Raw genomic sequence first — 288358 nt, 5'->3', positions numbered from 1 at the left:
CGGAGGGAGGAGAACCGGTGTCGGGGGAGGAACCGATGTCGGAGGGGAGGGTGAACCGGCCCACGGAGCTCCCTTCGATAAGTGGTAAATTCCTCCAAGCCAACCTCCACCACAGCGAAACGGCAACGGCTCAGATCCGGAAGTGGTTGGAGGACAACACTACAGCCGTAATTCTGATCCAGGAGCCGTGGGTCAGAAGAGGCACCGTCTGCGGTCTCCGCAACCTAGGAGGTAAGCTAACAGTCTACGCGGGCCCGGATAACCCCGGGCCTGCATATACACAACTAATAACATACATGCGCATCCTCTAATGAGCTTCTGTTCTAGAGACCTGTGCGCCATAAAGCTGCACGGGGCGCAAAACTCCAGCCTGAAGGAGATGGTCGTGGCCTCCGTGTACATGCCGGAAGCGGATGACCCACCACCACACGACCTGACAAGGCTAGTCAATTACTGTGAAGAGGAGGGGCTAGAGCTCATCGTGGCAACCGACTCTAACGCACACCACCCCTATGGGGCATGACAACAGGTAATGAAAGAGGTAAGAAACTTGTCGAGTACCTGTTCACTACAAATCTCAATATTCTCAACACAGGTTCAGAACCTACATTCGTCAATAAACGAAGCAGGACAATTATTGACCTGACACTGGCGACTGAAGAAGCATCGAAATTCATCGCGGGCTGGCATGTGTCAAAGGAGATGTCTTGCTCGGACCACAGGTGGATTCGATTTGATATTCAGGTAGAGACAATCACAACAGTGCCTAGAAGGAATCCACGGAAGACGAACCGTGAACTCTACACACTGCGCCTGAACACAGCTCTGGCGCAGCAGGGAGATACCCACAAAATAGAGGGCACTGCGGTGATAGAAGAACAGGTAAGCATTTTCACGAACACAATTCTGGAATGCTATCATCAAACATGTCCCCTATCCACCCCACCGGCAACTAAAAGGAACAAAAACAAGAACAACTGGTGGGGGCCTGAACTGGAGAGACTCAGGGGTAAGATGAGGAGGCAATACAACAGAGCTATGAACACGTGCAATGACGAGGACTGGGATAACTACAGGTCCACGAAAGCCACGTACAAAAAACGCCTCAGATACAGAAGCACCAACTCGTGGCGTAAGTTCTGTACAGAAATCGAGAGCACAATGCAGGCTAACAGGGTAAGGAAGGTCCTCTCCAATAACTCCGCCATAACCTTAGGATCCCTGCGAAAGCCGGACAACTCCCTCACCACCTCGCCTGAAGAAGCGGAACTAGTTCTAGTGCGCACACACTTCCCGGATTGTGTGATCTCGCACATGACTAGTTGGGATGAGGTTGAGACCACTCCGACGGAGGACGAGTGGCAACAGACTGACGAGGTAATAAACCCGCAACGCACGCAATGGGCCATTAACAGCTTTGACTCCTTCAAATCACCGGGTAAGGACGAGATCTTCCCTGCTCTGCTTAAGTGGGGCGGGGAAGCACTCACTATAAAGCTAACCAACATCCTACGCGCCTGCTTGGCCCACACGTACGTGCCGAAACAATGGAGAGAGGTCAAAGTCATCTTCATACCAAAACCAGGTAAAAGCGACTACTCGGATCCGAAAGCATTTAGGCCCATCAGCCTAACCTCTTTTTTGCTGAAAACACTGGAGAGGTTGTGCGACAGGTATCTGAGAGAGAGGGTGCTAAACATCGTGCCCCTTCACCCTAATCAACATGCCTACAGCCCTGGCAAATCTACGGAATCAGCACTCCACGCAGTGGTGAGCAAGATTGAAGTAGCGATCAAAAGCAGGTCCATGTGCCTAGGAACCTTCATAGACATAGAAGGGGCCTTCGACAAGACCAGATTCAGCAGCATAACTGCAGCACTAGTGAGACATGGAGTAAGTACAATCATGACCACATGGATAAATAGCATGCTGAGCCAAAGGGTCATCACACTCGGGACAGGCGAGGCACAACAAGCACTAGTGGCAAAAGGATGCCCTCAGGTGGCGTCCTCTCACCACTGTTATGGAATCTAGTGGTGAACGACCTGATCTCCACACTAAACAACAATCACTACTACACGATCGGCTACGCTGACGACATAGTGATACTAACGAGCGGCAACCACACAGGTACAGTATGTGATGTCACACGCTCCGCACTTGCCATCGTGGAACGCTGGTGCGCCGACAACGAACTCACCGTCAATCCTAACAAGACTGAGCTGGTAATGTTCACCAACAAACGCAACTTGGGGAACTTTCGCCTTCCCAGGCTGTTCAATACAGAACTCCAATTATCAACAGAGGTAAAGTATCTAGGGGTAGTACTTGACAATAAACTAAATTGGAGTAACCACCTAAACAGTAAGATAGAAAAAGCTACAGTCGTATTCTGGCAATGCCGTAGAATGGTAGGCAGAACCTGGGGACTAACCCCTAATATAACTCTATGGCTTTACCAGGCAGTAATCCGACCAATAATAAGCTACGGTGCTATAGTATGGTGGCCACGCACCAATTTATCCACTGTTGAAGCTAAACTACAACGACTTCAGAGGTTGGCCTGTATGGCGACCACGGGCTGCATGAGAACCACTCCAACCGCGGCCTTGGAAGCCATCCTAGGCCTGCCGCCGCTGCACCTCCACATACAACAAGAAGCGCTAGCTGCGGCGGTACGTCTAAAAAGTCCAATCTCTGGAGACCACCTAGGGTACCTCACACCGAAATCCTCTATGAGGCGATAGGTAAGGCACCGCTAATAGAGGCGGTAACCGATAAGATACCGAAGCAATTCGTCTTCGACAAGAAATACAAAATACAATTACACGAAGAACCCCGTGAAGGACTTAACCCAAGGGAGCTGAGAATCTTCACGGATGGATCAAAAACAAGGTCAGGCACTGGCTCTGGAGTATTCTCAGAGGACCTCAACATACACATCTCGACACCACTAGGTGCCCACAACACAGTCTTCCAGGCAGAATGTATGGGCATCATAATGGCAGCACATGCGATCGTCTCAAGGGAGGTACGTGACTACCCCATCCGTATACTCTCCGATAGTAGGTCAGTACTACAAGCTCTACAAAGTTATACCTTTACTTCAGGGCTAATCTACGAATGTCACAGAACTCTGACAGAGGTATGCACCACCAACAGCGTAACTCTTCAGTGGATTAAAGGACACAGCAACTCGCGAGGTAACGATGGAGCCGACATCCTAGCGCGTAGAGGCTCCGAAATGAAGGTGGCAGGACCGGAGCCCATACTACCATTACCTTATGCTTGGCTTCGAAACATGCTGCGTTACAACACCAAGGTAAAACACCAACAATACTGGTCTAACCTAGGCACCTGCAGACAGGCAAAGGAAGCACTCCCGACAATCACCCCCGGATTGTCAAAAAAGGTGAGGCAACTAAAAAGGCCACAGCTCCGACTTTTAGTGGGGGCCATAACTGGCCATGCCCCTTTCAACAAACACTTATTCACCCTGGGTGTTACAGACAGCCCCCTCTGCAGAGCGTGCACGGAGGCAGAGGAAACAGCCGCTCACGTCATTCTCGAATGTCCAGGGGTGGCAGAATACCGGGCACAACACCTCGGGTCGCCGGGGTGTCTCCCAGAAGTCGTCGGCAACATAAAGGGTCTGCTAGGCTTTCTGGTAGAGCTGGGTTGGCAGGAATAGTGCCGCAACCCATCACGCAAAATAGGCGCAAATTATGACGTCGAGTTGCGGAAACCGAGCCCGCGTATACCTATAACCTATAACCTATATCGGGAGCTCGATAAAAATCAAAAAAGGTAATCACGGTCTATATCCCGGTCAATATAAGTCTAATGAAAATAACCGTGAATCATTCAAAACTCCGATTGCTATTTGTTTTAAACGGGGCAAGGTTATTGTTATTGTTCCATTTAGGACTACAGGAGTGGAGTAAGTGATGTGTGTCTAGACAGACACATTAGACTAATAAGTTGAATATTTAAGTTCATTAGGGCGCTTCCTAATACACCCGAAGGGCTAACTGGTCAAAAAGGGAGCTCTGCGTAGCGTATTGAGGCTCCTTTGATCAGGAAACGAGAAAATGATTTTCACGTTTCCCGATGTGACTAGGAATTTCATGATCTATCGGATATTACGTCGCTTGACCGACATTTCGAAGACATGTACGATTTTTTTTTGTGTAATCATTGCAGAAAAACAAGTAAACCAACTTTTTTATAAAGTCTAGTTTACCCTTCGGGTTGGAAGGTCAGATGGCAGTCGCTTTCGTAAAAACTAGTGCCTACATCAAATCTTGGGATTAGTTGTCAAAGCGGACCCCAGGCTCTCACGAGCCGTGGCAAATGCCGGGAAACACGCGAAAACCGAGATTTTCGTAATGAAAAAAAAAACTATTCATTTCGATTAAATAACTAGTACCTATCTCAATGGCTTTTAGTGAGATTAGTACTTTCAGTATTTATTCGCATAGATTGTAAGGTTCGGGTGCCCTTGGTATGTCGAACAAATCGGTTGTAATTTAAATTTGGAACTTGTACAATGTAGGTACAGTCTCTGTCACAGAACGGAATGTTTGATCGAGTTCTATCGCAAGTTAGTGGTAGGTGGTAGGCAACAAGATACGGGATTTGATTTTATTTTGCTTGTACAAGGAAAAAATAAGCGCATAAAAACTATATTTTCATAGATACATGACAGTAGTTTTAAATGTCATTTTTAATTTTTACTTTGTTCGTACCTACTTCCATTTCTGTGGAAATAGTTGACACCACAGGCTAACATTATTTGCAAAACAAAGTATACATCAGCTACCAAACAGTATAAAAACACAGTTCTACGTCAAACGCATAAAAGAAGAACAGTCTGTGTCCATGCACTTTCGTAACGTCACTCAAATCTTGTTTGAAGCTTTTAACCACTCGACTCAAACGATAGGAGCAACAGTTTGTATGATACCAGGGGCGGCTCACTCTGCGATTCTATCGCCGCGCTAGAAGTACATGCCGGCGGCCGCGAGTTCGCGGCCTAATCAGGGGTTGCGCGTGTTCTCACGAAACGCACGTTCGCACTTTCTAATGTTACTTTACGTCGCGAGTTTTTTTTAAGGTTCATATGCGATGTCCGCGTGTGGAATGGCTAATAATGCTTAGTTAAATAGATATCATGAATAAAATAAATACCATAGGACATGTTTACACAGATCTACTATTGATTGAGTCCCCCGAAAAGATTCAATAAGGCTTGTGATGTTGGAACTTAAACAAAAATATATAAATACCATATATATATACCTAGAAAGTACCCAAGACTTGAATATAATAGTATAACATTTTATCTGAGTATTAAATCGTTTTAATCCGTAGGCAACCCTATCGCCGGGCGTCGCGCACGTGCGGCTCGTTTCTTTGTTAGAATTTTGTAGGTATTTAAAAAGGCGGCATGTCGTGAACATCAAAGCAGTGGGCCTTCTGTACTTGTACTATTATATATTCTGTGATGATACGACATCTACCTTAGGCTCATATTGTTATCGTAACTAGCATGCTCTGTCGCGGCAATAATGAAGAGCAATAGTGAGAGCTAGCTACGATAACGTTAATTATGATCGTACGCGATTTTAACGTTGGCTAAGTATCCAGGTATCTCCTGGAATTTCTGGAGGAATAACCTTCGGAAACTGAGTAATATTTGAAGAGTGTCTTTTCAAAAGGACTTATTTCTATTATATAAGTCAACAGAGGTTATTTTTATCCATGTCTTCCTAGAGAAATAACCCTTTTTGGCTTATAGAAATCAGTCATTTTGAAAAGACACTCCTCATTTATGATCAACGAATTTTAAAAATATGTTTAAATAATATGTAAGTAAAATAAAAAGTTTCCATTTATTTGCACATTCGAGATACACCCAGTAATCCACAATTCTTTCCCATAATTCCATTTTAAATAAACATCACCATATCAATATATCACCATATCAACCGAGAGCTAGCCCCATAAAATGGCATATGATGAGATTGATGAGCCACGTTAGGGGTTATGCCTGAATCTGGATGCAAGTCGTCTAAGCGGAGCGCGGTGAGCCAAATCAAAGCTGTTTATAAAATTGTTGGAGCTAAAGGAGCGTCATGTCAGTTGCGGATCTAGCCTTTTTTCGAGGGGGGGGGGGGCGGATCAAATGAAATGTGGCGAATTTGGCACCCCTCTTGAACTTCGCGCCTGGGGCAAGAGCCCCGCGGTTGGCTCCCTCCTAGATCCGGGCCTGCGTTATGTCCAAATTAATTACTAGCCCCCCCCCCCCCCCCGGCTTCGCACGGAGAATTAGAGTAAGTTTTTCTTAAAAGTAAGACATTGCCATCGCAGACCTCCGCCGATTACAACTGCGATAATATAAATAAGCATAGTAGAGCAAACTATCTAGACAAGTTTCGTTATCCCACGATCATATAAATCATTTTTCGGGGCTAGCTCTTAGTGTAGTATATAATATATCAACGTGTTTATTGCTAACATGTGTTTGCGGATCCATGTTTGAGGGCTCGTTGCCGAGAGAGGCACTTATGTTTCCACGAGGGATTGTTCTTTGCTCAAAGTAGGCTACGATAAAACCGGAATCCCTCTCACAATGTAAGCAGCAATTTGGGGCAGTTGGACTAGGGATTTAGATTTATTACCGACATTTATAAAAATGAAATACAAATTTCTGTTGAATTTTTTTTTATAAATGGGCTTACTGTTGGTCACAGACTAGCAAACGGCAGAGACGTGGCCTACGATGGAGTGAGCTCGCCCCGAAGGTACCTGTTCACTCTTGATTTGAAGGTTGCCGGGTTATATGAGCTCGGAAATATAGCCGCCGGCAAAGAATTCTACTCCTTGGCTTGGCAGTGCGCATAAGAAAAGAAGAAGCAAAGCGCTTCGTGCGAATTCGCGGAATACCAAGTAAGGATGGAAACCGGCCGTGCGTCTAAGAGTCCGATGGTAGAATGGGGATGGTGGAATAAGCTCTTTGTAGCTACAACACCAGTCTGTCGGTGTTTTACAGGTTGCACTTCGGGGAGTGCGCTCAAGAGCTTTGAGCGCGACGGCGACTTTCCGCCGAAGAATTTTGCGGAAGAGCTCGAGAGTGCGGTATCTTAGGGTTGGGATTGTGCATGTAACATGAATTGAAGTTGCATGCGATCATAGACTGCTTATCATCTTGTTGTAAGCCACAAGCTTGCTTGCAAAAAAAAAACTTTACAGCGTGTTTTTAGGGTTCCGTACCAAAAAGGTACAACAGGAACCCTTATGGTGCGACTCTGTCCGTCTGTCTGTCCGTCTGTCACATTCCTAAATATCTCGAGAACTACTAATGCTATCAACTTGAAATTTGGAATAGTTGTGAACATTGTAAACCTCTACAAATAGAAAGTATAATTTTTTTAAATATATTAATTTTAATTGTAGAAAATGGCCAAAATGAAAGGGGGCAAACTGTAAATTTCAAGTTACTAGGTCAAGTGGGGTATCGTTGGAAAGAGCTCAAATTGAACGTAAATAAGCTATGTTTTATAATTTTTTTGTTGAGGAAAAAAAAGAATTTTGATGGAAAATGTAAAAAAAAATACCGTTCCCCCCCCTTATCTCCTCAGTTTACCAACGAAAAATTATGAAAATTTCAGTAAACATTGGTTTTATGATATATATTACAGGAAAAATATAATCGTGTTTGTATTTTGAATACTTTTTTTTTAATTCACAAAAAACTTTTCAGATTTTTACTTTCAATTTACCCGCCCTTGCGGATGTATATCGTACTTCAAATTAATACGAGATGTTACGTAAACCATCTTCTGTCCAATAAAGTAAAAACTGTTTAAATCGGTTAACATTATAAAGAATTATCCCTGAAAAACCAGGTCGCACAAATTAGTTAGCAAATTGACCGGGAGATGGCGCTATACACTATAATACTCATTAGTGCCTATACTTTTGTCTTCTAGTCAAGTCATTAGAGTTATATGAAAATATGAGATTATTTTTACTAGGTAGTTTGAAAGAAAGTTTGTACGGAACCCTCGGTGGGCGAGTCCGACTCGCACTTGGCCGGTTTTTTTATTATTTCCGTAAAATTCGACAAGTTGTTGGCTCATTAACAAAAACTAGCCGCTCTTTATTAAATTCGAAAATTTGAATGTGACAAGATCTTATAAGAGCGACATAAAAGTTAAACGTCAAATAAATAATATAAAGATAGTTAAGTGAAATGAATTTAATAAAATACTCTTATACTCATCTTAAAACGCTTATTTAGTATAGTTTACCTTCCTTACACATTTTTTGCATAATTTAATGTCTCCATAGGTATAAAGTGATTACCTAGGTATATGTAGTTCGTACCATTTTCGTCTTATTTACGATATATTAAAATTATATTATTAGAGACACTCCATAGAAAATCCTATCAATAAAGCAATAACGCAGGTGTTCTGTGGACAGAAATAGCTCCCATCCATAAAAGAAAGTTATGTGACGTAGTTTTCCAAATGTCACCACAAAGGAATTGATGGGAGCATCTTTTATTATTAATATCGGCCGAGACAATAGTATTCCATGTTACTAAACATGTTTCATTCAGAACTTTGTTAATAATTAACGGAAACACATTAAATAAAACTATGAAAACGGATGAAATCGCGTATAATGCATTTACAATAGGTATGATGTACCGACGTTTCGAAACCTTTGCAGCGTTCATGGTCACCCGTGGTTTTCATAGTTTTATTTCATGAGTAACTATCATGAGATGAGTTGTAGCGACCTTGGAGTCGTAGTAATCGTAGCGATCTAGTATTCAGAAATATATAAACAGTAGGATTTTCGAAAAAAACCCAGATGAGATAAAATAGGCGTTTATAAACTCACTATGCAGGGCTTAAGCCAAAGTAACAACCGTTGACACTACGACGTAATCGAAACGCAACTGGCTCTATCGCGACAATATAGAAGAGCTATAGATATACTACTCGAAACGTACGCGATTTCAACGTTAGTTGGGTACCCATCCGGCCTAGCCGAAATGACAATTAAATAGTACACATTAAGCGCCGATCGAAAGGACTGTGTTTCGATACGGAAGAGCTCTATCGCGCCAATACAGAAGAGAAATAAAGATAGCTACACTGAGAGAAAATACAACCAGTTTTCATGTTCGTTCAACAAGTTTTTTGGTTAAAATAGCGCCTACGTGCTCTTTGGTTCAAACAACAAGCTACTTGTCATTTGAATCGGCAATATATTTGAATCAACAAGTCGATTTTATAAAAACAACCTGATACATATTGTTTTAAACATACGTTTCCCTGATTCAAACGGATAAACCGCAACAAGTTGAACTTGTTAAATTCACAATGCAAATTTCTCTCAGTGTACGATAACGATATTATCGTTAGCGTTTGTGCATTTGACTACGTAGTTACCCTGTATTGTTAAACTCAAAGTGACAAGTATAAAGCATAAACCACTAATCTCATGTAATCCAAACAGCAGAATGCTGGCAAATCTTGTTCGCATCTCCACAAAGGTGCCATTGAAACGTCTCAACAAATCACTTCGTGTTGTGATTTATTACGTTTATACGTTTCATACAACAAAGACGGTAATGATTGAGCGCGTGAAAAATACACAGAGTTGTAGGACTAGGTAATAGTGTATGAGATTGATGATGTGGCTGTACGCTCGATCTGGGACTTAAGATGCGTCAAAATTAGCTGTAGGTAGGTACAGTCAGCGACAACGATATTGATATGAATACAGCCAAAGTGCTAAAATAATATATGTTCGCAATTGACCTTGCATCAAGGTAGTCTTCATTTTTTTTGCTGACTGCAAATATGGATTGGATATGGTCATATTCGAAAATGAATAGTAGATATAACTTTTTACAGAACCACAGACAGAACATATAAATATTTTACGTTAAATAGAATATAAACTAGATGGCCGTTAATATTAATAATAGTATGCCCAAGGCACTGCTATTTATTACACTTCAATTACTTATATAAGAATTACCTGAATACACTATTCATATAAAAGTGCTAATGGGTCGGCAACGCGCATGTGACACCCCTTGAGTTGCAGGCGTCCATAGGTTACGGTGACCGTTGTCCATCAGGCGGACCGTATACCTGTTTGACACCGACGTAGTATAAAAAAGTGCCCATTGTTCTCATAGGTACATTGACAAAAATCCTCTACCTATACCTATTACATTCTTCTTGACCGCTGCAAACCAGCCAGGACTTTGAATGAAGGTAAAAATTAATTAAATTTTACCTCATTAGGCCCGCTTAATAAGCCGTTAGGTCTAATTAGGCAGAAGGACGCAAAAACATAAAGTTCCGGGTTAAATGCCGATAAATTCCGAAAACACAACTTTCGCGATACCTATTTCAGCAATTCCGGTCAACTTTGTACAATGCCACGTCAGCAAATTTTTTAATTGATCCTATTTTGTTACCAACATTTAGTAATATAATTCGACTTTCGTAAGATATATACAGGATAATTGTTATAATTAAGAAAATATAGATACTAGAGAACCTTAAATGATCGAAAAAAACTTAATAAAATCTCAATTCATCAACAAAATCTTGGTAATGAAAAAAAATAGGAATTAATAAAAACAAATTTAACTTTTGCACTTTGTTTGCGTGATTAATTTTTGTACAAAGTTGACGGGAATTGCTGATCTAACTGTATAAAAAACGACGAAATAGCATTTTGTAATAAGTAACACATGTAATATTATATTTATTAAAATTTATCGCCACTTATTTCGAAATCCCTCTATTATTGTGTAATATTTTAATCTTAATAAATAAAATTGACTTGTTATTTCTCAGTACAGATGGTGTTTTTTTACGCACTAGTGCGAGAAGTGGTTCATTATCAGGTCGAAACTTTGGATGGCCATCTGTACTGAAAAACGTCGTACGATACACGTGCGAAAAGGAAATTCGTAATTAAAGTCGATTTAAAACACTCCCTTCGGTCGTGTTTTAATTTATCGCCACTCGTTTCGAACTTCCATTTTTACGCACTTGTATCGTAATGTACTATTATGATTACATAATACTTTATACCAACACAATGATTAGGTATTTGTTATTTTATTTTTGCTATAGGTGCGTAACATATATTAATATCATATTATACCTAATAACCCCATTGTTCATAAACGTTCACTAAAGTTATCAAGCCGATAAAGTTCGTTTGTCCCTTTCTATCACACCAATACGTCGGAAAGGGACAAAAGAACTTTATCGGCTTGATAAATTTAGTAAACGTTTATGAATAAGGGGGTAAATATATACCAACTTACTTATTATAAGTAATGAAATATACCGACAAAATCCTTCTCTGGACTAATTTCACGTCCCCTAGGTTACTTGGTCAGACGGCTGCGCGTCAAGCGAAGCTAATTTTATGTAGGTAGCCTAATACAATTTTGTTGACCCAAATATATTTAGGGTAAATACGTTAAAAGCAGGTTTTTATAAGTTATTTATAATAAACCGGCCAAGTGTGAGTCGGACTCGCCCACCGAGGGTTCCGTATCCGTACAAACTTACAAGAGTTAAATAATCTCATGTATCTCATAAGTATAACTTTAAAGATTTGACTATAATTACCTACTTATATAGGTACAGTGCCATCTCTCGGTGATTTCCCTAACTAATTTGCGCGACCTGTTTAGTATGTTAGTTTTTCAGGGATAATTCTTTAACTTCTGGAAATAGGGCTCAAAGGCGTATACGTTTTTTTAATCGTAGCTAAGTAACGCTACCTATTAATCAATTTTATACGTCCGTCCGTCCGTCCGTCCGTCCGCGGATAATCTCCGCAACCGTTAGCACTAGAAAGCTGAAATTTGGTACTAATATGTATATCAATTACGCCGACAAAGTGCAAAAATAAAAAATGGAAAAAAATGTTTTATTAGGGTACCCCCTACATGTAAAGTGGGGGCTGATATTTTTTTTCATTCCAACCCCAACGTGTGATATATTGTTGGATAGGTATTTAAAAATGAATAAGGGTTTACTAAGATCGTTTTTTGATAATATTAATATTTTCGGAAATAATCGCTCCTAAAGGAAAAAAAGTGCGTCCCCCCCCCCTCTAACTTTTGAACCATATGTTTAAAAAATATGAAAAAAATCACAAAAGTAGAACTTTATAAAGACTTTCTAGGAAAATTGTTTTGAACTTGATAGGTTCAGTAGTTTTTGAGAAAAATACGGAAAACTACGGAACCCTACACTGAGCGTGGCCCGACACGCTCTTGGCCGTTTTTTAAATGTCAAAAGGGCAAACTGAAAAGCAATTGGGTACAAAGATGTCGGTCTTTTAGATTGCATAGGTATTCATTGAGTATGAGTTTTTAGGGTTCCGTAGTCAACTAGGAACCCTTATAGTTTCGCCATGTCTGTCTGTCTGTCCGTCCGTCCGTCCGTCCGTCCGTCCGTCCGTCCGTCCGTCCGTCCGTCCGTCCGTCCGTCCGTCCGTCCGTCCGTCCGTCCGTCCGTCCGTCCGTCCGTCCGTCCGTCCGTCCGTCCGTCCTCGGATAATCTCAGTAACCGTTAGCACTAGAAAGCTGAAATTTGGTATCAATATGTATATCAATCACGCCAACAAAGTGCAAAAATAAAAAATGGAAAAAAATGTTTTATTAGGGTACCCCCCCTACATGTAAAGTGGGGGCTGATATTTTTTTCATTGAAAAAAATCACAAAAATAGAACTTTATAAGGGCTTTCTAGGAAAATTGTTTCGAACTTAATAGGTTTAGTAGTTTTTGAGAAAAATACGGAAAACTACGGAACCCTACACTGAGCGTGGCCCGACACGCTCTTGGCCGGTTTTAAGTGACGATTCATTGTTAGAAGGGAATCCATAAAACAGCGTTTATGAGATAAGTAGGTAATATATTATATTAAAAATGAAAATTTAAATCGTAATAACATAAAATCATAATAATTATAATTCATTTAAATTGTGACTGAGATTAATAAATTAGCCTACATTAAGTTTGTATAATATTTTCATATTGGCAATTATTGAATATGTATACTTATATAATTATTAATTTTGTACTCCCTCTGACATGTTATTAATATTACATCAAAACGCATGAATTAGAAATTGTATAAGTAGGTAATATGTAGACTAGTATATAAGTAAGTACCTCATAAGTACTAACACACGATCAGTTTCGACCAAGTAACAGACTCGAAAGCAGCGCGTGTTTTTCGCACTAAAAAATTGGAAAAGGGTATTTTGATGCCTTAAAGATGTCCACCTGTAGTGTGAAATGGTGTGGAAAGGTAACAAGAAGCTCAAATATTCATTACATTCCACAAATAAGTCATATTTATAATTTATTCAGAGCCGGCATAGGTCAACTTACATTGGCCACTTACGCGTCAGTAGAGGGACAGTCATACTTCTGTCCCTTTTCATCTGGCGCGACTGCCCGCCGTCCTTGAAACGGCCAATCACAGCGCGCTTAACACATTCCCCGCCCGCTCCTCGCACCCCAAACACTGGTGACTCGTATCGCGAACAAAATATACAAGATTTCTACTCTATAGGAGGTTCTCTGTGTACTAACATTATGCGCCCTACCCGGGTGTCATGTACTGACTACCTCAAACTAACACCTTCTGTAATGCACATGACTTTAATGTTAAATAAATGAAATGAAATGAAATAAATGTAATTCTAAACCTATATGTAATGTGGTAACGGATTAAGAATTTCCCCACCCCTTTCCCCGTGGTGGGTGTAGTTAATAAAAGTTGACTGTGGCATATATGGGTATATTTTTTGTGTGCTGAGCAAGCACGTAAGCAACCTATCATTGAAAAATAAAAAAATATTTTTTCTACTCGTCGACTTTAATCTGTCAATTCGGACACCACAGAAGGCCCACTGCTTTGATGTTCAAGAAATGCCGCCTTTTTAAATGCCTACAAAATTCTAACAAAGAAACGAGCCGCACGTGCTCAGCGTCGGACGATAGGGTTGCCTATGGTTTAAAACGAATTAATACTCAAACAAAATGTTATACTATTATATTCAAGTCTTGGGTACTTTCTAGGTCTATACAGTATTTATATATTTTTGTTTAAGTCCCAACATCAAAAGCCTTACTGAACTTTTCCGTGGGACTTAATCAATAGTAGATCTATGTAAAATTGTCCTATTTTATTCATGACGTTTATTTAACTAAGCATTATTAGCCATTCCACACGCGGACGTCGCATATGAACCTTAAAAAATAAATCGCGACATAAAGTAACAATAGAAAATGCGAACGAGCGTTCCGTGAGAACGCGCGTCACCCCTGATTAGGCCGCGAACTCGCGGCCGCCAGCATGTACTTGTAGCGCGGCGATAGAATCGCGGAGTGAGCCGCCCCTGGTAACACTGAAACTTTATGCAGTGTCACGTTAAGCTAGCTTTTAAGTATCTAAATGTAAATATGCTTAGTCTTCATTTCAATCCTTCTTGATCGTCTCTTAAAAGTCAAGACCATAGGATAAACCGGTCTGAAGACTTTATCTTCTAGTATCCTTTTGTCTTACAATTCAATGAATATAAATTATGCCTAAAGTAGGCAAGTTAAAATAAACAAAGTACCTAATAAACAAGATACTAAAGACTCATGAAACCTGTCTCAACTGCCAGTCTTTAAGTTATTTGCAATTTCATAAAGCCCTATTGTTGCTTGAAACGGAAAACGATATCCGGTGTTTGAACAAAGAAATAAATTTCATCAGAGTAACTATTATATTTCTTACTAGAAACGGCTGACTAACTGTGTATAAATATACGGATGATTTCATTTGTCAAATAATGCCAATTAAATTCGTAGGAGCTGGCTTCGACGCTCAGCCGTGTTAACGAGCCAGCGTCCAGAAACGTCGTTCAAGCACATGACAAGCGCCACTAGTTTGTAGTACAGGGTACCTAGCAAACATCGCCATCTTAGGGACCGTCCCCACTCAGGCGTCGCGTGTCTCGCGACGCGGAACGGACGTCTCCCCCACGCCGCCGCCACGCCGCCTGGGGCGCGTCTTACGTCCTTCCTATACAAAATGTACTGAGGAGACGTTTTTTGAATTACATTCAGGCGGCGTGGCAGAGACGTCCGTTCCGCTCCGCGAGACACGCGACGCCTGAGTGGGGACGGTCCCTTACGCTTCGTAAACGTATTGTAGCTAGTGCTCTTTTGTAGTAGCGCGTCAGAGCCAGACTACATTTCGATCGCGACGTACCGTCAACGATTGTCACTTCGGCTAGGCTGCAATCGCCAATTGATGTATTCATATTCATTTATTTTCATATTAATATTCATTTATTTGCTTTTGTGGGTTTACAATTGATCTTACAACTAGACATCAGTGCGTATGTCAGATTTGCCCGCTGTTCAGAAGCCCAAGTTTAGAAGTTGTTATCCAATTTTTTAGGAAAGGAACCCTAGGCTCAATCAAATCACAACACATCTGTTTCGAGTAAATTATTTCTTAAAGAATAGTCAGAATGAGAACGATAGACCATATCAAAGTTTCATTCTAACATGAGGATGTAATTCAAAGTATAGCGATAAGTAGATAATTTTTATCCGCGGATAAAAATGTATTTGCGCCAGCGAGAACCAAGAAATACTGACAAGTCATAATATTCAAACTCACATTTGGTGACGAAAATTAAAAATATACTTTCATAATTTAATCACCTTAAAAATTTCCAATTTGCAAAATTATCAAAGCAGGCCTTGTCAGGTTTCTAACCACAAATGCAAATTAGCAACATGCCTCGTCCGAAACAAACCATCATCATCATGATATCCGCAACATGCCTCGTCATTTGTAAATAAACCGGGGTGGCTTTAAAATGCAGGGGCGACTTTGAAAATTTCGTTTTAAAGTCATACTGTAAGTAAATTCGCGATTTTCTATGGTACATTTACAAGAATATTTATTGATCTAACTAGTTATATGAACAGTTTCAGTAAATAATGAATAATGTTAATTTTAAAGCCGTTCAAATACCATCAAAGTAACCCCAAAATTTCCTAAAGTCACCCCGGTTGACGTAATAATTTAAGCTAAGTAAAACCCTCACGAATCGTACCCGGCTCAAATGTCCACAATGGTAGCGTTTCCGCGTTGAATTTAATAGCCAATGAAACGATTATTTTTTTTTTGCGATAGGAAGCAAACGAACAGACGGCTCGCCTGATGACAAGGGATCAGTGCCACCCATGGACAGCCGAAACACCAGTGTTGTGTGTGTTGGTGGTGCGTTGCCGGCCTTTAAGATGGCTGTACACTATTTTCCTGAAAGTTTGAAGGTCGTACCGGTCCGGAAATACCGCACGCGATAGTTCATAGTGTAGCCACAACTCGGACACTGGCGATTAAAATACGCGCACACAGTCTAAGCTCGTAGGTGAACGCGTACTATGCATGAGTGAAATATGACAGGTCGACTGCGTTTTTGACAGGCGGTAACTGTGAGGTAACCGAGAGCACTTTCAGCGGTGAGCGGGAATACTGTACGACAGTACTCTTTGACTGTGGTGACTGTCAGAAATGGAGAAACGCACAGTTGAGGACTGTCATTCAGCTATCTAAAAGATGGAGATGGAAATGTTGTCACGTAGGGCGATGGTAGAAAGAAGTGGCGAGAAAGAAATGTAAGTTTGAATTTATTTATTTCTATTCTTCTTATATTTCTTCCTAGCGCGTAGTGACCCTGCCTGCTACGCCGCGGTCCCGGGTTCAAATCCCGGTAAGGGCATTTATTTGTGTGATGAGCACAGATATTTGTTCCTTAGCCATGGATGTTTACTATGTAAGTATATAAGTATTTGTATCCATACTAATATTATAAATGGGAAAGTGTGTGTGTCTGTGTGTTTGTCCGACTTTCACGGCAAAACGGAGCGACGAATTGACGTGAATCCATATCTTTATTAAATGGCCTCAGACTTAGAATTTGTTTAATACCTAATTGAGCTGAAATAGAAACCGGAATTTCGGCAGTATTTAATAGACAGTATCAGATTTTCTGAAATTGTATATTGAGACGAAATGAAGCAAAATAAACTTGTTGATACGTCGCGATTTGCCGCAGGGGATCTGGGGATCGATTTTTGAATTTCGAACGCACGAATTCGCCGTTCGAAAGTCTGTGGAAAACGACGTAATGCTATTTTTGAAAAAGGACGACTAGTAATTTTAAAACTAGTAGTAATTACCACTCGTTTTCGATTCTGTTAGTAGAATTGAAATCGCTAGTAGTGGAGTTATTATTGAACGAATCACGAAATCGAATGGCCGAGATAGCGAGATTCAAAAATCGGCCCCCTGGATAGGATTCTGATTTGACGATGTGTAATAATTTTGATCAGACCTCTTGGATCTCCCATCCAAAATGTACTTCACATTAATCAACCGGCCAGTTCACCACATTACACAATAATCCTTTGTCAAACGCGACCGTATACGGTAACATCTGGGAACATGTAAACCTTTTTTTTTCTTTCGCTTCTTTCTACTTCAACTAGGTACCTATATGTGTATGCTGGTACTATTTGTAGCTAATTTAGCGTCGTATATTTATGTTTTTTTTTTCTTAGCCTATTTGAGTGTCCCACTGCTGGGCAAAGGCCGCTCCCCTGGCTCTCCATCTATGCTTATTAAATCAACAAAAGTGTAAATAAATTACATTTAATTGGGTTTCTCCCTCCCCAAACTACTTATAACTTAACTATACCTACTCAAAATAAAATAAATGGATCATTTTATATGGAAATTAGAAGGTAAACCCAAAAGGATCCCTATCTAAATATCCCTTATTTTTGTAGTAAATGATTTGAAAAAGGTCTAGGTATGAATAATATTCAGGAGGCTCAACGCAATCCGTAACGCAATTTTAAGTTTCTGATTTATAGTACCGAATTAAGGCTTATTTCCATATGGCGTAATATTGAGCAGTTAAATCGTTAGTGTAAACATGTATCAATCTTATGTTATAGCAGATATAAAAGTCAGAACGCTCTCGACAAAATGATGTTTATCAAAATGATTGCACTGTACGATAACAGTTTATACGTAAATTTTGTTTTTTTATGGGGGAGTTCAAGTGCGATACGTGTTTCGCTATTTAATTGCAGAACTTGAGTGTTTTTCGATAGATAGCACTAGATCGTTGCGCTCTGAGTGATATATTTGCACTAGGCGCATAAAGTTCAGAGTAGCCGCAGCAATATCGTTTTTTTAAGCTAAGTACCTGATCGATTTTAATGAAACTGGTGTGCACTACACTGAGATGAGATATATCTAGGGCGATGTAAACTGATTTCTGCCCAGTACAGTCAACCAATTGGAACCCTAGGCCACTCTACAATCATGTCAAAATGACATGCAGTAAGAGATTTATTTTCTTACAATCTGATTTATAACGTCACTATGAGATAGTTCTACAGTGGCCTAGGTTCCAATTCGTTGACTGTACCTCATAAATGTGTAAATAACTCATGTGCAAAGTTTGAACCTTAATTGAAATCGTAGGGTGTTAAGTAAAACGTGTCTTTAGTTGAGAGTACTTGAGAGTGCCAAAGTTGGCTATATGCGTATTATAATAATGAGTAACAAAGATAGTACTAGTAGGTCGCGCTCTAAATGACATATGCGCTTCACGCATACACTTAAGAATGATGATCACACTAGTGCGTCGCGCACTAAATTCTGAAATATTACACTACAATATCCTCACCTCCTCATATACTGGAACTTGATGACGATGAAGATGAGCAGCGTGTTGGCGGCCAGCGAGGCCGCGAGCACGGCCACGTACAGCGCGATGATCACCACGTCGGGCCGGTAGAACACGTCCAGGCCCGTCGGCGGCGCCCACGCCTCGCCCGAGTTCGTCGCCTCCAGCCCCAGCAGCGACAAGTTCAAACTACGCACCGCCATTTTGAATTTTTCCAATGTTCACTTTTATTCGTACACTTCTATATTTCCACTATTGACGCTCATATTCACTTGTTTTTTTATCACCTTTCACACATTTTTAAGTCTTCTGCGTTACTTACTTTTAAGCTACTTGCAAAGTGAAATCTATTGGAATTACGTGTTCACTAATTTTTTGGGCAGATCGCTAATTTATTCCTTTAAAAGCTGTACCTGAAAGCAAAAAATAAGTAACTTTAGAAAAAGTCGATTTACCTTACATCAAGAAATCCAGGTGCTGTATCCGTCAGTGCTAGCAATGTGCCAAATGTGCGCCAAAATTCGAGCAATGTGCTCTTTAAACTTCATAGATATTTAACAAATTAATGACACTACCAGTTCTAGCTACCGGCTGCCTACTCAAGGGTGAAAAAGTACTGCCTATGCAGCTAAGGTCAGTGTCACTGACACTACCTGCCATCAGTGTGACTAAACAAGAAGTTCTTTCCTTGTCCATTAGCATCGCTATTCACGTCATCATCGTGAATGACATGATCAAAACTATTAGAAAGTGTACCTACGACATTTGTCAAATAATTTGCGTCATCGGTCTATTTGACCATTATTATATTAATGACTTTGCAATGCTGACTGTCACACATAACGTGTGAAACTTACCGCAAAGCTAATAAAACTGCCAAACGTATAATTATATTCCGACCGCATGTTTATTTAGAAGCGTAAACCATTTTTATGGATGTAAACTTTGATCTTTACGACAGTTGGTGTGGGAAGCCACAATCAGATCGAAAAAATAAATAAAAGCTATGAGTAAAATGGTATAATGCTCGTGTGTTATGTAATGTAATCACAGGTGTACCCAGCACTAGTTTTATTTCTATTTTTTTGTACAGGTACCATTCGGATTCGGACTACACATACACGGTACCTACTGCTGTATGGATTGCTAGTCATACTAAAGTCTGCAGCGATTCTGCGGGCCGATTTTTGAGTCTCACGCGTTCCAATTCAGAAAATTGACACTGAAAATAATAAGCAAGTCACCGTTTTCAATCGGTATTTTAGTGACAAAATCCCGTATGCGAGATTCAAAAATCGCCCCCTTGTAGTTTTGAAAGCTGCGCCGCGCGCGCAAAAGTACCTAAGTGAATTTTGTCATAACTACCTACTCGTAGAGGTACACAGACTATATACAAGTTCTTAGAACAAATTAATTTATTCTCATAGCAAATAATTTAATCATAGAAAATAATTTAATTTGTATATTTTAACTATAAACTGAAATAAATGTCATATACAAAGAAAAACTGACCAAGGCCTCCAAGTGTTCAAAGCTGGATTCGAACCAGCATCCTCCGTTATCGCGACGGATGCCTAAACCACTCGGCCATTCGGACACGGTGGCAATGGTCGAAATTTTCAAGATATGACGGTTTTTCTTTGTATACGACATTTATTTCAGTTTACGTACAAGTTATTGGAATGCATAACAAAAATATAAAAATGGGACCTTCAAACCCTTCCCTGCCGGTTTGTGCCGTATCGTATGTATGTTGTGTATGACCTTAACCTGCATTTCTGCCAAAATATTTTTTTACCTACACTCTTTTCCACTTCCACTTATTTTCCTTCGTTTGGTGGTGAATTGAGTAAAACAATAACAATGTGTTATTTTTATATAATATTGTTATTTTTGTTCTTCTATTTTGCCATTATCTACATTGGCTACATAGTGAACACATCAGGGTGCGTAGCCGAATGGCACTAACGCTCACGAAACGCTCACGAAACGAAACGCTAGTAGATATCTATCTCTATCGCTCGTGCATATTGGCGCGACAGAGCCGGACAAAGTGGCGCGGCGATTCGTTTTCGTTTGGCGTCGGAGAAATGCCATTCGGCTACGCACGCAGGGAATATGTTTGTAATTATTGCTTCTAGCCGAGGCAAAGATGAGGCCAACGATGGAGCGTGCATTAGGGGACATTACTCATTTTCTTCATACAATGAATTTCATTTTGCGTGACAGTCAATATCGAGTAACGTATTCAAAACTCATAGAAGCTACATACTTTCAAATGCATCAAACGTACCGAGATTAATTTGAAAACGTACGGGTCTCAATCATAAAGCAAGGGGCATGTGAGCGCACTGCCAATCGGAATAAAAATAAAAGATAGCTGCATTCCTGTTCTAAAAATCGCAGCTTACTTACTACATTACACTACTACATATGCCTGCATTACCAGTGTGGGAGCCCTAATTTAAACACTTGAATCAAATCTCAATAAACTATTTTTACATGAAAAGATATACACAGCGATCATAACAATTTTCAACGAAATTTTGACTTTTTAACTTTGACACCTACCAATCAAAACATCACAGCGGCCAGAAGGTTAGCTATAGCTGGGTTGCACAAGGAGGTTAGCTATAGCTGCCAAATCTGTCCTATCGTGATTTTTAAATAGTGGTAAGCAAAAAAAAATTACTTTAGATAGGTATAAGTCGTCGACAAATTTTGAACCTAGTAGATTTCGAACGCTCTAAAACTATGCATCTGCTGGCCTTCTCTTCTCGTCCTGTATCTGTCAGAGTATAATTTTATCACATAATAAAGACTTACATTTCAAGTTTAGCTATGAAATAATGCTACCATCGATAGAACACTTGAGCAGCAGTAAATAAGCAATCATCGCCTTAGAACCCGTTCTGTGTTCTAGTTTTCATTTGATTTGCCGTGCGAAATAAATCACTAAGCTGAAACGAGCCGGGCTATGTGACAGCGCCATAGTACACGCCCCGAAGCGATCAACAAGGCGGTAAAGCCCTTTACTACGTCATTCGCTCAAACGGCCCTGCTATTCCAGACTAACAGAGTGAAAAATCTGTCGAGAACCAGAATGCGAAGGACATTCTTAGATTCTTAGAAAAACATCGTGAGGAAACTGGACTAATCCCAACAGGACCTAGTGTACAGTGAGCTGCAATTGCATGGAGAAATTATGAATGTTATTCATTGATAAATTCGCCATGCACTTTTGCAGCTGATGTACCTTCTGCGTTGTAAGGTCAGATGTCAAACGCTTCCGTAGAACTAAGTAGTGTCTATGCAAAATTCCGGTAATCCATCCATACTAATTTTATAAATGGGAAAGTGTGTGTGTTTATTTGTTTGTCCGTCTTTCACAGCAAAACGGAGCGTCGAATTGACGTGATTTTTTAATTGTAGGTAGTTGAAGGGATGGAGAGTGACATAGGCTACTTTTTGTCTCTTTCTAACGCGAGCGAAGCCGCGGGCAAAAGCTAGTAGTTGCAAAAGCCAAAGTTCTCATGAGGCGTCGACGTCGAGCCAAAATGCCGGGATAACTCTCTAGGATGAAGATTCTTACACAGATTAACTCAGCCCGCAATGTAAACTCAAGAACTATTGTGTTGTGGGTACTCAAACAACAATACAGATACATTTATAATATAAAAATACATTGAAAACCAATAAAGTTATTACTAACACGTAATTAAAAAAAGTAAAAAAGTAAAACAAGTAAAAAATTAAAACGGGAACTAATCGGGTAACATTTACGTTTATTTGCGAGGCCCGGACACAATGATGAAATAGTACATTAAGACATAAAAATTCGTTATACTATTACTTTCCGCTGTAATCATAATTATTAGTACATTACATCAGAGGCCGGGAAAATGAGGATTTCCGGCCAAGTGGGTTTCCGGATAGGGATACGAGGCCGGGAATCCGTTTTCACGCCGAGGCATGTATAGTGCTTTTCTCAAACATACAATGAAATAAAAAAAAATGCTCTAAAGGACAATATTTTATAAAAAAAAGTTACTTTGCAGGCCTAGGCCTGAAAAATAATATGAAATCCCTTTACAGTCCTCTCGAGTTGTTGCGCCCAAAAAGCGATACTTCCCAGCCCATTTTAAGGAACGTAAAGACAATATTTCATTGCATGTTTGAGAAAAAAATGTTTTTGTAGAGGGCATCACAAAATGGTTCCATTTTCAAGTTTTTCTTATTTGTTTGGCCAGCGAGGCATGTAGAAATAAACGTTTATAGATAACCAATCCCATCGGACTGAAACAATTTTAACACAAACGTCGTCCAGCGTGACCAACTTTACTTTATTGTAACCATTTTCCATACAATATTGAAGAAGTATAAATACTAAAAGAAATTTAAATCTGTTCGATATTCACGGTGGAATAAAATTTAATTTCAATATTAAATGAATACTATAAATAATAAAAAAAAACCGGCCAAGTGCGAGTCGGACTCGCCCACCGAGGGTTCCGTACAAACTTTCTTTCAAACTACCTAGTAAAAATAATCTCATATATTCATATAACTCTAATGACTTGACTAGAAGACAAAAGTATAGGCACTAATGAGTATTATAGTATATAGCGCCATCTCCCGGTCAATTTGCTAACTAATTTGCGCGACCTGGTTTTTCAGGGATAATTCTTTATAATGTTAACCGATTTAAACAGTTTTTACTTTATTGGACAGAAGATGGTTTACGTAACATCTTGTATTAATTTTAAGTACGATATATATCCGCAAGGGTGGGTAAATTGAAAGTAAAAATCTGAAAAGTTTTTTGTGAATTAAAAAAAAAGTATTCAAAATACAAACACGATTATATTTTTCCTGTAATATATAGCATAAAACCAATGTTTACTAAAATTTTCATAATTTTTCGTTGGTAAACTTCGGAGATAAGGGGGGGGGAACGGTATTTTTTTTTTACATTTTCCTTCAAAATTCTTTTTTTTTCCACAACAAAAAATTTATAAAAAATAGCTTATTTACGTTCAATTTGAGCTCTTTCCAACGATACCACACTTGACCTAGTAACTTGAAATTTACAGTTTGACCCTCTTTCATTTTGGCCATTTTCTACAATTAAAATTAATATATTTAGAAAAATTATACTTTCTATTTGTAGAGGTTTACAATGTTCACAACTATTCCAAATTTCAAGTTGATAGCATTAGTAGTTCTCGAGATATTTAGGAATGTGACAGACGGACAGACAGACGGACAGAGTCGCACCATAAGGGTTCCTGTTGTACCTTTTTCGTACGGAACCCTAAAAATGAGATAAAAAACCTGCAAAGAAAGAATAAGCCTTTTGGATTCTTTGAGAGTAAGATTGAAACCTTGGCACGTTCGTTTATATTGAATATTTTTGGGGTTTTATTAAATTTAATTTGAGCTGCCTTAGGTAAGGGAGAAGCGGTAGAACTTCTTCGTTATTATACGTAGCACAAAACGCACTAAACAGTCTGTAAATGGTTATACAGTAAATATACTTTATCGCAAACAAAAGTGGTAATTTATTAATTTTTATTTATTTATTACTCGTGTGGTGACGGGTTAAGAATTTCACCACCCCCTTTCTTCCCGTGGGTGTCGTAATGTCGACTGTGGGATATGATTGTGGCGTAGGCGAGAGGTTGGCAACCTATCACTGCAATGTCACAATTTGGATTTCTTTCAACCCCTTTTTGCCAAGAGTGGCACTATAACTTAGTAGTTAATGTGCTCTGCCTACCCCTTTATGGGATACAGGCGTTATTATATATTATGTATGTATGTATGTAATTTATGTGCCCTTGTCTAAACTTCAAAGGTACTATAAAATTACGTATTTTCTCTTTCCTGCACTTGTACTGTAATTAACTATTTGTGAGTGTGTTTAGTAAAACGTTCCACTTTGTCGGTTACCATTAAGGCGAAATTTACTTGTATCTTTATATGAATAAACTGACAAAGCGGCTTTGTAGAAATCGACAAAGTGGGACGTTTTTCCGTGCGCACTCACATTTACTTTGTTACAATGAATGCCACCAATAGGCCATTTTGATTTCTTTTTAATATCAAGAAAAAGCGTCTGCTACAAAATTTTAATTTGTTAAATAAAGTAAAATAATTTGTTAAAATAATATTTTTGGACCGAGCGGAAATTGGTCTCGAAAACTTGGCATCGCCGAGATCAGAGGCTAATCCTATTTAACCAATTTAGGCATCGTCTAGCGATAGCCATCGAATTTCAAAGTAAAAAAACACGTGAAATTATATAACAGGGTTTGTAATAGTGCTACCACACTAGCTGTTATATAACGTTATATAACAGCCAGTGTAATTCATGCACCTGCAACAACTATTCAAATAAAAAAATATAATTAATAAATAAAACTATGGAAACGGATTATTATATATCGCGTATAATTAATTTACAATACAACCCGACGTTTCGAACACTTTACAGCGTTCATGATACGCGGTATAATCCGGTTCTATAGTTTTATTTTGTGAGTTTATTCAATCAATTAAAAGTTAATACAATAAATCCTTAATTACTAACAATTACACATAAATCTATTACCAACTAAATAAATTTAAAATTACAAAAAATACTAGGAATCACCTAACCTACTTACTAACTAAATCCACTCCGAGTCCCTCCCGCCGCAAAGGAGCCCAACACGCTCGCCGCGTTGCCACGTTGAACCGCGATGGATAACCTTTGCAACAGGAACGACCCGGAGCGAGGGTCGTGACCACGCTCGCACAACCTCCCGCCCAATTCCCCAATAAAAGCTTTGGCCTCTGCGCACCAGCAGCCAGTGGTCTCCACGGCAAGAGGAACAAACACATAGTTTGAGAGGACCGCGTACTTTTCCCGCTTTCGAGCCGCCGCCGCTTCAGCCGCCGCCCCCGCCGAACGTACGGTGCGGCTAATGTGGGAAGAAGCAAAAGTGCTGACGCACGTAGCGTCCCACAACAGGCACCTGCCCCTCTCCCACGGGACCAAAGTCAACCCGTCGGGCCTCTTCCCGTCCGATCGGCTAAGACCCGGTGGCTCCAGCACGCACGGTATATTCGCCGAGACCAGCGCCCTACGCACGATATCGTTAAGCGCGTGGTGACGAGGGTGTCTCCCTGCACACCGACAGCAACTCAACGCGTGATGGCCGTCCCTCTCCACCCTAGAACCGCAGATGCATACATGGGGTTCACACACATCGCAGCCCAGGCGGAGAGCCACGGCCACCCGCATCGAATCATTGTCAAGCAGGGTACCCACGTAAGGAGATGGGAGAGCCTGAAGCCACGCTCCGGATTCAGGTTTTGAAATCGCGCTGAGCCTTGCCCTGTCCACCCCAACAGCATTCTCCAGCAAACCGTCAATCACGCGCCTCACCCCTACATCATCCCAAGAGCGCTGGCGTTGACGAACCAGCATCTCCGGCATCGGCGCACCCGGGTTGAGAGCCGACCACGCCGCCAAAGCGTCCGCAGCATAAGGTATGGCTACCTCGTCACCATTCGAGGATAATATTTGAGTGACGAGGCCGCCAACTCCCGCTGCCGACGCCAAGAAGGCCGGCAGGCTCACATCCTGCGCGCGCCGGACACCTAGACCCCCGGACCGAATTGGAAGCGAGGCCAAACCCCACTGACACTGATCAAGGGAAACGTTCAACAACAGCTCCAATGACTCCTTCAACACCATGTCAAAGGAATCCAGCTCTGCGGGGAAAAGCCAAGTAGGTACGGTTTGTGAGTAATAACTATCGCGCTAACCGAAAAGAAAAAATATAAGCTTAACACAAACTTAGAGAATTTCAAGGCTCGACCAGGGCGGCTCACTCCGCGATCCTCTCGCCGCGCTACAAGTACATGCCGGCGGCCGCGAGTTCGCGGCCCATTCAGTGGCGACGACCTTCGCGCGGCGCAATAGAATTCAATGTCGTCTGCACGCGTCCGGTCCGTTTCTTAATGTAGGTAAGAATTTAGAATGGCGGCGTTTTGTGAACATCAAAGGAGTAAGCCTTCTGTACTTGTACTATTGTATATTCTGTGGCTCGACAGTCAAAAATATATGTAACAGACAATTCGTTTTTCACGAATTAATAAGTGTCTCCCATTTTTGATAAACTTAGCTACTTACACGTACCTACCTTAAAGTTAATATTATATCATTTTAGTTTGACTTTGGCTTTAAAATATACGTCTTCAGAGCGCCACCCACGCCGATACGGGTATTTAGCATATCCAAACACACTGCACCTGGATCTCTCTGAACTGCTAATATTGGCGCAGTAAACTTGCCACAGGCGTATTGGCATTTCCCGGTGCAGTTTACTATGCTTAAAGCTGTATCCATTCCATTTCTAGAGCTTTTAGGCGACTAAAATACTGCGAAAGTGTAACGCCGTGGCTTGCGTGGGTCGACGGTCGCGCGATGGTCGCGTGACGGCGATGCGACGCATACGAAATTAAACATTATCGATATGGAAGTAGACGATGCGACGAGACGCGACGGCGACGGTCGCGCGACCGTCGCCCACGCCAGACACGGCGTAACATTTTTCGGCGTGAGCCAGTCCATACCGCGTAGCGTGGGGGATTGCTACTCTATTGATAAAATACTGAATATCGGCGGTGTGTGCTTCTAAAACATGACAACTACAACAATAATTGTTTCGAGTAAACGGGATTTCAAATATTTATTTATCGTCAATTCTGAAAATTTATAAACGTGTTTACTAATTTAGTTTTATATTTTGGATTACACTAAGTAGTAGTTTTTGGATGTTAAAAACACTTTCCTAAAATGAGATATCCGGCGATCAGTAGCTTATTATAATGTTTAGAGCAGTAGGTATTGAATTCAGAATCAGGCTGGAAATTTTCCCGATTTTAGTTGCTATAATTATACTTTTACAACGTTACTTAGGTTCGATTGTGTTTCAAGTGTAATGTAATTAAGTAACAATAATAATTATATGAAAGCCTTTAATAAAACTTCTAGGACTCGCCTTCTAACAAGTAACAAGTTTTTATGTAATAAGTATACAATTTTTGTTTGTTAGTTTACCCTAGACATAATTAATATACTGGTAAAGTTAATGTAGGTTGTATACCCTAACTCTTGCCAGTGTCAATGTGCCTGCTCTTCTCAAGCACCCCGGGATTATAAGAGATGATGGTAAGAAACCGGACGGAATGACACTAATTCCGTGGAAACTGGGACGGGTACTGGTGTGGGACGCCACATGTGTAGACACCCGAGCCACGTCTCATCTCCACGGAACATCTGTTAAGGTCGGCGCAGTGGCTGAAGCGGCCGAAACATTAAAGAAAGTTAAATACCCAGTCTTGGCGCCGAATACCATTTCGTACCATTTGGCGTTGAGACACTTGAGACCCTTGGCCCGTGGGGTCCGAACGCCTTAAATTTATTTAAGTAAATATCGAAAAAGCTGACTGGGCTGGCAGCTTCCTCGCCCAAAGAATAAGCCTTGCGATACAACGAGGAAATGCTGCCAGTGTCTACGGCACCATGCCTAAGGAGGTTACTTAATTTTTAATATTTTTAGTTTACTTAGGTTTTTATTTTTAGATTAAGGTTTAGTTTATGATTAGTATTATCGTTTTTATTTTAAGAGTGTTGTCAAATAGGTAAAATATTTAATACCTAACATAATATCCTAGAACACACTTTATGTAAGTACGTACTAACACATTAATAAGTACTAATACTTAATGAGTAACAGTAGACATTATAGAACACTTACCTATTTATATTTTCTCAATTTCGTTGCGTCTCAATTGATATAGGTAACAATAACACACAAACACAAAGAAAAATGTAATTTTATCGAAAGTTGGCTGGAAAAACAAATTGATAAACGTGATTATTTTGTGTTCAAAGCTACAGGGACCAAGTTTATTCTTAAAAATAAAAAGTCTAAAATAATCATTCCATTTTTTTCAGTACTACTTGACACAGTATGAACGAATGCCACTTAAGTTTATTGCCCGCTCTAACGATCTTATTGCGACACTAGTGTCGTATAAAATAACACTTGATATGGAATAAGGTGCGTTTTGGCTGTATACTGATATACACAGGTCGTCCCACGACGGTAGGTATAGGATATAAATTAGAATATGCTGCTGAAAGAGGACTTAATGTTCTTTTTAAAAGTTCATAATACTGGATTCAAAGATATTAATACCTACTTACCTACTTCATTGGGAATCGAACTGACTGAAATGCAAAAAAATCGTATTTTTATGATGCCAATCGAAAGAATGGACACAAAATAATACATACATACAATCACGCCTGTATCCCATAAAGAGGTAGGCAGAGCACATGAAACTGCTAAAGTTAACACAAAGTAATAATTCTTCTTAACTAATATCCTGCCTACAATATTCAAGGTATAGTAGTACATTGTGCAACAAGTTGAATATTACTAACGAGAGTAAGTTAAATCGCGACGGCTTGCCGGAGCGATTTAAAGACTCGAGTTAGCAATATTCATACATTGACGACCGGTCTGGCTCAGTCAGTAGTGACCCTGCCTGCTGCGCCGCGGTCCCGGGTTCAAATCCCGGTAAGGGCATTTATTTGTGTGATGAGCACAGATATTTGTTCCTGAGTCATGGATGTTTTCTATGTATATAAGTATTTATATATTATATATATCGTTGTCTGAGTACCCACAACACAAGCCTTCTTGAGCTTACCGTGGGCCTCAGTCAATCTGTGTAAGAATGTCCTGTAATATTTATTATAATATTTATTATTATACTTCCCGAGTTACACACAATGTTTTTCATCACACTTGCATTATAAAAAATATGCAAAAACGTAAAAAAGAGTTCAATACAGTACTAGAAATTTCTGCAATAGCACATTTAGTGTGCGAGTGTGATGAAAAATACTTTCCCTTCATGGGATCGATTTTTGAATTTCGAACGCACGAATTCGCTGTTCGTAAGTCTGAGGAAAAAACGTATTGCTATTTTTGAAAAATTACGGCTAGTAAACGGCTAGTAATTTTAAAACTAGTGGTAATGACCACTCGTTTTCGATTATGTTAGTAGAATTTAAATAGCTAGTAGTGGAGATATTATTGAACGAATTTCAACCGAATGGCCAAGATTAAAAAATCGGCCCCCATGTCAAATAATCTTGGAGCATCCTGTTAATCCTGTATACGAGGGTGATCGAGGTATATCGGGAAAATGTAAATAAGTTATAGTTGAGTCTTGCGGTAAATTCTGACAAATAAAGGCCAATCGGATCGTGTATTGACACCGAACCGATATTAGATTTATACCTATAGGAACTATTAGCGAGGGCGTCTCTTATTAAAACCTACTTGTGCGAACAATTTAGTGAAATCGGACCCTCAATACCCGGAGCATAAACGTACATAGTAAGAGACGCGTAAGCGTATCATATCTATACTACACTGAGAGAAAATACAACCAGTTTTCATGTTCGTTCAACAAGTTTTTTGGTTAAAATAGCGCCTACGTGCTCTTTGGTTCAAACAACAAGCTACTTGTCATTTGAATCGGCAATATATTTGAATCAACAAGTCGATTTTATAAAAACAACCTGACACATATTGTTTTAAACATACGTTTGGCTGATTCAAACGGATAAACCGCAACAAATCGAACTTGTTAAATTCACAATGCAAATTTCTCTCAGTGTAATAATATAAATAGGAAAGTGTGAGTGTCTGTTAGTTGTCTGTCTTTCATGGCAAAAATTAGAAAGTAAAACTTCCCTATAATGGGGGTGTAAGTTTGTATAGAGCATTACGTAATTTTCGAATTTAACGCGAGCGAAGCCGCGGGCATAAGCTAGCTTATCTAAATATATAAAAGAAGAAGCTGACTGACTGACTGACTGACTGACTGACTGACTGACTGACATATCAACGCACAGCCGAAACCACTGGTCCTAGAGATTTCAAATTTGGCACGTAGGTTCCTTACATAGTGTAGAGGAGCACTAAGAAAGGATTTTTCAAAATTCACCTCTTAAGGGGGTCAAACGGGGGTTCAAAGTTTGTATGGGGAAACAAGATTAGTTTGACTATTTTATTCGAAAATTCATAGTAAGATACCTTAAGACATAAAACTGAATACGTGTTTCAGGTTTTTTGAAAATTTAACCCCTAAAAGGGTGAAAAGGGGGTGATAAAGTCAAAAAATCAATATGGGTATCGTTTTTATGGTTTATCGGGTCGCTGATCACGATAAATACAACGTTTTTAAAATCTAACGAGGCGGAAGTGAAATACCTTCTCCCCTGTAGTGGTGCAATGGGGTTTAAATATCAAAAAAATATATAAAAGAAGATATTGACTGACTGACTGACATATCAACACACAGCCGAAACCGCTGGTCCTAGAGATTTCAAATTTGGCACGTAGGTTCCTTATATGGTGTAGAGGAGCACTAAGAAAGGATTTTCCAAAATTCACCTCTTAAGGGGGTCAAACGGGGGTTCAAAGTTTGTATGGGGAAACAAGATTAGTTTGACTATTTTATTCGAAAATTCATAGGAAGATTCCTTAAGACATAAAACTGAATACGTGTTTCAGGTTTTTTGAAAATTTAACCCCTAAAAGGGTGAAAAGGGGGTGATAAAGTCAAAAAATCAATATGGGTATCGTTTTTATGGTTTATCGGGTCGCTGATCACGATAAATACAACGTTTTTAAAATCTAACGAGGCGGAAGTGAAATACCTTCTCCCCTGTTGTGGTGCAATGGGGTTTAAATATCAAAAAAATATATAAAAGAAGATATTGACTGACTGACTGACATATCAACACACAGCCGAAACCGCTGGTCCTAGAGATTTCAAATTTGGCACGTAGGTTCCTTATATGGTGTAGAGGAGCACTAAGAAAGGATTTTCCAAAATTCACCTCCTAAGGGGGTCACATGGGGGTTCAAAGTTTGTATGGGGAAACAAGATTAGTTTGACTATTTTATTCGAAACTTCACAGGAAGATTCCTTAAGACATATGACTGAATAGGTGTTTCAGGTTTTTTGAAAATTTAACCCCTAAAAGGGTGAAAAGGGGGTGATAAAGTCAAAAAATCAATATGGGTATCGTTTTTATGGTTTATCGGGTCGCTGATCACGATAAATACAACGTTTTTAAAATCTAACGAGGCGGAAGTGAAATACCTTCTCCCCTGTTGTGGTGCAATGGGATTTAAATATATAAAAGAAGATATTGACTGACTGATTGATATATCAACACACAGCCGAAACCGCTGGTCCTAGAGATTTCAAATTTGGCACATAGGTTCCTTATATGGCGTAGAGGAGCACTAAGAAAGGATTTTTCAAAATTCTCCTCTTAAAAGGGTGAAATGGGGGTCAAAGTTTGTATGGGGAAACAAGATTAGTTTGACTATTTTATTCGAAACTTCACAGGAGGATTCCTAAAGACATGTGACTAAATACATGTTTTGGTTTTTTGAAAATTTGACCCCTAAAGGGGTGCAAAGGGGGTAAAGTCAAAAACACAATATGGGTATCGTTTTTATGGTTTATAATCTGGTCGCTGATCACGATAAATACAGTAGGGGTAGGGGTGGGGGTAGGGGTAGGGGTAGGGGTGGGGATAGGGATAGGGATAGGGATAGGGATAGGGATAGGGATAGGGATAGGGATCTGGATCGGGAACGGGATCGGGATCGGGATCGGGATCGGGATATAGATAGGGATAGGGATAGGGATAGGGATAGGGATAGGGATAGGGATAGGGATAGGGATAGGGATAGGGATAGGGATAGGGATAGGGATAGGGATAGGGATAGGGATAGGGATAGGGATAGGGATAGGGATAGGGATAGGGATAGGGATAGGGATAGGGATAGGGATAGGGATAGGGATAGGATAGGGATAGGGATAGGGATAGGGATAGGGATAGGGATAGGGATAGGGATAGGGATAGGGATAGGGATAGGGATAGGGATAGGGATAGGGATAGGGATAGGGATAGGGATAGGGATAGGGATAGGGATAGGGATAGGGATAGGGATAGGGATAGGGATAGGGATAGGGATAGGGATAGGGATAGGGATAGGGATAGGGATAGGGATAGGGATAGGGATAGGGATAGGGATAGGGATAGGGATAGGGATAGGGATAGGGATAGGGATAGGGATAGGGATAGGGATAGGGATAGGGATAGGGATAGGGATAGGGATAGGGATAGGGATAGGGATAGGGATCGGGACACGGACACGGACACGGACACGGATTCGGACACGGACACGGACACGGACACGGACACGGACAGGGACACGGACAGGGACAGGGACAGGTACCAGGGAGAGGGACAGGGTTAGGGATAGGGATAAGGATAGGGACGGGGACAAAGATAGAGATAGGGACGGGGATAAGAATAGGGATTGGGGTCGGAATAATCGGTCGGCAATCGATATCTAGGCAGTGTAAAATGCAGGTGGCTCAGTGGGAAGGTATTAGTAAGTAAGCATCGGCGAGTATCCTGCATCCGTAATAACTATTAAATTCAATGTGCTGTAAGAAGATCGTTGTTTGCCTTTTATATGTTTACGTTTGCAATAAGTATAAGCAAAATGGAAAAAATTGTAAGCGATAATGCAAGGAAGTACTTTTTACCCTACCGACCATAGCGTCGAGATACTGGCTATGTGGGTTTCCCCAGTATAAATATTTATATAGGTAAAATACATACATATTCGTACCTACTACCTACGCTGTGGTTGCTGTGTAACAATTCTACAATCATTGCAAGAATTTCTTTAAAAACAATAGGTGTAAGGTACAGTCAGCCAAAACCGGACCGTACAGCAAATAGATACAATGGCCCTCCAGTCGAGAATTGCCCCGCTTTACCGTAATTGAAATAATCGCGGACAGATGTACCTACAAAGAAACCTACGGATCCAAATGAAAATCTTATTTTTTGTAAATGTTTCAATAAGAATACTTTTATTACGCGGGCGAAGCCGCGGGTAAAAGCTAGTCTATATATATATATATATATATATATATATATATATATATATATATATATGCCATAGAGTATCAAACACTGAAAAGTTAGCACTTATAGTTTAGTCTGTGGTGTCCTAATTGACAGATTGAAGTCGACGAGTAGAAAAAATACTATTATTTAGGTAAGTACACTATTTTAGGTTAAGTATCAAAAGGAAGGTACATAAATCATCAAATTTCGAAAAACTCCTAGAAAGCCCTGGGTGTAGAAAATTGCTTGATTTCAAGTGTCATAGAATACATTTAAAAGTGGAAAATGTCTGCCTTGGGTGAGACTTGAACTCACGGCCTCTGGATCGATACTCCAGTTTCGTTTAAGAAGTTTAACACTCTTAAGGTAGATGTCGCTACGGGTCCCATTGACCTTAGTAATGGAAAATTTCGCTGGCTTGGTTGAAGGCAATCATAAATTTGTCAAAAACAAAATGTATGCACATATATTCCCCATACAATCGAAAGGCAAAAACTGTTAATTATAATGTGTATGCTATAGTAGGTCATAGTTACGAATGTCTGCACAATGGAATAGGTAAAGTAAGTTATATCATTTAAATAGTTTAGTTAGTAAAAGAACAATGCTAGTTGTGTATTACGCGTTAGTTGACTCAATTATTAGTTATGGTCTTAGTGTTTATGGTAGAACTTTTCATACTTATTTAGAAGAAATTAAAAAAATACAGTTAAGATCTATGAAATATTTGGTAAGTAAAAAATTTAAGAATAAACTTAAAGGGGAATATGACAAATTGTACAAGATATGTAAAATACTGCCTATACATCAAAAAGTGCAATATATACTAGCAGTAGAAAACTATTATGATAATAATAAATATATAATAAAAAACCGGCCAAGAGCGTGTCGGGCCACGCTCAGTGTAGGGTTCCGTAGTGTTCCGTATTTTTCTCAAAAACTACTGAACCTATCAAGTTCAAAACAATTTTCCTAGAAAGTATTTATAAAGTTCTACATTTGTGATTTTTTTCATATTTTTTAAACTCAAAAGTTAGAGGGGGGGGACGCACTTTTTTTTCCTTTAGGAGCGATTATTTCCGAAAATATTAATATTATCAAAAAAACGATCTTAGTAAACCCTTATTCATTTTTTAATACCTATCCAACAATATATCACACGTTGGGGTTGGAATGAAAAAAAATATCAGCCTCCACTTTACATGTAGGGGGGGGTACCCTAATAAAACATTTTTTTCCATTTTTTATTTTTGCACTTTGTTGGCGTGATTGATATACATATTGGTACCAAATTTCAGCTTTCTAGTGCTAACGGTTACTGAGATTATCCGCGGACGGACGGACGGACGGACGGACGGACGGACGGACGGACGGACGGACGGACAGACAGACATGGCGAAACTATAAGGGTTCCTAGTTGACTACGGAACCCTAAAAAACAGAGTAAATATACAACAAAGAGTATAAGGCTAAAAAAAGTTGTTCAAAGGAATGCTAAAAAACTACTATGACAAAAGGACTAATATGTTTTTGGTACCAAAGTTATATAATGAAATTAGCTTGCTAAGGGAAGAAAATAGATGTACTATAGCAGAATTAAAGAAAAAGTTAAAAGAAACGCTATTGGAGAAATTGCCCTAAGATATTTATCTACCTACCTAAAGTATAAATAAATAAATAAATAAATAAATAGATATTATAGGACATTCTTACACAGTATAAGTGTAATTGAGTAGTCCAGGAAGCATTAGCATGTAATAATGATAACATAAGCTTGCGCATTGCATGTAAATAGTTTTAAGTTAATTAGTGCCTAATAAATATGTAAGTACCTAAGTATACTATATATATAAATGTTAAAAATGAGCGCTATCTCGCCAACAAACTGCAAGACAGTTTGGCGAGAAACATAAATGTGAAAAATATAATGTACTTATTTGTTAAATAAATAAAAAATAAAAAAAGTCTTGGTGGCTCAGTTGGCAGAGCGCTGGAGTATCGATCCAGAGGCCGTGAGTTCAAGTCTCACCCAAGGCAGACATTTTCCACTTTTAAATTTATTCTAAGCCTAACGGCATCGATTGCAGACGTTTCTGCTAATCAGAAGTTAGAATTCAAGTGTCATATCATGAACAAGCAGTAAATGAGGCCAAATGTTATAAGCTTCATAGAAAACTGACGCGCCATAACTCTTGGACTCCCAAGAGTTATGTTACGTGGGGCAGCGAAATATGCAAAGCTTGTCGATACAATAACTTTACGGAATCGTTTCAAAGTACGAGTAGCGTATAGGTTAGTAGCCTATATCGCCGCCTAATACCCATAGTACCTAGGAAGGTAGGATAATTTGGTGTTAAATAGGTTGATATGTGTAAGGTGTCCCTAAATATTCATTTATTTATTTGTTGTTGGCATCAAGCATCGCGTAAGCGTATGTAATCGTTCTGTAAGTAAAATCTCATTCGAATTTTACCTGACAATGACTAGGAATCTCGTACTCTAAGCTACAAGACGTTTACGCATCTCTTTACCTAATAATCTAATATTATTAGCATATAAGGCCGCCTTCAGCTCTATAAGGCGCAGGTTCGCCCACACATGGAGTACTGTTCTCATCTATGGGCAGGGGCACCTCAGTACCAGCTTCTCCCTCTGGACCGCATCCAACGACGAGCGACTCGAATTGTCAACTGCCAGCATATCTCCGATCGGCTTGACCCCTTGGCGCTGCGTAGAGATGTGGCCTCGCTCTGCATTTTCTATCGCATGTATAACGGGGAGTGCTCCGAGGAATTGTTCGGATTAATCCCTACCGCTTCTTTCCGCCATCGCCCTACGCGACAACATTTCCATCGTCATCATCTAGATGGCTGGCAGTCCTCAACTGTGCGTTTCTCCAGAAACTTCCTGCCCCGCACAGCTAAACTGTGGAATGAATTGTCGCCTGCGGTATTTCCGGACCGATACGACCTTCAAATCTTCAAGAAAAGAGCGTACACCCATCTTAAAGGCCGGCAACGCACCTCCAACACCTCTGGTGTTTCGGGTGTCCATGGGCGGCGGTGATCGCTTACCATCAGGCGACCTGTCTGCTCGTTTGCCTCCTATCCCATAAAAAAAAAAAATATCTTTATCTGGCCTAATATCAGCCCCTAATCTTTGTCATTATACTTATTAGCGATTTTTTTGCATATATAATATGTATAATACTCGTAATTCACGTCAAGTCTCTTTCATCTTCAGTCGTTAAATGTTATTTAAAAGTGCTTATTGTAAGCCTATTGAAATAAATAATAAATTGAATTGATTAACAACCTCAAACTATACAGTACACACCTACTCAGTTTAAGAACACGTGTCAAAACTTCAAAAGTAATTGTATTGTAAGTTTAAGTTCAGCCAACAGTTTGAATTCACACTACATGGATGGTTGATTAAAGGGAAGTTATTGCTAGGAGACTGAAGTTGAACATTTGCGGCGAAGTTCTATAATATAAGATAAAAGATGTCTAGTTAATTAAAAGTAATTGCTATTATTCTGCTCTATACAGGGTGTAAACCTAATACGGGCGAATCTCTTAATGGTGGTGAGTATAGGACATAAGAAATGAAATTAGATCATTTTTACTTAAAATAAAAACAAAAATTTGATCCATACAAAATAGTTCGACCAGCAATGTAACGCAAACACACTCCTGTTAAATGCTCGTTGACAGTTGTCATTGACTGTCATCGCAACCACGTTTGCAGTTCATTTCTGTTGGGAAATTTTTCAAAAATTTATTATAGGGTGAAAGTTAAGAGGAACTCAAAAACACCATTAATACAAGTATGGAGAAGTCAGAGGGAAATAATTGCGTTCGTTATACAAAAAAAAACAAGCTTTTCGCTATCTGGGTATTTGTAGCTGCCACTAGGTACCTACAGTTAATATGCTAAAACGGTTCCCCTTGTTTTGGCATAATTTTATAATCAAGAATTATTTTTGGCACAATCTATATTGGCATAATTCACCTTTCGCATAATCTTTTATGGCATAGTACCTATAGTGACGCATAATTTAATTGTCTAGGCATAACTCTTGTTTGTCCGAATATATTTCATTGCAAAAAGGTTATTCGCCGAATGGTTTTATGCATAAATTATTTATGCATAACATTGTTTAGTCGAAATTCACCACGCAGAACGATTATCATAGGTAATTTACTATACTAATGTTGCAGTTCTAACCTAACTTAACCGACATTCTTGGTAAAATTGTGTATTTATTGAGGTCGCAGTTCTAACCTAACCTAACCGACTCTTCTGACAGCATTAAGTATGGGTGGTTATTCTGATTTTAAGAAATATGCCAAATACAATTATGCGAATCAATTTTATTCATAAACACAATGGGCGTAAACAGTATTGGTCGAACTTAAGTATTTTCGGACAAAGTAATATTCGTATTATTTTAGATTATGACAAAAAAGTTTTCTGCCAAATTAACATTCGTCGAAAACCGATTATGCGAAGTCTGTTATGCGAAAATCGTTTCGGACAATTAAAGGTATGCCAAAGAGAGGGAACCCTTCTAAAACATGTAAGATATTTCGATTAGTTCCCTCTCAAACAAAATTACTCCTGTTCACATTATTGTAGGTATGATTACATGTACAATGGGTCTACTAAGGGTCCCTTCGGCATTATTCGTGTCCATAACCTTAAACCGTACCACGTATATTAAATCCGATACATTTCTCATTATCTCAGCTCGAGTGCAGATACAAATCATTGACCTGGCATGGTATTCCACTGGAAATGTGCATAAGTATACAGTTTAACCCTTTTCACCACACCAACTGGTAAAGGCACACTTTGTTATTCGAAAACAGACAGCAAAATTGCATTTTATCCACGAGAGTGCAAAGTAATTTCATACAAATCTTAACTTTATGACTTAAGCTGGCTGGTAGAATTTACCTATAAATGATGATTTTGAATCATAAATATTGAATAGATTGATGGATTTGATTTAGTTTGATGTTTTATAGTCAGTATTTTGTTCGTGTTGGTGTGGTGAAAAATTTTGTTTTTCACTCGGTGGCAAAGTTTGTTTAACCTTCGTGCCTTGAAACCCTCGCAACGCTCAAGCTTCCACTTTTTGAACCACTCGCTATGCTCGCGGTTAAATATTGGAATCTTTCGCTTGCTCGGGTATCAATATTGGCACGTGCGGTTAAACAACAACTTTGCCCCCTTGTAAAACAAATAACTATTTATTAACGGGCAAGACTAAAAAAAAATCGTGGATTCGAACCTCATCGTCATCCTATAGTGCTAAAATGTTGTGCAAGAAAATAATACAAAAAGATAGTTTTACAAGGTGGTCTTTTTGAGACCAGTGACCTATAAAGGGACCAGGATAAGTTTAGCGATTCTGAACTCTGAACACTTAGCTTTCTGGCACGGCCTTTCCGTAAATTAGTGGTCATTTTCATGAGAAAGTTCTCATTGAAGTTACGATTGAGGATATATTATTCTCAATGTTTTTAACAGTTGACGATTGCTTCATTTGATGTTTGTTATAAACTAATCAAATGCCATACAATTTTACCAAAAAGCTTGGCAATAAATGTACGAAGAACAATACCTACTGAGATTTTCTTGAGAACTTTCGAAACTTCTCTTCGGTGCATTGCTATATAACACAGAATTTCGGAGGCATGATTTTGAGAGCAGCCCCAGAGCCACAATAGAACTCTACCATTGTTACTTGTCTTTGGAGAATGTTGTATTTCTGTATGACTTGTATGAGGCGGCGAGGTTAAAGAAGATAGGTAAATTATTTTCCTCGACTTGTAGAAGTTTGCTAGGAACTTCAAAATAGATATAATAAGATAATATGCCTAATCTTTTGAGATATAAATAATTTTGCAATATCCAGAGCTGAAAATTTCATTTGATTATCATGGAAATTTACAGCTTTGATATGAAGGATATACCCAGCAGCCTCTGTAAACAACAAAACATACATTATTGTTTTCATTGACCGTAACTTGGGGTGAGTAGGGATCGCGGGGGGAGTTGGGTTACGAATGGAGAGAAAGAGACGAATGAGTGAAGTGAGAGGAAATTTTAGGCTATAAATACATAATATATTCCAATTAAAAATGGCGCTATAGTAATATTCAGAATAAAAAATCGATTAAACAATCTTCTAAAATCAGTTTGTATGAAATCTCATCTCATGGCATTTACAAGAAACTGCGAGATTTCCTGTTTATCGTCAAAGTTGTGAAATGGATCTACTTAAAATAAAAATAAAATACAAACGTCCGGAACACTTATTTAATACACCATTTAGTTTGCATAATGTACAAAATAAAATGTAATCGATGGAATCAGGCGTTACTTTGCGGAAATCCAAGTTAATCATAAACTATTCGCAGATTAGCAAAGGAATGTTCTAGTTTATGATTAAAATAAAATGTTATCGAGGTTTGAAAGTCACTTTTAGCCCAACTCACCCCAAATTACGGAATTCAAATTTTGCACCTCAACCACGCAACGCTGTTGACGAGACGCCCATTTGGATTTATTATTCTTGACTTCGCAGCAAAAGGTTAAAGTGGCAAACCGTGTCCTACTCGAAGCATCTTAATACTAAAGAGGCGTTATTGTGCAGGTTTTTTTGTCGTTTCAAGGTTAAGAAACATTGAATTGGTACTAAAGGATAATTTCTGTTGGTGAAAATTCTTCGAAAATGGTTTAAAAAGGTTAAGTTTTTAACTTATATACTTATTAATAAATCTTATTTTTGTTTACAAGTAATATACTCTTACAAATATTAAGTACAGTAACGAGAAGTCACATTAGTACCTACAAAGTAGAGAAACTGTGATACTGCAAACTTTTTACACAAATGCCACGCAGATAACTACGTACGTCCGAAATTAAGTACTTATATTGAGTCTATTTTAAGCGGGTTACTCACGTATTAAGTCGATATAGCGTTCGACATGTTTCGGTTCAATTTCGAGAACCTTTCTCAAGAGTAGCGACACCCCGCCTTTACATGTCAAGAGCGCGACGCATACTGCGGGCTAAACGCTAAACGCTATATCGACTTAATACGTGAGTAACCCGCTTAAAATATTTTTAAATATGTATGAGTCTCACGGGAGTTTTATAGTTAAAATTATATTGAGTCTGTTTGGAAAGGGCATTTTTGCGAAAAAAAAACGTTTTTTTTTCTAAAATAGGTAAATTCAATGTTTTCCCTACTCAGGATCACGATCCTATCCTAGATAAAAAAAGCGTTCCAAATTTATTTTTTCCACTTCGTTACCATTTTCAAACACTTTTTACACCCGGTTACAAAGTGGAAACTGTAGAATGTATTCAAAATAATAGAATTTTGGGACCATTTTTTGTCTCTTAGTTCTTACCCTAGACCGAAAGGGCTCGTGATTCTGAGTAGGATAAAATTCACCTACCTTAAAAAAACATTTTTAGTGATTGTTCTCGCGAAATGCCCGAAAGTGAGGAGTCTGGAATACATTGGACCCTACACATTTCACGACTTTTCACTTTCCGAACAACTATTTGGTTATGTACAATAAAAAACAGAAAAGTAAAATCCAATCGAATTAATTACTAATTAATTCTACGTACATGTAAAATTTCTAATACCTTTATATGTACTTTACAATCATGTTAACAATTTAACATGTTTTATTGTAGCTGAGTAGGGATAACATATGTATTACCAACTGAACAGACTGTACTGTGAATGAACTGAAATTGAAATTCATCACAGATCTAACAAAGTAAATCTAGTTTTATTGTCTACTTTATTTACCCTTTGTGCAGAAAATTGTTTTATGGTTGATATTTCGTAGATAACATTGAAAGAACATTCAACAAAGTCTGACCTACAAACCAAGCCACTAAAAGTAGCCGAAAATAATAATAAAATAGTAGATTGTATACCAAAACTTATCCCTTCATAGTCAAATACAGTGTGTAAGCCTTTCCGGGCAATAAATTAAATCAAACATTGAGACATTGAAAATCGGGCAATACATTAAATCAAACAGATTAGGATTTAAGTACCAAAATATCTTTAAACAGAACCGAAAATATCAAATGTAAATATCGTTAAAAAAATAGTTTCAAAGTAATTTGCTTATATGCAGGAACAGTAACGTACTGCTTTCTGCACTTTTTAGAACAACAAAAGCCACTTTAAAAGACCGATACTGAAATATAAGTTAAAATTTCAAAGAATCTTCTTCTATACTAGAAATCAGTTAAAACTTGCGCAACCAACCTGCACTAACATTTTTTACGACTCTCGTGCGATTTAGTAAATATAAAGTTTTAATTGCTCAAAGCTACACCTTTGAACTCACATCAAAGTGCGAATGTGTTTAAAATATTTGTATATTAATATTGAAATATATTTTCTTGGAGAATCATTAGCAGGCAAATTTACACGGAGGCAACCTGAATATAAATTAAATTTTGCCGTGTAATCTCATTTCCGGACGGATTCAGAATATAATTATACAAAATGGGTAATTCAACTGGGGAAGTAAAAGAAAACGTGATATTCGATAAGATAATTATTTTTAAATTGAAATAGATATCATACACGAAAGAAAAAAAACGACAAGGTCCACTGGTGGCTGTGGGTGGTTTCAATTTATAATTTATATACACCGTGTTTTTTTTGTTTTCCGTTAAATTCGACACGTAGGTAGGTTCATTATCAGGAACCACCCTGTATATATCACTTTTAGTTTAATTCGCAAAAAAAAAATTTCATCATTTTCATACATAATAAATTAATTTATTAGTGTGAGAGACCCTTAAGACTAACATTCAAGTTAGTGTCAAGTCATTGATGGCACATGTCAAAAGAAATAACATTAGGAATTGGTAAAGGCTGACACACTAGAGTTTCTTAGAGAAATTAATTGTATTTGATCTAAAGAACCTTCCCTTAAAGTTAACGGAATTCAATAAAAGCACGGTGTATAGTAGTGTGACTACTTGAAAAAAAGAACAAATCAAAAAATATTCAATAAAATAATTTGATTTGTTCCCTAGTTGTATAATTATTTTTATTACATTTTTTAACCAGTGTTTTTAAGCAGTGCACAAGACCTTAGTTTATGTAACCGGGCTAACGCCATGAACACCGACACCCTGGCGAAAATAGTAGAAATTTAAATGTGGCAACATTTAATAATTTTTGCACACTTATTGGTAAAAAAGGGATGACATGGGATTGACAAAATTAACACTTCAATAATCATAATTTACAGATTTCGTTTCATAGCTCCTAAAAACAATTTGATCTCATTCAATATCTGATTTAAAGATATAAATAATCTTCCCCAATACAAATCATCCTGTATAAATTAAAGGCTTGTTGAATTAGGATTAACTGGCAGTTACTAGGTTTACGTTAAAATTTAAAGATATTTTACGGATTCATCATCCTGTTTCATTCATTGCTAGTGCAGAAGCCCAAAAAATTACAAATACGGCGTTGACTGAACAAAAGATTCCTTTGAGGGGATTTCTCTTTGTGTCCCTCTCAGCTGTCCTTCGATACTGACGCATCCGATTCATCTCGTATCTGGATGTAATATTTGACGTATACATATTAAAGTTTCAATGGGGATAGGTCAGTTGTCGGGGTTTAAAAAACTTAAAGTACAAATGTACCTAAATAATAAACATACAATGATTGACATTAACTGAAGAGCAGTAGGTGTAGGTACCCACTATATTTGGCCATCAAAAATAAACCAAGCCAAGAGGTTTACAACATCCGCAGCTAAAAATCCCTGGATCCAAAAGTTCGCTTAGGATCAAGTCAAAATGGCTGAAGTCTGAAGAGATTAGGCTTCAACCTTGCTTCAACCTAACAAGGCAATTTGATCCGTAACACGGATTTATCCTGTAGGTACAGTCAACCAATTGGAACCCTAGGTCACTGTAGACCTATTGTCATAGTGACGTTATAAATCAGATTGTAAGAAATCTCTTACTGCTTGTCATTTTGACATGGTTGTAGAGTGGCCTTAGTTCCAATTGGTTGACTATAATCTTGTTCAGCCCTATCTGACAGAAAATAAAAGGTTTCAGTTCTAAACCATTGTAACTTTAATACTATCCTAAGTGCCAATTATTTTAAGTTTTGGACAGAAATTATACTAAATAATATCATAGTACTTTAGGTACTTACTCGAAATAACTACCTACTATTTTGACAGCATTTTTAACCAAACTGGGGACCGATTTTTGAATTTCGAACGGACGAATTCACCGTTCGAAAATCTCTGGACAACGACGAAACGCTGTTTTTGGAAAAAGACGGCTAGTCATATTAAATCTAGTGGATTTCGATTATGTTAGTAGAATTTAAATCGCTAGTAGTGGAGATATTTTTGAACGATGTTCACGAAATCGAATGGTCGACATTCAAAAATCGGCCCCCTGACACGGATCTTTTTGATAAACTTATGCCGGCATTGGTGGCAAACAAGTCAAGCTAGCAAATTACAGTAATCGTTTACATTTCGTTGACGAAGATTTTTCACCCTACACATCTTTTTGAAAATGCTTACATTTTATACTGTCCCTCGGGAAACCTCAGCAAAATAATTCCACAAAGCTCAAGAATTTCGTCAAAGTAAACATTATGAAATTGTCAAAAAAGGGTTTCTTTTATTTTATTACAAATGCCTCTGAATCATATCTAGGTTATAAAACATCTAGTCGACATAATTTTTCACGGCAAAGAAAGAGTAACAATATCATTTTATCACATGTATAAATCACGTCATGATCCACATCACTCACCCGTTTTGACCTTTCTAAAACAATGTTGCGTTAAAGTATCTAAGTATTACCTACTTATTAGAAAACTATATAAAATACCGTGTGGTGACGGGTTAAGAATTTCACCACCCCCTTTCTTCCCGTGGGTGTCGTAGAAGTCGACTGTGGGATATGGGTTAAATTGTGGCGTAGGCGAGAGGCTGGCAACCTGTCACTGCAATGTCACAATTTTGGATTTCTTTCACCCCTTTCCCCTTTTTGCCAAGAGTGGCACTGAAACCCCTTTTTGCCAAGAGTGGCACTGAAACATAGTAGTTCATGTGCTCTGCCTACCCCTTTATGGGATACAGGCGTGATTATATGTATATGTATGTATGTATAAAATATATGTATGTATATACAGGTTGTATTTTTGATATTACCTGATATTTATTTAATATTTAAACGTTTATTAATATAAGCCCTACGGAACATATTTTCATATGATTTAATTAAAAAATACTACTTTTATTTTTTCAAAATAATTGTCAATTAGTTCCGCGTCTTTGAGATGTCAAATTCTTACTTAAGGACGCGCAATACATTGCTGCTCAATATTAAAAAAAAAATACGCTCTGGCAATTAGGACCAAACTTATAATGGGCGAGACGACTAAAAAACTATTTAGTCCGTCAGTTAGATTATCAAAAAAATTTGGACACATTTTTTCTTTTTTCTCGTAAACGTTTCGCGTGACGTCACGCCTAGGTACAATGTTTACTTAAAAGTGACGTTACAAGCCCGGACTCCGGTGATTCTTTGTATCTTTGTATTTTTTCATTAATTAGAAAAAGCGAAAATATTTGTTCAGTATTTTTGGACGATCTAACTGACGGACTAAACAGAATGCAATTTTTTTATGTAGTCGTCATCCCTGTATGGGTTCCTAGCACTATACCTACTACCTTGGTCTGGTTAGCTTTGTTGGTTAGTTGGTTGGTGGCATTAGTTTGACGTAATATCAAAAATACACACTGTATTTACCTAGTATTCTCTGATTTCCAGATTGATTGATTTTTTAAAGAACAGTGACATTTGGTGCAGTAGAACTCCTGATGATGGTCAGAATGGAACTCCTCAAATCTGAACGGCACACTTATAGTGACTTTGGTATTTTTATAAGAACAGCATGCACTTACGTCCAGAACAGTGATATTTGGTGCAGTGGAATTGCTGATGATGGTCAGAACGCAGCTCCTCAAATCTGAACGGCACACTTATAGTGACTTTTGTATTTTTATAAGAACAGCATGCACTTACGTCCAGAACAGTGACATTTGGTGCAGTGGAACGTGGAACTGCTGATGACGAGTGAGCCGCCCCTGGTTAGAGTTCCGTTCTGATAATCAATCTCATCTGTAAGTACTTCAGAATCATCCAGATTTCAAAATTGGTTCAGAAATGATGGAGATATCGAATAACAAACATTAAAAAATATACAGACGAATTGATAACATAATCCAACATTTGAAAGTATTTATCACCAGGGGGCCGATTTTTGAGTCTCACGGCGTTCGAATTCAGAAAATTGTCACTGAAACTAATAGGCAATTCACCGTTTTCAACCGGTATTTTAGTGACAGTGAGACTCAAAAATCGGCCCCCAGAACCCCAAACGAAGGCGGTTTTTTTTTTCTTAAAAATTATTTCTTCCGCAGTGCTATCGGTGTAAGTGACAGTCGGTGACGCTACGTGGCAGTCGAAACACAGTCTCACTCTGTCGCGTCACTAATATAGAAGAGCAGTAGGGAGAGCTAGCTACATAAGATTTGCTTACGAAGCGTAAGCTGGCTAGGTAACGTGCAAAGACATATTATGTAACTCCGTATAGACGGATAGAGTGTAAGAAAAAAACGTACCTCAAAACCCTAGAGAAAAAGTTACGGTGGCCTAGATGGCGTTACACCTTTGGGGAACGCTCGGCTAGATGGCGCTAATATTAATATTTGACATTTTAACACATATCAAGCAAACAATATGGGCCAAATTGTCAAAACTGAGGTTCAAAAGTTTTAAGCTTTTGTCAAGAGATGGCAGTCTATGCACTGTAATTACACATTTTCCTTTGACAATAACTCTCTATAATACTCGATCCTCTTTGGTAACGTGTCAAGACAGCCTAATAGCTGGCATCCGGCCAACACGCCTACGACGAGTTCAAGAATTTAGATTCTGTAGGTGTTAAGTCTTTGTTATTCTCATTAGTCGTTAACCTTTTGGCAGCTGCTCTATATAAACACGTTTTTGTGACATCTTGATAACATAATGCATGTGAATTAAGTTACCTACAGGTGCAGGAAGAAAATTTAAAACTGTGTTCGCGTGCATATTCCTTGCCTAAATAAAGATGATTCATTTATGAAACAACTTACTCAATATCACGCTAGATGGCGCTGTATCGGGAACGGCGATTTCTACATCGCGCTTTATAGATTCTTGTGGGATTGGTAAATGTTTTTGAACAAATCACGGTAACTTTCTGTTGTGGGTGATAGACTGTTGTTTATGTTATAGTGGTGTTTTAAACGCTATTCACAATACCAGGGGCGGCTCACTCCGCGATTCTATCGCCGCGCTACAAGTACATGCTGGCGGCCGCGAGTTCGCGGCCTAATCAGGGGTGGCGCGCGTTCTCATAGAACGCACGTTCGCACTTTCTATTCCACGTGAGAATGGCTAGTAATGCTTAGTTAAATAGACATCATGAATAAAATAAGACAATCTTACAGATTTACAATAAAGTCCCACGGAAAAGTTCAATAAGGCTTGTGATGTTGGGACTTACATAAAAATATATAAATACTGTATATATACCCAGAAAGTACCCAAAACTCGAATGTATCTTAAAGACATACTGGTGGAATTGGTCTACTTAGCGGCATCTTTCACCTGTTTCAGCTATAAAGGGCGTCAGAATACAGCTAATGTAGATACGCATTCTGGATGTCAGTGAGAGTAAACATTGGAAACAGACTTCTGTTTAAAGTAATTTACTCTCGAAATCATAATGACGTGGTACTTATACGACTAATAGATATACCCAACCCTAACTTCTCCTAGTAAGAATGACAATAACCTGAAGTAAAGTTTATCCATATTATCCATACTAATATTATAAATGGGAAATTTGTCCGTCTTTCACGGCGAAATGGAGCGACAAATTGACGTGATTTTTATGTGGAGTTAACTGAAGGGATGGAGAGTGACATAGGCTTCCTTTTGTCTCTTTATAATCCCCCACTTCCCAATAATGGGGGTGGATGTTTCTATGGAGCGTACCGCAATTTTAGAACTTAACGCGAGCGAAGCCGCGGGCAAAAGCTGGTATATTATAAGTACAATATTTGAGCTTAAGAACATAAATAAATAAGAGAATTTGTAGTTAGTTAGGAGACATGTTTTGAAAACAATGACTTAAGTTACACAAGGTTCTGTCGATGCTTAGGTAATTTAGTTCTCAAGGGCTTTCCAATGTTGTACAATATTACTTTGTGTTAGATTTTAGTTTAATTGTTGTGAATTTCTGCGTTAATTTGGAAATGTCTTTTGTTCAAAAAACAGTTGGTTAATATAATATGTATTTAGTCGTGATGAGGATAAAATATTCAGTATAGACGAAATAGATTCAGCATATTAAATACAACCAGCACTAAGTAATGAAGTATTTACAGAAGTTGGGCCTAAATAATTCGTGATTCAACGACAGAAGTGATAATGATAACACGTAAGGCGGTACATACGTATGAATTACATTATTTTACATTACCATGAAAATATATAAAAATAAACGAATCACACTTACGAAGACAACAGGCACATAGGTAGTAGGCACATAACTAACAATAAAATACAAATATAAATATAAATATTGGGGACACCTTACACAGATCAACTTAGCCCCAAACTAAGCAAAGCTTGTACCATGGGTGCTAAGCGACGATATACAATACTTAAATAGATAAATACATACTTATACACCGTGTTTCACTTAACACTAAAAACCTGAAAACAGTTTGTTCAGAATCGAGAGTAGAATCGATTGAGCTATATCTTGATGGGGGTAATATTTTTATTTAAATTAGTATTATTAGTTATTTTTACGTACCCATTCTATTGTACTCGTAATCAGTGTTGCCAGGGCTCTGGACTCACAAGTCACGTTTCGTTTCCCTAAAAGTCACCATTTGACTGCCCAAGTCATCGATTTTTATAGTATCGATAGGTAACTTAATTTTATGAGAAGAAATTGAAAAACACAGTATGTACATACAGGGTGAAACCGCCAACAAAGTACACAAATAAAAAATGGAAAAAAAAATGTTTTATTAGGATACCCCCCCTACATGTAAAGTGGGGGCTGATATTTTTTTTTATTCCAACCCCAACGTGTGATATATTGTTGGATAGGTATTTAAAAATGAATTAGGGTTTACTAAGACCGTTTTTTGATAATATTTATATTTTCGGAAATAATCACCCCTAAAGGAAAAAAAAGTGCACCCCCCCTGTAACTTTTGAATCATATGTTTAAAAATTATGAAAAAAATCACAAAAGTAGAACTTTATAAAGACTTTCTAGGAAAATTATTTTGAACTTAATAGGTTCAGTAGTTTTTGAGAAAAATACGGAAAACTACGGGACCCTACACTGAGCGTGGCCCGACACGCTCTTGGCCGGTTTTATTTACGAAAGTGAGAGCGAGAAGAAAGTAAATCTTTCTCACTCTCACTTACGTGAAACAATTCCAAAATCGTAATTTTCTTAGAAACTTTCTATTTTTGTGATTTTTTCATATTTCCGAAAATATTAATATTATCAAACAACCCTTATTCATTTTTAAATACCTATCCAACAATGGTTCACCCTGTTGTGGCATAAGGCTGGGCGCAGACGGGCGACGCAACAGTTTTGTCTCCGTCGCTCGGTCTATGGGCTAGTATGAAGGTGCGCTCACGGTGCGACGCAACTTTTTAGGGTTCCGTACCTCAAAGAGGAAAAACGGAACCCTTATAGGATCACTCGCGTGTCTGTCTGTCCCTCTGTCACAGCCGATTTCTCCGAAAGTACTGGACCGATTTACTTGAAATTTGGCACACATATGTAAACCTGTGGCCCAAAGACGGACATGTAATTTAATTAAATGGAATTTAATCACAGGGGCCACTTTTGGGGGGTAACATTGAAAATTAAAAATCAAAGTTATTAAAACTATATTGTGTTACATATCAAATGAAAGAGCATTTTATAAGCATTTGAAGTATATTTTTTTTATTTTGGTAATTTAGAAGTAATTTAAAAAAATACGCAAAAAATTACCATTCCCCCCCCCTTATCTCCGAAATTACTTAGCGTAAAATTTTCAAAAAAATACACAGGATAGCCCTCTACCTGTAGATTACAGGAAAACCTATTAGAAATCTACAGTCAAGCGTAAGTCGGACTTAAGAGAAAAAAACTCAGATTACGAATTTCACTCACATGCCGCTGCAAGTAGTTACTAAACGTCTTAAAATGTTGTAATCGCGTTGGACAGGTATAAAGAAATTAATTTCGGTTTCGTTTGTTATAGAAATTGTTAAAAAGAAAAAATCATTTTCCAAAATGACTTAAGTTCCTACTAAAAAAGAGGCGCTTAAGACCGTTTAGAACTTCACTGACCATAATATTGCCCACATAGGTCCAAAAAAAGGTGTATATATACGAAAACAAAAAAATTGTGGCATCGACAACCAAAATCAGAAGTCCATTTTGCTCTATCTCTTATCGTTTCCGAAATATACGCGAAATCTAAGTACGAAATTTAATGTACTGTTGCCATTACATTTCGTCAGGCGCTCATGACCTGTTTGTATGGAAATGTCGAAATCCGACTCGCACTTGACCAATTTTCATAGAAAGTTGTGTTTTATTATAGTTTTGAAGGAAGTTTCTTGTTTTTAACCACCAACGCAAAAACGACGGAGTGTTTTATAATAATTTAAGGTTTGACGCTTGAAATGTCTGTCTGTGACATCATAGCTCCCGAACGAATCAATCGATTTTGAGTTAGTTTTTAATGTTTAAGGTGAATTCGACGACAGTTTTTTTTGTACCACGTAGGTGGGAAACAGGCATACGGTCTGCCTGATGGAAAGCGGTCACTGTAACCTATGGACGCCTGCCACTCAAGGAGTGGCACATCACATGTGCGTTGCCGACTCATTAGAAACTTGTACAAACCTGTAGGTACTTAGAAGGGGCCTGGGTGCCGACGACTCAAAGGACAATCTATTCTCCTAATTAGTTCCGTAGGTCCTCCCTCGTTGAGCTCTGGCTGCCTTACTCACCGGCAGGAATAATGAGTTTACGCTCTGTCTTGCGTGAGCGACGGGCGACGCGACGCGATGTGACGGCGATGGCTCAAGGTCATCGCGTATCCATCGCGCGAAACTTCGGCACTAGCATTTGGTGATTAGAATCAGAAGATTCGCCGTCTTTCACAATGTGCAAATGGTCTAGCGGGTTTGACTTCTAGGTGGAATCGTTTGCGCCTTGAGTGTCGTGAGTTCGAATCTCGGCTCACGCAATCATTTTGCATTTTTATTTACTTTTTTCTTTCATGTTCTACTAGCTTTTGCCCGCGGCTTCTCTTGAAAGACGGACAAACAAACAGACACACACACACTTTCCAGCCACCGGTAACGCAACACACAGGCAAGAATGATCTTGATAGTTTGAATTTAATTGCTAGTAACAATTCTTTTGGTTTCATGTGTTAACTTTTTTGTAAAGTTTACAAGAGATAAGAATATATTATTATTATATGGTACCTACTAATTGTAAGTAACTTAAAATAAACAGTTTCAAAGAGCTGAGCTGTGTGCAAAAAATTACATGTGTTATTGGCCCGGCTAATGAGATCAAACATGGTCGAGTTACGATAAGTAGAATAGCAGTTCTGTTATTCATTTCCTGACTCGATCATGTGACCTTGGACATCATCGAGATCGACGCTGCTCATCAGCCCAAATGTAATAAGCCCAAACATAGTGGAGTTATAATGAGTAAAATAGCAGTTTTGTTGACCATATCCTGACTCCACCATGAAAACCAGAACCTCATCCTGGGGGCCGGTTTTTGAATCTCACTTATGGGATTTGTCACTAAAATACCGGTTGAAAACAGTGAATTGCTTAGTATTTTCAGTGACAATTTTCTGAATTCGAACGCGTGAGACTCAAAAATCGGTCCCCTGGTCCCGAAATATAATAATAATTCAAACTCTCATCAGATTTCAAGTAAAATTTCTTGGATAAAATTGCACGTGTAAAAATCAGGCGGACCGTATGCCTGTTTGCCACCAACAGGATCAAAATTTGTTTAGTCGCAGTACCTATACAGCACTTCTCAGAACTATCTAGCTGCTTACGCTTACGAGAGCACGGTGCGCCGGACTATCGAACGTAGGTCCACTCTCTATGAGCGCTGGGCGCAGACGAGCGGGCCCGTGTCAGCAGTGTATTTTATTCGAATTTTATGTGCTTTAAAATAATAGTACATTACGATACAAGTACGTAAAAAAGGAAGTTCGAAACGAGTGGCGATAAATTAAAACACGACCGAAGGGAGTGTTTTAAATCGACACGAGTTACGAATTTCCTTTTCGCACGTGTATGGTACGACGTTTTTCAGTACAGATGAGCCTCCGAAGTTTCGACCTGGCATATAATGAACCACTTCTCGCACTAGTGCGTAAAAAACACAACCATCTGTACTGAAAAATATCTATCGACACAAAGGTATGTCTTATATGTATGTTTTTAGGGTTCCGTAGTCAACTAGGAACCCTTATAGTTTCGCCATGTCTGTCTGTCCGTCCGTCCGTCCGTCCGTCCGCGGATAATCTCAGTAACCGTTAGCACTAGAAAGCTGAAATTTGGTACCAATATGTATATCAATCACGCCGACAAAGTGCAAAAATAAAAAATGGAAAAAAATGTTTTATTAGGTACCCCCTACATGTAAAGTGGGGGCTGATATTTTTTTTCATTCCAACCCCAACGTGTGATATATTGTTGGATAGGTATTTAAAAATTAATAAGGGTTTTCTAAGATGGTTTTTTTGATAATATTATATTTTCGGAAATAATTGCTCCTAAAGGAAAAAAAGTGCGTCCCCCCCCCCTAACTTTTGAACCATAAGTTTAAAAATATGAAAAAAATCACAAAAGTAGAACTTTATAAAGACTTTCTAGGAAAATTGTTTTGAACTTGATAGGTTCAGTAGTTTTTGAGAAAAATACGGAAAACTACGGAACCCTACACTGAGCGTGGCCCGACACGCTCTTGAAACAATTCCAAAATCGTAATTTTCTTAGAAACTTTCTATTTTTGTGATTTTTTCATTTTGTCGTAGGGGTCGACGACAGGCTCACTGCGACGCAACTGTCTCCTTCCCTATGGGTTTCAATGCAAGTGCGCACACGGCGACAAAACAGTCGTCGGTCGGTTGTCAATGTTGCCAGTTATTCGAAAAAAAAAGATAATTTTAAATGCAGATTGTTGAAGACGACATTGATATCTGTCTTTTAATTGAAGAAGTAGAGGAAAGACTGATTTTATATGACAAGAATTTAAAAGAATATTCCGACAATATTAAGAAAGAACGATGCCGGGATGCATAATTATTTTAGATAGGCTCTCAATTTCATGAAAAAAGAAAAAGTTGCATCCGAAATATCCAAAGATAATAGAATTAGTCTATGGTAATAGCTTTTAGTAGTCTGTGGTTACGTCGCTGTCGTTCCCGTGTGCGCACCTCGGAGACTGTCGCAAGGGGTGACGACAGAGACAAAAAAGTCGTCGAGCGACTGTCGCCCCCGTCTGCGCCCAGCCTAATTTTTTTATGAATAATTCTATTGTGCATAATCGATTTAGTCATAATTGGCTTTGTGCATAAACTGCTATGGCATAGTCAAGTTTAGCATAATCTGTTTAGGCAGATTGTGATTTGTCCGAATATTCTTTGTACATAAATTTGGTGCTCCGAATCATTTTTACTCATAAATTTTATATGCATAAACTTAGTGTTCCGATTTAATGTTTAGCCGAATTTATTTTGGCATAACATCAGTATAGGTCGAATCTTACCATTATACATTCTTTTGTATATAATTTAAAAAAATGGTTACTACCAGTATTACAACATTATTGGAGCAATAACGATCTAATTAAAAAATAAACGTTTAAAATTATAAACGTTATTGTTTTATTTTTGTTTCACTTTTACCTAGCAGTGCGTTTCTGTTGTGGTCGCAGTTCTAACCTAACCTAACCCACTTTTCCCTAGCGGTGCTTTTCTATTGAGGTCGCAGTTCTAACCTAACCTAACCCATTTTTCCTTAGCGGTGCGTGTTTGTTGTGGTCGCAGTTCTAACCTAACCTAACTCACTTTTCCCTAGCGGTGCTTTTCTGTAATAGTTGCAGCTCTAACCTAACCTAACCCACTTTTCTGGAGCAGTGAGTATCTGTTGAGTTCGCAATTCTAACCTAGTGTAACCATTTTTCCCTAAGAGCGCATTTATGCTTAACGAAAAATGTATGCGAAATAAGTTTCGGATAATGGGATGTATGCCAAAAATATTTATGCCCATCCAATTTCTTCCTAATGACACTCAGCCTCAATAAATAGTAGGCCAATATATTTTCGGACAAAAATGAGATTAGTTGTCAAAGCGGACCCCAGGCTCTCATGAGCCGTGGAAAATGCCGGGATAACGCAAGGAGGATGATGATGATATTTTCGGACAAAATAATATTCGAAATATCGTGACCAAACAATGTTTATGCTACATTAACATTCGGCAAAAATCGATTATGTCAAATCTGTTATGACAAAAGCGTTTCGGACAAATAAAGTTATGCCACATAGAGGGAACCCATCCAACAATATATCACATGTTGGGGTTGGAATGAAAAAAAAAAAACAGTCCCCACTTTACATGTAGGGGGGGTACCCTAACAAAACATTTTTTTCCACTTTTTTTTACCACTTTGTCGGCGTGATTGATATACATACATATTGATACCAAATTTCAGCTTTCTAGTGCCAACGGTCACTGAGATTATCCGCGGACGGACGGACAGACAGATATGGTGAAACTATAAGGGTTCCTAGTTGACTACGGCACCCTAAAAAGGCGCGAAATTCAAAGTTTCTATGGGATGAAAACCAAACATATATTATGCATTTTTTACTGCTATTTTTAGTGACCGAAAATTTGGTACTGGTTTAGTGTACATTTTGATTTTGTAGTGGTGGTAAGGCGTTCTACCACTAATACCACTGGCAGCGCGTAGTTTTTTCTGCCTGAGGCTTTTATAACCAATCCTCGTCATGTTTGTCTACACCCGTTTTAAGATCACGGTGCCACTCTGGTCTCATCTCAGCCTTAGATACCCAAATTTGAGGTTGAATATTAAAGCAGATCAGGTCCCTCTTGCAGCAATCGTTAAATCTATAAGTTTAGGGCGTCCAACCGGCCTCTTGGCATTTGCAACTTGACAGCATGACTTGACGCGGGAGTCTGGCTGGTATGATCCATTCTATGTATATGACCAAGTCAAGTGAGCCTTCTTTGCTTTAACATTGCCAAAGCCAGAGCCAAAATATGCATATAAAAGCTAAGAAAAATGCTTCATTATAATTATATGGAAAGCTATATAGGTAGGTAGGTACGTAGTAATATAGAAAGGAAGTACAGAATCAATATATTTTTTGGAGACATTCTTCCATATCTCAATGTAGACAAGATCTGCCAAAATTAGCAAACCTAGTTGTATGAATGCTAGGTGATGGTACTGATGGTATAGGTAAATATAAATTTCTTAGAACAAATTAAATTATCCTCATAGAAAATAATTTAATTTGTATTTTTAGTAGACACACTACTATTTTAACATCCGTCATCATCATCGTCATCATCCGTCATCATACTATTTTTTTATCCGTCGCGATAACGGAGGACGCTGGTTCGAATCCAGCTTTGGACACTTGGAGGCCTTGGTAATTTTTTCTTTGTATATGACATTTATTTCAGTTTAAATATAAATTTACTTCAATAAATAGATATTCATATACTCGGAAACTAATATTAAATAATGTACAACCTAATGGGAATCTGAATAAATTTATTTATTAACATGAATTTACAGTTAAAAAAACCGGCCAAGAGCGTGTCGGGCCACGCTCAGTGTAGGGTTCCGTAGTTTTCCGTATTTTTCTCAAAAACTACTGAACATATCAAATTCAAAACAATTTTCCTAGAAAGTCTTTATAAAGTTCTACTTTTGTGATTTTTTTCATAATTTTTAAACATATGGTTCAAAAGTTAGAGGGGGGGGACACACTTTTTTTTCCTTTAGGAGCGATTATTTCCGAAAATATTAATATTATCAAAAAACGATCTTAGTAAACCCTTATTCATATTTAAATACCTATTTAACAATATATCACACGTTGGGGTTGGAATGAAAAAAAAAATCAGCCCGCACTTTACAATATGTAGGGGGGGTACCCTAATAAAACATTTTTTTCCATTTCCACCAAATTTCAGCTTTCTAGTGCTAACGGTTACTGAGATTATCGGCGGACGGACGGACGGACGGACGGACGGACGGACGGACGGACGGACGGACGGACGGACAGACAGACATGGCGAAACTATAAGGGTTCCTAGTTGACTACGGAACCTAAAAAGAATAGTATCCCACAAAAAATTCTGTGACGTGGTTTTGGTGTAAAGTACTGACAAAATCTTCCTAGTTTTAATTACAGACCTACATATATCTGTGGACAACCAAAACTGTTAATAACTTGACAGTCACAATTGCCTTAAGCTTTGTACTTTTTTGCCTTGTACTTTTTTTCAATCGTGCAATAAGTTTTAAATAAATAAATCACATACTCTGTTTACAAACCATGTATTATAAATTTTTCACTTTACAGTTTCACCGTTTGTCAAGTGGTGTGAGTAAAACAACGGTTAATTTAAAGGACATTCTTACACAGATTGACTGAGGCCCACGATAAGCTTAAGAAGGCTTGTGTTGTGGGTATTAGATGTCTATAATTTAGTGAACCAGCAGTGTTATTGAGTTATTCATTTATTTAAATAAAAAAAGTAGATCCTTATATAGTTTTTTTTTACCCAGTGGTTGACTGGTAGAGAATGTCTGAAGGCATTAAGTCCACCAGCTTATGTGCAATAAATAAATATAATATACAGTAATGTGTTTAGAATATTTACATTACTTAAAATGCTCTAAAGAACTGATGTCGTTCCTCTGCGGTACAAAGAGCATCACAGCACAGAGTTCATAAAATTAACCATCGCACTAACATAAAATAATGATTACAATCAAACTAATTTACTCCTTCACGTAAACTGTGATTATGATGTGAAGAATTGTGATGTTAAGTCGGGCTCGGGTCAAATTAAGGGCTTTACACTATGGGCTTAGTAAACTACGGTACTTTCGTATTAGATGAGATTATTACTCGTACTTCTCAAAAAAAAAACGTGACATTTCAAGCTAGCCCGAAAAGTCCCCAAAATCGGAAGTAACTCCCATGTCACCAAGGAGGGCCAAAAGTCACCAAAATGGTGACGATTATTTTTTGGGACGTTGTTTATCAGTTTAATCTGGCAACACTAATTACAACCAAATAGTCTTATGGTTTATGATGGTAGTTAGCAATTATTTTATTGAGTGTAGAGCTAAAAGTCAAGTAGAGCTGTACAGAAAATTAAAAATTCAATTAAAAAAAAAGTAACGATCAGATTAAAAGATGAATACTCTAGATGAGTTTAAAAAAATAAAAATCAGTTGGGGTGTCTGAGGTTTTGAGTGATACCGGAAACACCGTGTATACATAGAAAACATCCATGACTCAGGAACAAATATCTGTGCTCATCACACAAATAAATGCCCTTACCGGCATTCGAACCCAGGACCGCGGCTTAGCAGGCAGGGTCACTACCGACTGAGCCAGACCAGCTCCATTTGCCTTAAGCCGATCCTACGCCTCTACCAAGATTTTTGGTTCATATATTTTACCACTCGATTGCGTAATCGTCACTCAATATGACATTCAGTGTATGTGTGAAGCGCATTCAAACGGTTACTTAATAAAATATATCCTTTATTATAAGAGCCACTAAGGGCCAGTTGCATCAACCACATTTGACACACACAATACATCATCGTCACTCAGTAGAAGTCTATGGAACTTCCCATACAATAAAATTTAACGAACGCTTTAACGGTGAGAAGTGGTTTGATGCAACGGGCCCTAAGTCTTTCAATCAAATTTGCAAGAATCGAGACCTCATCGATCTGTTCTGTGACAGTTTTGCATCAGTACGCACACTACTGACCCAAGACTTCTCCCACTGTTAACTCTCAAATAACACTGTAAATAGGTTACTGCTTTTTTTTTCCATTTTCTCTTATTGTCTTATTGTTTGTTTTCAATGATTGTTCAAACTGATTACTGCTGTAGGTACTTTAAATACTGATACATATGCAGTACTAAATCTTCAAATATATTTCAAAAAATTCTGTAACTTTGCACGCATGTACTTTGCCCAGTTTCTATCTGTGGAAACTTGTTATTGGCTCATTGTTTTTATGTTATAAGCCTTATTGTAACTTTAGCTGTAAGTTTTCCTAACAAATAAAATAAAATAAAATAAAATATACATTTTCCGTGATGTTTCCAAATCCAAACGCTATCGGTTTCTAAGACAAAACATTTTGGTAGGGGCTCAGTTGCCGTAGCCGAATGGCATTTCTGCGACGCGATACGAAAACGAAACGCCGCGAAAGGTAGTCTGGGTCTGACACACCAATACGCAAGAGCGATAGAGATAGATATCTACGAGCGTTTGTGCCATTCGGCTACGTACCCAGGGTACCTAGCCAACGTCACAAACGCTTGCGATCGTAACCGCGTATTCGCTAGTTATCCTATCGCTGTTATTCTGTAGTGCCGCGATAGAGCCAGACTGCATACTACCACGTAACAACGATCGTCACTTCGGCTAGGCCAGATGGTATGATATCGAGAAATCACTCAGAGAAGGAGTGCCGAAAATTGGATAGATTTGATTAAAATCTTGGTTCCATCAGATTGCTACTGTTTAGGTAAGTATTATTCAAAATGTCTTTAATTTCCATTCTAACTCATATTTAGAAATATCGATTCCATTGTTGCTATTGCCAGTTCTTAGAAAACACGGATTATGAGTATCAAAACCGGATTTGATAAAATATTAATATACACCCTGTTTTTATTGAATTCCGTTAACTTTAAGGGAAGGTTCTTTAGATCAAATACAATTATTTTCTCTAAGAAACTAGCGTCTTTCTGTTATCGAGTGATTAAGAAAATAAAGATAATTACTAAACATGTGTGTGACACCCTTTAACAATTCTTAATGTTATTTGTTTTGACATGTGCCGTCAATCACTTGAAACTAACATGAATGATATTCTTAAGGGTCACACTAATAAATTAATTTATTATGTATGAAAATGATTTTTTTTTTGCGAATTTAACTAAAAAGTGATATACAGGGCTGGTTCCTGATAATGAACCTAGCTACGTGTCGAATTTAACGGAAAACAAAAAAAAACACGGTGTATAGTAATTAAGATACAAGAAATACGAATTTGTAGAGATTGTTGTAATTGATGAAATCAAGGTGTTGAAACAGGAAATTTCCCGGAAACTTTTTCCCATAAATCTTAAGGCAGAAACACACCTGCTGCTTCGCTTGTGGTTTAACCCAATCATCATTAATCTTCACCCAGAAAGTCATTTATCATAATGCACGGGAAATTAGGGTTGAGTTGTATTAGACTCAAGACCATACTTATGAACAAGCTTGGAAAACGTATAATATTTATTTTGGGGAGTGTACTTTAATCTAATACTTGATGGCACTAGGTTAAGGCATACTCCGCGGCAAACCAAAAAGGCAATGGCTCGATTAGGGTTGTAAATAGAAAAAAAAACAAATGTTTTTTTTTTTTTTCAGAATTATGAAAAAAACCCAAGCACCATGGTTTTTTTTCTAAATATGTTTTTTTTTTCAGATGAACAAATAATACCACAATAACGGTTTTTCGTGATTTGTAACGTTTCAATAACAATACATTTTAATTCGATAAACATTCAGCATGCAAACGTTTATTGGGGAATCCCCGATGCGGCGTGGAGCGTGGAGGTGGTGTTGCCAACCGTAAATACCGACCACTACTAACTACAGATTGTGTGAACGTTAGTTTTTAACCGACTTCAAAAAAGGAGGAGGTTCTCAATTCGACTGATTTTTTTTTTTTTTTGTATGTATGTATGTATGTTACTCGATATCTCCGAGAATCGTGGACCGATTTTCAAAATTTTTTTTTTTACTACTGTACATGTATTCGGACTGATACATATAATATCACTAGGAACCACTAAAAATCAACAAATAAATAAACTTTTTAACAAAAAATAAAACCGCCTTCAAAAATAAGCGCGTTACAAAACACGGAGAAACTAAAAAGCCAAAAATAATAAACCTTTCAATTCAGATTTCTTATCGTATTGCAATAAGCTAAACATCCAAATTATAAACAAATCAATTATTTTTGGAGTCGGTACCAGCCTGTGTATGGTTGGGTGGGGCAAACAGGCAATAGCAAGGCGACGAACAGGTCTGGTACCGACTACAAAAATAATTGATTTGTTTATATTGGGTTGGTAAGAAAGTAATGAGCGAATCATAACCAATATTGTAATTTTTATTTAATTTATTATTTTAATCATTTATCAAAAATATAACGGCCTTCGTTATCTACTACTTGTCTCCATCGTTCTGGTAAAGAATGAATAGCATCGGCGAAGAAGTTCTTAGGTTTAGATTCAAAAAACTCAGCTACGTACTGTCGTAGATGGGCTTGATCATCGAACTTTTTTTCATTCAAGGCATTGCTTAGCGATCTGAACAATGCGTAATCCGTAGGTGCCAAGTCTGGAGAGTACGGTGGATGAGGTATCACTTTCCAACCTAGCTCCAAAAGCTTTAGCCGAGTCACTTTTGCAATGTGTGGGCGAGCATTGTCGTGTAAGAAAAAAACTTTAGCATGCTGTGGACGTTTCTGACAGATTTTTTGGTTTAAATTTTCAAGCTGATTACAGTATACTGATGCGGTAACAGTCATTCCACTTGGTAGGAGTTCCCAGTGAATAATACCATGAATATCCCACCAAACGGACAGCATAACTTTTTTCGGGTGAGGCTCTGTTTTTGGTGCCTCTATTCCTTTTTCGTTTGGAGCTAGCCACTGACGTTTGCGTGTGTGATTTATATATAAGACCCTGTGGGATAATTCGGTGCTCTTCAATGATGGATAGACAGTTTGTACAGTATAGTTGTTTAATCAGCTTCCACAAATGCAGATATAGGTACAGAATTCGGTATGTAAAAATAGTAAGTAAGATGCGCTTGATCGGAGCGTCGACAGATCGGTAATGAATGTGAGGTAATTAGATGTAAAAGGTCATATGTGCTCCTCCCGCGCGCCTGACCCCTCGTTCGTCCATTAGCAGGTAAGGGTGAGTGTAGACATCTTCCCCCCCTCGGAAACTGTGGGTTTTCGAGTAGCTTCTTCGCACTCATCGTTAGGTAGGAGGCATAGATTTGTAACAGCGCGGCGAATGAGGCCCTTGGACGTGTTCACATCGGCGACGCGTGCGATGCCGTCGGCTCCTGGATACAGTCGATGGATGCGGCCCATGCGCCATTTGAGTGGTGGTAAGTTGGCCTCCTTGAGTACCACCATATCGCCTTCAGCGAGTTTTCCTTGAGTGATGCGCCACTTCGATCGTTGTTGCAGCTCGTTCAAGTATTCGGTGCGCCATCTCTCCCAGAATTGTTGACGAATCTGCTCAATTTGTTCATATTTTCTGAGACGGTTTGGATTGAGTTCGGTGAGCGCCGGAGATGGCAATGAAGTGAGCGGTTTACCGATCAGGAAGTGCCCGGGACACAAGGGATAAAGATCAGTAGGATCGGCTGATAGGGGAGTTATAGGTCGAGAGTTTAAAATTGCCTCGACTTGTGCAAACAAAGACGATAATTGCTCAAAAGTGAGGTTCGTGTTCCCTACCATTCGAGTTATATGATGCTTAGCAGCCTTCACACCGGCTTCACTAAGACCGTTAAAATGCGGTGAGTAAGCAGGTGAGAACTTAAACGTTATGAATTCACCGGCAGCGTAAGACGAGATGGATTCACCGCAAGATTGTAAGAATCTTTTAAATTCATTATTTGCGCCCACAAAATTTCGACCGTTGTCACAATGAATTACGCTGGGCTTTCCTCTGCGAGAGATAAAACGGTTCAAACACATGATAAATGCCTCTGCACTCAAGTCTGATGCAATTTCCAAATGAATTGCTTTGGTTGCAAAACAGACGAATATACATAGATAGCTTTTAATAATTTTGCAACCGCGTCCCTTTCGATCACGAGTTGGAAACGGACCAGCGAAGTCGGTGCCGGTAACCTCGAAAGCGAAGCTGGGAGTGACTCGAGCGGAGGGTAAGTTTCCCATTATTGGCATGACAGATTTAGCTTTAAGTATTCTACAGATTCTACAGTTGTTTACAGTAGATTTCGCTAATCTTCTTCCAGCCACAGGCCAGTACAGTTGCCTGACATTAGTCAGTAGTAGCTGTGGACCTCCGTGGCATAGTTTTTTATGTTCGTGGATGAACAGTAGTTTGGTGAAAACATTTTTTGAATCTAATATAATCGGATGCATTTTACTAAATATTTCAGATGAATTTTGAATGCGTCCACCTACTCGGAGGATGCTTTTCTCATCAACGAAAGGTCTGAGAGACAGGATTCGCGATTTTGAAGGTAAGCATTTTTTGTTATTTAATAGATGTAGTTCATGCTCGAAACATTCCTCTTGGTGTTGTCTAACAAGATGATGCAATGATAACTGTAGTTCGTCTGTAGTTAGATGACCGGTAGTTTTATTATTTGAGTGTCGTATGTTGTGGATAAAACGCAGTGCATAGGCCAAGCTGCGTAATAATATTGTAAATTTAGAGAAATTTTCGATATTTATTAATTTGTCACAAGTTGTAGATGTAGGTACTGTTGTAGTGCATATTATAGGTATAGTAGTTTTAGGTTTAGAATTAGTTTTAATTTCAGGTATGTTGGCACTAGGTTTAATAACCTCTGGCCAGGCCGATGGTCCTTCTAATAGGAAGCAGGGACCATGCCACCATAGGTCAGCATCAGCTACTTGTGCTGGACTGACACCACGGGATGCTAAGTCCGCGGGATTTTGAACACCCGGGACGTGTCTCCAGGATCCATTAGCTGTTAGCTGCTGAATCTCTGCGACACGATTTGATACAAACGTTTTAAGGGTTTGTGAAGGTGAACAGATCCATCCTAGAACTACAGATGAGTCTGTCCAATAATAGATATTTGTGACTGTAAGTCGCAAAGCTTCGATAACCTTTGAGCTCAGACGTGCAGCTAACAAAGCTCCACACAATTCTAGACGCGGGATGGTCTGAGCTTTCACGGAACTTACTTTCGTTTTAGCGCATAATAGGTTCACTGACACGTTACCTGAGCTACTAATTGAACGTAAGTAGACGCATGCTGCATACGCATCTTGAGATGCATCACAGAATGCATGCAATTCGACGATTGCATTTGGATCGTCAGTCCTTACTGACTGAATCAACAAATCTGGGTATTTGAAAGTTGGTCAGGCTCTTAAGGCCTTGAACGAAATTAAACCATGCTTTCGACAGTTCTGTGGGAATAGGATCATCCCAGTCTAGCTTGGTTAGCCATAGATTTTTTAGAATGATTTTGGGTACAATAGTACATAAGCTTAACAACCCTAGAGGATCGAACAACCTAGCAGAGTTCGATAAGATTGATCGCTTGGTGGCTACTGACGATTGTTTTATATCGACAGGAAAGTTGAAAGTGTCAGTGCTAGGGTCCCATTTAAGTCCTAGCGCGCTTGATTGTGAACTGAAATCTAGATCTTTCGGTATCAATGAATTAGAGTTGTCTTGGAGGACGCAACCGATGTTAGAACGGAATTTACGCAATGGCAGGTGCGCTGAATGAAGAACTTCCGTTATTGAATTTATTATGTAGCACAAGTCCTCCTTTGAACTGCTCCCTGTGATAACGTCATCTACATAGAAGTCGTGTTTGATTACATCAGCAACTCGTGCATCACTGCACTCATTCGCGAGCTGCACAAGGCACCGCGTACTTAGAAATGGTGCAGAAGAGGTACCGTAGGTAACAGTGTTAAGTTGATATATTTTAATTGGCTGATCAAATTGCTCACGCCATAAAATCATTTGGAGATGACGTTGTTCGGGCTTTACTAATATTTGGCGATACATCTTCTCCACATCGGCTGTTACTACATATTTGTGTTGCCTAAAACGAAGCAATATGGAGAAGAGATCGTCCTGGACTACAGGTCCGACATGTTGTATTTCGTTGAATGACACGCCAGATGACGTTTTTGCTGACGCGTCATAGACAACTCTCAGGCGCGTAGTTTCGCTAGATTCGCGAATTACAGAGTGGTGTGGCAAATAGCACCCACGCTCGGGTTTAGGTACTTCACTCATATGTCCTAGGCGCTCGTACTCTTGCATAAATTTAGTATACTCTTGTTTCAATTCAGGTTTTTGTTTCATTTTACGTTCCATTTGATGAAGTCGCCTTTCGGCTATTTTAAAAGAGTCGCCTAAGACATCTGGTGAATCACGAAGAGGTATTTGTACACAAAATCTGCCATCTTCGTCACGCTGCGTAGTTTCTTGAAAAAGAGCTTCGCAGTATTGGTCGCTATTTGACGTAGGCTTGTCTTTAGGAACTTCTTCTAGTTCCCAAAACTTTGTAAGTTGTTGTTGTATATCCTGACTGAAATAGCAATAAGACTTACTAGGACGCTTTGCAATTTTCCAGCTATTGCGGCCACCAAGGATCCATCCAAACTCAGTCTCGTGGAGGACTGGTTTATTTGGTCCGAGCTTTATTTGAGAAGTGCCCAGAACGTCCCAGAAGATATCTAAACCTAGAAGTATATCGACATCTCCAGGGAGATGGAAGTCAGGATCAGCTAATTGGATGTGACCAGGGATGTCTAATTCCTCAACTCGTATCTTGTTTTGAGGAACAATCCCGGTTACGACTGGCAAAATATAACATTTGACATTCGTAGTGTATGAGGTATACGTAGACCTAATTTTTATGTTGCAATGTTCGACAATATTTACTGATGCATTTTTAAGACCGTACACGCATTCGTGTTCTTTAATTATAGGGCATCCTAACTTAGCTCGTGCCGCCTCCGTTATAAAAGAAGACTGCGCGCCGTTGTCAAGAAGAGCGCGCAGTTTGACAATGTTGCCATTGTTTGACACCTCAACTATGGCCGTGGAGTGAACACCCAGGCCTGAGGAGCCAGCAGACAGAGTAATTGCCGGACGCGGACAAGAAGATGCGTTGTCAGTGTTGTTGGTAGGTATTTCAACATTAGACACTGAACTGGTAGGCATAGATGTAGACGTAGACGCTTCTACGTTATTTTGTGCATCTTGTCGAGATGATGATGATGATGATTGTGTTTGATGCGGTTGAGAACCACCGGGTAGGTTGTTTACTTTGTGAAGTAAAGTGTTGTGCCTTCTTTTACAAATGCGGCAACCAGCGAGGCGGCAATGGTATGTCTGGTGGTCACTACGTAAACAATTGCTACATAATTTCCATTGATAAACCTTTGCAATACGTTCTTCCACAGACATTGATTTAAATTTGTTACACTCATATAGTTTATGATCTTGTTTACAAGCTAAGCAACAGCCACGGGGGTGTGAATCGAGCGAAGAAGAAATGAAGGATTTAGACCTATTCAAGGTTTGACGATTTTCAACCTTATTATTATGAGTTTGAGTATTTGAGGTTTTGGCGGCGTAGACTGTTTCTAATACAGTTGCCCTTTTACGAAGAAAGTCGAAAAAATCGTCTAAATTATTAGTCTCTAATTTGCTTCGATGTTCCTCCCAATTTCTCGCGGTTACCGAGTCTAACTTCGATGAGCCTATATAAATAATAAGCGTGCCCCAACTGTCAGTCGGTTCGCCTAACAATTTCAAAGCACTTAAATTTTTTGAAATTGCATCAACTAAGTTGCGTAGGCCCCGGTCGGACTCTTTAGATAGCGCCTCAATTGAAAATAGACATTTAATATGTTCGTTAATTAATAGGCGCTTATTGTTGTACCTGTCGCAGAGCAACGACCAAGCAATTTGATAACTATCACTAGAAACGCTGACCGAATTAATAACCGCCAGAGCGGAACCCTCCAAGTATGATTTTAAATAATGAAATTTGCTTATGTTATCTAAATTGTCATTATTATGAATGAGAGATATGTACATGTCTCGAAACTGAAGCCATTTATTTGTATCACCACTGAAGGGAGGAATTTTCAGGGGTGGCAGTTTAACGTGATTCGTAACTGATGTGGAACTGCCACGACATGAAACTTCGTCACTTTGTTTAATTTTGCTATTGGTAAACGCATCTAAATATTCTTGAGCCGTGCCAATCAGCTGGAAGAACTGGTTTTCTGTTTGCTCCCTTTCTTCCATCTGTTTTGACGTATCACTATCTAAAGCCTCAATTTTAGTCTGAATTTCATCGAAAGTGTAACTCAGCTCTTGGAATTTAGACAATCTTAAACTTAATTCGTTGTTTATTAATTTATTACGCTCAGTTACACTATCGAGACTCATAAATGGCGTTAAATATTTTTCAAATAATGTTACGCGGCCTCTAACTGTGGCCCTTTGCTTTAAAAGATCCTTTAATTCGGTCATTTTGTAGGCGAAAATAACGAAGATGTTAGTTATAAATATATAAATTGAATCCAACCTCGTAAAACGATGAGTAGGTCAGCTTATCGCCGACAACAGCTGTGCACAGTGCACAATAGGTACCGGCCGGGCAATGCAACTCGACACGGTGTGACTCGGCTCCGCTGATGGAAACCGCCGCTGCCAAAATCACTAGTTCTCACCAGCCTATATCCCGATTTTCTCCTGAAATAGTCGGCAATTATGTTTAACTACCTATAAGTACTTGTTTTTATAGCGGGATTAATGTATTTAAGGAAAACTAGTAACTTTAAAGATGGAAGTTGGACACGGTGTTACACTGTGTTAACACACGACTTTTAAGTTGAAATTTATGGAAGATTTAATTAATTTACGGTACCAACACGTATGTAATATTTACTTTAGAAGTATAAAGAAGCTATTTAAATGCTATTTATCGATAAGGAATAGTTAATTATGAAGTTAATTTTATTATTTTGCAAACGGTGGTACCTACTTAGACTTAACTCACAAACCGCACTAATTTGCACTAGAATTATCGCACTTTAAATTAACACAAATCGAAAACAATTATTTTTATAGGAAAGATGAACAGTGATAGGAACGGGCGTACTTCCTTCGGATCCAGTAGGTATTCACTCATTCCGGGATATCTTCGCCTTCCAGTTGCATCATCCACATCACGTCGGGGTCACCATCAATTGTGGGATAATTCGGTGCTCTTCAATGATGGATAGACAGTTTGTACAGTATAGTTGTTTAATCAGCTTCCACAAATGCAGATATAGGTACAGAATTCGGTATGTAAAAATAGTAAGTAAGATGCGCTTGATCGGAGCGTCGACAGATCGGTAATGAATGTGAGGTAATTAGATGTAAAAGGTCATATGTGCTCCTCCCGCGCGCCTGACCCCTCGTTCGTCCATTAGCAGGTAAGGGTGAGTGTAGACAGACCCATTTTTCATCTCCAGTGATAAGATGGTCCAACCAGTTGAATGTGCGGCGAAAAGACAGAAGTTGTATGCAGATATCGGCACGGCGGTTTAGTTGATATCTATCAAGTTTGTGCGGTATCCAAACACTGTATTTGTAGTTTTTTCCCAACTCGTGTAAATGTGTTTCTATGGTGACATGAGAGCAGCCTAACTCGGTAGCAAGAGTACGACTCGTTAGCCTCGGATCTCCTTCAATTAAGGTTTTTAATTTGGCTACATCAATCTTCACCGGTCGACCAGACTTAGGTTGATCTGATAATGAAAAGTCGCCACTACGAAACCGCTGAAACCATCGTTTCGCCGTGGCCTCAGACACAACTTCAGGAGCAACACGCTGACATATATTACGCACTGCTTCGGCGGCTGAATGGCCAGACTGAAATTCATATAGTAAGCAATGCCTTACATGCACTTTTAATTCGTCCATTTTCTTCCTTATATTAGCTCGGCGACAGCTAGTGAATGACTGACGAGAAACTGTGCGACTCGCCCTTTATATACTTTCGACCTTAGAAGATTCTAGAACTCTCTCAAAAATTTTATGTGGAATTCAATCGATCGCTCATTACTTTCTTACCAACCCAATAATTTGGATGTTTAGCTTATTGCAATACGATAAGAAATCTGAATTGCAAGGTTTATTATTTTTGGCTTTTTAGTTTCTCCGTGTTTTGTAACGCGCTTATTTTTGAAGGCGGTTTTATTTTTTGTTATATAAAGCCAGAAATTAAGGTTATTAAATTAAATTCGTTTAATAGTTAACATAAAGTGTAAAAAACCATAATATATAAAAGTATTAACTGTTTTGCAAATTTTGAGATTTCGTCCATTGGAAAAAAAACATACTCCAGAAAAAAAACTGTTTTTTTTTTCAAGGTTTTTTTTTCATGTTTTTTTTTTTCAAGTCAGAAAAAAAACCGTTTTTTTGCAACCCTAGGCTCGATGTTGGGAAAGATTTTGAATTAAATTTTAAATTATGTTTTAAACTTTTGCGGCGTGCGGCGCATTAGGACAATGTAGGCCCCGGCATGTGTAGTTACGTGGTTGGCCGAGATCATCCCAATCAAGGTTTCTTGCCGCACGAAGGGTTAATCGGTTGACACAAGAGTACACCTAGAACCGCGCAAACTGGAGAAAACGAAGGAGGACAGCAGACCCTGGCAAAGACCGGAATAATGGTAAGTAGAAGATTTTAGGGCGTGCGCGATGGGATTACATAATCCGATCCCCCCTATCTACATTATCTGTAATCGTGGCTGTAGACGTGGACTTGCCTTTTACCCTTAATCGTTATCGTATCGTAATAGGTATCGAGACAAACCTTATTGGTTTAACGATACTATGTAAATTAATTAGAGATTTATGTTTGTAATTACCTAAAATAAATAATTAATAAATAAGTTACTCTACCACTCATGTAACGTAATACGTTACATTCTTAAAAAATAAACATTTAAAACTACTAAATTACCTAACTAAAAATACTACACTACTAATAAACTATATTACATATTAAAATATACAACAATAATGTCTTAAAACTACGTATTTACAAGTATAAAATCATCATCACGCTGATTGATTTAAATATGTCGCGCCGCGGTAAACATTCACTCCCAATAATGTTCACATTCGCGAGTGCATGAATGAATGCACGGGTCGAGGCGCTGTGTCATTGCGCCCATCACTCACTCGTCCATTTTATTTTTGGAGTTGAGTGGAACGCACGTCGTTAATTATCGATCTCTGCTACGGATCAGATACCAATCGAAATTCGTAATCGAATTTAACTGCGTCCCTACGTGTTCCTCAACTTATTAAATTACTGCGTGGTGTTTTAATTATGTTTAATAGTGTACCCCGAATTGGGTAAGTGGATATATTTTATTTGCTAGCTGCCTAGAACATCGTAGTGCTATCTGAATTGGAAATTCACAATTCAGATACGGAGATTACAAAAAGGCAATGTAAATTAAGAAACGGAGAAATTAAAATGCAATTATTATTTTTATCACAAAATGGAGGGTTGGTTGACAAAAGGTCACAATGACTATGAGCAAATATATAATTAGGAAGATTACTTCTTTAGTTAAATGAGTACCTATGCATATTTAAATAGTGGCTATGGAATAGTTACTATTTCAATGTGCATGATAAAATTCCAAAGCAATAAAATAGCACTACGATGTTCTAGGCAGCTAGCAAATAAAATATATCCACTTACCCAATTCGGGGTACACTATTAAACATAATTAAAACACCACGCAGTAATTTAATAAGTTGAGGAACACGTAGGGACGCAGTTAAATTCGATTACGAATTTCGATTGGTATCTGATCCGTAGCAGAGATCGATAATTAACGACGTGCGTTCCACTCAACTCCAAAGATAAAATGGACGAGTGAGTGATGGGCGCAATGACACAGCGCCTCGACCCGTGCATTCATTCATGCACTCTAGGCTTGTGTCATTCACGAACTATGAACTGTTAGGAATAAAATCCCATCAATGACCGAAATGAACTGAATCTTTCCAGGCTCTGAGATTCGGTCTTTGCTCATTTAGTTCAGTATAGGATCGGCGAGCGCGAGCGGTTTGGATCGAGAACGAGTGTGTGACTGCGCCGACCGAGAGCGAGAGGTAATTAGCAGAGCAACAAAAAAAACGTCAAGTTTTCATATTAAACTTCGGTTACTTACAACCTTTGGGCCCGGAATGTTACTATCTGTGGACTATTCGTATCATTTTGACACTATTTGGTCCCATTCGTTCTGATCTTTCCGACCGCAGTGGTCGCTGGTCTGGCTGAACTAAATGAGCAAAAGACCTAAAAGAGCGAACTAGTTCGTGGGAGCGATTGAACGAGATCGGAGCGCTCCGATCAACGAACGAAACGGCACAAGCCTAATGCACTCGCGAATGTGAACATTATTGGGAGTGAATGTTTACCGCGGCGCGACATATTTAAATCAATCAGCGTGATGATGATTTTATACTTGTAAATACGTAGTTTTAAGACATTATTGTTGTATATTTTAATATGTAATATAGTGTATTAGTAGTGTAGTATTTTTAGTTAGGTAATTTAGTAGTTTTAAATGTTTATTTTTTAAGAATGTAACGTATTACGTTACACTCATTGATACTAAATGATTATCATCCAGTCCGTTATGTAACTGTGGCCTTGAGGATCAAACTACCCAGCACATAAGTCAAACGATGCCCAAAGAGACGTGTCCATAGCAGCCGGGAGGATCTCTATACCAACTTGACACCTGACCTGACGCAATCGGTTGGTTGCGTAACCTGGATGTCGACTTATAATATAATATATACAAGTATACGCCATACGCTTAAATAAATAGCACCCATAAATAGCCTATCGCACCGATGTGTGACGCAATGATATCACACTAGTGTGATAGGCCCGCGGCTTTATCTTGCTGACGGCTAAAGGAGTGGAACTTACTTCCCGCATATTTATTTCCGGCCCACAAATTGGATCTCTTTAAATTAAGCGCCATCTGATCTGAGAAATGAGCCATGTGACGAAGCATTTAAGCGCAAATTGAGAAACCTTTTGTTAGATAACCCCATGTACTCTGTAAATGAGTACATGGATTTGAATTTTTAATGACCGATGATATAATTATACCTATATTTCTCTGTTATATAATATTTTCTTGCTTCGTGATAATTTCATGATATTGTAACTTAATTTATTAATTTTATTTAGCTTGGCATGTGTATTTTCTTTCTTTGTAAATGACGATCCTCATTTGGGAGACACAATTATTTTTATTTGGAATTTATTATGTAATTTTTGACGATCATAATGAGAAGATAAACATAATTTTGACATGTAGCAAATTTATAGTGTAATTTTTATCATGAAATAAAGAAATCTAATCTAATCTAATAGGCATATTTTAGGTGAACATGCTCTATCCTAGACTGCATCGGCAATTTCCGTTAAGTGAGATTGTACAGTGAGCTGCAAAAGTGCATGGCGAACTTATCAATAAATTCATTCATAATTTCGCAGCTCACTCTTTATACTCGTAGTCAAATGATACCTGTTTCCAATAAAAAAACACCATCCAACAACAATGAGTAAGTAAATATGCAGGCATTTGATTTTCATCTGTAATTATTTTTTCATCTCATTGCGTTGGTATCGATTTCCCCTAATTGCTAAAGCCCAATGATAATTTGGATTATGCGGCGTTCTTGCCAATGTCACTTCTTCCTATTCGCAGTTCTGGACAATCTGCATTCTACGCAATTAGTATTTTACCTCATTCGCTATTGTGCACAGTTATTATTTGTGAGCAGTGGCGATTCTTCCTGTTCGCAATTCTGCATATTCTGAATTGAACACAATTAGTTTTTGTCCTCATGCGCTATTGTGTACAGTCATTATTTGTGTACAGTAGCGATTCTTCCTGTTCGCAATTCTGCACAATCTAAGTTCCACACAATAGGTATTTCGCCTCATTCGCTACTGTGCACAGCCATTATTTGTGTACAGAATACTTTCTTCCTATTCGCAATTATACGCAATCCGAATTCGACGCAATAGGTATTTCACCTCATTCGTTATTGTGCACAGTCATTATTTGTATACAGTATAGTTTCTTCCTATTCGCAATTCTACGCAATTCGAATTCCACACAATAGATATTTCGCCTCATGCGCTATTGTGCACAGTCATTATTTGTGTACAGTATAGTTTCTTCCTATTCGCAATTCTACGCAATCTGAATTCGACTCAATAGTATTTCACCTCATTCGATTTTATGCACAGTCATTACTTATGTACAATCTCGTTCTGCACAATCTCAGCTTCCTCAATCCCCGCAAACACGCACACATTTTTTCTAGCACCCTGTCTGTTTTTTCCAAAATCTGTAAACGCCAATTTTCATAAATAAAAAATCGAAGGAAGGTCTTGTAAGACCATTTTTGAGTGGCAGCACGGGATCTGGTAAATAGCTGCCTTTACTGACCCGCTATCAAAGACATATATAACTCCGTATAGACACATAAAGTCTAAGAAAAAAACGTACCTCAGTACCATACAGAAAAAGGTACGGTGGCCTAGATGGCATTACACCTTTGGGGTACACTCAGCTAGATGGCGCTAATATTAATATTTGACATTTTAACACATATCAAGCTAAGAATATGGGCCAAATTGTCAAAACTGAGGTTCAAAAGTTTTAAGCCCGTGTCAAGAGATGGCAGTCTATGCACTGTGCTTACATAGTTTACTTCGACAGTAACTCTCTATAATACTCGATCCTCTTTGCCGGTATCAAAATACACCCTGTATATGAAGAGATGCCTATGCTAAGCAATTTAATGTGATAAAGAACTAATGTGATGTTGATATAAATGTACAAGACCACGGTATTAACAAATTAAATATTTGATTAGGATAGGCAACGTTCGTCCGTGGGTGGCCTAGAACGGGCTGGTAAATGCGTCTGTTGCTAAGCCCAATAATAGCAGTTCTCTGTTTTTGAGAGTTCATCAGATCATCAATCCTGGTTCGAAACCGGTATTTACTCCATACAAACAAGTATTTTTTAGTTCTTTTGTTTATTGACGGTAGCAATTTAACTCGATTTGCTTTTTGTATGTCCGGACGTTCTCCTCTACAGGCCGCAATTGTCAACCGATTCGAGTAAATTTTTGTGACTAGATTCTATGTGTTTATTTTTCGTCTATTTGTTTTTTTAATGGTTTTCATGGACTTAAGCGTATTAAGCGGAGTATTAAGCATATGGCGAAGGTACTTACAGCTCACCGTCATTAATTATTTTTATCTTTAAACTAAATAAGAAACTAAATTAACTCAATCCTACATAAAAAGCACAAATCATTTCAAAATAATTATTTCGCTATTTCGGATTATTTTGTAAATACCGGTTCCGATCTAAGAATCGAGGTAGATAAATTTAAGAAATTGATTTTAAGGCGCGTCTAAATCTGTATTACAATTACGAGGACTGTAACAGATTGAGATAGACAATAATAACACAGATACCTAATATACCGTTGTGTGTAGTGTGTATGTGGTCGGTTGTCACCAACAAGGAGGAAGCTGAAAATCAGCGCTGCAGGCCCCGTGCAGCACAATGCTGAGCTTGAGCATTTATTTGTTCCAGAGTCATATATATATATATATATTTCAAAGCGTAAAATAGGGTTTAGGTATTTTCAGGAATGGCTAAATGCACTAAGCACTCTAGGTAGTACATCTCTAAGGGCAAAGGTTAACGCGATATAGGTAGTACGCGAGGCGCAATGCAGTATCCTTATTGCAACTGTCCAACTCGATCCGAGTTCCATCTCAGAGTGTCGCCAGCTTCAGACTGCCTTCACACTCTCCCTTTTACAAAAACCACAAGCTCATTTATTACCAACAAATTGCAATTCGGAGAATGCATTCAGACGTTGTAAAAACAAGCCTGACGCCATTCCCAGCCCACTTGAACCTCTTAGAAAGACATCTTTTTGCTTTATTAAGCCTTAGGGCAGGTCACAAGTTTTTATTATAATGCGTAAGTATGACTTATAAGCGAAGATTATTTGAATTTAATAACGGTGTGACATACGCGTCGACATATATATATATATATATATTATTGCTCAAATATACAGTGCGTAAACCTAATAAGGGCGATAAATGAAACCAACCAGGCATATAATTCAATATTGTTATCATTAATTAAGAGGTGTTTTTGAGCTACTCTTAATTTTCACCCCATAATGAATTTTTGAAAAAAATCCCAGCAGCAATGTACTTTAAACGTGGTTGCGATGACAATCAATGACAACTGTCAACGAGCGTTCAACGCGAGTGTGTTTGCATTACGTTGCGGGCCGAATTAATTTGTATGGATAAAAAAATATTTCAATTTTAAGTAAAAATTATCTAATTCCATTTTTAGGGTTCCGTAGTCAACTAGGAACCCTTATAGTTTCGCCATGTCTGGCTGTCCGTCCGTCCGTCCGTCCGTCCGTCCGTCCGTCCGTCCGTCCGCGGATAATCTCAGTAACCGTTAGCACTAGAAAGCTGAAATTTGGTACCAATATGTATATCAATCACGCCAATAAAGTGCAAAAATAAAAAATGGAAAAAAATGTTTTATTAGGGTACCCCCCCTACATGTAAAGTGGGGGCTGATATTTTTTTTCATTCCAACCCCAACGTGTGATATATTGTTGGATAGGTATTAAAAAATGAATAAGGGTTTACTAAGATCGCTTTTTGATAATATTAATATTTTCGTAAATAATCGCTCCTAAAGGAAAAAAATGTGCGTCCCCCCCCCTCTAACTTTTGAACCATATGTTTAAAAAATATGAAAAAAATGACAAAAGTAGAACTTTATAAATACTTTCTAGGAAAATTGTTTTGAACTTGATAGGTTCAGTAGTTTTTGAGAAAAATACAGAAAACTACGGAACCCTACACTGAGCGTGGCCCGACACGCTCTTGGCCGGTTTTTTATGTCCTATACTCACCACCGTTAAGAGGTTCGCCCGTATTAGGTTTACACCCTGTATTTATTCCAAGAAAATACAAGGTAACTTGAAATAAATATTTACAAATAAACTTACTATTAAACCCCGCTCCTTATCGTTTCTGGTGCAAAAGTACCCATAATACTTATGGCGTTACCCCTTTGGATGGTTATGGATAACTTTTGCACCAAAAACGATTCAGAGCGGGGGGCCCTCTCCTTTTTTCCGTAATCTACGGCCTATGTCGCGCCAAACTCTTTTGCGTCGGCACCCCAGCAGCCCGCCGTCTCCACTGCAAACGGTACAAATATGTACCCGCCCAAAGGAGCATACTTCTGGCGCTTTAGCGCCGCTCGAGCCTCTGCCCATTTTATTATTTTTCCTGACACACAAACATGGTCGATTTTTTATTTTCTTTTATTGTTTATTTCGAATTGTTTGATGTGTGTTTGCAAATAAAATATTTTTCTTTATTTTCTTCATTGCAAGCTTGTAGGTTGTGTTTCGCTAGACCTATAAGAAGCCGGTTTTATTTAATTTGAATATCCATTGGAATCAATTAGTTCGAGATGAATTTTAGATTGGATCTTAATGGGGAATTCGTACCCGATTAACACTATGAACGACCGAAGATATTCTAAGAAAACAGACCAATTTGTCCGTTTAATTTGTTTTAACGCCACTTAAAAGTTTTTTTTTTTTGCCGACCGGTCTGTCTCAGTCGATAGTGACCCTGCCTGCTAAGCCGCGATCCTGGGTTCGAATCCCGGTAAGGGCATTTATTTGTGTGATGAGCACAGATATTTGTTCCTGAGTCATGGATGTTTTCTATGTATATAAGTATGTACCTATTTATCTATTTAAGTATGTATATCGTCGCTTAGCATCCATAGTACAAGCTTTGCTTAGTTTGGGGCTAAGTTGATCTGTGTAAGGTATTCCCAATATTTATTTATTATAATTATGAAATGATCGGCGAATGGGCATTAAATATAAAAGAGAAATAGGTATAAATTAACATACATATAAAATGCCTATTTTTAGGAAAATTTAAAATACTCACTCGTAATAAACACGCAAATTACTTTCCCTTCTCACATTTGAATCCAGGAACCGTTATAATTGCGTGGAGAATTTTAAAGAATTGATATCAAAAACGAAAATTCAATTTGTATTAAGCGACGGCAAGCCTGTGTAAATTTGCCCATTTTACCAATTGAAGAGATATACTTAAATAGGCAACATAAAAATTACCATAATAAGGGCAATCTATGCAAATTGAATAAACTTCTCAGGCTTATGTTTTGCGAATAAAAATGTGTAGGGTAAACTCGCCTCATTCGGTGACACGCCTAATTCGGTGATACAAGCTTTGAAGCACCATTCCGAAATACGATTTTTGGTTGAAATTTCGGATGGCCATCTATACTGAAAAACGTCGTACGATACTCGTGCGAAAATGAAATTCGAAACTCGTGTCGATTTAAAACACTCCTTCCTTCTTTCACTTCCTTTTTTACGCACTTGTATCGTAATGTCCTATTTCATTTCTCTTAGACTTTATTAGATTTCTCTGTCACAGATTTAATTTATTCATACTCGAGTTCGTTAGGTCGTGATCCGTCGCTTAGGCGTTTGTGGTCTCATTCAGCGGATTATATATAATTATATTTATTATAAGCGTCGTGTTATTTCTTAAACATGTAAAGGATAATGAGTATCAAACATGTAGCTTTATGATAATGTTGTTGTAAAATTTGTTAAGTTGTTACTTTGCCTTTGGTATGAAGCAGTCAGAAAACATGAGACAAGTTCGTACATTTATTAAGAGTTACATAGTTAAAAGCTTTTCTTTAGTGTTTACTCGCAATATTTATTAGGTACAGTCACTGGCATAAATAAGTGATGATTTCTGTACAGTCGAGTTCATAAATAACATATTTGTAAGGTGAAAAAATGTACATATATTTATGAAGTCGACTGTACCTTGTAACTTTTAATCATTTGTCAATTCCGTATGACATTTCAAATTCCACGTTAATGTGACAAGGCACAGAAATCATCACTTATTTATGGCGGTGACTGTACATTGAGAGTAAATGAATATAATTTTATTATTCTCCTTATCGATATTTATGTCAAAACAAAATCAAACATTTTCACGCTTAGTAGGTTTCCAGGACACTTAACTATAAGTGCGTTTTAACATTATTCTATCCGATATCGGATGTAGGAAGGATTTCAAAGGCAAAAATCAAAGATGGCGGCTGAAGGATATCGATCATATCGGTCCTATATCCGATATCGGATCGGATAATGTGAGTTTTCACATCAATAAGACCCGTGAGACTCATACATATTTTAAAAATATATTAAGCGAGTTATCTACTCAGGCAGGCAAGCATGGTCGCTTGATTAACGATATAACGTCAGGCCGTCCTTTTCGCACTATTTGTAAGTGCGATAGAAATAGAAATATTTTTTATTAATGGCAAAATAATACAAAAAAAGACACACCCAAATACAGATCAATAACAGAGAACTATTCGATAGTTGCATCGATGCAATAAAGTTTATACAACTAACGTGCTACGCCCGCAGGTATAATTAAGTTGAAATAACTCTCCGACATGTTGCGATCTATAATTTTTTAGTCAATGTGCCAATCTCCTGTAGTTATCGCCTTCTCACATATCAGTAGGTAAACGGAAGGAAGATAGAGAGAGACGAAAAATTGGCCATTCAGAAGAACTCAGTCAAAAGCTGATATTCTTTGTCCATCACCACATGGGGAACCCAGGCAGGATTCCATAATTTGTGTAGAAGTCGGCGGCAGAATTTGCTACCTAAATAAAACGGGTGAGGGCGGATAAGGTTTAATTTTGTTTTTAATTATAATTTCCACTTATAAATATTTAACAATCATTTTTAATTCAATTGCTTTGATGTCGATTGATATTCCTTTGTGGTGCAAAATTTGTATTTCACTTAATGGAAAAACTTTGATACGCTCGCTGGTGATGAAATTTTGGAATCTTTCGCATGGGTGTCCTCGATACCCGAGGCATACGGTCCCATACGGATATTGGCGATCAAATATGTTTATGAAAGATGCGCGATTTTACGCACACAGTCTAAGCTCATGTAGGCGAACGCGTGCCATGTTTTTAGTATGAATGAGATAAAGATATGACAGGTCAACTGGTCTCGTTCTTGACAGGCGGTAACTGTGAGGTAACCGAGAACGGGTGGTCGGCACTTTCAGCGGGAAGCAGGTAGTGGCCATACGGTACGATAGTACTCTTTATTATACTGTGCCCGAGGGTATCAATATTAGCACGACTAGGTAAAATCCATATAACCCGGCAACCTTCAAATCAAGAGTGAGCAGGCAGCTTCTGGGCGAGCCCACTCCATCTTAGGTCACGTCTTTGCCCTTGACTAGTCTGTGGCGAGAGTAAGCCCGTTTATTTAAAAAAAATATATACCCCTGTGAACCTATAGGCCAGTTTCCTATAGTTAAAATAAAATATTTTATGCAGAGCACGAAATAAAGCACCACATAATTAGAAGAAAAATATGGACAGTAGTTATATTTAAACATAATTTCTATTTAATAAGAAGTCAAAGAGAAAGATATGGAGTTGACCGTGACGTCACTCCTCAGTATTTCATAGTAATTCAATATTATTAGCAAATCGTTTTGACAGTTCCTAAAAAGAAGCTAATTTTAGTAGGAAACTAGCCTATTCTCGAGTGCTTGTTTACTATTTTGAGCCTGTTATTCGACAAGCGGATCCAAATACAAACATGGAGTGCGCCGGCTGAACCAATATTGGAGCACACCACAATTGCAATCAAGACGAGGCGCTTGATCTGTTGTCGCCAAGTACAGTCGACGCCAAATTAAATAAAACGCGAGCAGAAAAGCGAGAAATCTAAATTATTTTCGTCCAAATAGTAATTTGGATAACGCCTGATAACAAATTAAGGCAAATTTACATCAATTAATAGGCAGTGCTAAATTATCTCACTTTCGGGATGGAATTAAGAAAATGTTTACCCTCCTAACGAGGTTTTCCGGAAAAATAGTTACCTATTTGTTTTACAATAGGGCAAAGTTGTTTAACTGTATGTGCCATTATTGATACCCGATAAAGAGAACGATTCCAATGTTGAACCGGGAGCGTAGCTACTGTTCCAGAAAGTCCGGTCTGGCGCAGTCGGTAGTGTCCGGTTCGAATCCCGGTAAGGGCATTTATTTGTGTGACGAGCACAGATATTTGTTCCTGAGTCATGGATGTTTTCTATGTATATAAGTATTTGTATATTATATATATCGTTGTCTGAGTACCCACAACACAAGCCTTCTTGAGCTTGCCGTGCTTGAGCCGTGGGGCTCAGTCAATCTGTGTAAGAATGTCCTATAAACTTTATTATTATTTATTTAGAAAGTGGAATCTTAAGCGTTGCGAAGGTTGCAAGGCACGAAGGTTAAATAAATTTTTCACCACACCAAATATTTAAGATCAATTTTGCTATTCGAAAACGGATAGCAAAATTGCATTTTATCTACAAGAGTGCAAAGTAATTTCATACAAATTTTACCTTTATGCCTTAAGCTGGCTGATAGAATTTACCTACAAATAATTATTTTGAATCTTAAATATTGAATAGATTTAATTTGATGTTTTATAGTCAGTATTTTGTTCGTGTTGGTGTGGTGAAAAAGTTTGTGTTTCACTCGATGGCAAACTCAGCAAAGTTTGTTTAACCGCACGTGCCAATATTGATACCCGAACAAGCGAAAGATTCCAACATTGAACCGCGACCGTAGCGAGTGGTTCAAAAACTGGAATCTTGAGCGTTGAGAGTGGTTCAAGGCACGTAGGTTAAAGCGCACCACACAACTAATGCGGGCGCGGGCCCGCCGCGGGTCCTAGCGGGCGGGTGCTTTTTTCAAACCCTTCACACAGAGCGCGGGCGCGGGTGCGGCGGGCCCGACGCGGGTTTCCCATCCCATCCGCCATCGATCGTTGGCAGTTTGCACCAAGATGTCAGAAGATACGGACACAGACGAGGAATTATTGTTTCTGCTTGTTTTGAGGAATAAAGTTTGCAAAAAAAAATCCGGGTTCAGGAAATTAATATGAAACGATTAATATTTGGAGAGTACCATAGACTGTGTAGAGAACTGGAAACATATGAACATAGATTATTTAAATATTTTCACATGTCAAAGGCAGCCTTTGAAGAGTTACATGAACATTGAGTGCAAAAATATACAAACAGGATACAAGAACATACGATCAGTCGATCACGCCTGTTTCCCATAAAGGGGTAGGCAGAGCACATGAAACTGTTAAAGTTACAGTGCCACTCTTGGCAAATAAGGGGTTGTAAGAAAACTAAACTGTGACATTTCAGTGATAGGTTGCCAGCCTCTCGCCTACGCCACAATTTACCCCATATCCCACAGTCGCCTTCTACGACACCAACGGGAAGAAAGGGGGTGGTGAAATTCTTAACCCGTCACCACACGGATACAAATACAAACAAATAGGACACAAATTTTCACACGAAACAGGATACAAACTTACGTAAATAAAATACAAACGCCATGAAATGCACGCGCCCACCCGACCCGCGCACGCCCGCTGTGTGTGAGCTTATACGCAAACCAATGAATTACGAAAAAAGCTACCGCCAGTTACCCGCCTCACCCGCTCTCTGTCTGTGTCGCGGGCGCGGGCGCGGGCGGGCACGTGTGGCTGATACACGCACCCGCCCGCGCCCGCGCTGTGTGTGTGGATGTACATTATAAACTGGCTAACACAACGAGCGGAGGGCCCGCAGACGCACGCACCCGCCCGCGCCCGCGCTATGTGTGTGGTGCCCTTAAACAAACTTTGCCACCGAGTGAAACACACAATTTTTCACCACGCCAACTTAAAGAAAATACTAAATCTAAACCTAAAGATAATTTGTTATTCAAAATCATCATTTAAAGGTCAATTCTATCAAAATCTCGTATCAGCCAGCTTCGAACATCAAGTTAAAATTACTTTGCACTCTTGTGGATAAGTTTCAGTGCCACTCTTGGCAATTAACCTACCCACTATAACCTACTAAAAGAAGTGGCCCGCCGAGTTTCTTGACGGTCCCATAGTGGATACCCCTCTCCCAACTGAGGGGGGGACTGAAATCTTCTCGAGGCTGAGGCCGAGGGTTAGAGCCGGCGTAGCTTTATTTGACGTTCATATGCGCATTGTACCTCTAATATGCCTACTTGGAAAATAAATATTTCATTTTCATTTTCATTTCATTTCATTTTCATTTCAGTTTCATTACTAGAGGTGTGCTTAAATTAAGCTTTTCATCTCATAATGAAAGATTAATCAGCAAATAATTTAACAAGTTGACTGAACGCACGAGGAAGGAAGGGTACCACCCAGCCGGTTCTATAGTGTATTGTTAAGTTAATACTCGTATTCTGAACTTCTGTCATTACGTGTTCTATCAACTCGTATGACGCAGCAAATTCCATTACACGTAGCGGAGACCAGTAAATCTTCAAGACTCCGTAAATGCCTTTTGAACATTTCCTTAATGCCTTTTTTACCATTTTTAGGGTTCAGTACGAAAAGGTACATAACCTAAACACAAAAATGAAAAAACCCATCGACCGCGACATAGTGGACCGATTTTCATGAAACATGGCTAAGAACACTCTCGACTAACTCAACTTTCAAACAAAAGAAACTAAATCTAAATCGGTTCATCCGTTCGGGAGCTAGGATGCCACAGACAGACACACACACAGACAGACAGACACATCAAACTTATAACACCCCGTCGTTTTTGCGTCCGGGGTTAAAAAGGAACCCTTATGGTGCGACTCTGTCCGTCTGTCTGTCTGTTTCTTAGAATACGACCTTGACCACTTATGTAAAACATGAACAATGATCATCATCATTATATTTATTGGCCCTGTCGCCCACTGCTGGCCTCTCTTCTAGTACGCCACTTCTCCCGGTCCTGAACTAGTCTCATGACTAGAGATGGGCCGAATATGGACTTTGCCGAATACGAATATTCGGCCGAACATTCGGTTCAGCTCTTACCGAACCGAACATTCGGTCGAATATTCGGTTACGCCATATTTATAAAGGGGATGTTCATTAAAACTATTAAATGATTCTTTCGCTCTCGATATAAAAGGCGGGGTCGCTACTCTTGAGAAAGATCCTCGAAAATGGATCGAAACATGTCGCTATATCAACTTAACACGGTTACTCATAAAATATTTTTAAATAGGAGAAATCTAGACAATTTTCTCAATAAGAAAAATACTAATTCCAGAACAGACTTGTCCATTTCATTTTCTCCGAGGTTTTTGTAAATGTACCTTCTGCATTTTGAAGTGAAACTTCTAATGCGTTTTCTAGCTGACAGCGTTAAACTTTTAACGCTCAGTGTTGCCAACTCGAATTTAGATAACCTAACCACTAAATTAAAATTTTGAAAAAACCCCCGACCGCGACATAGTGGACCGATTTTCATGAAACATGGCTCCGGCTAACTCAGCTTTCAGACAAAAAAAACTAAATCTAAATCGGTTCATCCGTTCGGGAGCTACGATGCCACAGACAGACACACACACAGACAGACAGACAAACAGACAGACTGACAGACATACAGACAGACAGACGGACAAACAGATAGACAGACAGACACGTCAAACTTATAACACCCCTTCGTTTTTGCGTCGGGGGTTAAAAAACAGCACATTACGAAGTTTCTTAAATTAAGTAATTTAAGCGCATTACGTAAATTAAGCGATAACGAAACTAAGCATAGATATTTGGAATAGATATAATAATATGATCCATATCCATACTAATATTATAAATGGGAAAGTGTGTGTCTGTTTGTTTGTTCGTTGAAAGACGAGAAAATGGAGCGACGTATTGATGTAATTTTATAAGTGGTGATAGTTGAAGGGATGGAGAGTGACATAGGCTACTTTTTGTCTCTTTCTACCCCCCCACTTCCTTGGAATGAGGGGTGGAAGTTTTGTATGGAGCATTCCGCATTCGAATTTAACGAGAGCGAAGCCGCGGGCAAAAGCTAGTAGTAACATTAGTTATTTGTTATACAAGGGAGCAAAGTTGTATTTTAACCGAGTGTGGAATTGCAACACGAACTAGCGAATGGATTCTAGGGTTGAACTACGAGCTAGCGAATGGACTCTATGGTTGAACCACGAGCGAAGCGAGTGGTTCGAAAATAGAATCCTGAGCGAAGCGAGTAGTTCAAAAATAGAATCCTGAGCGCAGAGAGTGTTGCAATACACACGAGGTAAAATAACTTTGCATCCCGTGTGTAACACATAACTTTTCATCTCACTAAAGCGAGGAAACACGCAATAAAAACAACTGGAAATAAGTCAATTTGCGTTTAGGTATTACAATTTCCACGATGCACTAACCGACACCACAAAAGTTTCAAATTAAGAATCAAGAAGAAAAATCTATTTGGGTGCGTTCCGTTTCACGCGTTTTGAGATTACAATGTTACTTAAGGTGCGTTCTGAATAAGTACAACGGAAGAGTCAAAAATACAATTTCTTGTACGATTTCAAGTGTTTTATGGTAAAATCATGTTATAAAATTGTTTGAATTTTATGTTTTTAGTCGGATACAATTCGATATGAAATTATTTTTACGTTCGCATCACATGATTTGTTAAGACAATTTAAGCACAGGGAGAAAATTGTCCTGTCTGGGACATGCCTTTACAAGAAATTATATTTAAAAAAGTAACTAATGACACGTTCGGATTTCAAATATTCTTTGCAGTCTTGTGGATAAAATGCGATTTTGCTATCTGTTTTTAAAGAATAAAAAAGTCCTTTCCGAGCTAGTGAGGTGAAAATATATTTATTATAACTAAATTAACCAACGCATACTTAGACAGATAATATTGGTATTGCTGCATAAAACAACCTAATTATTGTTATCATTATCAGCTTAGCAGCAGTTATCATTAGCAGCAGCAGCTGAAATAATGAATAAATGCTTGCCTGGGCAGAATGTTCATTACGTATACACGCCATACACGGTGTAATGTGAAGAAACCGAATAATTCTGTGAGTCTAGTGAACAAGGGTATAACTCGAATTGACTCGGCCCTTTTTCTCTTCGCCTCTGACTGTGCCCTTTTTCACCGAGTCAATTTGAGTTATTCCCTTTTTCACTAGACCCACAGAATTTTAGCAGAGTATTACCTAGATATTTTTCTAGCACGAACGAAGTGACACTAGTGACTTCCTTCCGATATTTAGTTCATCGATAACTTACACTACAATATGTCATTAATTATTATAATTATGTCATTCTTCGCCGTGGCACTGAAAGTTTCATGTGCTCTGCCTACCCAGTTTAGGAAATATAGGCCTGAATATATGTGTATATAACATTAATGTTTTATACAAATATCACATGTAAATGGACAATAATAATAAAACGAACCATATTTTACATAATTTCTTAAATTATTATTCAAGATTTTAGAGATTATTATTAGGGATAATAAATAACCTTATATACCTCTAAATAAGGTTATTAAATTTATCGATAAAAGGATTGTCGATGTTTTTATTTCGTCAAGCACTTACACCTTTGCGTTCGTGCCAGAAAAATATCTAGATATACTAATCACTCATCGTTTACGTTGTGTATATCGTCACTACTTTAAAAAAAACTTGTATCTTCGTCTGTCAATGAAAAGAAATTTGTAGTAAGTATGTATGGAATGCATATAGACTTACTGCGTTTTAACTTTGAGGAACAGCGTGAGATACGAAATTTTTTAAAAGTAGTGACGATATTTGATTATTAAAAACATTCCAAAATGTTTCGCCGGGCCAAAGACAAAACGAGTCCACGTCATTGACGTAAACGCTGATTGAAGCCACCTTGCTCGTAATTCTGTCCGAGACAGTAAGAGCCTTAGCTTCGCGTAAGTACTCTTCACACATAAATTAGATCTCGAGTGAGACGTGATTAAAACTTATCTGAATGGTTTTGAAAAGCCGGAGTTCGTTAGAAAAAAGATGTTAAAATAAAAGGTCATTTAAAAAGTCAGACGGATTGAGATTTTTTAGCATCTAATTTTATTTTTAATATATAAGAATTATTGTTAAATTTTATTTAATTTGCACTATTCCATGTAGCAGTGTAAAATCCGCAGACAAGTCCGCATCATATTTAGAGTCGCTCACCCTTATTATTTTACCTTTTTTCCGACGTCCAATCTTCCGTGACCACGCCCAGTGCAACCTCACCGAGAGTACCGAAACGTCAAATCCCACACTGGGTGTTTTTTTAGGGTTCCGTAGTCAACTAGGAACCCTTATAGTTTCGCCATGTCTGTCTGTCCGTCCGTCCGTCCGTCCGTCCGTCCGTCCGTCCGTCCGTCCGTCCGTCCGTCCGTCCGCGGATAATCTCAGTAACCGTTAGCACTAGAAAGCTGAAATTTGGTACCAATATGTATTTCAATCACGCCAACAAAGTGCAAAAATAAAAAATGGAATAAAATGTATTATTAGGGTCCCCTAACATGTAAAGTGAGGGCTGATATTTTTTTTCATTTCAACCCCAACGTGTAATATATTGTTGGATAGGTATTTAAAAATGAATAAGGGTTTACTAAGATCGTTTTTTGATAATATTAATATTTTCGGAAATAATCGCTCCTAAAGGAAAAAAAAGTGCGTCCCCCCCCCCTCTAACTTTTGAACCATATGTTTAAAAAATATGAAAAAAAATACAAAAGTAGAACTTTATAAGGACTTTCTAGGAAAATTGTTTTGAACTTGGTAGGTTCAGTAGTTTTTGAGAAAAATACGGAAAACTACGGAACCCTACACTGAGCGTGGCCCGACACGCTCTTGGCCGGTTTTTTTCTTATAACAGCCAGTTCTTACAACAGCGGAGCACTAAAAAGTTAAATAATGTTACAGATGTAGTGCGAAATGATTTTCCTTCGTATTTTTTCGAAAACGTTCGTATTTGTCATGCTAGTTTAGACAGGAACAGTGCGTCTTGTACTGAGACTGACTGAAACAGTATGTCACTTTCGAACGTTTCCGTAAAAATACGAAGGAAAAACTTTTTGCACTACATCTGTGAGTAAACTAATCGCGCTCACAGATATTTAAAGTCACTCACAGGTTTCTGACCCGCTCACCCGCTCTTTACACCCACCACGTAAGTTAGAGAACTCTCTAAAAACTAGAGCTCAGGTTGCACAAATGACTTTGATGGATATCTAGGAACAAACAGATGACGATCAGTGTCACTTCAGAGTGCAGAGATTGAGTACCTACATCAACAGTGTTTAGTAAACAAAGAAGACCGACAGCCCTCATACAACGAGCAGCGAGAATCGTCAGTGTATTGTGTAAACTACCATCTTATATTTATCATTTCTAATTAGACTTGAGCTTGTCTTAGGTAGTACAAAAGTACAAGAGCATACCTAAATACACGGGTAACATGAGGGAACCAAAAGATGTTAACTACGCATTTCTGAGGTCAAAATAGAGATAAAATGTTATATGACGTCAAGCAAATTTCACCAAAAAAAAATTTTTTTTGTAATATTTTTTTAGTTTTTTTTAATATTTTCACTTAAAAAGTAAATATTATTTGTAAAACTGGGACTGAAAATAGAAATTGACATTTTTTTTAAACTCTTTTTAGCAATGAGTTACTAGTTATTTTTTGACATCTATCAACGGGGATAGTTAGATTATGTCCGATAACGGCATCATCGCCAAAAAAAAAGCGTTTTTTTTTTCCTGAGAAATAATTAGTAAATTGTTGTTTTTTTTAATGCTTATGACTCTGAAAGTAGGCGAAATCCAGAAAAGTTTATATGACATTTTACTCTTCTAATATGATGAGGAATACGCTGTTAAAATCATTCGGTTTCCTCATGTACCGTGTATAGCATATTATAAATTGAAATTCATATTATGCACGAAAGAAAGCGAAGTTTTTAGCGCCGTGGTTGCCGTCGAAAATTCTCCGTAAATGGGAGGCGCCTTTGACCAACTCTAAAAAGTACACAGTGAACGCGATTTTTAATAAAATATTTTGATTTGTTCCTACACATGAGTTTTAAGTAACTTTCTTGATTGAACGTCGCAGAAAATGTATGTAATTTTTCGTTCTAGTAATTATTAGGTAATAATTTAGGAGCACTGTTCACAATTTACTTTATCCTTACAATTTTTTTTTTTTCTAGCCTGCGTTAGTGTCCCACTGCTGGGCAAAGGCCTCCCCTCTCTTCCTCCACTCGACCCTATCACTTGCATTTCCCCACCAGTTGGGATAAAATTTTTCCAGGTCGTCGCACCATCTCCTTTTTGGTTATCCTTACAATACCCTCAATTAAATATACAAACATATAATCACGCCTGTATCCCATACAGGGGTAGGCAGAGCACGTGAACTACTCAAGTTTCAGTGCCACTCTTGGCAATAAGGGGTTGAAAAAAATCCAAATTGTGACATTGCAGTGACAGGTTGCCAGCCTTTCGCCTACGCCACAATTTAACCCATATCCCACAGTCGCCTTCTACGACACCCACGGGAAGAAAGGGGGTGGTGAAATTCTTAACCCGTCACCACACGGGTACCTAAATATAATTTTCCGTAATATGTCTAGTAATAAAGTAATATACTAAAAAGTCATGGTAGGTATAGATAGGTACGCTATGCGTATATACAGGATTTCGATTAAACACACAGAGTTGGACGCATTTGAATAGAATGATCATTTCCACGAAAACCACAACAGATATTAAAAGCAGTGACCTTTGGAATTAATCATTTGTATTCGGGAAACTGTTATTTAAGGATTCTGTGTATTGTAACGCTGTTATACTTTATTTACAGGTAGGTAGAGAGATAGTTACCAAAATATAAGTTGAATTCGATTAACTTGCTGACTTGAGGGATAATGAGAAATAAGGAAAATAAGTACGTAGGTATCTATTGAAGTTTCCTTGCTCTCAGAATTGCAATATGTATGTATTTCCGGGGCTACTTCTATAATTATTTAACAAATTTATAGGACAACTATGTATATACAATGAATTCATTTTTATATAAGTACATACATAAACTCACGCCTTTTTCCCAAAAGAAGTAGGCGGAGCAAATTAAACATTAATGTGACATTACAGTACCAACAACTGTCTCACCCATCGCCTACTGTACAATTGAATTCATATCCTCACAGTCAACTTCTAGGACACCCACGACGAAAAGAAAGGGTCACACACAGTCAGAGGGCCGATTTTTCAGAATCGAAAACGAGTGGTCATTAACACAAGGTTTAAAATTACTAGCCGTCCTTTTTCAAAAAATATTTCAGATTTTCGAACGGCAAAATCGTGCGTGAAATTCTAAAATCGACCCCCAGTATTTTATTAAAGAGGGTGAATATCGGATTTCAATAACCGGCAATGATAATATTTCCGATACTGGATGGCCTAACAAGATCGAGGTTAAGACGACCAAGGAATTTGAATTGGGTTTCTTGCTAACTGGTGCAGGACTTCTCAAGACCGAGATAAGTGGACGGAAACGAGACACTCAAGGTGCTTTAAAAAATTAAATCATAATTCATATTCAAGTTCTTTATATTCATATTGTAAGTATAAATTGACGTCGCGCGTTGGTTCTCTGTCCATTCGTGTACTTCAGTAAGGTTAGGTAGGCAATAAAAATCACTGGCGAATTGAGAACGACAGATTTTTTTATTATATATTTTATAAGGATAATATATTGTCTTTTTGTGTAAAAAAGTGGAACTTTATAAAACATTAAATAACGCCGTATTTTTAGTATTTTAGTACGATTAGAGGTGCTAAAAACATACTGCGAGTATCCATACTTCATTATCTATACTAATATTATAATTGGGAAAGTGTGTGTGTCTGTTTGTTTGTCCGTCTTTCACGGCAGAACGGAGCGATAAATTGACGTGATTTTTAAGTGAAGTTAGTTGAAGGGATGGAGAGTGACATAATTCATAATTCATAATATTACTATGACATAGGCTATTACTTTTTGTCTCTTTCTAGCGCGAGCGAAGCTGCGGGCAAAGCTATCCATACTAATATTATAAATGCGAAAGTAACTCTGTCTGTCTGTCTGTCTGTCTGTCTGTCTGTCTGTCTGTTACGCTTTCCCGCTTAAACCACGCAACCGATTTTGATGAAATTTGGAACAAACAATCTTTAGACCTTGAGACAGAACATAGGCTACTTTTTATTTCGAAAAAAAGGGATGAAGGGGTCGAAAAAGAGGTTGAAAGTTTGTATGGGATTTCTTAATTTTAAAAGATAAAACCATGAAACTTTATATTTTAGCACTTGATAAGAAATCATTAAACATATATTTAAAGTCACATACAGGTCGAACGCGATTAATTAACATTATTTTTACCTTTAAAATAAACATGGTGGGAAATAAACATTAACTAAAAGCGGGTAGATTATATTTATTTGTCTACCCCGAACATTTATATAAATTAACATCGGGTAGTTTTGTGTTGTTTACATCTCCGGTGACATTTTGCTGGGACGTCAGTCTTCCGCGACCACGGCCAGTGCAACCGGGCCGAAACGTTGGGAAAAAAGGTAAAAATAATGTTAATTAATCGCGTTCGACCTGTATGTGACTTTAAATATGTGTACAAAGCGCGAGAACTTAAAGTGTTATATCATTAAACATCTTGATCAGGGATAGGGATAGGGATAGGGATAGGGATAGGGATAGGGATAGGGATAGCGATAGAGATAGCTATAGGGATAGGGATAGCGATAGGGATAGCGATAGGGATAGCGATAGCGATAGCGATAGCGATACGGATACGGATAATATGGGTATCGTTAGAGGGATACGGATAATCGGTCGGCGGTCTCTTACAATCAATGTGCTCTAAGACGATCGTTGTTTGCTTGCTTGAAGATTACGTTTGCGATAAGTATAAGCAAAATGTAAAAAATTGTAAGGGATAATAGAAAAAAGTACTTTTTACCCACCGATCATAGTGTCGAAATACGGGCTATGTGGGATGTTTATAAAGGTTTCCCCAGCGTATATAGAATTACCTACGCTGTGGTCGATGTGTAATATTTCTACAATCATTGCAAGCAAAAGTATTAGGTGCGTATTGTGCCTATGTGCGATCGAAATAATCGCAGATAAATATACCTACAGAGAAACCTACGGTCCCTACGGATCCAAATGAAAATCTGAATGAATACTTTTATGGTCATGGATGTTTTCTATGTATATAAGTATTTATATATTATATATATCGTTGTCTGAGTACCCACAACACAAGCCTTCTTGAGCTTACCGTGGGCCTCAGTCAATCTGTGTAAGAATGTCCTAAAATATTTATTTATTTATTTATTTATTTATTTATTACGCGGGCGAAGCCGCGGGTAAAAGCTAGTACTATATAAATGCGATTTTGGAGAATAGACTATAAACTTGTCTTGACATCTACATAATAGTATAAGGTAGGGTATAAAGCCGTGTGCACGATCTTGGACTGTTAATGATAAATAAAAGTAAGGGAGTAGAAAAAATAATAAATAAATACTCACCTTTAATAAACAAAAGAGTTAGAATGCAATTTAAATTTAAATGCTACGAAGGAGTTCCATTATGCTCTTGATGAGAAAGTTCTTTTCAAGAAAGAGCACTATTTAAATGCAAATTCTTTTTATAAACCTAATTACTTATATAAAATTTTGAGTTGGTTATAAAGGTCCGTTTAGAATCGGTGGAATCCAAAAATGGAATGGGATGACAAAAATGTTGCTTGAAAACTTAAATAAGTATCTAGGTCGAAAGTTTTTATTTAACAACAATACATATTATATACAATAAAAAACTTAATATTAACCAAAAACTTAAAAATAACTACACAAGACTAAAAATATAACTAATTGGACTAACTAACTTAAAAATAAAGTTATAATAAAAAGAATAATACTAAAAGTTAAATGATAGCTACTAAAAAAGAAGAATAGCCTAGAAAAAACGAAACATAACGAAAGAATAATGTATAAAAAGAAGAAAAAAAACGAAACACCCTGAAAGAATTGTATTACTTGTTTACGAGTAATATAATCCTACTATAATAAACTAATAAAATATACGGCTTATAATGGAGGAAGATGGAGGTATATATAAGTAGTACCTCAGAACGACCTTGTTTGACAAATGTGTCTTGAAAACGCTACTTGCTTAAAAATATAACGAAGATAAAAATTAAACATTCAAAAAGTCCTACTATATTATCTCGTATCTGTATAGTAATAAAAAATAGACTTAAATAAAATATACAGCCTATAATGAAGTAAGATATATCTCAGAACCACCTAGTAGCTTTCAATAAAAAGTAAAAAAAATGTTTGTTTATCGGTACTTTTGCGTCTTAAACTTCTCTATTAGCTGTTGAACCTATCTATTTTACTATAAGTAGTAAAATGTTTTTCTTTACATAACAATAGCAAAATATATGTACAATGAAACTTATTATGACGCAGCTCATTTTGGCAATAGGTACTTAGTTCTTATTATGACGATATGTCATTTCGTAGGTAGGTATTATGAACTAATTTTAAACAAAACTTTTATAACTGATAAGATTGTTAATTTCCTTTACAAACCGTTGGAAAAAATATAATTTTAGCCAATTTATACAATTTACATGATAAGGGAGTGAATACAGTGAGCAATTTAAATAATACTTAGTAGATGGCAGCAACTAATGAAAACTAAGAATTTTACTTGTAAATCTTTCGTTATAATAGCTTCCATAAATATGACAATATTAAAAACTTTTATTCCATGAACAAACTCATTAAAACTTATAATAAACTTACCACATATGAGATATCTCCAAACACAACTAACTTTGGATAAAACTGAACCTAAACTACTTTTACTTTCGAAAACCGCACTACAACTACTAATACTAACCACTTTACTGAAAACTTCGTCCGACTAGGAAAACACGAAACGTTACGGATACGTCAACTTTTCCTCGGGAAAGCGCGACCGCGCCGGTAACCGACCGAGAGAGTACTGAGCGCTTGACGTATAGATATAAGTACTTTACGACCTGCCAAATTCGCTGGAATATGAGAAAAGATTTTGCTAAATATATTTTATTTAGTTTCGGTTTCAATAGAAATAGGGATCTCAATTCGCGAACTTTTTTACAGGTAATTATGTCGGTTTTCCGAAGGTCCGTCAAGTCTGACGCCATCTGCCATTAAAATAAATGTTCTTTGTTCTACCTCGTTTTTGTTTGCTACTTGATTCTGAAAACTCGCTTGTTAAATTGTTGAATTGAAAACTCTAACTTAAAAAAAATCTGATCAATAAAAATTAAAGTACTTACTCACCTGTACCACCGTCTACAAGTACCTCTACTATAGTCTGTATCTTTAGGTATATAAATAAATGTAAACAAAATCTACCCTCAAAAGGCTCTTTCCGCCACTTTAGGGTAAACGAAAACATTACACGACGAAATAAATAGGTTAAAGACAGGCCGCTTAGTGACAGATACGCTTGGTTTTGGATTTGGTTTGTTAACCGACAAAATGTTGTATCTACTCGTGTACATGTTTGTTTACGCTTTTTAAGTACCTAAAAGTACAGAGTATACTTCTCACAAAATCAATCCCAGAGTAACCTTTGGGGAAATACCTTTAGGGCCCTTGGCATATTACATAAGCCGTTTCAACTTTCAAGACCTACATGGAAGGAAAGAATCGCTCATATAATTAAACAAAAATAATGAACGAGTCTCCTCATGAAAATCAATCAATTAAATAATCAGAGCAGCTAGCGTAGTGCTCGCAAAAGCATATTTGCCTAAGCTAAAACAAAATCGTACTGCTAATGTTTGGGCAATTACACGCGTAAGGTTACACGTAAACAAACATTATATGTATTAATTTACATATTCGTTTTGTACGAACCTTACGTTTATGTAGGTAAGGTACAGGGGGGTAATTTCGACTGGCGAGTACTAAATACGCGTGCCATATGTGAAGTGAAGACTCTTTAATGATGTTAAAATTGTAAAACATGTATAGAAATTCATAAGTTGAAAAAAAATTACCTACCAGTCCAAATTGTCCCTCTACCTTATATTATATTGTTTGTTTATTAGCACTTTAATATAATAATGCACGGATCGCTAAAAACAACTTTAATTTTTACTTTTATGCGCAGAAATATTGGTAATTGTTTGACCTTAAAAGTTTGACTTGCTTACCTAAATATGACTTTAGCAATGGGTATTTTTTTCTGCAGTTTGGACGATCAGATGTCATGTTTTGCTGTACCTGTAGTTTGCATGGCTTCATTTCTTAGAGTTTATATGATTTCATTCTTACTGCCTGTTCTCCGTTAGGATTTTGTTGTTGAAAAGCGGGAAAAAGTTTTATATGACTAGAAATATTTTAACGCCTTGAAATTAGCTCAGATTCGATATTGTAGGAGGTAGGGCGTAGCGAATGATATTCCGCTTTGTGTGGTAGGGCACAGCACAGCGGATATCATCTCGCTCGAATCTAGAGCAGAGCCCAACTGGGGAAGTACCTCCAGGGGCGGCTCACTCTGCGATTCTATCGCGCTAGAAGTACATGCCGGCGGCCGCGAGTTCGCGGCCTAATCAGGGGTTGCGCGTGTTCTCACGAAACGCACGTTCGCACTTTCTAATGTTACTTTACGTCGCGAGTTTTTTTTAAGGTTCATATGCGATGTCCGCGTGTGGAATGGCTAATAATGCTTAGTTAAATAGATATCATGAATAAAATAAATACCATAGGACATGTTTACACAGATCTACTATTGATTAAGTCCCCCGAAAAGATTCAATAAGGCTTGTGATGTTGGAACTTAAACAAAAATATATAAATACCATATATATATATACCTAGAAAGTACCCAAGACTTGAATATAATAGTATAACATTTTATCTGAGTATTAAATCGTTTTAATCCGTAGGCAACCCTATCGCCGGGCGTCGCGCACGTGCGGCTCGTTTCTTTGTTAGAATTTTGTAGGTTTAAAAAAGGCGGCATGTCGTGAACATCAAAGCAGTGGGCCTTCTGTACTTGTACTATTATATATTCTGTGGTACCTCCGCCTTATAGAAGACAAATAACACAGCCAAATAACACTAGACCTCTTATGGCTGCTAGAGCTCATCGAGGGTGCGGTGTGCTGGTGACGGAAGGACCTACGGAACTAATTTGTTTCGTCTATTATCCTTTGAGTCGTCGGCAACCCGAACCCTCCTAGGAACTTGTGTGTCTTTTTTGCTGTGTACTTACCACAGCAAAAAGGAGTGTACAAGTTTCTAATGGGTTAAACGCGCACGTGACACTCCTTGAGTTGCAGGCGTCTATAGGTGACGGTGACCGCTTTCCATCAGTCGGACCGTATGCTTGGTAATATGGATAGGGTACGTCAGTTTTAGGAGCTAATTTTTGACCTATATCAGCCTATATTAAAGTTAGAATGTACCTAGTATTCTATAAATTGTAATTTTATCACACGCTATTAGTTCACCGCACGGTTATAGTTTTAATCTGTCATCGTTTGTTTATAACCTTTTATTAAAATAATAACTCACCTGATTGACAAACAACTAAAACTTAGGTAATTTCAGTTTCCAAGTATAATAAAAGTGATATAATATACCTACCTTACAAAGAAACACAATTATCGAACTTTTTCAAGTCTCCTTAGTGGATAAAGCGGTAAACTTTGGCCAGATTTAAACAAAATGTTTGTAACACAAATATAACACCCGTATATTATTGAAAATTTGCTCATATGGGATTTCTAGATATTTTTATTATTTACTGTATCCTATTTATTCTCGTGGGGATCTATATCATAACATAAAACTTCGGTTTTGTATAAACTGCCCTTATACTTTCATACTCATACTCATTTATATATAATATTGTTACATATTATACGTAAAAATTAAATAGCATAATTATTACATGGTGTTAATATATTAGTAGTAACTATGAGATGGACAGACCAGATTCACCGACAATTTTACAAATATGTCGCCTAGAAAAAATAATTATTGTTTCACTACATAATTGTCATATATATATAATTGACAACGTTTCAAAATTTTCAATGTCCCTAAATCGAAAACCATTTCGAGATATACGCTTGTAGATCACATAAATCATTTTTTTATTTTTTTTCCGTATTTTTAGTATAAAAAATCTTAAAAATAGTTTAAAGGAGAAGTGACGTCAAATAGCTGATTTAGAGCTGCCACTATATCAAAAAAATCTTCCAGTTGGGATGTCACTTGAGTTTGACAGTGAAACTTATCACAGGTCGTAGCAAAGATATTAAAAAAATCATGGCTTAGTCTATGATTCGAAGTCATTCACTAGTGGTTGACAGTGACACTTGACAGTCAGACATACCGCACTGTTTAAGCTGACTGTTAAAACTTTTTTTTTAGGAATGATTTTGTCGTTTTCTTAGGTGTATGAAACAACACATGTGACGTCACGAAGCTGTGTCTTGACGTTTGTAACTTACGCTCTTTCTGCTCGAAGCAGTAATAAAAAGGGAATTTCTCATTAAAATAGCAGTTTTTGGAAAAATAAAAAAATACGTGTATCTTTTAGTATCGAGTTCTTTCAAACCAAACAATAAAAAGTAGTACTCAAAAATATGAAATGTTGTCAATTGTAGCAGAATGCCTGTCATGTTTGTAATCAATAGAAATTATTTTATAAATTTGAAATATGTCACCTGTCGCTTGACAATTGTCACTCGGCATATGTCACTGACAATTGTAGCCTTTTTGAAACAGGGGCGAGGTGAAGGCAGCGATAGACGGCCCAGTGCATGTGGGCACTCGCAGGGCAGCCGTCAGAGAAGAATGGCGGAAAATTGTAAAACGTGTCTCTCAGCACACAGCATGATGATACGCAGATGAAGAAGTAATTATAGTTGATAACCACAAAATTAAAATTTTGAAAAAACCCCCGACTGCGACATAGTAGACCGATTTTATAAAACATGGCTAAGAACACTCCCGACTAACTCAGCTTTCAGACAAAAAAAACTAAATCTAAATCGGTTCATCCGTTCGGGAGCTACGATGCCACAGACAGACACATATACAGACAGACAAACAGATAGACAGACAGACAGACGGACGGACGGACGGACGGACGGATGGACGGACTTATAACACTCCGTCGTTTTTGCGTCGGGGGTTAAAAATGACAAAATGTGATATTTCTTTACGTAAGTAGGTACCTACTAATATTTATTCTGTGCCTCAAGTATAGTAATCCTAACCAAACAATTAAAATTTTGAATTAACCCCCGACATTGTTGACCAATTTTCATGAAACATGGCTAAGGACACTCCCTAAATCTCAGCAGCTTTCAAACAAACAAAACTATATCTAAATCGGCGGTCGGGAGCTACGATGCCAGTACACACACACACAGACAGACCCGTCAAACTTATAATACCCCGTCGTTTTTGCGTCGTGGGTTAAAAATAAGCGTGATTGGAAACCCCCTAAAACGATTAATGATGTGTCACTGCTGAGATATTGCGTAGGCCGCCTTTCGGTCAACATGGTCGGTACTTTTTGCGTTTAACGAAATGTATTATCTACATAAGTATTATAAAACCAATTGAAGCGGCGGTGTCGGGAAATACTTTTAGAATTTTGAGGAAAACAGATACCCCGGGAGGGGTGTGTAATGATTGGTATAACTTTTTTTGGTATAGTTACATTTGATATAAAAACATTTGGTATATATTTAAAGCAGTGTTTTTCAAAGTGTGGGTCGCGACCGTCAGGGGGGTCGCGGCACTTATCCTGGGGGGCCACGAAGTTTAGGTTTAAGAGAAACTTATGACAGGCTGATTTGATTTTTTCTAACTTAATGAAGTCAAATTCTTGAAAAGTCAAATTCTTATTCCTGTTTTTGTATTTATATCTACCATTGTTGAAAATGTCAGCTCACATAAATACGAAAGTAGCAAATGGGATCATGAAAACCCAGAACGCACCAATTGAAATGGATACCAACTGCAATTTATTAGCAATCTATCAGATGCTAGTTCCAAAATTTGCTTCTTTCACCGAGGCGTACGCGATTTATTCAAAAAAGGATTCAAAATCCAACTTTTTGAGAACTTTGCAAGCTCTCCACCATAACATAAATATGGATTTCTACGTTCACGTTCATATTGTATAAAGATGTTGTCCACAACTCTATTTTTGCTAGAAATCCGTTAACTTTATCTGCTGTAATTATGTTTCCGTCAAAGATATCGCGGCAAGATACTCGTTTGCTACTTTCAATAGCCAAACATAATCAGAAAATAAATCTGCAAATCCAGTTTTGTTATACTTGATATATTTAGCTAATATTTGGCAAAGAAAGAGCTATGGGGGTCGCGATAAAATTAAGGAGTCATAAAGGGCCGCGACACCATAAAGTTTGAAAACCACTGATTTAAAGGATATAATTACTCATTTCACATAATTAACATTTGGTATAACCACAAAATGTCTACTTTTATTTTGTATAATCATTATTTCGTATAACACTTATTTATAACAACCGTTATATGGTATAACTATCCATTGATATACGACTAGTATAGTATAACTAGCAAACAGTATAAAACATTTCATGAATTAATTTTATTCTTTTTTGAAGTGATCACAGTTCTAACCTTTAAGGGTCACAGCTCTAACCTAACCTAACCTATTTTTCTGGTAGCAGCGCGTTGTGTGTAGGGGTCACAGTTCTAACCTAATTTACTTTTCTAGTAAGTGATGGATTTAATTTATTGTATTTTTTTTTGTTAGTCTAACTGTGCTTTAGAAAGAATTTATGTTATACAATGTATTTATTATCGGAAATAAGCATTATACTCAAAGTATGTTATAATAAATGTTATTCGAAAAAATGATCATTATATTAAATAAGAATTATACAATTTGTTAGTATATTATTTGTTGTTATATGATTCAATAAATCAAATGATCAAATGATCGTTATAACGACTAAAAATATATCAAAAAAAGTTATATCGATCGATACGCACCCCCCCGGGAGATGGTAAAGAATGTAGATTTTTCACTCATTTTATTTATTCAATATGGCAGCCTCGTGGGCCTTTGCCAATGACAATGACAAGTGTATTACATAGTAAGTGATTAGGCCTTCACGTTGCACTGGAGGATAGCTGGAGCAGCAGTACAAAGCATGATGGCGGCCAGGACCACGAACTGCCGAGTAAAGTCCATAGAATTGGATATTCGCATCTCCAAACGAATTCTTCATCAACTGCACCCTTTGCGTAGGCCATTTACTGCATAATATCCTATCAAACTTATACATTAAACAGCAGAATGCAAAATAAAAAATACATATTTGGAGAACGATCCGCCATGTTCCATGGATCAATCGAAAGTCCGATTTTTCACTCGAAGGTGACTTACAGTTGTTAGACATGGGTGTCAATGGCCAGTCTGTCAATATGTCAGTGTCCTGTATATGTGGCCAGCTAAAATTTTGAAACAAAAGGCTTTACCTCCTTTAAAAGACCAATTTGCATAATATCATAGCCTCCTTTCTTTGCATAGCAACACAGAGAAACTAATAATGTTAAGTGCATTCGCGAAAGAGGAATTTCCATTGGAACTTCACTACTTACGGTCTTGTGAACGTGAATACCGAGTAGCCTAAGAATGCTGTAATTAGTTTCAGGAATCGGTAATATGTAACCACAGAATATATAATAGTACAAGTACAGAAGGCCCACTGCTTTGATGTTCACGACATGCCGCCTTTTTAAATACCTACAAAATTCTAACAAAGAAACGAGCCGCACGTGCGCAACGCCCGGCGATAGGGTTGCCTACGGATTAAAACGATTTAATACTCAGATAAAATGTTATACTATTATATTCAAGTCTTGGGTACTTTCTAGGTATATATATATGGTATTTATATATTTTTGTTTAAGTTCCAACATCACAAGCCTTATTGAATCTTTTCGGGGGACTTAATCAATAGTAGATCTGTGTAAACATGTCCTATGGTATTTATTTTATTCATGATATCTATTTAACTAAGCATTATTAGCCATTCCACACGCGGACATCGCATATGAACCTTAAAAAAAACTCGCGACGTAAAGTAACATTAGAAAGTGCGAACGTGCGTTTCGTGAGAACACGCGCAACCCCTGTTTCCCAAAGTTTCACATCCCAAACTATTATTCCCAAATTATCATTTCCCAAATAAACGTTTGGCAAAACAACTTATCGCAAATTGACATTTAGCAAAACTTTTTTTGCCAAGTATTTGTTTTCCAAAACATTTACTTGGTCAAATTTCATTTTACCAAATATTATTTAGTCAAAGGTATTGTTAGGCAAAATTTCCATTTCCCAATATAATCATCATCATCATTCTCCTTGCGTTATCCCGGCATTTGCCACGGCTCATGGGAGCCTGGGGTCCGCTTTGACAACTAATCCCAAGATTTGGCGTAGGCACTACTTTTTACGAAAGCGACTGCCATCTGACCTTCCAACCCGAAGGGTAAACTAGGCCTTATTGGAATTAGTCCGGTTTTATTTCCCAATATAATATTGTAATTAAATGGCGCACTAGAAATTTGTTTGTTGATTGTATCCTTTGTGTCAAAGATTTGTGTGAAATAATGTGTATGTAGTACTTTTTTTCCTCCTGCTGCAAATGTCAACTTCACAAATGTCATTTGCAAATGACATTTTCACTTACATGTCCGGATAGAAAAGAAACCTGATGTTTTCAAAATCATTATTTTCTATTAAATTTATATTACTTTAAAAAGTCATTTCCGGTTTGCTCACTGTCAACCAAACACGCTCCTCCTCGCTTCGCTCGTCGTCGCACCTAAACTGACTCTGTCACACACGAGTTTTCTGTTACAATACTAATAAAATTATTAAGTATATTACACCTATGCCTTGTAATATATTGTCAAACGTGGTGCAATTTGCATGGTGTAATTTGTAGAAACATTTTTTGACAAAAAAATAAGTACCTAGTTGACAAAATAATTTTGTCCAGTAATTAATTTGACATAAATAAAGTTGAGCAAACTTTTCTTGTCCATCTGAAGCACTTGGGAATATAACTTAAATTATAATTTGACAGATACTTCGGTAAAAATTAAAATGCAAATGCCTAAATATTTTCGAAATTTGCGATGTGAAATTTTGACCAAACATGTTTTTGGGGTATAAGTTTTGCCGTTAAAAACGTTTGCGAAATAAAGTTTTGTCTAAATAAAATTTGACTAAGTAAAATTGTGCCAAATGATAATTTGACCAAACAAATTCATTGCGAAACATACCTTTGCCAAACAATACTTTGGGAAATGAAACTATTGCGATATGATTATTGGGAAATGAAATTTGACGAAACGTTTTTTGGCGAAACGGCAGGACACCGCAGAAACGGAGACCTACGTCAAAGCTCGGTCAATTAAGAGGGTGCGTAAAGCCATGAAAATAGAAAGAAACTAACAATACCCCCCACGAGAAAATGGTGACGGAAGATTTGCCGTTCGTGCTGGTTTTACCTTAATATTTCAGAAATCATGACGTCTCACGGACGAAGTAACATATGGAGCTTGTCGCTTAAGATATCTTTTATTTATTGTACCCTCATTGCACAAAGAAAATATATACAAGTACCATAGGTGAAGGCATTCTCTACCAGTCAACCTTCAGGCATATCGGAGAAATTGTTGGAGGAAGATGTGTCGTAAAGTGGAGCTCATCGGTTCAGTAGCTACTAGAGACAAACCAAGTATAATAGGCATAGTTAATAGCCTAATTGAACTAAATTCCACCCATCCATTCCTTAACCATCAGCACCGTTTGTGATAGATTTTCTGTTCTGTCAAGTGTTAAGGTATTCACTGTATTTTTTGTTTCGAAATACCTACGGTTTCTAAACAATGTTTCGTAATAAATACCAAACAATTTTTGACAAAGAATAATTATAAATTGAAATAGATATCATACACGAAAGAAAAAACGGCAAGGCCCACTGGTGGCCGAGCCGGGAATCGAACCCGGGTCTTCAGCTTACGCGGCTAACGTCATTACCACTAGACCACCCGCCCGCCACCCGCACGCGGCCGCCGCGCCGTCTAGTGGTAATGACGTTAGCGGCGTAAGCTGAAGACTACTTGAAATAATTTTTAAGAAAAAAAAACCGCCTTCCTTTGGGGTTCTGGTGATAAATACTTTCAAATGTTGGATTATGTTATCAATTCGTCTGTATATGTTTTAATGTTTGTTATTCGATATCTCCGTCATTTCTGAACCAATTTTGAAATCTGGATGATTCTGAAGTACTTACAGATGAGAATGATTATCAGAACGGAACTCTAACCAGGGGCGGCTCACTCTTCATCAGCAGTTCCACTGCACCAAATGTCACTGTTCTGGACGTAAGTGCATGCTGTTCTTATAAAAATACCAAAGTCACTATAAGTGTGCCGTTCAGATTTGAGGAGTTCCGTTCTGACCATCATCAGCAATTCCACTGCACCAAATATCACTGTTCTGGACGTAAGTGCATGCTGTTCTTATAAAAATACCAAAGTCACTATAAGTGTGCCGTTCAGATTTGAGGAGTTCCATTCTGACCATCATCAGGAGTTCCACTGCACCAAATGTCACTGTTCCGTACGTAAATGCATGCTGTTCCTTTAAAAACACAAAAATCACCATATGTATGCCTTTCAGATTTGAGGAGTTCCCTCGATTTCTCCAGGATCCCATCATCAGAACTGGGTTCTGAGAAAAATGGGACCAATCTGTATGCATATACATTCAATCAAAAAAAAATTTTCAAAATCGGTCTAGTAACGACGGAGATATCGAGGAACAAACATTAAAAAAAAAAAAAAAAAAACATACAGACGACTTGATAACCCCTTCCTTTGAGATTTGGAAGGCGGTTAAAAAACAAATCAAAAAATATTCAATAAAAATAATTTGATTTGTTCCCTAGTTGTAAACAATAATTAATCATTAAACCATCACGTTTTTACGTTTAGTTACGTCCATCTTTTTACTGTTTTAAATATTTTACATTGCTATTTCCTCAAATTATTAAAAAAACAAACATACACTCATTTTGCACTCGATTTTGCACTGGTGGCGAAGCCGGGAATCGAACCCGGGTCTCCGGCTAACGCGGCTGACGTGCTAAAACCGTCACACCATCGGCAGCACCATCTCTCGGGCTTGATCGCTTTTTCTTTAGTGTATGGTATCTATTTCAGTTTATAATCATTATTACACCATTCAAAACCATTCTGGGCATTCTGTTCTGTCACTGACTGAGTGAATAAATGAATGAATGGAATGGGAATGTCGCGTTGAGACAGAATGTTACGCGCTGAGTGAGCGGCATTCTACGCAAAGTAACAATGACTGAGTGTTACGCGCTGTCAGTTGGAAGTCGCATTACAAGTTTTACTTCAAAAAACCGTATTTAAAATATAAGGCGGTAACTCACATACGCGCCGCGCATTCGACGAGAGAAGGCGGGGTTACACATGTAACTCATTGAAAAAGATCGGAAACGGAGCGAAACATGTCAAGCGTTATTTCGACGTAATTAAAAGTGATTAACCCGTTTCAAATGTTTTAAATTATGTTTGAGTCTCACGGGACGGGAGTTGTATATATGTATACAGCGTGTGTATTCCATACGGGCGAATATCTTAATAACGATTAGTATTGGACCTAAGTAGCCTCAACAGGGTTTTTTTTGATAGATGAGGTATATTTTCATACATAATAATTCCACCAACGCTGTACGCTAATTTATGTCCATGGACATAATACATTACAAATGTATTATGTCCATGGACATCAATTAGCGTACCTACCTAAACATCATTACGGCATGACGTTTATGTCATATCAAATTAATTTGGACGGCGTACAGTGCTGCTTGGGCCGATTTTAAAAAAATGTTACTCTTAATTAATAACACTTTTTAACAAAATTATTATCTTATACGATTCGTATGATCAGATACTATAACTGGATACATTATTCGTCCGTGCTGTATACCTTGTTAACATTTTAAATCTTTTGTATAATTTTCTATTTCTGTCGTTTTTGTTTACGATTCAATTGATAATATTCTATTATATTCTATAACCATTCATATTATTAGGTTGATTACCTATTGTATTCTATATAACCGTTTATAATGCAAATGCTATCAAAATAAACCTCTTACCTAATCTTATACGGAATTTACTATAGATCGCTCATAAAATAGGTTTAGTTTAGGTTATTTATAGGGGAATAAAGACAAACGAGCTTACGTCATTTGTGGAGATAGGTCAAGTGCGTGTTGGACCAAGCCAATTGAAAGATTTATGATCACAAACTAGATCCTCAAAAAAAACGTTAGTGTTTGTCCATGTGTGGAATCATTCAGACAAAAAGTGCGGCAGAAAATGTATATTCTAATGGACGCAAATTAGCGTTGAACGTTGAACGGCAACTAATACTAAGTAGTAGTTTTCTGATTTTATCTGATCATCTTTGGTGATAATTTGTAATTAAAAAAAAAAAAAAAAAAAAAAAAAACAACAACAAACTAATTTTGTACATTATAAAAACTTGCCAAACTGTTACGTTTAATGGCAAGATGCGCTCATCATAATTACATAATTACATACATGCTATTGGTACTGACGCGTAGGCTAAATAAATTAAATAATGATATTTTATATAACATGGTGTGACAGGAACAGCGCGATGGCGTCCCTGTCACACCAGCCGGCGTATCATGACTCCAATTGTATCCCTTATGTGGATAAGTGATAAAATTGGAAGTATGGAATGAATGGATGGTTGGTTGGAATCCACGTGGGTGGATAAGACACGCTTTGGCAAGTATGTCAGTATGAACTCCCACATCTGTCACTCGACAGATTCCTTATCCACGTGGATAAGTGATAAAATTAGAAGCATAATACGCCGGCATGTTATACAATGTGTTTTTATTGAATTCCGTTAACCTTAAAAAAGGTTCTTTAGGTCAAATACAATTTATTTCTCTAAGAAACTAGCATCTTAAATCTAGTGTTATTTTGTTTTACGGTTATCGAATCACTAACAAAAATTTAAAAGTGATGTACAGGATGGTTCCTGACGATGAACCTAACTGCGTGCCGAATTTAAGGGCAAAACAAAAAAAATATTAGCCCAGTCTGCCCAGTGTGGGAGCACTATAAGCATGTATATTAATTTTCGCAGCTGATCCGTGTGATTAAAATCTACAGTTACTTAGTTCAAATATACATACTTAATTTAATAAATAGCTCGTGTTCAATTAAAGTGTTTGCTTAACTAAAATAATTCATTAGAAAATTTGCTACTATATTTAGTAACGTTTATAATAGTTTGTTAAAACATGATAACTATGATAAGGTTTTCACGAGTTAAAATATCTGGTTATTTTGGTAATATTACCTCGGTACCTAATAATAAAAAAGATATGTTTGCGGATGTGATGTGTATATTAGGTATACGTAATTGCGAGTCGGACTCGCTCACCGAGGGTTCCGTACAAACTTTCAATAGTTGAATCATCAAAATGTTATTCATAGAACTCTACAGATTTGACTAAATCCCTCAAGACTTAATTTCCCACATAACAAGTAATATTTTAATATACAATTTTATTGTTAGACAACGTCCAAATAAAATCAATTTATATATTCGACTTCAATAGTTTACGACTTACGACATGTCGCAAGGACGCTCCTGAACCGACCTCATTATATCAGGAAAAACGCGATGTAGGAAATGAGCGTTCAACGTACAGCGACATCTATCGGCAAATTGAGTAAACTAATGTGCGCGAGCTAGTATGGAAGATGATTTTTATGGAATGATTGATTATTTCGTGAACCGATTTTAACCATTTTGCCTCTATTTGAAAGCAGGTAATTTTATTGCTATTCTGTTAAAAAATACAGGTACAATAAACACCCGCAAGGGTGTTGAAATTGAAAATGTAAATCTGAAAGGTTTTTTATTAATTAAAAAAAAAAGTTTTCAGGATACCTACGTGAACGATTTTATTTTTCCTGTAATATTCATTATAATAGCCATGTTTGGTGCAAATTTCATAAATTTATGTTGGTAAACTTCGGAGATAAGTGGGGGGGGAACGGTATTTTTTTTTTACATTTTCCTTCATAATTCTTTTTTTTTTCCACAACAAAAAATTTTAATAAAATTAAATTGAGGTCTTTCTAACGATACCCCACTTGACCTAGTTATTGACATTTACAATTTGCCCCCCTTTCATATTGGCCATTTTGTATAGTTAATATTACTAAATAAATAAAATAATCCTTTAATTTTGTAGAGGTTAATACTGTTCATAACTATTCCAAATTTCAAGTTGATAGCATAAGTAGTTCTCGAGATATTTAGATATGTGACAGACGGACAGAGTCGCACCATAAGGGTTCCTTTTGTACCTTTTTGGTACGGAACCCTAAAAAGTGGCAATATCGTAGTGTCATCCCATATTGGGGATGGCACAATGTTGCCATCTTTTTATTTCTACTCTTTTTGGTCAGACTGTAGGTATACCAGACCCTTTAGCACAACTTGCCTTGTCGCGCGCGAGTCCATATATCAAGCGCGACTTAAAGTATGGACTCGCGCACGACAAGGCAAGTTGTGCTAGAGGGGCAGACCTGCTCAGTTGTTCACGTCTCATGGACCATCCTGTATGTTGAGGTACCCTAGGTACAGAATTAACTGTACAAACAATTCCAGACTTTATATTATGATTAGCAGTTTTAGTATGATTAGGGTATTGTTCGTACAATGTTAGAGAAAATATATGAAATGTTGTTTTCTTTACGTGGCCGGATTATGTTCTTCGCTGGTTTTATGACGCTTCGTTGGGACGGACATGACTAATTTGTTTAGGAGGTTTTGTTCAGCTTTAGTGGATATCATTACCATAATATTGAGTACCGATAGGTAAACAGAGCCATATAATGTTTCTTATTGTTAGTAGAAAATAGTGATTACGTAAAAGTTTTTAATCAAACTAGACTTTATTTTTAGCTGGTTATTTACTAATGTCTAATATATGCATCATGGTCTGCACACACCACACAGTAGGTGCGTATGCATATATATGTAGTGAGACACCACAAACAAAGTATAAGGGCCGTAACATCTCAGATAGATTAATTACACTGTATGACTTGTACAATCGGTCTCTTTAAAGCAAGAGTAAATAGGTATCTCGTAGGTAAGCGTGCTCCACCGTAGACCGCATCATCACTTAAGTACCATCAGGTGTAATCGTGGGCAAACATGAGGATGTCATGTTCGTGTTTGTTGGTGTTGGGTCTGTGTTTGGTGTTTGTGACAAACACCTCACGTTCTGAGCCTTTTTACAGAGTACAAGACGCAGGACGTTTACAAATAATGTAATTATTATGTCATGTAATTGAACATTGTATAATTAGATAGCTACCCAATTAAAGTTTCAGCACACAAGTTAAATTTAACGGTTACGATTATGCGCCTATGTAAGGCAGCCATTATAGCTGGACCGACGCTTCTATTCTAGTTTGTCATAATGATATTAATATTGTTGTCGTCGCCTATTAAATTCTATTAGATATTGCAAGAGAGAAAATGAGAAACAGTGAGAATATAATTATTTTTACATCATACTACGTAGAACCTGTAAATATTTATTTATGTATATATAATGTTATATGTATACGTATGTATATTTATGTGTATTTGTAAGTAGGTATCTATATTATTTTAAGTATGTATATTTTTTTAATATATATATAATAGTAAGCTGTATGATATATATAATCATTTATGGTTATTTAGTAGGTATTCCATTTCTCGTCATTGCGACATTTCCTGCACCTATTAAGCTCTTATAGATCTCTGTTTGGCCCAAAGGTTACCTGGTAGAGAATGCCTTCTGGCATTAAGTTCGCCTTTTGTACATTTTTTTTTTACTGTGCAATAAAGTTTAAATTAAATAAATAAACCTGTTAACAAACAAATAACTCCATGTATTCCTTTTTCCGGCTACCTGTTCAATTTCCAAATAATCCAAATAAAAATTAGGGTTTCTATTCATACAGCCACAAATATATAAAAATTGTAAATGCGAAAGTGAATCTGCCTGTCTGTGTCAAGTGTGCGTATATACTTCACGCTTAAAGCGGTGAACCAATTTTGTTTAAATTAGGTACAGAGATAGCTTGAAACCTGAAAAATAAAATATACCTATTGTTATCTTTTTTACTCCGAAATCCACCCCTTAAGAGGGTAAAAATTGCCTCATTGCTACCCCGAAAGTGTGATTATGAGGCAGCGCCTGTAAACTTATGTAAGCAGTTTGCTCAAATTGGATTATTATTTGCCTTCATCTTTTATCAGGCGCTATCTCATCAGATATATCGGAACTGTCAAGATGCTCAAAAATATTTGAACACGAACTCTTGTGCGAGCCTTGCCCGCTCTGATATATCTGAATGGCGACGGCACAAATTACTGATTCTACGCAGATGAAGTCGCCGTATGAATATTATGTTATTTTTTACAAGCTAGTAACAAATAACACAATATTCATAGTAGATGATATGAACTAAAATAGTAAGTGCTATTTTGCAGTACATCCGATCCGAATGTTAACTGCAAATCCCTGGATTTGAGTACTAAGTCTGCTCGTCTGATAACGTCTAGGTATATTAGTACGACATTACTGAGAGTTCGTTAGACAGACAAGTTTAATCCTCCGACCAAGTGATCTAGGAAGCTTATTCCGGTTTAAATTATATTATATAATTTATAATAGTTAACACTTTGGATAGGCACTTTGGGCCCACTCCGACTTGATTACTTACTTATTTAAGACTGATTGATTAAATAGTATTGGTACATTAATAGCTCGAGTATTAAGTATCGAAAAAGAAACGTTTTAGCCACTCGAACGTTAAGACGCCACGGGACCAAAAATGCTAAAAAAATGGACCCCCCCTATCAATTTAGGAATTTCAGTTAAATATAAGTACTAGCTTTATTAACTAGATTTATCGAAAAAAACATGTCCATGAAGAACAACTCAGTTAAAAGATATTGCGAAAAAATCTTTAAAATCGAGGTTCCGCTCTCGACTGTTTCCTCCTTTAAAACTTATTTAAACGGAACGAAATTTGAGAATCTGAATAACAATGAAATAATCTGTGTCGGACCGTTTAGATTTTTTGGCTAATTGTTACCGATCTTGAGTATCACACCTTTTTTTGAGCCATATTGAAAAAGGCCGATTTTAGAAATATTTGATTGGCTCTAGCGTCTTTTGAAATAAAAATAGCAAAAAATCAAAACGGTCCGACACAGATAAAAATAATAATAATCTGTGTTGAAAAAATCATTGCTACATCTTCAAAAAACAGGGAGGAAATAGTCGAGAGCGTTTGTATGGAGAATTGACCTGTATCGTAACGTCTTAAATTCAGTTCATGCATTGATCGGACTGGACTAATAGATACCCATGACGGGTTTGAATATCGGTATGGACATTTATTTGGGTGATTAACACAATTTGTACCTTATTTTGTGCAATAAAGATTAAATAAATAAATATTTTATAGACAATTTTACATATCCTTTCGAACGAGTCTCAAGATAAGAATATTAATTTTAATAATATTATACATACAGTTACAACATTTGCAAGCATATTTTTAGGGCCGGTTGCATCAAACCGTGTCACCGTTAAAGCTTTCGTTAAAATTTATTGTATGGGAAATTCCATAGCTATGTCTGGCTGCATGATGATTATGTGTCTGTCAAATGTGGTTGATGCAACTGGCCCTTAGTAATATACTTATCTCTAAGTTTATTATTTAATTTAAATTAAAGATATGCGGGAAAATATTACGCAATTTTCCAAGGTGTAAGTACCTAATGAAATCAGTTTTATGACGTCTTCGTGCCGTCTACAATATTGCGAGAAATATAACCAGACTTTTTCTGTACACTAAAACTAAAATTAAAAACTGAACTTAATTAAGACATAGGTTAAAAGATATCCAAATACGGCCTTGCGACATCTTGCCAGAGATGCTGGCAGCATTCCTTCGCAAAATGGCAAACTCTGTGAAAGAAAGCCGCTAGCGGGGTAGTTAGGCACAAGGGGCAGTTTTGAACACCCACACTAACTCCTTACCTACAAGCTTAAATACACCTGCGGCAACACTCAAACGTGCCTTTATGTGTGAGTGACGTACCGGCGGCCGCGCCGCTCGCCAGTCAGCCGGTGCCGCTCAGCGCGTCGAAACGTGTTTTCGCGGTCCCTAAGTAAAAATTTTACGTGCTTCTGATCGAGTGGTGCCGCAAATTTAAAGTGTTTAATGGATGAGCATTATCAAAAGCAGTAAGTATATCTATTCAGTTATCAAGTTGGCTTATTATTTAGAACTAAAACTTCATAGTATATTTTTAATAAATATTTTATTTTAATTTGTCGAATGGGGTACTTTGGTTGGGGCAGTTTTGAACGTATCAAAGTGCCCCTTTAGTGTACCTAAGTGCCCCTGTCAGTTTTTCGATAAAAAATGTTCAAAAAAAGTATTTTTATTTTAGAAAATGGTGCGATCTTACAAACCAAAGACCGACAGAAACAAAATCGACGAAATGATTATAAAAACAGCTATTTCCGAAGTTGCATCAAAAACCTTATCACTGAGAGCAGCATCAAATAAATACAACATTGCAGTATCAACTCTACAACACCGAATTGAAAAATTTAAGAACGGTGTAGAAAATCCAGCGCTATCGCGTGGGGAGTATGCGTCCAAATATACAGTTGCGCAAGTGTTCAACATCGAACAAGAACAAAAACTGTCTGAATATTTAATTAAATGCAGCAAAATGCATTACGGTCTTGAAAACAAACACTGTTTTGATTAAAAATAAATAATTGTTTGATTTAATTTTGTAGTTTCAGTTCACTTTCCTAATAACCTTACTGGTACGTACGTAGGTATCAAGAGCACCACACTTAATTAACCATTAATAAACTTTTTGTAATATCGCTTTTCGGTGAAGAACAAATTAAATTACTTCGGGTTTCAGATAGAAAATATTTTAACTTGTTATTTTAACGCAAGGAGGATGAGATGAAACTTTTTGTAATACTCTAAGAACAAATAAAATTACTTTCATAGAAAATATTTTAACTTGTTATTTTAAGTAGTAACACTACTATTATGTTCTAAACATTAAATAAATGTCATATACAAAGAAAAAGTGACCAAAGCCTCCAGTGCTCCGAGCTGAAATCGAACCAGCGTACTCCGCTTACCGGGCGAATGCCAGAACCACTCGGCTATCGGTCCACGAAAGCAAGGGTCGAAATTTCTAAGTATATGACATTTCTGAAGGCTCGTGGCGCCCTCTGGCCATCCCTGAGGTTGAGGTTGAGGGTGAGGTTTTTCTTTGTATATGACATTTATTTAATGTTTAGAACTTTTTGTAATGTTTAAAAGGCTTATCATTGGTCAGCTAAGTGTGTTGTTCTGAAACGCATGCTGTTAGGGGCAGTTTGATACATGTATCAAAGTGCCCTAAATTGATGTATCAAAGTGTCCCATACTAGATACCAAAGTGCCCTGCAGGTGGGGCAGAATTACACAAATACCATTTTTTGTTTAAATCAATATATCTCTGACTCTGGGTATAAATTTAACAAGAAAACGTAAATTTTGTATACCTTAATAAATATGCTGTCAACTAGGTACAAAAAAAATGTATTTGAAGATCATTTTGGGCTCTAAAATCAATTTTGAAAAAAGGTGTACGTATCTGCCCCGCTTCCCCCTATAGACCATAAAGAGAAATTTTTAGTCGGCACAAGCGCGGATCCAGCTTCGTGCCCAGGGGGGGGTCACGTGGTAAAGGCCCGGGGCCCTGGGGGGGGTCACGTGGTCTGTTTGTATGGCCAACTTAGGCTCCAGGGGGGGGTCATGACCCCCATGACCCCCCCCCTGGATCCGCGCATGAGTCGGCACCAAGTACTAATCTCCTAAACCTTGAGCCGAAAAGGTTGCTCGTAATTCCTCGTTAAATGTAATTTATTTAATAAATAACAAACTCACTTGAAGCAGGCTACGTAACTCGCTCGCGGTCACGCGTTATTTACCTACCCGCTAGCAGTTGCCTCGAGGCAAAGACCTATATAACTTCGTATAGACAGATAAAGTCTAAGAAAAAAACGTACCCCAAAACCATACAGAAAAAGGTACGGAGAGCTAGATGGCGATACACCTTTGGGGTACGCTCGGCTAGATGGCGCTAATATTAATATTTGACATTTTAAAACATATCAAGCTAAAAATATGGGCCACATTGTTAAAACTGAGGTTCAAAAGTTTTACGCCTGTGTCGAGAGATGGCAGTCTACGCACTGTGATTACACATTTTACTTTGACAGTAACTCTCTTTAATACTCGATCCTCTTTGCTCGAGGTAACAAGTTGCCGAGGGGCGCCACGCACCCGCCTGTGTAGCCACTTGGCACGTACCTACTATTCTTCTGAGTTTTACGGAGTAACTTATTAGTATTAGTTAAATAAAGTGAAGGCATTTGTCGTTTTGCGGGCAAGTAAAGAATCTGTTAGGTACGTTAGTAACTTATTAATAATCTATGCTTGAAGTAACTCGTGTTTGTTGCTAATAAACAGTTTTCTTGTTGTAGATAGCTCCAGCCCGGATACAAGAAACTGGAAATAGCTGTATAATAGCTTTAGTCACGACGTACAGAACACTGAAAGGCTATCATCAGCACGCGATCACAAACCTTTAATGAAACTTGGGTTCACCCTTTCTGCCCAGTAGTACAATTAAATTCGTCTGGAATGCTAGGTCAAGCACCTCACATTTAATTTTCAAAATTTATTAAGTTTCACGCAAATTGTAAATTAAGGAGTAATAAGATTATGCTAATTAAAAAATTCCATAGTAAATATCTTTTATCTAGGCACGAATAGTTTGAACGCAATCATTCAACGCTTACTACTCGTGCTTTAAGAGGATACGGTAGCGAAAATGCTAAAATGGAAAGGAGCCCCCCTTTCAACTTGGGAATTTTAGTTAAATATACAAGTGTTATTAACTAGATTTATCGAAAAAAAATTGTCCATTAAGAACAACTCAGTCAAAAGATATTTCAAAAAAATCTTTAAAATCGAGGTTCCGCTCTCGACTCTTTCCTCCTTCAAAACTTAATCAATCGGAACGAAATTTGAGAATCTGAATAACAATGAAATAATCTATGTCGGACCGTTTAGCTTTTTTGGTTAATTGTTACCAATCTTGAGTATCACACCTTTTTTGCGCAACAATGGAAAAGGCCGTTTTTGGAAATTTTTGATTGCCTCTAGTCTTTAAAAAGCAGAATATCAAAAAAATCAAAACGTTCCGACACAGATAAAAATAATAACAATCTGTGTTGAAAAACTCATTGCTCTATCTTCAAAGACCAGGGAGGAAACAGTCGAGAGCGTTTATATGGTGAATTGACCCCTACTAAGACCCCTTAAGTGCTATAGGTAAAAATGTGAGTGTGCACGGTAAAACGTCCCACTTTGTCGATTGCTATTAAGCCGCTTTGTCAGTTTATTCATATAAAGGTACAAGTAAATCTCGCCTTAACGGTAACCGACAAAGTGGGACGTTTTACTAAACACACTCACAAATTATTGTTTGGTGTGGAATATTAATAATACGGTTTATTGTTTTTCTAAACAAAATACCTAATGCAAATTGAAATCCAATTTAGGTGAATTTGGTAAATATAAAACAAAACAGGAATATTTTATTTTTTAAGCATTTACCAAATTTGTGACTGCGCAGGCAAAATAAAACCATCATAAGTTTTACTTGTATATGTTGCGTTTTAAAAATTCCTAATTTTAGAAACCTTTAACCTTTATTTCTAATTTTAGAAATCAACCTTCTAACTATACAACACAGTCGTCTGCGGTTCAGACAGACTTTATACTTCACAAATACTGTTCAATAAAATACCTAAATCATTAGCAATATCAATAATTGTTTTTAAGTACATAAAAAGTCAATGCTCTATCATGAACAAAGGAAATACTAACATCGCTCTAGACCGACCATAGGTACACCTTATTTCCTTGCAATAAGTTTGAAAACTATCAATGAATTTCCGATTAAAAGGTATTTATTTTAGTATTTTAGAAGAACCTCCGTTTGTGGCAAATCCAGCTCAATTAAATTTTACTTTGATGACGTCCCGGAGGGCTTTCGGCAGATTGATGATCGGACAATCGATATAGGACCAATTTATTTTAATTTGAGAGATTAAATCATTTTCTTTTAATATTCAAGAAGGGATAAAAGCCCTTCGAAATTAATATGCTACTACTACAATAGTGTCATATGTATGTATATGAAACCTCAGTTCGATTTTGGTACTCGTTGAATTATTTGTCACCCCTTCCTTTCTCGGCAACTTGTATAAGTAAATTATATTTTACACTACTTAACCTTTGTAACTCTTTGTAACTGAACGAAAAGCAAATGCTCAAATCCGGTAATGTTTCGGTCATACCTACATATTATCGTTGTCTGAGCACCCTTAACAAGCCTTCTTGAGCTTACCGTGGGACTCAGTCAATTTGTGTAAGAATGTCCTATAATATTTATTTATTTATTTATACTGGTCAACTTTTACTACACTTTCCGTTGATTTACACAGTGTATAACTGTAACGTTAAAAAGTCTTCAGTCTGGTTAGTACATTTTCACATTATCCGATCCGATGTCGGATGTAGGACCGATATCCCATACATTTAAGCCGCCTTCTTTGATTTTTGCCTTTGAAATCCTCCCGACATCCGATATCGGATCGGATAATGTGAAAACGCACTTACAATTAGATCGTTGCATTTTAATCCCTCTGCACAAATTCTTTTGTATTTAAATAATCTTTTTTGTCTCTATCTTGATAACATTTAAAAACGTGGTTAGCAAAATCTGCAGCAAGTCTTAATCCAATTTACGAGTAAGACTACTTAAGAGATAGAGAAATTTCTAGAATTCTTGAATGAAAATCTTGCATTCGCGACGTGTACTAAAGATACTCATAACCTGGGAGCGAACTCTTGAATCGAATGACGTCATTATAAGGTAAGTAAAGCTACAACTACTACAGTGTAATTTTTATAACAGCAATATTTTATGGACATGATGAACTATATAATAAAACATGATATCGTCACTACTTTAAAAAAATCTCGTATCTCACGCTGTTCCTCAAAGTTAAAACGCAGTAAGTCTATATGCATTCCATATATACTTACTACAATTTTTCTTTCATTGACAGACGAAGATACAAGTTTTTTTAAAAGTAGTGACGAAATATCATAATTTCGTTCAATTTTAGACTGTACCCCTTCTTTCATTCTGTTCCAAAAAATGTTTATATTGGTCAGATAATCGAATTTGACACACGAATCACTTTGAGAAATTTTCAATGTGACATCAAAATAAACTTCAAACCACGCCAAGTTAATGTATGAATATGATTTAGTTAAAAAAATCTAAAGAAATAAATAAATTCATTTACATAATTTTCTTCTTTGCATTTTGCACATTTTGACGACCGGTCTGGCTCAGTCGGAGGTGACCCTGCCTGCTTATCCGCGGTCCTGGCTTCGAATCCCGGTAAGGGCATTTATTTGTGTGATGAATATTTGTTCCTGAGTCATGGATATTTTCTATGTATAAGTATGTATTATCTATTTAAGTATGTATATCGTCGCTTAGCACCCATAGTACAAGCTTTGCTTAGTTTGGGGCTAAGTTGATCTGTGTAAGGTTTCCCCAATATTTTTTTTTTACTTGTATCTCTCTATCTTGTATAGGTAAATATGAATATAATTATGTATGTATAGGTACAAAGTTAAAACTTATACATTATTTAGGGCCACTTGCACCACCCGTTTAACTCAAGGTTGGGCTGTCAACTGTCAAAATCCATATAAAATGGTGGGTTAACCTCGGGTTAACCCTGCATTTTGGATGGTGCAATTGGTGCAAGTGACCCTAAATCTAGCCGGGCTTGTCGACCGCTGTCTATTGTTTGAATGTAATTATTTCGTACCTGAATCTTTTTTATTAGAATCACAATACATCCATACGATTAAACAAAGCCCTCTCAATACAATGCTCTTGACATACGTTTATGTATGTCGACTCGCATTCATCCCTGTCGATTCGCGGTTTCGGCGCCTATTGTGTGGTGCCTTTTGTTGTGAACTGTTATTTAAATAACGTTTATTAATTCAATCAATTTAGTAATGAATAGGTTCTATATTTAAGGGTCGATCGACGAAAACCATCATGTTATGTAAATAAAATAAAATAAATAAATATTGGGGACACCTTACACAGATCAACTTAGCCCCAAACTAAGCAAAGCTTGTCCTATGGGTGCTAAGTGATGATATACTTAATTATACATACTTAAATAGATAAATACATAATATACATAGAAAACATCAATGACTCAGGAACAAATATCTGTGCTCATCACACAAATAAATGCCCTTTAGCCGCCGTGCAGGATCAGGAGCCGACGACTTATAAAAACTTCAATATAAGTAGACAATATTATATTCCAAATAGGTGCTGGTTTACAAGGGTGATTTGACTAAACGGTTAAGTATGGAAGTGGTGTTTAAGGTAGCGAAGGTGATGAAAGAGTGATTTGCAAGATTTAAGCTGTTAAAAACGTTGGTTAAGTTTTAGGTGCCTCATTGGCCGCGATACATCGTATGTGGTGCGCTCCTATTGGCTCTTTATAAATCTTACGGAACTAGCCGAGCGATAAGTATACAAATAAAAGGTTGCGTTCGCAACATGCCCATACCGGGATTCGAACCCAGGACCGCGGCTTAGTAGGCAGGGTCACTACCGACTGAGCCAGACCGGTCGTCAAAAAAAAACGTAAAATATCAAAACCTCTTTTTATGATAAACGACGGATCGCGGTAAACCTTCAGCGGAAGACCGTCGCTGGAAGTCGCCAGCAATATCTTCTGGGCGAGCTCACTCCATCGTAGGCCACGTCTTTGCCTTCGGCTAGTCTGTGGCCAAGAGTAAGCCCATTTATAATTTAAAAAAAAAATGCTGAGTTTAGGCCATTTCGTGGCACTTTATTCTTCTACGTCATTCTTAAATATTGTTTATTTTAAAAACACTCATAATCGGGGTTATATTAAACATTAATTTTGAATATAATTTACTTTCAAACATTAAAATAAAAACCTCGCAAATATTTTTCAGACATTAGATTAGACAGTTTCATCCTAAAGTATCAATTTTAAATTTTGGTACTATAACGATTTATTAAAAACTCTATAATATATAATATTATAATATATACTATTATTGTTCCATATTATATTATCGTTCCACTACATAATATTATTGTTCCATGATGGAAAATACCTACATAGTTACAAAGAAGCATTATGCTCTATATATATTCACGCTCATATAAAAGCCCGATATTTGCCTTCTCAGAAATTAGTTGTAAAAGCGAGGAAAATGAAACTCATCCAGGCTGACCCCAAAGTTGTGTGATATTGGTTTTCTCAATTCCACTGGGTACGCGTTCCGTAAAAGATTAGTTCCGTTAAAAGGATAGGTCGGTCATTCCTCTATAAGAACGTCAATGTAACGTCTAGGACTGGTAGGGCTAAAATAAAAATTCTACCAGAACGTTAACAAAAATAATTTTAAAAAAATAAAGGAGGGTCGTGGGTGGTCAAGGCCCGGGTCTAAAATTTGCCACCGCGGAGCGGTACTGGCCTGACTGCGTAGCCGAATGGCACAAACGCTTCTACGACGCGAAACGAAAACGAAACGCCGCGAAAGGTAGTCTGGCTCTGTCGCGCCAATACGCAAGAGCGATAGAGATAGATAGCTACGAGCGTTTCGTTTCGTGAGCGTTTGTGCATTCGACTACGCACGCTGCCTGGAGGTGGTCCGCAGCTGAGCAGGTGTGGGTGTCCCAGCACTCCCAGCGCTGAAGAGGAGCAGGAGCAACGGCGGGCGAACGACTCAGGTTCCAACCCTGCCGTCTGGATGTTGCGTGTGGTGCATGTGACACGTCGGCCGAACGGTCTTCGTCTTTAAAAAATAACGCTGCAGAATTGCAGTCTGGCTCTGTCTCGCCAATACGCAAGAGCAATAGAGATACATAGCTACGAAACAGATATTACCGTGAGCGTTTGTGCATTCAGCTAGACATAAAATATTAACCATTAAAACCCAATCTTATCTTCTATTTCTAAATATTATATAGTTAATAGCGGAGTGCAAATGTATATATATGTCAACGCCATCTGTTGATGCAGCATTAAGGGGTTTCAATATATTTCTCCTTTGTTGTTTAGCAATCATTTTTCATAATTATAAAAACACCAATTATAATTACATATATTAAGTATTTTTACAGTGCTACTCGTATGAACCACTTTTTACTTAATTGACGTAAGTTAACGGACCCAATCATGAACAATTTAAGTTTTTTTTTTTTCAGTAAACTGATGACTTTTAACTTGCCGCCAAATCCTTCAGAAATAACCGAATTAAATGAAACTTCAAAATTAAACAGCTCTTTGACTCTTATTTATGATACGATGCCGTCCGTTATTAGAAACTAATTTTAAATACTTATTTTTAAGGATTTGTGTTTATTTTGTCCATAATGGCATCACCGTCCATTATAGGGTATTTTACATTAAGTTCTTTACAAAAAAATGTACTGATATTTTGTGAAAGTTAAATGGTATTATTTCCGTTCTCTTAAACGAGATTTCTAGCTACAATATGTCAATCCAGTCAATCTAAAGAAGGTTCCCTCTTCGATATTCTAAAAATAACATGTCAATAACCTGAGAGTAATTTGTGAGGACGGGCGGATTGGAGTGGACACTAGCAATGGAACTAATAGGATTAAATGACATGCCATCGGAAAGGTTTTTTTCCCCTCACTAGCTCGGAAACACGTGTTTTGTCCTTTAATACCAGCGGGTAAAAACGCATGTTATCCACTAGTGGGTAAAGTAATTTGACCTTGAATAAAGTCAAATTAACTGCTTTAAAATTGATAAAAGTAGGTGAATCTAGTAATTAAGATGATTTACCACCTGTAGAACTACTGGAAGCAATGATAAACGCATTTTTTGCGTTGTAGTTTCCTCGCTATAGTAAGGGGAAAAGTTTTGTGTTACACTCGGGTGCAAATGTATTTTACTTCTCGTGTGTTAAAAAACTCGCAAGTTCAGGATCCTATTCTCGAACCACTCGCTTTGCTCGTGGTTCAACTATAGAATCCTTTCACTTGCTCGTTTTTCAATTCCACACTCGGCGTTAAAATACAACTTTGCCCCCTTGTATAACAAATAACTATTACACTTTTTTGCGAGGCAAGTCACAACTTGTCCTTATTGGTAATTAGGGTCAACAAACCCGCTCACTTTTGTTATTGTACAATTTTAAACGAATGCAAATAATTTTAGTATAAGGTACAGCGGGGCAAAACTCGACTGGGGGGAATGTAACTGGTACATTTTTCCATGTTTTACAGTGGATGCATTATTAAATGTTGACGCTAGACGTCGAAACGCATTCTGGCTTTGTCGCGCCAATGTGGACGAGCGATAGAGATAGCTGGCTACGATAACGATATTATCGTAAGCGTTTGTGCATTTGGCTACGTACCCTGGCGTCACTTTGCTAATTTGCAAACTACCACATTAAAACTGAAAAGCTAAAAAGCTAAAAAAGTCATGTAAGTGTCGCCAAAAATATTATCTTGATGTCTGTCCCGCTATTATACCTACAACATTTGAAAATATTTCATCAATTTTCACCGTTAGATTAGCTTATTTTCTAATGACGTCAAAAACAATTTTAATAACTTGTCTAAATTTTGCGTAGGAGGCGAATGAACATTTTGAATGGCGACGATTAAATTAGCAATTTCAGAAGAACGTTCCAATCTAATTATTAGTCAATTACGAATTTCCACGTCCTGTTAAATTAGCTCATGTTTATTTACGCGAATTAATTGGATCGCGTGCGGACTACCCTTAATAGGCTCCGCGGAAATAACAAACATAATAGGCTAGTTTCCTATACTTAAAATAAAATATTTTATGCAGTGCACGAAATAAAGCGCCACATAATTAGTAGAAAAATGTGTACAGTGGTTTGGTTTAAACACAGACCAACCCCTATAGACATCTATTACAAGACGACTCGCGGTGGCCAGCCTTCCTAGTATTTGCACTGATATAAGCGCGGGCGCTCGCCGTGCCCGATCAGTATCGACCAAGTAACAGACCCGAAAGCAGCGCGTGTTTTTCGCACAAAAAAATTGGAAAAGGGTATTTTGATGCCTTAAAGATGTCCACCTGTAGTGTGAAATGGTGTGGAAAGGTAACAAGAAGCTCAAATTTAAAAACAGACGGCATTACATTCCACAAATAAGTCATATTTATAATTTATTCAGAGCCGGCATAGGTCAACTTACATTGGCCACTTACGCGTCAGTAGAGGGACAGTCATACTTCTGTCCCTTTTCATCTGGCGCGACTGCCCGCCGTCCTTGAAACGGCCAATCACAGCGCGCTTAACACATTCCCCGCCCGCTCCTCGCACCCCAAACACTGGTGACTCGTATCGCGAACCAAATATACAAGACTGCCACTCTATAGGAGGTTCTCTGTGGGTTTAAACAAAATTTCTATTTAATAAGTCACAGAGAAAGATTGACCGTGACGTCACTCCTCAGTATTTCATAATAATTCCATATTAGCAAATCGTTATGACAGTTCTTAAAAAGAAGCTGATTTGACTAGTAGGAAACTAGCCTATTATATTAATTTAAACTAACGCGATTTTCACATATACATATTATTAAATTAAAACGGAACTTAATTCCACGCTTACATTTATATTCGGCCCGACGACGATTGTGTTACGGGATTAAGTCCTTCTTTTGTTTACTAATAGTAATAACACACATATGTTTAAGCAAGTTTAAGGAACCCACTGACTATCAGTTCAACCGACGATAACTACCCGTCTATTATTCGATACTGTCATTGTTTACTTCTAGCTCACAGGCCACTATCGTCCTACGAACTGACTATTCCTTCTTCCTTGCGTTATCCCAGCATCTTACGACTAACAATCTTGAAAAACATATTTAAATTGTTATACCTGACTTCTCTTCGTATTTTTTAAAAACACCTCTAAGGTTTAGGGTGTTCATGAGCGGCGATGATCGCTTTCCATCAGGCGGCCTGTCTGCCTCCTATCTTATAAAAATGCACCTCTCAAATAGGGATATGTTTATATGTCGACCATTCTTTACCACCTCAGGCCCCGTAGCCGAATGGCATTTCTGCGACGCGAAACGCCACCGAAACGCCGCAGAAATGTAGTCTGGCTCTGTTGCGCCACTACGCAAGAGCGATAGAGATAGATGCGCACACAGTGCTTTGTATCCATCCACGCGTCATCTAATAAAAACGTGATCTCTGGTCGCAAACAGTATGCTTGCGTCCATAGGCAGTTGAACGTACTCGTACGTCTGCACGGGTAGCATGGTCGCGCGATAGACGATAAATATCAGGCCGTCCCTATCGCACTATTGGTAAGTGCGATAGGGATGGCCAGATGTTTTATCATTTATCGCGCGACCATAATTGCCTGCCTGGTCACCTACTAATCTGAATTTTATGAACCTCGGCCGTCAAATCAAGATGATATTATAAAAGTTGGTATTTTCTCATGTTTATATATCACCTCTCTTGGTCATGCGCATTTTTACGGTCCAACATGAGGAAACCGAATAATATTAACAGCGAATTTCTGACTACATTTAAGTACACTTAAAATGTCATAGAAACTTTCCTGGTTTTCGCTTATTTACGGACTGATTACCATTAAATATGATGTATATTTATATTATTACTCATAATTATTTCTTAGAAAAAAATGTTTTTTTTAGTAGATGTTTCATTAACACTTTTTTTTTACTGAAGACTTAAACTCATATAACATTTTTCCCTTCTTTTGGCCTCAGAAATGTGTGATTGTTAAATCTTTCGTATTCCTCATCCCGTATAATATATCTATACAAAATAATTATGACTGCCAGAAATACTTTTGAATATGTCAAGATGAATTTATAAATAGACAAACGAAACAACCTTTAATGAATCAAATTTCATCTCGTACCAAATTACTTCCTCTAATGAAGACGATAACAATGTGAAGGCCCCGGTCCCTGTAGATTATGTTTTTAAAAGGAATATTTTTATATACTTATATGGTGTTACCAAATTAGTCACGGTATTTTAAGGGACGAATTAACATCAAAATAATTAACTTTCACTATAAATTAAAATACAATTTTAATGTTTTTTTTTTTTCATTTCCTTAAAAAAATATTTTATGTAATTTGTTTTCGAAAAAACCACCCCCTATAATGTAATTGCCTTTCAACACGGGAAGCATGGTCGCGCGATAGACGATAAAATATCAGGCCGTCCCTATCGCACTATTAGTAAGTGCGATAGGGACGGCCAGATGTTTTATCATTTATCGCGCGACCATGCTTCCCGTGCAGGATATTTAACACTGTCTCTCATGTCACGGTAACAGTGTCTAGAGATATCTCATTTAATTATTTTATTTAAATTTGTTTCCTAGATTTCTCCAAAAAACCAAAAAAACATAACAAAACCTATGATATTTCATATATAAGCGGCAGGAGCGGAGTACTATCATCCGCAAAAATATCCGTGAATAATTTGGTAACACCTTATATATTCGAATCGGGCCATGCTAAAAACGTTGATTGATCTGGGTACGTAGCCGAATGGCAAAAACGCTCACGAAACGAAACGCTCGTAGATATCTATCTCTATATCGCTCGTGCGTATTGGCGCGACAGAGCCAGACTACCTTTCGAAACGTTTCGTTTTCGTTTCGCGTCGTAGAAATGCCATTCGGCTACGGCACCTGAAACGTTTTTAACATGGCCTGATTCGAACTTTCAAATAACCAATATTCATATCATGTACTAGTGTACAGCTAATATACACGGTGAAATAAAAAGGACCGTTCAAATTTTGCATAGTAACTTGAAGTCATAATGAACAAGATTTATGGGATTTATTGGGACCACTGCTGAAATCGCAAAAAAAATTGGCTGTTCCATATAAGTGAGCGGCATCATGTGAGCGTCAGAATGGCGGGTGTACATCAAGCAATCCTGGTGTGGTATACGTCAGGAGTTAGTGCTAGCAATGTGCCAAATGTGCACCAAAATTCGAGCAATGTGCTCTTTAAACTCCAGAGATATTTAAGAAATTAATGACGCCCGCCATTCTGACGTCAGGTTGGCGGGTGCACTTCCAGTTCTAGCTAATGGCTGCCTACTCAAGGGTGAAAGTACTGCCTAAGGTTAGTGCTCGCAATGTGCTTCCACATGTATGAAACACAAACTAATTCAGTGAGCCGTTGAAGAGTAATATGGGATTGAATAAATATATCTATAAGTATCAGGGTCTCCCGCTAGCATACAAAATTTTGGAACAAATTATACATACATACATACATACAATCACGCCTGTATCCCATAAAGGGGTAGGCAGAGCACATGAAACTACTAAAGCTTCAGGGCCACTCTCAGGGGAACAAATTATAATATTACAAAATTCTCGAATATGTTTGAAAATACAATGGATCCCATCGCACATCGGGTTGAAGGGGAACGAGGAGGCTGACCGCTTGGCCGCGACGGCTGCTTCTGAGGGAATTATGTTTGATATTCTCCCTGACGCCTCAGAGGTGGTCGCTCGCTACAGGGGAAAACTGTATGATTACTGGAAGGAATATTTTAATGTAAAGTCCCAAGAGAAGGGCATCTGGTACAGAACCATACAGTGTGAACCTCCTCGAATCCCCTGGTGGGAAGTTGGCTTATTGAAACGACTTGATATTGTTCGGGCACACAGACTTCGGTCCGGACACATTCCATTAAATAAGTTTGCACATCTGATGAGGAAAATCGATTCGCCCAACTGCGAAGTTTGTGGAACTGTGGAGGATGTGCATCACTTCCTCATGGAGTGTGTCCGGACTCGAGCGAAGAGAATTCAGCTCTTTGAGGTCCAGGGATACACGATGACCGACATAGGGGTGTTCCAATCAATTCTCGCGGAACCCCTGTCAAAGGCTGCTGAATTTGTGTATAGTTTCTTTTATAGATAAATATACAAATTCGGTTGTTTTTTTTTCTACTTTTGTTTTGACCTGTTTTTTATAATGAGTTTGTATAGTTATTGTTAATAATATGAAGTGGCCTAACGGAGCCGGCATAGTCCCATGGACCAAGGCTCCATATAAATTAAAAAACAGATTTAAAAAAATAAATAAAAAAAAAGTATCACTTTTTTGTGAAAAGCGCCTGCATGTAGTCCCATAGAAAAAGTTGTTCATTTCAAAATTTGAAAGGTCCTTTTTATCTTTCGCCCTGTATGACGTATCTTAAAGTTCGTAAGCCTACAATCTAATATATTTTATCGCTTCGCAGTGTTTATTTACGTTAGCAAGCACGTAGCAGGGGCACTGACTGCTACGCGCCTACGGCTGTGCCACGGGCACGTGCTACGGTAGAGGTTCTACGAACGGTACGTGATCGAACGATATTAGTAGGCTCGATTCGACCTTCAAGGTACGCTATTGAAAACAATGCAAGTACGATATATGTACATAAAATTATCCATACTTAACATTATTATCATTTGTATCAGTTCGTTTTTTTTTCTAGTAGCTTTGTACTTTATATAATTTCTTGAAATTAATTTCCATAGAGTGTAATTTTTTTTATGAATATTTTTGCTTATTAAATTGTACCTTGTTTTTAATGCATGTTAATTATAAGATCTAATGTTTTGAAAAGAAGTGGCCCGCCGAGTTTTTTGCCGGTCCCATAGTGGATACCCCCCTCCAACTGAGGGGGGACTGAAATTGTAATATGCCTACTTGGATAATAAATATTTCATTTCATTTCATTATAAATGGGAAAGAATGTGTGTTTGTTCTACCGTCTTTCACGGCAAAATGGAGAGACGAATTGACTTGATTTTTAAGTAGGGATAGTTGAAGGGGTGGAGAGTGACATAGGCTAATTGTTGTCTCTTCCTAACCCCCCCATTTTCCTAAAACAGGGGTGGAACACAAAATTAACCAAACGTTTAATAAAGAAAATTACAGAAGCCTGACTTAGATTTAACAAGTGCAGCCATTTTTTATCTCATTTTGTTTGAAGTCTTATCAGCGTCTAGGTTGATAGCACCATAATTACACCAAAATGTTAATTTAGAATAGATCTTCAAATATTACCTAAGTACATACATATTTCACTTGTCAATTATACATTATAGTCTATCTTTCAATATAGGCATATGATTAATTGCCTAAATTAGAAATTAGCTGCTAAAACTACATAACTATCTCTTGATTGCTTAATCGTCTACATTAATACAGCCCGTCGTCACTCCATAGTATGATAATATCATCAAGCAATGATTCCCAACATTACGACACAAAAAAAATGCTATCAAATTAAAATGACATCTATTATTAATAGTACTAAAGTCCATTATATTTTGGTAGCAAAAATACATAGATAATAGAGTTTCATATTTCCTTAGTCTATGGCCTGACCTACGTGTTTTTTTTTCAAAACGTCAAGTCGTCAATGTCAAATCTGTCGTAACTTGTTTGAATTTTGTAAGTAAATAATAAAATAACTAAAGTTATTATTGAAATTTCGGGCAAACCAATAAGAAAGTGTGAAATTTGTGATGGTGGCTTGTTTTTGCCTAGCTTTGCACTGGATATATGCAAGTCGGTAACTAGTATTTTATTATATTTTCGTTTCGAGTTGCTAACAATTACCTACTCATTTAATCAATTTAAAGTAGTACTTATCATGTACAGTCTACGATTTAAGCGAAAACATTCTGTAAATAAGTTTTTTCGTAAACAAACAAATAACCTAAAATACCAATAGAGTGTGACCAACTTATCGATAATCTCTTTATTTCAGATGACGATTATGGGTAATTTTAACAGGTAACGAAGAATCGGCATATTTATCCATCTCCTGTATGAAGATAATGTTGGGCAAAGGTTTTCAAGGCTTTTTGCAGTAAATATTAACTTTCCCTGGTAAACATGCAAGAAACACGAAGATTGAAGCAACAAATATTGGCTTATAACAAAACTCTTAATTAGGAGGCAGTGCCAAATATGAACGTCAAGCACGGTAAATCATAGGAATTTTCTGCAAACGCCTCAAAATTAGTTCAACTGAGAAGTGCTGTAAAGTAGTTGAAAAATTACTTCATGTAAAAGAAAAGTGATAGTATCATTAATACAGACAAACTGAGTCAAAGGAATATCGGATGGCTTTCATAAATATATTTTATAACTGGCAATATTTTCTGGATATGATGGGTTGGTATGATATTTAGGAAAAAAAAAACATCAAGTCCTATTTCCAACTAAGGAACAAATCAAATTATCAGATACAACAGACACTAGAAAAAACATATTTTTTTAAATCCTAGCAATCATTATGAGCCTTGTATTGTATTTCATACAGGTAATTTAGGTTATATTACATATGGGTAGGCATATAACTGTATCATTAACAATACACTTACTCGTACAAGGCTAGGGACTCTACCTACTTACCTAGACAAACAAAGGGCCAGTTGCATCAACCACATTTGACAAACACATCATCGTCACGCAGCATCTATGGAACTCCCCATGCAATAAAATTTAACGAATGCTTTAACGGTGACAGACGGTTTGATGCAACCGGCCTTAACACGAAGGGTAATTTCATATCATTTCTCTTGGCCCAGGTAAAATAAACTATGTTAGCCTGCACCCACCTAACCTTACCTATTTTTACCTTATCAAATTCTTCGATACCCAATTCCGCCCGTATTTTACGACAACCTATAAATAAATATCCACGTGTTATGAGAAAAGCAATTTCGTCCCAAAATGTTATCGTTCAAGAGATTATTATTGGCCAATGAGGATACGATGGAATGACGTACACGATTCAATGGTACCTACCGAAATAGTTATTTGTCTAACAATCTTGAGGGGTGCGAGCAATGACGGTTTCATAATACATGACGACCGGTCTGGCGCAGTCGGTAGTGACCCTGCCTGCTACGCCGCGGTCCCGGGTTCGAATCCCGGTAAGGGCATTTATTTGTGTGATGAGCACAGATATTTGTTCCTGAGTCATGGATGTTTCCTATGTATATATTATATATATCGTTGTCTGAGTACCCACAACACAAGCCTTCTTGAGCTTACCGTGGGCCTCAGTCAATCTGTGTAAGAATGTCCTATAATATTTATTTATTTATTTATTTATTATTTATTTATTATAATAATCATAATCATTTATGTACCTAAGAATATGGTACAGTTTTGATTAGTAAAATAGGTGTTCGAATAGCATATTCTGCCGACATGCAACGGCGTAGAAATATTTACATGAAGTTGAAGGGATGTAACATAATCATATCATAATCAAAATACCAACATAATACTAAGGACAAACAAATTTTGCCACCGAATGAAACACAGAAGTTTTCACCACAATATTTAACACGAGGTGAAAGAAGTCTACGTTTTGACACGTATATCTTAGAACACTTAAATAATAATACGATATGCAAAGAAATATGTATAATAACCGTACAGAGAAATGTAGTCTGGCTCTGTCGCGCCAATACGCAAGAGCGATAGAGATAGACAGCTACGAAAGAGATATTATCGTGAGCGTTTTGTGAGTGTTTGTGCATTCGGCTACGCACACTGTTATAAATGTTAGACATTAAAAAAAAATTAAATTATTTAGTCAATAAAAGTGAAACAGTTTTTACATAAAACTTTCCGCCAAACTGTAGAACAGTTTGTTGGCAGGAATAGGCTCCCTTTCATCACATTTACTGTTGTTTCTTAACCTTAGGTGCTAAAGTGTTAGTACAAGTTACAAACATAGTTAGTTACTTAATACTATTTACTAAATTATTTTATTTTATTTAACATAATACATTCCAATTTACACACAATTTATCTTCCGGGCGAACAGCTTCGAGCTATAGGGCGTCTGAGAACAGTTCCCTGTCGAATGGTACTTTCAAGAAAAAACCCTCGAGTCATTCGACCCGACTTACTACGAAACATACCTGCCGACTTGAGGAATGAGCCATGTGACGAAGCATTTAAGAGCAAATTGAGAAACCTTTTGTTAGATAACCCTCTGTAAGTACTCTGGACGACATCCGAAAAACTGCGGGGCACTTCTGGATGAGATTAGCCCAGGACCGGGATAAGTGGCGTACACGAAGGGAGGCCTATGCTCAGCAGTGGGCGATTAATGGCTGAAATGATGATGATGATGATGAAGTACTCTGTAAAAGATTACATGGAATTGAAAGAAAAGAAAAGAAAGAAAAAATATTTATTTGGTATAAAAACATATAACAAGGTACATAGAATTGAATCTGTTATGAGTGTTATTTTATGATCAATGATATAATCTTATGCTCTTTACCCTGCCTACGCCATTTGGGAATACGGGCGTGGATTTATCTATGTATGTATGAGTTACCTACAGACTTTTTGTAAGCCTAATTTCTATTTTGTACAATATTAACAAATTAAAGCGAGGATTTCATGTGTAATATTGTTAAAAATAAACCCTTCATTCAACTGCTTTCAGGTAAGTATCACTAGCTCTTTGTCTTTTGCCTTTTATATTTTTACCGAATAGAAGTTAAAAAATTCTGAAATATTTAAATAAATAATATGCTTTTTCTTTGAGTAAAGCCTCTGATTTTTTTTATATTCTTATAAGACGCTACAGCCCATCAAGAATGTCCAAAAACGGCGTTATTGATTATGGAGTAAAAACCAAAGGGTCCGACAAAGATTATTTCATTGTTATTCAGATTTTCAAGTTTTGATGGAAGAAAAAGTCGAGAGCGGAACCTGGATTTTAAAGATTTTTTAACTGAGTTGTTCTTAATGGACTATTTTTTTTTTCGATAAATCTAGTTAATAACACTAGTATATAAAACTAGAATTCCCAAAAAGAAAGGGGGGCTCCTTTCCATTTTAGCATTTTTGCTCCTGTAGCGTCTTAAGACTGACATTTGATAATCATTTATTAGAACGGACAAGTGTGAGAGCAGTACAAAAATTCATAAAACAGAGTCGCACCATAAGGGTTCCTTTTGCACCTTTTTGGGACGGAACCCTAAAAATGGGAGACATCTCGTATTTTGATGATATTTCTTGAGGGATTCCCCCACGCAAAGTAACGGACAAAAAGTTAATTTAGATTTTTATTATCAAAAAAAGGAGAAATTTTCGATGCTACAAATATTATATGGTGCGGGTTCAAGTCCCGCCGGAAGCGTAAATTTTTCCATTTTTTCCTTTAATATAAAAATATTCACTTTGTCCTTACAAACTGACAAAAGAGACGCCAAAGTTTAATTAACGTATTTCGTTAAAATTTGTCGCATTTTAGTCAAAGTCCCGCGAATAATAAATAAGAGAACCTTGTTTTGTATGCACAAACTTCAGTGTAAGAGTTGAACAACAGTGATTCTTAAACTTTCTTCTTAAGAATTTGCTGAATTTGCTGTGTTCTGCTCACAATGGGCTTCATGAAATAGTACATTACGATATAAGTGCAGAAAAGAGCAGTATTATATTTTACCACCTCTGCCATCATCTGTGTGAAATGATATTTTACAATATTAGCAAGGACCATAATACGGGACAGATAAAGCTCATACAAAAAAGCGTACCCCTGAAATGTATGGGCCTTTTAGGCTTAAAACTAGATGGCGCTGTTTCACAGCCTGGAAGTGGCCAAAATCATATTTTCCCGAAATATTTTTGCGAGTTTTTATTTTTATAAGAACAAACGGCATGCTTCTTTATTTTAATTTCATATCATGATATCACGTCAATACACAGTTTGAAAAAATTAAATATGTAGGCATCCTCAGTGTAGTTATGATAGTATTTAATAGGTGGCGCTAAAATAATAAGGTACGATTCTTAGTACGGAGACTGTAAATCCTATATAAATAATCCTTGATATTAGGTAACATTTGATAATACATACACCAGTAATTAGTGTCTAACAAATGTTACTATAATCAAAAAATATACACGATATTTAAATATATTATACAGAGCGAAGTTAACGTGGAAAATATTTATAATATTTAAATCTGTAAAGATGTAACCTACACATTATTATATTACCCTCTTCAAATCTCGTTATGAAATTTGAGTTCATTAAAATCACTGAGGAAATATTATTACTCCCGTCCGATGTAATATTACACACATAAGTTCAATACATGATAATACTCTTATTGGAAATTGGAAACCCGTTTTATTATCTCAGAATGTATTACTTGTATTAAGCTACATGGGGAGGGCTTCGACTTTGTATAGGTATATAAATAGAAAATATAAACATGTGCTACCAAAATAAACGTAAGCCAGCGTTCCCACTTAAGCGTCGCGTGTCTCGGGGCGCGCAACGGACGTCCGCCGCCACGCCACCTGGCGCGCCCCGAGACACGCGACGCTCTGATGTGGCCGGTCCCTAAGCCAGGGATTCACTAGATGCGAAAATATCACCGATAGCTACGGGGCAGCGACTGTAAAGCGAAGCAGACGATTTACCATAACATTACCATTGCGTGACTTTTTTTCTTTTACTAGGGTGGGAAAATGCATTCACGCATTGTCAGCCAGCTGGTCCGGAGGAACTGTGAAGGACTACGGTCTAGAACCACTAAAGCCCCCCATTCGATTACGATTACGATTCATCGTTTCGATCGACCGGACAGATATTGTGGCGGTTGGTCGCATCGAAAGTGCCAGCTATACACGAAGCAATTGATCGTTTACGATCGATCGCAAACGATCTACTCGAACGAAACGGAATATTAAAGTAGGTTAAGTATAAGATAGAAATCGAATCGCTGGTCGCAAGAAGAGATTTTGTTGCGATGTCTGGTATCGTATGCGATCAAGTAAATCGTTAACGATATTGACATGCACTGTGAATCGGTCGTTTCGATTAATCTGTTGCGACGGATCGTACAGATAGATCGTACCGTGAATGGGGGGCTTCGAATGCAGATGCAGACTCCGCCGTGGGTGGAGAGCCGCTTGCCTCAGAGCGGTTTAGCACTAGAAGCACTACACGTCCGATCCGAATCCACTCCAAACCCGTGAAAATAAGATTCGTTGTAGCCGTAGAACTATTCGTATTGTAGTTTAGGCACGAAAAACGAAGAATGACGGAAAGAAATCGGATGACGGAGATCGGATCTAGTGCGTAAACTCATACAAATAGTTCTACGGCTACGAAGGATCTTATACGTAGACGTAGCGCGAAACCACTCTGAGAGACTAATAAGTTTTTTGCAAAAGTTACATTTTTGGAACAAGCTTTTATCGCCGAATAAACCTTTCTTTCAACAGTCATCTACTGCTCTCCGAGACGTTTTTAAGAACCCCTTACTCGATGGGGATACGACGTTTCATAACAGAGCGCCTATGACCAGCTTTCTGCTCCATCATTAGATCAGCTCCATGATACATAATATTGCATTGTCACGTGATTTACATATGTGTGCAAAATTTCAGCTCAATAGGAAACCGGGAAGTGGGTCTTTAGCTTATACGTTTTGACCCAAACTAACATACTAAACAAGGCAAGTTAAATAAAAGCTTGTAAAAACGCGACGTTGCCACTTCGTTTTACAGCGTTCATGACATGTAGTCATGCCCATTGGACTTTCGATGCCTAGTGTGTCCTTCGATTTATAATTCATATTTTCCTTATATTATAATGTAATTCCTTCCTTATTAAACAGTAATGTGTAGTGTTTTGCAGAGTAGTGTACTATTGTGATTTAGTGATGCCAAGTTTATTATTTTTGTTGGTTTTCTCAGTAATAAGTTCTAAAGGGGCTATTAGTAAGTTTTGCGTTACCAATATTAGGTATATTGTAAAAGTTTCGCCTATTATTATTTTCTTGTTCCTGATAGTAGCAGCTCGATTACGTTAATTTGTAGCGTAGGTAGGCGAGATGCTGGCAACTTGTCACTGCAATGTCACAATTTCGTTTTCATTCAACCCCTTCTTTGCCATGAGTGGCACTGACACTTCAGTAGTTTCATGTGCTCTGACTACCCTTTTATGGGATACAGGCATGATGAATGAATATATTATGTATGAATCTAAGACTAAGCGTAGAACTTTAGATTAAAACCGAAATAAATTACACATGAAATAAAAAGTGACCAAGGCCTCCAGTGCCTGAGGCTGGAATCGAACCAGCGTACCCTGCAATCGCGGCAGATGCCTATTTCCGCTCGGCCACCCAGATCACAGCTGCTGAGGTCGAAATTATCTGTCATATGAGTAATCTAATACAAGGACTCGTAGCGCCCTCTGACCATCCCTGGGGTATAACGGTATGGTTCTTGCCCCCCCATGTGAACCAAACTCAGGTTGGTTTCAACACAGCTCGAGAGATGGCGCTGCTAAATCAATTCTAATTAACACAAGTCAAATTATATTCTATTGAAAATATTTCAACTTGTGCTTATGGTCAGAGGGCGCTACGAGTCCTTGTATAGATTACTCATATGACAGATAATTTCGACCTCAGCAGCTGTGACCTGGGTGGCCGAGCGGAAATAGGCATCTGCCGCGATTGCAGGGTACGCTGGTTCGATTCCAGCCTCAGGCACTGGAGGCCTTGGTCACTTTTTCTTTCATATGTGTAATTTATTTCGATTTTAATTTATAAATATAGTGGTGTGACTACTTTAAGATAGCACAAGTTGAAATATTTTCAATAGAATATAATTTGACTTGTGTTAATTAGAATAGAACTTTAGCTATTAAAATTATATTTTGAAATTTTCGACGACAGGGCGCGTGCTTATAAAAGTTTGGAATCCTCTGTTTTAAAGGGTGACGGTTCTTTAAAGCGAAGGAAATACCATTTTTTGTGTGATATTTACACTCAATATTTTTTTACAGGTCAAAAACTCTATATAGTGCTGAGATCAAACGATGAGACCTTCACGATAGCAGATAAAGGGGTATATCAATTTACAGAAAATGAGAGAGCTTCTATGGACTGCGTCTTAGACTGCAGTGCATGCTTAGATGAAAATTACTACATCCTACACTTTTATTTAGATGGAAATGGAATTAGTAAAATTTGTAGGTATTATTTAATATCTTGATTTTTAGTTTATTTAAGGCACGACCACAACGTGCACTTGAACAGCAATACGAAAAAAAACTTATTAGCTACGTAGGTACCCTATGTTGACTTTGTTTCGCGTGTGTAAATAATGTTTAAATAAAAAATAAGTCTTTTACTATTGTAATTTCTTTATTTAGTAAATAACAGTTGGTTGAAAGTGGAATATCGTCACTACTTTGAAAAAAACTTGTTTCTTCGTCTGTCAATGAAAAGAAAATTGTAGTAATGATGTATGGAATGCATATAGACTTACTGCGTTTTAACTTTGAGAAGAAGCATGAGATACGAGATTTTTTCAAAGAAGTGACGATATGCAATATTTTGTGAGCAACATTTTTTTTTAAGGGCGACCTGTCTGCTCGTATGCCTCTTATCCCATAAAAAGAAACTGATTAATATAATCTGTATAACAAAGAGCATTGAATCACTACGTTTTTAATCTGTAACATTTAGCCTTACATTGGCGATAAATTAAACCAGACATAGAATTCATCAACGTTATCATTAATCTTAATTAATTCGATTTTTATATCCTATACTAACCACCGTTAAGAGTTTCGCTTTAATATATTTACACACTGTATATAACTCTCTTTTCCCCAGATACTGTCAAAGCAAATTCTACAGTAAAATTATCATCGACGTTCACACTTCACAAAAATGCTAAAGAGATAATTTGCAACGCCACATACCTAGATTTTCATAACGGAAGTCCGAATGGGTCGATAGTAAAACTCCAGTTATTATTGCCAAACCGCCAAGACAACCCACGTAAAGGAAAACAAAGTAAGTAAACTGACAAAGACAAAGATAGTATATAAGTAAGTACATAGATTTAGATATACATATATTATATATTTTGTAACACACATAATGGTTCACAGACAATAAGCTAGTTTCCTACTAGTCAAATCAGCTTCTTTTTAAGAACTGGCAAAACGGAATATAGAATTACCATGAAATATTGAGGAGTCACGTCACGGTCAATTCATTTACTTTATATCTTTCTCTTTGACGTATTAAATAGAAATTATGTTTTCCCCTCACTAGCTCGGAAACACGTGTTTTGTCCTTTAATACCAGCGGGTAAAAACGCATTTTATCCACTAGTGGGTAAAGTAATTTGACCTTGAATAAAGTCAAATTAACTGCTTTAAAATTGATAAAAGTAGGTGAATCTAGTAATAAAGATGACTTACCACCTGTGGAACTACTGGAAGCAGTGATAAACGCATTTTTTGCGTTGTAGTTTCCTCGCTATAGTGAGGGGAAAAGTTTTGTGTTACACTCGGGTGCAAATGTATTTTACTTCTCGTGTGTTAAAAAACTCGCAAGTTCAGGATTCTATTCTCGAACCACTCGCTTCGCTCGTGGTTCAACTATAGAATCCTTTCACTTGCTCGTTTTTCAATTCCACACTCGGCGTTAAAATACAACTTTGCCCCCTTGTATAACAAATAACTATTAAACATAATTACTCTCCATATTTTTCTTTTAATCATGTGGTGCTTTATTTCGTACACTGCATAAAATATTTTATTTTAAGTATAATAAACTAGTCAAGTGGAGAGTAGACATCTTAATCAGTATACCTATTAGATATATTTCTGGCACGAACGTCAAGTTGTTAGTGCTTGACAAAACAAAAACATCGACATTCCTTTTATCGATAAATAGCCTTACATAAGGTTAATAATCACCCCTAATAATAATCTCTAAAATCTTGAATAATCATGTAAGCAATTATGTAAACTATTAAAATATGGTTCGTTTTATTATTATTGTTCATTATACACATACATTCCAGCCTATATTCCCTAAAAGGGGTAGGCAGAGCACATGAAACTACTCAAGATTCAGTGCCACGGCAATAATTAATGAATTAATTATAATGATTAATGACATATTACAATGTAAGTTATCGATGAACTAAATATCGGAAGGAAGGCACTAGTGTCACTTCGTTCGTGCCAGAAACATATCTAGGTAAGTATACTCTGTCAAATAAATCTGTCAGTAAATAAGAACAAAGAAAACTATAATATATGCATCCTTTTCTTTACGGTGCTAGAGAAAAGGATATCTATAGTTTTCTTAGTTCTTATTTACTGACAGACCTGTTTGACACAATATATAGTTATGTTTTTGTTACAGTAGACCCACCACGGTTTGAATCGCCAAAGATATCCCCTGGCGTGTTCACAGACACCGGTGCGCGTACAGCAGTGTTTACATGTTCAGCGGTTAGATATCGACTAGCTCTCCTGTCTTGGCATCAAATGAAAGGTACGTTAACCCTTAAATGCATGACCTTAACAAAGATTTATTCAAATTTTGAATTTTGACATGCTGTCATTAGAGTCAAAAATAGATGATGCATATGTACAACACTATGCATTTAAAGGCCGGTTCACACGTATTAAAATTAAGTTAAAATTTAGTTAATTACTTGACAACTTAATACGTGTGAACCGGCCTTAAGGGTTAAGAAGATCGAAGCCTATTCGGGCATTTTTGCGAAAAAAGATTCAAATTTTTTTTTTCCCAAAATAGGTAAATTTAATATTTTTCTACTCAGAATCACGAACCCTTTAGATCCTATTAGGTAAAAAAAAAGTCCCAAATTTAATTCTTGCACTTCGTTGCCATTTTTCAAACACTTTGTACAGCGATTACAAAGTGTAAAGTATGCAAAATATTAATAGAAAAAATAGTGACCATTTTTTGTCTCTTGTTTTTTGTTCTAGATCGAAAGAGTTCAAGATTTGAGAAGGAAAAACATAAAATTTGCCTACCTTAGAAAAAAAAATTGGTGATTGTTCTCGCGAAAATGCCCATTCACCTATCCTTATTTTTTTGTTAGAAATGGTAAAATGCTGAATTTTTTTCCAAAATTTAGAAAAGTTTGTAGAAATAGGATATTTTTAAACACAAACCCTTATTAAGTAAGGATAGGAAACTTGTATAATAAAACCACTTCGTGCTTCTCAGGTACTGAACGCATACTTCTCAAGGCGGTTTCTCCTTCAAACTATTCGTCTGGAACGTTATACAACTCAACTTTATACAAAAATCTGTTAGAGAGCGATAGAGACACAGGACTGTACTGCGTAGCACGGTACTTTCTTGACGGCCCACAACTCTCAGATAGAGTGGTTAGCAAGAGAATCAGCCTAGCGTTCAACAGACGTGTTGAAGCCACTTCTGAAGATCCCCATGTGCCGCGTAAGTCATTATCCTACCTACATCGTAACTTTTCCAGCAATTCCGGTGCAGCATGGTAGAAATAAAGAAATTCATGTGTTTTCTAGGTGACCAATATTTAAGGCTCATTTTACTGTTATTATTATTAATCCTAAATATCTGGGCGACCGAGCTTTGCTCGATTCTATTTTATTATATCATGTCTTTAGATACAAAAAAACTCTTATAAATAAAAATAAAAAAAAAACTTTATTTCTGGCCGGGATTCGAAACCTGAACATGTCATGGATAAAGTCAATCATGCTATAAAGTTTGACAAGCCTCTGGTTCTGGCTAGGAGAAGCGATATATACCCAGAATGTTGCGAGAGGCCATTGAGATCAAGAAATATCCAAACTTTAATAGAGAAGATGGCTTTACTTTACCATCACCGGCTTGGGATCCAGTAGTACATCTGATAATGGAACAAGCACGACGAAGACTGTGAGGCATTTGTGTTGGACATTTGCAGTTTGTTCTTTGTCAATTTTGTGTAGATTAATTGGTTAATTATTTTTTTTCCCTCTCTAGCTCGGAAACACATGTTTAGTCCTTTAATACCAGCGGGTAAAAACGCATTTTATCCACTAGTGGGTAAAGTAATTTGACCTTGAATAAAGTCAAATTAACTACTTTAAAATTTATAAAAGTAGGTGAATCTAGTAATAAAGATGATTTACCACCTATGGAACTACTGGAAGCAGTGATAAACGCATTTTTTGCGTTGTAGTTTCCTCGCTATAGTGAGGGGAAAAGTTTTGTGTTACACTCGGGTGCAAATGTATTTTACTTCTCGTGTGTTAAAAAACTCGCAAGTTCAGGATTCTATTCTCGAACCACTCGCTTCGCTCGTGGTTCAACTATAGAATCCTTTCACTTGCTCGTTTTTCAGTTCCACACTCGGCGTTAAAATACAACTTTGCCCCCTTGTATAACAAATAACTATTAACATAGTAATGGTAAATTTTTTGAATATTGTATACCTAGCTTTATTAACAGTGTGTGAACCTGCCTTAGAAATCTATATTATTTGTGGTCATGGTTCGTTAATATTTCTTCTATGTGGGTAGCTTTTGCACATTGTAATTTTTCTTCAGTCACCCGTTGACCACGAACGCTGTAAAGAGTTCGAAACGTCGGGATGTATTTTAAATTCATTATACGCGATTTAATCCGTTTCCATAGTTTTATTTCATAAATAAATAAATAAATAAATAATAAATAATACAAGAATTGCTCGTTTAAAGGTATAAGAATAACTACTCTAGCTTGCTTCGGACATATAATTATTTATATTTCTTTAACTCGACAATGCTGCAACAAAATTGCTGGAAAAGTTACGACATCTTAAAAGTAAGTAACAATGTACGGATGGAATATAGGACGGATAAAGATCAAGTTTCCAGCGTAGACAAAGAGATAATAATAAAAATAGATAATCAAAAAGGGTCGAACAGCAACGTTATCATCTTTTAAAACAATTTATTTTTCCGTAATAGGTACCTAATCCACGCTTTTGTATTTCAGAAAACACTGGCTCTTTGGCACTATCGGCATCAATGGGATCAGTTGCAATTGTGTCCTTAATAGTCGTGATTGTTCTGGTTACAGTCATTCTGAAGTACAGGAAGAAGGGTGCGTTCAAACAATTTTAAATCTAAAAGTCTTTAGAAATCTATTATTCCTTCATATCATATCATATATTTATTCAAAGAAAACAATACATTATAAATTCATAGCAAACTAGCTTTTGCCCACGGCTTCGCTCGCATTAGAAAGAGACAAAAAGTAGCCAATGTCACTCTTCATCCTTTCAACTATCTCCACTTAAAAAATCACGTCAATTTGTCGTTCCGTTTGGCCGTGAGAGACGGACAAACAGACACACACACTTTCCCATTTATAATATTAGTATGGATAATTGCACTGTTTTGTAAGCTCAATGTTAATATATCCATATACTTATTGAACTATAAACATATAGATTTAACCTTTTTTCTTGTGGAACGTACCCCTTTGGTAGCACGTTGGGCCTTTGGATTTGGATTTGGACTTTGGATTGTCGGGCCAACGTTGTCCCATGTTCGAGTCCCATGTTGCCAAGCGTCTATCACTGTTGATTTTTTCATTGCGATTGATGTCTGCATTTATAATTTGCGTTTTGTATGCTGTCCTGTCCAAATTACTAAATGGCTGTTTTTGTTTTTGATCACTTGGGCATTTTCACAATTTGGGTCCCCCCCAATTAGCAAAAGTTGTTAACAAAAATTAACTCGCTGTCAGTTTTGTGACGTTAATTGTCGTCTAAAAATAAAATATGTCTAAAAATTTACTTTTTTCACATTCTCAATGTAGATTATCGCTTAAAATGTATGTAATTAATACAAAAGCAATAGATATTTTTATTGACATTTCATGCTTATTTATCGTCACAAAACTGACAGTGAGTTAATATTTGTTAACAACTTACGCTAATTGGGGGGTCACAAATTCTGAAAATGCCCACTTATAAAAACGGCTGTTCATTTAATTACTTCCCGTTGTTATTTGACCCTCGCCATGTTGCTGATTTTCCGTTGAACTAATTTCTTATGCATAAAAGCGTGTTCAGATATTTTCACCACACCAACTGGAAAAGATCAATTTTGATATTCGCAAAAGGATCGCAAAATTGCATTTTATCCAAAAGAGTGCAAAGTAATTTCATACCAATTTTAACTTAACGTATTTAGCTGGCTGGTAGAATTTACTTATAATATAAATGACGATTTTGAATTATAAATATTGAATACATTGATGGAATTGATTCAATTTGATGTTTTACAGTTAGTATTTTATTCGCGTTGGTGTGGTGAAAATTTTTGTGTTTCACTCGGTGGCAAAGTTTGTTCAACCTTCGTGCCTTGAAACCCTCGCAACGCTCAAGAGCGAGTGGTTCAATATTGGAATCTTTCGCTTGCTCGGGTATCAATATTGGCACGTGCGGTTAAACAACGACTTTGCCCCCTTGTAAAACAAATAACAATTTTTTTGTGTAACTGTGTAGATGTCTATCAAAAGTTCAATAAAGACTCGACCGTACGAAGTTTTTAATAATTTCAGTCAATGAATTCAAACGATATGAAGCATTGAGAAATCGACAGCCTTTGCTTCCGCCACAAACTTCTGATAACTTTTATGAGCGTAAGTATTTACATTATAAATATATCATCATATGGTACCCTTCTATAAAATCATAGAGGAATAAGTAAGGGAAGAGTTGTAACTCCATACATCAGTAAATGCGGGTTATTTGTATAGGCATAGTTAAGTGACATCTAGCGACAATCACGCGTCAATCTCGCGTCAACTAGCGTAAATTATCAGTACTGCTACTTGTCAATAGATACCGCGACGAACGAAAAGTCTAATACTCACCAATTTTTAGCTAATATTACAATAGTATTAATCTGTATTCTGTTTTCAATTCCTTCTGCTTGTAATATAAGTTGTCAACTGTTCTAATATTAAATTTTTAGTAGACGCAGTTGCCACCTAGTATCGAGTAGTGGTACTGATAATTCACGCTAGTTGACGCGTGATTGGCGCGTGATTGTCCCTAGACTTTACTTAACTATGGGTTACCTATGAAAAGTCGAAAATTGTATTGTCGATTATTAGTAGCCCGAAAACGCTTCCCATTAAATTAATTGGCCTAAGTTATGTTTGCCCGAAAGTACTTTTCCCCTATTATTATTTTCCCGATTCTTATTTCGCTGTAATTTTGTTTCGCTTATGATTCGAATCAACACTTATTAAAATTCCTAAGAATCATTTGACAACTACTTTTTATCGCGTAAAGTTTTTATTCCGAAATATTATTTAACCGCTATATCAAAAGTTCGAAATTCGAATTAACACTTATTAAAATTCCTAAGTATCATTTGACAGAAATTTTGTATGGCGTATCCATACTAATATTATAAATGCGAAAGTAACTCTGTCTGTCTGTCTGTCTGTCTGTCTGTCTGTCTGTTACGCTTTCCCGCTTAAACCACGCAACCGATTTTGATGAAATTTGGAACAGACAATCTTTAGACCCTGAGACAGAACATAGGCTACTTTTTGTTTCGAAAAAAAGGGATGAAGGGGTTGAAAAAGAGGTTGAAAGTTTGTATGGGATTTCTTAATTTTAAATGATAAAACCATGAAACTTTATATTTTAGCACTTGATAAGAAATCATTAAACATATATTTAAAGTCACATACAGGTCGAACGAGATTAATTAACATTATTTTTACCTTTAAAATAAACATGGTGGGAAATAAACATTAACTAAAAGCGGGTAGATTATATTTATTTGTCTACCCCGAACATTTATATAAATTAATATCGGGTAGTCTTGTGTTGTTTATATCTCCGGTGACATTTTGCTGGGACGTCAGTCTTCCGCGACCACGGCCAGTGCAACCTGGCCGAAACGTTGGAAAAAAAGGTAAAAATAATGTTAATTAATCGCGTTCGACCTGTATGTGACTTTAAATATGTGTACAAAGCGCGAGAACTTAAAGTGTTATATCATTAAACATCTTGATAAGGGATAGGGATAGGGATAGCGATAGGGATAGCGATAGGGAAAGCGATAGGGATAGCGATAGCGATAGCGATAGCGATAGCGATAGCGATAGCGATAGCGATAGCGTTAGCGATAGCGATACGGATACGGATAATATGGGTATCGTTAGCGAGATACGGATAATCGGTCGGCGGTCACTTACAATCAATGTGCTCTAAGACGATCGTTGTTTGCTTGCTTGAAGATTACGTTTAATAAACTTTCTGATGAGCTAAGAAATATTGACGACATTAATAGTTTTAAAAGCAAGGTATTTAAATTTTTAATTGATAAATCTTATTATAGTATTAGTGAATATTTGTTAGATAATAATTCGTGATAACTGTGCACAGCATGTAACACAGTACTTACTAAAAGTTGTACGCCTCACGGCACAACATAGTGAGACAAAAATGTATAATGAGACCTGTACTTATGTACCTAATACCTATGTTGGACAATTAAATGCTTTTTACTTTTACTTTTACTTTTTACTTTTGCGATATAAGTATAAGCAAAATGTAAAAAATTGTAAGGGATAACAGAAAAAAGTACTTTTTACCCACCGGTCATAGTGTCGAAATACGGGCTATGTGGGATGTTTATAAAGGTTTCCCCAGCGCATATAGAATTACCTACGCTGTGGTCGATGTGTAATATTTCTACAATCATTGCAAGCAAAAGTATTATGTGCAATCGAAGAGAAACCTACGGTCCCTACGGATCCAAATGAAAATCTTAATGAATACTTTTATTACGCGGGCGAAGCCGCGGGTAAAAGCTAGTAGTTTTATAATTGGAAATATTATTAAGCCGCTATATCAAAAGTTCAATAAATCCTTAATTTTCTAACAAAAGTTAGTTCCCGACCCTCACGGTCGCAGTTCTTACTTGACCTATGAGTTCTTGCCATAAGAGTTTGTGGCAAAGGTTTGTTTTGTCATAGTTCTAACCTTTTTTTTTTGCAACCAGGGGAAATGCTTTACGCATACCATACCATCCCAGGCGCAGGGACCGGCCTGGGATGGTTATGTGGTACTCCCATATAGGCTAATGAGACCCAAGGTTTACCCACTAAAACCCCTCGATTGCCGCCTCAGGGCTATAGGACGAGGTCGCAGACTTTTTTACGAATGTTTGTTTCTGTGAGGGTCGCAGTTCTAACCTAACCTAACCCACTTTTCTAGCACAAGTTTGTTTCTGTAGGGTCGCAGTTCTAACTTAACCTAACCCACTTTTCTTGCAAATGTTTGTTTCCGTGAGGATCGCAGTTTTAACCTAACCTAACCCACTTTTTTAGCAAATGTTTGTTTCTGTATGGTCGCAGTTCTAACCTAACCTAACCCACTTTTCTAGCACAAGTTTGTTTCTGTAGACCTCCTTAATGTTGGGCTGGCCGGTGTTTCGATACTAACGTCCTTTTCCCTTTCCCCTTCTCCAGCAGCTGGATGCTCTGGCATTCCACTGCTAACGTTTTCACCCATGGAAACATTTCGATCTACTTCTAAAGGTGCCCCATTATTTTCAAAACCCACTTCGCTAAAAGGCTGAACTGGTGGCTCCTCAGACAACGTTTCAGGCCTAGTTTCTTGTTCTACAGATATGTCCGCTTGGTGTTCTAAGTCAGAGCTAAAACAAGGCCTTAGAGAGGATGCATGGTAATACTTATGAATACCCTCCACATTAACTACATACCTAACCACACTCAATTTTTTCACAATAGTTCCTTTGACCCAGCCCTTTCCTTTGCTCAACTCCTTGCACCAAACTCTATCCCTCTCCTTAAAATTTATTAATACTGTCTGTCTATTTGCTTTCTGATTTTTTCTCGAAATTACATTATATGGCTTCATTAAATCAAATCTGGTTCTAGGTTTTTGTTTGAACAGAAGTTCATTTGGTGACATTCCCGTTGCATTAGGTGAGTTCCGGTAAGTAAAAAGGAAATTCTGTAAACTTATTTCTCTAGATAATTTAGGGTGAAGATTTTCTAATCTAGATAAGAACTTTTTGACAGTAAATACGGTCCGTTCCGCTAATCCATTGGATTGAGGATGGTACGGAGGAGTCTTGAGTGCTTCACATCCATTAGCTTTCAAAAAAGTTACAAATTCACTAGAGTTAAAAGGTGGGCCATTATCACTAACTAACTGGGCTGGTATCCCTATAAAGGCAAAAGTCTTACATAATTTTTCAATAACTTGTGGGGCTGTAGTGCTCTGCATAATATGTACATCTAACCATTTAGATCTAGAATCCACAATTAATAGGTAGTTAGTAGAGTTTACATAAAAAAAATCAATGTGAACTCTTTCAAAATTACTCTCTGCGGTCTTCCAGGAATACAGTGAACATGTATTAGTAAAACTTCTAGAAGATTGGCAGATGTCGCAACCCAAAATTAAACTTTCAATATCCTGACCCATGTTTGGCCACCAGCAAAATTCTCTCATAAACATTTTAGATTGTACCACCCCTTGGTGTGATTCATGAAAATTGCTAAGTACTTTAGACCTTAATTTTAATGGAATTACTACTCTACTACCCCATAGTAAACATTTTTGTTCTACACATAACTCAGCTCTCTTTACAAAATAGGGCTTTAGCGAATCCTCATTTACACTTTTAGGCCATCCTGTAGTCACAAATTCACAAACTTTACTGAGTACTGGATCAGTCTTAGTACACAATGCAATCTCTTTATAATTCAATGGTGAATCTTCAGAAAAGTTTAAGTAGCTTATTTCTTCAGACTCCACTGTTACTTCAGGCAAAGGCAAGCGAGATAAGGCATCAGCATTCGCCAGTAATGTGCCTTTTCGATACCTAATCTCATAACTATAACCAGACAGTAAAAGAGCCCATCTCTGAAGCCTGGCATTAGCAGTTACTGGTATTCTCTTTAGAGGATCAAAAATGAATTTCAAAGGTTGATGATCAGTTACCAAAACAAACTTACGGCCATACAAAAACTTGTGAAATTTTTTAACAGCAAAAATGATGGCCAATGCCTCTTTCTCTACTTGTGAATAATTTTGTTGTGCACTATTCAAGGTACCAGATGCAAAACTAATTGGCTCACCATCAATTTTATGACTAAGTACCGCTCCTACTCCATATTTACTAGCATCTGATGTCAAAAATAACTCTTTACTACCATCATAATGTACTATTAACTGATTTTCTAATAATAATTTCTTACTATTTTCAAAAGCTCTTTTGCAACTCTCTGTCCAGTTAAAAGGAGTATCCTGTTTCAGTAAATTATAAATGGGTGTCAAGCATTCTGATAATCTAGGTAAAAATTTCCCATAATAGTTTAGTAGACCAAGATAAGCTTGCACCTGAGTAACTGTTTTGGGTTCCGGTGCTTTTAAAATAGCTTCCACTTTCTCCGGTAATGGTTTCACCCCATCTTTGCTAATAATATGGCCAAGAAATTTAATTTCCGTTGAGAAAAACTGACACTTTTCTAAATTTATTCTTACATTGTAGCAAAGTAAACGTTTCAAGACTTTTTCTAAATTCTGGTAACAATCCCAAATACTCTTGCCCTTTATTACTATATCATCAATAAAACACTTGACATTTCCTAATCCTTCTAAAATTTGGTCCATAACACACTGGAATACTGACGGTCCACTTGAAACCCCAAATTGCAACCGGGTTGGTCGGAATAAGCCTAAATGGGTGTTAATTGTCATATACTCACGAGACGTCTCTTCTAATAATAACTGTTGATATGCACCCGATAAATCCAAAACACAGAAAACACTACCCCCTGACAATTCAGTAAAAATGTCCTCAGGTAATGGGAGAGGATAATGTTCACTATCCAGTACTTGATTTAGTGTTACTTTATAGTCCACACAAACACGTATTTTTTTATCAGCTCGTTGCGCCACCACAATTGGACTAGCCCATTTACTATGCCTCACTTTTTCTATGATTCCGGCCTTTTCTAAACTTAGTAATTCTTTTTCCACTTCCATTTTCTTTGAATAGGGTATAGTATAAGCTTTGTGAAAGATAGGTTCTGCTCCATGCTTCAGTTTTAGACTTGCTTTTAATTTCAAAATATGGGAGGACCTATCCTTCTCAAAAACCTTTGCATATTTCTTTTTAATGTCTTGAATTAATTTTTTCTTATCTATACCTTCAGATTCCAGCAGTTTAATCTGAAAATACCTCTGCCATTTAGGAAAAATAATTCTTAACCAGTTTCTACCAACTAATGGCTCAAAATATTTGTCACATTCAATCACTATTAAATATAATTCTTTTTTTATATTCTTTACCCATAATTTAACAGCTCCTAAAATTTTCAATGGCTCCCCTGACACAGATTTTAATTTAGTACTACATTTCCTTAAATCACTTTCACTAAAATACTTCTTAAAGTCCTTACTATGTATCACTGATTTACATGCTCCCGTGTCCACTTGCATCTTCAGAGAAATTCGATTTCCTAGTTACAAGGGTAACCATGCTGCTTCTTCCTCGTCCCTGTTGATATTTTGAATACTTCCTAGAATTACTTCTTCACCATCCTGTTCATCCTGGCCCTGATCATCTTTGTCCTGCTCCACAAGCTGTTGCAGTAGCTTCCTTTCCCCTGCCGGCCGAAAGTGACACTTTGTGGCAATGTGCCCTTGTCTTTGGCAATTGTAACAGGTCCAAGACTTCTTAAAGCATCTGTCCGCAGTATGACTGCCTCCACAACGGCTACATTCTCTGGTATGCTGAGCATTATCTTCTTTTGAGTGTTGTTTCATTTGTTTTCTCTGGCCTGTGGATAGCTTCATTATTTCTGACTGACAGACAGACCCGACAGGTTGGATATTTTTAGTCTCCTTTTCTGCACTTTCATAAGCCAAAGCAATTTTTACAGCCTCCTCGAAAGACAAACTGTCACCCACAGTTAACAGCTTTTTGACAAGATGCTCCCTCATGAGTCCACACACCAACCTGTCCCGCAGTGCCTCCTTCAAAAATGTACCAAACTTGCATAAAGCCGCTTTCCCTTTAATTTCCACCACAAAATCATTCACACTCTGTCCCTCCTTTTGTTTGCACATATAAAACTCGTATCTGCCCGCTACAGCAGACTTACTCGCCACATAATGATTAGTTAGGGCTTCTACCAGCTCCTTATAACTCTTCTCAGCCGGTTTATCTGGTGAAACAAGGTTTTTCAAGACGTTGTACGTTTCTGGTCCTATTAGGGTTATAAGCATCGGAACTTTCATTTTCTCTTCAATGGAATTTACTATAAAAAACTGCTCCATCCTTTCATTATAATCCGCGAAATCTTTTTGGGAATTATAATGCTCAATGTTTCCAACTAAAGCCATCTCGTCGCCAATATTAAGTCTTTAAATAAAACACAATTTAGTTAATTTTATGATTGCTTTTACTCCAGGCAATTCAATGACAGTTCTTGGTAAAGCGCTAGCACTGTGACAACCAGAGGGTTGCCAGTAGATATTAAATCCGATACATTACAGGTCGCAGTTCTAACCTAACCTAACCCACTATTCTAGCACAAGTTTGTGTCTGAATGGTCGCAGTTCCAACCTAACCTAACCCACTTTTCTTGCTAATGTTTGTTTTTGTGAGGGTCGCAGTTCAAACCTAACCTAACCCACTTCTCTAGCACAAGTTCGTTTCTGTATGGTCGCAGTTCTAACCTAACCTAACCCACTCTTATGGTAAGGGTTTGTTTCTGTATGGTGCAGTTCTAACCTAACCTAACCCACTTTTCTTAGCAAGTTTGTTTCCGTGGGGGTCGCATTTCTAACCTAACCTATTTTTTTTTGTAATGTTTCTATAAAATTATATTAGGGAGAATGACATTTCGATGTCACGTAGCATCGGATTTATGAAAAGGTGGTTAACGAAACGGTTGTCAAATGATAAGATTGGCAACCGTTCTTCTGGTTATTGAATTTCTATAAAATGATATTAGGGAAAATGACATTTCGATGTCACGTAGCATCGGATTTATGTAAAGGTGGTTAACAAATTGGTTGTCAAATGATAAAGTTGGCAACCGTTCTTCTGGTTATAGAGTTTCGGGAAAACGATAATGTGGCATAGCAAACTAGCGACATTTTAAAAATATGGTAAGCAATGTACCTATTTGGATTATAAAAATTCTGTCAACCGTTTTCGGACAAGTGATAATCGGACAAAAGATTTTCGAAACATCGATAGGTTACCTTAACTATGCCTATACAAATAACCCGCATTTACTGATGTATAAATAATAAATAAATAAATAAATATTATAGGACATTATTACACAGATTGACTGAGGCCCACGGTAAGCTCAAGAAGGCTTGTGTTGTGGGTACTCAGACAACGATATATATAATATATAATACTTATATACATAGAAATGGAGTTACTGTATGGAGTTACAACTCTTCCCTTGCTTATTCCTCCATGATAAAATGTACCTTATGGCAATTGTCGCGTCGTATAGCACAGTATTAGTATTGAAGCCGTTAAAAATAGCGTAAGTAAGCGTAAGTAATGTAAACATGCAAAAAATGTATCAGTTGCAATTGCGGGGCAATTTCGACTAGGGGGTCCCCTAGTCGAAATTGCCCCGCTGTACATTCATTTAAATTGGCAATTTTTTTGCAGCGGTATACGGTCACGGTGCAGGGCTTAAAAGGCCGAAGGTGACGCCTAAAGTGAAGCCGAAGGTCACGCAGCACTAGGACATCATCATTCCTGTTTGGCTGACTAGACTAGACTAGAATACTTAACAACGCCATGTTATTTTTCATAAAAAAGTTCTTGCAAGGGGGCCACCCTCTCTTGAAACGTCTTAAATATGGCTATTCGTCTAAAGCGCCCTCCACACTTGCGTGCGTATCGCGGCGCGACACCGCGAATGTGTGGAGGGCGCTTAAACGTCTGTCAATACTAACGTCTATAAAATTATGTACATAGTCAATTAATATGGCCATTGGCCACATCTCCGTACGTACGTGTTCGGTTTTGTGTGCGTTGTTCGCCGTCATTTGCCACGCATGCACATGGATGTACCAAAAAAAGATTTTTTTCCCCTCACTAGCTCGGAAACACGTGTTTTGTCCTTTAATACCAGCGGGTAAAAACGCATTTTATCCACTAGTGGGTAAAGTAATTTGACCTTGAATAAAGTCAAATTAACTGCTTTAAAATTGATAAAAGTAGGTGAATCTAGTAATAAAGATGATTTACCAACTGTGGAACTACTGGAAGCAGTGATAAACGCATTTTTTGCGTTGTAGCTTCCTCGCTATAGTGAGGGGAAAAGTTTTGTGTTACACTCGGGTGCAAATGTATTTTACTTCTCGTGTGTTTAAAAACTCGCAAGTTCAGGATTCTATTATAGAACCACTCGCTTCGCTCGTGGTTCAACTATAGAATCCTTTCCCTTGCTCGTTTTTCAATTCCACACTCGGCGTTAAAATACAACTTTGCCTCCTTGTAGAACAAATAACTATTATTTTATTTTGGTATATCAACGAAAGGTTTGAGCGTCAGCTCATTGTCCAAAATTATAGACTTAAATATAATAAAGAACTGTATTTATATAAGTATAACCAAAGTATAACTTACTTAATACATGTTTTCATGATAATCATGATTCTTTTTAATAAAATAATATGTGAGTGAGTTTAGTAAAACGTCCCACTTTGTCGGTTCTAGTTACCGAGCTATGGGCAGTTTAGTGAAATATGGCAAAACATACCGAAAATTGGTTTTCAATCAAAACTGATTAATAAGACTCTAATAAAGCTATTATTTTGATGCCGGTGCATAAATGTCAAATTTAAGCACCTTTTTAGGGCCTCAAAGTTTAGTGTCGACCGTCCCACTTTGTCGGTTACATATAAAACCGTGGATATCCTACTTGTGACTGCTTTAGGGGAAACTTCTTACTTTTTCAATGAGTAGTTGTAATATAACAAAACTTAGGGCTGGTTTATACTTAAGCTATCTTGTGGTTAAAGAATTATGTCTGTATGTCCAGTAGTTTTTTTTTAATGTATTCAAATATTGCAGAAGTGAAAAAACGACAACTGTTTATACTTTGGGACGGCAAAAAACACACTTGTACTTTGAAGTTATGGAGTGATGGGTATCAAATAAATCCCCACACTTTAAAGATTTAAAATTAGTAAAAATCATGTATGTGACCTTGACAGTTTTAATATAAAAGTATTCTGAAGCTTAAAAGACAGAAATAGTTCTATGGATACCTTCAGTCAAAAATATAATTTATTACATTCTAGTGGCTCTGGGCCGAGCTGTGGGGCCGTTCACCTATCACGTAAGCATAGACGGGTAGGTTTTTTTGCTTTGCTTATTTTTAATGACATGGGAGGTAGGGGGGAGGGGTCTAGATGATGATTACGTAATATGTTTACATAAGCATGGGGATGGGGTAAGAGCTATGCTTTCTTTTGCTGACTAGGGTGTTGGAGGGACAGGGCAGGGGGGTAAATAATTGTAATAAATCTACTTACGTCCTATTTGGACGACCCCCGTAAACCTTCGCGATATTATTAGAAAACGCAAAAGTGAAAAACACTTAGTTCTTTTAGGCAAATTATCATAGTCAAGTCAGTTAGTCAAGGAGAGCCGACCCCAGATGACGGGATAAGGCTTAGGGTAAGAAAAAGAATCACAGGCAAGTCACGTTAGTCTTTAGCGCCGGACGCGCTCTTAAGTCCTTTATGAAAAAATCCAAAAAGTGGCTCGACAATAACACTACTTTATGATAGGATCTGGTCACAAAATCTCATTAAAATAAATACAGACTAATAAACAGTTATTAAAAATGTATGTTTCTTCTATTTCGATATGACCTATGACTAGTACCTAATACCTATTGTTTATGAACGGACAAAAGGGGGCAAAATAGAAATACCAAAATCTGTCAGGTGGTCAAAGACATGCACTAACCTTCTCTCCGGGAGTCAGGAACTGCAGGCAGGATTGGCTGGGGTCCACAATTCACCAAGGAAGCACAACCGTTTTCGCACATGTCTTATAACAGTCTGTCATAGGTGTCAACAACTAATTAGAGGGCCGCGCGGGCGGAGCGAGGCGCGAGGGGTGGGGAAACCTATCTTTTAAATATATATGGTTAGGTAGGTAGAATTATAGGTAGAATTTTGAACATACCCCCGCCCTAAACATCACCATGTTTACGAGACAAAAAAAACATATTATGTATACTTCTTGCATTCTGGAATGGTCGGGTTAATTGACTTGTCTCACATTCAATGTCTAAAGGGTTTGGTAGGGGTGGCTCAGGAGGTTCCTCTATTTTCCAGAATCGCTCAACGACTTGAGTTAAGGAGAGGGCAGTCATAAGGGGCCCAGAGTTAGAGAAGTTCGGTACTGGCCCAGATATAATGTACCCAAAATTAGTTAATATAGCCGTCAAACCGCAGGGCTGCAATTGAATAACATCGGGTCGTAAAAGAGAGCCAAATACGTCAGCTCCTAATAACACATCTATTTGACCCGGTTTATAAAATGAAGGATCAGCAAGTCGCAATGATCGAGTTGAGGATCGAATGGACAAGGGCAGTTCAGTATCCGGGTGAGTACCGGCACAGAATATATAATAGTACAAGTACAGAAGGCCCACTGCTTTGATGTTCACGACATGCCGCCTTTTTAAATACCTACAAAATTCTAACAAAGAAACGAGCCGCACGTGCGCGACGCCCGGCGATAGGGTTGCCTACGGATTAAAACGATTTAATACTCAGATAAAATGTTATACTATTATATTCAAGTCTTGGGTACTTTCTAGGTATATATATATGGTATTTATATATTTTTGTTTAAGTTCCAACATCACAAGCCTTATTGAATCTTTTCGGGGGACTTAATCAATAATAGATCTGTGTAAACATGTCCTATGGTATTTTATTCATGATATCTATTTAACTAAGCATTATTAGCCATTCCACACGCGGACATCGCATATGAACCTTAAAAAAAAACTCGCGACGTAAAGTAACATTAGAAAGTGCGAACGTGCGTTTCGTGAGAACACGCGCAACCCCTGATTAGGCCGCGAACTCGCGGCCGCCGGCATGTACTTCTAGCGCGGCGATAGAATCGCAGAGTGAGCCGCCCCTGGTACCGGCAATAGTATCTACGACCATAGTAGAGGTGACTGTAATAACAGGCGAGGAAGAGTGGACAGGCTTGAACGTGACCGGGATGCAACCGCGAACTGACAGGGCAGGAAGGTTTCCAATACCATAAAGTACCATTGGAGATGAGGGTGAAGGGGTCAATTGCAAATTAAGTCGGGTTGCCGCTAAGTTACAAGTTACCATACAACCTTGAGCACCATTATCAATCAAGGCTCGTGCTTCTACATAATATCCGTTAGACGTTTTCATATGGATAACAGCAGTTGCGAGGACAACTAGATCTGGGTTAATAATTATTGAAGCACGAGTAGGAAGTGAAGAAGAGGGGCCGTCTAGTTATTGTGGACTCTCACGCTGAGAGCCTTTATACACTTCGCGCCGAGAAGGGCGTGGAGACTACTAGTGGTAGGGGTAGGGGAACGCACTTCACGACGAAAGGGTGGGGAAGAGTAGCGTGTAGGGGAGTGGTTCGGAGAGCGACGCCATGTTCTAGAAGGAGATGGAGGGGGAGAAGCCGGTGAGGTAGGACGCGGGGAGGTACGGTTCATTACATAACAGCGAGCACCCCCGCCCGTGCGAGGGTGGGGGGAGCTGGGCCTATTTGGCTCAGGAGAGTGACGAAATGCCACTAATCGATTTTGCGGGTTTCCGCGGGGATATACCGGATTTTTTGGATCATTAAAACACAGAAGTGTGTGATGGGTAGGACGACGGCAAGTGTTACAACGATAGTCGCGCGTACACGAAACAATTGTGTGTTTATCTAAACATCTATAACATAGCCCATTTGATTTTACAAAATTCGAGCGGTCGCGGGGGCTCATATCTAAAAAATCTCGACACTCACGCAAGTAATGACCTTGACTCAAACACATAGGGCACTTCGATGAGCGCGCACTAGGTTCGACTACCAACGCGTGACGCGGAGCTTTCGGTACCGCACCGGTTTTGGAATAGGAATTAGACGCGGCGTCCACCAGAGAGGTATTGCCCACGTTATCGTGGTGCCGGCATTCTTCTTCTAGGAAATCGATAAGTTTATCGAAGGTAGGTAGGTCCTTTTGACCGTCTCCGTGGCGGCGCTCGAAACGCGATTTTAAATCCGCAGGAAGTTTCCCAAAACATATGTGGACAAGAATATATGACCAATGTTTCACTGGTAACTCGAGTCGCTCTAAACAGCGATAAGCAGTAAGCAAAGGGTTGAGGAAACTGGAGCGTAGACCAGTCAACCGAGGACTAATATCGGGCAGGGATATTATTTGGGCGATGTAGGTATCCGCAAGGACGCGTGTGTTATGGTACCTTCTTTTAAGAAGGTCACGGGCTACACAGTAATTGCCGGCTTCAACCTTCAAATGTTGGACTAGTCGTTTAGGCTCCTCCGACAATGCACTCATTAAATAATGCATCTTATGTGTGGGTAATAAATCACTACGAGTATCAACGACACTATCAAATTGATCGATAAAACTAATCCAGGCGTCCGATCGCCCATTAAATCGTGGAATTGGAAGATCAGGCAATTTTTGGGGTCGCGGGAGATCGAGGTCAGCGGCGAGAATAGTAGCCCGTTCAGGCGCTGAACGCATTGGAGTACTTGCGGAGATAGGTACGACTATCTCGTTATGTTTAACCTTAATGTCTACGACTTGGTCGCGCACGGTCCTAACAAGGTTTTGAACATAGGTGTACTCCTCGACGTCTATTGCCTGATCCAGGCCGCCAAGGAGCTGGGCGCTGGGCCCTCGGAACTCTTTATATTGTTCCTCAAGGTCAGTTACATAAACCATAAGTCGGGCACGGTCCGCTATATTCAACTGTGAGTGTGCATTCGCAATCCACTCACTTGTAAATCTTAAAGTTCCAATTGATTTTCTATAATCACTAGTTTCCGTAAACAATGTCGATCTAATCGTATCATTATTCCCTTCATCAGCCATTTTAACTCAAGCGATAAACAGTTTAGCAGCAGGAAAATAAAATAACTATAATTCGCAAGACGCTTTACACCGTGTCCAATAAGTCCGAATACTCACATTTTACCTCAGTTCTAAAGATATAGGGATCACAGGCCATCAAATTCTTATTTAAACTAAAGAGTATATTCCTCTTAATAAAATACAAGCACAAAGTACATGAAATTTCCGAAGTGTCTAAGAAAAACAAAGAGGTAAAGTGCTAACAAAATACTTGCTCGGCACGCAGGTGACGAGTTATTTTTTATAAGGAGAATCTGTATGTGATAAAACAGACGCCACGTGTCCAAAATAAACTATTATGGGTACCGAGGATAGATAACGTTCCGGGCAACTAGAAAAATGTGCCTAGGTTCCAGAGCTCACCATCGGCCCAGATGTGGGATGCAGTATATAAGCGAGGTAAACTACCTTCAGTACTTACAGATAAAAGCGTTAAAATCAACGTTTTTTTCTTTAAAACCAAGGTTTTGGAGAAAAAAATGCCTTAAAGTTAAAAAGGATGCTTGGGAATGAGTATCATGTGTCCCAAGAAGACGCACCTCCAGCACATTCGGCAAATGGTATTCTAGCGTAGTTTCAGACTAATTTGGCAGTTTTTTATCCGAAACATGAGTGGCCACCCAGGCCTCCAGGTTTAGGCGTATTAGACTATTTTGTATGGTCATACATGCTTTGAAGACTAAATTTTTATAAAATCATAAACCTACATCATTTCAAAAAGGTTATCGAGAGTATTTGAGATGAAATGTGAAGAAAACGGTGCGTGCCGCATGTGATCCGTTTGAGAAGCGTTTGAGGCTGGTAAACAAGTTAATGCTGGAGTTATTCCAAAACATTTGTTGTGAATGTAGTAAATAAGAGTGCCATTCATAAAATATAATAATAATGTAGTAACTATTTGTTCATTTTGTTTTATTGGCTATTTGTGCTGTATTCAAACTTATTGGACACGGTGTAAATTCGAACGTATTCGCTCGCAGATAAGGTCCTAATTAGGGAGCGCGGCGGTCTGCCCAGCAACAAGATTGAAAATATAATAATTAAATTTCACAGTAAATTTTTAGTCAAAAATACTTCAAGTAGGTTTATAAACAGTAGTTTAGCTTATCACTTTTACCGGGGACTATAATATAGCACTGGCTTAATTCAAAGTAACTTTAAATTCCACGTGGTTTTAAACTTAGAAACAAAATTAAATTGAGCCGTCGGCCCTGGAGTTAAGGTACAAATTACAATTTGGCAATCGGGTTGAACTAAGGATAATCGATGGCAGAATACACAGTTACGTAGCACAAATTCCAGAATGCAATTTTACGTATTTAATAACTTTAGGTAACACAAATAGGTACTAAACGCGCCAGAAGGTTAAGAAAGGGAGGATTTTGCAATGTTTCACTACACGGGGTGTGAAATTAATATAAAGAGGGGATCTAACCACGCTCTGCTACCAAAAATGTTTATGAACGGACAAAAGGGGGCAAAATAGAAATACCAAAATCTGTCAGGTGGTCAAAGACATGCACTAACCTTCTCTCCGGGAGTCAGGAACTGCAGGCAGGATTGGCTGGGGTCCACAATTCACCAAGGAAGCACAACCGTTTTCGCACATGTCTTATAACAGTCTAACCTATCTTTTAAATATATATGGTTAGGTAGGTAGAATTATAGGTAGAATTTTGAACACCTATTATAGATTATAGACATTTAAACTCTTATTAATTAAAAATATATTATAATCACAAACATTTTCATGGATTCTAATTCGAAAAACATGACAGCTATGATTTAAAAGCTGATTTTATACTTGTACTCTATTTTCAGCGTGTGAACTACTAGACCGACAAAGTGGATCACTAAACTTGAGTCGAAAATAAATTCAATTCAAATTCCGTAAAAATAGATCAAACAAACGACATTAGTTAGTATCAATGACTATTATGTTAATAATAACAAACTTTTATCTCATTAAATGTGTTTAATATACCACACACATGTATTTCACTGAACAAGTACTAAAGTTTAGTAAACCGACAAAGTGGGACGCTCCCTTCAGAAAATCACTAAACTTTATTTGCATAAAAAAGTACTTAATATTTGATGTTTTCACACTTTTTTCATATTTTTTATGCTTGATCAGTGTGTTTTAAGTAATCATATGTTATACACATAGGTAATTTGTATTTTTTAATAGTATATTTTTAATTATATTTTTATTAACTTTTTGATATAATGACTAACTTAGGGCATCCACAGAATTATTTCTACTTTTTTTGGCATAAGAATACATTTATAAATACAATTTCAATGATAAAATTGCATGTTGTGCTGTAAATTTGGAAAAATAGACATATTCACGTTGCGATATTTTTGTTCTGTTTTTATGTTTAAGTCTCCGCAACATTAAAAGTACTATGATTACATGCATGATTTAGACTTATTCGAAATCCCTAAAGTATGACGATTAATTTGATACCCACCACTCCATAACTTCACACTACAAGTGTGTTTTTTACCATCCCATACTTTAACCAACGTTTTCTCAATTGTCGGTTTTTCGCTTTTGCAAACTTGAAGAATTTTCAAAAAATAACTATAGCACCTATAACCATGTTTTTTTACACCAAAAGATAACTTATGTTCCGTAGTATTAGGAACTAGTCGTAACTCCATATCGACAAAGTGGGACGTTTTCCCGTGCACAAGCACATATGAGCAATGTGCTAGCAACCTGTCACTACAATATCACAATGAGGAGGCACTCTCAAAGGTGGCGTCACCTTATTAGTCCATTGCACAGATAAACAATTTCACACGTGAGAGCGAGATGATTATTTTTTTCTCTCAAACATATGAATGACAGTGACATGCCTAGGCACTAGCACAGGCGTCGCCTGGCGGGACAAAATGTCAGTGTGCCTCCTCATTTCAGAGTGGCGCTGAAACTTGAGCAGTTTCATGTGCTGTAGGTGCTTACCCCTTTTGGGAATGTTACGTATATGTAGTTACTCAAATTGATCTGCCTTTCATTGCCTTTTGTGGCGGTATTTTAGATAAATGTACAGTCAGCCAAGAAAGTGGTTCACCACTTTTCGACTCTATTTCAAACACATAAGGTCTAAAAGTGGTAAACCACTTTTTTGTCTGACTGTACCTAATGAAAATGACATCACATAATGGTGCTCCCACACTGGCCGATATAAAATGTTAAAGGCTGACCAGAAATATATGACTATTGTCAGGAGGGCGCTGTTATTCTGATATATGGGATGACAGTTCAATATACAATAGTATAATGAAAATAGTTCTAATAAAATTCCGCAATATGGCGCGTAGTCATATATTTCTGGTCTGGCCCCATAGCCAAATTACATTTCTGCGACGCGACACGCCACCGAAACGCCGCTGAAATGTTGTCTGGCTCTGTCGCGCCAAAATGCGCAAGAGCGATAGTAGAGATAGCTATCTATCTCTCTACGAAAGATATATTATCGTGAGCGTTTGTGCATTCAGCTACGCACACAGGCTTTATATAAAGCTGAGTTTAGACCAGCAAAGCAAGTTATTGCTGCAAGTTTTGACACCGCAACTTTACTGTAGGTAAGAGTGAGTGGCAAATATCTGCATCTCTTTCTTGCATATACTTCTGTCTCAAAACTTGCAGCAATAACTTGCTCGTCTAAACTCAGCTTTACATGTTGTGCCAGCGACGGCGCGATGGCGCAATGGCGCGCTGTCCCTGTCACACCGTCTTATAGTACGTTGCTTCTGGAAAGTTATGTATGAAAATATTGGCATAATTAATGGAAGATTTTTTTTTGATTGGGATATGTACATTATAGGCCGAAGTTATTTTTCATCAACCCTCCCTATCTCTCCCCCCTCTGCGTCACCCCTCTTCCCCCCCCTTAAATAGCCGAAAATGCGGTTTTTCGTGATTTCTGACAAAACCGTTGCAGATACAGAAAAAGCGTGTAGGAACAAAGTAATCCTTAATAAATTTACTACAAATCATTCATTGAAACTTTGGTTCTAGCACTTATATTTTTCGCGTGATCCATCACGAAAGTTGGTCCTTTGCTGCAATTTTCTTTAGTGAATGTTAAGTTTTCTCCCAAATTGCTTACGAAATCTGTTTGATATTACTAAAATATTATAAACTGAAAATGAATTTCAGGGGGAAAAATCACTAACATGGGTGGAACTTGAACTCACGGCTTCTGGATTGAAACTCCAGGGCTCTACCAACAGCTACCAAAAGCTCATCCCCAGTCATCGATATACTATATGGATCAATGGTACTCCTAGCGACTACTACCGTGAAAATATTACGTCTTAAATAGTTACTGGAATTCCAAGACATATTGTAAATTCCACCCATGGTAGTGATTTTTCCCCCTTAATTTTATTTTCGTCATGGGTTACAATATTTTAGTCATATCAAACAAATTTCGACGATTTCGTAAGCATTTTGGGCGAAAACTTAACATTCATTTGCAGCAAAGGACCAACTTTCGTGACGGATCACGCGAAATCTATAAGTGCTAGAACCAAAGTGTTAATGAATGATTTGTAGTAAATTTATTAAGGATTACTTCGTTCCTACGCGCTTTTCCTGTATCTTCAACAGTTTTGTCAGAAATCGAGAAAAACCACATTTTCGGCACTTTAAGGGAGGGTAGAGGGGTGACGCAGAGGGGGGAGGAGTGGGGAGGGTTGATTAAAAATAACTTCAGTCTATAACGTACATATTTCAATTTAAAAAAACCTTCCATTAATTATGCCGTAATTTTAGCTAATTTCCCCCTACTATTATATAACATCTATAACAGCCCAATATGGGAGCACCATTAATCGTTTCGCATTATTATTTGCTTAACGCTATAATTTATATACGATATGACTACTTTCCGTCTATGTTAGATGTGCGTATTTTCCTACTTTGTAATACAGTATTCAAATATTATCCTTAGTTAATATAAATATTATATAGTATTATCCTTAGTTATTATCCTTAGTTAATATAAATATTCGATAGTAGGTGCTGTTGTAGAGACCATTGAACCAGAGAAATTCGAGTTAAGTAATAAAAGTGAAGGATATGAATTTTATATTTTTGTTAATTTTATCGATGATGTGGGAAATCAATTGCTCGGGTAAGTAAGTTTTTATTTATACATTTAATTTTAACATTTAATTTTAGAGAGAAAATACAACCAGTTTTCATGTTCGTTCAACAAGTTTTTTGGTTAAAATAGCGCCTACGTGCTCTTTGGTTCAAACAACAAGCTACTTGTCATTTGAATCGGCAATTTATTTGAATCAACAAGTCGATTTTATAAAAAAAACCTGACATATATTGTTTTAAACATACGTTTGGCTGATTCAAACGGATAAACTGCAACAAGTCGAACTTGTTAAATTCACAATGCAAATTTCTCTCAGTGTAATGTATCCAAATGGTTTATATCGAAAATCCTTAGTTACCTTTCTATCGTTGTTACTTTTACGTTTGAATGGCAGATGCGTTCAGGGAGAAGATATATATTTTTTTAATTTTTGGAACTTTTGGTTTCCAAAAACTTACCAATGTAGTGCAAGAGTGTAGACTTGTTGTAATTAAGTTATAGTAACTACTTAGATTAGTTAGGCGTAATAACAACAAGAACATACCAAACAGATAATTTCTTGTAATCATAATTATTGGCTCGTTAGGAAAATTGCGGGTTACTACTTAGATGAGACTATCTTAGCTCATGGCCGAGCATCGTGACCGGGACATATGTCATAATAAAGAGAGGCCTATGATCAGCAGTGGGCGGATAAAGGACTGATAATGATGAACCATGCACCAATATTATATTTATCTGTACACACATGAGCCTAAAATCTTAGAGAGCCAATAGTCGAATTCACTGAAAGCTGTACAGTCGACCAAAAATGTGGTTTACCACCCTACGGTTGAGGTTCGTTTGAACGTCATGAGACAACAAGGTCGATTTCCCATTGCAATAATATTATTTATGTCAGTGACAATTGCTCTGTCTATATATGATACTTACGTCATGCCATGTGTCAGTCAACCTTAGCGATCGTTAGAGCTCACAGAAACTTTTGTCAAAACTGGCAGACCACTTTCTTGGCCCACTGTACCTACTGCGCTGCGTATTGGTTGTTTTTAGGGTTCCGTACCTCAAAAAGGAAAAACGGAACCCTTATAGCAGCCAGGGCGCCTAGGGCTCCGCAAAACCTCTCTGGGGGCTCCGTGTGAATTTTGGCGGACTGATATGCAATTTCAACTCTCTTCCATAAAACCTTGCTATAAACAATTTTTTTTTATTTATTTAATTTAAGGGTTCCATCAGATATTTTGCTTTCCAAAAGGGTTCCATGAGAAAATAAGTTTGAGAACCGCTGCCTTATAGGATCACTCGTGCGTCTGTCACAGCCAATTTTCTCCGAAACAACTGAACCGATTAACTTGAAATTTGGCACGCATAATATATGTAAACTTGTGACAGTTGTGACCCAATGACGGACATGTAATTTAAATGAAGAAAATTTAATTATAGGGGCCACTTTTGAGGGCTGAAAGTGAAAATTAAGTTAGAACTTCTGCTTGAAAATACGTAACAAAACTAACAAATCGTTTAAGTACTTAAATATGTAGCAGGATTAGGTCCATCATCATACTATGAGGATTAGATTACATTGATTTCAACATTTTGTGGCCCGGGGCGGATGTGTTAATTTATCGTCACTGGTTTTTTGATTTAATTTTTCCGCACTTGTATATGAACTCTATTTCGTAGATTTTTTTCCCTATTAGGTCCACAGATCGACATCACATGGAGAACAAAGACTACGAACCCCAAACTAAATGGAAGCATATACCAGTTTCACGAAAACGAGACGGTTACAATGGACTGTGTTTTGTACTGCACCGCATGCCCCGTTGAAACGAAATACACCCTACATTTTTATTTACATGAAAACGAGGATAAGATGGAAAGAGGTACGTACCAAAATAATTATTTTATTCGGGTATACGGTATACGCAATATAATTACCCATACAACCATTTCAGTCGCAAAATCTTCAAATCAGTAACTAACTGTCAAATGTGACATAACGCGTGGTAACGTCGTGCAAACAATGCGACCGTATTGATACAATAACAAAATGTAGTCGTCGTGTGCACTCGTTACGGTAACAAAATGTGTACGAATTTGTGGCTGTCAATGTCACTGTCAGAATGACTTTAACGACACTTTATTAGTCGACGTTTGCACACATAACGGTAACAACATGTGGACGAATTTGTGGCTGTCATTGTCACTGTCAGAACGGTTTCTGACAGTGACATTGACAGAATTTGTACACACATGTGTAGGTCTGATTACCGAACTGCTCCTAAACCACTGTATCCGCAAATGACAATCTGAAATACGAAGGTTTCTCAAACTGTCTTGTGAAGTTGTGGACTGGTTGCTTTGAATCATTTAAATATGAGCGAATTAAATAATAATAAACGACGACGACCATTTATGCACTCTTCGACATTTTATAGAAATGTGGGAAAGTTAAGAAAAGTGCAGAATGATAATACAAATAGATAAGCACTTTATAGTTACTTAATGTATTAAATATATAATTTTTAATTCTTATTGATAAAAATGAAGTGTAGTGTTGCTTTACACAATAAAAGTAGGAATCAAATGAAATAGAGTATTTACTGTGATATTAATAGAATTTCTGTTGCGCAATGATAGTTTTTTTTTCAGTACAGATGCTGCTTTTTCTAACGCAGTAGTGCGAGCAAATCAAGCAATGATTCATTTCTTGTCTGGTCGAAACTCTTAGCTTAGATTTAGGTACTGAAAATCGTCGTACGATACACGTGCGAAAAGGACATTCACAACTCGTGTCGAAGTAAAACACTCCCTTCGTTCGTGTATTAATTTATCGCTACTCGTATCGATTTTCCTCTTTTCCGCACTCGTATCTACAAGTATTTTGTTTGGGTTACAAAAAAAAACACATTATTTACTCTACTACGTTTTATTTAAGTATGTCTCTTTAACATTACAAATTTGTAGACACTTATCTATACAAAAATCTTGACTTAAGAAGTACAGATCGCTGAAATTAATGTTGATAGTAATATTAATGACGACTACTTCAACAAGTGTCAATTGTGAAATGCCGCAAAATACTAGTTGCTCTATAGAAGACCATAATAATATGATCCCCGATCCTTTACAACCCAGCAGCTCGGTACGCACGTTACATTTTTTTTTAATCTTCTTTAGTGAGGGCAACTGAGTACGACGGCATATTTAATTGTTTATAAAGTTTGAGGATACCATTTTGAAAATATAATAAATATTCACTGCTTTCGGTCACGCGTGTACGCTGCGACCATTTTGCGACCGTTTGTCGACCGTTTGGTGACCGTTTGGCGACTGTTTTTTACATGGAATATTACCGTCTTAATCCATATTTTAACAACTGTATTAGTTTTCTAGGCATTATTTTTATTATTTCAGTATAGTATATGCACCGGAGCACTAAGACTTCACCAATCAATATACATAACACGCAAACACCGAGTAGTCAATAATATTATTACTGGTTAAACTGAGGTAAATTGATGGCGCGTTGATAAATTTAGACTTATTTTATGAAATCACTCGAGCAATTTAATTGGCCATGGTAATTAGCCCACATTATATTACAAATGCAAACAATATTTATCTTTAATAAATTCTTACGCCATTACATTTTAATGTCAAATGATTTTATTTCTTTTTTACTTTGACGTCTCTGACAGTCGCCATTTGAAAAGAATGAAATGAACGAATGTTTTTAGGAAAGTAGTCGCCAAACGGTAACAATGTGTGCACGCGTAGTGCACACTTCTGTCACTTCTGTGACCATTTGTGCCTGTTACCAATCGTCCCCATTTGGGTCGCCGCGACTAAACGTCGACCGTACTGCGACTAAGCATTGAGACCCGAAGACCTGTGTGTACACAAAATAGGAGGATTTGCGTAGGAACGGCGACCGATTATGGTTATATGGGTAATCCATAAAAACTTAATAACCACAAAATTAAAATTTTGACAAAACCCCCGACCGCGACATGTACTATGTCCGATGTTCATGAAACATGGCTAAGAACACTCCCGACTAACTCAGCTTTCAAACAAAAAAAACGAAATCTAAATCGGTTTATCCGTTCGGGAGCTACGATGCCACAGACAGACACACACACAGACAGACAGACAAACAGACAAGTCAAACTTATAGCACCCCGTCGTTTTTGCGTCGGGGGTTAAAAATCGGAGACAAAGATGTTTAACCCTTATCTTCCGACGTGCGAATATGGTGGGTACCTTCATCGCGATCGTGGATTGTGGTCACATACCTACGCATACGGCTATTGCAATATGATCACAGACAAAGAACGAAACTTTTATTTTCACGATTCGCGATAGAAGCTCCGTTTATGCAAGTAGCGTCCTCTAAACAAAGTAGAATAGAATAGAATAGAATAGAAGAATAGAATCAAGCGAAGTCAAGCGTATTTTCTATTATTTACCTAATTTTTTTCAGTGATTGTAAAAAACGGTACACCCGCAATCATATCAAAAACCTTCACACTACATGAAAACGACACAGAGATAATATGCGAGAAGGTTGGACACTTCAGCATTGAGACAGCGACGATTGATTCCACGGTGACAGTTCAAGTGATAAGAAAAGAGAACGTGAATAATGAGCCAAGTAATTTTACTTTACATACATTTTTTATTCCACACTTAACAAATAAAAAAGGAGATGGTGACACAAAGAAGCTAAAGATCTTACTGCGAGGACGCTTATTGAATTTTGATCGAAGCGAATGATTCCATATTAGAATCACAAGTATAGCGAGGGATTATTCTAAACAAGAATCTTCTTCTTATTTTCGAAATACTATATTCTTCACAAAAGAAAATTGTACGAAATTTAAAAGTAGTGCTCTAGAACAGAAAACCGTCACTTTGATCGCTCCTGGCGAGGCCGAAAAGTGCTCCCTCATAACAGGGAAGAAAAGACCCTTACTGAATTATTGATGTGAAAAATAATATTGTATTGGTATCTACTCAATATTGGTATCGTCTCATTACAATATTTTAACTGGTCGAGGGTTTACTGCTGAAACCCGATAAATCGAGAATCGAGATAATCCTTGAAATAACAACATTGTGGAAATTGCACATAGCCCGAATGTCAAAAACCAGTTTGCTCAACTTATCGGGTTTCACCAGTAAACCCTCGTGGTGTTATTTTAATTCTAACGTTCTATTTTTCAGGTCATTTTCAATATCTGGCAATCATTGTATGCATCCTGGTTGTAGCCCTAATACTTGCGGCTGTATTTGCGTATATTGTTTTCAAGTATAAAGGAAAAGGTATGTTTTATCAAGGCTGACATTTCATAATACCATAATTATATGCTCGTTACCTTTAACTTCTACATTCTGATGTATGCAACCTTTGGTTCAAATTTTAGGGTATAAAAAAGACGAAGACATAATGAATCTACCACCGAAGCGATCGGAAAACTTTTATCAGAGTAAGCAACTAATTAAACTATTAAGCATTACATTTTTTAACAGGGCTGCTAGTTACAGTTTGCTGGATTAAATACAATTTCAGCGACACTACATCATAAGGGCGCCAGTACACGGTGCCGCCTCCGTGCAGATACCGCACCTCCCCCGCACACGTCTCGTGCATCGCGTGGAGGGTTAGTAACTTATTGTTAATCTGTGGTGGAGGTACGGCACCGCTGCGGTGTTGACGCGGAGACGGCACTCGCGATTTAAACTAACTAGTGTGCCATATGTGTCCGCAGATTACGTATGGCACGCGTTTTCAGTAGACGCATATGAAAATTTCACGCATTATATAGAATAATAAAAATGTAAGGTCTCATATAAGGGCTACATATTGGTAACATTTTTGGAATTTATATGGTTACTAGAGTATGGCGTAATGGCGTATCTCGAGCATCGGTGTCTAGTAAACTCTATGGTTTGTGTTATGGTTTATGTTTATGTTTATATTTAAATCAAAATTTGCATGCCTGTATGTGGGCCGAATACACTGAACACAAAATTATGTAACACCAACAAAATGTAACTGTATTCTGGCAAATAAATTATTTGATTGATTGATTGGTAGTTGCTCGACGCAACCCCAACGTTACAGCGTATTGAGTGACTGACGCGCATAAGACGCTGGGTAGTGTGATTGAGTTTCATTATCTTTGATTAACTATAAGTACTTACTATAACACCACAATTCATTTCAGTGGGAGGATGTAAACCAACCGACACTATGAAAAACCGACCACTTCCTACACCGCCATCTAATGAGTATAAAATGTAGTAAGTATAATTTTAAAGAAACAAAAACCGCCGCTTTAGGGATTCAGGTAAAAGGTACTTGCAAATGTTGGATTATACAGACACACCAGCAGTTCCACTGCACGAAATGCCACAGTTCTGAACGTTTTTTCATGCTGTTCTGATAAAAATACCAAAGTCACTATAAGTGTGCCGTTCAGATTTGAGGAGTTCTGATCTGATCATCATCAGCAGTTCCACTGCACCAAATGTCACTATTCACAGCATAAATGCATGCTGTTCTCTTAAAAATACCAAAGTAATTATAAGTGTGCCGTTCAGATTTGAGGAGTTCCGTTCTGGTCATCATCAGCAGCTCCACTGCACTAAATACCACAGTTCAGAAAGAAAATGGATGCTGTTCTTATAAAAACACAAAAATCACTATATAAATGCCTTTAAGATTTGACGAGTTCCCTCGATTTCTCCAGGATCTCATAATCATAACTGAATTCTGATAAAAATGTAGAGATATATCTATTTTAGCTATGTAATGTTGGTATTATGAGTCCTATGCAGTGCAGTTCGTTTAGACTAAAAGTGATTTGTTTAATATATGTATAGGTAAATAAATTTTACTAGTGCAAATGAAACGATTCAGTATCTTTTCGGAACCATAATAATGATTTTTAACTTTTGATTAGCAGAAACGTCTGCAATCGATGCCACTAGACTATATAATTAATAACTAATAAGATAATTTACCTTTAAACACCTCTTCTACTGCGCATGGGGCTTGAAACTGTTTTCTGAATTAGCAGGCCCTTGTTGCTTTATGTAAAAACAATATACCTACCATTTCTGTGTCTTTTCAATGGTTACCTATCAAAAAGTCGAAAATTGTAATGTCGAATATTAGTAGCCCGAAAATGCTTCCCATTTTATTAATTGGCCGAAGTTTTGTTTGCCCGAAAGTATTTTTCCCCTATTATTATTTTCCCCCTTCTTATTTCGCTGTAATTTTGTTTCCCTTATGATTCGAATCAACACTTATTAAAATTCCTAAGAATTATTTGACAACTACTTTTTGTCGCGTAAAGTTTTTATTCCGAAATATTATTTAGCCACTATATCAAAAGTTCGAAATTCGAATTAACACTTTTTAAAAATTTTCATACAAATGTTTGTTTCTGTGAGGGTCGCAGTTCTAACCTAACCTAACCCGCTTTTTTAGCACAAGTTTGTTTCTGTATGGTCGCAGTTCTAACCTAACCTAACCCGCTTTTCTAGCACAAGTTTGTTTCTGTATGGTCGCAGTTCTAACCTAACCCACTTTTCTTGCAAATGTTTGTTTCCTTGAGGATCGCAGTTCTAACCTAACCCACCTTTCTAGCAAATGTTAGTTTCTGTATGGTCGCAGTTCTAACCTAACCTAACCAACTTTTCTAGCACAAGTTTGTTTCTGTATGGTCGCAGTTCTAACCTAACCCACTTTTCTAGCAAATCGTCGCTGCGCGTGCAGATTTCGCTATGTGTTTTTAACCTACTTTACAGGAGACACAAAAAACTGTTTATTTCGGCAATTATTGAACACAAATAAATCAATATTTTTATGGCATAAGTATTTTCACTTTTGCATACATTAAGAAATAACTTGAAATTTTATTTCAGTTATTATAAGGTTAAAAAAATATTTTTTCATAAATATGTTACATAGCGATTATAATTTGAGTCATAAAAAACCGGTATGTGTCTTACAATCACTTAACTAGATTTTATTCTTAAGGAACAAAATACAATTTGTGCACTTTATCGTCACATGGTTATTTAATCATATGATTTGAATTAACTATGTTGTTGTTGGTAATCACGGTCTATTTCATAATACAAAATTACATTACAAATACATAATAATAAAAAAATAAAATAGGTCCTTAAATAAAACTACAAACTAAAACTAAAATCTAAACTTATAAATAAACTATAAATAAAAGACTTGCCCCAAATCGCCGTCCACTGGCAACGTGCCCAGAAGGCTGGCAGCATTGCCACGTTGTATGGCAATGCTGATCCGCTGTGCCAGATATGACCCAGCCCTCTGGTCACGTGTCAATTCCACAAGCTTGCGGCTGCATTCTTTGAAGACCCTGTGGGCGCCTTCCCCCCAGGGCCCCAGGGTCTCAACCCCAAACGGCTCAAATAATAATAATAAATAATAATAAAAGCCATTTATTTCCCAAATAGTGTGTTAGAAAAATACAGATTTAGCTTATGTGTACAGTTAGTAAGTATTTGTAAAGAAAAAGAAATTAAAATTAGATTTAATGTGGGTGTGTCCATTTTTGGACGTAGGCCGTAACCACTATTAATGGTTGCATACTTGCGCCGCTTGAGGAGTTCGGCCGAATTGGCCGCCGAGCCAGCCTTTAAAGCGGTGCGATGGAGATGGGACAGCGCCAGAGTATCAGCACAAGTGGCATCCCAAACTAAGGGCTGTCCCATTTTCCATGGCACGAGCGTCATGCCGTCGGGCCTCTTTCCGTCATCGCGAGTGAGACCGGTCGGTTCTAATACGGCCGGTACTCCCGCACTGGCTAAGGCCCGACGGATGACGTCGTTGAGGCTCGCATGGCGGGAAGCGCGTCCTGCGCTTCTGCCGCAGGATAAGCCATGGTGGCCCAGCTGATCAACTGGGTCACCACAGCGACAGCGATGCGGGGTAACACAATTCACTCCCAGGCGGAGAGCGACCGAGATGCGGAAAGTGGAGTCGTCCAAAAAGGTACCAATTGCCACGGACGGCAGAGCCTGAAGCCACTGCCCAGACTCCCACTCGAAAGCGGCAAGGAGACGAGCACGCTCTTGAAGGCTGGTTGCCGTTTGATACAGGTTATTCCGTACCAGCCTACAAAGCGGCTCGTCCCAATGTCGCTGTGAATTGGGATATTCGGGCAGGTCTTCGTTTGGGCAGGCGTTGCTCCATGCATATCTGGCCTCTGATTTAACCGGCAAGTTTAATTGGTCTGTTGGGGACTTTAAAATTTTAGCGACCAATTCTTGTGAGCTATGGATAGAGGACAGATATGCAGGGAGCGAAACGCTGGACACTTTTCTTATACCCAGACCGCCATGCCTTATTGGCAGGGAAGCCTGAGTCCATGAGCGGTCGTCCAATTTTATATTGATAACTGTAATTAGGAGATTTTGAATAATTTTGTCAATATTTTCTAAAAGGGTGGGAAATTTCCAAAAGTGGCTGCACCTTAGAACGTAAGTAAATTTTGGGACAAAAAGGCAGTAACGAATAACAGTATATGCTACATGAGCATTAATTTTAGTTAGACGATCCGAAACTTCGTTTAGGTTTTCAATTTTGGTCTCTAAAAAATTTGAATATGAGTCGTCTAATACAGGTGCGCCTAAGAGGTGAAGTGAGCTTTTCTCTGTAACTTTAATATTAGGGGCAAGACAACGGAATTTAGTCGTTACGAGATCTTTGTCTGGGCATGTATCGGAAAAGAAAAGTTCACATTTGGAAAAGTTCAGTTCTAGTCCAATACCGCGGAATTCCTCAATGAGAACGCGAAGATCCTCAAGAACTTCGCTCACATCACCTCCTAGGGTGCCGTCGTCTAAGTACCACACATTGAAATTTGAATTTAATTTTAGAATAATCGGGTGAATTGCTAGGCTAAAAAGTGCGGGGCCGAGCGGGTCGCCCTGTTGACAACCAACGGCTGACGAAATATGGTTTTCTCTGAAAAGTAATTTGGAAGCGTTGTTGTAACATTGCCAAACAAAATTGTAAATGTGTGGTACTTTTACACGTGTTTGTTCTAGTATGGTGGCTCTGTCGACGCTATTAAAGGCATTTCGGACGTCCACTTTCAAAACGACCTTACCGGATGTTTGAGTGATATACGTTCTGAGTGCATGGACTGCAGCTTCACAACCCCCCTTCGAACCAAAACCCAATTGGGTAGGTTGGAAGTATTGGCTAAGGGGGGTTGAAACAGCCGCGCATCCGATTTTGGCAACGAGTCGGCGATAAGTTGTCCCCACAGCAATCGGCCTGATGCCACCGTCCTTTTTCAGAAGCGCACACAGGTTTGCACCATACAGTGTGCCCGTAACTTCAGTGTGTACATTCCCGGATAGCATAAGGTTACTCAGATCTGTCAATGACTTTAGGAGCTGCTCGCCGTCGTTGCCTGAGCTATGCGCGAGGAGGTCCTTAAGGTGCTGTGGGGACAACCCATCCAGGCCGCCAGCTGAGCCGCTCTGGAAGGACATTATTGCATTAAGAACTTCATCTGTAGAGGCAGTGAGAGGAGGTGTTGATGAATCTGGTGGATCGGGAAGGTTTTGGTTTGTCAAGGGCAATGGGTGCTTGGATTTTAATTCTGATACAGTTTCCTGGGTGTCAGAAGCAATACAGTCTGTTGAAAAAAGAAGACGAGCAGCTCCCCTGATGTCGCCTTCTCCTACTTTGTTTTCAATGTTTCTATATATAGATGTGTTGTGTTTTAGAGCTACCCTGTGAAGATCTTCGAGACAATGTGGGTGTTGAACATTATGTTTAATTTTAGCAGTGAGAGATGTAGTTTTGTTCTGGTCGGTTACATGTAGGCTTCGGTAGGGAAAGGTGAGCAGTTGTTCCCAGGCCTGATAAGAGTTTTCCGACACGGCATTTTTTTTTTTTTTTTTTTTTATTTTTAATTTATTTAGAACACAAACAGTCGTAATATACATCATAGATAGGTGTAGTACATAGAGTACCTACAAAAAACTGAAAGTAATACAAACAGACCTGGAGGTTCATAAAATACATATGAAGTTAACTTAAAACAGTAGGTATGTAGTTATAAAACAGCGTAGTACATAGTATAATAAATACAACGTAGTTCAAAAAAGAAATGCAACACATACAATTACGATTCAAAAAGCATCAACAAATACAGACATCAAGGAATACCTATTGTTTACTATAATAAAGTTATTTAAAAAGTTTACGTCTCACTTGCAATTTTAAACTAGATAACGAATTATTAAAGGGATCAATATCGAATAAAAGTTTATTATATAAACTGGGAACTCGTCTGAAAAAGTATGCTTAGCATAGTTCTTACGAGAAAAACTAACATGGAATAAAGGTCTAGGCCGTAAGGGGAGACGCGGACAACCAAAGTTCACTAACTTCAGGAGATCTGGACTATTAATAGCACCTCTAAGAATTTTAAACAAAAACATTACATCTAAGTAATTCCTGCGATTGGATAAAGACGGGACACAAAAATATTTAGCCGCTAATGCGGAATTTTCAAAATAGTTACCAGTTCTGTAGGCAAGTGATTTTAAGAAAATATTTTGTATCCTCTCCAAACGGTCAATGTGAACTTGGTACTGAGGAGACCAAACTATACTACCAAATTCGAGGATACTTCTAACTAAGGAATAAAATAACAATTTGTAGGTAATAGGTCTCTTAAAAGGCTGGCCAATACGAAGAATCATCCCTAACTTTTTATAAGCACGCTTACATAAGTTATCAATATGCAAGTTATAGTTCAATTGTGAGTCCATTGTAACACCTAAATCCCTAATGGATGATACCCGTGCTATCATATTACCACAAAGAGAGTAGTTAAAAATTATTGGATTCAGTTTGCGGCTAAAACTAATTATAAAGCATTTGTCGGTATTTAAGAATAGGTGATTGTCTAAGCAATATTGGTAAAAATTATTTAAATCTTGTTGCAATGAAAGGCAGTCAGCTTCCGACGATATAGCTCTAAAAATTTTGGTGTCATCCGCGTAAACAAGATGTTCAGCATTACGGAAGCAGGTCGCCATGTCATTGACGTACAGGATAAACAATAAGGGACCTAGGTGGGAGCCCTGGGGTACTCCAGAAGGGACAGGCAGAAAACAAGATGTATATCCCTTCAACGCTACTGCCTGACTCCGGTTAGAAAGATACGATTTAATCCACCGCAGAAGGTCACCGTGTATACCGAGTTCTAATAATTTCTTAATTAAGTGATTATGGTTAATTTTATCAAAACATTTCGAAAAATCGGTATACACGGCATCCACCTGGTGGCCAGAAGATAAACTATTTATAATAAAATCCGAGAAGGTAAGGAGATTTGTGTCAACACTACGACCTTGACAAAAACCATGCTGACTGGGTGCGATATGCTGATAGAAAGCGGCAGTTATTCTATTGTATACTAATTTCTCAAAAATTTTAGCAAAAATATTTAGTTTACTAATTGGTCTATAATTCATTACCTGACCTGCATCCCCACTTTTATAAATTGGTGTAATTAGAGCACTTTTCCATTTAATAGGAAAGTGGCCCTCCGATAAAGACTTTCTATATATCTGCGTTAAAGGCGCGGTAAGCTCTTTAGCGCACATAAGGATGAAATAAGGATGTATCATATCAGTACCACTACCCTTACTAATGTTTACCCTTTTTAAATACTCAAAAACACTGTCCTCTGAAATATCAAAGCTACCGAGGTCAATAAGTGAGTCTACAGGCGCGAGTGACACGTCCAGTGGCACAGACAGATCAGGTACAAAAACAGAGTTAAAATAAGTATTAAAAAAGTTGCTGATGGTCTGTCCATCCTTAGATGAATCACCACGATAAGACATCTGATCTGGTATATGATTGCTCGGAAATTTTGATTTCATAAAGGACCAAAAGTAATTAGGATTATGGTGAATTTTGTCCTCAGCCAAAGAAATAAAATCATTATAACACTTTTTAGCCATTTTATGCTCCCTAGATCTCAATAATACGAATTCAGCCCTATCTAAGGGATTTCCATAGGTTTTCCATCGCTTATGAATGGTCAACTTCTGCTTTCGAATTTTAATTAGCGCACGTGAAAACCACGGCGGATACCTATTATTAGAAAATACTGGTTTATGCGGAACATATTTTACTATTAAATTACTAAGGACAGTATAGAAGTACGTGACAGAGGTCTCAACATCCATGTTAGCCAGACATAACCAATCGGTCTCAGATAGTTCTTTACGAATATTGTCATAGTCACCGCGACGAAAAATGGGCTTGATAATGTGATTAGGCTTTAATTGAGGCAAAAAGTTAGTTAACTCTAGGGCTAACGAAACATACAGCGCCTTATGTTGGGGATCCTCCAAAGTAAGTGGAGATGAGCTGGCGGTGACCTCGCAGTTTACGTTAGACATAACGAGGTCTAGCACGCGTCCATTAATATTAAAACATGAGTTAAATTGGTTTACACCTGTCAAAGCAATAAAATCAGAAAGAAGAATTGCAACGGGGTCAACACCAGGCTGAATATCGAGATGATTTGAGTCAACACACGGGGACCATGACGCATGGGAAACATTAAAATCGCCTACAAAAATAAAAACATCATCAGGATTTGAATGCATAATCTTTGCCGCGTTATCGAAAAAACAACGCAGAGATGCAATATGATTATCGTTATGAGGAAAATATACACAGGCAATATGCAACAATGGCCCTCCCCGAGCAGCTGATCGTCGGCGGTGGCGGGGAGAGTGGGGCGCGCGGGTCGCGGGCGCGGCGCCGGCGCAGGCCCGCGGCTCCACGGTGAGCCATAGCTCCTCGTGCCGCGGCGCCGCGCACCACTCGTCCCGGCGCGACACACTGAGCCCGCGCCGCGCGGCCACCAGCACGCCACCCCCACGACTCACACCGCGATCGGCACGGTCCCGCCGCCATACCTCATACCTGTTATCAAAAAATTCCGTACTAAAAAAGTCAGGATTCAGCCAAGTCTCGGATAAACATATGACGTCGTAATTACAGTTTATAACGTTAGATAAAAATGTATGTGATTTAGTCCGCAAACCCCTTACGTTCTGATAGTAAATTGATATGTTGTTATTACTAAACACAGTGATGGAAGAAAGTTAAATTAGTAAAATATGTTATATTAATATATTTATTAGTTCTTATGAGGCATAAATTCCCTTTATCAGACGAGTAGTGAAACGTAAACAGTTTAAGATATAACAGATAGCAAGATGGTAATTTAATTAAAATATTTTTCCTTGTTGTTGTGTAATACGAACAGACGTACAATGCAAAACAAATTAGCTGCTTAAAGATAGACGAAAGTGTGTCATTGATGTAACTTATAGTAAACATAGCAAAAAGTCATTTAAGTTTACTTAAATCACCTTCATCGCCGATTGCAAACACTTTGGAGCTGTCGCTTTTACGCATAAATATCTTGCATTGCTTGACCCAAAGGTACTTAAAACCTAGTTCGTTCTTCCTGTCACGAGCCTGTCTCAGAAGCAACTTGTTCACAGCTGTTAGATGCTCATTAACGTAGATGGGGACCGCGGGACCTGGCAGGCCGGCGTCGGCGCTGGTGAGGTTGCGGCGCGCGCGCACGGCCGCCAGCAGCTCGTCCTTGCGGCGACGCTGGCAGAAGCGAACCACTATGCCGGGGGGTCGGGGGTCCGCGCGGTCTCCGCCGCCGGCCGACGACACAAACCGGCGAACACGATGAATAGAATCTACATCTGAGTCTTGTAAAGTAAAGCCTATAGTGACAGATATGCTATTCATGATGGACATTAGGTTTTCACCATTTTTCACGGGAACTCCACAAATCTCCACATTATTTAGACGGCAATACTGATCCCTGCCACGCTCGTTAGCCTTTAAATCGGCAAAATCGGCCTCTAGCTTTTTTAATTTGGCCTCAATGGTCGGTAGACTCTCCACCTTGCTCTCCGTGAGGGTAAGCCGCGCATTAAATTCTTCCATCCGGCTTTCTATTGAATCGAGCTTTCCCTCTATGCTGGTAATACCTTGATTGGCTGAGTCCAGTCCAGTCTGCATTTTGTAGCAAAGAGGTAAGTTTTTGTGCTACCAATACTCTCGCACCTCTCGGGATTCTTTTAATGACACGGACACTATGTTTTAGACGGCTAAGAGTTTCAGAAATGTCGTATGTAACTGGGTGACCTAATGTACCTATTGAAACTGGATGTTCAGTATTTATATTGTGTGAGATGTCCGTTTTGTGTTTTTTACCCAAGTGTACTCTAAGCCCATGTTGGTTTTTGAAGTACTTGGGTTCAGAGCACAGAGAACATTGTAGCTTTTGGGAGGAATCGTCGTTGTCGGTGATGGAAGATATAATACCACCTGGGAGTGACATTTTTTGATTTCTATTGATGCTTAAAAAACCTATATAAATCAAAAGTAATATTATAAAAACACAACACGAAACTAAAAACATTAACTATGTAGAGTCCTGGAGATAAACAAAACTGACACTGAAGTTGGCAGTTGCTGTTATCAAGCAAATACATAGACTGCTGGAGTCGGCGCATGGCGCGCTGTCGTGCGGAGCATGCGCGGTGGGCTTCGTTGCCTAGCAGCGCAACGACTTTGGGTCCTTGTTTGTTGTCATTGTAGTGACAAGTAAAAACATAACGAATTAATTTCAGTTTTCATCAATGTATGATCTTCTGAACTTTGCCCACATGTGTGCGTGTTCGGGTAAATGTCTGTAGCTCGCAAATGGGTATCGCAGTGGCAAAGAAATCGAAATTGTGCAAGATATCAATATTAAATACGGAGCCACTTTGACAGGCTGACAGTTTTTTTTTTTTGTAATTTAGCAATTCATTTTCGAATTAATTATTTCAGTAAAAACACGATTTAATACTATAAGCTTAATACACAATACTATAATAAAAAACTCGATTAAATTAATATATTACTACCAATATATTACAACTATAATTGTAGGTGACAGGTTAAATTAAACGCATAATTCTGAAAATACGATGCCAAAAACCGTGGTACGAGCGAGGAGTCAACGCGGCGGGTCTCAGTTCGCGAAATGTACAACTACCTTCATTTTACTTAGGTGCAGCGCATGACCTGGGCTCGCTACCCACCATTGTTTTTATGTAGCTTTAATTCCAAAGTTTTAATCTAGATGGCGTTACATGTACCAAAATAAGTAAACAAACTTAATAAATAAATCCTAACGTACAGTTCACATAAAACATATATGCGTCGCCTACAATCCCACCCCCTTAGTGATGACTAGTCATCACGAGCCATCTCTGGTGCAAGTAAGGCGACGCGGGTGACGGGGCGGCGTAAAATGCCCGTGCGCGTACGGACGTCAACAACGCGAGTACGCCCATCATTACCAACGTGTGTCGCACTCACTATTCCGTGCCGCCATGATCCACGTTCTAAGTTAGGTTCGACTATAATTACATAATCTCCTACCTGTAAGGAGCGATTTTCGCGCGTCCATTTTTGTCGCGGAAGAAGTGTTGGCAAATACTCCTTGAGCCAACGTGCCCAAAACATATCAGTTAGACGTTGCGCTATCCGCCACTGACGTCTTAACTGGAGGTCGCCATTGTCGTACTTACCAAACGCTGGTCCATTTGAGGACGTACCAATCAAGAAGTGATTGGGGGTCAGAGCTTCAGGATAGTTAGGATCTACCGATACGTACGTGATAGGACGGCTGTTGACGAGGGCTTCAACTTCAGCCATCAATGTTGAAAGGGTCTCTGGCCGTGGGGCGCGCTCCTTGAGTACAGCTCGGAGGGATGATTTAAAAGTACGCACCATTCGTTCCCACGCGCCAGCCATCTCTGGGGCGCCCGGGGGAATAAATTTCCACTCAATTCCTCTCACGAGTCCATCATTGCGCAGGGCATCGCTGTCTAGTTCAGCGATACTGCGTTTCAATTCCATGTGGGCACCTCTAAGATTGGTCCCATTATCGCAGTATATCATGGTAGGGGTACCTCTGCGTGCTATCATCTGTCTCAAACCCATTATGGTAGAGTCAGTGGTAAGGTTTTCCGTTATTTCGACATGTACGGCTCGAATGGTCAGACATGTGAATAACATTCCATACCGTTTCTGCCTACCACGACCTACGGTTACCTCCATGGGGCCGAAAAAGTCGATCCCGGTGAACGAGAACGGACGACGGTTGTGCTGCAGCCGTGCAGCGGGCAGGTCACCCATACGCTGCGGCTGCGGCGCGGCGCGACGATATCTGCACAGCAGACAATGGGCTGCGACTGCGCGTACAGTTGGTCGCAGTTGCAGAATCCAATAGCGCTGCCTTAGCTCATTAACTACCAGTTCTTGAGCTCTGTGCAGTGCTCGCCTGTGGTAGTGTTCTACGAGCAGTCTGGTGATTCGATGCTTGCCATCAAGAATCACTGGTCTCTTCGTAGACTCATTGACTCCTACAGTCTTGTCGATACGGCCCTCTACACGTAGTAGGCCCGCATCGTCGAGATAGGGCGTTAACTGTAGCAGTCGGCTATCTTTCGATAACGGCTTATTGTTCCTTAAACAGGCAATTTCTGTAAGAAATGAATCATGTTGACATTTTTTAATCAACAAGTCCTCTGCCGATTGTAACAGTTCGGTGTCGATTCGATCGCATTTATGCTGACATTTTTTAATAAACAACAATACCCGTGCAGTAGTCATAAGTAATCGAATCCACGACGAAAAGTAATTTTCGTTAGGTACCGGCAACGTACTAGTACAGTCGGCTGAGGATACAACATTAATGACCTTACGTTCGCAAATAGCTTCCTCAAGCTGCTTGGAGCTCTTGAGATCCTTGGGCCACTCACTTTCGCGTTCACGCAAGAAGTTTGGCCCCTGGAACCATACGTCATCGTACTGCAGTGGTGGCGCGTCCTCACGAGTGGCTACGTCGGCTACGTTCAAGGACGTGGGGACGTAACGCCACTCTGACGAACTGGTCAACTCGTCAATCTCACCGAGGCGGTGAGCGACGTATGGTTTAAAGTCTCTAGGGTCACTGCGAATCCACTGGAGGGCGGTATTTGAATCCGTCCAGAAATATCGCTTGTTTGGCTTAATGTCTTTGTGCTCGCTCTGTATTGTGGCGGCCAGACGAGCAGAGAGCAAGCAACCTTGAAGCTCTAGCCTCGGTATAGAGACCGGACGAAGTTGGGTCACTCTGCTTTTACTCGCCACAAAACATACATTTATAGTTCCATCTGAGCGAACAAAGCGCCAATAAACCACAGCGGCATATGCCTTACTACTGGCATCGCAAAATGCATGTAATTCGGTATGTATGATGGTGGGATCACTTACCCCATCCGCCGAATCATCGTAGCATGGCGTCCATGGCCCCGCGGCCGCGTAGTGTCGAGGATGCGCAGCGACGCTAGTAGTTTAAGCTCGTCGAGCCACCTTACCCAGCGCGCGTGCTCCTCCGGTCGGATATGGTCGTTCCACTCCACGCCACTACGGTGAACGTCCTGAAATATTATTTTGCTCTTTATAATAAAAGGCGATAAAAAACCGTGAAGGTCATAAACTGACATGATGAGGCTAAGCATTTTTGCTTTCGTCGGAGCCTCAGATCCATTTAATACCTCCTGAGGGACACGATTAAATGAAATCTTAAATCCAAAAGTATCATCTGAAGGATGAAACATTAACCCTAAGGTGCGCTCGGTTGTGTTCATAACTCCGTCCTTGAAGTGAACAGCTGTTTGCGCGAGCGCGTCAGTAGGTATATTTTTCAATACCTCCTGACTATTGCTTGACCAATTTCGTATCTCAAATCCACCGCTCTTGTGAATAAGAGTAATTTGTTCAACCAACTTAACTGCATTTTCTACACTGCTAGTTGAATATAAACAGTCATCCATGTAATGACTATTTACAATAACATTTACTGCCTCCGGATATAAATCTTCATACCTAGATGCATTTTTATTGTTAATGAATTGTGCTACAAAAGGACTGCAAGTGGCACCAAACAATAGACTTTGCATAACACATGTTTTTACGGGCGAGCCCGGAGCTTCCTGCCATAAAAAACGAAGTACATGTTGATCTTCGGGCCTTATTTTCACCCTCAAAAACATGTCCTTAATGTCCCCAATTATAACTATTTTATTCTCACGAAATCTCAACATAATCCCCATAAGTGAATTATATAAGTCTGGTCCCGTTAATAAATAACTATTAAGACAATTCCCATTTACTTTTGCAGCACAATCATAAACAAGTCTCAACTTACCAGGTTTGTTGGGGTTCTGAATTCCGAAGTGCGGGAGATACCATATGCGGTCGGCCGAAAGTTCATTTTCCTTGAGCTCACGTGCGTAGCCAGCGGCAAACAGTTTGTTTACCTCTATTCGGTAGCGATCTGCGTACGCGTGATCTTTAACAAACTTGCGCATTAAAGACTGTAGGCCAGGGACCGGAAAACCCCTTTTTAGGCTTAACTTCATCAATTTGCTTACCCAATCAATTTTCTTACTAAATAAAACGGTAAGCTTTTTTAAAGGTAACCTTTTAAAACGGTAAGCTTATTGAATCTGTTACTATGAGGTTACCATAACTACTAACTAAGTTAACTCCGAAACCCTATCGCGATAGGGTTTTTAAAACCTGTTTTCATTGAGTTATGGTAAGCTTTATCCGTTCCTTGTTGTCTTTCTACATTGAAACTGGTTTGCTATAGATAGAGCTTGTCTCAGACGCATGCACTTGAATTTGCGTAGTTATTACCATTTGACATGTACGTCATTTAGTTTCTGTATTTGATAGTACAATTATTGACCTACTCGTACTCATCAGTATATTATAAGGGAACAGGGACCGGAAAACCCCTTTTTAGGCTTAACTTCATCAATTTGCTTACCCAATCAATTTTCTTACTAAATAAAACGGTAAGCTTTTTTAAAGGTAACCTTTTAAAACGGTAAGCTTATTGAATCTGTTACTATGAGGTTACCATAACTACTAACTAAGTTAACTCCGAAACCCTATCGCGATAGGGTTTTTAAAACCTGTTTTCATTGAGTTATGGTAAGCTTTATCCGTTCCTTGTTGTCTTTCTACATTGAAACTGGTTTGCTATAGATAGAGCTTGTCTCAGACGCATGCACTTGAATTTGCGTAGTTATTACCATTTGACATGTACGTCATTTAGTTTCTGTATTTGATAGTACAATTATTGACCTACTCGTACTCATCAGTATATTATAAGGGAATAAAATGAAGTAGGTTTTTTTACAGCAAGCAAGGTTTTGTACCTACTTTTAGGGTTCCGTAGTCAACTAGGAACCCTTATAGTTTCGCCATGTCTGTCTGTCCGTCCGTCGTCCGTCCGTCCGTCCGTCCGTCCGTCCGTCGTCCGTCCGTCCGTCCGTCCGTCCGTCCGTCCGTCCGTCCGTCCGACCGTCCGTCCGTCCGTCCGCGGATAATCTCAGTAACCGTTAGCACTAGACAGCTGAAATTTGGTACCAATATGTATATTAATCACGCCAACAAATTTCAAAAATAAAAAATGGAAAAAAATGTTTTATTGGGGTACCCCCTACATGTAAAGTGGGGGCTGAATTTTTTTTTATTCCAACCCCAACGTATGATATATTTTTAGATAGGTATTTAAAAATGAATAAGGGTTTACTAAGATCGTTTTTTGATAATATTAATATTTTTGGAAATAATCGCTCCTAAAGGAAAAAAATGCTTCCCCCCTCTAACTTTTGAACCATATGTTTAAAAAATATGAAAAAAATCACAAATGTAGAACTTTATAAAAACTTTCTAGGAAAATTGTTTTGAACTTGATAGGTTCAGTAGTTTTTGAGAAAAATACGGAAAACTACGGAACCCTACACTGAGCGTGGCCCGACACGCTCTTGGCCGGTTTTTTACTTTTAATTTTTATTTATTTTGAACTTCACTATCAGTCTCATAAAAATAACTATAACAATGCATGTGCTCAAAAAGTGCGTTTACAATGCATGTGCTCGAAAAGTACGTTTTTTACGAAGCAAAATCGTGCAGCAAGTAGTAGGTACTTTTAAAGTAGTACTTTTCCATACTAGTTCTTTTTACTTTAAATTTTGAACTTCACTATCACTCCCATAAAAATAGCTATAACAATGTATGTGCTCGAAAAGTGCGTTTTCTATAAAACAAAATCATGCGGAAAGTAGTACTTTTCCGCACTAGTGTTTTTTACATTCCAATTTTATTTAAATTTTGAAGGCCACCATCCGTCCCAGAAAAATCGTTCGGAAAGTTGTACATTTTCGCACTAGGGTTTTGTACTTTTTTTTTTTAATTATGAACTTCGCTATCAGTCCCGTAAAAATAGCTATTATAATGTATGTGCTCGGAAAGTGCGATTTATATGTAGCAACATTGTGCGGAAAGTAGTACTTTTCCGCACTAGCGCTTTTTACTTTTCAAATGTTTTTAAATTTTGAACTTCACTATACGTCCCAGAAAAATCGTGTGGAAAGTAGTACTTTTTCAAACTAATGCTTTTTACTTTAATTTTTTTTTATTATGAACTTCGCTATGAGTCTCATAAAAATAGCTATTATAATGTATGTGTTCTCGAGAAGTGCGTTTCCTATGAAACAAAATCGTGCGGAAAGTAATACTTTTCCACACTAGTGCTTTTTACTTTTCTTTTTTTTTACATTTTGAACTTCACTATCCGTCCCCGGAAAATCGTGCGGAAAGTAGTACTTTTCCGCACTAGTGTTTTTTACTTTTAATTTTGAACTTCACTATCAGTCCCATAAAAATAGCTATTACAAAAGTGCGTTTTCTATAAAGTAAGATCGTGCGGAAAGTAGAGTACTTTTCGGCACTGGTACTTTTTACTTTTAATTTTTTATTTTATTTAGGACTTCACTATCAGTCCCATAAAAATAGCTATTACAATGTATGTGCTCGAAAAGTGCGTATTCTATGAAGCAAAATTGTGCGGATAGTAGTACCTACTTTTCCGCACTAGTCACTAGTGCTTTTTACTTTTAATTTTTTTTTAAATTTTGAACTTCACTGTCTATCCCAGAAAAATCGTGCGGAAAGTAGTACTTTTCCGTACTAGTGCTTTTTACTTTTTTTTTAATTTGTTACTTCTCTATCAGTCCCATAAAAATAGCAATGTATGTGCTCGAAAAGTGCATTTTCTATGAAGCAAAATCGTGCGGAAAGTACTTTTCCGCACTAGTGCTTTTTACTATTCATTTTTCTTTAAATTTTGAACTTCACTATTAGTCCCATAAAAATAGCTATTAGAATGTATGTGCTCGAAAAGTGCGTTTTCTATGAAGCAAAATTGTGCGGAAAGAAGTACTTTTCCGCACTAGTGTTTTTTACATTCTAATTTTATTTAAATTTTGAAGGCCACCATCCGTCCCAGAAAAATCGTTCGGAAAGTTGTACATTTTCGCACTAGGGTTTTTACTTTTTTTTTTTTTTTTTATTATGAACTTCGCTATCAGTCCCGTAAAAATAGCTATTATAATGTATGTGCTCGGAAAGTGCGATTTATATGTAGCAACATTGTGCGGAAAGTAGTACTTTTCCGCACTAGCGCTTTTTACTTTTCAAATGTTTTTAAATTTTGAACTTCACTATACGTTTCAGAAAAATCGTGTGGAAAGTAGTACTTTTTCAAACTAGTGCTTTTTACTTTAATTTTTTTTTTATTATGAACTTCGCTATGAGTCTCATAAAAATAGCTATTATAATGTATGTGTGCTCGAGAAGTGCGTTTCCTATGAAACAAAATCGTGCGGAAAGTAATACTTTTCCACACTAGTGCTTTTTACTTTTCTTTTTTTTTACATTTTGAACTTCACTATCCGTCCCCGGAAAATCGTGCGGAAAGTAGTACTTTTCCGCACTAGTGTTTTTTACATTCTAATTTTATTTAAATTTTGAAGGCCACCATCCGTCCCAGAAAAATCGTTCGGAAAGTTGTACATTTTCGCACTAGGGTTTTTTACTTTTTTTTTTTAATTATGAACTTCGCTATCAGTCCCGTAAAAATAGCTATTATAATGTATGTGCTCGGAAAGTGCGATTTATATGTAGCAACATTGTGCGGAAAGTAGTACTTTTCCGCACTAGCGCTTTTTACTTTTCAAATGTTTTTAAATTTTGAACTTCACTATACGTTTCAGAAAAATCGTGTGGAAAGTAGTACTTTTTCAAACTAGTGCTTTTTACTTTAATTTTTTTTTTATTATGAACTTCGCTATGAGTCTCATAAAAATAGCTATTATAATGTATGTGTGCTCGAGAAGTGCGTTTCCTATGAAACAAAATCGTGCGGAAAGTAATACTTTTCCACACTAGTGCTTTTTACTTTTCTTTTTTTACATTTTGAACTTCACTATCCGTCCCCGGAAAATCGTGCGGAAAGTAGTACTTTTCCGCACTAGTGTTTTTTACTTTTAATTTTGAACTTCACTATCAGTCCCATAAAAATAGCTATTACAAAAGTGCGTTTTCTATAAAGTAAGATCGTGCGGAAAGTAGAGTACTTTTCGGCACTGGTACTTTTAACTTTTAATTTTTTATTTTATTTAGGACTTCACTATCAGTCCCATAAAAATAGCTATTACAATGTATGTGCTCGAAAAGTGCGTATTCTATGAAGCAAAATTGTGCGGATAGTAGTACCTACTTTTCCGCACTAGTCACTAGTGCTTTTTACTTTTTATCCCAGAAAAATCGTGCGGAAAGTAGTACTTTTCCGTACTAGTGCTTTTTACTTTTTTTTAATTTGTTACTTCTTTATCAGTCTCATAAAAATAGCACTGTATGTGCTCGAAAAGTGCGTTTTCTATGAAGCAAAATCGTGCGGAAAGTACTTTTCCGCACTAGTGCTTTTTACTTTTCATTTTTCTTTAAATTTTGAACTTCACTATTACTCCCATAAAAATAGTTATTAGAATGTATGTGCTCGAAAAGTGCGTTTTCTATGAAGCAAAATTGTGCGGAAAGAAGTAGGTACTTTTCCACAATATTCACTGGTGCTTTTAACATTTTTTTTTATTTTGCTTTTAACTTTAACTTAACTGATGACTGGGACTGATAGTGAAGTTAAACTTAATTTTAACTTCACTATCAGTCCCATAAAAATCGTGTGGAAAGTAATACTTTTCCGCACTAGTGTTTAATTTTCAATTTTTTTATTTTATTTTGAACTTTACTATTATAAGTCCCATAAAACCAATGTCTTTCAAATTCGAAAATTGTACTAACATAACTTTTAATTTTAATAATTACTAAAGTATTTTGTCTTATTATGTTTTTTTATTTACTCGCACAATGCAAAGTAAAGCATTGTTTGAAAACTTTGAAACATGTGCGCAAAGATGATTTCCGAAATTCCGACTCGTATCGGCTTATATGACACTCATCAGAAATCACCTACTTTCCGCACTTGTTGCATAAATAGCTATTTTGACATTTTTAACAAAGCCCAATTGAGAAGATGTTTTCAATTATCTAATCGTAAGATATCGATATAATTATTTGCTTTGTTATTTCACAATATTTTTTTTAGTTAGTTCTTTACTAAAATTTGCTCTCGAGTATGAGCGTCTTTGCTGAGATGGTCCGACGGCCAAACAAAAGGTTGATCTTTAAAAAGCTAAAACTATAAAATATAGAATTGTTCGGAAACGCACAGGTAAGATAGATAAACAATAGAACGACCCGGCGCGCGCTACGAATGCATTCAATGCCAAAACACACTATGATAATTCAGGTCAGTTATGTTTTAAATTTTAGTGTAAGGTTTTAAAGTCCAATATTGTTTGAATCGACATAAAACTACGTTATTTGAATCGACATAAACTTGTTTAGAGACGATACGTATGAGCTTGTACTCGCTATGTTTATTCAATAATAAGTTGAATTTCAATGTGCGCAGAGAGTAAAGTTGCTTAAACGGTTTAATAATTAAAATGATAGGGTAACCTTTAAGACTGGGTTTGGTTTTCGTTAGAGGTTATTTAAGTTAACTGTATCAGATAGGCTTACCCTATCAAACAGTCACCCTTACAAAAGGTTACCATTATGGTTGGGGTTTTTAAAACAACTTCTAAAATAAGCCTATGAAAAACCCCGGTTATGGTAAGCGGTTCCGGTCCCTGCTGTAGGCGCGTAAGGGCAGCTTCGCGTGTGTCTGGCATGGCGAATACGTCCTTCTTGAACGGCAGACCCACTTCCCATTGATTTCCGATAAGGCGCGCTGAATCTTCTAGGATCTGCAACGCCCTTAAATGATCGCTATTTTCACGGCGTAAGGTTGAAATTCCTATGGAGTCTAGGGAAAAAGAATGTTTAATTAAATCATTTAGTTCACCTATATTTTCGCCATCTGTGTGACTGAGATGGAACACGTTGGCAGCGTTAGAGTGAGTGCGACCACAATTACCATGAATTGACCATCCTAACTTGCACAGAGATCCATAGGGCTCGGTTTCACTACCATGAATTATTTGTATCGGAGCGATTAGGTAATAATTATCTTCCCCAATGAGAATACGAGGTTTAACTCGACTTTTACACACATATTCCTTAATATGAGATAAACGTTTACAATTTAAACTTTTAAGTGCAGACAAGTTTTGAGCTGGTAAATTTAATTTAGACACTTTACGCAACTTAATATTATAACTATTGTTATTATTTTGTCCACTTATCTGCGCGATAACGTTCGGCACAGCTGATTGATACACCTCGAGTCCGAACGCATCGGTAAACATTACAGACCGCGGATTTTGATTTTTAAGACCTAACTCGTCCGCTAAATCAGAGTCTATCATAGACACAGATGCGCAATCGTCTAAAAGGGCGTAGGTACTTACGGTACCCTTAGGTCCACGTAACTGCACTGACACTACTTTTAACATAACGTTGTCCTCACAAGAAGATTTATCACAATCCGATGTAACGTGCGCCACGGTGTCGGGGGCCGGGGTTGCTGGCTCGGGGGCCGGCGGACGAGCCTGCGCGGGGGCCGGCTCGGGCGGCGGGTCAACGACCGCGTCAGCTGATTGTGATGACGTAGGCTTCTTGTAGTGTAGCATCTTGTGGTGTGCGAGTCCACAACCATCTATGTCGCACACGGGCGCAGGGCAGGGACCGGAACCGCTTACCATAACCGGGGTTTTTCATAGGCTTATTTTAGAAGTTGTTTTAAAAACCCCAACCATAATGGTAACCTTTTGTAAGGGTGACTGTTTGATAGGGTAAGCCTATCTGATACAGTTAACTTAAATAACCTCTAACGAAAACCAAACCCAGTCTTAAAGGTTACCCTATCATTTAATTATTAAACCGTTTAAGCAACTTTAATCTCTGCGCACATTGAAATTCAACTTATTATTGAATAAACATAGCGAGTACAAGCTCATACGTATCGTCTCTAAACAAGTTTATGTCGATTCAAATAACGTAGTTTTATGTCGATTCAAACAATATTGGACTTTAAAACCTTACACTAAAATTTAAAACATAACTGACCTGAATTATCATAGTGTGTTTTGGCATTGAATGCATTCGTAGCGCGCGCCGGGTCGTTCTATTGTTTATCTATCTTACCTGTGCGTTTCCGAACAATTCTATATTTTATAGTTTTAGCTTTTTAAAGATCAACCTTTTGTTTGGCCGTCGGACCATCTCAGCAAAGACGCTCATACTCGAGAGCAAATTTTAGTAAAGAACTAACTAAAAAAAATATTGTGAAATAACAAAGCAAATAATTATATCGATATCTTACGATTAGATAATTGAAAACATCTTCTCAATTGGGCTTTGTTAAAAATGTCAAAATAGCTATTTATGCAACAAGTGCGGAAAGTAGGTGATTTCTGATGAGTGTCATATAAGCCGATACGAGTCGGAATTTCGGAAATCATCTTTGCGCACATGTTTCAAAGTTTTCAAACAATGCTTTACTTTGCATTGTGCGAGTAAATAAAAAAACATAATAAGACAAAATACTTTAGTAATTATTAAAATTAAAAGTTATGTTAGTACAATTTTCGAATTTGAAAGACATTGGTTTTATGGGACTTATAATAGTAAAGTTCAAAATAAAATAAAAAAATTGAAAATTAAAAAGCACTAGTGCGGAAAAGTATTACTTTCCACACGATTTTTATGGGACTGATAGTGAAGTTAAAATTAAGTTTAACTTCACTATCAGTCCCAGTCATCAGTTAAGTTAAAGTTAAAAGCAAAATAAAAAAAAATGTTAAAAGCACCAGTGAATATTGTGGAAAAGTACCTACTTCTTTCCGCACAATTTTGCTTCATAGAAAACGCACTTTTCGAGCACATACATTCTAATAACTATTTTTATGGGAGTAATAGTGAAGTTCAAAATTTAAAGAAAAATGAAAAGTAAAAAGCACTAGTGCGGAAAAGTACTTTCCGCACGATTTTGCTTCATAGAAAACGCACTTTTCGAGCACATACAGTGCTATTTTTATGAGACTGATAAAGAAGTAACAAATTAAAAAAAAGTAAAAAGCACTAGTACGGAAAAGTACTACTTTCCGCACGATTTTTCTGGGATAGAAAGTAAAAAGCACTAGTGACTAGTGCGGAAAAGTAGGTACTACTATCCGCACAATTTTGCTTCATAGAATACGCACTTTTCGAGCACATACATTGTAATAGCTATTTTTATGGGACTGATAGTGAAGTCCTAAATAAAATAAAAAATTAAAAGTTAAAAGTACCAGTGCCGAAAAGTACTCTACTTTCCGCACGATCTTACTTTATAGAAAACGCACTTTTGTAATAGCTATTTTTATGGGACTGATAGTGAAGTTCAAAATTAAAAGTAAAAAACACTAGTGCGGAAAAGTACTACTTTCCGCACGATTTTCCGGGGACGGATAGTGAAGTTCAAAATGTAAAAAAAAAAGAAAAGTAAAAAGCACTAGTGTGGAAAAGTATTACTTTCCGCACGATTTTGTTTCATAGGAAACGCACTTCTCGAGCACACATACATTATAATAGCTATTTTTATGAGACTCATAGCGAAGTTCATAATAAAAAAAAAAATTAAAGTAAAAAGCACTAGTTTGAAAAAGTACTACTTTCCACACGATTTTTCTGAAACGTATAGTGAAGTTCAAAATTTAAAAACATTTGAAAAGTAAAAAGCGCTAGTGCGGAAAAGTACTACTTTCCGCACAATGTTGCTACATATAAATCGCACTTTCCGAGCACATACATTATAATAGCTATTTTTACGGGACTGATAGCGAAGTTCATAATTAAAAAAAAAAAAAAAAGTAAAAAACCCTAGTGCGAAAATGTACAACTTTCCGAACGATTTTTCTGGGACGGATGGTGGCCTTCAAAATTTAAATAAAATTAGAATGTAAAAAACACTAGTGCGGAAAAGTACTACTTTCCGCACGATTTTCCGGGGACGGATAGTGAAGTTCAAAATGTAAAAAAAAAAAAAAAAAAAGCACTAGTGTGGAAAAGTATTACTTTCCGCACGATTTTGTTTCATAGGAAACGCACTTCTCGAGCACACATACATTATAATAGCTATTTTTATGAGACTCATAGCGAAGTTCATAATAAAAAAAAAATTAAAGTAAAAAGCACTAGTTTGAAAAAGTACTACTTTCCACACGATTTTTCTGAAACGTATAGTGAAGTTCAAAATTTAAAAACATTTGAAAAGTAAAAAGCGCTAGTGCGGAAAAGTACTACTTTCCGCACAATGTTGCTACATATAAATCGCACTTTCCGAGCACATACATTATAATAGCTATTTTTACGGGACTGATAGCGAAGTTCATAATAAAAAAAAAAAAAGTAAAAAACCCTAGTGCGAAAATGTACAACTTTCCGAACGATTTTTCTGGGACGGATGGTGGCCTTCAAAATTTAAATAAAATTAGAATGTAAAAAACACTAGTGCGGAAAAGTACTTCTTTCCGCACAATTTTGCTTCATAGAAAACGCACTTTTCGAGCACATACATTCTAATAGCTATTTTTATGGGACTAATAGTGAAGTTCAAAATTTAAAGAAAAATGAATAGTAAAAAGCACTAGTGCGGAAAAGTACTTTCCGCACGATTTTGCTTCATAGAAAATGCACTTTTCGAGCACATACATTGCTATTTTTATGGGACTGATAGAGAAGTAACAAATTAAAAAAAAAGTAAAAAGCACTAGTACGGAAAAGTACTACTTTCCGCACGATTTTTCTGGGATAGACAGTGAAGTTCAAAATTTAAAAAAAATTAAAAGTAAAAAGCACTAGTGACTAGTGCGGAAAAGTAGGTACTACTATCCGCACAATTTTGCTTCATAGAATACGCACTTTTCGAGCACATACATTGTAATAGCTATTTTTATGGGATTGATAGTGAAGTCCTAAATAAAATAAAAAATTAAAAGTAAAAAGTACCAGTGCCGAAAAGTACTCTACTTTCCGCACGATCTTACTTTATAGAAAACGCACTTTTGTAATAGCTATTTTTATGGGACTGATAGTGAAGTTCAAAATTAAAAGTAAAAAACACTAGTGCGGAAAAGTACTACTTTCCGCACGATTTTCCGGGGACGGATAGTGAAGTTCAAAATGTAAAAAAAAAGAAAAGTAAAAAGCACTAGTGTGGAAAAGTATTACTTTCCGCACGATTTTGTTTCATAGGAAACGCACTTCTCGAGAACACATACATTATAATAGCTATTTTTATGAGACTCATAGCGAAGTTCATAATAAAAAAAAATTAAAGTAAAAAGCATTAGTTTGAAAAAGTACTACTTTCCACACGATTTTTCTGGGACGTATAGTGAAGTTCAAAATTTAAAAACATTTGAAAAGTAAAAAGCGCTAGTGCGGAAAAGTACTACTTTCCGCACAATGTTGCTACATATAAATCGCACTTTCCGAGCACATACATTATAATAGCTATTTTTACGGGACTGATAGCGAAGTTCATAATTAAAAAAAAAAAAGTACAAAACCCTAGTGCGAAAATGTACAACTTTCCGAACGATTTTTCTGGGACGGATGGTGGCCTTCAAAATTTAAATAAAATTGGAATGTAAAAAACACTAGTGCGGAAAAGTACTACTTTCCGCATGATTTTGTTTTATAGAAAACGCACTTTTCGAGCACATACATTGTTATAGCTATTTTTATGGGAGTGATAGTGAAGTTCAAAATTTAAAGTAAAAAGAACTAGTATGGAAAAGTACTACTTTAAAAGTACCTACTACTTGCTGCACGATTTTGCTTCGTAAAAAACGTACTTTTCGAGCACATGCATTGTAAACGCACTTTTTGAGCACATGCATTGTTATAGTTATTTTTATGAGACTGATAGTGAAGTTCAAAATAAATAAAAATTAAAAGTAAAAAACCGGCCATGAGCCTGTCGGGCCACGCTCAGTGTAGGGTTCCGTAGTTTTCCGTATTTTTCTCAAAAACTACTGAACCTATCAAGTTCAAAACAATTTTCCTAGAAAGTTTTTATAAAGTTCTACATTTGTGATTTTTTTCATATTTTTTAAACATATGGTTCAAAAGTTAGAGGGGGGGGAAGCATTTTTTTTCCTTTAGGAGCGATTATTTCCAAAAATATTAATATTATCAAAAAACGATCTTAGTAAACCCTTATTCATTTTTAAATACCTATCTAAAAATATATCATACGTTGGGGTTGGAATAAAAAAAAATTCAGCCCCCACTTTACATGTAGGGGGGGTACCCCAATAAAACATTTTTTTCCATTTTTTATTTTTGAAATTTGTTGGCGTGATTAATATACATATTGGTACCAAATTTCAGCTGTCTAGTGCTAACGGTTACTGAGATTATCCGCGGACGGACGGACGGACGGTCGGACGGACGGACGGACGGACGGACGGACGGACGGACGGACGGACGGACGGACGGACGGACGGACGGACGGACAGACAGACATGGCGAAACTATAAGGGTTCCTAGTTGACTACGGAACCCTAAAAGTAGGTACAAAACCTTGCTTGCTGTAATGCTGTAAAAACCTACTTCATTTTATTCCCTTATAATATACTGATGAGTACGAGTAGGTCAATAATTGTACTATCAAATACAGAAACTAAATGACGTACATGTCAAATGGTAATAACTACGCAAATTCAAGTGCATGCGTCTGAGACAAGCTCTATCTATAGCAAACCAGTTTCAATGTAGAAAGACAACAAGGAACGGATAAAGCTTACCATAACTCAATGAAAACAGGTTTTAAAAACCCTATCGCGATAGGGTTTCGGAGTTAACTTAGTTAGTAGTTATGGTAACCTCATAGTAACAGATTCAATAAGCTTACCGTTTTAAAAGGTTACCTTTAAAAAAGCTTACCGTTTTATTTAGTAAGAAAATTGATTGGGTAAGCAAATTGATGAAGTTAAGCCTAAAAAGGGGTTTTCCGGTCCCTGGCGCAGGGCAAGTGTCCCTGTCGTGTCGTGACGTCAGACAACAATAACATAGTCCTTGGGATCTGACGAACTTCCATCTGTCACGGCGCATGGCACGTTTGAAAACACGGCAGTCGGGCAGCGGGTGAAATTCCTTTAAGCAAAATTTACAATTCTTATTTTCCTCGACGACTTTTGTTGTCAATATGGGCCGAGTAATACGAACTTTGTTATCACCTGAGTATTTCGCTGTAGTTTTTATTTCACTCGACTTGCTTTGTTCACGTGCTTGTGTCATTCCAACTAGTGACAACATTTGTGCTTCTTGTTTAAGAAACTCGGAGATGAGGATCAACTTAGGCTGGTCTTCCTCTAACCTTTTGTATGCGAAATCAGTCCATTTACCAATCAGGGTGCTCGGTAGCTTGTTAAGAACAGCTGATGCGAGCTCGGGACTGCGTAGGTAATCAGGCTTATTTAGTGCACCTATTGTTGCTACGCAGTTATTTACTTTTATCGAAAAGTCAATCAAGTCATGTTGGTACGACGTGGGTAACGAAGGTAGCTTCTTCAGCTGCGTCGTGAGGTTCATGATGATGACATCCGATCGGCCGAACCTTAACTCGAGAGCTTCCATGACGGCTGCGGGCGGGGTGTTGCCGATCAGCAGTGCGGTAACCGTGTCCTTGGCGTCGCCTCGCAGTGCTTTGCGTAGCCTCTCCAGGTTCTCAGAGTCAGAGAATTCACAGACTCTGGTAGATTCCGTATAAGACTTTTTAAAGTGCAACCATTCGACGCTGTCGCCGCTGAATATAGGTAAGTCACGTGGCGTAGACAGGCGGCTGAGCAAACGATCCTCACGCTTGGCTGACGAGTTCGTCATGATATCCTTCAAGGTAAGCGCTAGTTCTCGAATGCTGTCACTTGGAACAGGTTGCTGAACTATAGGTAAGTTGACGGGTGCTGGTGAAGGGTGCTGGTGATGCTGTGGCTGATAAGGCGCCTCTGGCTGCGGTATGTAAGTAGTTTCGTCGTGACCTTGACTCAACCACTGTTCGACGTTCGACCGCGCCCTGTTGCTATGCGCGCTTCTGCTCGCTTCACTACCGCGCTCATTATCACTCTGCGACTCTTCGGCGTCAACTTGGGCTAGATCAGCTTCTAGCTTTTTATCAATAAGGGCCAGCTCAATCTGGGCCTTGGCTTGAGCGGCTTCAAATTCCAATTGCTTACGTCGCGCAATTGATGATGACGTAGATAGTTTAGACTTTACTGACGAAACTGAACCACGTACACTTTTTGGTGTTTCCATTTTCACTTGTTCCCTATCCTTCGACGATTTCACTTTAAGACTATCGGTGCCGAGGTCTAGGAATTTATTAACTATAGGTTCCGCGGGTGTAGGCGCGGGCGCGTTGCTCGATGTACTCGCCATTTGCGCATTCGTGCACTCGAGTTCGCGGCGATACTGATTACGCGTTTTAATCTGCGATTTTTGCACTGGTGTCCTATGCATCACTTTAGCACAGATTTGGTTCGAATGACCACTTTATTGTAGGTGACAGGTTAAATTAAACGCATAATTCTGAAAATACGATGCCAAAAACCGTGGTACGAGCGAGGAGTCAACGCGGCGGGTCTCAGTTCGCGAAATGTACAACTACCTTCATTTTACTTAGGTGCAGCGCATGACCTGGGCTCGCTACCCACCATTGTTTTTATGTAGCTTTAATTCCAAAGTTTTAATCTAGATGGCGTTACATGTACCAAAATAAGTAAACAAACTTAATAAATAAATCCTAACGTACAGTTCACATAAAACATATATGCGTCGCCTACAATAATAATATATTTTTTCCTTTAATTTTTATGAATGGAGGTTATTTCAGTTACAAAGTTGCTCAATGTGGTATTATGTAAACATTTATGTATTGAATAAGATTTCATTATACATTTTTTAACTTGAAAAAACTGGATAATGCTAGTCTGGCTCGAACACCGAAGGTTACGTGTATATTTTACTATTTTTTTTTCTCACAACTATATTAATAATCATGTATGGTGTAATACGATTTATTTTCCAAATTTCATAGTTTAGGTTAACCTGAAGTACCCTATTAATTTTGACTTCCTTGAGAGTGTAGATTTTTTTTCAACTCAATTAACCTATGTTGTATTTACTTAGAAATAAGGTTTTTTACAGATTCAAGGAACGGTACAGTACACTTGAGTATAGGGTTTTTCCGAAATAAAGAATATTGACAAATTGATAAACGGATTGACAAGAAAGTACATAATTGTATAAGGGTTCCATTTTTCTTTTTTGATCCGAAAACGATAAACAATCTTTGTCACTCAAAACTTTGTGTGATTTCTCAAGTCAGCTTTTTTTCATTTATTAAACATTTTATTTTCATTTATTTATTTTAAAATGTTTCCAGAAAGGATAGATAGATCTTATCACACAAAATTTCATACAAAACGATGTCTTACCAATGCAATGTTAAATCACTTGCTATTTTTTTGAGTTACTTAGCATAACTTTATCGTATTACGATAGTTTGTAATATACGTTTACACGCACTGAACCCTACACGAAATTTGTCAGTATACTAAACACTAATAAATTTCTGACAGTTAATCTTAAAAATCAATTTGAAATGATTTATTTTTAACAAATATTAAAAAATAACTATTCGGTCAGAGTGAGCACCTTCAGACATAGTCTCAATAAAAAGGGAAACTACGGTAGGTTATACTTGACTACAAACCTACCTTACACCATTTAAACAAGTTTTAAGAGAGTAGGCTAGATTTTTATAAGAAAAGCCTGCTATGTGTCGCAAAACACACGATCTGGAAACATTCACGATTTCTACAAATAGTACAAAATTATCGCTGTGTATGAGATTGTACAAATCGGGCACAAACATCTAACACATCTTTTTATACAATATTTCCGAAAATATAGCTATGTGTCATAATTCACATAGCAGGCGCAATTCCAAAACTGCTGTTATAAGAAGATAATGTAGTTATGTGATTTATTGCAGTTAGCGATTATAAGAGGAACATTCAATGTATGGGCATCACATACCTACTTTTGATAAAACCTGTAATACTGAAATGAGCTCGACGCTGTTTTTGGAGCATATGTATTTAGAAATAAGGTTTAAAATGGCATTGAAAACGAAAAATCGTTAAAAATCACATAGCGAATTTTGCAATGTTAGTTTCTGTAGGGTCGCAGTTCTAACCTAAAATAACCCACTTCTCTAGCACAAGTTTGTTTCTGTATGGCCGCAGTTTAACCTAACCTAACCCAATTTTCTAGCAAAAGTTTATTTCCGTGAGGGTCGCGTTTCTAACCTAACCTATTTTTTTGTAATTTTTCTATAAAATGATATTAGGGAAAATGACATTTCGGTGTCGCGTAGCATCGGATTTATGAAAAGGTGGGTAACAAATCGGTTGTCAAATGATAAAGATGGCAACCGTTCTTCTGGTTATTGAGTTTCGGGAAAACGATAATGCGGGATAGCAAACTAGCGATATTTTAAAAATATGGTAAATAATGTATTTGGATTATAAAAATTCTGTCAACCGTTTTCGGACAAGTGATAATCGGACAAAGGATTTTCGAAACATCGATAGGTTACCCTTTTCAATACTTACAAAAATCAGGAAATTTGTTTTTCATACGGAAATCAGATTCACCTGTTTTGTTTCGTCTCATGTTTCCGTTATTTTCATTGGAGTTCAAGATTGTAATCAAAGTATTTTGTTTTCAGATGCCGATTGAAGCAGGCGGTTTTTACGTATCGTATCTAAAACAGGAATATTTGTAAATTAAGAAGGATTAATACTTATTTAAAGTCGAACGCGATTAATCAACATTATTTTACCTTTTTTCCAACGTTTCGGCCAGTTTGCAAACTGGCCGTGGTCGCGGAAGACTGACGTCCCAGCAAAGTGTCACCGGAGATGAAAACACCACAAAACTACCCGATATTAGTTAATATAAATGTTCGGGTAGACAAATAAATATAATGTACCCGCTTTTAGTTAAGGTTTATTTCCCACGTCACAACACACAGCACTCACAACATCCGCGCACTGGTCCGAAGATAGATCTTTTGGTTTGAACATTTGAATCACTGGTCCCCATGTTGGCGATAATCTATACCCGTCTTCCCTGTTAAAGTTTTTAGGATGTTTTTAGGGTTCCGTACCAAAAAGGTACAACAGGAACCCTTACGGCCTAGCCACGACAATGGTCTAAGGCGGCGAGCGGGGCGGCAGGGCTGCGCGGGAAACGCGCGCGGGCGCTAGCCATGCCACGTACTTTTACAAGCGGCGGCAGGGCCTAGGAGCGGCCAGAACGTTTTCATATTTAAAAACATGTTTTTTACTGTCGAATATGACTCTAAAGTGCATAGAATGCTTTAATTAGTCAATTACGTCTTGTACAAGAGAATATGTGTGATGACTAAGTACATGGAATTTATTTTATGGCTAGTTAAATGATACTTAATATAAATAAACACTTAGAAAAAAATTAAGAGTAAATACCAATAAATACTATACAAAAATATGTTTGAAAACATTATTACATACTACATACGCGAAAGTACAATTCAATTTTCATTAAATAAAGGTTTCGGGTTCAAGACGCTCATAATAAAAACAAAATGTTTTGTTTCGCGCGGAATCGCTAGCCCCATCTAGCCGCCTAGGCCGGTCGCGCCGCTGTAATGTCGTGGCACCGCCCGCGCGGCGCGCTACAGTTGTTTGAGTCGCGCGCCGCCCCGCGCGCCGCCCCGCGCGCCGCTCCCGCGGGTAGGCCCGTAAAAACCCGCGCGCGATTTCGAACAGCGGCAAGGTCGTGGCATGCCTCGCGCGCGCTGCGTTTTTGTTTTTGTGACTTACCGCTTGCCGCTGCCGCAAGACGCCTTAGACCATTGTCGTGGCTAGGCCGTTATGGTGCGACTCTGTCCGTCTGTCACATTCCTAAATATCTCGAGAACTACTAATGCTATCAACTTGAAATTTGGAATACTTGTGAACATTGTAAACCTCTACAAATAGAAAGTATTTTTTTTTTATATATTAATTTTAATTGTAGAAAATGGCCAAAATGAAAGGTGGGCAAACTGTAAATTTCAAGTTACTAGGTCAAGTGGGGTATCGTTGGAAAGAGCTCAAATTGAACGTAAATAAGCTATGTTTTATATTTTTTTTGTTGTGGAAAAAAAAAAGAATTTTGAAGGAAAATTTAAAAAAAAATACCGTTCCCCCCCCTTATCTCCGAAGTTTACCAACGAAAAATTATGAAAATTTTAGTAAACATTGGTTTTATGCTATATATTACAGGAAAAATATAATCGTGTTTGTATTTTGAATACTTTTTTTTTAATTCACAAAAAATTTTTCAGATTTTTACTTTCAATTTACCCACCCTTGCGGATGTATATCGTACTTCAAATTAATACGAGATGTTACGTAAACCATCTTCTGTCCAATAAAGTAAAAACTGTTTAAATCGGTTAACATTATAAAGAATTATCCCTGAAAAACCAGGTCGCGCACATTAGTTAGCAAATTGACCGGGAGATGGCGCTATACACTATAATACTCATTAGTGCCTATACTTTTGTCTTCTAGTCAAGTCATTAGAGTTATATGAAAATATGAGATTATTTTTACTAGGTAGTTTGAAAGAAAGTTTGTACGGAACCCTCGGTGGGCGAGTCCGACTCGCACTTGGCCGGTTTTTTAATTTCGATCTCCTCTCTCACAATCCGGGGACAATACGTAGTGTCGCTCGGTGGAGAGAAGTTTGGGTTTGTGTAATAGCTCAAAGTGTTATAGGATTTATACTGGTTATGTAATCAATATTTTTATGTTTATTACGATTTAGTACCTAAATATTAATAATGTCCTATGTTGACCTTGTAATATTGACATGAACATAAGATTTTAGGTTTACACGTATAATACTTAACTATTTAATACTAGGTTTAAAACATAATACTAATAAAAAAAAACCTTAACAATAAAAAACCTTAACAAACTACCTAAATTAGTCGAACAACCCACCCCGCATCGTTCCCGACGCAAAAGTACCCATCACACTTGCCGCGTTTCCACGCTGAACCGCGATGGACAACCTCTGCGCCAAGAACGACTTGTCCCTTTTTAGGACTGCCGCCTGCTCAGCAGCTCCTCCTGCCGTCCGCACGGTGCGAGCGAGGTGCGAGGCGACAAACGTGATAACGCAGGTGGCATCCCATAAAAGGCACTTACCCCTCTCCCTATGACATTTATTTATATTAAATAAGATATTCCTACAAAACTTGACTGCTGTGTCTTCAGTCACTATCACTACCGACTAGATCAAACTGGCCGTCGATTTAGTTGAAATATATAAGGTGTTTTTGATAACAAAGGGCAGAGACTTATTTCAAGTTTGACCGGTTAGCATTGCAACCCTATTAAGACGATACGGTAGGGGTCAATTCTCCATACAAACGCTCTCGACTATTTCCTCCCTGGTTTTTGAAGATAGAGCAATGATGTTTTCAACACAGATTGTTATTATTTTTATCTGTGTCGGACCGTTTTGATTTTTTTGATATTATGCTTTTTAAAGATTTCCAAAAACGGCCTTTTTCATTGTGGCGCAAAAAAAGGTGTGATACTCAAGATTGGTAACAATTAACCAAAAAAGCTAAACGGTCCGACATAGATTATTTCATTGTTATTCATATTCTCAAATTTCGTTCCGATTGATTAAGTTTTGAAGGAGGAAAGAGTCGAGAGCGGAACCTCGATTTTAAAGATTTTTTTGAAATATCTTTTGACTGAGTTGTTCTTAATGGACAATTTTTTTTCGATAAATCTAGTTAATAACACTTGTATATTTAACTAAAATTCCCAAGTTGAAAGGGGGGCTCCTTTCCATTTTAGCATTTTCGCTACCGTATCCTCTTAAGAGACGATAAAGTACTTAATCTAAGAAAAAAGTGTGCCGCCCCCAAGAGCCGACCGACCGCCCCGGGCCATATGGTATTTACCGCCAATGGCAAAAAGTCCAATGCGTTGAGTGTAAGCACCTTCTAGGTATGGTACTCCACAAAATGTTAGATTTCGAGTTGTTAGCAATGTGACGCGGACAGCTGAACATATTCCCACCATAATAGTTCCTTTTGTATCTCTTGGAACGAAACTTAGTCACAAAAATTAAAATAAAGAGTATATTATTAAATATTTTTCTGTGTACACTTATTACTATTTTTAGCTTTTTGGGACAGTTAACCAAATTTGGTGCCTTCGCCAGGTCTGGTCTACGTTGGGTTCCCTACGAAACCTTAGGAAAGTAAGTAAATATTTTTAACTTTGTGTTATTTAGGTAGGTACATATGAAGATAATTAAAATCATCTGGATACATTTGAAACAGTTAAACACCATACCGCATTTAGTATCCATCCGCTTAGTTTTCGACCTTCCTGTGTAATTCTAATCGCTTACCGAACGCTTCTAGGGTGAAGTATAATATATTTGATGTCCAGTGTAGTGTAGCGGGTAGATAGTGGTAGGTGGAAGCGACCCTGCCCTTGAACGCGAGGGTCCTGCTTTCGAATCCTGGTAAGGGCAGTAAATGAAGATGAGATGTGACATGACAATAATAACACGAACGGATTTCACGTCCGCTGTGACCTAGCGGGTAATGAAGTCGTATCCAGCCATCGTATTATGCTTCCAATTGTATCACTTATCCATGTGGATAAGACATCTGTCACTCTCATACTGACATACTTGCCTAAGCGTGACGGATGCTGTGTCCCACATAGATGTGATAAAATTGGAAACATGATACGCCGGGCTGGTGAGTCGTTTTAAGTGAAGTCAAGACTTTATATAATTATATAAAAGTTTCTAATAATCGTAGTTTAGGCTGAATCAGTGGACCGAAAACCAATCCAAGGCCCAAAAGTTTTTGCCGATTATCGCTCCTAGTTAGTAACTCGGGGGTCGGAACTAATAAACTAATAAATAGCGCTAAAATAGTAGATATTTTCCGTATCAACAAAATAACATATTAGTTTAGAATAAATTTAAAAGTGGAAAATGTCTGCCTTGGGTGAGACTTGAACTCACGGCCACTGGATCGATACTCCAGCGCTCTGCCAACTGAGCCACCAAGACTTCAACCAAGCCAGCGAAATTTTCCATTACTAAGGTCAATGGGATGGGTTGGCAGAGCGCTGGAGTATCGATCCAGAGGCCGTGAGTTCAAGTCTCACCCAAGGCAGACATTTTCCACTTTTAAATTTATTCTAAGCCTAGTGGCATCGATTGCAGACGTTTCTGCTAATCAGAAGTTAAAACATATTAGTTTATTTGACCCTTGGCGGTTGTGCAAGGCTTTCTAATTATCGTGAGATGGCATACGCCGTCCTTACAGGTGTAGTGCGAAAAGCTTTTTCTTCGTATTTTTACGGAAACGTACGAACGTGTCATGCTATTTCAGTCAGTCTCAGTACAAGATGTACTGAAATTGACTGAACTAGCGTAACAAATACCAACTTTTCCGGAAAAATACGAAGGAAAAGCTTTTTCCACTACATCTGTACCTATATATAACGATTAGTGAAAAAAGTTTAGCTAATATAAACAAAAATGCTACATGACATTGATAAAAACGCAACGTTTGAAAAATATTGTTTATTCACATTCATCTACATAATTTGTTTATAACAATTCGTATAAATACATCCAAGATACACAAACTTTACAAAAATACACACTCAATCACACGGAACTCTTGGACAGATTTTTATTTCATTGTCTGCTTTACTTTTTTCCGTATATGGGAATTTATGTTTATATACAGAAGAAAGTAAAACAGGTATGAACATCTTGGGACTTTTAGGAAAAAGTAGGAGTAGAAAACTTCCTAAAAATAAAAGTTAAATAACCAACAAAAGGAAAATCCGCCCTCATATCCGTAGTAGGTGGATAGGTATTTTAAGGTGGTTCACTTCCCATTTTTTTTTTGTTGCGTTTTGTTAAGTCATTCACATTACTAGGGACAAACAGAGGCCACACTACTGCTGAAAACTGACGGTACGGAACGTTACCTATGATATGTTATTTAAGTTATTTTGCTATTATTATACTATAATAGAAGTGTAAGTAAATACAGGTGACAAAAATATACGGATACAGAGGGTTACTTTTTTGAAACACAAACGAAATATCAAAGTCACTCAAAAAGAGTATGTAATAAGCTACTTCCTTAACAGAATATGTATAATAGTACACGTGAATAAGGCGCACTGTCAACGAACCGAACGCTAGCCGCAGGATGTACGAAAGAAGCGCGTCTTTGAAATTTAATTTGAGAAGCAAAGCGCCTAGACAAATTAAATCATAATACCTTCCAAGAATGGGCTAATAATACCTAACAAACGAAGCCAACTCAGAAACTTTGTAAACATGTCAGAGTAAATGTCTGAAATCTAACTTTCTCAGATCGAGTGTAACGTTACCTAATCATGTTTTAATGTCTCTAAAAACGGGCTTAAGTGAATTAGTTAAACCCAATTATTACGGGTTTAATTTGAGGCAGTTTTAAATATAGCCTTGTTTACCTCACGATGTTTTCCTTCGCCGAATATCAAATGACATTTCGCAAATAATTTTCGAAAAACTCATTGGTACGTGCGGGAATTTTAATTGAACATTACTGCCAGGCCACCAGGGCGTCCCTTATGTAGCCACCACCATGGAAATTTGAAAGTTATTGAGAGAATACCACCATTAGAAGGTAGAGATGGATAGTGAGTAAATACTCAAGAGTAAATATCGAGTAAATACTCAGTATTTACTCAAAATACCCGTATTTACTCGTTTTTACTCAAATTGGTGGGTATAAACTATTTAGCGTGCTGAAATGGAAATACAAATTAGAAATATTGGTGTATTTTGTTATCGACTACTAAGTTAAGTAATCAAATTTATATTAATTTTATTTTAAAGACGTGCTCTCCATACATGTAACTATTTTTCACAAAAATAAAATTCAGAAATTACCAGTGTGTTATACATCATCTGATAGGTCTTTAAAAATTAATTGAATGTTTCTAAAAAAGTTTTTTAATAATATGAACAGTTTTGGAATAAAACGATAATTAAGGCCGAAATAATGTACCTTTATAACTTTCGAATTCGTTGTTGGAAAAATATCCAGAAACCGTCAAATTATTGCCCATATAATACAAAACACAAAACTAGTACTTTAAACGTCATCAGCTGAGCCATTTTTGAGTTTTCTCTAGAAAACCCTTAATAAAAGGTCGTAAGTGCCACATTAACAATTACTTCCGAACGTCATGCCGTTATCTAGAACATCAATTTAATTTAAGTCTCATACTTTTACTGTAAATACCACAGAACTAATTAGTTCTGTGGTAAATACCTGCTTTTTTAAAACAAAACTGCTAACTAAACATTATCACTATTTTTTTCTCACAATGATTACCTCTTTTTCGACAAACTAAGACTCCCATAAGCTTCTAATAATGTAAATATCATTTAAACATGTCCACACAGTTAAAATAAAGACGACTAAGTACTTAAATCTCATTTTTTAAATTATTTTTAGGTAACAGTTTCTACTCACCCAAATGAGTAAATACGATTATTTACTCGGTGCTTTGAGTAAATTACGAGTAAATACTCAGTATTTACTCACCCCTACCCATCTCTATTAGAAGGTAATTGTAACATCAAGGGCATTATCGTCCTTTCTGTAGAAAGTCAAAGTGAACGATCTCAGTACAATTGATATTTGTTTCCTAGAATCAACTTTTGAACGTTAATTTAATTATTTTGTCAACAAATTTCATAATGGCCTATGAAGTCAACATTTAATTGACTTGTTTACACCCGATAACTTTGTTACGAAGTGAAACAATAAACCGGCGTCGTGATAAACACGAAATAATTGCAACCAATAATTGCTCCGATATCATTTTTTCCCTAGTAAATCATTTAACAAATCTTGATTACTCAGACTCGAATCGCCAAAGACATTGGTCCGTGATTCAACCCTAGAGCTCCTTCGTCCAGAAACTGACCTCTTTCTGGCAACCGGCAAACCTTCAGCAGACAACACTTGTTCCGATATCATATTAAAATTGTTATTTAATTCAGACAGAGCCTCTGACGGTATTTCCCCTTGCGCGTTCATTAATTCATTGATTTTGTCGACAGCTTGCAAATGCTCAACGATTGTATCGTTGTTAAACTTCGACTGGTTGAATTCACGCATATGTTTGTCTATAACTTTGGAACTCTTTTCTATGTCATGGATGATGTCTTTACAATATGTTTCAATAGGTTTGCCAGACAATTTTCGTTCGACCTTGGTTTTATCCATATTTGTTCTAGTTGCTGGCACGGGGTTAGTAACTTCCACAGCTTTAAATTCTTCACTGATAATCGTTGTTCTGTCTTCAATAGTAACATCTTCATAAAACGAAACGTTTGAATGTCTTCTTCCTCTCGATTTAGGTCTTTCATCATCAACTTCACTAAGTTCTTCTTCTATGGATTCATCAGTAGATTTTCTCCGCAGAGCACTAGATTTCCTGGATACAGGATCATCATTTTTAATTTTATTGATTAAATCTGCTTTCATAGCATCTAATTTTTTTTGTACTTCATCCGGTGATGCATTTTTGAAGTCTAGTTGGTCGTCAAAGATAGCCAGGTCGGCCATTCCATCTTGGACGGTTTTGGCAATTTCTATGATGTCATCGGATCCCTTGGAGCTTTTCCTGGTGTTGTTGGAAGTAGAACGAGTGCTGTTGCTGAGGCGACTCCGAGCCGCGTATCGGGAGCGAGGCTCAGCAGACGAGCTAGTTTCTTCGTCGTGAGACAAGGCACTGCTAAGACTTCGTGAGTTCTCACAGAATTTTGCTAGCATATTGTTTTGGTCCCCCTGAAATGAACATCAATAAATAAATCTACAGCTTCCATGGTTTTATCAACACCATCCCGCAAGTTAATAAAACTCTTTATACCCAATAATATTCATGTAAGGTGTACTCGGGTAATTCCGAACGTCGAAAACCGTCGGCAAATTCCGAAAAGTGACCATTATTACTATGGAATCACGGGTGATTATCATTTGAATTTCGGAATTTTCCGACGGTTTTCGACGTTCGGAATTACCCGAGTACACCTTAAATGTTAAGGTATAACTTTGGTTAGTTACACCATTGTTTTGCACTTTATAAGAATATTTTTCTATTTTTCCAAGCAGGAGGATACCATACTCAGCAATCTGTTTCATAGACGGTAGAGTCTACTGATCAAAGTTTAATAAAAGATCAAAGATAACAGTTAAGTATTTCCCGTGTCGATATAAATGTCTTTCGATGTTATTCTCATATACCTAAAGCCTGAAGATTTTATTTGGCCCTGAAACAGTGTCGCTACAAACCGCTTTCATATGGCAATACACATACAATGTGCCGACGTCTTATGTAATGGGGACAGCGTGTACTGGTTTCCCGTTAATCCATACTAATATTATAAATGGGAAAGTGTGTGTGTCTGTTTGTTTGTCCCGTCTTTCACGGCAAAACAGAGAAACCACGAGACTTTTTAAATGGAGATAGTTGAAGGGATGGAGCGTGACATAGGCTACTTTTTGTCTCTTTCTAACGCGAGTGAAGCCGCGGGCAAAAGCTAATATTTATATAAAATTAAAACATGGTTTTAGAGAACCAAAATTAATAAGCAAGGTTTTAAGACGCTACTTCATTTCGCATAGCCTAAAATCCATAAATCCTTAGTCGAAGTTATCGAGGTTTATTTTCTTTTTGCGTGGGACCTTGTTCTGTACTGGTGGCAGTTATGGAACGGCCTCCTTAATTCTATAAATATTTTTCACGGCAGAGGAACCTTAAATAAGAACAAAAAATATATTAGGCTAAACGCGAAACCAACTAATCAATACAGGAAAACCGCACTAAAAACTGTCAGTGCCGGACGTGTCAACAACCGATTTCAGAACATTGGCATCGAAATGCTGTGAAATCCTTCATCCTTTTTTGTTGTACGTAATTTATCGCGTTCAGTATAATTATTTTCACTTTTATTATTATTATTTTGGGAAAAATTGAGATGAAACCGTTAGAAAATTTAAATTATTTACTTATTGTTTATACATCACTGACATTCGATGACTTTCGACGACGGGTGTCAAATAGTAATCCTTGCCAGTAAAAGAAATTAGTTCAGCTGAGAATCCGCAACGTGGCGAGGGTCAAATAAAAACTTGTCAGGCTACACTTACAGTCAACTATGACAACCAAAGTGTGAAATATATCGTGACACACCTTTGTCATCAATTCATAAAACCAATTACAAACAAAAGCGTGTATATTTTAGAAAAGATCGTCTGTCAACTTAGATATTTTACTCACACTGCCCCTATCATCGTCACGTATATCCTGACTGCGCGTGTATTTTCGTGGCTGAGGCTGCGCTGGCATAGGTTTCACTGGTGACTTAATGCCTCGAACCTGTCGCGCCGAGTAGATCATCTTCTCTTTCATCTAAATAAACGGAACATTTTTATCAGTAGATCTGGGACACATACGTATTAGGCACATGCGGGCCTCCTATCTACCGCTCTGAAAGATACTAAATTAGTAAAATGTAATGAATGAACCTTTAATTAATCCAACCTAGAGCCCCTTTTTCTCTTTAAACGCAATGTGTATTCATTTGTATAAGCAAAAATTTATAGAACTCAGTAATAAGATAATTAAGATATAAAAAAGGTATCTCGGAAAAATTAAAAAAATATTATACTTTATTAGATGGAGACTGCCGACTTTACTTGACTATATATTTTATGAACAGCTAAAGCCTAATTAATATTAATTATAGCTCGTACCTCAATAATAGTGGACAGTTTATCAGCATTATTAATAGCCAAGTCCAGATCATGCCGCGTATCTTTATGCTTGTTGATCTCAGCTTGCAACTGGTGCTTGAAATTCTTCGCTTCAAGCGCGAGTTTGCGCTGCAAAGTGCTTATAGTTTCTGACTGCTGCTGGACTTTTAGCTGCAAGTCTGACAGTTGGGCTTGTAGCTTCTCTCGCTCGAGGAGGTTTCTGAAATAATATATCGTCTCATCTTAATTTATTTTTATTGTAAAATTATGCGAAGAAAATTTCGTTGTAAGTAACTGTTCTAATTGTAAGAATAAATATATAAATTCACCACATCAACTGGTAAAGGCTACACAACAACTTTGCCCCCTAGTATATAATATATATTCGTTAGTATGACAAATAAATAATACACACATACATACATACATACAATCACGCCTGTATCCCATAAAGGGGTAGGCAGAACACATGAAACTACTAAAGCTTCAGTGCCACTCTTGGCAAACAAGGGGTTGAAAGAAAACGAAACTGTGACATTGCAGTGACAGGTTGCCAGCCTCTCGCCTACGCCACAATTTAACCCATATCCCATAGTCGCCTTCTACGACACCCACGGGAAGAAAGGGGGTGGTGAAATTCTTAACCCGTCACCACACAGGCAAAAATAATAATATTTACTGCGCCTTTATGTCCCTATGCCGACCAGAGTCAATTTCCGGCCTCGTGATCGTGGTTTATTTGTAGGCCCAGTATCGCGAACCGTGTCTCACAGAAAATCCCCTCTTGTTCGCCCTTTGCCCCTCCTGAATGCTCTCTTAGCATCAGCACCTGAGTGCGATTTATTTGCTGGCAGATGGAGTGCTGTGCGCGATGAATTATTGAGGTTCTGCGAGAGGATGGATGTACGTCTTTCAACAGTTTATCATGTATAAAAAATGTTTTGTACTTGTTTTTAGTTTTTAGTTTTGCAGTGATTTAGTATTTAATACTGTCATGCTGTATCACTATTTTTGAAATAAATAAATATATATTCGGTTATAGATTCAGTAGTGTTATCATAATCTTAGGTACATATAATGCTGATCACGATAAGGTTCTACTTTCATATCATAACCTTATCTGGATTAGCACGTGCTCTAATGAGGAGGCACAAAATTAGGGCAGAATGTCAGTACTGCAACCAATGCATGCGTATTGTTTAACTTAAATGAAACAAATTAAGGACCAAGGTTAATAGCATATGTTTCCAAAAATCTAACCTGCTTTACTCAATTCCAGCAGAAGCTGATGCTCATCCCTAAGCTGTACATATCTCGCTCCTTCAACCTCATCTGCACCCCTTTCAGCTGCTGTTTCACCTGCTTGTACTTAGTCTGCTGGTTTCTCAACTCCTCGGTGTGTGAGTTGAAGGTTAAGAGCATATTTTATAATGGATCGTACCTGTCTTTGCTCAATTCCAGCAGATGCTGGTGCTCGTCCCTGATCTGCTGCAGCTGCATATCCCGCTCCTTCAGCCTCATCTGCGCCTCTTTCAGCTGCTGTTTCACCTGCTTGAACTTCGTCTGCTGGATCCTCAACTCCTCGGTGTGAGAGTTGAGCACTTGCGGGAGCTCGGCGTTTGAGTTCTCGTATCTGTTGATTTAAGATTAAGAGGTGTATTTTTTTTTCTACTAACGCCATTGTTACGGTTTCCTTGGTCACTATTAAAATTTCAATTTGATCGTCAGAATCGAACTAGAGAAGAAATCAAATTGTTTTCTTAAATAGTTTCTGATTTTTTTTATAGTTACATTACTACATAATATAAGGTATAAAACTGAAATTGCCGCCTTACCATACGCCAAAGAAAAAGCGATCAAGTCCATTGGTTGCGGAGCCGGGAATCGAACTATCGCGGCTGACGTCATTACTTCTACACCATCTCGACCGCCGTGGTCCCAGTCGAAAATTCTCTTATGTTATTTCTAAACGCTAGTGCTTAAATTCACCAACACTCATTCAACGATTGTACCCTTGGGGTCCTGATAACTGAATCTTGCACATGATGTCATTATATATTATATGTTTTTTTTTGTGTTTAAATGTATGCGTAAAGTGTAATAATAGGTATAACTATATATTATTTCAATGTAAGTAATATTGCTGGTAGTTGCAATTGTTAAAAAGATTTTAAATAACTAAATAAACAAATGTCGACACTGCCATAGACAATAAAATTATCTATTTCCTCATTATTGCGGGTTGTCTAAAAAATGGTTATTTGCTTTACTGAACATCAAAAAAATCAACGGGCTACATTTTCCTGTTTACCTAGTAATTTTATAACTCCAGGAAAATCTCCTTTTACATCACGAAATTATTCCTCAAATCAGGTCATAGAGCTAGAATTACATAATAAAATTAATAAACCATGAATATTTTTCTGTTAGTAAAAATAGAAAACCGGTGCAACAATTTTACATAAATTATAACCGTAAATATCGTCCCAATCCGAACTATAAGATACGTCAAATATTAACTATAAATCTATATGAGACAATGTAACAGGCATTTTTTGTTGAAAGATATGTCTTGACACTGCAACATCCGATCCATTTCATATCTTAGATCATTTTTGCTGTCGTTAATTTTCAAATGGAGCCGTTTATCTTACCTTTGTAATGCTATCTCTTGTTTTCTCTGCATAGCCCGTAGTACCTTATTTTCATTACTCAGCTCCTGTGTAACATGAAATTCTCATTTAAATTTTCCAAATTATAAATAAATCAATTATTTTTGTAGTCGGTACCAGACCTGTTCGTCGCCTTGCTGTTGCCTGTTTGCCCCCACCCAACCATACGCAGGCAGGCCCCGACTCCAAAAATAATTGATTTGTATGTTTAGATTATTGCAATACGATAAGAAATCTGAATTCAAAGGTTTATTATTTTTTGCTTTTTAGTTTCTCCGTATTTTGTAACGCGCTTATTTTTGAAGGCGGTTTTATTTTTTGTTAAAAAGTTTATTTATTTGTTGATTTTTAGTGGTTCCTATTGATATTATATGTATCAGTCCGAATATATGTACAGTAGTGAAAGAATTCTCCTTTGACTCCTAACCATTGAGGAGTTTACCTTCCATCATCAGCTCAGCCACATAAAATTATTACCATCAGGCGTAAATACTGGTATACCTTTGAAAAATACACTAAAAATATTATATGTGCCTATAACATTTGAAGAGTTCCCTCGATTTCTCCAAGATCCCATCATCAGACCCCGATTTGGTGCCAATGGCGTTCGATAAAAAAAAATTGAAAATCGGTCCACGATTCTCGGAGATATCGAGTAACATACCTACAAAAAAAAAACATTCAGTCGAATTGAGAACCTCCTCCTTTTTTTGAAGTCGGTTAAAAAGTGGGCCGAAGTGAACTCTGAATATAGCTCAGAACTTCACCTAGCTGATTATGTTCCACAGATGTATCTTAGCTGACCGCACCTACTTCTGTAGACACGTAGACACAGTTCAGTGGATAACGAAACCTCGGTTCATGTTGACAGTATTACCTATTTGTCAGCCAGAGGATTTGATAAAACATTAATCAGTCAATCTGTGTAAGAATATCCATAATATTTATTATTAATTCAAGAAGTCAGACTACCTGCAAGTGGTACTGAGCGTCAGCCAACTGATTCTGTAGCTGCTTGACTCGATGCGTCTTAGCCGACAGGACGCGTTGAGTTACAGAGCGATCAGGCTTCAGTGATTGGCTGGACATATCGCCGGCGAGAGGGTTCATGCGCTTGCGCTTCGTCAACAGGTTTAAGCGAGAGCTGCTGCTGTATACTGTTGCTGCAGACTCTTTCCTGTAGGGTGAGTTAGGATTTATGAATGTGTGGCAGTGAAACTGGAGAGTGTCGCTTGAAGTATATCAGGGATGATACGAGCTTCAAACCTCTAACGGCCTAGCCACGACAATGGTCTAAGGCGGCGAGCGAGGCGGCTGGGCTGCGCGGGAAACGCGCGCGGGCGCTAGCCATGCCACGTACTTTTAGAAGCGGCGGCAGGGCCTAGGAGCGGCCAGAACGTTTTCATATTTAAAAACATGTTTTTTACTGTCGAATATGACTCTTAAGTGCATAGAATGTTTTAATTAGTCAATTACGTCTTGTACAAGAAAATATGTGTGATGACTAAGTACATGGAATTTATTTTATGGCTAGTTAAATGATACTTAATATAAATAAACACTTAGAAAAAAATTAAGAGTAAATACGAATAAATACTATACAAAAATATGTTTGAAAACATTATTACATACTACATACGCGAAAGTACAATTCAATTTTCATTAAATAAAGGTTTCGGGTTCAAGACGCTCATAATAAAAACAAAATGTTTTGTTTCGCGCGGAATCGCTAGCCCCATCTAGCCGCCTAGGCCGGTCGCGCCGCTGTAATGTCGTGGCGGTGCCCGCGCGGCGCGCTACAGTTGTTTGAGTCGCGCGCCGCCCCGCGCGCCGCTCCCGCGGGTAGGCCCGTAAAAACCCGCGCGCGATTTCGAACAGCGGCAAGGTCGTGGCATGCCTCGCGCGCGCTGCGTTTTTGTTTTTGTGACTTACCGCTTGCCGCTGCCGCAAAACGCCTTAAACCATTGTCGTGGCTAGGCCGAAGAGTGTATTCCTATCTTAAATTCTAGCCCTCTATGACCTTTTAACCCTCTGGTGCTTCATATAAACGCCACTTATCAATATCAAAATGGGCGGGATGTTCCGATGTTCCGATAAAAAGGCTTAGCCCTTAAATGCATTAATTTTTCTTTTAAATAGATATTAATATATGTGATAGACAATGGTTTTCTGACTCTGAAAAAAATAATAAAAAAAATATTTAAGATCGATTTTCATACTAAATCAGTGTTAGAAGTTAAATAGGCCAAATCTTATTTATATTTATACATATATCGTAATCGGTATGTTTTATTTAAAAAAAATGACTACTATTAAAAAGGTTAACTATTTGTGAAACCTTTATGATAAAATGTTTAAACATAAACTAATTACTAACTCCGAAAAAATCAGCCTAAATCACGTACTAAAAATCGCCATTGTCCTGTTTTTTCACACTTTTCCGCCATTTCATCTTAATACTTAAATAATAAATAGTACCTGAATCATTATATTATTTAATTTATTTCATTGTTTATTGAATAATAATAAGTAATGAATAATAATTAAGCAATAAATGTGATTTTGGATAGCTACATATCGAGCCACGGGCCATCAAAGATATGATGCATATACAGGGTGGCCCATTCAAATCGGTCAGTATGGGAAAGTCTGAAACTGTAAGACATACTGTTATATTTTACTAACCGTGGTGTAATTAATTAATACGACCAGTTATTCGGTAAGCAACGCGTTTATTTCGAGGAAACAGGAAAGACAGATGACATACGACACAAACATCATGGCGGTGGGAGTGCATGTTGCCAGCTATGAATATATACAACACTCTCCCTCCACTTACCAAAAAAAATTTTTAAATGCCTTACCTCTAAATCTTACACCTATAAGTTTTGAGAACATGCCAGTAGTTGATTTACATGCCTCTTCCATTGAAGGCCATCAACTTCTACCCTATAAGTCACCCCAGGCACTATAATTTCAACTACTTTACCTAGAGACCAGTTCTTTTGATTTTTTCTTAAGTCCCGTACCATCACCTTATCACCCAGTGCAAAATGTTTTATAACATCTTTACTGCTCAGAGTTTGTTTTACTTGATCTAAATCTATTTTATCACTAACAGGGCTAGGCCTAATCAAGGAGAAACGACTTCTCAACTCTCTTCCATACATTAATTTGGCTGGACTTTGGCCTGTGCTTTTATGTACTGTTGATCTGTAATCAAATAGGAACAAATTACAAGCATACTCTGCGCTATGTCCACTTTCTACAATTTTTACAATGTGAGATTTAAAAGACTCTACAAAACGCTCAGCTAATCCATTTGTGGCTGGGTGATATGGTGGGGTGAATACTTGTTTTATTCCTACTAAGTTACAATATTTTTTAAACTCCCCACTAGTCCAGGTGGGACCATTATCAGTCACGAGCGTTAAGGGATATCCATAACGCACAAAAATATTTTTTAGCACTTCAATTGTCTTTTCTGCAGTTATTTTAGTCATTGCCACAGCCTCTGGCCATTTGGAATGTGCATCTATTACGACTAAAAACATTTTTCCGAATAAGGGACCCAAAAAGTCTGCATGTAATCTATGCCAAACTGCCGGTGGCTGTGGCCACACTGTTAATTTAGCTTTTTCCGGATTTTTATGATTTTGTAAACATATCAAGCAACTTTTGGTTATGTTCTCTACCTCTTTGTCGATGTCTGGCCACCAAAAATATGATCTAGATATCTCTTTCATCCTAGTTGTCCCTAAATGGCTTGCATGCAAGTCCTCTAATAAACAATGTCTAATAGACTGTGGTATAATTACACGGTAACCCCACAATAAACAATCCTTTTCCATTGAAATTTCATCTTTTCTTTTAAAATATGGTTCATAATCTTCTCCTAGATCATCTTTTTGCGGCCAGCCATCCCTACAATATCTCAACACATCACACAAAATTTTATCCCTTTTTGTTTCACTTTGGATATTTTTCCAATTTAATGTATCCATATTTGCACTATTTATGTAATTAATAGTGTTACATTGGTAATCCTTATCAATGAGATCATTATTTTTAAAACTATCGTTTTCAATTTTTGTAACCCGAGATAAATAATCTGCAGGATTATTTTGTGACTTGACATGCTGAATTTCATACTCGAATGCACTCAAAAAAATGGACCAGTATTGTAAACGCCGTGCTGCCATTCTTGGTATGCCACACTTTGGACCCAATATTTTAGTTAACGCCTCATTATCAGTTTGCAGTATGAATTTTTTCCCAAATAGGTAGTCATAAAATTTGTTCACACCAAAAATCACAGCATACGCTTCTTTCTCCAGGATGGGGTATTTAATTTGGGTATCAGTTAATTTTTTACTGGCGAATGCTACTGGTTTTATTACATTATTTTGGTCTTTTATGGATAACACAGCACCCACACCATAATCTGAGGAATCACATGTCAGTATTATTGTTGCATTTGGATCAAAATGTGACAGGATGTGTTTGCAAGAGCCTTTTTTATGTTCTCAAATGCACTGTCACATTCCTCCGTCCACACAAATTTATCTTTTCTCAAACAGTCATACAATGGTTTCAGTACAATAGCCATGTTTTGCAAAAATCTATTAAAATAATTTACTTTCCCCAGAAAAGATTTTAACATTTTGACAGAATCAGGCCGTGGTAGGGATAACAAAGGTTCAATGTTGCTTTTAATAATTTTTACCCCTTTTTTGTTTACTTCAAACCCAAAAATATTTAGTGATTCTTCAAAAAATTTGCATTTATTAACTTTCAATTTTAACCCGGAGTCCATTAACCTTTGTAACACCTGCTCCAGCTTTTGTTTAGTTTCTGATAATGTTTTTCCATACACATATATGTTATCAATATAAACTATGACATCTAACCCATTTAATTTTTGTGTAATTAGCCTTTGGAATGACCCTGGACCAGTGGAGACCCCGAATGGTAGATATAGGTACTTATAGATTCCCTCCTCTGTGACTATAGTAACTAAGTTTTGCGATTCTTTATCTAATGGGGCCTGTAGATAGGCTTCCTGCAAATCTAGTTCACAAAAGTAATTGTTTCCCTGCATTTTCATTAAAATATTATCAATAGTAGGCAATGGGTAATGGTCAATTTGCAAATATTTATTTATTGTTATCCGATAGTCCCCACATAGACGGACTGATCCGTCAGGTTTTAAAACCGGGACCACTGGGGTACCCCACTCAGAATATTCCACTGGCTCAATACGCTTTTGATCAATCAATCTTTTAATTTCATCTTTAACTTTGTCTTTTAAGGCATATGGGACAGATCTTACTGGCATAAAAACTGGCTTAGCATAGTTTCATTGACAAATGGATTGGCTCACCCTTATATACACCCATTCCAGGCTCAAAGATGGCAGCAAACTCTTTCTTTATGCTTGAGATAAATTTATCTTTAGAGGTATCATCACATACCTTTTGTTTTGTTGCCATACAAGTTTTTTGTTCAAACTTTGGGGGCCATAGTTGTAACAAAGATAGCCAATCCTTTCCAATGATCTGAGACATTTCATCTTTCACAACAAATAGTCTTTGATTATTTGCCTTGACATACCCATATTCTACACATAGATTTTCAATAACACCTAAAGGCATTGAAGTTGAACGATCAAAGTTAGTAAATATAACCTTCTTTTGGGTGATTTCTAAATCTGGAAAATATTTTTCTTTTTCTGCTAAAGTTATAGTACTTACGTCCGCCCCGGTATCAACTTCAAATTCCAAAGTGTTTTTATTTACAGAAACATTTAACATAGCTGGTGGAATTTTTCTGTTATTGGTGAAATAAAACACATCAAAATATTCAGTATCTTCTGAGAGATTTTCTTTCATATCACTACAATGATCATCTTGCAAATCAGATTCACCGAGACTGACATTTTTTACTTTTATTTGCCTACTACTACACATTTTAAAAATATGTCCTTTTACACCACACTCACTACAAAATTTCTGCCGCAATGAACACTGAGCCTTAACATGTCCACTCTTTCCGCAGCAATAACATGTTATTCCAGAATTTTGCTTATTTGCTGACACTGCTCTATGACCACCGCTCTTCTTTCTTGATGATTCTTGAAGTTTAAACATTTGAGGCTCCTTTTCTTTAGTAAATGCTAACTTGTACGCTGTTTCTGCAGTCTTACCGATGCTAGTTAACATCTCCAATGACTGATCGGCTTGCTTTAATAGTTCAAATCTTACAGTATCCCGATATGTTCCATTCAGCAACCTTTCTTTGATCTCGTCATCTAATTTCGTGAAGTTACAATTTTTAGAAAGTTTTTTCAGCTCTATAATGTATTGGTCTATAGTTTCATCTGCTTTTTGACATCTGTTTCTAAATTCTGCTTGATGTAAGGCATGGTTCTTCACAGGATTGTAGTGTTTTTTTAGCTTATCACATATGTTATTATAAGTCTCATCAACAGGAGAGGTCGGTGTGCATAACGTTATTAACAAATCATATACACTGGTGCTCAGTTTGGTTATCAGCAACGGGACCTTTTTTGTTTCCGGTATATCATTCATAAGCACAAAACATTCAAACTGTTGCTGATAGGCAATCCAGTTGTCTCCATTGAAAGCATCCAATGTAGTGATGGAATTCATACTGAGCTGTTTACTAGTCTCGCCTTTATTCTTGTCTATGTAGTCACGCAAGTACTGTCGAACTTCATCAATTTTCGAGTCTTCGACCGAGAATATAGTTGTTTTAGCCAAATTGTTAGCTATTTCCACTAATTCGTGCTTTGTTTTTTCTTGAATCCACGATTTCTTTCCAGATTGAATCAATTTTTCAATCGATTTCAACATTAGAGTTGTTTGGAGGTTATGTCAACATGTAAATTTGATCGAAATGTTATTCAGTTATAACTTTCACTGAGTTATATTTCTGCAACGTGGGTCGTTTCTTGTTCGTCGCCAATGTTATATTTTACTAACCGTGGTGTAATTAATTAATACGACCAGTTATTCGGTAAGCAACGCGTTTATTTCGAGGAAACAGGAAAGACAGATGACATACGACACAAACATCATGGCGGTGGGAGTGCATGTTGCCAGCTATGAATATATACAACACATACGAAGATTTGTTCTTAGGAACCATGTCACCGATTTTGATAAAAAGAAAAACTGCATTCATACAATTAAAAAAAAAAGTGTACCCAGCTGGGGAATCGAACCCGGTTGTTTTGAAAAAATAAACTTACACTATTTCTATTCAGATATCGTTTGTGTAGGTCTTAAGCAGTAAATATCTCTAAGAAACATAATGTCTAAAATGAATAAAATGCATTTTTTTCACATACTTTAATTTATCATAGTAGGTGTTAAAAGTGACCACCGTTACAATATTCAGCAAGTTCACTTCATCTTTACAACAGTGTACAAAAATAGCTATAACACCGTTGAAGACCTAAAAGTAGCCATAGAGTCAACTTTAACGCAGATTCACCACATGAAGATACAAAATGCAATAGTAAGATCGTTACCTAGACGTGTTGAATATTGTATTGAAAAAGACGGTGGTCACTTTGAACACCTACTATGATAAATTAAAGTATGTGAAAAAAATGCATTTTATTCATTTTAGACATTATGTTTCTTAGAGATATTTACTGCTTAAGACCTACACAAACGATATCTGAATAGAAATAGTGTAAGTTTATTTTTTCAAAACAACCGGGTTCGATTCCCCAGCTGGGTACACTTTTTTTTTAATTGTATGAATGCAGTTTTTCTTTTTATCAAAATCGGTGACATGGTTCCTAAGAACAAATCTTCGTATGTCTTATAGTTTCAGACTTTCCCATACTGACCGATTTGAATGGGCCACCCTGTATACATCACCATGCATTTAAGGGTTAAAAGAATAATAAGGTTCACTATATACAATTTTATTAAATCAAATATCTAACTTAATCAAACCTCCGCGAGCCTTACCAGGTGCAAAGGTGCCCATCACACTTGCCGCATTACCATGTTGGATTGGATGGCAATGCACCTTTGCACCAGGTACGAGCGCGCACGAGCATCGGAAGTTCTTTCTCTTATTTTGTGTCCCAAAACCCCCTTGAACTATGGTACTATACGTATTTATAAATAAAAAAACATGTCTACTATAGAGTTTTATTGAAATTATATTTTAAACATGTGACTTATAAATAGTTACATACATATTACATATTCTGTCTACAGTTGAGCATACAATAATTAAATTATTTAATCTTAACATACATTATTTACCACAAACTAATGTAAAATAACTTTACAGTAACTGTTTGTTGGTGAGATTACGATTTTACTTCTTTGCATTTCTTTTTGAAAATGTTTTATGATAACCTCGTGGAAATCTGAAGCTACACTACTTATTATTTAAACAGGTAGTTCAACGAACATAGGGTAGCCTGTTGGCTGCAAAATACGTTCCTTTCCATGCTAATATTCATTTTATTCACATATTGCTTAAAATATCTTGTATCACGTTCATTTTGAGTTACATTATATTGCCGTGGGGTTGCCGGTTAAGAATAGCGCCTCCCTATCTCCTCCTTAGGTGTCGTAAAAGCCGACTAAGGGATTATACTGTGACAGGTCTATATATCACCGTTGATTAGTCACAAACCTTACTTTCGCTGGCCCTAACTGCGTAAAGGAGCGGCTCTCAGGGGTACCTGGGAGTACGGTTGGTAGTACAGCGTAGCTAGCTACCAGCTAAGTCCGAGGGACTCGCTAACAAATTATGGGTGTGGTCCTCCAACATATGGGGGTTGTGCGGCGGGTTAACTCCCCTCCCACGGAAAAACTAACCTGTTATGAAACCGACACAAGAGAGTAAACGATCTGATCCCAAAACTAACGACAAATGGCATGGCATTAAGGATATCCGATTAGCCTCTTGGAATGTGCGTTCTCTTTATAGGCCTGGCGCTCTGTACCAAGTAAATAGGGAGTTACTCAGATACGATGTCGATATAGCTGCCCTTCAAGAGGTCAGATGGCTTGGCCAGGGAGAATGCAATGTTGATAACAGTTCAATTTTGTTCTATAGTGGTAGTGATGCTGGGCAACACAGATCTGGAACTGGTTTCATGGTAAGGAAGAACTTGGTCGGCAACGTGATTCGCTTCGACGCAGTTTCCGATAGGATATGCGTCATCCGTATTAAAAGCAAATTTTGTAACATTTCAATTGTAAACGCTTATGCTCCTACGGAAGTATCCGATGACGAAATGAAAGATGCTTTCTATGATCACCTCGAATCCGTATACGACCAATTGCCGAGCTTCGATATCAAAATACTATTAGGCGATTTCAATGCCAAAGTAGGACGTGAGGATGCGTTTGTGCCCACGATAGGAAAGTACAGCAAACATGATACTTCGAACAATAATGGTGTAAGACTCATAAGTTTTGCATCATCAAAGGCAATGGTCATCAAAAGCACAATGTTTCCGCACAAAGACATACACAAAGGCACCTGGAAGTCTCCCAACGGCTACACAGTAAATCAGATTGACCATGTTGTTATCGATTCTAGACACAAGAGCACCATACAGGATGTGAGAACTTTTAGAGGAGCAGACTGTGACAGCGACCACTATCTATTGTGTATTAAAATAAGAGCAAAAATCAATGTAGAAAGTAAACAACACACCCAAAGCAGCAGTAATATTATAAACATTGAAAATTGAAAAGACCCAACGTTAAAGGAAAAGTTCCAACTGGAGTTAAGTAATAGATTCAAAGGACTTACAATAGATGATGATATAGATAAAAACTGGGAAGTAATGAAAACCACCGTTAAAGAAGCTGGGCTGAGAATACTTGGACGAAAGGCAAAAAGCAGACAAAAGAAGTGGTGGAATGATGAGTGTACAAGAGTGATAGAACAGAGGCGACATTATAAAGCACTGGCCGAACAGAATAGTCAATGGAAGAGAAATCATGAACAACTACAGAAAGAGGCAAAACGGGTCATCAAGAGAGAAAAGAAAACATCTCGAGAACTTGGTCAGGGGTATGGAAGTATTGATGAAAGCGCAAGAGTCTCGAAAATTCTTCCAAGAGGTGAGGTCTTTCAAGAAAGGCTACCAGCCCTCTACACAGATGCTCCTTGATGACAGTGGAAACCTCGTAACTTCACGTGTTGTCAATGACGCGTTATTAACATGACGTCAATGAAGGCATGTGGCGGGATTACTTCGAGCGTCTGCTTAATTGTCCTCCCGCAGAAGAGCAGACCTCTCTGACAACGGACGATAATGACCTGGCCCCTATTTCAAAAAGCCTACAATTGTCAGTGACATATGTCGAGCGACAATTGTCGATTACAGGTGACAAATTACAATTTTATAAAATATTTTCTATAGAATTGCTTACAAACATGACAGGCATTTTGCTACAATTGTATGTATTACAATTATGTTATGAAACAATAATTATTATTTCTAGGCGACATATTTGTAGAATTGTCGGTGAATCTCGACAGGAGGATTAAGATGTGTCGAATTGTGTGACAATTGTAGTAATTTGTGGTTGACATACGCGTTGTTCAAAATGGCTGCCCATGCGAGTGGTATAGTGACACTATTAATGATAGTGACAGTAATTCCTACCTATATACTTAGGTTTTCGTACTTAGTTAGGAGTTCCTGTTACTTCGCCGTCGATATAAGTTTCAATAATGCTACGTAAATATGAAATTAAATTTGTAGCAAACTACGGATATCTCAATTTATTTATATCATTGTACCATCGGCCGCAATGATAGTACCTTATTACAAGGGCATAAAGCCTACCGATGCTGTGTACCGATGTGTTGCTGTTAGTAAACGCTATTGGCCCCTTCGTAACATTATTAGTACTTAGGTATATTTTTGAGATTTCTCTGCGTTAATACAATAATATGTATACTAAATTGTGTTTGTAAACTTATGTATCATAAAAAATACTACATAAGTAGCTATCATTAATATTATTTTATACAAATACCCTCAAATTAATTTGAGCGTTTTTAAATGAACGAGTTACCTTCGTATTTAGGTACACCGAATTCCAAATTCAAATATTTTTAGTTTAGTTAAGCATTTTAACTATTAGTTTAGAATAGTTTTAATTTGTTTAATTTTTTATTTGTATATTTTTACTGTAGTACCTAATGGTCAATTTTACTTCTTCTTCTTTTATTCACGTTTATAAGAAATAAATTTTATATATCTTAATAATTCAAACTTATTAAATACTTAGTATAGTGCCAAGTTAGGTATATATCTTAGATATTTTTATTTCTTTGCCATACACCCGTTTCAATAAAACGTTGAGCTATTCCTTTATATTTAAGTATTAACTTTCATTGCGGATATTAATTTGTTATCAAATTTATCAAATAACACGAATTTGCGGTCGGAAATCAATTTTAAGATAGTCATCTTTCTTATTATATCCATACTGCAATATTGTTTTTGAAACAAAATACTAACACATAACAAATGCCTACTTGATACACATAAATAATGTTACCGAAGAAAATTATATAATGGTGGGAGAGGATTTAGGTAATGAATAGTTTTAAATAAGTTTTATCGAAGTTAACAAAGGCATTTATATTTATAGTCAGCCAATAAACATAAAAATATCCATTAAATAAATTTACTTATTGCCATTTGAGTCAACTACTATTCATAATTTGATACATTTATCCCTATGGTTAATCGTGACAATTGTATTCTACAATTGTCGCACCTGTCAGCGTGGTGAAACTAATAATTCTACATATGTAATATTTTGTGACAATTGTCGCACCTGTCACCTATATGAAATTGGGGCCTGCACGTAGAACAACCTTCATTTGAGGAGGTACACAGTGCTATAAAGAGGCTAAAGAACAACAAAGCTCCGGGTATTGATACGTTGCCTTCCGAGGTCTGGAAGTATGGCGGTGGTGCTGCCCAGTCCAAGCTTTATGAGCTAATTCTCAAAATTTGGGAGCTAGAACGGCAGCCCCAGGAATGGAATACAGGTGTCATCTGCCCCGTGCACAAAAAAGGCTGCAGAAAGAAGTGTTCAAATTACCGAGGGATTGCTCTGCTTCCTACAGCGTACAAGGTCTTGTCGTATGTGCTATTAAAGAGGCTAGAACCGTACGCGGAAAGAATCCTTAGCGATTTTCAGTGTGGGTTTCGTCAAAGCCGCAGCACAATCGACCAGATCTTCCTCCTTAATCAAATAATGGAGAAAAAATGGGAATACGCTCAGAACTTCCATTCGCTATTTGTGGATTTCACGAAAGCATACGACAGCATTGACCGAGGCGCCCTGTATTCCATTCTGAGAAAGTTCCATATTCCCAGAAAACTCGTCGATATGATCCAAGTAGCCACTAGTAAAAGCCAAATGCGCGTAAGGGTCGGTAACGCACTGACAACCGACTTCACGGTGAGTACCGGTCTAAAACAAGGCGATGCCCTGTCTCCTATGCTTTTCAATTTGGTCCTGGAACATGTGGTTCGAAAACTGGTATCACTTGAGGTTGGAGTAAACCTGAATGGAAGGCATAGACTGATAGGGTACGCGGATGACCTGGCCTTGCTAGGGGAAAACCGTGAAGAGGTGGCATTATCGGCAAGGATTTTGGAGCAAGAAGCAGCAAAAGTGGGTCTCAGAATCAACCATGAGAAAACGGAATACCTCCATATGAAGCGGTACAGGGACAGTCGCGCCCAGAGGCAGAACCTACGTGTGGGCGAAAACGCGTACAAGGGCGTTTCCAAGTTCAAATACCTCGCTGCACTGTCACTGATACACATACAAGGGAGGACGAAATCAACATCCGAACTCAAAACACCTTACGCTGCAGTGCTGCGCTCCACAAGGTCTTGGTGTCCAAGCTTCTTAGTAGACACACAAAACTACGGATCTATAAGACCGTGATCCGCCCCATTTTAATGTATGGGTGTGAGGCTTGGACACTAACACTCAAGGAGGAAAACAGCCTCCTAGTAACAGAACGTAAGGTGTTCAGGAAGATTCTGGGACCCGTGAAAAGAGACGATGGCAGTTGGAGAATCCGAAAAAATGCCGAAATTGAACATCTTATAGCCGAACCGAATATAATACGTGAGACCAAGGCACATCGTCTCCGCTGGCTTGGCCATCTTATAAGGATGGGTGAGGATCGGGCAGTCAAGAGAGCCTATCTGGGTTGTCCAACTGGACGCCGTCCCGCTGGCCATCCTAAATATCGTTGGGCAGATAGAGTGGAAGCAGATCTCCGTGAACTCGGCGTTAACGAGGGCTGGCGAGAGGTCGCTCTGGACCGCGTAAAGTGGCGTGCTCTTGTGTTGGAGGCCAAGACTCACTTTGGGTCGTCGCGCCAACAAAGTAAGTAAGTAAGTACAGCAAGCGAAAAATCTTATTTACGGAATAACGAAGGAATTGCGGAATCTGGTAAGCGTAAAAAATATAATTTTAATTGAAAAGTCTAATCGCTGCTGTAATTAATATTTGCAATGAAAAATACTTATCTGTGTTTTATTTGTGTTGAATTGAATTGTTGAACTAGAATAACTGACTTCGAAAAAGTTGCTTTTATTAAGTCGGGTAATTAGAGAGGGGATATCTCAATGTAGTAACCGATATGCAAAAGCTAATAATGAGTACTTATAAGAAGAATTTGAACCCAGTGAATCAAAATCATACAGGCAATATAAAATGTTCATTGTTGCCTTCACTCACTTTGCGCAGAAAATGTTGAATGTTATTGGTAATTGTAAAGAAAAAAGTGAGTCCCAAAGGCCGTAGCAGGATAAGGGAACAAAAAGTGCCCTTTATGATTAGGAGCTGGTTTTTTTTCTATAGTTACTTACACTTAGTAGTGCGATTGTGCAAAGTTTTGTTGAAAAATTCCCAGTTCAGCTGGCAGAAAAAAAAACCAAATTCATGAAATATGATTTTTCTCTAAACTCTATCATACAATCTTTTTTTCATTTTGGTTAACTAAATAGTACTTATAACCTGGAAGAAATTTGAGTCTCCAACTATAATATGCAAAAAGTACGTAAGTCAACATTTCAAAAAAAATTTTTTTTAGTTTCTGAAGGAGGGACCACTCTAAATGATACTTCTAAAAAAGCCTTATTTAATGATCTGTCAGTCATATAAGTTTGACAGTTAAAATCGAAAAACAACAGTGTCAAAATTAAAAAATAATGTTGGTTGGATTTTGTTACATTTTATTGTTATACTCGTACCATTCTAACACCGCCAAATAACTTAAAAAGTTATTTCCTGATCGAATGTGTAAAAAAAAAACAGACAGAAAAAAAACAGTGTAAAAAAAAAAGGCAGTTTTTTTTTTATTGGATCGTCTTTCTAAGGGTTTCTAAGGAATGAAATTTTTATATCCTCGTAAAAAATTGTTTATTATGATGTCTATTACCTATGCATACTTTTAACTGTAAGAAAAATATAATGTTTCTGTCTCGTTTTGTCCAAATCGGACGATACAATAAAAAGATAGAATTTTTTTAATTTTCATAAAACACCTCGCTACGCTCGGCTTCCTAAGGGATGAAATTTCGATATCCTCGGAAAAAATCGTTTACTATGATGTCTACTATCACCATGCAAAGCGGCTTGCTTCCATCCGAAAGTGCAGCTTTTTTTCATAACTAGTATGACTAAACAGCGATTACACTTTTACCAATAACTGCAATAGTTATTTGTTATACAAGGGGGCAAAGTTGTATTTTAACGCCGAGTGTGGAATTGAAAAACGAGCAAGTGAAAGGATTCTATAGTTGAACCACGAGCGAAGCGAGTGGTTCCAGAATAGAATCCTGAACTTGCGAGTTTTTTAACACACGAGAAGTAAAATACATTTGCACCCGAGTGTAACACAAAACTTTTCCCCTTACTATAGCGAGGAAACTACAACGCAAAAAATGCGTTTAAAACTGCTTCCAGTAGTTCCACAGGTGGTAAATCATCTTTATTGCTAGATTCACCTACTTTTATCAATTTTAAAGCAGTTAATTTGACTTTATTCAAGGTCAAATTACTTTACCCACTAGTGGATAAAATGCGTTTTTACCCGCTGGTATTAAAGGACAAAACACGTGTTTCCGAGCTAGTGAGGGGAAAAGTTATTTTACGTAAATTTGTGGTAAATACATTAATAAAATAAAATAAAAATAAAAAAGCCTTTTATTCCGCCTCATTTTTAACTTATTACTACTTACATCTATATGTTATACTTTATTTAAACGAGCGGACCTCTTCGTGAGTGAAGGCCTCTCCCAGTTTGCGCCATCTCTCTCTATCTTGGGCTTCAGTGTGCCAATTTCTCGGGACATGCTTTATTATGTCATCTATCCATCTAGCCTGTGGTCGTCCTCTGTTTCGTTTACCAGGTGGTCCTTTCCAGGTTGTGCTTCTTTTGGTCCATCTAGTGTTAGGTAGTCTAGCTATATGCCCTGCCCATTTCCACTTCATGTGTATGCAATGTTCGAGGGCGTCTACAAGCATAGTTGTTTCTCTTATTTTTGAGCTCTTAATTTTATCTAGTTTTTTAATATTTAGTATTGTACGTTCTTGTGCTCTCTGGCAGGTTCTAATTTTTTGTTTTATGTCTTTTGTGTAGGTCCAGGTTTGGCATCCATAGCTGAGACATGGTAATAGGCAGGTGTCCATGACTTTTTTTTTTCAGTGGCATCGGTAGAGGGTTTTTCAAAATGTCTTTTAGACTCCAGAATTTGCACCATGTTTTAGTGATTCTTCTATCTAGTTCTGTTTTATGTCTGTCGCTTTCAAAAGATATTTGTTTACCCAGATATATATAATCTTTCACATATTCAATTGCCTCTTCTTGTATATATATTGGTTGTTCTTTTCCGTTTGTTAAGATTTTTGTTTTGCTCAAATTCATATGCTAAATACATTAACTAAATAATATTATTATTCTGTCTGGTTGAGGTAACTGGTGACCGAAGAGCTGGCGACTTCCTCGCACAATACAACGTATCAGCATTGCGATGCAGCGAGGAAATATTGTCAGTATCCTTGGTACAGTGCCACAAGGGCCTATTTTAGACATTAGTTAGGTTTTTGGTTTAGTTAGTTTCTTATATAGGTAATTATGTAAATATGTTCATGTAAATAAATAGTATCTATATATTCCTATAATAAAAAAATACACCATATTACTTATTAATGTTTGCTCAACTGTAGGTCAAACCAATCTGAAACCTTTTTTTTTTTTGACATAAACAACCAATATTTAAAATATATTTTGGGTATTAAAAGTGTATGATGACTACGTAGTTTCGATTAAAAATGTGTGTAATTTTTTATTTATTTTGGCCACCGAAAACGCTGTCAGCGATGTAGTCACGTCATCGAATTCGAACTTACGCCGTGGCTTGCGTGGGCGACGGTCACGCGACGGTCGCGCGACAGCGATGCGACGCATACGAAATCAAACCTATCGATATGGAAGTAGACGATGTGATGGCGACGGTCGCGCGGACACGGCGTTACTTCATATCAATAAAATCAGTGACATAATTAACTTTATGCCTCATACTCAAAAGTCACAAAATCTTGTTTTCAAATAGCACAGATAATCTATAAATTAGCATGACTGTATTGTTTTCGCCTTATTTTAGGTCATAATAAAATATAGTGATATTTTATTTCGGTTAATTAGACAGTACTTAATCCTTAATCATATAAGACAAACTTTAAAAAAGAGTCAAGTAGCCTATATTTTGCTCAATTTGAAAATTAAAGGGACCGTACTTAACTGCTCAACATACCTAGTTGTATAGTCTAATTGTTCCAGAAGGGTCCAATTGTGTTCACATTATAAGTACGCTGAACAAAGGAGGCAAGCAGGAAACCCATAGAGGAAACCCGTGACGTGATGATGTCTTTACAACGCTAAAATTCGCGCAAAGCGAACCCACTTGACAAATTAAGGTGTTATTCAACAAAATTATAAATAGCATTTATAAGGGCATGGTAAATATTTTTTGGGCAACCTGCGTTTACGACGTTTCAGAATACGTTTCTCGATATGGACTAAGAGTCAGCCACCAGCAGGCCTAGCACATGATGGCCACGGGAGTATGTCGCCGCGAGATAGACTACCTGTCCTTATGTCATTAATACAATTAGACAAAGACGTGTCATCTATCTCGCGGCGACATACTCCCGCGGCCATCATGTGCTAGGCCTACAGACCTTCCTCATTTTATCAAGGATGAAACTTTGGGATAATGTAGAGTTCATATCGACGTTTAATGTCTGCATATAACCTACTTCGGCCCGTCGGTCATTTTTGTGCTATAAGATTTTTTTAATAAACACTATCTTTCCTTAAATTCTCAAGGCTGATTATTTGTATGTGTTAGAAAAGACTGTAAGGATTTCATAATCAAAATTTTCTGACTTTTATCAGACGCTTGAAAGTCTCTCTAACTTATCCTGATTTCTCAAGCTGCAGCCGGCGCAAATGGTTAGGAAATGATGATTATCAATTCCCAACCTAACACTATATTCTAACACATATTATATAAAAATTAGCCTTGAGAAATTAATGAAAGTTAGTGTTTTTTTTTTAAACCTTATAGCCAAAAAATGGCCGACAGGCCGCACTAGCTAAATATGCAGACATAAAACGTCGATACGAACTCTACATTATCTAAGTTTCATGAATCCTTGAGAAAATGAGGAAGGTCTGGGGCTCTTAGTCCAATAGCGTAATGGCTAATGGTAAAGACAGGTTGTACCGAAAACATTTACGTTGACAGATGATTTTTGAGTTTTTTTTTTGCTTTATACATGTCTTTCAAAAAAATATAATTAAAATAACACTAACTCAATTTTCAATTTTTTTTTGTCCTCTAGCTTAAAACAAGGCAAACTTTTGCATATTCAGTGCCACGGGCTACGAGCCGATAACAAGGCGTTTAGAAAAAAAAAACAAGCTACTACGAACAGAAAATCTGACTAAGTATCGGGATTCGGGTCACAATTCTGTTTTTTTGCCCACAGCGCGCAAAGTAATATTTTTCCTGTCATGTGGAAACTTTATAGAGCTATTAAGTATGTACTGTAAAACATCGTACGAATACACGTGACTATCTAGACTACTATCTAGAAGACTATCTTCGGTCGTGTTTTATTGATCTCCACTCGTTTCCAATTTCGTCTTTTCCGCACTTGTATCGTAATATATTTCCTCGCGTTAAAGAAACTTACCCAAGGAATCGGCGGTTAGATAAGTAAAGCACATGTGTTTACGAAACCGACGGCCACCTTATCACCCTCCTTAGGAAAAACTAGCCCTAATTAAGAATAGTCCGGTAATTTTCTCATAAATTACTGTGTGAAGCGACCACAAATCATTTTAACCCCCGACGCAAAAACGACGGGGTGTGTTATAAATTTGACGTGTCTGTCTGTCTATCTGTTTGTCTGTCTGTCTGTCTGTTTGTGTGTGTGTCTGTCTGTGGCATCGTAGCTCCCGAACGGATAAACCGATTTAGATTTCGTTTTTTTTCCTTGAATGCTGAATTAGTCGAGAGTGTTCTTAGCCATGTTTCATGAAAATCGGTTCACTATTGTGGTTAGGTTAGCCAGTTTTACAGCTCTTACGGCCCAGCCACGACGTTGGTCTATAAACGCGACAGCGGTGAGCGGCAGCCATACGTGCGAATGAAAAGTCCCATCGCTGTGTCTCGCTCCAATGTATGGCCGCCGCTCACGGCGCTCACAGTCGTGGCTGAGCCGTTATGGTATAGGGTAAACGCAGCTATTAACGCCCCCCTTAAGGCAATTTTACAATCGGGTCTAATTATTAAATATACACGTTGTTCAAACATTTTATTTTCCTATTATATGTGATACTATGATAATTAAAAAAGGTAAATATTGTGTTACTTGTACTCAAATTAAACATTATGATATTAAAAATCTATTTTTAAATTACTGAGTCGATTGCTACCATTAGCGACCCATAAAAATGCATATGAAGCTATCAACGATTTTTAAGCAGCTATTACCGATTGTGTTATAAGTATGAGTAATTACCTGAACGCCCAGCGAGTACACAGTACAGCAACACCTAGTATAGTGGCATAGTCCACAGGTAACGGGTAATTTATTAAAAACATGTTCAGCATTGTCATAAAATTGAAATTTGGTAATGAATTAATTGATGGATTTCATTAAATTTAGTTTGATGTTTAACAGCCATTAATTTGTTCGCATTTGTGTGAGATTTTTTTTTATAAATTACTCGGTGGCAAAGTTTGTTTAACCTTCGTATCTTGAAACCCTCGCAACCCTCAGATGCTACATTCTGAACCACTCACTACGCTCATGGATCAATATTGAAGTCTTTAGCTTGCTCGAGTATCATTATTAGATAGTAGGTATCAATATTTGTACGTGCGGTTAAACAACAAATTTGCCCCCTTGTAAAACAAATGTAACTTTTGTCGTGATATTTTTTCCAACAGTGCTGCAAGAGAGGCACAACCCAAGAGGCTGTATTAGGCAACTCTTCTTGGTACCAAAGCCACATTTTTATTAAAACTTGTATGTTTGTAATAATTGTATGGCTTTAATAATGTCCTTAATATTATAACCTACTTATTTAGGAACGATCGGTCATACCTTCTCATGGTTTGTAATAGCGATTTCTATGAGTCGTTGAAAGAATATGTAAGCACTAACGTAAAATGTATGACCGACCCATATTAAACAACATTATTATTGTTATTTTATTATTGTTGTGGCTACTAAACACTTTGTTATTACGTGATATTCAAAAATTTTGACATAAAATCAGTTTTTATGGGTAAAACTCCTTCACAAACAATGTCTTACACAATATCCGTTTTCCAAAATATTCTTATTTTAGTAAGATTTACAACGTCAAAAGAAGAAAACTAAGTACAAATGTGTATGTCTTAATAGCTTTTTGAAAAAAACTATTATTTGGGTCTCAAATAATCTATAAACATACTTATGTTTCTAAAGAATAATATTGTAAAAGAAAGAAAAAACTTAACATGACGTTATAGTCATTACCGACCTATGGGTCGTTGATAGCTGCTACTACTAAAACTGATGAAGCTATCACCGCCCAAATTTAATTTCATGTTTTATGTATGTTAGTGGATGTTTTTTAACAAATCGTGATAACCAATCTATAATTTATAAATGACTGAATATAATTAACAACAAAAGTAAATGTAAAATAGTCAATTGTTAACATAAACGTCTTAGCCAGATAAGTCAAATCCTTACTTGAAAGTGCAAGCGCCAGTATGGAATGTCCTTCTTCTTCGGTACCCACGACTTGATTGACGTATTATTATGATTTCTCGAACTACCACTCAAACTAATGTAACACTACCCTATACTCAAGAAATAAACGCTTTTAGAAAATAACCTACCTACCCTCACGTTACATATAGCTCAGCCAATATCTAGCCACCCTACAGTATCGATACATAAGAGCCTACCCTTATTATTATTCTGAGTACCCGCTGATCATGCGACATACCCGTCGGTCCTCTAGTGACTAACTCAATTCCTTACTACACAACCAGTATAAAGTGACCTAGAAACTCGATAGAAACATTGACATTCGGAGTCTACAGTTTTAATGGTTTTCGTTTAAGAAGTTGTAATGATAAGCCAGCGTGCCGCGTCGGCAACTTGTTAACTCGATCTCTCTCGAATTAACAGCCTATCCATAATTATTGGAAAATTATAAGGATGGAATTACCATTCACGAGTAAATTAGCGTAGACAGCAAAATTTTGCAGTGAGTGTCTACAGCCCGAGGTCTGAGTAAACGAAATTTTAACCCGCGCGCAGGACCGAATATCAAAATGACGAAAACTGGAGGGCCTACCGGGAATACCGCAGTTCGATAAAATTTGTAAATTAAATTACGAGCATCTTTATCTTTACCTCCAACTAAAGAATGACAGAGAAAGATGCCAACAATTTTCGGACTTCGGTGTGCTTCGGTATTCGCGGGAGGCCTCGTCGAAACGTTTCTATAATTGCGAAAATCAGATGCTTCTCATGTTTTTGGATTGGTAACAATATTTCTCATTTTCAATATGAAAGTATTTTTTGCTTGATGTATATTTATGGTGTTCGTTTATCTTTCATGTTTTAGGTAATAGTTTTTCCGTGTTTTCCTCTAAATTTGCTCAAATGTTGACTGGAAGAGATCCCTGTAAGTTCGCCTTCGAAAATGATATCTAAACATATATCTTTCCAGGCACCAATGCCACACCATTCAAACTTGGCTCAAACATAACTTATGCTTATTAAACCTTTCGCCGTCTAAAGAAGGAAATTGACAAAAATATATGACCCACTTTACATATTCCATTTGAAGCTCAAAGTGGATCATATTAGGAACTTCTTCATATGAATGTATATGTATTTTAGATTTTTGTAATATGGCAGGTAGGTCGCGCGATAAATGATATAATGTATATCAGACCGTCCCTTTCGCACTATTGTATGTAAGTGCGATGGGCACGGCCTGATATTATATCATTTATCGCGCGACCATGCTTGCCTATCAAGTGTCAAGTCTTGCCGGTCAAGTACCTGGGTGGGTCAACTTTTTTATGTCACCGAGAAAGAATTTTATAAAACTTTTTTGTTGAATATCTACGCGTTTGTATATGTTTCACGTAGAAGCTAGTATAATTGACGTTTCGCACAAATTTCACTATTTTATCACCATTCGCTGCTTAAGCGTCGTGTTGACTCAAAAAGTGTCCCCTGGAATTATATTCTAAATAAATCTGGTACCATTTAATATACATATAAAAGAACATAATAGCTTTCCTTCTAGCAAATAATAATAAGTGTTTTGCAAAAATTTCATTTTTGGCACAAGCTTTTATCGCCGACTGTACCTTTCATTCAACAGTCATCTACTGCTCTCCGAGACGTTTCTAAAAACCCCTTACTCGATGGGATACGACGTTTCATGACAGAGTTCCTATGACCACCTTTCTGTTCCATCATCAGATCAGCTGCATGATACCATAATATTGCCTTGTCACGTGATTTACATATGTGTGCAAAATTTCAGCTCAATCGGAAACCGGGAAGTGGGTCAAATTTAGCTTCTACGTTTTGACGCAAACTAACATACTAACAAGGCGAGTTGAATTAAGCTTGTAAAAATAAAGAATAGGCACAACGTAGGTGCAAGAGTAGGTGCAAATTACTTTGCACTCTTGTTGAAAAATGCAACTTTTCTGTATACCTATTTCCGAAATAGCAAAGAGAGTCTTTACCAGTTGGTGTGGTGAAAACATAATTTAAGATAAAATGCGCTTTTAACTACTAATATTACATGGTACATACAGATACACGTCTAGTTTACCCTTCGGGTTGGAAGGTCAGATGGCAGTCGCTTTCATAAAAACTAGTGCCTACGCCAAATCTTGGGATTAGTTGTCAAAGCGGACCCCAGGCTCCCATGAGCCGTGGCAAATGCCGGGTTAACGCAAGGAGGATGATGATGACTCATTAATTGGTACGGGTTCTATGATTCATTAGTAATGGTACAAGGGGGCAAAGGTTCTGATGGAATTCATTAGTGAACCACGAGCGAAGCGAAAATCCTGAACTTGCGAGTTTTTTATATATCTCAAAAAATGGTCAGTTGGCGGACTGACAATTTAAAAAGAATAAATTTCACCCCTCTTTTCAAAGGACAAAACCTTATTTACACCTGTAACCTCTTTTTTATTTACACCTGTAATTTTATACAGCTTAGGTACGTAAGCGACTTATGCCAACTTTTGAATGTAAACACTCTTTGAAAGCAGCTTACGGTAACTTTGAATACTTTTGTAAGCTGGTTTTTAAGTGTAAATGGGTTCGAAACTGCTTACGGAAGCGACTCACAGTTTTCAAATAAATGTATTAAGTTTGTGAACATACTTGGATTTTATTTTTATTATTCCCCAGTCCCAAATCTGAGGACAGGCCTCCACTCGTAGTTCAATAGATTTGGGCAGCTTAATTACCCATACTGTATAGCACAATCTGATCATCAGAGATCTTCTTCTTCGTCATTAGCATAGGAGATAGTTTATTAAATTTACTGGCAAGGCCGGCAACAGACAGTCTAAAGCTGAGTTTAGATGTGCAAGTTATTGCTGCAAGTTTTGAGACAGAAGTATATGCAAGAAAGAGATGCAGATATTTTTGAATCTCGCATACGGGATTTTGTCAGTAAAATACCGGTTGAAAACGGTGACTTGCTTATTATGTTCAGTGACAATTTTCTGAATTCGAACGCGTGAGACTCAAAAATCGGCCCGCAGATTATGAATTTTAACACTGTCTGTTGCCGGCCTAAATGACAATAATACTGGCATAAATGATTTTAGTGCATTAACCTCTCTTTATAAATTTGAAGACCAAATTTATTCAAAGTGGACAAACGTTTTTTAAAGTGTTAGGTAAAATGAGAGCACCATATTGCTAGCTCCCTCTAACGCATAACTGTGTCCCCATTCCACATTAGCAGTAAACTTTAGTGACATGGTTGATTGAAGATAATATTCTACTCATCTTATGCTATTCAGTCAAGCGTTACAGTATGAACACAATATTTATCCAACTGACCTCTTTACAATTTGAAAAGCACCAACCTTTGAAATTCTTTCCTCTTATCTTCAGGTATCAGACTTAAGCTGGACATGTCTTTCACTCCATTTTCAACACATTGTGTAAAAAAAGCTCAAAAAGAGCTTGTTTTGAAAAAAATGTAATTGAAGTAGTGTTGTGTACCCGTTGCCAAGGAAACCGATAACTGTCAATCAATAGGATTTGAAACATTGTAATCGAACAACCTTGGCGCAATTTGACAATAGCAATGCGGTGTAGGCTGCAGTAATCTTTGTAGTTTTGTAGATACCTGCCTATCTATTTTTTTGTAGATAAATCTATGTAGATATCTGAATCGATAGGAAACAAACTACCGAGATTAAAGTAAGTATTCTATCTATCGAAAGGATTATCATTACTAACAATTTTATCCACGGCTTTTAAACAGAAATATTGAAGTTCGACCTAGGCAATTACAATAATTACTAATTTATAGGTACTTATAGTATATTATTATTCTATTTGTCACGAGAACGCAAGAACCCGGCAATGTTCCATCAGCCCTTTGTGAAATGGCCAAGATAAGAGCCGCTGTTTACACATTGGCGAACCAATCAGCATTGGCTCTTCATGAAAGTCTTACTAGGAAATCTCACAGACGTTCTTATTAAAAAATAATACCCCGTTTTAAAACAAATAATTTTTTGAATATTCTGATAAAACATTTATCTTTTTTAGAAATACATTAAACATTTGCAAGGTTATTTTTTTCCTAAAATCTACACTATTTTCTTAGATAAACTTATTATTTTCGTAAATAATCTACTGTCCTCTCTGAAGTCTGAATGAAGCGCCAACGTAAACCAGTTGGCCATTGGCGCCAAGATCCTTTGATGTGTGGACAAAAAACCGATTCGATCGGTTGGCCGGCAAGCGCAAGCGCCAAGCCAACTTACGTTCTACACAATGGCCAAGGGGTTGGTGGAAGGCCGGTACAGCGGCCATGTCTTACATCTTGTCTTAATATATTTTTAAAAGAACTGTCGTTTTCCCGCCTTTTTCCAATTCGACTAACTGCCAGCAACATTGTTAGCAATATTTGAAATGTGAAAAATTGGCAATTTGAGTCATTTGAGACAAAGAATTTCTTACGGTCGTTGCCGTGAGCCGGTTCCAACGTGTGGGTCTAATAAGCCTTTATCTAATAATGTAAGGTTTAACATTATTATGGCTGACCATTATTATTGTACTTTCTTTTATTTTACCTTGGGGCAACATATTCATACTGTCAATGTCAATTTTGTATGTTGTGATTTGTAATTGTCAATGTCATTGTCAGTTGGTAATCATGGCGGCTGCGCTGATATCAAATACAAAATTCCCTAATATTATCAAAAACCATGTTAGATTTAGAAATTCGTTATGTAGTACAAAATTTATAATTTTAAATAAACCACAGTTCAATCACATATGCAAACAATATGCGGTTACTAGTCATTTTAGGGTGAGTACATTATCTTAATCCATGTAATGCTTTCGATCTCGTTTTTAATGTGTTCTCTTAAAGTATTTTCGAGTTTTTAACGTTAAATACCATCTTAATTTTTAGTTGTTATTACAGTTTCACAGCACGCAACCCCCAAGCAATGTTGGAGGCCCGGACGCTGCTAAAAACGTACTGGCAGTGGTGTTGGCAAACAAACCGAAAGCGGGAAAAATTCCAGTTGGTAAGTATGTTACTGCGGGTTGATAACGTGACTGATTAATTCCAGTAAATAACAATTTTTTGAGACATCTCTAATTGATTTTCGTCGTGTTTTGACACTTATATAACCTATTAAACTTGACCTTGCTTTCAATTCCGCCAAATATTGTGATATGCTATTATCAAAGTACCAATTTTATAAATATTGTGAATGACTAATGGTTACTTCTAGATGAATCCAATATTAACTTAACCTAGGAGTGTACAACATCAACAATGCAAACTGATAATAACTAACAAGTTGTATTGAGTGTGTACACAATGTTACATTATTACATTAAATTAAAAAAAAGTTTTGACTTTAGTTCTTGAATTGCTGAAGTATTATTTACAACTTAACATGCTAATGAAATGATATTAAGGGCAAAAGATGATTCTACTCTAAATTATCTGGCTTGTTATCATTACTGTAGTAATAATATGTATATTTTTGTATAGTCATTATTTAGCATGGATAAATGAAATAGAAGGAATGATACTTATTTAAAGAAATGTGAAAATATTATTTTTGCTGATACTTTATTTTTTTTTTAATTTAGATGCCTGCATTTTGTGCTTCCTGTTATTCATATTGTTTTGTATATGTTGCAGCTTTTGTTTCACATTAATGTCTGGTTTTATTTCCACAGTCAAAATTAATATTTACCTTTATTATTCATAACTTATTCAAGAGTAAGCCCATTTATTAAAAAAAAAATACTTGAATTACATGTATACATATGTAGATTAATTATAAAGTGGCAAGAAGATGATTTATAAAAAAAAAACTAATATATTTTAAAGTGTAGTTTGAAATGTTTTAAGTAATTAAAGTGACTTATTGTTTGGTATTCTATGTTTTTATGTGATACAAAAAAAACAAAGCTATAAAAACAGTATAAATAATCCACTATGTATTCACAAATAAATTATAGTGTTTCTAATTTCACTTGCACTTAAAAATCTACTTGTGTTTAAGTTCCCAACATTTGTGTTATTAATAACCTGGTAGAATGCAGCTCTTTATCCTGCTACCTGCACCCGTTACCTGTTATCCCTCCATGTATGTCCAATAACCCTTAGCCTGTCCTATTAACCCTTATAGTTTGCTCTATGCTATGCTTCATTTAGTGTCCATCAGAATTTCTATTTCTTTTTCATTTAGACTTGATTTTTATACAAATATCGTTAAAGGTAGTTGTTAGTTGTAGATGTAGTGTAGGGACGCCCAGTCGGAGGCAGGCGGGCTGTTGATCACTTGTTGTGTTCATTCAGCCCAGTTCCCTGGAGTTGGGCTGCAGGTCACTGTTCCGGCATCTGTAGCTTTGCATATCGCTTAGAGACAGGACCAAGCTGAGTTAGCAATGAATTTGATAGCACGGATTGTGAAAGGTGTAAATGTAATTATTTTAATGAAGTTTGACATTTATTATAACACAAGTGCAGTCTGTGACATCTAAACATACCACATTTTTCATTCAGAATAGAATTGGCAGCATTAATTTACAGTTATGACTAACTGCAAACTCAGAAAAATGTGCATAACTACAAATCATATACTTTAAAATTCCACTTAAGAACTCTGGAGTTCTAAAATATACAGAAAAATCTAAATAGGACAAAGCAAGCTTCCCGACCAGCCTATCCAATCCTTTACTTTCCGCCCTAGGTATCCAAAAGAGAGACTGCTTTCACCCAGGTGCCTCTGTTTTGTCCCGGGAAGATATAAACCTGGGGGATGCGAAGCCGGTCTCTGGTGCGGATATGATCAGGGGCATGCTGGCGTATATATGGCCTCAGGTGAGTCATATTTTGTGATATTAATAATATAAAAGAGAACTGATAAAAAGATGTTTTTGCCCAGAATTAGTAATTTGGCATCTTTTTTTATCAAATCTTGTTTTGTTGATCCCCTTAAAAACCACGCTCCTTAACTTTTGCGCCCGTAAAAAGTAATTTCTGGAATAAAATCTACATAATGTCCTACATGACTTACCTACTTTCGCATTAATATTATGAATAGTTTGATTTCCGATAGCTGAATTGTTTAGAATTTTGACTGCTACAGGCCCTAGTATTTTGAGCTATATAATAACCTTAAATTTCAGGATAACGCCGCCATCCGCAACCGCGTCATGCTGTCCCTCTCCCTCCTCTTCGGAGCGAAGATAATGAATGTGACCGTCCCTTTCCTATTCAAATACGCCGTGGACGAAGTGAACGCGGCCACGGTGACGTCTGGAGACGCCTTGTTGGGAATGGCGACGGTTCCGCAGGCGTTGGGGACTACGGCTTTCAGTTTACTTCTTGGATGTGAGTACATTTCCAATGTTATTGTGAATACGAGTATATAGACGGTCAACCAAATCATGGCTGTAAAAAGCGGCCAAGAGCGTGTCGGACCACGCTCAATGTAGGGTTCGTCGTCGCTCACGTATGGCTAACGCTCACCGCTGTCGGGCTTAGACCAATGTCGTGACCGGGCCGTAAAAGCGCGCGCGATTTCTACGGCCAAGTGACCAATGTCATCGAGTTACGTCTACATTGGCCGTTTGCTGCGCGGGGACATTGAATCGCAATACTTCTCTGCGGTAGACCCGCATATTGAACTTCTCGTTTTTCAATTGAATAACAGTGATAATACTGGTGCAAATAATTCAAAAACTACCTAATTCCAGACGGCATTGCCCGAGCAACGGCAGCGGGTTTCAACGAGCTCCGTAACGCAGTGTTCGCGAAGGTAGCGCAACACTCGATTCGCCGACTCGCCTGCAATGTGTTCACTCACATACACAACCTGGATCTCAGCTTTCATTTGGGCCGACAGACCGGGGCGCTATCTAAGGTGCAATCATCGATTTTATCCGACTTTTCCAACGTTGACACTGTTAATTTATTTTAAACCTTATGTAAAATGTGTTCACTTAAATACACGACTTTAAATCTTCCTGCACTAGTATAAAGTATTCATACATCACAACAAATAACTTGGATCTTAGCCTGGCGCGCCATCTAAAGTCTCATCTGTGACCCTTAAGTTAGGTACCTTGTAAAAACATCGCCAATTCAAGACTCCATTGGCAGGGTCGCCATGTTTGTTTCTTGAATGAGATTGCCAGAAATGAAAATGCTCTTTCGTTTTTATTTGAAAAATAATTCTTTAGATAAATGCTAACGCAAAAAATACTTTTGCCAATTGCATGACTATATGATAATTATTGACTAGACAAGTCCACACAGAGCGAGGCAATGTGCTCGCGCGTCAAAAGTCCAACGTAGACGTGCCGCGGCCGATCTGCATTGACCGTTTGCCGTGCTAAGTCATTACTATACTTCGCAACATGGCTCGCTCTGTGTGGACCCGCCTTCGCTTGTTTTTGCTCAAAACGTCAGTCATTTATTTCGCAATTACTTTCTGGAATATTTTATTTTAAAACATTGTTGACAGACGATCGACCGAGGCTCTCGCGCCATTAACTTCGTGCTCTCAGCCATGGTGTTTAACATCGTGCCTACCATCTTCGAGCTGACGCTGGTCTCCTCAATATTGGGGTTGAAAGGAGGCATTGCGTTTACAGGTAACTTGCAAGCTTTTTAACCCCCGACGCAAAAATGACGGGGTGTTATAAGTTTGACGTCTTCGCACCTGTTTGTCTGTCTGTTTGTCTGTCTGGCTTCGAGTTCGCACGACGTCTAAATCAGGCCTTAGGCTGACTTCTCCTTATGCTGAACTCATCGCGCGCCTCTGAGGCGATGAGTGCAACTCTCAGTCCAAGGCAGAAATTTGCCTCTTTTTAATTTAAATTTTGTAAACAGGTCTCGCGTTCGGTTGCGTCGGCGTTTACGCAGCGTTCACGCTCGCGATCACACAGTGGCGCACGAAATTCCGCGTCCACATGAACAAAGCTGAGAACGAGGCTGGCAACAAAGCCATCGACTCTCTTATCAACTACGAAACTGTTAAGGTAAGCGAGGCCTAAAGATAGCATTAAATGAATTTATATAAACTGTCAAACAAGTCTGTCAGTAAAGAAGAACAATACCATCAGGCGTAAATACTGGTGTACCTTTGAAAAATACACTAAACAAAAAAAAAATTGAAAATCGGTCCACAATTCTCGGAGATATCGAGTAACATACATACAAAAAAAAAACAGCCGAATTGAGAACCTCCTCCTTTTTTGAAGTCGGTTAAAAAAAATTACATGTGCCTATAACATTTGAAGAGTTCCCTCGATTTCTCCAAGATCCCATCATCAGACCCCGACTTGGTGCCAATGGGACCATCTCGGGGTTATACCCGTTCGATCAAAAAAAATTTGAAAATCGGTCTACGATTCTCGGAGATATCGAGTAACATACATACAAAAAAATCTGTCGAATTGAGAACCTCCTCCTTTTTTTGAAGTCGGTTAAAAATACAAAGATATAGAGCATCAAAGTTCCGGAGTGGGGGCTTGTGACGTCACTTCTAAGTAAAAATTGTACCTAGGCGTGACGTCACGCGAAACTTCAACGCACTGTACCGTCGTCATTTTCGTTTACGAAAAAAAAATAAAAAATACGTGTCTAAAATTCTTTGATAATCTAACTGACGGACTAATTAGTTTTTTTAGTCGTTTCGCCTATTCCGTAGTTGCCTTAGCTATAATCCGATATGCTCAACAATGCATCGATTCAGAGGTTTACGAAATATTCCCTATCATCATGATATTTTGTAAACCGCAGAAATCATTTTTCTTTCTTCCATTTATTTCCTTAAAAATACTTTTACCATTACAGTACTTCAACAACGAAAAATACGAGTTAGAGAAATACGACAAGAGCCTCCAGAAATACGAGGCGGCGTCCCTCAAGACGGCCTCGAGCCTCGCGGCGCTCAACTTCGGGCAGCACGCGATATTCAGCGGCGGGCTCAGCATGATCATGATACTGGCCGCCAATGAGATCGTTAAAGGTAAATTCCATTCCATATTCCATTTGTCAGCACAAGACGATTTGCCTCATCTTTTATGATGCGGAACGCAAAGGTATGGAATGCGCTTCCACCATCTGTGTTAACAGATAAATACGACCTAGATCTCTTTAGCAGTGCTTACATTTGTCCTACCCATAGGACATAAACCGGCGATATGTATAGGATATATAGTTCAAACTAAAAATACCTACCGTGATTAACGGCCTGGCCACGACATTGGTTTAAGCGCGACAGCGGTGAGCGGTGGCCATACAGTGGAGTGAGACAGCGATGGGGCTTTTCATTCGTACGTATGGCTGCCGCTCACCGCTGTCGCGCTTAGACCAATGTCGTGGCTGGGCCGTTAGCCTTAGCCTTTTGTCCTGCTGGAACGCACACAGTATTTACAACATTTCTTAGATTTATTCATCTTTCTTTGTACATCTTTTGTAAAGTATTTAAGTTCCTTTGTAAAATTTTGTTATAATCCTATGTACAGCAGGCTGTAAATTACTAATCTAAAAGTAATTAAAAAAAATGTTTTTTCAACTTTGGCAGGCAACATGACAGTTGGCGACCTAGTCATGGTGAACGGCCTGCTTTTCCAGCTGTCCATCCCTCTCGGTTTCCTTGGCTCCGTGTACCGCGAGGTGCGACAGGCACTCATCGATATGCAGACCATGTTTACACTCATGACTGTGGAGTCCAGAATCAAGGTACATTCATCATTTCAGCCATTAATCGCCCACTGCTGAGCATAGGCCTCCCTTCGTGTACGCCACTTATCCCGGTCCTGGGCTAATCTCATCCAGAAGTGCCCCGCAGTTTTTCGAATGTCGTCCACCCAACGAGCCAACGGATGCCAGGCGCTTCTTACATCCGATAGCGGCCACCATTCGGTCAACATTTTGGTCCACCTGCCATCACCGAATCGGGTGCGTATCGATCGATATAACTTTTTTTGATATATTTTTAGTCGTTATAACGATCATTTGATATAATTATTGAATCATATAATAACAAATAATATACTAACAAATTGTATAATTCTCATTTAATATAATGATCATTTTTTCGAATAACATTTATTATAACATACTTTGTGTATAATGCTTATTTCCTATAATAAATAAATTGTATAACACAAATTCTTTCTAAAGCACAGTTAAAATAAAAAACAATTGTACAATAAATTAGATCCATCATTTACTCTGGTAAGTAGATTACGTTAGAACCGTGACCCCCTACACACAACGCCCTGCTACTAGAAAAATAGGTTAGGTTAGAACTGTAACACTTAAACATATGTACCTACTGCTATCAGAAAAATAGGTTAGTTAGGTTAGAACTGTGATCCCTTCAAAAAAGAATAAAATTAATTCATGAAATGTTTTATACTGTTTGCTAGTTATATTATACTAGTCGTATATCAATAGATAGTTATACCATATAACGGTTATTATAAATAAGTGTTATACGAAATAATGATTATACAAAATAAAAGTAGATATTTTGTGGTTATACCAAATGTTAATTATGTCAAATGAGTGATTATATCCTTTAAATATATACGAAATGTTGTTATATCAAATGTTATTATACCAAAAAAAGTTATACTAATCATTACACACCCCACTGAATCAAGGTAACTGAGTGTGTCAAAATCTAAAGGAAACACTATTAGGTACCTAGTATTTATGGGCGTCTCAAATAAGTCAGCCAACATCAGAAGCGACCTGACCAGACTACGGTTACGCTCATAACTGGAGTCAGAGTGAAGTCAGTCATAAGCAGAGGGCGGAATTGCTCATGGCAAAAATCAAACGTCAATAGAGTTGGAACGTTAAATTCTATCGACTATCGATTACACTGAAATTATCAGTATATTGTTGAGTTGTTTCCGACGTAAGTACGACAAGGATACTTCTTTATCCATTTGTTGACTGGCTACGCCATTGTGAATATTTATTACATTTCTAATTATTTTCATATCTTATACTTTTAAACGAGCAATTCTTGTATATTTATTTATTTATTTATTTATTTATTTATATATATATTTATTTACACTGACGATCTCGGAAACCGCTCTAACGATTCCGCAGAAATTTGTTATGTGGGGGTTTTTGGGGGTGAAAAATCGGTCTAACTTATCCTTAGGTCCCGGAAAACGCGAATTTTCGAGTTTTCATGCGTTTTTATTCGCGCGCCATCTCGTGTGCAGTAGTTGTACTGTTAAGACAGAATTCTTTCGGTCGATATATGTAAGTACTATTTATTGCAAACACTAGATGGCGACACAGGTCAAGGCTAAAACGAATAGAAAATACACTATTTGAGTTTTTGTGGCGAAATGCGCGCCATCTCGTGTGGAGTAGTTGTGTTGTTAAGGCTGAGAATTCTTTCGCTCGATGTAGGTACTATTCATTTTTGAACTAGATGGCGACACATGTCAAGGATACGAAACAGAACCGAGCGAAGCTCGGTTGCCCAGATATTTACTTTAATAACCCACATACATACACACTACTCGAACGCATCCTTTTTTTTTAATATATTTTTTATGTATGGCAATATCCATTCCTTCCCCCACCTCACCTCACCTACAAACGTCAGTGTGAAAGACAACGACCGCCGCGGACGCTTCCAAAAGTTTATATTCAAGTTTAAAAACTCAAAATTGTTGAAAAAAAGGGAGCGCTCCCACAAGTGACGTCACGTGCATAAGTTTCAATCAAGATCACCGAACTGTGTTGAAAATAACTCAAAAATTGGAGTGGCGGACATCGAGCTATTGAAGAAGGTGAGTCCCGGCTGCTCCAAGTGTTGATCCTTACGACCCTGATCCTCCCTATACATATATTTCATTATTTCGCTCATATTTACATTAACTCACGCTCAAAAATATATAATTTCCTCACATATTTGTTACAAACGCACAACGTGACTTCGCATTTAATTGTTTCGCATCACGCTTATTTAATAGTATTTCACACTCAATTATTATTAAACATCAGTTATTTTACTCATTCTTCAAAATTAAAAGCTTAATATCTGGGCGACCGAGCTTCGCTCGGTTCTATTTTAATATATCACGTCTTTAGATAAAAAAAAACTTATAAATACAAAAACAAAAAAAAAGACAAAAAACAAAAACTTAATTTCTTGCTGGGATTCGAAACCCTGACACCTACGATCTATCTGCGTACATTAGACCGACCTCGTACGACTGAGCTAAGCGGAATCGATGCGCGCGCGGCGAAATTAACGACCATATTTTACGTTTACAAACGCGAAGGAAAAACTCATGAAAACTCGAAAATTCGCGTTTTCCGGGATCTAAGGCTACGCTAGATCGATTTTTCACCCCGAAAACCCCCACATAACAAATTTCAACGAAATCGTTAGAGCGGTTTCCGAGATCGTCGGTATATATAAATAAATAAATAAATAAATAAATAAATAAATAAATAAATATACAAGAATTGCTCGTTTAAAAGTATAAGATTTTTGGTAAAACTCGCATATTTCGCATAATTAAATGTAAAAAGTTGTTCGCCGCTTGCACCATATATACCTACACCTACCCGCCATTTTAAAATCATTAAATACTTATTCGCCGCTCACCGCACTTTTATTATTCAACTAATTACGCATATTGATAACTATTTTAAACTAACTTTTCGCAAAAGATGGGTGGTGGAAAGAAAAATGAAGCTGGTACAAGCGACGAAGATGTCATAATTACTTTTCTCGAACATAAAAAACAATTTCTGTTTCAAATAATTCAAGAAGTCTATAACTTAAGCTTAATGGTTTCCGACGATGTTTCTCGCACGCAGTTTTTAGCAAGAGCTCAATCAGTAGATAAAACCCGTTTAGATTATATAGAAACAGTAGATAAACTTTTGATTGAACAACTCAAAGAAAATCCTGAGGCTCAGCCGAGTTTTAGTATTTTAAATACATTTGACGAGTTATATTGTTACATTAAACAAAAGGAAACCATACTGAAGCAAGAGCTTGAGGACCAAAAGAAAAATAATAACTTTAATACTAAGTTACCCCCGCTTCAACTCATAGGGTTCGATGGTACACCTACTAAGTGGCCAGTCTTCTATGAAAATTTCCGCAGTGTTATACACACTAACACTCGCTTAACAAATGCTGAAAAGGTCCAGTACCTTATAGGATGTCTCAGCGGAAAAGCACTCAATGTTTGTTCCGGAATAACCGCTACCTCAGAAAATTATGAAATCATATGGCAAGCTCTTCTAGCAAGATATCAAGATACTAGGGTACAAGCTTCTATCTATCTAGACCAAATGTTGCAGCAAAAAACTGGACAGTCTGTAGATAATATACTTGACAACTTTTGTTCCGCTGAAGCAGCCTTACAACGCTTGAAAATTGATAACTTATCAGATTTCATTATAACACATATTGCCTTAAGCAAATTGGATAAATCTATGATTGATCTATTCGAACAGACTCATAGACAAATTGATATTCCTAAATTTAGTAACTTGAAAAAGTTTTTAACTGAACAGAGTAAACTTCAAGTACTCCACTCACAGTCTCGCTCTCAAACTAATAATAATAACAACACGCGCACTCAAAATTTTACTAAACCCGCACCGCAAATGAATAAAATAAAAACATTCTGTACTCAAGTTGCAGTTCCTCAAGTTTCTCAACCTCAAACGTCAAGCAAGTCAGAAACTATTACTCAGCCTCGACCATGCAAAGTTTGCAACTCTCAACTATCACACCCGCTATTTAAATGCGACCATTTCCTAAAACAAAACACTCAATCGCGTAATGACATAGTACGTCAACACACATTTTGCATAAACTGCTTAGGTTTTCACCATATCAGTACTTGCAAATCAACAAACAGATGTTCGATTTGCAATAAAAAACATCACTCTTTGCTACATTACGATACCAATTCTAATTCCCCGCGATCAGCTGATTCCACAGGCGACAAGAGCAATATAAGTATAAATAGTCAAGCAGGCGCGACGGCTACAAGAGCGCCGTGTCCAAGCTCTGCGAATATTCCGTCTCTGTCGCACTCGCCGCGTCAGCCGCGCTCGCCCACGGCGAGTACTGCTCGCACGCAGGACAGCGAGACCGTCTCAGCTGTAAACGGGCCGCGCACTCCCGCTAATAAAAATAACAACCTCGCGTTATCTGTTAACGTTCCCGCGCAGAATTTAAATACTGAAACGCTAGTTTTATGCCCAACCGCGACGGTTTATGCATATAACAATAACCAAAGACATAGTCTGCGCGTATTTTTAGATACAGGAGCGGCTACTAACTTTATAACGAAAGCTTGCTGTGAACGTTTAAATTTAAAGGTCATTACTGAGCCCGCTGTGATTAATGGCATAGGACAAATCACAGATACTACATTTGGAATAACGCAACTCACAATACATTCTCGTTACGATTCACGCTGTTCCTATACCGTTTGCTGTCGCGTTATGGATGACATTACCGACATTTTACCTGGAACTCAACTCGAAGCCACTCAGTTAGAACACCTGCAAGGCCTGCCGATGGCTGATGACGAATATTACTTACCGGGTGAAATTGATTGCTTGATAGGCAATGAATTATTCCCTACATTACTCGGACCGGGAAAAGTAACTTCACCGACCTCGACAATTATCGGTCTCGAAACTACTCTAGGATATATCGCCGGCGGAAGAGCCCTGTGTTTACCTCAAACGCTCAATAATAACACTCACTCATTAAATTCTCACAACGTGGAAAAGACATTTTTTTGCCAAACGGAAGATTTTCGTCTCGATCAATTAACGCAACGCTTTTGGGAAATTGAAAATGTCCCAGAAAAAAACCATTTTAGTCCCGACGACGAAGCATGTGAAAAACATTTTCAGTCAACTTATACGCGCGGTGACGACGGTACCTATACTGTCGCTCTCCCGTTCAAACACTCGCCCGCCGAACTAGGATCATCTTACTCTGCCGCGAAGCACCGCTTATTGAATCTAGAAAAGAAACTCGACGCATCTGGTTTACGGTCAGATTACAACTCAACTATTCAAAATTATATCGATCAAGGTTATTTAACCAAGGTTCCGAATAATTTTCAAAACACTGATTCTTATTACATACCGCATAGAGCCGTTTATCGCCCGGACAAAGAAACTTCAAAAACACGCATTGTACTGAACGCTGGGTGTAAAACGACCTCAGGAAAATCCTTAAATGATTTACTGTATACCGGACCAGTTTTACAGAATAATATATTCGAATTGCTATTAAATCTCCGCATATTTTCAATCGCAATCTCCGCAGACATCGAAAAAATGTATTTTCAAGTCAAACTTTCTCCTGATCATCACTCCTTTCAAAGAATTTTGTTTAGGTTTGATTCCAACTCACCCATTGAAATATATCATTTCAATAGGGTTTGTTTTGGCGTCTCAAGTTCACCATACTTAGCTCTGCGTGTCGTCCGACAGCTCGCCGCGGACAGTCGCGCGTCGTACCCGCTCGCCGCGCACGAAGCCGAAAATCATATGTACGTTGACGATTATGTTAGCTCCGTTGATGACGTCGACACGGCTGAGAAAATATATAAAGATATGACCGCTATGTTCAAAGAAGGAGGTTTTAATTTAGTCAAATGGATTTCAAATGATAGTCAACTCTTGTCGCGAATCCCATCCGCACAAAAAAGCCCTCTCGCTGTGAAATTCGATGATGATCCCAACGCTGATACAAAAATCGTAGGTATGCAGTGGCAACCTACTGATGACAATTTCCATTTCAAAACAAATATAGATTTTCCAGAAACTTGTACAAAACGCACGATTTTATCTGTTACTGCGCGCTTATTTGACCCTCTAGGTCTCATAAGCCCCGTTGTAGCTTATATGAAATTACTCATTCAAGAATGTTTCAAACTTCAACTTCAATGGGACGATGAAGTGCCCGACTCCATTATTTCCAAATGGAAACAATTTCATCTGGAACTTCCACACTTATCAAAAATTGAAATACCGCGCCACATTGGCATCACAGCTAGTAACAGAGTAACCCTAATTGGATTCGCCGATGCCAGCCAGCAGTGCTACGGTGCTGCCATCTATATTCGCGTAGATACGAATGAAAACTCAATCGCTCACTCAGTTAGACTACTCACCGCTAAGTCCAAAGTTTCCAATCCAAATAAAACCCTCGCTCGCTTAGAACTCTGTGCAGCTTTGTTACTTGCTAAATTAATACATTCTGTTCGAAACGTCCTAAGTAAACGATGCACTGTAGATAAAATTTACGCTTTTTCAGACGCCACTGTGACTCTTACATGGATTCATTCTCCCGCTTATAAATATCAAACATTTGTAGCTAATCGTATCGCTCAAATAAATGAATACTTACCCGCAGCGCATTGGTTTCACGTTCGTGGTGTAGAAAATCCGGCAGATATTGTTTCACGACCTGTAACGCCTCTAGGACTAATAAATAACTCACTCTGGTTCCATGGCCCGCAATGGCTGTTTGATCCAATTAATACATGGCCTGTAAAAGAATTTAAAATAAATAATCACAATCAGGATTTGCAAGAAATTAAAATCACATCGCTCCCCGCACAAGTCGTGTCTACGTTCGAACCTACTCATCCAATTCATAACCTCGCCATGCGATGCGCGACTTGGACTAAATTAATCCGCACACTTGTTTACGTTCTCCGCTTTTTAAGAGTATTAAAATCGCATGGTACTATAAACTTAAATGATTTAGAATGCGCAGAGACCCGTGTATTACTCTATCATCAAGAAACTCATTTCGCCCGCGAGCTTGAAGCTATCAAAAAGAATAAATTAATTCCTAGTAGATCTGTTTTAAAATTACAACCGTTCATTGACGACAAAGGTCTGTTAAGAGTTGGAGGTAGACTCACTAATTCTCAATTAAGTTTTGATCAAAAACATCAAATACTGTTATCCGCAAAAGGTAGAATAGTATCGCTGTTAGTAGACTATTACCATTCGTCGAACCTGCATACCGGTCCCGAATTGGTATTTACATTAATTAGACAAAAATACTGGATCATCGCTGCTCGTAATTTAATTCGTCAAAGAGTGCACAAATGCAACTCCTGTTTCAAACTCAAACCAGTGTCGACCCAGCCACCGATGGGCGACCTTCCCGCCATCCGTGTCTCACAAGTAAAGGCATTCGTACACACGGCTGTCGATTATGGCGGACCGTTTTATATCACGCATATACGCCGGCGCGGAGTTAAAAGCCACAAGGCTTACATATGTCTCTTCGCTTGTTTAACAACAAAGGCTATCCATTTGGAATTAGTTTCTGATTTGAGCACGGACTTATTTCTTGCCGCTTTTAAACGTTTCATTTCACGCAGAGGCCCTGTTTCTATTTTATATAGTGACGGAGGAACTAATTTTATTGGCGCGAAACACAAACTAAATGAAATTTACCCACTTATACAGTCCACTGATTACAATAATTATTTAACCAATTATCTCGCGCAACATAAAATTCAATTTCAACATAGTCCACCTTATGGACCTAATTTTAATGGTTTGAGTGAGACAAATATTAAATCTGTTAAAGCACACTTATACAAAGCTATAGGTACTCAAATTCTAACCTATGAGGAATTTAACTCAATTCTTGTTCAAATTGAAGGCTTGCTTAACAGCCGCCCAATTTGTGTCCTATCTTCGGATCCATCTGATCCAACCGCGTTATCTCCAAGTCATTTCTTAAACGTCACCCCGCTTAAGTTTTTACCCGCTGAGAAAATTGATACTAACGTCTCAAATAATATGCTAACTCGTTATCAACTCTTAAATAAAATAGTTCAAAGCTATTGGAACCGTTTCAGCACTGAATATCTCACTTCCCTTCAGCAACGCAATAAATGGAATACTCCATCTAACCCTGTGACAGTGGGAACAGTTGTTGTCATTAAAGATCATAATTCTCATCCTATGTTTTGGCCTCTCGCGGTTGTTACAGAAGTTTTCCCTGGAAAAGATAACATCATTCGTGTCGCTAAAGTAACTACCTCTTCAGGGACTTATGTCCGTCCCGTAACTCGGCTCTGTCCTTTACCTACGCAATAATTCAACTTAATATAGTATACCTAAACTTAGTGTATAGTATAAACACATAGTAGTTTTAGTAGTAATCATTTCAAATTATAACTTAACTCAATGTAGAGGAAACCTCTAGGCGCCCCGAAGTTGGCTACGCCATTGTGAATATTTATTACATTTCTAATTATTTTCATATTACTTTAATAACCCACATACATACACACTACTCGAACGCATCCTTTTTTTTTAATATATTTTTTATGTATGGCAATATCCATTCCTTCCCCCACCTCACCTCACCTACAAACGTCAGTGTGAAAGACAACGACCGCCGCGGACGCTTCCAAAAGTTTATATTCAAGTTTAAAAACTCAAAATTGTTGAAAAAAAGGGAGCGCTCCCACAAGTGACGTCACGTGCATAAGTTTCAATCAAGATCACCGAACTGTGTTGAAAATAACTCAAAAATTGGAGTGGCGGACATCGAGCTATTGAAGAAGGTGAGTCCCGGCTGCTCCATTGACTGTTTTTCGTTTTGGATTAACCATTTTTTTCGAACGTGAATTAGTTTCAAAAGGACTAGTGACAGAAATGGTAATTGTAATTATATGTCATACAATTTACTTTTAATCTAATCAAAGAGGTCAAAATCAAATGGTCGAATAGCTAATCAAAGAGGTTTAAAGTCAGAAATGTAAAAGGAGACTGAATTTATCGATAGCTGAAAATGTCGATAAAATTTAACATTCCAACTCTATTGACGTTTGATTTTTGCCATGAGCAATTCCGCCCTCTGGTCATAAGGTAAGACCGAGATGTAGACTGTGACGTTACAAATGTAGCAGGCAACGCGACAGGCCTACTAATTATACTCTGTCAACCAAGTCTGTCAGTAAATAAAAACAAAGAAAACTATATGCATCCTTTTCTTTAGGGTGCTAGAGAAAAGGATACCTATAGTTTTCTTAGTTCTTATTTACTGACAGACTTGTTTGACAGAATATATGAACTGAATGTATCCGCTCATGACTGTTGATTGCGATTATGAATAAAAAGTTGCGTTTGTTTATAGGAAAAATCCTCGGCTCCCCCTCTCAAAGTGGACCAGAAGACGGCCACCATCGAGTTCAAAGATGTCAGTTTCAAGTACATAAACGGAAAGCCAATCTTCAACAATCTGAGCTTCACTATCCCCGCTGGCAAGAAGATTGGGATCGTTGGAGGCTCAGGGAGTGGGTAAGTATACATACAATGCATACGTACACTCACACATGTTTTCCCAAAATGGGTAGGAGGAGCACATAGAACTAGGTTATAGTGCCATTGTATTGAAAGTTAAACATTTTCAAACAATTAAATCTGATAAGCCGTCTCGAATAATCTAATAAACTTCTCTCAATGGTTAACTGGAAGAAATCTACTTTGTTCTATAATAAAGGCTAACTAATTATGTACTTCGGGAATGATTGCTTTGTGAGAATCTTCTCCTTTTTAAAGTATGTTAACCACTCGTTTGCGGATGCGTCAAAAATTCGTGGGTTCCAATTCCAACCTCGGCTATGGCTTGTGGAGCAAAAAAATGGTTCCGGAAAAAATTACCTTATTTTACCCACCACGGATTCGTGCCTGTAGCATACGACGGGTTAATAAAAGTTCTAAATTCAAAACGACGCACACAGTCACGTGTCGCTACAAGATTGGTTGTGTGAGAATAGATAGCTAATTTGGTCACTGCAGACAAGTCTTCGGTAGTATAGTGGTAAGTATCCCCGCCTGTCACGCGGGAGACCGGGGTTCGATTCCCCGCCGGAGAGAAACTTTTTGCATATTTTTTTTTTTTCATGTTAATTCGTCAATATTCACTCTTCATTATTTCTTATTTGAGAAAATTCACTCTTTTGAATAGAACAATATTTTTTTTTACATCAGCACGGGTAGCATGGTCGCGCGATAGACGATAAAATATCAGGCCGTCCCTATCGCACTATTAGTAAGTGCGATAGGGACGGCCAGATGTTTTATCATTTATCGCGCGACCATGATTGCCTGCCAGATCTATACAAATTATTCAAATTCGTCTATATTTTATGTTTTTTTAGGTTTTGGAGAAATGTCAAATCCCGTTCCTTTTCCTAATTATTGGTCATACTGATCAACTTTTAGTATGTGAGCAACCCCAGAACCTGACTAAAATTACTTTCCCACACACAATTTTTTTTTCGGGACTTCCACGATGGTCAACACTGTCAATAGTAAAAGTTGTTCAATATGACCCCGTAAATAATTACAGTTACCAAAGAGGATCGAGTATTATAGAGAGTTACTGTCAAAGTAAAATGTGTAATCACAGTGCATAGACTGTCATCTCTTGACACAGGCTTAAAACTTTTGAACCTTAGTTTTGACAATTTGGCCCATATTCTTTACTTGATATGTTTTAAAATGTCAAATATTAATATTAGCGCCATCTAGCTGAGCGTACCCCAAAGGTGTGATGCCATCTAGGCAACCGTACCTTTTTCTGTATGGTACTGAGGTACGTTTTTTTCTTAGACTTTATCTGTCTATACGGAGTTATATATGTCTTTGCAGTTACTTAATAAACACCATATATGTTTTTAATAAAGCTTATTTTAATTGCAGCAAGCATTGGACAGTCGTCAAACATATCTAACAGTAATCATGTTTCAGTAAATCGACGATGGTTCGTCTACTGTTCCGATTCTTCGAACCGCAGTCGGGCGAGGTTCTCGTGAACGGACAGAACATTCGAGACGTCGATTTAGCCAGTCTAAGGAAAGCTGTAGCTATCGTACCTCAGGTACCTACCTTATTTTTCTAATAAAGTTTTATTACAAGCCTTTATTCAACTTGCCCTGTTAGTATGTTAGTTAGGGTCAAAACGTAGAAGCTAAATTTGACCCACTTGCCGGTTTCTGATTGAGCTGAAATTTTGCACACATATGTAAATCACGTGACAACGCAATATTATGGTTTCATGGAGCTGATCTGATGATGGAGCAGAAAGGTGGTCATAGGAACTTTGTTATGAAACGTCGTAACCCCATCGAGTAAGGGGTTTCTAGAATTGTCTCTGAGAACAGTAGATGACTGTTGAAAGAAAGGTACAGTCGACGATAAAAGCTTGTGCCAAAAATAAAAAAAATCCAAAAAAAAACATATTTTGCTATGGTTCTTGAGCGATTGGATTCCTCGGTTTTTTGAACCTACGATCTCCGGATTGTTACGTACAAAGATACACTGTGTTACCGCTAGGTCACTAGTGCTTCTCATCAGGTTTGTTTGTCAACCATATTATGTACGTCAACAATATGTGCTGACTAAAAAAGGAGGACCCGTACGAAATCGCCTTTTCATACATAAGTAGACTGACAGGGCCGATATGTCATTTTTATAAAGGTCCTTTAAAAAAAATTAAAAAAATACATGAGTACATGCCCCTTATTTTCCTTTTTGACATAACCTGCGTGACGTATAGTTTGAAACATGACAAATAGTTTCACACGTTTTGACGGTGCCTTTTGATGTATATTAACTACCTGACAACTGGTGAAACCCGATAAATTGAGATAATTTTTCTTTGAAATAAGAACATTGTGGAATTTACACATAGTTCAAATTTCAAAAACCAGTTTGCTCAACTTATCGGGTTTCACCCGTAAACCCTGGATTTGTGTTATTTCAGGACTGTGTGTTGTTCCACGACACGATTTTCCACAACTTACACTACGGCGACCTCTCGCGGCCAGAAGAGGAAGTTTACAAGGCTAGTAAGATGGCCGAACTTCACGAGTCTGTCAAAACGTGGCCCAAGGTATGTGTAGTTTTACTTTGTTTAAATAAAATAGACGTAGTAACTCTATATGCATCCCATACATAGTTCCACATTTATCTTTTCATTAACAGAAGGTGTTTCGAACTAGTTACAATATTCAGTCAAGCGTTTGGGACAGGGAAATTACCAACGGACTATAATTAATAGCGGCGAAAGGAAAATGGTCTTGGTAGACTTGACACGAAAAGTCGGAAATATTCTAGAACGTCAGCGTATGTTGCAATTTGGCGAAAAGGAGTTGACATAAACCCTTAAATGCATGAATTTTTTTTTCTTTTAACGAGATATTAATATATGTGATAGACAATGGTTTTCCGACTCTGGGAAAAATAAATATTTAAGATCGATTTTTATAATAAATCAGTGTTAGAAGTTAAATAGGCCAAATCTTATTTATATAAAAATGTAATAAAATTGGTAAGTTTCTTTTCAAAAAAATTACTACTATTAAAAACGTACACTATTTATGAAACCTTTACGATAAAATGTTTAAACATAAACTAATTATACTAATTACTAACTCCAAAAAAATCAGCCTAAATCACACACTGAAAATCGCCATCGTCCTGTTTTTCACACTTTTCCGCCATTTCATCTTAATCCTTAAATAATAAATAGTAAATCATTATATTATGTAATTTATATATAAATGTGATTTTGGATAGCTACATATCGAGCCACGGACCATCAAATATGTGATGCATATATACATCACCATGCATTTAAGAGTTAAAAAGTGCCAATATCATAGTGCCGCCCCGTTTTCCGACACGAGTCAAGAGAGACGGCACTTCAATGTTGCCAATTTTTAATTTCTACTCTTCGCCAGATCGCATGCAAGTCGTTCCTACGGGCATATAATGATCACCTTTAATGCTCTTTCCACCTATTTCCTTATATTGGCTATAAGTGATTTTCTCCCTTGTAATATTACAATTTTTAACTACAGGGTTATGAAACGCAAGTAGGCGAGCGCGGACTGAAGTTATCAGGAGGCGAAAAACAACGAGTTGCCATCGCTCGGGCGATCCTCAAAGACTCTCCTATAATAGTGTTCGATGAAGCCACATCCAGTCTCGACTCACTTACTGAACATGTAAGCTTTTTTATGTCTTTCGTGATTAGTTTAGCAAAATTAACTTATTTTCCCCTCACTATAGCGAGGAAACTACAACGCCAAAAATGCGTTTATCACTGCTTCCAGTAGTTCCACAGGTGGTAAATCATCTTTATTACTAGATTCACCTACTTTTATCAATTTTAAAGCAGTTAATTTGACTTTATTCAAGGTCAAATTACTTTACCCACTAGTGGATAAAACGCGTTTTTACCCGCTGGTATTAAAGGACAAAACACGTGTTTCCGAGCTAGTGAGGGGAAAACTTATTAACTTATTTATACAAGATTGACACATAAGTAACAAAATTGACACATAAGTAAAAGTTTGCTCGTTAGTCCTAGACATGTTAGTCAAATTAGCTTTATTGATTACAGATTAGATTAGATGCTGTTATTGTGCATTTCTTTGAATTTCACATAAAGTTATTGTTACCTATTTTTTGAGAATATCCGAATAGAAAGATTGCAACAAGTCCATTTCGAACGGGGTGTTCATTACTTATCGTTAAAAAAAAGAATAAAATCACGTACTTCGAAAGCAAAACACCACTTGCAGCCCCTCTTCATAAATAAAAAAATGAGCCATTTTAAGTGTTAGAAATAAATTAAAATAATTAAATACCAATTATTTACATCTACAGGCAATTCTCCAAGCCCTCAAAGCGGCGACAGTAGGGCGCACCTCCATCTGCATAGCACATCGTCTCTCCACCGTGGCCGATGCAGACGAGATACTAGTGCTGGAAAATGGCAACATAACTGATAGAGGAAAGCATGACGACCTTATTTCGAAGAGCGGGTCGCTCTACGCTCGGTTGTGGGAGAAACAAAACAGGTATACCTCTTCTGAACTTATTTCGTGTTAAAAAAAACTGATATACACAAGAATAACAAAATAAAGTGTCAACGGGGCCTCTTCGCGTTGGCTTCGGCCCGCGCACGCCTCCCAAAGGTTCGGAATACCATTATTCCGTGATGGGAAAGACACTGGCTGATGCTAATGAGATGCTAGTGGTGGAAAACGGCAACGTAACTGATCGAGGGAAGACCTTATAGCAAAGAGCGGATTTCTTTACGCTCGGTTGTGAGAGAAACAAAACAGGTATATCTCTATCGTGAAAAAAAAAACGAATATTGAGGGTTTTAGATTATGGGCACGTGTAAATCTAGGATCTTTTCTTATCCATTATATTATAACCCGGTCTAACGATGTTGGTTGTAATTTTTAAAATGTAATTTGTGTTTTTTGAAGTAACTTGTATAAATCGTGATAGTTTAAACCAGTGTATTTTATTATGAGTCACATAATTTATGACTTTCCAAGTGTTTTTTTTTACTTATGTCATCTATAGCATAATGTTTTTTTTTTTACTTTTTTTTTTCAGAGAAATCAAATGAGCCTCAGGCGAGGAAGAGTATAGACAAGTTGCGCTATTCCAATCATAGACACGAGGTAGTATTCCTTTGACTATGGTTTTAATGACGAATTCATATTTTAAGGAAGAGAATCCTTTGTAAACCTTGTGGAAATGGAATAAGGATTATAATATTGACTTATTGCAAATTAGGTATCCTGAATGAGGAAATGTTCTGCTTTGTACATATTATTTTAATATACCTTCAACTTATGATGATGATCTGTATTGCCATTCAAATGTGACGATGACTTATTCAATAATAATAATAAGGATGCTAAGCATAATGCAGCTGTGACATTATAACAAGCTTTTGTTTTCTACGATGGCAACGCCATCTGCTTTATAATTTTATTGTAATGTAGGAGGAAAACTGATATTTAGAGACGCCAAGTGGCGCTACTATAACCGACTGCTGTCACTGTCAAATCTCGTGTTTTTCGAAGATTTTATGGTATTTAAAGATACATGAATATACGGATATACTTGTTAATGTATCGCGATTTGACGACATGTTTCGAGTGATATGGAGACCCTGCATCAGACATAAGTGTCGCGGCGACTAAAATGCGTGCGTGAGATTGAAATATTTCAATTTATCTCACGAAACGTCTATAAGATGTTCTAACTTGAGAACACGTGCAATAATCAGTACCTACGACTGAAATAGATATACACGAAAGAAAGAACGACAAGGCCCACTGTTGGCCGGGTCTTAGCTTACGCGGCTAACTTCATTACCACTAGACCACCCGCCCGCCGCTATATTTAATAAAATAATTTGATTTGTTCCCTAGTTGTGCAGTACTACGTTTGCAGTGACGTCATCTGTTCTAAACTTTCAGTGTTCCTCCTCACTGACAGGTTATGTGCCTGGTGCACACTGTGTTAAACGTTTTGCTGATGTCTTTATTTCCACGTGTAATAAATATGTCTTATTATCAGTGTACATAGGACAATAAATTCAAAAATGTATGATTCTTACCTAAAAGATCAGTTGTTCCAAATCGTGGTTTGACCAACTAAACAAAAACTTTAAATGTGTTGATGTAAATAATAGTTCGATGTTATCAGAGGGCCTACCACAAATCACTAAATTTGAATATTTGATAGATGAAATTCCGATTTTGTAGTTTCGTGGTAGGCCCTCAAAATCTAGTAAATAAAGAACTCTGGCCACCCCCGTACAACACGGTGAAAATCTGGAATGATTGACTAAGGCACGCCACAAACAGTCTTCAAATTCATAATCTTAAAAAAGGATTTGTATGTAACCTGTCAGTTCAAACTGACAGAATTTTCAGATTGAACTGACAGGTTGCATACAATAGTATTTTATACAATCGTGATATAATACACAGCTTTTCAGTCGAGTACCATGTACCATGGCCTAATAGTACGGTACGAGAGTGAAAAGCTTAATTATATCACTATTGTATACAATACTTTTTCTACGAGTCATCATCTTCATCATCAATGGACGGAAATATCATCATTCAAGTTAAAATTAATGTTAATAGCGTCGTTCACCGATGTATCAACATCGAATTACCTAGCAACCAATTGTTTGTAATAGTCGTCTCTGATTGACCGATAACGCGACAGAAAAAAAAAATGTGTTTCAGATGCAGAAAAATTGGCCAGGTATCGCAAATTAGTATAGAAATTGTATGAAGTTCTATTTTTGAAATTATTACAGTTAACTAAAGTCAACTATAATGAGATATTATAGTTGAGTCGGAACTGCCACAGAGTATCCAACACTGAAAAGTTAGCACTTATAGTTTAGTCTGTGGTGTCCTAATTGACAGATTACAGACGAGTAGAAAAATATTTTTTTAACATTATGAATTTTTAAGATTGTCTGTGGCGTGCCTAAAAAAGTTCAAATGGAATGAAAAAACTTTCAGTGCCTGTGTACTGTGTATACAGCTTGACAAAGAGTAGAAACTGAAAGATTTTTTTTAATTTATCATAGCAACACTTACTTTTTTCATACAAAAGTAACCCAACAGTTGCCACATGCAACACGGTTTACATAGACGGTGCCGCCCCTATTATGTTCTACTCTTTTGCCGAACTGTACTGTGGAAGTACCTATTCAATCAGAGCCATAGGCTTTTCATTCTCTCACGCTGGCATTATCTTTACAAATAGTGTATCGTTGTGTGCGTGTGGATTGAGTGAGCACCTTCCGAAAATAAAAAAAAATATGCTGATCATTTAGCCGACCGGTCTGGCTCAGTCGGTAGTGACCCTGCCTGCTGAGCCGTGGTCCTGGGTTCGAATCCCGGTAAGGGCATTTATTTGTGTGATGAGCACAGATATTTGTTCCTGAGTCATGGATGTTTTCTATATATATAAGTATGTATTTATCTATTTAAGTATGTATATCGTCGCTTAGCACCCATAGTACAAGCTTTGCTTAGTTTGGGGCTTAGTTGATCTGTGTAAGGTGTCCCCAATATTTATTATTTTATTTTATTTTTTATTTAGTAAAAGTTCTAAAACAATTGTAAAACAATTGTAAAGAGATTTTTACAATTTTTATTTTATTTTCGGAAGGTGCTCACTCAATCCACACGCACACTGTATCGTTATGTAGTCACCAGAAACTGAATTAATTAAAAAGTAGCAACACCGGTGTTGTCCATTTCAAATCAGTTTATATCCCTTAAATGCATAGTGATGTATATATGCATCATGTATTTTTGACTCTGTTGACAGCGTGTCAAAATTCAAATTTAAATGAATCTGTCAAGGACATGCATTTAAGGGTTAAGTTAGAAAATGGGCACTACAGTGTTGCCACTTAATTTATACAATTCCATGTGGGACTGCTAATAAAGAAATATAAAAAAGCTACGCCAGAAACGCCATGTGTTGCGGTTGTCAGTCTTTATTATTTACTAGTCTACATTATTAGTAACCCTTTTCCAGGCGTAATACGATTTAGCGACCTTATACGTAATGTACACGTAGTCCTTATACGTATCATCAAATGAGGAGGCACACTGACATTTTATCCCGCCAGGCGGCGCCTGTGCAAGTGCCTAGGCATGCCCACTGTCATTCATATGTGAGAGAGAGAAAAAATATCATCTCGCTCTCACGTATAAAATTCTTTATCTGTGCAATGGACTAATAAAGTGGCGCCATCTGTCATAAACCTCGAGTGTGCCACCTCATTTCAACCTAGCAACCCGATTTAGAAGGTCCCATTAGATTAATATAAAAGTTATTAAATATATCAAAATGGGTCACTCAAGTGTCTAAAATATTTCGATTTGACATGTTCCACCGTTTTGAGGAGCCTCATCTCATCAAAATTTTATTTTTACATTTTTTTCGAGAACCTGTAGTTTTTACTGCCTGGGAAAAGGTTAAACGTTATTTGACTGTTGTATTGTGAAGTTTAGACCATAAAACACCTCGTTGAGTATATTTGTACAGTTGATTAAGTATATTATTTTGTTTACGAATTGTGTTTTATTTTAAACCATACATCTTGTTTCATAATGATCAAGTAGGATAATATCACCGAGTTATTATTAATTTCTAAGAGAAGTAAAATAGTTAGTGCTGAGTTTTGTGGTCATTTGGAATGTCAAACGGTTAGAACATAAGTTAATCACAAAATTTCACGAGAATCGGTTGAAAATTGAGACCTGCACAGGTAGCATGGTCGCGCGATAGACTATAAAATATCAGGCCGTCCCTATCGCACTATTAGTAAGTGCGATAGGGACGGCCAGATGTTTTATCATTTATCGCACAACCATACTTGCCTGCCTGCAGGCCTAGCACATGATGGCCGCGAGAGTATGTCGCCGCGAGATAGACTACCTGTCCTTATGTCATTAATACAATTAGACAAAGACGTGTCATCTATCTCGCGGCGACATACTCCCGCGGCCATCATGTGCTAGGCCTACTGGAGTAGAGAACATCCGGACATGCAAAGAACAAATCGAGTTAAACTATAGACCTTGCTATCACTGTAGTCAAAAAATGAAAATAAACCTTTGCCTACACATGGATTAAACTCCGACTCATATTTCAGTTAAAGTACATCAAGGTTAACAAAAAAAACACAAGTTTATCTCTAACATTTAATAAATTTCTCTAATATTCTAACATATTGACACATAAGTGATATACAATTATTCAAAATTACATTATTTTGATAAGTCTTCAATTTAGTAATTGATTCTTTGATCAGGTTTAGTTTCTTTTCCATCATTGGCATTATCAGATTGTTGAGGTCAGAGTTGTTAGAACAAATAGCTGCCGAGTATATCAGTCTACTGACATCCTTGTCCCGCTCATAATAGTATTTGACAACCATCAAGAGAGCATAGAAATTAAAACTGAGGCCTTTCAAATCAATATACAGATCTTTAGTCAAATTATGACCATTTATAAATGCAATTTGTTCTTGAGACAGCTTTATATTTCTGATCATTAGGAATGAAACCAAATCCTCAAACTCAAACGCTACATAATCTAAATCATTATTCGGCAAGCAGAATCCATATTCTGTGATTAACTTTAGATTGTGACTATCTCCGTAGCATATAAACACTTCTGAATAAGGATTAAAAGTATTTTTGGTATAAATAGAAAATCTCACATCAGAAAATAAGTTTTGGCTTAAGTTACTTATGCTAATATTTTCTATATTTTTACTGACCAATAGTTTGGTCTCATTTTTGGCATATGGACTGTGGTTGATCATGTCTAAAAAAGGACAGAGTGATATTTTAGTATTATCAGTAATTAGGTTCAAAATAGAGTTTTCTATGTTTTTCAGATCTACTAATTTATCTAAGTCCATGTAAACACATCTAGTATTGACTGTAAAATAAGCCCACTCATATTTAGATTGTGAAAGAAAATCTTTAAATTTAATTACATCAATTAGACTACTTGTACTATGAGACAATACATCTTCAAAAATATGGAATGAAGTCTTAATTATTTCCTCTTGCTTTGCAACAACAGTCAGTATATCTGAATGTACATATAACTTTGTTTCTTCAGGCAAAAAGTATGGTACAGTATATTCTTTAGGTAAGCTCTCTAAGTACACAAACCATTTTGATTTTGAACCCTGTGACTGTAGAAATGTTAAGTAAAATGCCATCAGTGACTGAAATGATATTGTATGCTTATATTGTATCAAACAATTTGTATCACTATTCAAAAAAATACTACAAAATGTAGAGTCCATCAAAATACTGGTTACATTTATAGTTAAGTTTAGAGGTAAGTTCATAAGCTCCTCTCCAGGGTTTATCTTCTTTTTGGTGAGAACGCCGCGGCCAGTGCTGTCGAACACAGCCAGGGTCAATTTGCTGTTGTATAGCATTCCTTCCTTAGCGAGCCACGAATTCAAGAGTATGAGTTCACTTTCAGCACCACAAGTTCTAAAATTACGCGCCTTTTGGCTTCGTATACGTCGCGTTCTCCCCATTTTCACGCTCGTCGAGTGTATCTTTGGATACACTGTGATGTTTAGAATCAACCATTCGATTTCTTGCAAGATAAATTGATCAGGAACATATTTAAACAATACTTATACGAGCGGTTCATGTTTTCGTTTCGTTGTAGTGTAGTGTACTGTACAAATTGTACAATTAATGTGAAATTGTTGTCTGAATTTTTTGACAGATTTACTTTGACATTGCGTTTTGTTCATCATGTGTGTAACTTGGTAAAAAGAGAATAACGAATAAATCCGGTTAATATAATGCGGTTAATGCGCAAAGTTAAACTACGACATGTATACTTTTATTAATATCAAACTCTTTTTATATTTTATTTGATTTATAGAATGATTTTGTTAGAAATTATATTACATAATACTCTCGTGTAGTGTCAAAACGCAAGATCAATAGGAGACTACATAATAATAGATGAATTTAATATTTAAATTTCTTTCTAAAAATAACCATAACCTTTTAACCACTTCGATTTATTTTATTGAGCATGCTTTTGTCAACACCAATACAAACTTACTCAACGTTTTCTTTTTTGTCAGACAGGCTGACAGTGGTGAAATGAGCTGTACAATGTCTCTCTTTTAAACCAGACTACAGTGGTTAAAAGGTTAAAGTAGCTTTTAATATTGATCTGAATGGAGTATGATGTTAAAGAAAACTTATACCTTAATTCAAAATCCATACTAATATTATAAATGGAAAAGTGTGTTTGTCTGTCATTCACTGCAAAACGGAGCAACGCAGTGATGTGATTTTTTAAGTGGAGATAGTTGAAAAGATGGAGAGTGACATACTTTTTGTTTTTTTCTAACGCGAGCAAAGCTGCGGGCAAAAGCTGGTACTGATATAATGTTTAACTAAATACTCACTAAAGTTTAACGGGTTGGTGTAGTTTTACATAAATAAAATTACTTCCATTAAACAACTCTTCAATTCTAATATATAATATAAGATAGAAATAAACTACATTACACAGATTTTACTAAGCTCACTTTTTCTTCATATACTTCAAATATTTTTTAGCATTAAAGTTATCTTCAACATCCTCGGTAATTTTAACCTTCTTTCTTGGTTTTCGTTTATCAATCCTCTGCTTTCGTTCCTCTTCTGACAGCTGGGATAAGTCTAAGGGAAGCTGAAAAAATGAAATTAAATGAAACATATTATTATATTTTGTTTATCTATCCATATTTCCTACTCTATTATCAGTGTATACTTTGCTATGTTAATGTTGTACAAATCATTTTATTGGCAGTATTAGTGGGAATGACCAGCAATAGACAGCCAAGTTATGTACTAAGCTGTCTTTCTCTTGCCTCTTTATAGTTATTTGTTATACAAGGGGGCAAAGTTGTATTTTAACGCCGAGTGTGAAATTGAAAAACGAGGAGTTCAGGATTCTATTCTCGAACCACTCGCTTCGCTCGTGGTTCAACTATAGAATCCTTTCACTTGCGAGTTTTTTAACACACGAGAAGTAAAATACATTTGCACCCGAGTGTAACACAAAACTTTTCCCCTCACTATAGCGAGGAAACTACAACGCAAAAAATGCGTTTATCACTGCTTCCAGTAGTTCCACAGGTGGTAAATCATCTTTTCTCAAACATGCAATGAAATATTGTCTTTACGTTCCTTAAAATGGGCTGGGAAGTATCGCTTTTTGGGCGCAACAACTCGAGAGGACTGTAAAGGGATTTCATATTATTTTTTAGGCCTAGGCCTGCAAAGTAACTTTTTTAAGTAAGCTGTCAGTACTGTCATGTCACTTTTTTTTAAATTTTTGTGTGACCTGGATACTTGTCACACTTGACGTTTGAGTGTATTTGTATTTTGTCACTTAATAAATAAAATATTGTCCTTCAGATCATTTTTTTTTATTTCATTGTATGTTTGAGAAAAGCACTATACATGCCTCGGCGTGAAAACGGATTCCCGGCCTCGTATCCCTATCCGGCCTCGCTCGCACGCTCGCTCGGCCGTATATACCCACTTGGCCGGAAATCCTCATTTTCCCGGCCTCTGATGTAATGTACTATTATTACTAGATTCACCTACTTTTATCAGTTTTAAAGCAGTTAATTTGACTTTATTCAAGGTCAAATTACTTTACCCACTAGTGGATAAAATGCGTTTTTACCCGCTGGTATTAAAGGACAAAACACGTGTTTCCGAGCTAGTGAGGGGAAAAATAAATTGTTGACCTAGAACTTACGGCCCAGCCACGTCATTGGTCTAAGACGACCGGTCTGGCGCAGTCGGTAGTGACCCTGCCTGCTGCGCCGCGGTCCCGGGTTCGAATCCCGGTAAGGGCATTTATTTGTGTGATGAGCACAGATATTTGTTCCTGAGTCATGGATGTTTTCTACGTATATAAGTATTTATATATTATATATATCGTTGTCTGAGTACCCACAACACAAGCCTTCTTGAGCTTACCGTGGGCCTCAGTCAATCTGTGTAAAAATGTCCTATAATATTTATTTATTTATTTTATTTATAAGCGCGGCAGCGGCGAGCGGCAGCCATACGTGCGAATGAAAAGTCCCATCGCTGTGTCTCGCTTCAATGTATGGCCGCCGCTCGCCGCTGTCGCGCTTAGACCAATGTCGTGGCTGAGCCGTTAGGCACATACCATAACTTATAGATTTATATCATACCTTTATAATTTTCCTAGGCTCATGATATCTTATGTTAAATGAAGACCCATCTGGTAGAACTACCGTCGTAGGATACATTCTCGTGTATATTTCTCTATGTACTTTGGTAATCTCAGGTATGTTATTACTTAAACATCTATGTGCTGTAAAATTGGACAGATGCGTCCGCATGTTAAGTAAAGAACGCCAATGCATGATGTTGGTTTTATATTAAGAAACGGATTACTTTAAGTTCGTTTTTAACAACAGTACTAGGATTACTATTAAAACATTTACAACAAACAAATAAAGGTTATGCGGAATAATGTTACTCAGTATCAGTACTCTTATGTTATGTCAGATGTGTCAGATCAGATTCCAGATGTATGTCACTGTCAATTCAAAATGAAATTTGAGGTACGTTCTGAAATCGTATAGATTTTAGAAAATAAAGTATTTTATTTCATTGCTATGGTGTTCGTGTGGTATTTTCAGTGAATTAAAAAGTGAGTCAATAATTTTACTAAACGAGCAGTTCCCGGCAACTTTGTACATAGCTACGTCAGCAAATTTTAATTGATCCTATTTTGTTACCAACATTTAGTAATATAAGTCGACTTTCGTAAGATATATACAGGATTATTGTTATAATTAAGAAAATATAGATACTAGAGAACCTTAATGACGAAATAAAACTTAATAAAATAACAATTCATCAACAAAATCTTGGTAACAAAATAGGAATTAATAAAAACAAACTTAACTTTTTCCTTAATTTTTGTACAAACTTTTCGAGAACTGCTGAAACATATAATTATTTCCAGTCCAAGGATGTAAAAAAATGCTAATAATGCAACAAATCAACTATCCGGTCCGGTCCATTGTGGATGGACATTGACGTGATTTTTTTTAACGCCCCCACTTCACCGGTCCCTCACTAACCACGCCCCCAAACACGAACCGAAGCTGAACTTGCCGCTAGCGTAGCGCTCGCCGGTTGCCGCTGAGCAGCCCGAAACCCACGCCTAAGTTTTTTGTTTGTGTAACTTTATTTCTGTTGTCGACGTTGTCGTGCCGAGCAGGGCCTATGGTGTTCGTTACTGGAAGAGTTATGGATAATCTTATTATGATCGTAAATTAATATAAAGGACACTCAAACTATTGTGTTGTGAGTAAATATATTAAGTCGATAGAAGTGTCAAGTGAAAAGCAAAAATGGGTTGCGTACAAAGTGAGATTTCGCCGCAAAATGAAACTCCGAAGAAAAGTTGCACCGATGTCCTTTGGTTGGTGATCTATATTGCATTTTGGGTTCTTATGGTAAGTGAAAAAACTTTGTTATTGTTGACTAACAATATATTGTTTATAATTTGAACTACTTTCTTTTCTAATTCCAATTTCGTTTTTCTTATAGCTCGTAATCGCAGCAATATCGTTTGTTTACGGTAATCCTGCAAGAATAATCAACGGGTTTGATTCATTCGGTAATACTTGTGGTGTGAAAACGAACCAGAAACTTATAAACTTCCCACTAGCAGGTATCAGCACAATAGACAAGCCTTATTTGTTTTTTATGGACATAAAGGAACTGAGGAGATCTATCAAAATTTGTGTAAAGCAGTGTCCTAATGAGAGGTTGAATGATTTAGCTGCTATACAGAATTTTTATCGTAAGACAGGTTCGAATCTGTGTACTTATGAAACGAGGTTGAACGACTTGGTGTACTACAATGGACTGCACAGCATGACAGGGCCATGCCCAGTGACACCTGTTGTGGAAACATTTCCTCTCTTGAACAGATGTATTCCGAAGTCTCTCAAAGAGTTTGGGGAGAAAGTATCCACGGATATGTACAATTTGCTCAACAGTTGGGGTACGATAGAACAGATGCTGACGGATTTGTATTCATCATGGAAAGAAATGATAATCTGTGTCATTGTTGCATTATGTAAGTAGATTTTTTTATATTTGATAATTCAGTCTTGTATTGATGAAGTTCAAAGGGGTAAAAACACAGATTTAATGAGATGAGAATGGCTTTTCTGTTTACTTAAAAAAAAATAGCAAATATGCCCATGGCTTGAGCGATTTAGAATCAGGCGACCAATATATATACATGATTATGGGGACAAATTTATTTTATTTAACCCTTTATAGGGCACCGGTCTCAAAAAAGACCACCCTGTATGACTATCTTTTTGTATTTTTTTCTTGTAGAGAATTTTTAGTACTACAGGATGGCGATGAGGTTTGAACTCACGATTTTTTTTGAGTCTTGCCCGTTAAAGGGTTAAAAGTTGTGTTTTGACTTGCCGCCTATGGACCAAGGGTTATTAACTTTCTCTTAAGTCCTGTCATTTTCTCCAAATCATTCATCAATACAAGGCTGAAAAGATCTTTATTTGTAATGGGTTAATTTGTCATGAATATTTCATATACAGGGTGTCCCATAAACCAACGCCAAAATTTAAAGGGGTTATAGGACATATCATTAGCTATTGTAATTTGTATTACGCAAATTTTACTTTAATGAAAATGTCATAGTTTTCGAGATATTAGCACTTACTTGGTTACTAGCACTTTTTGTTTACTTTATATATATCTATTTTATAATAAATTAAATGGCCAATATCTCAAAAACAGGTAAAATTCGCTTTTTAATTTTGGCGTTGATTTACGGGAATGATAATTTTTAGAGATGCAACAGATACTGGTACTGGTACTATAAAACTTGATTATAGGAACCTTACTTTTTCTAATGCTGTTAATTAACATCTATTTTCAACTAATTAACATGCCTCCCATTTGTTTATCGAGTAGGCGTAAACAGTAGCTAGAAACGTAGGTGTTATATCCTGTAATATGTACTACAATTTACATTGAGACACTACAGAAGAATCAAATAAATTTGAACCTTATACCTACTCACTGTCTGTGCTCTGTGCCTCACATTGTGGTACAGACAAGGTATCAAATACAAAGACAAAGTGGCAAAAATATGAAGCCACAACTTTAACGTATAAGCTATAAAGTCGTGTGTACATATTTTTTGCACTTTGTTCGCATCTATATTTATTCCTTGACTAACTCCAAGACGATCCCGCGCGCCTACAATCTAGGACCTGTATTAAATATGATATGACATTTAAGGACTATAATATACGGTTCAAAATGCTTCAATGATATTAAGATGCGACCCGACTCAAGCCGTTAAGGTGGATCGTACGTAATTGACACAGTGATCTAATTCTGAGGGAGGGGTGACTCATTTAATGTCGTATGGCATGACATCACTATGGTGGTAATTTATTAAAAGTTGAATTAATTAAGTAATTAATAAACTGAGCGCGCGCTTTTCCCTCGATTGAGCGATATGCCTCGGTCGAGGCACCTCTACATTGTCCGTTTGCCTCGCGAAACCGCTCGCTCTGTGCTGTGGACCCATCTTAGAGATTTATATCATATTTGGGGCTATTTTGATCTGTGGAAGGTGTCCCCCAATTGATATTAATTTATTTTTTATTACCTATTTATTTCTTAAAAGAGCCGTATCAGTATCAGCCTCAAACACGCCTTCAAGAAGGCGTTTTAAAGTTGTCTCCCTGTGTAAACATTAATTCTTGATGACTAACTAAAAGAATGCTTGGAATGACTAATACAATTATGATTGCTAACAAACAACTTGTCTACAGGAAAAGAGTATTCTCCTGACTTTGAAGTTACTCGCTTTTATAGAGCACTTCCTTTTATCTTAGCCTTCAAAATGTTAATGTAGGTACAATGTACATTTTAATGCCAAATGTCAGTGAAGGTTAAACCACAGTATAATAAAGAGTACTGTCGTACAGTATGGCCACTCCCGCTCCCCTCTGAAAGTGCCGCCCACCCCCTCTCGGTTACCTCACAGTTACCGCATGTCAAAAACGCGAGCAGTCGACCTGTCATATGTCACTCATACAAGCATAGTACGCGTTCACCTACACGAGCTTAGACTGTGTGCTATATAGGAACGGTTCTCTTTCATATATTTGATCGCCAGTGTCCGAGGTGTGGTTAAACTGTCGATGTTCGCCTTTAAATTAGGTAGTTACTCGTAGCATTATTATTAACAACATAAGTAGCAAAATATATATCGTCGAAGCAGCTGTTACTATAATTACATATGTCGTCTCGTGATCAACTGATCACATAAGTAAAGGGGCATGTCTTGAAAAATAAACGCGACGCTTTTTGACTAAAACGGTATACCAATAATATCGACCTTAGATCCTCGATACGAATATTCCAATTACGTTATATGTATTTTTTTTTAGCCTATGATTGTGTCCCACTGCTGGGCAAAGGCCTCCCCTTTCTTCCGCCACGTTATATGTATAGTATAGACATGTTAATTGACTAAATCATTTTAACGAACGCTTAATTTAAAATTCAATCCAAAATAAGCAAGTCAAGTGTTGGTTCACACAATTACTCGAAAATAGGTCCCGTATCTACACTACACAGTCACACACAGAGAATACGATAGTGTTTATCATTAATGGATACTGACTCATACTAAGCTAAGACCAAGCTAAGTTGGCAGCAATTTTGGCAGTCTCGCCGGTGCAATTGTTATTTTAAATGTCAAACGTCTATGAAATTATGTTTACTTAACCCTTGCACAGGCGGGACTATTAAAATCGTCACCAACTCAGGTTGATCTGATCCTTTCATTCCACGTAGACGAAGTCCCGGTCTGAGGGTCTACCGCAAACACATTGTAGTTCACAAATTGTAGGTATCTTTTTCTATCAGTCTAATTACTTCGTTCATGTTAAAATTAGAGATGCAGCGAATATTCGGTTACTATTCGGTATCCGGCCTATCCGGCCCTTATTTTAATATTCGGCCGGATACCGGATAGTGACGTACGTAGAATGGACGACTTATGTGAGCCATAAATTAATAATTGATACCTCGTCTAGCGCAAAGAGCACAAGGGGAAATCTAATTATTTCTGTCATGTAATCGTGATAACTTTTTTCATTAATTTTCAAGAGCACGGCGTCCTATTATTGCCATGGATTACGATTAGGGTTGCCACTTGCCACCTTTTTGCGCCCCTTTGCGCATAATAGTACATTACGATACAAGTGCGTAAAAAAGGAAGTTCGAAACGAGTGGCGATAAATTAAAACATGAGCACGACCGAAGGGAGTGTTTTAAATCGACACGAGTTACGAATTTCCTTTTTGGGTGATTCTAAGTTAAGAGGTACTTTCGACGGCACTGACAAAAAATATATTTTTTCAGGATAATACTTCATAATAACATATTTATTTTATAAAACTAAATGTTTTCTACCTGGGCACTCAAAATTATTACAGAAATTCATGTAAATTAGTCACAATCAGCTCTAATGTAGGAAAAATGTCTCTCCCCTGGCCTGTCCCCCAACCGAATTTATTTGTCAACAAGTAATTATGACTTTGTTAAAATTCACTTATTATTTTAATAGCCTTAATTTTACAAACATAAATAACTAAGGAACAGTATTTTATGAGTGGAATTTCTTATATTACTGTATTTAACAACAATTATGAACTCCAAACTTTGTCCTACGTGTTTCGTGTCTCGTCCCCTGGCTTTTTAGTTTTCGTTCAAAAGTCGGTTTAATTTGTTAATCTGTGGAGGTTCTGTCGTCTAATACACAGGGTGTTATGTGAAGTTACCGTCAAGAGGCGCGTAAGGCAACTATGCATCCGTTTTGTTGATTATTTCGGCCACGGCACTCGCTGGGTACAGAAATGTTGAGTGAATGCAGTCTTTCCTCTGGTCACTTTTATTTCACAATCATTTGTTTAAATACTAATATATATAACAATATCCACTGTAAATGTTGAATATATTGTTACGTTTATTTATGAATTGCGTACGAGAAACACTTTTACAGCTATTTTTGATTTTCATCGAAAATGTATCTCCCCTGGCGTGTCAAAAAAGCCAGGGGAGATACTTTTGTACTAGTTTTGATTATTTTTATTTCCGTTTTCTCTTAACCTTTGTTTAGCGTTGTACCTATTTTTATTCTAGCTTTACGATAGAAGGTTTTCTTTCCAGAAAAACGCAACTATTAAGAAAAAAAAGAGGGCACATTCACATTCAACTTCATATGAAATTTTCGTGAAGCTGTTTAATAAAAAGGTTTAATACTGATATTAAAAGGATAGGCTTTTGTTTACTTGTTGCCTATTGATTGTACATTAAAATTATTTTTGTTTTAATGGATAATATGGAGAAGTGAAAAATAAGTCAACTCATTAAGGAATTATCACTTTTCTTGCTGTAAAAATGTTATGAAATGTAAAGTCTGAGTATAAATAATCAATAATTATAATAAAAACAATAAATAGAGTTATTTCTTAAAAAATAAAACTAAATTTTTCATACAACTGTCTCTTCCCTGGTCACAAAGTATCCTCCCCTGTGCAACAGTATCTCCCCTGGACTGAGTATTTCCCCTGGTCGCTGATAAAACACGATAAAACAAATAAATTGACTGGTCCTCTTTGTAAACACTTCAAATTGGCAGTTTTAACTAATACAAATAAACAAATAGGTAAAAAACAACAAAAAAGTTCGCGCCGTCTCTCCATACAACGTATTACCTCTTAACTTAGAATCACCCATTAGCCTATTCACTCTTGACTTGAATACACCCAGATTGTATTCGCCCGGGAACACAGATGTGGGGAGCATGTTCCATTCCTTAGCAGTTCGCATTAGGAAAGAAGAGGCAAACCTCTTCGTGCGAATGAAAGGCAGGTCGACAACGTAAGGGTGAAACCGCTCCCCACGCCTGACTAAATCCTGACTGAATTCCAGATGACGCTTAGTTTTTTCAGAACTACTTAACTTCTAATAGAATAACATTACGATCCAGAGCACGCGTCTTCGTGGATGACATGACACGAACTACAACTAAAATGATAACCATCACTTAATTCACGTTCCATTTCTGAATAATCGGTCGATAATTGTGTAGGAACTTTTGTTACATACTGCTTGACCTAGAAATATTAGTCGGCAAGTACGCCTGTAAGGGACCATCCACACTCATAAGACGCATGTCTCGGGGCGCGCAACGAACGTCTCCGCCACGCCGCCTGAATATAATTAAAAAAAACGTCTCCTCAAAATGTACTGAGGAGACGTTTTTTGAATTACATTCAGGCGGCGTGGCGGAGACGTCCGTTGCGTGCCCGCCTTAGTAGTATAGTATGCCTATTATCACTGACACTTTAACGTGGATAACTTTTTATAATATAAGAAATATAGGTTATTATGTCAAATTGGTTTATATGTTAGTGATGTAAAGCCTGATTGATTTGGCACTGGTCCAACCAAGCTAGCTTATATTCGATTTTCGTGGACCAGTGCCTTAGGCTTAGGTAGGTACTAAACAAGTACCTCTACTAACTACTACTAACGAAGTTTTATAATTTACCCACGTACTAGTTTCCGTCACGTTCTCACTGTTCTAAGTAGATAAGATCACATGTGCCTTTTATGTGTGTTTAGTAAAACGTCCCACTTTGTCGATTGCTATAAAGCCGCTTTGCCAGTTTATTCATATAAAATATACAAGCAAATCTCGTCTATAATGTAAGCAACAAAGTGCGACGTTTTACTAAACACTCATATGTGAGGTGCTTAAATAAAAGTACCCCATTTTCGCTTACCATAAGGACGAAATTTGCTTCTTTCTTCATACGAATTACTTGTTACAACGTCTTTATATTTATGCGACAATGTGGTACATTTTGCTTAACGGCACATATTTCATAGTAGTGATCCCACTTCTGAATTCAAATTATTTCCTTTTCCAGTATGTTCCTTGATAATGGTGTCTATACTGCACTTGTTAGCGACTGTCGTGTCTTGGATTTTCATGATTGTGGTATCAATAGTAAGCATTGCTGGCACTGTTCTTCTCTGGTACACCTATTACGAGTTAAGGCACGGAAACCAGAATTTTACAGGATCCATTTATTTGACGGTAAGTAATTTTTAACACGTGGTTATTTTTAGAATATAGTAAATGTCTTTTTAAATATTCTACTCTTTTTAAAAACTTTTTCAAGCACGTAGTTTAGTAGAAAAATAATTAGCACCGATTAATCTTGTTTTTTTAATAATGTGAACTGGTAAAAGTTGTATGACAATACTAGAAATTGCAAGTTCTCCCACTGTGTATCTCAAAATGTCTACCTCTACACACAGAAGGAAAACGTATATACGAGTTATAACGTTATAAAAGAAAGGTAAGTTAGAAAGTTTTACGCCGAAATTCGGAACCAATATTTGTAAGCCTTTTTAGGGCAAGTGATTAATATTAATATTTTGTTTCAGGAATCTCTTAAGAATGAGACTGCATTCCTGTGGTACTCTATTATTGCTACTATAATTACGGTAAATAACATATTATCTGTACTTTACTGACTTTAACAAATTTACTTTTGATGGGTTATCCACTTATATACACTTAATATCTGGGCAACCGAGCTTCGCTCGGTTCTGTTTCGTATCCTTGACATGTGTCGCCATCTAGTTCAAAAATGAATAGTACCTACATCGAGCGAAAGAATTCTCAGCCTTAACAACACAACTACTCCACACGAGATGGCGCGCATTTCGCCACAAAAACTCAAATAGTGTATTTTTCTATTCGTTTTAGCCTTGACCTGTGTCGCCATCTAGTGTTTGCAATAAATAGTACTTACATCAACCGAAAGAATTCTGTCTTAACAGTACAACTACTGCACACGAGATGGCGCGCGAAGAAAAACGCATGAAAACTCGAAAATTCGCGTTTTCCGGGACCTAAGGATAAGTTAGACCGATTTTTCACCCCCAAAAACCCCCACATAACAAATTTCTGCGAAATCGTTAGAGCGGTTTCCGAGATCGTCAGTGTAAATAAATATATATATAAATAAATAAATATAAGGTTGTCTGGTAGAGATCGCTCTTTAGCGATAAGACCGCCTGTTGTCTGCCTCTATTTATAATCATTTGTTTTGTCTCCGCTGTATCTTTTTTCTGTATCTCTTGCTGAGGTGTGCCAATAAAGAGTATTCTATCTATCTATATACAAGAATTGCTCGTTTAAAAGTATAAGATATCTACGAGTTGACATGTAAGATGGGCAGAGGTCAGAAATGATAAAGGTTTCGTCACACAGGCGCGTTTTGCGGGACCTGCGTGGCTTAAAGCTTTAACACTTATTAAAGTGTGCATCCTTATCCTTAACACAGCTATTTTCTTGTGTCCACACAAACATAGATTTCATTTTCATCTCTGGAAGACGCATATTTATCCATATGCAATATTTAGTTAAATACCTAATTATTTACTGTTATAAAATCATCTAAATTGTTAAATTCACTGGCGCTGTTATTCTGATGTAGGTAAATTGCCAGTAACTGGTCCCCTTCCAGTAACTGGCCACTTTGTACTAAAAATGAACTGTATAGATACTGATACACAGGATTCATTTTAGCATAACGTGGTCAGTTACTGAAAGGTGGCCAGTAATAGAAATTTTATATCAAAATGAGCTCTATTTATATGTAAAGGCAAGTAAAGATAATTTATTTTTAGTATAGGTTGGCCAGTTACTGGCAATTTCCCGGTGACACGGTATAGTATGAAGAAAATGGTTCTAATGAAATTCCCCAACATGGCGCCTAGTCATATATGTATTTCTGGTCTGGCTTTACTACAGACATAGGGCATAGTTATAGTCTCCATTTCGGACTACATTTATAGGAACAATTAATATTCTCCCCTTTCTCCTAATTCTAAATCTCTAATTAAAGGTTTCATTTCAGGTGATTCTACTCCTACTAGTATTCGTCATGCGTTCGCGCGTCTCGTTCCTGGCTCAACTGTTTCGAGAGACCGCACACTGCCTCGGCTCCATACCAGCTCTGTTCATCCAGCCAATCATCACATTCTTCTTCCTTGTTCTGTTCTTCGCCTTCTGGTCTATTGTTGTGGTAAGTACTTCAATAAGCTAAGTGACGTCACTACTGCTAGTATTATAAGAGGTTCCTGGCTTAAATGGTCCGCGAGACCGCTCACTGCCTCGGCTCCATACCAGCTCTGTTCATCCAGCCAATCATCAAATTCTTCTTCCTTGTTCTGTTTTTCGCCTTCTGGTCTATCGTTGTGGTGAGTACTGATTCTCCAATAGAGTAAGCGATTATTCTGCTGAACTGTTATAGTGGGCGTTATACCGTCTATGCATGTATCCATCCATCCCTTTAAAAGTTGATTCATTTGTTTTCACGACCTGTCTGGCCGACTGGGTAGTGACACTGCCTATCGTTCAAATCCTGGTAAGGGCATTTATCCGTGTGATGAGCACTGACAAGTGGCCCTGAATTATCCCTTCACCGAATATTATTTCATGTATGGCCGTTATAAATTCTACTGACAGATATTTGAAGTATTTGAGTCCAAATTCAAATACTTCAATAGTTGTCAGTCTTCCTGAGCTTACTGTAAGATTTCAGTATTTGTGTAATAATTTCTATAATTTTTTATTTTATTTTTAGGCGTGCCTCGCAACTGCCACGTATCCCGGCATCCCGTACAAGTACAATTTCTTCATTAACGGCTCTCAGTTGCCAGATCTGGTCAACAACGCGTCTGTCAGGCAGAACATCAACAGTAGCGCTACACCGAAACGTAAGTAGTATATCTTACGTCTAAAATTCACTTGTAAGTTGTATTTACGTAGGCACACTGCAGAATGAGAGCCTGAGAGGTGATTATCGTTATCTCATTCTAGCAAATAGCTTTATCAGTCCTACAGGCTGCGATCCCAGACATGGCGACTTTTGAGCGATGGCGGCTATTTAACAACGTTGCTTTGGGCAACCACAGAGTTGACTATACACCGCTTAGTTTGTCTATGTCTGCTGTTAGACGGCCTCGCAACGCAAATGATCTCACTTTACAAAAAATGAAACACTAAGGACCACTTGCACATTCCAAGTAACTCGGGGATAACCGTTTATTACGGTACAATTTCACTCCGACTTAGGCTTGTAAAGAGCCCTAAATAATAATGATTAAAAATCGTGAAAGCTTCAACCTGTTTTTCTTACCGTTTAAAAAAACCTCTATATTCCAGCATTCAGCTTAGACCCCATCGAGTTCAGCCCCTCATGGGTCCAAAGCATGTGGTGGATGTGCCTCATCTGCCTCGTGTGGGGTAGCGAGTTCATTCTCGGCTGCCAGCAGATGACTATAGCTGGTGCTGTCTCACACTGGTACTTCCGGTAAGTTGAGTTAGTCATATCCTAAGCCTTAACGAAATTCCCAATCCGTCAATGAAGTAGCAGCTGACGTTTACGAAGGTTCATTACATTACACATTGTTCTTAACTATTAAAGGCTGTGTTAGATGTGCCTAATGTGGGGCAACAAATTTATCCTTTTGTGCCAGCACAACGTATAGTACATACCAGAAACGATTTAAAAAAACAGGAATTTATTAAATTGCTTTTTCATAAACTTGTAATACATTATCTGTGGCTGAGACTTTATAAGGTTGTATCTAAAAAAATTTGGAAAAGCAATTAAATTTGTTCTCACTATACTAACACTGATCAGTTACTTTTAAATCTTAGCCTTATGGAGAGTCCCAAACACAGAACTAAATCAAGATAGAAGGAAAATGCTCGGCGATTAACAGCGAAACCGAGCGTGTAACGTTTTGTGTCGAGCCTATGACGTCACGAGTGTACTTTAGTGATGGGAACGTTGTCGCCGCGTAACCTATTCGATCGATTGTGGAGGTTGCTTGCGGGATGCCCGCCGAAGTTAAAAATATCGGATGTTCATCTTCGTTGTGAAATGAAGTAAGTATATACCTGTATTCGTGTGATGACAAACAATTCACTAGTAGGTATATAATTTGCCTAAGGCCAGGAACAAAGATTTTAGTAGGTAGATATTAATACTAGTTAATATTTCGTAATATTTTTAAGAAAATCGACCATGTACTCACTTCATTATCCTCATGTTATTTGTTACAACTTTTATTAATATGTATATAAATATAATTAACCATTAACACATTTTTAGAGTTATTTTTATTCATAATAAATATAGAGCGTATTATGTTTGTATTTGTTTTTCTGCCGACCACAAATTCAACGTTAATACCGTAACTGTAACCTATTTTAAAGTTAAATTTACTTTTCACTCGTACTTTATATGTATAGTTTCATAACAATATAAAAACATAATTATAATTTCCACTGCTTCGCAAAATCGATTTAAATCGAATAAGGAAATCGCAGCATACATGACGATATAGTTCCGTGGTGCACCACTATTCTTAAGTTCGACGTGAGTTCGACGGACAAAATAACAAATCTACCTTCACTTTGTCTCGACAGTTTGAATAGCCTATTTTTATATCGCTTGTTTTAAACGCACGCCAAGTCGGACTCGTCAAATTAAAGCCGCAATGGAAAACTAGTTTGACGGCCGTACGTCAGCTAATGTTTTGATGATAAAAATAGGAAAATCGTGTTATTTTTTAATAAAAAATATTTTAGGACAAATGGTACTTACCGATGATAGGAAACACATTGTTTAACACTCTTGCTTTTATTGGTGGTGTTTGAACAGTTAATTATCGAATACCGACCCATTTTGTATTTTTCACTGTATGTCACTCGCAGGCAGCGGTCGGGAGCAGACTGACTTGCGCGGCGAACAATGTTGCTCGCTATTTAACTTTTCCGCACGCGAAGTAGATACACTTTTTCCTTCTATCTTGATTTAGTTCTGTGGTCCCAAAACATTAAAGAAGCGGCAGCTGACATTTATGAAATTATGAAAGTTCATTACAAATGTAGTGCGAAAAGATTTTACCTTCGTATTGTTACGAAAACGTACATACGAATGTGTCATGCTATTTTAGTCAGTCTCAGTACAAGATGTACTGACATTGACTGAACTAGCATGACAAATACGAACGTTTCCGGAAAAATACGAACTAAACCCTTTTTGCACTACATCTGCACACATCGCCCTTTCACTTATGTCAGTCATGGAAATGGACTAAGCTTGAGACATATTGAATTTGGCTCGCGTTAAAAATATTGTAATTTTACTGATATACATCATCATCCTCCTTGCGTTATCCCGGCAAAAAAAACACGTAAATTTGTGCCATAGACTAAGAAAATATGAAATTCTATTGTCTATGGATTTGTGCTACCAAAATATAATAGACTTTAGTATATTAGTAATAGATGTCATTTTGATTCGATAGCATTTTTTTTGTGCCGTAATGTTGGCAAGCATCGCTTGCATGGGCGATCATACTATGGAGTGACGACGGGCTGCATCCTCCTAGCGTTATCCTGGCATTTGCCACGGCTCAATTTGTGTTCTTAGCCATGTTTCATGAAAATCGGTCCACTATGTCGCGGTCGGGGTTTTTTTCAACATTTTAATTTTGTGGTTAGGTTATACTGTTACACATATACATGTAAATGTTATTTCTCATTTTTCAGCGGCGAAAACGCGCACTCTCCCGTACTGTACTCTATCGGCAAGCTGATAAAGTACCATCTTGGTTCCGTCGCTAAAGGGTCCTTCCTGATCACGCTCTTCAAGATCCCGAGGCTAATACTCACTTATCTGCATGCAAAGTAAGTAAATCAGATTCTAATACCCGCTTATTCATTAGTCTGGTCCAAGGACGGTATAATACGGGACAGACAAAGCCCATACAAAAAAGCGTACCCCTGAAATGTATGGGAATTTAAGCTTAAAACTAGATGGCGCTGTTTCGCAGCCTAGAAGTGGCCAAAATCAAATTTTCCCCAAATATTTTAGCGTTTTTTAGTTTTTATAAGAACAAATGACATGCTTCTTTATTTTAATATCATGATATCACGTCATTTTGAAAAAAAACACAAATTTATTTAATAAAAAAGTTTCCTACTAGTAAAATCAGCTTCTTTTTAAGAACTGTCAAAAGGCATCATCGGTGTAGTTATAACTGTATTTAATAGGTGGCGCTTAAAAATTGTGGTACGATTCTTAGTATGAAGATTGTAAATCCTATATAAATAATCCTTGGTCTGGTCCATACTGACCGAGCAGCCTCACGCGCAAAACGTCCATGCTCGTCGCACACGTTTGCCTCGCCCGAATCAATGAGGAGGCACACTGCCATTTTATCCCGCCAGGCGGCGCCTGTGCAAGTGTAGGTATGTCAATGTCACTGTCATTCATTTGTGTGTGAGAGAGAAATAGTACATTGTGCAACAAGGGGAGGAAGTTGAATATTACTAACGAGTGTAAGTTAAATCGCGACGGCTTAGAGCGATTTAAGGACTCGAGTTAGTAATATTCATACTCCCCGAGTTACACACAATGTTTTTCATCACACTCGCAATGTAAAAAATATGTAAATTAGATGTAAAAAAATTAAGTACGGTACAAGAAATTTCATTATTCCCTTGGGAGAACGATTTTTCTATAACTCACGCTCCGCCTGCGTGCAATAGCACATTTAAAGTGCGGGTGTGATGAAAAATATCTTCTCGCTCTCACGTATGAAATTATTTATCTGTGCAATGGACTAATAGGGTGGCGCCATCTGTCATAACCTTTGAGTGTGCGTCCTCATTTGCTCGACAAGATGGCGGCCCTCAGTCAGCTGTCCATAAAAGCTCAGGAGCACAAAGGTTTTGCGTGCGAGGCTGCTCTGTCAGTGCAGCTAATAATCAATTCGTGTTCTGTGTCTTTATTTATAAGACAAATAAGTTAAGTGCTAATGCAGTAATCACCTTTTAGTATGAGGTTGGTTAGTCGAATTGTTTACCAGATGGCGCCAGCCTAGCTTTCCCTGTTAGTCCCTAGAATTGTTTTTTTATCGGAGTTTTTGTTTCTATCTAGAACTGTTTAAGGCGCATCCAATAGAATAACACTTTCAACCTTATCTAGTCTGAAGGGAGTTGCCTACTTGACTGTACTTAGCTTTGTATGTGTATGGTTTAGGTGCTTAACACATTTGTGTTTGTAAACTAAAATTTTTAGTATTCAAAAATCTACAGTAGGGGAAATATACAAACTTACGTAATTTTGTTTTTCAGATTATCGGCACGAGCCGACAAGGGCTCAGAATGCGCAAAATGCGGCCTCAAATGCGGTATCTGCTGTTTCTACTGCCTGGAGAAGTTCATGCGATACCTCAACCATAACGCCTACACTATCATCACTATAGAGCGCTGCAACTTCTGCAAAGCTGCTGGCAAGGTAAACTATAGTGAAATCAGTCTGTCATCCATAACAGAAGACAAGAATTGTACAGACTGTCTTCTCTAGAAGACAAAGAAATTTGTCAAACGATACATACCACTTATGTCACTTTCCATCAGGTGCGACTAAGGTCAATCACTGGCCAGTTTATAATAAAAAAAAAAAATACTATCATCACTATAGAGCGCTGCAACTTCTGTAAAGCTGCTGTCAAAGGTATCTAAATTAAAGTCAGACTGTCGACTGTAAAAGACAAGAGGAATGTGTAGTATGTGCCCTTTCTTCTGCTTAGAGAAGTGCATGTGCTACCTTAACCGCAGAAAAGCAAAAAGTCTCAATCTCATCTCATGGATCAAGAACATGTATGCGGTTTTCGTAAATATTTACGGTACTTGGGCGATTGAGTAAGTTAGCAATGTATCGAATATTTTATGCATTTTCTTTACCTTATATATGGTGCTTTGAATAACTAATCAAAGTACTTAAGTACCAATTCTTATTTTGAAAATATGATCCCAGCAATTATTATGTAGTCGTATTTTAATGTGCAGCTATGTTGAGTCTGACTCGATAATATTGTGTAATATTGTAATGTCTGTTATAAACCTTTGTTGTCTTTTGTATACTTTCTTTTTTGCTATTTTTTTATTATTGTATTTTTAAATTGTTACCTGTTGTGATTGTTTCACCGGATGGCCTCATCGGAAGACCAGCGCTGGAAGTCGCCAGCAACATGCTGAGATGATACCATTTCGTGGCACTTTTCTCTGTTAGCCTTTTGTGTGGATGTATGATTACTTGTTAATGTGTCGTTAATTTTTGTGTATATTATATTGTTATCGTTGTTAAGTGCTTACGAATAAAAATATTTCTATTCTATTCTATTACATCAAACTAACAGTCCTTTCTCATTGCAGGCCTTCAGCACAATAATGAACAACGCCCTCCAAGTAGCAACAATCAACAGTGTCGGCGACTTCATACTGTTCCTCGGCAAATGCATTGTAACCGCGGTCACGGGAATCATCGGCCTGCTCCTTGTGAAGCGGAACTCTGATCTGCACTTTTACGCTGTGCCTACACTCTTCATATGCATTTACTCATTCTTCATCGCGCATTGTATACTTTCTTTATACGAGGTAAGTTAGTTTAATGAGTTGTCGTCTATAGCAGACTAGTTCAGTTTAGTTGTCGGCTAGGGCAGAAAAACTTTATTAAAGCAGTAAGTAGGCAAAGAACTCTAGGAAGTATATTGGCAAATGCATGACTGACTGCAGTCACGGGAAGCAATGGCTTACTGCTGGTCAAACGTAACTCTGATCTACACTTCTATGCCGTGCCTACGCTCTTCATATGCATTACTCGTTCTTTATCGTGCATTGCATTCTGTCTTTTTACGAAGTAAGATATTCTGTGTACTTATGACCTGTCTTCTATAGCAGACAAATTATGAATGTAATTTAGCTTGATGAGGTAGGTCAGGCAGCACTGCCTACCTACATTCTTTTTATTAGCATTTACGACTTCTGAACTGTATTATGCGTTTCATACTTTCTTTATTTTGGATTATTTTTCTGTTATCTTTTTGGCTCATGATCATGAAATTCATAAAATTAATATCACAATTTCGTTTTCTTTCTAACTTTTAATTGCCATGAGTGGCACTGAACTAGAGAGGTTCCATGGGATCTGCCTACCCCGTTTGGGAATATACGCATGAGTTATATGTATGTTATCTTTTTAGTTGTAAAGTTTCTCGTCTATCTACTGCTCATCATTACACAAGGTGGTTATATTTTATGTCTATTTTTCGTTTTAGTGCGACAAGTCGACATTAAGGTACGGAGGGGTAAATCTCGACTGGGGGCAATTGTAACTAATCCATTTTTTTTCCATTATAACACTGTGATGTTCAGTTCTACATGTATCCACTGAATACGCCTACCATATATATAACCGGTGGACACTCTATTTAATAATGCAAACATTGTAAAACATGGAAAAAATGGACCAGTTATAATGGCCCCCCCATTTGAAAACAAAACACAGATTATCGCTACTCCCTTTCTGTGTAACTTCCTCGCTCAGAAGCCTAAACGACATTCTCTTTACAGATGGTAGTGGACACGCTGTTCCTCTGCGTGTGCGAGGACCGCAACATGAACGCGGGCGAGGGCCGCTGGAAGAACTCCCGTCTAGCCGAACTAGGCGGTCACAAGCCCGCCGAAGACTTGGACACGACCGACCACGAGCTGCGCAATCTTGACGCCAAGTATTAAGGTAAAAAAATGGGTTAAATGCACTAGTGTGCAAAGTTAGTACGTGTCACAGAGAACCTCCTATAGAGTAGCAATCTTGTATATTTTGTTCGCGATACGAGTCACCAGTGCCAGGGGTGCGAGGAGCGGGCGGGGAATGTGTTAAGCGCGCTGTGATTGGCCGTTTCAAGGACGGCGGGCAGTCGCGCCAGATGAAAAGGGACAGAAGTATGACTGTCCCTCTACTGACGCGTAAGTGGCCAATGTAAGTTGACCGATGCCGGCTCTGAATAAATTATAAATATGACTTTTATGTGGAATGTAATGACGTCTGTTTTTAAATTTGAGCTTCTTGTTACCTTTCCACACCATTTCACACTACAGGTGGACATCTTTAAGACATAAAAATACCCTTTTTCAATTTTTTTACTGCGAAAAACACGCGCTGCTTTCGGGTCTGTTACTTGGTCGCTACTGATCGGGCACAGCGAGCGCCCGCGCTTATATCAGTGCAAATACTAGGAAGGCTGGCGACCGCGAGTCGTCTTGTAATGGATGTCTATAGGGGTTGGTCTGTGGTACGTGTACTTTGTGTGCCCATGTGGAAGTTTTAGGCTATGTTCAGATGAATGCGCGAATGCGATTCATCTGAACAGATGACGGCGGCTTGATGCTGACGCGCGGTTCAAGATTTTGCGCGCGGTGCACGGCGGTGCGCTCGATCACGCGCGGTCATATGCACAACACCATTGCTTTTTCACCACACCAACTGATAAAGGCTCTCTTTTCTATTCGAAAACAGATAGCAAAATTGCATTTTATCCACAAGAGTGCAAAGTAATTTCATACAAATTTTAACATGATGTCTTAATCTGGCTGATAGAATTTACCAATAAATGATGATTTCAATCATAAATTGATGGATTTGGTTTAGTTTGATGTTTTATAGTCAGTATTTTTTGCGTCTTGGCACATCTCGGACACTGGCGATCAAATATATGAAAGAGGCGCGTTCCTAACACACATTCTAAGCTCGTGTAGGTGAACGCGTACCATGCTTGTATGAGTGAGATATGACAGGTCGACGATTCGCGTTTTTGACAGGCGGTAACTGAGAGGTAACCGAGAGGGGGTGGGCGGCACTTTCAGCGGGGAGCGGGAGTGGCCATACTGTACGATAGTACTCTTTATTGTATTGTGGTGTTGGTGTGGTGAAAAAAAATGTGTTTCACTCGGCGGCAAAGTTTGTTTAACCTTCGTGCCTTGAAACCCTCGCAACGCTCAAGATTCCACTTTTTGAACCACTCGCTACGCTCGCGGTTCAATATTGAAATCTTTCGCTTGCTCGGGTATGAATATTGGCACGTGCGGTTAAACAACAACTTTGCCCCCTTGTAAAACAAATAACTACCTATTTTAAGGCGGATTTTTACACACGGTGCACACAATGTTAATTTCCTAACTTCTGGCAGTCACTAAGATACATTTGAATTTCACGGTAGTAGTTCTTAGAGTAAACATTGAATTTTTTCATCACTTTTACTGTCTGATGGCTGCAGTCATTTAAATGTTTTTTTATTTTTTATTTTACAGGTAACGAGAGCCCGGTGCATTTATTATAAAATAACCTTAGATTGTAAGTTTAAAGCTGAAACGAAAAGATCTAAGAATGTTTTCATCGAATAGTGTTACTTTTTGCATGTACCATTATTTGAAAGTGTTATTCATAATATTTTCTTACATTTATCTAAATTAGCTCTAATCTAGCTGTTTACATTAAATAATTTATTGATGTTTATTCAAAGTATGATTGTCATCTCAATGAGCAATGTTGTCCATGTATGTATAGTATAAGTAAAAGGTAATCTATTTAATCGTATGTCGAATTTCGGTGATAACTTGTGATGGCACATGTTTTAAAAATCACTAGTATTTTATATACTTTCATGTTTTCAATAGGTGTGCGCACAAACTATTTAATTATTAATTTGATTTAAAACGCGCACTTATATATGACTTTCAATCGTTTAACTATATTATTGATAATTATATGTTTGCATTTATAATATAGTTATATTCTCATATAATACATATATACCTAGCGCTGCTATATTGCAAGATAATATTAAGTTTTGATGATATATATTATACAAGTTGCTAGTATTTTATAGGGTTTTTATGCGATTTTGATAAAAAATAAATTTTATTTTTGTAGTACAAATAGCACTAAGGGTCGGTTGCATCAAACTTTCTGTTACCGAATTTTGCTTACGCATTTTTTCTGTTGCGTGATGTTGATACCAGAATTACCAGACAAAAACTGGCTACGTCAGAAACCGGTCGTAATTTGTAACCTCCCACTTGTACGGCGATAACCCGCCCAGCGGGTTCGCCGGCATCTGAGCAAAGTTCACGAGAGCCCACCAGGCGGGTTCTTGGTTGCGAAATTGTGGTTGATGCAACTGGTCTTAAGTCTATTGGCTGACTATTTGAATCGAATAGTGTATCATAATTTTTGAGAAAAATACTCCAGTGTTTAATTGTTTTGATCTCTTGGTATTTTTTTATGTCCTTTAAATTCCATTTTCCAAGGTTTCACTTCCATGAGTGATTTTTGCGTGATCATTCCTTTCCTGCAGTATTTTTTATAAATATCATTATTTAATACTCTAAGATAATTTATTTAGCCCTAAGAGTAAATCGGTATCTTTTTTACTTCAATGTTAAATTATCAATGCAAGATTAATTTATAGAGATAAGTATAACATTATAAGCACAAAATAAAATCAAGTTCTCTTAGATAAAAATAATTGTTTTGAAAATGCAGAATACATAATTAATTCATGAAAAGTACAAGAGGAAATCAATGTATTTTATATTTACATTATTACCCATATTATTTAGGTAAGAATTTTAACTTTTTGAACGCCCACAGCACTGAGGCTGATATTTCACTGTATCAGAGGGCGATAATTGCATGTGGCCGGTAAAAGGATTGATCGTCTTAAAAAAGAAAAGGGTATTTTTCTGATCTTAACATTGCAAATGCATAACATGTTTGCGATTATTCCACATTTCTTTAGGTTAGTTTTAATTAGTTTAAGTTACGTAGATCTGGCTCAAAATAGTAAACTTATGACTGACAACCGTCCATGTTTACGAGTCCAATAGCATCCGGCTAAGCTAACTATGCACTGATATGACCACAGAATATATTTTTTAAGTTTTGGCTAGTATAAAAAAAATATTGCTTCATTTGAATATTGCAATTGCTGACTTAGCTTGGCCAGACTAATAATCGAGATCTCAACGATTTAATTTGAGTAGTTTACATTTTTGGACATTTGTTGTATTTTTTATTAAGAATCTACATATAATCATGTTGTGAACCCGCATTTTCTTCCAACTGTACCTGTTTATTGTAGCTTCTCACGTCGAAATAAAACAACTTTTGTGTGAAAATACTTTTTTATTTGATAACCCATTTTGCATGGAATACAGTAAAGTAAGGGCATAGATTTAGAATTATTAAACTAGATTGTTTAGTTAGGTCAAAAAGTGTGTCCACATGAGAGGTAATTGTTTGGGCTGGTGTCCCTCTCGCACTTGCTGACAATGTCAACATTATTCAGTGACGTCATCACTGTCATAAATTGGGGATACCAGTCAATTTTCAAAATTACTACTAAATCTACTAACACCCAATTGAAAGTATTTTTTAATTATAGAAATCTTTGATTTACTGGCATCAAAATAATCAAATTTTAATTATTTTCAAATTTTTTGAAATATATCTAAACCCTAGTTTGAATATAACATTAAAATAAAATAAGAAGTTATAAAGTCAGGTAATATACAGATAAAAATACTACTAATATGGGAACCTCATTAACACTGGCAACACGTGCGAGAGGGACACCAGCCCAAACAATGCCCTCTCATGTGGACCGTTTTCGCTAGTCTGATAGGATCGACTTTCTGTTTCAGTAATAAGGTTTAATTTCGTATGGCAAAAAATGTGATTGAGCTGTCCTCTGTAAAGGTCTTTGAGTAAGGGCCGCTTAGTACGAAGAATTTCGTACATTGACGCACTATTTCATATTTATACCATCGCTCGCATTATATTGCTGTCCTGCTCTGTTACTGACTGACTATAGTATAGTAGGGAGACTGGGAAAACAATATAAATTATAATAAAGCGCATGTAACGAGGGCAGGAGATCCTGGGTCAATGTACGGAATTCTTCATGGCATCCATACTTTACAAAAATCTATTAAGTATTTATTTTTTATTGGGTTTCTTCTTTTTGAACTGTTTCCTCTTCTTTATCTGGTCTGAGATGAGCTTGCTTTTGGCTTTGAGTTGTTTCCGTCTGATGGCCATATCTGGTTTGCTCTTAGATTTCTTGATCGGAGGTCTAACCTGAACTTCTTCATCACTGTCTACCTCTTCTTTTATTTCTTCTGCAAAATATAGATGATTTACTTATTTATAACGTACATTTGAAAAGATTATTACCCACAAGAGTGTAAGGACTATGAAGTCATTTTTGTGGGATCCAAACTGAGCTATTGGGTGAAAATAATTGGACTATGGAGAAAAAAAAACAGATTTAGTTCTATGGTGCGTTTTATGCATGTCAACCATTTAAAAATAACCAGACTCATAAAATGTTATCCAATTTTAATTTGAGCAGACTGACTGAATTTGACAAACTGAATGAAATTTTTATTTGTTAGTAATCACAATAGATCAGGAATGGTTGCAGTGATATTTAGGCCTACGAAGCCTTACATATAGCCCCTGATAGAATAGAATAGAATTATTCTTACCTTTTACAACTACTTCCTGAGCCTTCTCCACAGCATCTCCCTTAAAGAAGTCAGCATCTTCAATATCAGGATATCCAGTCTCAGGCTTAGTAGCTTCATACACCGCTTTCTTCTCAATCCTTTTCTCGTACTTATCACCAGCTTTCTTGGAGAAGGCTTGCCTCAACTTGGCGGGGCTCACATACTTCGGGTTTTCCCAGATCGTCACTCCACCAAATGAGCCGGAGAATATTTTAACCTGGAATAATATTGAGGTGTGTAATGGAAGAAGTGGTACTTTATCGACGGCGAAGTAACAAGAACTCCTAAGGTCGATTACAAAGATATGTATAACTTTTTCACCTTATTACAATGCAATAAGGTGAAAAAGTGGATACATATCTCTGTAGTCGACTGTACTTAGGAGTTCTTGTTACTTCGCCGTCGTTATGCGCCTATGTCGAAACCTTAAAGGGTCATACATATGTACTGAAAACCGTAGTACAATATTCATAACACGATTTCTTCAAGATAATTATGCATTGCATAAGGTGTAAAACTACTAGAAAATATGAAGGTGACTTACAAGAGTATTATAAAAAACAAAACAGACGTGCCAACTCATTTGTTACTTAGTATGTTCCTAGCTTCAATTCAGAACAATACTTACAGGGTTTAACACAAATCTAGGTCCAATCTCAGCCAAAGCACCATCTTCAGATAAAATCTGGTAATTTCTGAACCAAATTCTGTTGTCAAGCACCATGAAGGTATACACATGGTCAAAGAAAGGTTGACTTTTGGGATGGTGGTTTGGTACTCCGAATATCTGGATTAGTAGTTCCTTTAGCAAGGCATAGTGAGGGTCCTTGGTGAATTGGGGATCGAAGGAGAGAAGTGGTCTGGAGCCTCTTAGACAGTTTCCTGTCATTTTGAGCTCACCCATTGTGTAAACTGAAAGAAGCAAAATTAGAGGTGCATACTTGCATAGAACTGTTGATATTTAATATTTATAGACATTTAATAAAGAATGTTTGCAAACTAAGGTGCAAAACTCTACACACATAAGATAGATAAACACATTAATGGCTATTCTCATAACATGTTGGCACATATATTGTTAAAGGGCATTAAAACCCTTGAATTAGTAGCCAGGTCCACACAGCGAGGTAAGACTCGCTGTGTGGAACTACAAAGGGCATACAATACAATACCCAATACTATCATATTTCAATAAATCTGTGGAGTAGACTAATTAGCTCAATTTTGGTTGAAATAATGTTAACAATAAAACGTGAATAAAATTATTTGATTTGTTTTTATAAATAAATTTAATTCAATAGTATTGTTAACAACACATTACAAGAAATACGTAGAAAAGAGAATTTCTCTCTAACGTAAAGCACACCATCCTTTTTGCATTCATTACCATGCAAAGAAATTCATAACTTAAAATGATTGATGACTAATGATTAATAATTAACAATAAAACAATTTGTGATCACCCTATATGGAGCGTGACGTCAAATTGATGTCATCGGCACGAAAGGTACGCTCCCTGCAGATATGATACTCACTGTTTTCTACTAAAAACTTGACACTTGGTCCATTAGGAATGTTAGCCATCCACAAGTACAAATCCCTCATCTTCCTGCCCTCAAACAAGATGCATTTATTGCAGTTCTTCATCTCACTGATCTCGTTCACCACATACAAGTTCTTGCTTCGCTCCATCTTGGACTCAGTCTTGTGGTGAGGCATCAGTTTCTTGATGTCCTCCATAAGGTAACGGTGTCGGTGGTTGATGCCGCGAGCTGCGAATACCAGTACTCTCTGCCTGTTGATCCATTTCACCTATAAACCAACGAGTTAACGACGAGTAGTGTTATTTTTTTTTCTCTGGCTTTTACTGCCTGCCATTTTGCATAGGGCGAAATTCGCCAATCGGTATTGACTTTCACATGTGAGGAAAATGTTCAGTATAACGTTTGTATTTTTAAGATGATGTGTAAAAAGAACCTAAAAACAAATATTTGTTATTATTTAAATAAAATAAAAGTCCAAATATACCTGTTTTGGTGTGGGATCATCCGACATTCGCACTGGGGGTAACACAACAGTTTCTACTTCCATTTTTGTTGGTTGAGCTTTTATTTCTTTCTTTTTAGAAGTTTTTGATTTTACTTTAACCATTTTTATGGTATATATTTAGTAACTCTAATAGAAATCACGATATTTTTTGTATCTATAGGTTAGAGTCGCACAAAACACGAAATTCGTTTACACGCACGTGTGAAATGAAATGATGTGACATATGATATGTCACTGTCAGCTGTCAGTGTCAATGTCAAAATTTTTGTATGTTTAAGCCACATTTAAAAACATTGTTGTTGAATTCATTATCATCATCATCATAAGGCCTCGTACATCTTGACAGATGATTTAAACAGCGTCTGAATGTGAGAGACAACTCCTTTCGTGACTATAAAGACCTATCCGGTAGCGACATTTATAGACTTGTTATTATTGACGGTCAACCAAATCATGGCTTAGTGACCGTGGACTGGTCACCCACGGTGAAGCTAAGAAGTGGTACCCAGGGCCGGCCTGTTTTGGGCCCGAGGTGGTCGCTCTAAATGGGCTTGTAAAGCCTGTACGATACTGTACGATAGTACTCTTTATTATACTGTGGTAGCGGCATCTTCCGGCGCCCATGGAACCTGCGGGTGATGGGTCGGGAGTCCCATCACTCGCCTGAACGAGGTTCCGAGCTGGAAGGCCGTCCAGTGTTCCGAAGGCCTTCAGCGGAGTAAGCTGTCTAAGCAGCCTTGGAAAAAGGGTCCGCAAGGGCAACGCTGACGGGGGCGGGGTATCGGAGACCTGCAACCGAGTGCCCGAAACCCCGTCTAAACAGCGAGCGGCGGAACACTCCAGGGGTACCTTTCCACTAGAGATGCGCAACGTGATAGTGTTTGATATCCACCAATCATGTTCACTGTTCACAAAGCGTAGCGCTAGTAGGAACGGGTTCGACTAAGCTGATTGTGTATATCAGAAGCATCCATAACACATCTCTGGTGGAAAGGCACCCTTAACAGTCCTCAGCTAGCTCGCAGGAAACGCGCGTCCGCGGGAGAAAAATCCTCCTAAGCCTACATCGAAAACAGATGCCTTAATCTCGCTGTCCAAGGCTCTAAGTCACGCGGCCCCGGTAGCCCAAAGAAACGCTGGCTGGACGTCGTGGGAGCGGACATACAAGAGAACAATCTCACGTCTAAGTATGCTGAAGACCGGGCAAAGTGGAGAAGACTGAGTAGGAAAGCGGACCCTGGCGCTAGGCCGGGAAAACACTAGGTTGAAGAAGAAGAAGCCGCAGTGTGCGACCATATACGGGTCCAGTCCAGGGTGTGTGGATGCGCAGATTTATGACTAGAAAAACCGATGATTATTAGGTTTTGGTTTTCTCTCGTGTTCGATATAATGCTTTATCGACAGTTTTTATATGGGATGCGACAATTTATATACTTATATTGAACCCCACCAAAATACGTTCATGGTAAATACGGTTACCCAATAGGAGGATTTTTCTCCCGCGGACGCGCGTTATCCTGCGAGCTAGCTGAGGACTGTTAAGGGTGCCTTTCCACCAGAGATGTGTTATGGATGCTTCTGATATCCACAATCAGCTTAGTTGAACCCGTTCCTACTAGCGCTACGCTTTGTGAACAGTGAACATGATTGGTGGATATCAAACACTATCACGTTGCGCATCTCTAGTGGAAAGGTACCCTAAAGGGCCAGCAACGCGCATGTGAAGGCTCTAGATTGGCAGGCGTCATAGGCTACCGTAACTGCTAATCACCAGGCGGATCGTACCCGTATTTACCATGGTGTGGGACATATGAAAAAAATTACATTGCTGAAATTTATGTTTTATCCTTTCATCAAATTTATGATTTTTATCATTTTTTATTTTACCAAAATAGTGAAAAATATTCATATTTTTGCTAAACATCAACGCTATAAAAAAATTTGCCGCCTAATTCCCCATAAGTTGATACCAGAGACGATTTTTAAATTTTAGGGTTTTTTTTTTCTTAGTAATTTTTCATACAACTTTTGGCGGTCGAAAAAACGCATTTTGCATAAATATATTTTACTATATTTTTAGTATGTCAAAAAGACACACACAAAGAACTAAAAAAACCAAACTTCGGTTCTGTGGTAATTATTATGACCCCCAAGGCTATATCTCCTCTACTAAGGGGGTTTAGTCCGTGCGAGTCGGACATACGCACTGGCTCCTCCCGGGCCAGTCCCCCTGAGTCATAAAAAAAGGAGTCCTTACGATATGTCATAAACTATTGAAGTCGAAATGTCTTCATTTTCTTTGGACGTTGTCTAAATAAAATTGTATACCTATTAAATATTACTTTTTATGAGGGAAATTGAGTCCTGGGGGATCTAGTCAAGTCTGTATTAAAGTTATATTGATGATTCAACTATTGAAAGTTTGTACAGAACCCTCGGTGGGCGAATCCGACACACTTGGCGGGTTTTTTTAGATCCCATTACCTGTCGTAGGTAAGTATCGTAACTACCGATTGAATGCAATGTGTGCGATCATAAATCCGCGAGATGTCGACTTGTTAGTGTTAAACTAAACAGACGGTAGCTCGAGCAATAAATACTTTTTTAATGTAAACACTCTGTGCAGTTTCCGAGTCTGTCAGTTATTAACATTCTTAACATTTTATAATACTATTTCAGGGATTGCTAAAGTTAAAGATATGAACTATTATGAACCATCAACTACTTAAGTAGAAATTGTGGTGAGGCGGGCCTGATGAAAGATGTGATTTTTACTTAGGATTACCATTAACGATTTAATATTGGACACAAAGCCGATACAAAAAAGCGTACCCCTGATATGTATGGACTCTATGGACCTTTTAGGCTTAGAACTAGATGGCGCTGTTTCGCAGCCTGAAAGTGGCCAAAATCATACTTTCCCCAAATATGTTTGCGTGTTTTTATCTTTTATAAGATAAAATGACATATTTGTTTATTTTATAAGAACAAATGACATACTTAAATTATTTGTTTATTTTAAAATCGTGATACATATATCACGTCAATACACATTTTGAAAAAAAAAATTGTAGGCATCATCAGTGTAGTTATGATAGTATTTAATAGGTGGCGCTAAAAAATCGAGGTACGATTGTATGTAGTATGAAATATGTATGTAAATCCTATATAAATAATCCTTGGGATTAGGTACGATCGAATTTAACGAGAGAGCAATGATATTATGGATAAGAGAACGACGTATGCTCTTGCATACACGCATACAACCTA

At 37.5% G+C, this 288358-nt stretch overlaps 9 protein-coding genes and 2 non-coding genes across 16 annotated transcripts in view; 5 read left to right on the top strand and 6 right to left on the bottom strand.

The window, feature by feature from the left end:
* Window positions 1–92506, bottom strand: part of LOC125226628 (QRFP-like peptide receptor) — a 275810-nt gene extending 183304 nt beyond the window's left edge. The window contains exons 1-2 of the mRNA XM_048130664.1: window positions 92325–92506; window positions 18846–19258 (exon numbers count right to left, since the gene is read on the bottom strand). Coding sequence (XP_047986621.1) covers window positions 18846–19048 — 203 coding nt within the window. The 5' untranslated portion in view covers window positions 19049–19258; window positions 92325–92506. The remainder of the gene's footprint in view (window positions 1–18845; window positions 19259–92324) is intronic.
* Window positions 92507–101597: 9091 nt separating this feature from the next.
* Window positions 101598–101669, bottom strand: Trnat-cgu. The gene has a single exon. It is a non-coding gene; the product is annotated as a tRNA-Thr (tRNA).
* Window positions 101670–131753: 30084 nt separating this feature from the next.
* Window positions 131754–148141, top strand: LOC125226626. Of its 2 annotated transcripts, none has more exons than XM_048130660.1 (8): window positions 131754–131837; window positions 132913–133098; window positions 133748–133930; window positions 135302–135430; window positions 136136–136369; window positions 137915–138022; window positions 139490–139570; window positions 147634–148141. In XM_048130660.1, the coding sequence occupies exons 1-8, from the start codon at window positions 131780–131782 to the stop codon at window positions 147708–147710; spliced, it is 1056 nt and encodes a 351-aa protein (XP_047986617.1). In that variant the 5' UTR covers window positions 131754–131779; the 3' UTR covers window positions 147711–148141. The 2 variants fall into 2 exon arrangements, with proteins under 2 accessions (XP_047986617.1, XP_047986616.1); XM_048130659.1 differs by having other exon boundaries at window positions 135299–135430.
* A 10071-nt stretch (window positions 148142–158212) lies between these two features.
* LOC125226277 lies at window positions 158213–194025 on the top strand. Of its 3 annotated transcripts, XM_048130205.1 has the most exons (7): window positions 158213–158298; window positions 159972–160157; window positions 162761–162931; window positions 163504–163602; window positions 163704–163766; window positions 164508–164583; window positions 193650–194025. In XM_048130205.1, coding segments are annotated over exons 1-7 (651 nt in total). In that variant the 5' UTR covers window positions 158213–158243; the 3' UTR covers window positions 193651–194025. The 3 variants fall into 3 exon arrangements, with proteins under 3 accessions (XP_047986162.1, XP_047986163.1, XP_047986164.1); XM_048130206.1 differs by lacking the exon at window positions 163704–163766; XM_048130207.1 differs by lacking the exons at window positions 163704–163766; window positions 164508–164583.
* A 6859-nt stretch (window positions 194026–200884) lies between these two features.
* LOC125226318 (lebercilin) lies at window positions 200885–230387 on the bottom strand. 2 transcript variants are annotated; one of them, XM_048130263.1, is made up of 7 exons: window positions 230289–230387; window positions 207482–207686; window positions 206492–206556; window positions 205279–205470; window positions 203838–204057; window positions 203362–203493; window positions 200885–201869 (listed from the first exon to the last, which is right to left on the bottom strand). In XM_048130263.1, the coding sequence occupies exons 1-7, from the start codon at window positions 230336–230338 to the stop codon at window positions 200895–200897; spliced, it is 1839 nt and encodes a 612-aa protein (XP_047986220.1). In that variant the 5' UTR covers window positions 230339–230387; the 3' UTR covers window positions 200885–200894. The 2 variants fall into 2 exon arrangements, with proteins under 2 accessions (XP_047986220.1, XP_047986221.1); XM_048130264.1 differs by having other exon boundaries at window positions 230263–230334.
* A 1205-nt stretch (window positions 230388–231592) lies between these two features.
* On the top strand, window positions 231593–253797 carry LOC125226159 (iron-sulfur clusters transporter ABCB7, mitochondrial). 2 transcript variants are annotated; one of them, XM_048130060.1, is made up of 15 exons: window positions 231593–231748; window positions 231866–231971; window positions 233658–233788; window positions 234097–234301; window positions 234667–234833; window positions 235437–235566; window positions 235805–235953; window positions 236771–236945; window positions 237504–237661; window positions 247128–247291; window positions 248747–248876; window positions 249762–249890; window positions 250861–251007; window positions 251672–251865; window positions 252416–253797. In XM_048130060.1, the coding sequence occupies exons 1-15, from the start codon at window positions 231593–231595 to the stop codon at window positions 252426–252428; spliced, it is 2154 nt and encodes a 717-aa protein (XP_047986017.1). In that variant the 3' UTR covers window positions 252429–253797. The 2 variants fall into 2 exon arrangements, with proteins under 2 accessions (XP_047986017.1, XP_047986018.1); XM_048130061.1 differs by having other exon boundaries at window positions 231595–231748; window positions 233712–233788; window positions 252416–253796.
* Window positions 247798–247869, top strand: Trnad-guc. Its single transcript has one exon. It is a non-coding gene; the product is annotated as a tRNA-Asp (tRNA).
* Window positions 253798–256543: 2746 nt separating the features above from the next.
* Window positions 256544–258736, bottom strand: LOC125226178 (SET domain-containing protein 4). The gene has a single exon (XM_048130092.1). The coding sequence runs from the start codon at window positions 257919–257921 to the stop codon at window positions 256551–256553; it is 1371 nt and encodes a 456-aa protein (XP_047986049.1). The 5' UTR covers window positions 257922–258736; the 3' UTR covers window positions 256544–256550.
* Window positions 258737–258866: 130 nt separating this feature from the next.
* LOC125226180 (39S ribosomal protein L55, mitochondrial) lies at window positions 258867–260935 on the bottom strand. The gene is made up of 2 exons (XM_048130093.1): window positions 260610–260935; window positions 258867–259084 (listed from the first exon to the last, which is right to left on the bottom strand). The coding sequence occupies exons 1-2, from the start codon at window positions 260802–260804 to the stop codon at window positions 258938–258940; spliced, it is 342 nt and encodes a 113-aa protein (XP_047986050.1). The 5' UTR covers window positions 260805–260935; the 3' UTR covers window positions 258867–258937.
* A 609-nt stretch (window positions 260936–261544) lies between these two features.
* LOC125226200 (choline transporter-like 1) lies at window positions 261545–281641 on the top strand. The gene is made up of 12 exons (XM_048130119.1): window positions 261545–261908; window positions 262003–262537; window positions 268458–268627; window positions 268981–269040; window positions 270462–270629; window positions 271191–271323; window positions 271772–271919; window positions 274172–274309; window positions 275762–275924; window positions 276845–277066; window positions 278042–278207; window positions 279779–281641. Exons 1-11 carry the CDS (start codon window positions 261804–261806, stop codon window positions 278204–278206), a joined length of 2007 nt encoding a protein of 668 aa, XP_047986076.1. The 5' UTR covers window positions 261545–261803; the 3' UTR covers window position 278207; window positions 279779–281641.
* Window positions 281642–282243: 602 nt separating this feature from the next.
* LOC125226202 (ribosome biogenesis protein BRX1 homolog) lies at window positions 282244–285291 on the bottom strand. Its single transcript, XM_048130120.1, has 5 exons — window positions 285068–285291; window positions 284575–284851; window positions 283668–283951; window positions 283019–283256; window positions 282244–282649 (listed from the first exon to the last, which is right to left on the bottom strand). The coding sequence occupies exons 1-5, from the start codon at window positions 285188–285190 to the stop codon at window positions 282468–282470; spliced, it is 1104 nt and encodes a 367-aa protein (XP_047986077.1). The 5' UTR covers window positions 285191–285291; the 3' UTR covers window positions 282244–282467.
* Window positions 285292–288358: the final 3067 nt, after the last annotated feature.

The sequence above is a fragment of the Leguminivora glycinivorella genome, chromosome 5 (assembly GCF_023078275.1).
Source record: "Leguminivora glycinivorella isolate SPB_JAAS2020 chromosome 5, LegGlyc_1.1, whole genome shotgun sequence".
Lineage (NCBI taxonomy): Eukaryota > Metazoa > Arthropoda > Insecta > Lepidoptera > Tortricidae > Leguminivora > Leguminivora glycinivorella.
The sequence above is the reverse complement of the archived record's forward strand: the minus strand, read 5'-3'. Positions and strand labels throughout refer to the sequence as shown.

Excerpts from the sequence above, each read along its gene's own strand:
- LOC125226626 (XM_048130659.1), top strand. The coding sequence starts at position 131,780 with ATGCCAAGTTTATTATTTTTGTTGGTTTTCTCAGTAATAAGTTCTAAA. Across the intron at positions 133,099-133,747 it reads AAATGGAATTAGTAAAATTT|ATACTGTCAAAGCAAATTCT; the intron begins GTAGGTATTATT and ends TCTTTTCCCCAG. Across the intron at positions 136,370-137,914 it reads TGAAGATCCCCATGTGCCGC|AAAACACTGGCTCTTTGGCA; the intron begins GTAAGTCATTAT and ends TTTGTATTTCAG.
- LOC125226277 (XM_048130205.1), top strand. The coding sequence starts at position 158,244 with ATGAATTTTATATTTTTGTTAATTTTATCGATGATGTGGGAAATCAAT. Across the intron at positions 163,603-163,703 it reads TTTCAAGTATAAAGGAAAAG|GGTATAAAAAAGACGAAGAC; the intron begins GTATGTTTTATC and ends TTCAAATTTTAG. Across the intron at positions 163,767-164,507 it reads ATCGGAAAACTTTTATCAGA|TGGGAGGATGTAAACCAACC; the intron begins GTAAGCAACTAA and ends AATTCATTTCAG.
- LOC125226318 (XM_048130263.1), bottom strand. The coding sequence starts at position 230,338 with ATGTCCAGCTTAAGTCTGATACCTGAAGATAAGAGGAAAGAATTTCAA. Across the intron at positions 207,687-230,288 it reads AAGAGGAAAGAATTTCAAAG|GAAAGAGTCTGCAGCAACAG; the intron begins GTTGGTGCTTTT and ends CTCACCCTACAG. Across the intron at positions 204,058-205,278 it reads CTGGAATTGAGCAAAGACAG|AAACCTCCTCGAGCGAGAGA; the intron begins GTACGATCCATT and ends ATATTATTTCAG.
- LOC125226159 (XM_048130060.1), top strand. The coding sequence starts at position 231,593 with ATGGCGGCTGCGCTGATATCAAATACAAAATTCCCTAATATTATCAAA. Across the intron at positions 235,567-235,804 it reads AGGAGGCATTGCGTTTACAG|GTCTCGCGTTCGGTTGCGTC; the intron begins GTAACTTGCAAG and ends TTTTGTAAACAG. Across the intron at positions 248,877-249,761 it reads CTGTAGCTATCGTACCTCAG|GACTGTGTGTTGTTCCACGA; the intron begins GTACCTACCTTA and ends GTGTTATTTCAG.
- LOC125226178 (XM_048130092.1), bottom strand. The coding sequence starts at position 257,921 with ATGGGGAGAACGCGACGTATACGAAGCCAAAAGGCGCGTAATTTTAGA.
- LOC125226180 (XM_048130093.1), bottom strand. The coding sequence starts at position 260,804 with ATGCATTGGCGTTCTTTACTTAACATGCGGACGCATCTGTCCAATTTT. Across the intron at positions 259,085-260,609 it reads AGCCTAGGAAAATTATAAAG|CTTCCCTTAGACTTATCCCA; the intron begins GTATGATATAAA and ends TCATTTTTTCAG.
- LOC125226200 (XM_048130119.1), top strand. The coding sequence starts at position 261,804 with ATGGGTTGCGTACAAAGTGAGATTTCGCCGCAAAATGAAACTCCGAAG. Across the intron at positions 271,324-271,771 it reads CAGTAGCGCTACACCGAAAC|CATTCAGCTTAGACCCCATC; the intron begins GTAAGTAGTATA and ends TCTATATTCCAG. Across the intron at positions 271,920-274,171 it reads GTCTCACACTGGTACTTCCG|CGGCGAAAACGCGCACTCTC; the intron begins GTAAGTTGAGTT and ends CTCATTTTTCAG.
- LOC125226202 (XM_048130120.1), bottom strand. The coding sequence starts at position 285,190 with ATGGTTAAAGTAAAATCAAAAACTTCTAAAAAGAAAGAAATAAAAGCT. Across the intron at positions 284,852-285,067 it reads ATGATCCCACACCAAAACAG|GTGAAATGGATCAACAGGCA; the intron begins GTATATTTGGAC and ends GTTGGTTTATAG. Across the intron at positions 283,257-283,667 it reads CTAGATTTGTGTTAAACCCT|GTTAAAATATTCTCCGGCTC; the intron begins GTAAGTATTGTT and ends ATATTATTCCAG.